Source organism: Scaptodrosophila lebanonensis, unplaced genomic scaffold (assembly GCF_003285725.1).
Source record: "Scaptodrosophila lebanonensis strain 11010-0011.00,11010-0021.00 unplaced genomic scaffold, SlebRS2 tig00000043-arrow-pilon, whole genome shotgun sequence".
Taxonomy (NCBI): Eukaryota; Metazoa; Arthropoda; class Insecta; order Diptera; family Drosophilidae; genus Scaptodrosophila; species Scaptodrosophila lebanonensis.
This window is the reverse complement of record NW_022060545.1, coordinates 11598331-11886688: the sequence shown is the minus strand read 5'-3', so window position 1 is coordinate 11886688 and position 288358 is coordinate 11598331. Positions and strand designations below refer to the sequence as shown.

Sequence of the window (288358 nt, the reverse complement as noted above, 5' to 3'; positions counted from 1 at the left end):
CCCAAATCAGCCGCAGACACAGACACAGCCAGAGCCAGAGCCAGAGAACTAGAAGCTGATGTAGTAGAAGCAGAGGCTGTGGCATGCCACTGGCTACCCATGAAGACGGCGGCACTTGTGCATGCCAATTTAATTGCACACAGACAACAACAACGAACGACCACAACGACAACTGTAGCAATGTTGGCGTCGGCGGCCAATCTGGTGTATCACATGTGCGTTGGCAATTTAAAGCGTTTACATCATGCCGGGCCAAAAACAGCAACGGCCGACAATAACTGGCTGCGGTCGACTGGCGACGTTTGGCAAAAGGTGTATCCAACAGATACAATACAGATACAAATGCACAATGCATTTACAGTAAATGCTTCTCAACTTGAAACATTTATCGAAAATATTTCAGTACAAGTAAGGACTGCTGTCAGATCTAAATGAAACTTTTCCCACCAAGTACTTAAACAAATTTTTATGTTATTTTTTATTGAACGTTTTTCAACTGAAACGCCTCTCTCTTAGTATTAAGATGGGGAGTAACTGAATAATAGATTGTACTTTTTATAATGTCGATATTGGCGTTTGACAAAAAATATGTATAAATACTCGTCTATAAAAAAGGAACTTAATTTTTGAAGACAATTAAGGAATTAATCGATTTTATTCTCATTGGGTTAATAGGAGATTAAAACGTTAATTTTATCTATTCTTTCTGCTTCACTGAAATGAAAACGATACGAATTCTAAATCATGATTCAATGCACAGAGAATTGCCCCGTTGTCATATGAGAACCGGAAATTTCTTATCAATATTTGTCTAGTAAGGCAAAAAACACAAACACGAATTGAAAACTACCTCAGCATACAATTTACTTGGAATGACTAGTAATTTTTAAAAAGGGGAATCACTAGTTTTATAAAATTTTATATGGAAAGCGATGACTGAAAAGAAACCACGCTCTCCGACTAGTCTTAGCTGTTTTAATACCATGTCCGGGGTAGTTTTAAATGAAAATATCGATGACTCACCATTTTGAGGCCAAGAGTATCTGATCTATCGGGGACTTCTTTGGGGAATGTACATATACATATACTTTTTGGATTTTGATGTATGGCTGGGTTTGATTTTCCCAAAGCATCGCTGAGTAAGGCTGCAGAGGCTGTGCTAGGGGCGTTAATAGATAAAGCTTAGGGTTTTTTTTTTTGACTTATTTGTGTATTGTGGCTTCTAATGAAGCCTTTTTATTTGTTTAATTAAATAAAAAACATACATATGTATTTGCATATGTACATTTGTATTTCTTTGTACTCTTCTGTTCAATAACAAAGGGCTTATTATCCACAGAACCTTTCCAGGCGAAAGCAGTTCCAGAAGTAAGCTTTTTCGCTGATAGGGGCACCCATAAATTCAGCCGAGCTTACAGCATGGGCAAGGACTTACATGCGGAGAGAAATCTCAAAAGTTGGAGCCTCTACTGTACATTCAGATGGGCGGCATGCGTACCCACACTTATTTGCGCTCAATTTGCTGCGCGCCGTATTTGAATTTTTGAATTTCGCAAATGATCGAGTAAATATATATAGATATACTTGTATGTACATAGCTGATGCATAAACAAGCGGCGGCGCAAAATGCCAGCCAGCCAAGCAGCTAACGTCGTCGTCGTCGTCGCCGCCGCCTGCCAATCGGGAAGATCACATGCAGCGTCTAAAATAAACTCTAGGCACAAATTTATGGCCAACAAATAAAAATTGAGCAAAAAAACAACAAAATATGTAGAATCGAGATAGAAAATAAGCAAATGAAATGGTAAAAATGTTTGCAATGTTCGCATTGCTAATTGTGTCTAAATATAGCAACAGTGGCGGGGGTGCCACGCCAATTCGTTCATCAATGCCTTCGGGCTATGGTCAGGCGTATCTGCGACGTCAGCAGCCGCAACACCCACGCGCCACCACAGCCAGGGCTGGGGATATGCACCTTCGACAGACAACTATATATAGGAGGCTATGGCCATACGACTATCTGTGAGAATGGGCGAGGAAGAGAGAGAGAGAGAGGGAGAGAGAACATCTCACTCGGCCGTGTATTAAAAATACATTTCGTACATATTATTGGGCGCGCGATTAAAACGCCATAAAAATCGTCGCTGCGCTGTTTAAAACGCGCGCGCGCCGCGCCAAATTAAAAATGGCGAATGGCGACTGTGGCATGCGTGCCATTTTCGTTACTGCTGTTGTTGTTGTTATTGCACTTAATGGTGCTGTGATTTTTGGCAGCTAAAACACACACATACGCAAATTTATATACTAATTCGACCCACTGAGACGTACTCGTACATACAAACGCACATTTTGTGTTTTGTTTAAAAGTCGCCGCCGTCGCTTTTTGCATTGTTATTGTTATTGTTGTTATGTATTTTTATTGTTCAGTATTTTATTACTCATTAACGTAACGACGACGCATTTTGGGCCAACGGGCTGCTGCTCAGAGTTCATTGGGAGCCGACATGCCTGTTGTTTGTGGCGGGTGGTTACGGTATTGGCCTTTTTTATTTTCGGCACCAACGTCAGCAAAAAAAAATACAAAAACAAAAAAAAAAGATTAAACAGCCGCAGGCGTTGTTTAATTTTAGACGCAGGTAAAAGCCAAAAACAAGGTAAGCCCAATGCCTTGGGGCTTTTATAAGGGCATGGCGATTCTGCAAAAAAAAACGACGCGTAGTCTTTGTGGCGTATGAGTTTTGTTGTTAATTGACAAAAGCGTTAATTGGAGGGAAAGCACGTGAGCTATTTATACATATGCATAGAGATATTAACATGTTTGTATTACAGAAAGGAAATGTAAAAGAACATGAGAGTTTGATTTAGATTTGTCTCTCAGTCCGTCCTTTTAGATCTCTTTCAGAACCTCTACTGAACAAATTTATTTTATATTTGAATCGCTCAAAGAAAGAAAACCCTCAACAAATTGTAATACAAAAATATGAAGACTTTAATTACTAAGAAATGTAACTTCATACTTAGCTGAATCTTTTACTTTTAACAGACCTCAAAAAAAAAAAAAAAATACATTAAAAAATTTATAACAAGTTACCAAATAATATGATATTACACTTTTATTCAACCAGTTGTGTAGGGTTTGATAAAATTGACTCATTTTCTGAACTATTCTGAGAAACAACTCATAATGGAAAACAAATTATGGACTGGAAGTGGAGTTCATTTGTTTACTTATCACAAAGCACTGTTTTCAATTGCGAATGACTAATGAAAAACAATAATATATAAATAAAAATGTACCTATTTTTATTAGACTAATTGCTAAATTGATTCATAATAACAATTGTTGAATAATTAAAGTATCACAACAATGCATGAAACGCCGCGCTGAGCTGTAATTTAGAATATGTGTCGGAGATTTCGAATTAAATTCCTGTTGTTAATTATTTTTTGACGTCAAAGACGAGTCCTAGTGTGATTTTGATATTGAAACTGGATTTTTTTTATAAGCTTCATGCGAAAGCAGGCAGACAGACAGACTTATTGAGAAAACAAAGAAATGATTTAATGATTTCTAAGTTAAAGGCATTCAAATGAACGAATCATTTGACGGACACAATGCCGGTGACTCACCTGTGAATGATATTGAAGACAGTATAGATCAATGTTCTTAGAATTACAAATCTGTCTAGGATTTTAAAAGTATATTTATAATGATTTCGGTTTTCAAACTAATATAAGTAGTAGTATGTGTTTAGAAAAGTTGTTCGTTCAATTTAAAAAAACTGGCAATTCAACGCTCCACTGGCAAGCCATGCTCTAGGATGATTTAGAGAAGATATCGCCTTCAAGTCTTTCAATTCATACAATTATAATATTTACACACAAAAATCAAGTATTGGTGAGTTTAAACGGAGTGAGTTTCAAAAAATAACATAACACTCAAAATCGATAGCAAAAATTGCATAGATAAGTTTGCCATCTGTATGAATTTTTGGCTGCGTGCTGATTGAATTGCAGGTACAAAAGATAACTTTATGAGTGTACTATTGAATGGAAATTATTCCAGAGAAAAATGTACTTCAAGCTGTTCAATGGCCACATCCGTTTCATTTTATATGAAACAAAATATAGCACTTACGCTTTCAAGTGGAAAAGAGATAAAAGTAAAGCAATGGAAAGCAGAAGAAGAAGTTAGTTTAGTGCACTACGTCATAAAATTTCGTGTTTAACAAAACAAACAATATCTTATAAGGTTAATCGATTGAATTAGAACAACTGAACGTTCAATTTTCTAGACTTTTCAGCCATCAGCCTCCACTAACAACTTGACTTTTCGACTTTGCATTCTATTCGGCTCTATTGCTCATTTGGGGGGTGTTTCCAACCGCCTCGTAAGTCGGGTTTTATGAAGTCAACTGCTCGTGCTTCTACACAGCACTGCTGCTATTTGATAAATATTTTCCATTTCCAACAAAACAGACGCGGCAAGTACAGGGGTCAGAAGAAAATCCTTTCGCTGGAAGTCAAACCCTTTCCCTTGCATTGGCACAGTAGCTGCTTGGCTTTTAGCAGCGACTACGCCCCTGTAAAGGATTTAAGCACCGCTTGCCTCCTCGGGGCTTAGTTTAAACCGCGTTAATTAAATCGCTTTGGACACGCTGCCGTTTTCCTGACCATTCGCCTTCGCGCACAAAGCGCGCAATGATGGGAAAGGGTTTACCGTCGAAAAGGATTAAAGGTGCAACAACAACGACCACACGAACGCGAAAGAGGAATTGCCTGCGCACAAGTTTCTATTACCAGGATGATCATGCACATCAAAGGGCTAAAACCACACACCCATAAAACCGAACGTGCAACAATGCAGCGCGTGTGCGCCCCTATACAGCCAATATCCTTTCGCCGCAGCCCGTTCATCACAACTCTTCTGCTGTATGCACTTTATTACCCTTTTCGCGCGACTCTCTGCTTTTTACCTACAAAGAGCCGAGCAGCAGTGCTGAGGCGAGGTACTTGCGATGTGGCCGCTGCCGTGACGTGTTTGTTTATTTGCCATAAAAGGATTATACGAGTAAGACATGCGGGCAGGTAGGATCTGTCAGCAGCGCAACCCTTGAGTGGGAAAGGGTAAAGGACTCGCCTACTTTTGTCGCACGCCCACGAAAAAATTAACCCGTTGAACCGCTGGACGATAACCGAATAGTTTTAGAGATTCGCTTAAGATATCTTCAGTCGCATGCATTCCCATAACAGTTTCCATTTTCTTTCAAGTTCCTTGGCCGTTCCTTTCCGCAGCAAGCGCTTCTCAGTAAGCACTTTTCCTCGTACCGATCGCGTCTTTAACGTTTTTTGTTATTTCAACTAAAAAAGTCAACTCGCTTGCATCATAAAAAAACACAAAAAAAAAAGGAAAAGAAACACGCGGGCGTTACGTGGAGTTGCGTAAAAAACGAGTCGTCGTCATCATCATCAGCAGCACCGTTGCAAACAAATATTTTTCCAACGAAATGCCAAAAAAACAAACGTTGCAAAAAAATTGCCCAAAAAACGGTTGACAAGAAATTGCATAAAAAACTGCATTTTCATCGCTCAAAAGTTTACGAGTTCCACGCACCACACATAAAAAACACTTCTAATGCCCATTCCCTCAAACCTTTAGCCGAAGAGGCTTCAAGGTGAGAGAGCTGGAAAGAGCCTGTAGCTGAGCTCTACTCGTGCAGCCTTTCTGGACCCACGAATCGAGGAAAACAAAAGCGCAACATGCAGAAGGATTTTATGGTTTTATTTAGGGTTATTTACTGCTGCTGCATGCTTCAATGTCAAATCAATTGGCGTGCAAACGTCAACTCGTCAATGCACACACACACACACACAGGTAACCCAAAGGAACGTGTGAGGACGACTGACTGCCTCGAGGGGTGAACGAGTGAAGAACTCTTTCTTCTACCTAAGATCCGCACGCATACACACACACACACACACAAATACAAGCACAAAAGCAGCAAACTCGCGCCGAAAGAGGTTGAAGGTGGTAGTGTAAGGGTATGCGTCTGCGTCTGCCTTTCCACGGATTAGTCGACTGGCTAGCTCGCTAGCTGGCCATTTATGAGCACACGCTAATGTGCCGCATGTCCTTGATGAACGCTGCTTGCCACTGCCCATGGCTCTGGCTTTATTCGCAAAGAGTTTTTATGACACACACACACAAGCACACACACACACACACTTAAATTTAGCCAAATAGCCAGTCAAACACGAATCCTTGCCAATTTCCGGGAACATATTTTGCGACTCAACAGACGCCGCTAGTGAACGCCAGAGGGCGCAACTGAACAGCCTTTGGGGGCAACCCAAGCTGATGATCCCCATGATAATGCTGCCTGAGAACAAACGCCTTGCCGCTTTGCGTGTCTAAGCGATTTGTTGAGTTAATTTGCAGACCAATTTGGCAGCTCGAATTAGGCACCGTTAGATGATGCCTGGCATGTGTTCCAATGTCTGGGACCGACCGTCTGCATTAATTTACATAAATATTTTTCTGCTGCTGCTACTTAATGACAGGATGTGTGTTTGCGCACACAGTTTCCCACACACAGTATCCATGAAGGCCATTAAATACTAAGCCAACAAAGCAAAAGTAGACATAAAATAAAGCAAACTCTTTTCACCAAGTCAAGTCCGAAGAAAATCAAAAATCAAGCACACTATTTAACTATTCAAAAAAAAAAAAATACAGGACTTGAGTTGATTCTTAATACCCTGGACATTAGTGTCGATTTTTACAAAATTAAGTAATCTTAAGTAATGATTAAAGATTTACTTAATAAAATATGTATGCTCTCTTTCTCTTTCTATGACAGATAAAATATATAAAATACTTCAAACACCCAATCACATATGTATCTGTAGAACTTATAGAATAATGCATACCCACATGTTGATGAACACAAAACCTTAGAATAATGCGTGGACAGAATGTATGAATCCTTTAACGAAGCAGTTTGCGACATTTCCTTTGTTGGGTTGAAACGGGAATGAGGCATACGCTTGGACTGTTAACGACTCGTACACATTTGTGTTGTGAATGCTGATGTTTGTTTCGGGCTTTGAAACTATAGTGCATATCATTGACGTTTTTTTTTTCATATCGAGAGTGCTCTGTAATACTAAACTTAACGCTGAGTGGGCGTTGCTGCCTGGTAGCCGGGCATCCAAACAGCCACATGCAAAATGCCATTAAAAACTGCAGCTATATAGATCGCCACTTTATAGCAGCAACAATAACAGCAACAGTATCAACAACAACCACAACAACAACAACTTCTGCATCCCAGACATTTGAAGTGTTAAAAATGTTTTACGATTTTCAACAAATCGTGACCAGAGCGACAAGCAGACAGACTCTAAGCCAATGCACCAATATGTACAGTGGAAGGTGTTGAGCGCATATAAAAAAGTATACAACTGCCGCTGCAGCAGCAGAAGCAGCAGCAACAAAAACAACCAAACCAACAACAACAGCAATATCGCGTGCAACAGCAGAAAGAAGACGACAATCGAAAGGCAGTCAAGGGAATTGAAAACGCAGCATCGATCATAAATGAGAATACGATCGTGGACATGGACATGGATGATGTTGAGGTTGAGGATGAGGATGAGGATTGGGCTGTGGATACAGACCTGACTTGGACGGCTGCATTGCATGCACTATTGAACTCTTTGTGGTGTTCGCATGAATGAAGTGCACAGTGCATGCCAACAGTTTGTTGATAATTGAAATTATCCCAGCAAGAGTTTGCCCAAATAAATCATTGTATGATTATTTGCATGCCAACAGTTTGTTGATCATTGAAATTATCCCAGCAAGAGTTTGTCCAAATAAATCATTGTACAAGTATAATTATTGCAACGAAGGTACATTTCTTAAAACAATTCCAAAAATATTGCTGCTGCACTTTAAAAAATCGATTAAAACCTAAAATTAAATACATAATTAGTTAATAATTGAAATATTGGGAATAAATTTAATGATAAAAACAAAGTATTAAACATAGTGATAAATGAGTCTTTGAAAAATATTGTTAAAATAAGAACCATTTAAAATTCATATCCACTCATGTGATTACCTGAATAAATGATTTAAATTATATTGACATTTAAAAAGATATTGCGAATCCATTAACAACTCATGAAAAATTGACTTACAGTTATTAATCTTTGTATATAAAAACCCTTATTTATTTAATCTTATCAAACTTTATCCCAACATTGTCTACATTAATTATTAGGGGGGGTCATATGTAAGGAGCCCACCAAATTCATATAAAAAACTGTCTTTTCTCATTAATTCCAGTCACAAGGCAGCGACTTAAGCCTGGCCTATATATTTATTTCTATTTGGACGGCAGTAAAGTTTGATTTGAATTCTGCAATTTTGTACAAATTTTAAAATTTTTAGAGTAAAACCTTCAGGTTGGGTTAAGATATGGTTAGACGAGCGAGTAATTTGAGATGTTTCAAAAGAATATATTTCTATTTAAATTGAAAGCGATAGATATATTAAGGTTAGTTTTCTAATACAAAAACCCAGACTCGATTTAATTCTTAGAGCCTATTCGTCAAATACAAAGAGGATCCACTTGTGTGCAAATTATTTACCTCTCTGGTGGGTAGATTTTGTTTAAAGTAGTTCTTAGAATCTTTGCAGATACAAATCAGTATAAAATTGTATGTATAGTATTTTCGAATTAGCTAATAGATTTCCAATAAAGTTTCTTTATCCAAATACTTCTACCATTCAATGTCAGTCATCTAGAAGGATATAGAACGTGGGACTGGGCGACATGACAACTCAGGCGTTTGGGCTGAGAAAAAAGCGCAACATGCGGCTTGTAATTTACACTCGTCTCGACTGGGGTGGCGGCTTTGCCTTTAGCCCAAAGCGAAGATGTTGGATGCTGCTGTTGTTGTTGCCAAAGCACAGCAGGCAGTAAACAGACAGCAGCAACAGCAACAGCAGCATCAGCAGCTGAGTAACTTAGTAACTGGTCAAGCAAACGCTCCCCACTCGGTTGCCTATGCATGTCACGACAACGACACCGACGACGACGACGACGATGATGGCGATGATGGTGGCGGCAAAGACGACGTCGTCGGCGTTGGCAAGATCATACCCAGCGATTACCTAAACGCACACGAACACTCGCACACACACACACACACACACACACTCCCGTACTACACATGCACATACAACAGACAAATCCTTGAGCTGTGCTGCATAAATTATAATACGAGGCGGCAAAGTGTAAGAGGTGGCGGTGGCGGAAGAGCAACAATACTGACCGGTTGCGGCGCATGCCGGCAGCAGCCTGAGGCGATGCTGTCGATGCTGCTGAACGCCAACCTCCAACTGCTGCTTCTGCTGCCTCAGATGCTGATGCTGGCACACTTATTGCGCAAAATCGCGTACACTGCGTGGAGCATGGCAAGCGACCAGCCTCGTCTCACAGCCTCAGCCTCAGTCATCATCATCGTCATCGTAGTCGTCGTAGTCGTCGTCGTCGTCGTCGTCGTCGTTGCGCCGGCGCATTGTTTTCATTTTATGGAGATTAACATTCTGTATGCCCTCTTGTCTTGCCCGCAGCCGCTGCTGCTGCCGCTGACGATATCAGCATCTTTGGCGCGACTGACAAGCATCCGTTGCAATAAGTTTGCTTCACTGCATTCGCTGGCTACAATATTTTTTCTTCCACTTCTCATTTTTATTTTTTGGATTTTACTTGTTTTTCATTTCGGCAAGTCACGACCCGCGTAATGAGCCGACTTGGCTGACTTGGCTGGTCGCCCGCAACACCATCGACTCGACTGGCTTATGATCTTCTTTTTTCTTTTTCTTTTTTTTTTTTTTTTTTTGGCTGTGCGGCAAAGGAAGTCGCATGGGCTGTATGTTTGTCTGGCTGGTTGGCTAGCTGCCGCCTGACTGGCACTATTGCCAGTTGATCCATAAAATGAAGGGGGAAAAATGTTAATTTTTCTTATTAAGCAATACGCCGATAATTAACCTCGTTAGCTGCACTGCTGGCCTGCATGAAAATGCTATTTTATCTTTTCGTTACTTGAAAATTGAAATTTGATTTCGGAATGTGCCGCATTTGAGCATGAAATTGTGTGAAATACTCGTACGTACTCGTACTTGTGTGTGGCAACAGTTAGTACAATAGAAGGCTTTAAATATGAGAAGAGTGATAAATATAGCATTCTCGAATATGAACACTAAATTATTAGAGCCGACACATTTTAAATCATTCAGAATAGAGTAAGACATGCAAGAAGTTTGTTGTAGCAGAAATTGTTTGTCCATAGCTTTAAATAAACTAAAAACGATTATAATATAATTTTTTGGGGTATCGAAAGTTTATTTTAAAATTGAATTGAAATATAATACAAATTCCAAAAATTTGTATTCGGTAAAGCTAAAAGTGAAGCACATAAATTTCAGAAAGGGCTCATAAAAAGTTGAGTAGTTCCAGAAAAAAAATGGAATTATTTAGCAAAAATATTGAGTTTATTAATTGTATAAATTTATTTATTCATTGATACAATGTGGTTTTATTGATTTTATTTGTACATTCAAAGTAGCAAGACCAATTCTGGTGGACTTTTAGGCTTCAAAACCATTTTGTTATTTACAAGTTAAAAATAAAAGTAAGTTACAAAATAAAATGCAACTACAGAAGTGATTTGATTTTTTTTTTAAATATATTTTATTTTGTGATCAGTTTTTCTAACTTTTCTATTGTGGGCCAAAACATCTTTAGCTGGAAGGCTATTCAAAGCAAACCTTCAGGCGTCATTAGACGTTAACGTTTTTAGTGAGACCGGCCTTGTTTCGACTTCAAAGCGAAATTAACTTTAGGTTTTTATGATGCTAGATTCCATTTCATAGCCATGCCACAATATTTTCTACAAAAAACAGCGGTCGGCACGTCTTCAATCCTTTATATGTCAATCACCAAAATATTTGACTTTTTGGCTTTTCATCTTAACCCACCACAGCTGACAAATTACCGTGCCAAATTGCCACCCGCTCGCTCATAAAGTCGGACAGTTTTTTAGCCAAGGCTGTCTTCAAAAACCCTTCATTTTTTAAGCCTTTCCTAAAAAATGACATATTATCAAAATGTTTCCCCGAACCATCGCTACAATTTCCAGCTAACCCCTTTGCAAAAAAATTGACCTTCTAAAAAACTCAGTCCAAAAACCTACAAAAAAGCAAAAATCAGCGCATTTCTGCGAATTCGCTAAAAAATCTCTAAGCATTTACAACTTTTTCGCCCAAAAGGGTACGCCATGCTCTCTCCAGCGAGCAGAAAGAGTTGAGAGCAGAGCAAAAAGGCTTAAAAAACGAGCAGTATCATAAAAACCCTTCGAAGACAACAACAAAGCGAAAAGGACGAAGTGCCACAAAGGATGCAATTGTGCGTGTAACCCTAAAAAAATTACCGCAACAAAATGTGAACCGCACTAAAAAAGCAACTAGGAAGCGAGCGAACAGTGTGAGGCTAAAAAAAGGCTTGTACAAGGACATAGCGCGGGTTAAAAAAAAAATAGCATAAAAACGAAAGTCAACTAGAACTCTAGACCCCGGTTAACAAAAGCAACGCGCGGATTGCCCATTATTACCCTGACCTGAGCGAATGGCAAAAGGAACGGCATGTGGCAGTCATCAGGATGTCAGTGCTTAGCATTTTCGCAAACTCATCGAATTGACTTTTGACTGCGACTGTGCACATTGCTTGGAAATACATGCACTCAAGACAGAAGGAACAAGAAACCGGGTACAGTATGAGAAATCCAGAGATAGAGGGACAATACATGCGTCATAAAATAGCGCGCGCGAGTCTACGAACCCGCTGAAGGTTGCGAAAGGATTTGTTGAATTGCGCTGGCATTGTGCGCCCTGAAAGCGTAATCCTTGCCGTTTTCCAGTATTTGCCAATATTTTGATTTCGAAACTAAACAATACGCCCACAATGGACACCAAAGCGTAACGCGCTCGCCGAGTAGGCGAGAAGGGCTTAGGCAAGAGAAGGATTAACCATATTTAACCATGACGACGGGCGCGGCGATTTCGCTTGAATTCTCTGAGCAGGAGCAGCGAAAAATAGAAGGATATGTCTATAGATATGTATGCACGTACACGTATATGTATGTTTGTTGCTGCGTCTGGGCGTTGTATGTTTGCTGCATTTAGCAAAGGATTACGGCCCATTTCAACCATAATTAGAGACAACAAGTTGTAAAGCCATTAAGGTCATCCAAAGGTTGGTAGCTGCTCAGTCCACGTTACAATGCCACATCAAAAGTTAAATGAAATGTCAAAACATCTCGCCATCCAGGCAAGGTCAATTCTATGTAAATTTGGCCAAACATTTCAATTGCTACAATTTTTTGTTACACTTTTCCAGCGAGTTCTGAACGGCAAAACAACAAAAAAAATAGCATAAAACCCTCTTCGGCTCAAGTCAAACAAAGGCATACCACTGTGCACGCTCCGATTTTTTTATAGCCCACCATTGTATGTTTTTTGTGCCCACGACCTAGTGATCTAGTTCGGGTGTCCTAACCCTATCCGCGTGTCTGTGGCTTCGTGGAATCCATGCCGGCTTTGCCTTTTGTTTTTTCACTCTTTTGCCGGAAAATTTTAGTTTCGCTTTCGTTTGCTGCAACTCTTTTTATTCTGGATGGCCTACCAGGAATTGCTAACTTCGGTTTTCATCTTAACCCTAGCAATTCCTGGCCATATTTTTACGATATATAGCATACTCCAGTTTAACATTTTAATTGTAACAGCGCAGAGGGTTGCGGCAAATATGAGTTTATGGCCGTTGTCGCCGGCATGGCAACATTTATGAGTGGCAGTGAAAGTGTTGACTGGCCCAGTCTCCGAAGGATGTCTACTGGCCACGAACTTCTGTCAAGGCTATCAATACTGGCCAGTTGTCATTAGTAAAGGTTAAAGTCTCTCATTAGCAGGCCAAGGGAATTTAAGAGTAAAAGTTACTCACACAAATGCATCTTCCTAAAAGTGGGAAAATTCTGGAGCTGCAGCAGCAAATAATTAGTTTCCAAAAACTAGCCTGCAGAAATATATTTGAAGTTATGGTGGATGAAGTATTAAGACGTGCATTTTGTAAAAAGTAAAATTTAATTATTTGGCTTCCGAGCGACTACAATTGCCGATAAAACTAGTAGAGTTTTGTGCTAGGCTCAAAGCTCGTGCTTTTTAATTTTGAAAATTGCAACGGGAGAGAGCATAAGAAAAAGTAAATAATTAACATAAATAAAACAATACTGTGTTCGCATAATTTGAAAAACAAAGGTCATATTTTTGATAGAATTTTATTTTATGTCTTAACTATATATATTATTGTGATTCAGAAGCACTTTATCGATGTCTTATGCACAATCAGTTTTTTAAACGGGTATAGTGATTCTCTTGTGATTATAATCTTGTGTAATGCTAGAAGAAGGGCTCTAAAATTTATGAAATTTTTTAGACTTTGATTATATTGATACATATGTATATAATTGCAGGCCTCAGTCTTAACATGAACAATTCGTTTTAAGTTATAAATATTTTTAGCTTTGTGTTTGAATATCATATGAAGATTTTGCTTTCCCATCCAGCCACAGTAGCCAAGTTCGATTCTATAACTCAGCAGTTAGAAGTCGAAGTCTTTGAGGAACAATCTGTTTATAAATTTGTGTGACCCCAACTCTTTAAAGTACGTAATTTCTCGGAACATGTTTTCTTTATCATCTTTATCACTCAAATACACCAAAAACATGATTGAAAAAGTGAGAGCCAATCAAAATGATTTTCAAAACTTCAAATGACAATACTTTGTTTGTTATGGACCGTGAAAATTGTCAAAGTTATTTGAAATTCAACAAAAAACGTTAAGTATACCGTTTAAAAACATTACATTAGGTAGAAAAATGAGCGCAATATTAGCAATTCGGATCTATCAAGCACTTAATATTCGATTTCTTCCCAGAAATAGGACTAACGAGCCAACAAAAAAATGCAACCAAAACGAAGAAACCACAAAAATTGCAACAATTATTAGCCAAAATTAGGTCGCTGCGTTATTTTTGGCCACAGAAAGACCTAAAAAGGCCACAGTAGGCCAAAAAAAAAACCAACAATGTAAAAAAAACAATGTGAGCACAAAAAGCCAGGTCAAAAAGTGTGGCCAGCCACAAAGAAGTGCGACAATTTTGCGCACCAATTTCGCTACCAAGAGGGCAAGCGCGTGAGCTGCACTCATAAAAAATAATTAGAACAAAAAATGAAGAAGGCATTGAATCTGAAAAATTGTATTTGATTTGCAAATGCCGTCGTGGGCCAGCATTGAGGTAGCTAGGACCTGCGCATGTGGCCAGAATTCGCGTTAAAAATGCATAAAAATTTTGGCGAAAAATCTGTGCAGGTCAGGCCATTTGATATTTTTTGTTGTTTGTTTGTTTGTTTCCATGTTCCTTTTTTGGCAAAAGCAAATGCAAAAGCGTCACGTGCTGAGCCGCCTTACCTTCAAAAGTCCGTCGCGTCGTCCAGCGAGGTCCTGGTCCTTGCAACAATAAATTATGCGAAATTATGTCATGCTGTCAACGGACGGTTCCACTAAAAATGGAACGAGAGCAGAACATTGAGAGCGCGTTTTCATTCTTGCGAGGAAAAAAAATTTATGAGCCTCTCATAAAAACGCCGCACGGTCCACCAAACTTCTTCTGCCTACTTACGTAAGAATTCTGCAGTTTCCTTTTTTGCATAATTACCTTGAAAATTTACACAAAAATCGCGCACACGTACAAAGATGTGCTCACGAAAATTGTGGAATAGTTTTCGCTGACTTTTTTTGTTCGATTTTATTTGGGCTCATTAGGATTTTTGTACTTTTTGCGCTGCATGTCAGCTACCAAGGTCCAAGGACGTGCAGGTTTCTGTAATTAAATTTTTAATAATACCATAAGTGAGGCGCATTAATTACTGTCCAAGTAACGCTGCGCAGTCGTTGTCATCCGGCAACGATTTCTTTCAGCCAAATCGTTTTGCACATAAACAACATTATCAAGTCAGCAAAATGCGATTAAGTTGCCAACATTAAGTCGCAACAGCGAAAACAGCACAACAAGACAACAACAACAACAACAAGGCAGTGAAAACAGGCAACCTGTTGTCAAGACGAGGTTTATGGAGCCCTAATTTATCAAAATCCCTCAACAGTGCGAATTCAGGCCCTGAAGCGCAGATTACATTTATATAAGATAGAAAGTACTTAAGAGTGATTGGTCTGAGATAACAAATCAATTATTTGCCTTCAAAATAAAAAATAAATAAACTCATACCGTGTTGTCTGAATATTAGAAGAGTCTATTTACCAAGTTTGGTGAATGTGGGCTTAACCGTCTCCGAAACACAGGCGTTCATCCAGACAGACGGAAAGACCAATATGGCTATTTCGATTCGTCTCGTCATGCTGATTAAGAATACAAACACGGTATAAAAAGAAGCTGAAGACAAATTCGAATTCATACAAAGGGTTTTTATTTCTGCCTTTTCAAAAAAAGGGGTCTTAAAGAAAGAGCTTACTAAATAAAATTCTAAACAAAAACATTTGTCAATTGTTTTTATCAGTATAAGTAGTTAAAGTTATAAGGTTGTATTATTATATATAGTATTGTATTCTGGTAACCTTTTTAAAGGGCTTTATTTTAACCTTTATATCTGGATATTAACCAAACTGTAAATAAATCATAGTCTACAGGTTTTTATGTTTTTAGATTTGAATCTTCTTTTATTTTTTTAAATATTTTCCAGATTTAATTTTTGTAATTCGAAAAACGAAATCAAGTCCATATTAAATTTGCTGAACTTTGCTTACATTTTTATTTATTTTTTATTTAATTATGTCAACAACATAAGAAATATATAAAAACTATAAAAAGCGTCTTATAAGCTAGAAAAGCGTAAGAAGGAGAAATCTAATCAAATTACAATAATATCTAATTAACGGCTCTGACCCGGTTTAACTTACTGGATTGCTCAGGAAAGTTCTTAGAAGTTTGTTCATTGAATACAGTACGGATTATTCAGGAAAGTTGCTAGATCAAAAGTTTCTAAAAAGTGGTGACAGCAGCAAGCCACTTTTAATTTGAAAATTTCAATTCATTCTAATATTGTCCAAACGATGGGTTAATTGGAATGAGAGTCAGTCCAAGTGACTGATACATTGTATATGACTTCTTAAATACAGTAATATGTAAGCTTACTTTGGCTGATTGAGAATCCCAATTAAAATTTCTGTCAACATCGACAGGGCGAAACGAAAATCGAAACCCAATTAAGAATCCCTCTCGGCAGTTTATAATTCCATGTGATTTGTGTGATTGAATTCTGCCTAATTATCACAGTAGTAATGCAATGCAGTGAAAAGTGGGACTTTTGCAAACAGGCTGCCAGCAGCTGCCTCAAGCTTTTTGCCATCCCATCCTCCCATCTCTCATCTACCCAACAATTGTCGCCAATTAACATTTATGCTGCTTTTATTGACCCATAACCCAGTGCAATGGCAATTTCAAGTCGATGGCTGGCTGCCTACATTATTAGCAGCAACAACTTCGGGATGTTGAGAGGCCATCACATTAATCAGAGGCACAAATCGAGTTGTGCGTGAAACGAGTAGCGCATTGATTATGTAAATTTTTTCTCTTCTTTATCAATTTCCCCGTGTTCCGACATGGAACTGTGACTTGAGCGCGGCTTGTGGTGCCGGGCTCGCTTCTGTTGCAGATCAAATTCAAGGTCTGGCTGCACATACGATTCATTTATTATTGTTTAATGACATGACAATTCCAGGGAGACGGTGACGCTGACGCTGACGATGAAGATGACGATGACGGTAACAAGGAGCTAATGACAAGCGACAACTCAGCGAAGTTGGCTGTAGGTGGGGAGCGTGTCAGGCGGTTGGGCAGTCGGGCCAGGCATATACTCGAATATACACGCGCCAGCTAATGTCACTTGCATGTGCGATTTGCACTTGAAAAAGTGATGGAAACGCAAATATTGCTTTTGTAAGACTTTTGTAACTCAATACATTTACTGTCGCGTGGTTATCGAGTTTGAAACAGTTTTGACTGCTGATCGAAGGTTTATGAAATGCACATTGTGGCACGTATCGAACTGAAACAGTAAACAAAGTTGTTGATATACAAGTAGTTGCTATAACTATACCATTGTCGCAAAGAACAAAGCATGTTATGGGATCATAAGTCATTTTCTTAAAAAAAAAAAAAAAAACAATTTCCCACTACACTAAAACAAAAATTCAAATTTTTAATTTTCGGACAAGATTTCTAATAAATGTATAGCTAAATGCTCTAATGAAATGGTAAACTTATATAATAAATAAGATTCATTTCAAACATTTCAAAATAACACATTAAGAGATATTTTTTAGATAATTATTATTTTCAGGCACTACCAAAAAATCCCATAAAAATTCCCTGGACTTTAAGAAAAAAATCTCGCCTCTTATTGCTGTCTCAAAAAAATTAAAAACAATTTCAATTTGATCAACCCAATGTCGAAGCATTCTTTATATATTTAAATATATTTTAAGTAAGTTACATATTTATTTATATCTATTTCTAAAAGACAACGAACTTTCTTTATCTTAACGCCGCTAAAAAATCGCAACAGTGTAGTTATTGGAATTAGATCTTCTGTTATAAATTTTAGCTATCTCAAAGAAACAATCTCTATATATCTCTATATATATAATTTTTGAATATACCTAATGTTTATTCTCAATTCGTTCGATTATATGAATGCTTTAATTTCTTAATATTTCACACCTAATTAAAATATTTAAGTTATTTTCGTTATTATTTAAAGACCTTAAAGAACAAACTAAGCACATTCTGTACAGCATATAATATATGACACATATCATATTAATTCTATAGCTGTTTAATTTTCATTTTAGTTCCTTCTAAGCAGTTGGTGCTTTGAGAATCAAAATGTTGCAATACCAGACAGAGAAAGAAGTAATGCAAGTACTACAAGTATAAGGGAAAGTTAAGAAACCACACAATAAAAAGTGCCTTCCCGTCAGCCTTATGCCATGCGGCTGCCACAGAGAAAAGAGCATGAATAATGGGGGGCCAGAGGTCGGGGGTCTGTCATTAGCAGACAGTTGTGATTTTTACCACAGACATGGCAGGAGAAACCACTAAAAATAGTCGATTTACAGCTAAATGGGCAAGTGGTCGGCAAAACGGTTGTCCTTGAGGGAATATGTGCAACCGCAGGTCCAAAATTAGATACGAGTAGACTCAAGGCTGCTCACAGGATGGCTGAGGACAGAAGGCTAAGGAAAGGCGAGCAACTTAAAGTGCTAAAAAGGGGTTCATTGCTAGCCAGAGCCAAGCAGCCAGCCAGCCAGCCAGCCAGCCAGCTGTTTGCAGCCCATAATTGACGCATTTTCGCAAAGGTAATTGCTGGTGATTTTTTATGCACGCGGGCATAAATTAACACCAGAAATGATATGGACAACAACAACAGAAACAACAGCAACAACAGCAGATTTGTGTAATTGCTGCGTTGAAACCTGGCTTGGCATGTAATCTGACTTTTTGAGATTTTAATACGACTTCGTACGCATTTGTCCTAAAACAGAAGAAGACGATGAGGCCGCCATAGCCGCCGATGCCGACTCTGATTATAAGTTTTGCAAAAGTAACGTGCAATTTAGTTTTGGGTCAGAGACGCTCAGACCCTTTCCGTTTATATGTTAATTTTATTGGACGGCTTTGTAGCGTTTTGTACCTCATTAGAGGCAGCGAAAGCGCCTTTACAAGTGTTAAATTGGCCAAATTGCCGGTTGTTAACAGGATATAAAAACCAAAAACGGAATAAAAACAAAAAACTAAATGTGTCGGCAAAGGGGAACCAAAAGTAAAAGTGTCTGACCAAAGTGTAGGGAACAGGAAAAAACAACCACAACAACAGCAACAACAACAACAACAGGTGCCGAGCTATGAGGCCGCAACCTTAATGGCGAGCAATTCAATTAGGTCTAAGGCAAAAAGATTTGTTTGCACAGCAAAGAGGAGCCCAAGCCCAAGCCAAAGCCAAAGCCAAAGACAATGCAAGGAGAAGGTAACAAAATACATGAACTGTAATTTATGCAAAAAATGCAAATGCAACTTCAAATGCTAATTGAGCCAACGGACGAACGTACGAGTATGAGCGAACGGACAACAACAACGGCCAATGACCAAAGACAGTTCGTCACAATTGCGTTTCCAAATCACTGAACGCATTGCGCATGCGCCGTCAGTATACCAGCAGCCATAATAACAGCAACAACATTAACTTCAACTTCAGTTCATTTCATTCATATGCAAATTCAGTGACCACGAACCAAATGAAATGCCAACACGCAGCGCTCAGAAAACAAAGCGCAAGGTAGAACGCTTCAAGAATGGGGCAGACATCCAAACAGGCAGTCGGACGGACGGACGGACGGACAGACGAACGGACAAATAGTCGACCAGCTAGTCAGCCAGCACCAAAATGCAAAGAGAGCATCGAATTGCAAATTATATGACGGCGGCAACGGCTGTCGGAGCTGTCGGAGCTGATGGCCGACTCTGATGATGGTCCCCGTCCATGGTGACAAAGCTGCGCCTGAATAATTCTGTGGGCGCGTTGTGTTAGACAATCACGCAAACACACACACACGCACACACACACACACACAAGAGAGAGAGAGACACATGGCGCAAAAGCGCGTGCCCCAACTTCCGCTGCCAAGTGTTCAGAATGCGTGACTGTGGTAAGTCAAAAACAAATCCACACAAAAGCTAAACCGAAGCCACTGACAGTAACTGACTGGGCACAGTGGATCGACTTCTCCTTTTTTCTCTCCTACTTGTATAAGCTGAGCCCTTTTGATATTACATTAAGACTTTAGGACAAACTTTTGTACCTGAGAAGAGTCCAGCAACCAAAAACTCTCGTTGAGAAGACTGTCTATTTTACGCAATCAAACAAAATTATTACTTTAGCGTTCAGTGTAATGCTACAAGAGTAATAGGATCCTTTAATGTACATACTATAAATCTAAACACGTATATCTATAATTAATGAATATTTGTATGCTCGGAATTATTTAATAAATGCACAAATGCCGTATGATAAAATCTAAAACATCATTGCTATTATAGAGAGTCTGTATTTAAATCATCGAGATTAATAAAAGCAAAAGGTTATATTTAGTTTTGCAGAAGTGTTAATATTATTACCTCTACCTTGTTAAACTTCAGATAATCAACTAATATGTTTAGTTGAGATTGGAAAAATTACAAATGTTGTGAAGAAATCGATTTTCGATGTTATTGGCTTCGAGGCAGGTTTCTTAAAAATTGTGCTTTGCTATAGCTTTGCTAAAGCTTTATAGTTTGTTTTTAAATACCATATTTTTGTTTAACTTTTTATATTTCTCCATTTTGTTCAATCAAGTAGAATTGGCTAAGCTGCATGTAACATTAGGATAACTTTACCACACTTATAAAGCTTATTTGAATAAAATGTTTTAAAATGTTTTCGATATTTCACTTTAAAATGAAACCAACGACCTAACGCTAGGTTTTCACATCTATAGTTTTCTTGCTAATATATCCATCTAAAGTATCTAATAAGATAGACTAAGACTCTAAACACCAGAAATTGAGGTAATTGCATATAAGAATAAACTAAGTGTTTTCTAAATATATGCAAAATTATGTCAAAAACAAAAACGCATAGTATTTATGGAATTGTACGAAAACAACTAAATATTCAATTTCATCGCCAAGAATGAGAATTTATGGACACTACGATTTCTCATCCAGAAGTGTAATATTTCTGTAGAGGCGCCAATTCTTGGAACTGTTATAGGAGCTACTACTTAAGTCTATGGACTCCCATGTATGCCTTTTGGCTGACAAGTCAAACGGTGTCACTTACAATTCACGCCAGACAAATACTTGCTTTTGAGAACCATTAATTATATTCATACAAATGTTCTCGGCTCCACCTGGTCTACGCTTCTATAATGAATGTCTGGACGCTGAAACTTCATATTACTTTGCTGACAATATAATTTTGGATAGCGGCGAAAAAATTCGCCAACTGCGAGTCTTATCTGTAAAGTAATTTGATCCACCAAATAAGTACTTAGCCAAATAATTGCATTTAAATGCCATAGAAAAAACCTTAAAACTCTCTATGCTCTTTATATAATATTTTAGGTCCCAAACGTACTATATTTCAGAGGAAAGAGAGAGATGCAAAAATAAAAAGTCACCTATTTATTTACGAATGTTTGAAGGAAAAAAACCTTTTCTTACTACAACAACATCAGCGAAAAATGTAACGTACGATAAATGCAGAATACTCGTAGAATGCCGATTAAGGCATTTTCTAGATTGAAATATAATTTGTGAAATTTTTGAATTATCAACAATTTAAACAGAATTGCGTATCAGTTGCGAAGCCACAAAATTAAAAAGAACTGTGACCACAAATTGTTTCTTATAAGTAATGTGAAATGTAGGGCAAATAATAATTTTAATTATTATATTAACTGAAAAAAAATGTTAAGAAATAAATATTATAAATATTTCAGTAATATATTATTAAACAAAATAAACACAATTTACAAATATCATATTTTTAGTGCTGCTCAAAAATGGATACGAAAGTTTAATGCTTGCTGAGGCTTAAGAATGACTTGAAATTTAGGAGAGTTGAGTTTTTTAAGCATTAAAAATTGCCTTTTAATCAATTGCATATTGAAGAAGCCAATCAACTTAGATTAATGAAGTAAAATTTAACACTGTGTTGCCCACTGTGTCTTTTGGCCCCCATTTGAGACTCTTCAGTGAGCTTTGAAACTAATGCTAAATGCAAGCGGCTTCCAGGAATCTGTTGGCTTGACTTGTTTGCTGCCCTGGTGACGAACTTGTCGCTACATTAGCATAATACAGACAGAGATAGGGACAGAGACCCATGCATGGACACAGGGCCCATGTCCATGGCTCAAAAGGCCTGTTGCCTGGCGGATGTTCGCTTGATTATGTTGTTTGCTCAATTCCCTCCGCTCCGCTCCGTGCCGATCTGCTCCGACGCGGCTGCTGTGCCTCCGACTTTAAGTGCGACTGAGACTGAGACTGGGACTGGGACTGCGGCATGACATTAATCACATTTCTGCTTAAATTTAAGCAAACAACGCGCGCGTCTGACGCCGGTCTTTGGAAGATGCTGCCGCCACTACTGAACAGTGGCTATCAAAATAGTTTTGTACACGTACCAGCCCACCCAAATGGACGATGGACGACGGAGACGACGACGACGACGACAACAACGTGACAGCAGACAGTAGTTGTCGTTTACATACAAGTATGCATGGATGTATCTGTGTGTGTGTGTGTGTGTGTGTGTGTGTGGGTGTGTGTCTGATCACGCTTCGTCCTAATGCCTTGCCCTTTGGCTTGTCCAAATGTTTATACAAGCCATCCTAAGTAGCCGAAAAGGATTTGCGTCTGCATCAACAACATCATCATCATCATCATCGGCATCATCGCTTCTGCTAATGTGCGGGCAAACAAGCGTGATGTGGCAATTGTCTGGGGATCGCTTAGCATATAAGTAGCTGACTAGACCCAGAAGTCTAGTCCCATATCTACTATATGTTCTTTTTTTTTTTGAGTGCCTAGAGAAATGCACCACAAACAAAGGATTTCTATGAAATAGAAGCATTGTAAGCGTTTCATTATAAAGCCCTGCAACAAAATCGTTGACACAAAAACTTGACTTTAAATTCAGAAAATTTCAAAAGCTTAAAAATTCCAAAATTAATCCTATGTCGAATATTTAGGAGCTATCGAAATGTTCTACTGTGTCAGTTTTAAAATGAATTCATTTTAAAATCAGCATTTTTCAAAACTAAAATAAATAAATCTAAATAATTATAGTCTATTACTGTCTATGAAATAGTTTCGATATTTCACAAATAAAGTAAATAGCAATCAATGCTAAAACTGAAAACAGTTTATTATAAAATTTTTGATTTTCTAAAGTTTCGTTCAGAAATTCTTGAATATAGTATAACTATCCAAATTAAAAATTGGTACTAATCAGGCGTTAACCATTAATTTAAGCCTGCCAAATTTTAAATAGCCACAATAGTTAAAAAGGACTGCGGTTCCAAGCGACTTACTTCCTAATGTCGAATTCTAACAATTTTAAAATACAAATTCCTAACAAAACGTTAACTACTTTTTTCGCTTTTTTATGTCTAGAACTATCCCATGATGAACGACGAATGATTTGGTTTTAGGAGAACAATCTGATTATTTTTGGGTTTATTCATTAGTCGATATAAACAGGCAGAACAATATCAAGGCATTAGTTTTATATTTATCAACACAAGTAATAATATTTTGTACCTTGTATATGATTTCAAAAGACCTCGCGGGAAACGTGGTTGAGAGCTTGATTGGGAGGCTTTAATGCATCCACCTCAAAGGCCGGATCTGGCGCCAAATGGTTATCACCTTACAAGTATTTGTAATTTTCTGGGTGGCATACAAATGCATTCAGTAGAGATTCCAGCACACTATGGTTTTTTTGCCCGTTTTTGTTTTGCAGAAATTCGAAGTATTATATTATTAATATAACCGATATGGCCGAATTTCACTTACTTTGTTATGTTCAACTGTATCAAACCAGGAACTGGCCTATAATTTTATCCCAATCAATATATATTTCAGTTCACAAAATATACTTAATTAAGTTTATTTTTTTTATTTCCCCCCTCCCATCTCTCCAACATTTCAAAAGCTATACAAACAAAAATTTGCACACGTAATCTATTTAGAGTCATCTGTCTTTGTTTCAAATTTCATCCTAATCGGCAAGCACTAGAGTCTTTTTGGCATATCTGTCCTAAATCAGGAAACGTCATGATAAGTAAATAACAATAAGATCATCAAAAAGGGATTAAATTTCCCGCAACCTTTTATTTTGAAAGAGAACAATTAAAAAGTTAATTATATTTTTACAGCAATTCAAGCAAAGCCAGCGAAGAGTATATACTATTTTCTAGAGAATTTCAATCAATTAATACCCATTGGGCATCTGGCGAGCTTTTTGTTCAAATAAGCCAAATATGACGCAAAATAATCTCATAAAACGAATGCTTTGGGTTATTTTGAGGGTTTTTACACCAAGTGGGTAAAACAAAACCCAAAGCTAAGCATTTCAGATGAAAAGGCAAAATGTCCAAATATTTGTTAATGTAAATATTTACAGGAAATATTTGTTGTAGAGTTCGTTAACCAACTTTATTTTCGCTAAAATTTTATAATGCTCGAATCACTTTAACAGACAAATGAACGAAAAAGAGGAAGTTGTGTAAGCGGAATCAATTCGATGTGCCCCTTCAGAATTGGAATTAGAACTGGAAATGCTATCGAAGCATACTTTTAATCTAAAGATCTCTTTGTTTATCAATTGGGCGAACCCGTTTTTCCCCAATCATCAATTTTTCATGTCTGCATTGTTTGTATTGTATTTTACAGACTGCCCCATATTTGGTCACGTTTCCCGACCACATTAACGCAGCATTAGCATAAACGTAAAAGCACATTAGCCATTAGAATGTTTTCCAAGAACCTGACGCTATTAGGGTCTTGACGTCAAACTTTGTTCGCGTAGCTAATTTGGCTGTCAGTGCGCGGCCATTGATTAAGAAAATTGCGCGTGTGTGGATGGGAAAAATTTGCTCAATGAATAAGATATGACCTGCTATGTACGAGTGGTAGTACACAGAGAGAAAAAAGTACCATCCGTATGCCTCAAATATTATGTAGATAAAAAATTGGATCAAAAATATATCGATCAAGGAAATGCAAATCTTATCAAATTGATAAGACTTTTTTTTTTTTTGATGGCCTACTAGTCATCATTTGTTGTGAAATTTGAACACAATTCTTAAGAGCTTTTCCTGGGGCTATGTGTTTTTAATTCTGGCTTTTATAAAGCTATGTTAAGAGTAAATACACATCCCTTATAGATCACAATGATAAGACAAAGATGGTGTGGAAAATAATTTGAAATATTGTTTCCGGTGCACGATTTTTAAGAAATTATATTTCTAAATTGTATGAAATGGGTATTCGACATTTAAAAAAAAAATAGTTTAGTAACGAATATTAAGCTTTAGCTTTTTTTTAAGCTGTATAAGAAAATGTATATTAAATCTAAATTATGTCTGCTCTTTTCCTGCGACATTCACTTACTATACTATTTATTTACTAATTTATTTTTCTTCCAGTGTTATGGTATTAGTTGTTTTGACTATGAGGCTGCAGACAGACGGACTGATTGAATGACTGACTGACTGACTGACTGACTGACTGGTTGCCTGTGACGCTGTCAGTAGTATAGTCGAGAGTCGAGAATGGCCGCCAATATATGCGCAAACACATGCGGTTTGCAGTTAGCAGATCTTCATGAATTTTCAGTCACATGAGCATGACAAACTCATTACGGCCCCAACACAACAAATGTTTTCTGATGTGGGGCGTTTTGTGGCATCACGGCACATAACGGAAACGTGCGTCAGACGAGAGGGGCGGGCATGACGACAGGCGGGTGGAGGTTTGAGGAGGCATCCAACAATTTATTTTTGTTGTGTTTTTTTTTGTTTTGCGTACGCGTGGCCATCAATGTGGAAAAATATATTTCACATTTGCCTGTTGACATTTAAGCCCGGACAGGGGGACAGAGGGACAAACATGCAAACAGGCAGGCGGAGGGACAGGAGAGAGACGGATGGTCAGAGCGACTGACAAGCTGGAAATAATGTTTATTGTTGGCGCATCGTTCGCCGATCGCGCTAATTGCGTTTATGCACGAAACTGGGCTTAACCTTCGCGCAGGATTATCTGCGGCTTAACAGTAGTTAAGCGATCGTTTAAAAGCGTTTTTCCTTTTCTCGTTATTATTATTTTATGTGCGAGTATATCTTGTTGGTGTTGTTGTTGTTGTTGTTGTCGTTGCTTTTTTGTCTGCTGGGATCCCATGTGTCGTGCAACAAGTTGTTCGTTGCAATCGCTGCCAGTGGGCAATTTTTCAGACCAGCCCGAACTCTGGGCATCGCTTAAAATGCGATCAACGCTGCCAGATAATGCGCCCAATAATCCCATAGCCATTGTGCGGCTAAAGTAAACGGTCGACCCAGCAATATGGCACTGACTCCGAGTCCGACACTCTGACTGGTGGGACCACTCTACACTGCTCCGAGTCTGGGGCACCTGTGCCCTCCAACCGGACGGGACAGACCGTCAGACAGACAGACAGACAGACAGACAGCTGAATTGTCAGATAAAGGCGCGCGCGCATTGGCAAGCTGGCAAAGCGTCAAGGTTGGTTAGCTCGCTGGCTGGCCAGCAACATGTCGTTGGACCCACAATAACAACAACAACTACAACGCCAACAACAACAACAACAACAACAGCAGCAGCAAGAATGGGGAACTGCACGCGACAATGAATTTCGCATATGTCACAGACTCTGGGCCCTGGACTCGTAAAGTGGAGGCTGCTGCGTTGAGAAGCAGCTGAAAAATTGAAAAACTGCCGCGTTGCTTCCTTTTTTTACGGCATTTTTTCTGTCAGAGCACAATCACTTTTATATTTCAGACTGTCGCGCTACAATTTACAGTTTCGGACATATGCACATTTGCTTCCTCTTCCACTTCCTCTGACACTATTCATATGTGAACTCTTCAATAGCAAAGGCTCCGAAAATTTTATTGTTCCATGTTTAGAAACTTGGTTTTATTATAGAATTATGGTTAAAGAGTAAAAACATTGCCATTAAGTATTTTAAGATGCTTTCCACAGTAAACAGAAACGATTGGGTCTTCGAAAGCTGTGTTCTTGCTTTGCCAGTTCCCTTGGAACTGATTTTTTTAACAACAAACCGAATGTTAACCTTCAACCAATTCCCATAATTGCCTGATCTGGGTCTTGGCCTATTCGCGACATTCATTTGCCGATAAAGGGACAGCCTTTTGTGGACGTAGAAGCCATCCAAAAGGCTTGGAGGCCGCGAAAATCATTGAGTCCAAAGGGGACTAATTTGAATTTATTTATTTTTTATCCAAATTATTCTTTTATTTCACAATTGCAATTCATAAAAAAATGCTGTAAATAATACAATGAAACTATGAAACGATAAAGAAAAATAATTTTCGAAATAAAATATTAACAACTCGAATGCTCAGTGGGAGAAACCAATTGGCCAGCTGGAAGATGCAATCTTCTTTAAAAATGACTTAAAAATAAATAAATATTTGTATGTGTCGAATATTGAAATTTCTGTGAGAGACACACATAGTCGGGATAATTAATTAAAGGATGGTAGCGCATCCACGAGCTCATATAATCCACTAATTTCGTACTGATGCAGGCAACCTGTCCAAAACCTTGGTGCTCAGCGCCGCGCCAATAAGCTGCGATCACAATAAATGCCAAGCATCGATCGTTTTTACAACAATTCGCACAGATATCGGTAATTTTTATGTCTGTACAATTACCTTTTGTGCGAGTTTGACTCACAAAATTTATACAATTTAGCCGAGGTATTATTTTGTTTTATTTTATTTTTGTATTATATGTATGTGTACTCCTTTATATGGCAACAGGTGGCTTTAACTTTCCTCTGAACTAGCTGAATGCTGAAGGTGAAGGCTTAGCTTAACTAACGAGCCCAAGCAACAGCCTTATAACTATATTGCAGTCGGCCCTAATTCATTTTTTGGAGCGCAACGTCTGGCGGCGGCATTTGGCAAATTGGTTAGCGCTGATTGCAGGTGATTTGGCCGCCTAATGATCCTTAATTTAATGCGAGCGGAAATGACACTCGCACCACACAAACGACTGCCAGGAGCGCTCCAAGCTGAGGGAGGGGTTCTGTAAGGATGCGCGTGTTTCGGCAACTTGTTGAGCAGCCGCTTAGTAGGGAGTAGTTGCAGTAGTTGGTTGGCTATCAAGGCACGTGCGGCTACGCATGCGCCACTTGCTAATTCTTAATTGTGGTGAGCGGAAATTGCAAATGCTTGCACATACGTTTAAAGGTACATACTCGTAGGTACGTGTGTGTGCGAGTATATGCGATATAAGCCAAAGATAAGATATGACTTGCCACCCCACTCCACTCCATTCATTCAATTATTTATAAAGGCTGACGGCAGCCGCAGACTACTTGTATATAGCTAACATCTATTTCTAGCCTATTTGGCTTTCCATCATTCATGCACCTGACTGCCGGCACACGCAATTCGTTACGCATTTTCATTTTTATTAACCCGCAAAAAATCGAGAAACCAACAAAATACTTGTATATTGATCTGCAGCCGGAGACGCGTGTGCGGCCAAAATAAGCAAAAGTCCAGCAGTGTTTTTTTTTTTTTTTTGGGTTTTTGCTTGCTTTTGGTGTGTTGTTGTTATTTTTGGAAGCGCAAAAAATGAACAGCAGAGCAAAAAATCAAACGCAAGTTCACGCGTCATCGCCCACACGCCTACGTCTGAGCTCAACAGACGCGCCATGGTGAAAAGTTTTTTCTTTTGACAGCCGCGCACAATTGGAAAATTATTTTCAGCCCCGGACTATGGTAGCCAAAGCCGATTTCGTTTGCCATAAATGCTATGCACTTAGCGGATTAAAAAATCCGATTTCAACTGACTGGAATCATTCATTTTCCCTCGTCCGGCATATACGGAAACATTTCAACAAGTACACACCGTTGATGTTTAAAAATGTAAATACGTTTAAATTTCAACTCAAAAAATGTATGAAAGTCTAAAGAAGGGATCTATTGACAGTATTACCTGGGAACGATTCGCTTCAAAACCGATTCAATTGATTCTTATTTAATTAATATTTCATTTTTTTTATTAAACATTTTTATTTATAGCTTTCAAGTTCGGTTATTAAATACTGTGGACTTAGCGGATTAAAAAATCCGATTTCAACTGACTGGAATCATTCATTTTCCCTCGTCCGGCATATTTAAATTTCAACTCAAAAAATCAATGAAAGTCTAAAGAAGGGACCTATTGACAGTATTAGCTGGGAACGATTCGCTTTAAAACCGATTCAATTGATTCTTATTTAATTAATATTTCTTTTTTTTTATTAAAAATTTTTATTTATAGCTTTTAAGTTCGGTTATTAAATACTGTGGACTTGCGGATTAAATAATCCGATTTCAACTGACTGGAATCATTCATTTTCCCTCGTCCGGCATATTTAAATTTCAACTCAAAAAATGAAAGAAAGTCTAAAGAAGGGACCTATTGACAGTATTAGCTGGGAACGATTCGCTTCAAACCGATTCAATTGGTTCTTCTATAAGGGTCAACAATTAATATTTCATTTTTTTAATTTAAAATTTTTGTTTGTAGCTATTAAGCTCGGCCACATTTTCCAACGATGCAAGAGGACTCAGCACATTGCAAAATATATTGGAAATAGAACCAATTACAAAACCCCATTCAAGCTAACATACCTGACTCCTAACTCATTAGTAACTAAAAAATGGGTAATGAAACCTCAACTTCAAGCAATCATCGACACTATGTGTACCTAACTGATAGAATTGTTTTTATATTCACCACAAAACATCTTTTTTAGGTTCTACATCGCCTCATTCATTCTACCAAAAACCACATATCATATTCTACATATCGTGCTGTACTTCTCCACACGATTAGTCATCAATGGCTGTTTGTTACACGCAATCCATTGTCCGACCCTCCATTGGCTCTTTATTAAAAAAACGACCATATATTAAGTACTTGAACAAAAGCTTATCTGATGACATTTGTCTGATGTCGCGCGACTGTCATATAGTGTGACGACTTCGAAACATATAGACAGGCCTCCATTGTTTCGACGAGTATATTTGGGGTTCATGTTAGGTAGGATTACTTAATTGAGATATCTTTTTTCTAAAACTTCCAAAACGCACACTTTTATTGTTTTCATGAATCACTTCATAAAAATATACCTACTATATAATTCATAAATTAAATTAAGAACAGATAAGTTTTTTTTTTGTGAGCAGGAAACAGGAAACAGTCGATTGTGGTGGGCTCGGCGCAGAGACCCAAAAGGGGGGTGCTGATTTTCTCAGGGAAGTGGCTTTCCATAGATCGTGGTGAACCTTTTAGTCCATAAAATTTAATTGACGACCAATATATTTATATATAGTATATATACAATATATTTATTGTGGTATTTTAAATCTTAAAGAGCTTTTTAAATATCTTTTTTTTTATAATATAGTCACACTCTTTATAAAACAAAACAATACATAAATAACAATACATCAAGTATCAAGTATATTTGAAGAAAATTTATAAAATAAAAGTTGATTCTTCCATATGACAGCTTTTTAATTCACCAAAAAAATACAAAAAGGGAACAAAAATGCATTCTTCGGTATTGGAAATTCCTGCTCTATATACTTGTAAAACATATAATTTGCATATACTATCTGCTTTAAAAAAAAATCTTTTTATTATATTCTTTTTTTCCTAATAGCAGTTTTGAACTCCCCTGATTGTCAAGGGCCTGCACTACTACTTATGTCCGAATCTTTATTTGATTCTATACTAGTCGTATAACCGATTTGAGGTACAGACAGATCGTAAGACCATGAGAGCACAATGCGCATTAGGTTTGAAAAAGAAAGCTGTGTTAGCGATTTGAAAATAGAATGTGAATACGATATATTCCGATAAACCGCGATAATCTGCCGATATACAAGTATTTCTATTTTAGTGTAAATATGGATCATATGTGTAGATACCAATACCAATCATTAAAATAGCTTTGAATTTTAAACTGAAACACACATACGGAATTCAGTCTGCCAATCGAGACAGCTAAAGCTTTCAAAATTCTGAGAAATTTTGTCAATGATAAGCAGATTCTGATACCATTGTGCAGTTGTATTGTTGTTACTGCTGGGTGGGCGGCAAACACCATTGACGTCACTGACGCGCAAGAATTTGTTTTTCGCGAAACTTATTTTCGTCGGGTGCTGTTGCTTATCTATAGTATAGATATAGGCGCGCGGCAGTAGTCTTAAAATCAAATTTATTTGCCGCACAACGAAACCCCATTCTCCTTTCTTCTATACGTTTTTTAAACTGTTGCTGGCACGCCCTCGGGGTGGCGAGTGAATGGCGAAGGTATCTCAATTCAATGGGAAGCAATTTCGGTTTTGGCTTTAACTTCGGGCTATTTGGGAATTATTTTTAGCCTGCCCCAGTGTTCGTCATCAACTGGTCGGTCAGGGCAGAGGCTGTGCCTGTTTAGCTTCAGTCGCTTGCCACATCGGGCAGCGGCAAGTAAACGCGTCATTAGCACACGTCAGTCGCCAGCTTTTTCCCAGTTCTCTTCAAATAATTATACATATGTATAGTATATACATATGTGTGTGTGTGTGGGCGACTCCTGACATTGTGTAGCTCAACTATTTTTGGCCATGAGACGAGCCGTTGAGGTATTTAGTATTTTGGTCATGAGTTCAAAAAAACAAGCAACAATCGCATAACTTTGCCGATTGGCTTGCGTTGGGGGGAACCCGGCGGGGGGCGGATCGGTCGGACAAGCTAACTTTAAATTTTCCAAAAAATTATTTATAAGCTATTTGGTGCGGAAACTGCTTGTAGTATCGTAGAGCTACTATGAGTTTATTTATAAACGGCAGTGCGAGACGACCTTGTATGATGTTTTGGTTGTTGTTTTCTTTTGGAACACACAGAATACATATGTACGATTATTTGATATATACTTGTACATGCGTCCTTCACCCTCAATATTTTTCAAAAACGCCAGAATGCTTTAAATGCCTGAGCTAATATGTAAGTTGTTTTCAATTCAAATGAAATTGGCTCGAAAACATATCTATAAATAAATATTAATTTTTTATAAACGTAGAGCGATTATAATTTTAAGACTCAATGGGGTTTCCACGACCATAACAAACAATTTCATATTCAATCATAAAAAACACACTGTCGCAATAGATCTTTAACTCAATTTTTTACTCAGATTCTCAGAAATTCACATTCAGTTGACGATCAAAAGCACTTCTACAAGCATAAAAAAGATTACTTAAAACTAATTATAGCCGAGGCTGGAAGCTCTTATTTGGAATATACTAATTGCTATTTAGGGATGAGTTTGGCGGCTTCTTTCACTAAAACGAGCCGAGGCCGAATGTTACACACAAGGTTTTGAAGACTTTTCAAAACTCTCTATTATTTTTGTAGTTCTCCATTTGTAGGAACGGCTGCTAATATCATCCTGAAAGTTCTAGAACTACTTGGTCGAGTTGCTTTTTTACGTTGGCAGGTATTAACTTTTCAATTCGATATTAACATTCTGAAAACTAATGGAAAAATGCTGCTTTGGTTTTTAAGCAGCTTGGCTTTTCAAAAATGCATTAATAATTTATGAGTTAAATATAGTTAGTTAGTTTTTTACCTTGGCAATTATTTTAATTATACATACATTCTTATTATTATTTAATTTTATCCATTAACTACCCAACAAATATAAACTACTTACAGACTTATGTAGTATGAGACTTCTCCAGAGATAGCAAAAAAAAAAACATTTGCTGAGCACTGAGAGTCCGATTGAACGAAAATCATTTTAGTTCAAGCAACCGAGTAAAAATTCCTTAAACACTCCTTGTTAATATTAAAATCCGAATGAGTGCCCAACTTTTTTTTTTTTATTTTTCTCTACAGACAAAAATGTTGTATGTCGTAAAAAATTATGATCGCAAGAAAAATTGTCGCCAAACCCAAATATGTTTTCTTGAATATATATTAAGCAAGCAAACAAAAACTATTTTACGCGTTCTAATTTTATATTTATATTTATATCTAAATTGCCATTTAAATGTGGTAAACAAAATTACAAAACTAAGATGTCTGGCCTTTTTGTGACCAGTTTATAAATTACATAAAGTATACAAAATATTTTGCATAAATATTTGATTTGTTTACACTATTTGGCACATACAGCTATGGGGGCGTTTTATCACCGCCCTTGAAGCAATTTGTCATCAAATATTTGCTACTTGTAAAAAATATTTAATTGGGTTCTATCTATTTTTATGATGTGTACAAATTTTTGTTTTTCTCGACACAACTATCAATTGATTATAGAATGTGCTTCAGAGATAATATTATTACCAGTGCGGAATCTAATCCCAGATCCTATGACATGGAATAATGGCTATCCTTTTTAGGATACGTCGGTAAATGACCGAAGGGTTGGTGCTGGAGTTGTAGGACTTAGCACCAGAATCTTTATTGCCATGGACAAATCAATGCGAGATTCAGCATATATTATAGTAAATAGTTTAACTTAAAAACCCTTTAATTTATTTATTTATTTTCTCAGTTGAAGGAGCGAGACAAGAGTCGAGAGATAGAGAGGGCTTCTTAGGTTGCTTTAAATTATTTGTATATTGAAATCGGTTCGTATATATCCTTAATACAACTGTGTTACAATTTTTTTCTGAACTAGATCTATCAATGAATAAATGTTTTGGATTTGTATAGAAATGTAGTGCACTCTTGTGTAATATAATTATGGCTGATATTTGTTAATTTTCGCACACCTACAAAAAACCACTACAGAATGCTGCCACACGCCTTGCCACATGTCCAGGCACACTTTGCAGCAACTGCGAGTATGAATGAATGCGATGAGCTGCGCTAATTTTTTTGTTTATCTAGGACAACTTTTTGCGAAGCGCCTTTTGGCCTTTTTATTATTGTTTGCTCTGGTGGCCTACGGTTTTGGGTCAGAATGCGAAAAAGACAAACCATGGCTACCTCAACCACAACCTCAAAGACAATGCGCAAAAAACCAAAAGCACGTTGTGAGGCATGCGCCGGAGTCTCGGGATGCAAATTCACAAAACACTCGACACAAAAAACAATTGGACCAAAAAATTAGAGCAACACACACGCACACACACCAACACACCAACACACCACCGGGCGGAGATTAGAGAAATTCCCGCAAAAAGCCATACAGGCCGGGAAAAAAGAAAGAAGGAAGGAAAAAATCTATTGGTGGTTGTTCGCGGAAATCGCTTTCGAGCAGCGGGGCGGCCAAAAAGCGTAGACCGACATACTGCTGAGCCGACATGGTCGCTCACTTGGCCTTGTTTTTTGCCCGGAATTGCGTAATGGCAGTGGACGGAACGGAACGGAACGATCAGCCAGCACGCAGACATGCAGCTCGCTCTCAATGCCCTGAATTTTTTAACAACATGCCATAAAAATGCGCTCAAATTTTTTGCTCTGACCCTCTAACTGCTGAGGCAGGCCAGGCGGCCGCCGCGCATTCAATATCTGGTGCAGGCATTTTTATGGGCGATCTAGATCTAGGACATGGCCTCGTCCTGTTTTTATGACCGCTGCTGCTGCGCTGTCGCTGTCGCTGTCGCTGTCGTTGCCGCCATTTATGCTGCCGCTCTCAACTACTATTGCATAACATTGCGTAGCGCTGTTTTGGTCTCAATCTATGCTCTGGACCAGCGTTTGGGTCTACGGCATGCGTTTGACCTTACGCAACGCTCTCATTATGTCATAATGGTGGTGCGACTTGCCAGACAATAGCGAGTGTTGAGGATCAGGCTGCAGAGGATCATAAAAACAGCCAGGCATGCGCAAGCACGGACTGTTAGCTAGCTCGCTCTTTTCGAAAATCGACGGCAGAAGCAGGGGCAGTGGCAGTGTGCGTGCCTCAAGATGTGGCAGCACATTCATTATCCCGACAATTCAACACCTTGACAACTTCCTGTGGCAGTGCCAAGTGGACCACTCATGCATACATTCAAAAGCTACGCACGCACATCCTTTTTATCGTGTTCATCAGGTGCTAAAATCACTTGATAACTGAAGTACAGTCTAAGAAAAGTGCTACTAGATAGAAGAGGAGAGCCTCTTTGAAAAGGTGTATAGTTCTGTATCTCAAAGGTATTCTACAATTGTTATATCGTAGAAGATGGAAAGAATTCATAAAGTAGCCATGTTAGTGAAAAGTTTGTACGTCTGTCCGTCCGTTTGTCTGTATGATCCCAAAAGATTTTAAAAGGTCTAAGCTCGAGAAAGAGCACGTTTGATAGTAGCTACATTCAAAATGTTCTTTGGCATTAAAATCAATTGAAATTAGAGATATTGTTGGTGTTGAGAAATCTGGAAGAAGAAGAAGAAGAGCAGAGCGAACCCGGTACTTGAGAAAATTGAATATTAATTAGGCGTGTGCCTAGGAACTAGGAAAGTCCACAGACCAAATCCTACACATACTGGCTTAGTCGTTTCCGAAACCTAGGCGTTCATACAGACGGACGAATATCGACCAATTTGTCGTCACAAAAAAATAAATAAAATCTTCTATCTTCTCCAAATAGGTAGAGTCAAGAAACAATTAATCCTGCGCAGGCTCGCTGTCTTGCAGCCACTTAACGCCAACCACAAAGGTCCGGTTAGATCCTGCCCGGAACAGAAATCGCGTTAAATCCATGACCACAAAATCATTATTTGAAATCTGAATAAAAACAATTTTAAGTGTGTTTCCATAACTTTGCGACATATTGATCACCTAATCGGCACTGCAATAAAATAGATCATTATTATGAAGGATATTCTTTATTCTCTGTTTCAATGGATTGCATTCAGGTACAATTTCGGAAATAAGCTCACTATCTTATATACTTTTGAGTGCAGTGTTCCCCACCATTTATATTAATTTTATAGTAATTATTATTAATTATTATTATTATTATTATTATTATTATTATTATTATACAGCCCTGCATTAATATACGTGTCCAATTTAGATTTTAACGCAAATTCTTAACGCGAGCTAAGAGTTGTTTAAAATACTCGAAACCTTTTCCAGTTTTCTAGTTGGACTTTATAGAGCGATGTATTTCAACCTGCTGTTCCTCATGGGTTTGCATTATTGTATTTTAATGCAGAACTGCTTTTTAAATCAATCACTGTAGTTGTGGTTAGTGCCATATGTGCCGGTTTTGCTCGAAAAAAGTGCACTAAACCATGTACCAAGATTTCAAATCCGGTCTGTGGCTATAACGGAAAATGTCCAAAGCCAGACAATACATCGCTCCTAAATATTTAAAGCCGTTTACTCGTGTTTTAATAAATAATAAGTTTAAATAAAATAATTTTTAAAATGAACCATGATCAACCAATTTAATTAATTTGCAAAGCTGGACTTGAAAAATGTAACGTTCATTTATCGCGTTCAAAATAAAGGGCGAACAAAAGCTCATTGCTCTGCCACTCGTCCATTCACCTTTTGAAGTCAGTCCGGCAGCGTCGCCCGCAGGCTTTTCATCGTAACCGCTAGGTGTGTTTTGTATTTGCTACTTGACAAAAGCTCGCCGCTAGCGCAAATATGCGCTAAATATTTTTTTTTTTTTAAACATTGCCCACAACTATTCGCTGATAGTATGGATAAGAGTATGTTAGCAATTGCCAACTCCTTTCTGTTTTTGTTTGCTCCTCAACTTCCTGTTCATTACAATAACGAAAGCAGTTATTAACAGCCATTGGCGCCTGTGTTTGCCAGCATCTGTTTTGCAGATAATATTCCAACACTTTCTCGGTACGAAATTAAGCGTCCACGTTCGAGCAATTCGATTTTTATTAACACAAACAGGCATTAATATCAATTTTATTTTCAGTTGACTGGCATGGCTATGGGCGAAGCAGCAACGAGCGCAAAATTGATGCGCATAATTACAGTGCTTCACACGATTTCAAGAAGTGGCAACAGCAGCTGGTCAAGATTTTTGACGGATGCGTAGCTGTCCAAAGAAATCAGCGCCAATTGCCATCAAAACAAATATTTGCACATTTTCGCCTGAAGTGGTAGTCAAAGCTCAGCCAGGGCCTAATGACAGGACCCCATCCTCATCACGGATTCGCATCAGCCGACGGCCACTTGTTGTTGGCTGCCATTTCACACCATTTGCTTTCGCTGATGCTTCGAATGAGGTGCGAGTTGGCAAACACCTTATGCCTGGTGTGTGTCAATTCTGGGAATGTCAGTTGCCAGTCATGTTGGCAACAAAAGCGGGCACTAAATTAGCGCTTTATTGCATGTTTGTTTGCCCTCAGCCTCGACCAAGAGACAGAGATACAAAGGACAAGAAGCTCTACTGATTTTTGGCACCTACGCCAACTTCTCTGCTTGTTAAGTTTGTGGTGCAAATTATAGCCAGCAGCGCACAGATTTATTTAAGTTAAGAACAAAATAACAGTTGCTTTGGTCTCGGTCTATAATAATGATACTTGTATGTATGTACATATAATATATAGTATGTAAGCTTTTCAAGGCCCTATTTACAGGATGTGTTTTGCTTAGCGGGAGTTCCTTTTCAAATTCTATGCCAGGCATAACTCAAGCATCATTGTCGACTTCATGGATTTGGTTTAATGCCTGGCTTTTTTGGTGCCAAACAGTTACAGTCAAGCAATTCCTGTTGATTAAGGCCTATGGGAATCTTTTGCATCGCTAGCATTTACTTGGAGATATCAAATCGAGTCCGCATACGATCTCTGTTTCTATTCACTGATTTCCTATGCAACTTCTCCCTGATCCACATTCCAATATATATTTTAGGTTGAGTAGACATAACTAGCCGAGGCTAGGAAAGAGTTCAAATAGGACCAACAGGCTAAGCGTCCGAATCCCCATTCAGTAACCGATTACGATCGAAATGATTCCAAGCAGCAATTCCAGCACTTCGCTGAAATGCGCTGCCTCGATGCTCATCCGTGGTTTATGAATAAGATCAAGAGAACTCCATGAGATCAAATATCATCCAAGCCGAATCCAAATCTGTCCCGAACTATTGCCGGACACTACGGCAGCGGCATACGAACACCAGGCAACAGTACATCGAACCACTCAAGCTGACACAGCTCTTGGAGATTCTTTTTCGTCTCTCCGTAGCATTTGTTCATTTAATAAATTGTTTGAGGGGTAGAGATAGGTACAATAAATGCAGACTTGTTAGTTTATAAATATCGGACAAACTCACCACAGATTAATTTTAATTCAATAACAGTTTTCTTACTGAAAACTATTTTTTCCCGGTGAGAGTTTGGATACGTTATGTTAAAAACTATTGCGCTCTGGACCACTGATAATATATTATCAATGCATCAAGCATTACACTTGCTATTATAAAAGTCTTAAGTGGTGCCAAAACATAAAATTCGAAATAATTTTGCCATATGTACCATATATTCTAGAATTTTCTATATATCCTCTTCATTAACTTATAAAAAACTCAAAGCATCATACAGATAAATAAAATTAAGCAATGGTTCCTGACAAAGGGAAGTCTTAAACGAGACTCCTGGGTACCCAGTGCGTGGCAGCTGGGAATACATTTTTATCCAGAGATTCAGTTCAGTTTTAAAAGTATAAAAAATATAGAGGTTCAGTTCCTTACTCTTATACAAGTATGATTGAGTATGTGAAAGAATATATCGTGCGGCGAGCAATATTTTTAGATTTTATGTTAGAAACGTTTTCCAAGATATAGAAAGAAAATAAAAATAAATTTCATCGTTACTATTCAATTCAATTCTTCCCAATTTCATCTACTTCGGGTTGATGCTCTTAGATTTCCATTTATATCAGCATCCAGTAACTCCTATGCTAAAAACTCTGGAGTCGAATATAAATAAGAAAGCCAGATCGTAGAAAGATACCTTTTTTGTGCAGGTCAGGGATGTACTTAAATACAACATTTTCACACGAAAGTCGTTATATTTATCTATAAAACAATAAAAGCATGGCTGTCTCCTTGTCCTTTTTAGACTACTAAAGCGCTTTTATTAGATGGTAAAGATTTTTTATTGGCGCGTGCCTGATTGAAATGCTTTATATTTTGGCAAATTCAACCCGTAATTTGGGAATTACACATGTCTGCAATTAAATGTGTACTAACCAACTGTAAACAACTATAACTGGTTTGAGAGGAAGATTTTATGACAGAGGGATGTGAATTAGTTCGCATTATGAAGAGATTTAGATCTTAAGTGAAACGAGCGAACACTAAGAAAATGATGGAATTAATAATTACATTTAACTATATAGTTGTCTGTTAAGCTAATTATGATCACACAATCAAATAATTTGCACAGAAATTATGTCGAAGGGAAATTGGCTAATGCTCTCAATACCCTAATCGGTTATAAGGTTTCAAAACAAATGAAATGAGTGAATGAATGTGTGTTTTCTTTCGCTATCACATCAGCAGCAACAGGCCCAAAGACTGTTATATTGTTTTGAGCAGCGGAAACGGAAACGAGCAGCCAAAATGTAACACCTCTTGCCCAAGTAAGAGTGAATGGAGTGAACGGAATGGATGGGGGATTTGGAGTTACATAAATAAATAAAGTCAGATTAATGTGTTGTATGCGTTTATTAAACACACTGCTTCCAATTAATCGTCGTTTACATGTGTGTTTGGTTTCTTTTTTATGAAAAAATGTTTTTAATTATTGTTATTATTGTGTTGCAACCAAAAATTCACTGGCTGGGTTGTTTCTTGTATATCTTATTGAAAAGTTATTTATTTAATAAGACGACTGCTGACTGCTGCGATCAGCTCACTTGCTTTCGTTAGCCGCTGTTTTAGTGGCAGCTTTGATAGTTGCTGCCGAGGTGCGCTTCACATTGACCAAGACATTGCGTTTTGTTGAGGCCGGACCGGGTCGATTGACCGCCTTACCGACTGGTGTCTTGGGCGCGGCTTTCTTTGCTGACACTGGCTCCTTTTTTATCGCTGACGCCTTTAGGGGGCTGGCGGCAGCAGTGTTGGCTGCTGTAGCGGGCGCTTTTTTCTCTGACAGCTTCGCCACCTGTGGCTTTACATCTTTCTGGACGCCGTCGTCTGTGCCATTGCCATTGGTCTCCTCTTTGGCATCTTTGAGCTTATTTTTCTCGCTGCAAGTAATGGATAGATGTGAATTTTTGTGAGAGTTTGCAATTTCAACTTTGTCTCACCTTTCAATGTCAATATTCAGCACGGATTCGTCTTCCTCCTCCTCCTCTTCCTCGTTACGTCCCATCGGCTCAACTTCTGCCAATAAATCACCCAAATCCTTATCGACTTCCTCCCACAATTTGGAATCGTGGGTCTTATCGGCCTCCTCGCCTTCGCCATACTCTTCTTCCTCGTCCTCATCATCGTCCACGGGCATTTTTTCATCCATTTCGATGTCCTCATCAGCATCGGGATCGGTGGCGCCAGTGCCATCCAAATTACCATCCTCGTCAGCCTCATTACCCTCATCATCATGTTCAGCTTCCGACTTTAACTTCTTTTCGGTATCTTCCTTGTGACGCAGATAGGCTTTCACATGAGCGTGCAAGAGACAATGTTTCTTGCTGAATTCGTCCAATGTCTCTTCGCCTTCTTTGGGCGAATAGAGATTGCAGAGGGCGCAGTGGAAGGTGTCGACGGACTTCACAAAGTCAATGCCAATTAGGCCCCGCCTGCGTGTCTCCTCATCGCTGCTCTTTTGTGCCGTCTCAGCCTCAATCAACAACGCATCGACATCTGCGTCCATAACATCATCATCGATTTCGCCAACAGAATCCACAGTTAGGAATTTATTCAAGTCAATTTCGCGCTCGTCAGCGCTGCCTTCCGAGCCAGATTCATCATTGCGGGCTTTGTTCTACAAAATAGTTTATTAGTTTACTTCATTTTATAGGCATCCAATCGCTTCACTTACTCTAATGTGCTCCAATGAGCAGCGATGATTCTCATAGAGCATGGCATTCTTGAATGCCAAGTGGCAGGATCCACAATAAGGCATGAGGAACTTCTTGATACTCTTGTGATGATCCGAAGCCTGATGAAGATTTTTAGGCTGACGATAGGCCAGACGGCAGAGGCGACAATAACGCGATTCGTACTCCTCCTTGCTGTTATCCTCAATTTCGCGCTGTGCCGTGCGCTGACGTGCGCGCATGCGCTGCAAATCTGACCGCTGACGCAACGCCACCTGACGCATCGAGTTCTTGTGGGTGCGTGAATTCAAATGATATGTGTACTCCTGTAGATTAAAATTCAGAGCAGCATTAAAAAGTAATTCAAAAGTTCAAAAAGTCGGTAAAAATCAGGGATATTTGTACTGAAATCCACCATATGAAAAAGATGGGAAAGGAACACTTTGAAACTAATAAGCTTGACTCAGAACTCTGTAAAAAGTTCGACAAATATTGGTCTCATTGTTTCAAATGGAAGAATTCGAGTGGTTGCCGGGTAGAAAACCTCTAAATGTTCTCAGGGGCTTTAATACATTTCAGTTATTCTACTTATATAGAATTCTTATATACTACAGGGCTAACTCACCTTAAAAGTAACACACTTGATGTGGCAATGTACGCAGGTGAGCTTAATAAATGTACGCTTGCGCACATTGTTGTGTTCGTCGTCGCGATGACGGGATGACCGTTTATCTTTGCGCTCATCATCGCTGTCCTTGTCGTCCTTATCTTTGCGAGAGCGCTCCTTTTTGACGGGAGTCTTTTTGGATTTCTCCTTTTCCTTGTCGTCAACATCTTTATCCTTCTTCTTACCTGTTTTCTCAGCTGCACTATCTTTGCTTTTCTCCTTGGGCTTGTCAGTGTCCTTATTGCCGCTCTCATCGTCGGCGTTATCTTTCATGTCGTCATCTGATGCAGCTGTTGTATTCTTGCTCTCTGATTCATTGCCTCCATCCTGCTCCACATCGCCTTCTTCTTGCTCATCATTTGCAGCATCATCGCCATTGTCTTCGGTAGCGGCTTTGCTGCTACGCTTTTTGATTGGCGACTTCTTGGTCGTTTCCTCAGCGTCAGCTTCTTTATCGTCACCCTCTTCATTGTCATTGTGATCATCATCGTCAGCTTCGCCGTCGGTTTTACTTTTTTGCTTCTTCTTTTTATCGCCAGCATCCTCATCATCATTGTCCTTAGCATCATCATCGTCACTGCTGCTGCTGTTTCCGCCCTGGCGTTGGCGTCGCAACGAGCTACATGAGAATTCGAATTGAACGTTTTGAGGAGGGGCGCAAACGCAAATTTTTGTTTATAATTATAAGTTGACAACAAGCTAATACAAATACGTTTTTTTTCCTATTATGATTGTAGTTGTAGTTGTTGCTGCTGCTGTCGAACTGGCGTTAACCAGTATTAGACTGCAGATAGTGTCGTGTCTAATTGGTTCGGCTGTGGCACTCTCTGGCACTCACTGGTCACACAGACAGTGTTACAATTTTAGACACACAACTGCGAAGAGTGGCAAGGAAAAGTGTTTTGAAAAAGGCTCTGAATGTTTGTCTCAGTTATGCCAATAATAATATACATATATATATATATATACTTCACAATGGTGGCTTACAAGGATCTCTTCTTAAAGATTTTTGCCATTTTCATATAGCTTATGGCTGCTCTTTCACTCTCTCTCTCTGTCTCTGCATTGGGTTTTGTTTTGGGCTTACTTTGGCGTACTTCTCTAACTATCATCAGCATTTAAATATTGTGATGCAATTTCCGCATATTTATACAGACACGTAATTTTTCTGGTTGGATGTTATTGTCATTGTCATTTGTCTAATTACCTTTTTAGCTGTTGTATCTTGAGTAAGCGTGCACGATCTTTTTGCTTTGCATAGATCAATTGTTGGCGCATGGTGCGCAAATCGTTCGATTCGTTGATTCTGGAGCGGACCATACGCATGGGTCCAACGCCACGCATTGTTGAGCGCATAATGCTGCCGCGCATGGTGCCTCTAGGGCGTGATATATAACTGGTGCCAGCCACACTGCGCAACAACGGACGCTTTGGCGGTCCCATGGACGAGTCTCGCTGATGGCGGCTGCCGGAGTCATCGCGCGGCCTATAGGAGCTTGAACTGCTGCCTCCACCACCTCCGCCGCCGCCGCCGCCGCTGCTGCGTTGATGATAGTTCGATGATGATGAGCCCATATTTTGAGACGACGATGGGCGATCGCTGCGATCGTTTGACGAAGAAGTGCGACGATAGTCCTATGACGATTCATGAGTAGGAAGGAGTGTAGGAGCATTGTTTTGGTTTGGTTTGATTGATTGGTATTCGAATACATATATATAGATATATATTTTTGTGGATGATAAAGAATTGCTATAGATAAATTTTTGATTGGTTTTTTGTAAGGGTTTTCAAACGCAAATATAAATATTTTTATTTTGTTGTCCTTGGAGCGTGTGTGTGTAGTAGTAGTAGTAGGCATGATGAGGAAACCTTATACCCTTAGATACATATATATTTATTTACAGATTATTTATCTGTTGTCTGATTATTTGTTAAGGGAGAAAGTAGCTGCTGTTTATTACAGGCATAAGATTTAGAGATACAGTACATTTTATATCAGTTTGCTATATTGAAGTTGCCTTTTACTTTTTTTATTTGTTATCATTTGCATAATCGCTGGCAAAATCTTTGCGTTGCTGCTGCTGCTCTATATATGTATGGACAGATAAACGGAGCGTTTGCATTTTCAACGTGTGCTGTATCTTACAACATTGAGCACACCACTCTCATCATTGAGGTGATTATGGATGCTCAAATTCCGTGCAATATGCATAATATGCTCTCTGTTTGGTTATGGTAAGTGCCGCTCTATTAAATCCGGCGTTTACTTTTACAAATTGTGCTATAAATATTTGGAAACTCATTAACATTACACGGAACATGACGAATGGCTTAAATACTTTATGAGACCTGTGAAAATTTGTGTGTTGGCATTGCAAGAGGAAAAAATTAACTTACGTCTTGACGAGCACGCTTGCGGTCATCGTTCCGATCCCGCGAAGAATCCTGTGCCAAAAACGTCAACAACATTGTTATAGCATTATGAACATTTAAATGTTGTATTATACTTACATAGGGGCGCTTATGGCCAGTATCGTACCGTCCGCCGCTGGAACCATGTTGGTTGTACTTATCATGGTTTCGGTTATCATAGTGACCTCCGGTGGCGTTCCCGCCACTATAGCGATTATTATAGTTGTTTTCATACCGTCCACCATTAGGGCGGTAGTTGCCCTGAGTACGGGTATTAACGTAATTGCTTGAGCTACGTGGATAAAAGCCACCTCGCGTGGTACCGCCTCCACGTGGAATGTAGCCCCCGCGTCCGCGCATATTGTGTTACCTAATGCAAAAGCGTACAAATTTAATTTTACAAAAATTTGCCAACTGCGATTTTCTCGGTAGCGTGCCGGCCAACGCAGCACCCGGCACTGGTACGGCGACGCGTCGCAGTAGCGGCAGCTTGCGAAAAAATCAATAATCATGCGTACACTTACTTTAAACGGTAATTCAAGCCGTTCACAAACTTTTTACTTAGCAAAGGTATGCACTAAAAGTTCTAAGAGTTTTCACACACTTATGCGGTAATTTGTAAACTCCTAAATATAATTAATTTCACAAGGAAAAAATTAAATTATGATTGCACTGAGAAAATCGACTGACAATGGCGTACGTAGCGATGAGAAGAAAATTGTGACAGTTACTATCGATTACTCTGGGATACACAAAAGTGTTCGTACACATAGTGTTGTTAAACTATATAATAAGACAAAAATTTGATCGGACAGTTTGGAACGTATATAACAAACATACATTATGTTTCTCCGCTTTTTTTAGAACAAATTCATTAAAATTGAAGTCTACTTTGTTTATGATGCAATTTAATTGATATTATTAAAAAGCAGCGTATATGTAAGAAAATGTAATTAATTAATTGTCTCTTGCCGACTAAATTAAATTAAAAGATACACAGACAGAATGGCGCCAAATGGAGACCCAGCATTAAATACTCTTTGGAATGCGTTGCAGGATATTGGCAAGTTTGGTTCGCATTCCCATCAAACAACACCCGTTGGTCGCACATTAGTCGGTGGGGGCGGCGCCGTACTGGGCTTGGTCATCATGTCGACGGCATTCTTGAAGAGCTGCGTCTTCATAAAGTCTGTTGCAGCGCTATTTAAATCCTTGTTAGCGCCAAAATTACATTTAATGTAACCATAGAGGTTCGCGGCATTCAGCGCTATGGCAATCATAACGAGCAGCAACCATTTAAATTTGAGGCCGAATAGCGCTACCAGGAAGAATAGGCCCCAAAAAAGCGGGCATAGAATAAGGCCCAGCCAAAATATTCGCTGTTCGTGTTTGTTTATGCGGCTCTGGAAAGTTTGGGACTACGTTTTATTAGCATGCTATTGGAGAGTAAAGCTGCACACTCACATTTTTTGATTCAAAGACCCAATGGGACTTGCCGTCATCATCTACATAGTTCCACCAACGCAACCCGACGAGCAATCTTCCTGAAATATTCTTAACAGTCCAGAAATCAGCGGACAGAAATAGCACCACAAAAACGAAGCTGGTGATAAAGGAGTCGCTGAACCAGCCGCAGAAGACATATATGACTATTGCTGCGCCCCGAAAGAACAAATGGAAAAACGTGACGTATGGGTGTCTGCAACGATTGACATTGGTATAACAAAGTATGTGTAAATGTTTTGTAAAAACTTACGTGTATTTTTGTGCGGCAATGCTGGGATCCCGCATTTCATCCTCCTCACCGAATGGTATCGTATCATCGTCCAATAACGGCACCTGTGCAACACATCAGGTGAATTAGTAATGCTCTGCACAAAACACATATGTATAGTATATGTAGAGATATGGAAATGTAAATAAGTCCTTGATGTGCGGGTTTTATGTGCTTATCAAAGGTGTTGCCTCTTGTCTCCGTCGCGCAGAATATCGCTGCGTGCTTTTTTGTGTGTGGCATACATACATTTCTTACCGTTGCGGATGCCATCTTGTGTTATGTGCAAAACTGATTTTAACTAGCTATATTTAATGATTTTGCAACAATTTAATGCATTTTCTACGGTTTAGTTGGTGCTGCCTGCGTAGCCTTTCTATCGGCTGCTCATCGATACCGATTTGCGATAAGTGTTAGTGCTGCCAACTTGCGCGCAATAATAACGTGACCCCATGCAGCTGTTTACATTCCCATTGATAATGGCGAAAGCAAATATGTTACGAATGAGCAAATGAACATAAATACACTGAATTTTTGCATAAAAGAGTGATGATAATTCACGGGAGTCTCAGCCGCATATCACGCAGGTAGCACAACTCGTTCGGAAAAGTGCATGTCTCACTTGAATGCTGATAAAGATAAAATTTAAGCTTTCAGTTCAAGTCGATCTCAATTGGTTGCTGATAAGAGCAACGGCCACTCAGAAGCCACTCGGCGAAGCAAGTTTAAAGCGAACGCTCACGACAATAGCAGCAATCAGTTGTGAACAAACCGCGTAACAAAACGGACGGCGCAATCGAGAGGAGGATCGCGAATAGTAGGAAGCGCAAATAAATGAAACACTAAGGTATGCGACAAGTGCAAGAAACGGGTTACAATAACACACTGAAGAAGAGCTCTACGACGACGACAGCGCGGTCAGCGATCTTTAACCAGAAGCAGCAGCAACAACAATTTTGGAAACAAAACAAATTAGATTTCGAACGGCCTGTGCTTCAAGGGTAGACAAGGCAGCATCATCTAGAGTTCAAATCGGGCAACGTGTTTTATTTTTAAAAAAAATTAAACATAAAAGTGATTCAGACGTTTCGGCAGCAATTTACGTGTACACAGGTGAGTACACACGTAGGCAGCAAGCACCGTTAATAGCGAATGCATGTGAGTTCGCAAATACGTGTGTGTGTGGTGTTTGTTGAATTTTGATGACGTCAATAAGAAGTTGTATTTACATTGACCTAATTTTCACTTTCTTCCCAAACAGATATCAGCGATCATTAATTGCTAAACTAACCTAAGCTCACCCGTAAATCTGTAAATAATGGCGCCCACAGTTTTGGTAACTGGCGGAGCGGGCTATATAGGCTCTCACACCGTTCTGGAAATGCTGAATGCGGGCTACAATGTTATCTGTGTGGATAATCTGTGCAATGCGTATAGCAGTGGTGCCGCCAAATTGCCGGAGGCACTCAGTCGAGTGCAGGAAATCACCGGCAAGAAGGTGAACTTCTATCGTGTAGACATCACCGACAGGGATCAAGTGCGTGGAGTTTTTCAGGAGGTAAGGAATTTCCAATTCCCCATGTCGACGTCAGCAATTGTAGCCCATTAGCGTAACGAATTATATATAAAAATGTACAGCTGTACTCTCAATCGCTTTAAGTGGCCTCTTATCGTCTTTGCTGGCGGCTTTCCGTCGTCGTCGCTATCAGCTATTTATGTTTAGTTTTTGTTCTCGTTTGTTTACACAACTGCCGCATATTTCCGCCCCACCCCAACCAGACGAGATGCGTTGGCCCTGACGTGTGCAGTGGCAGCAACGCCCGCGTTTAGAGATCATATTGTTTTGTGACTAGGCTGATTTGATTTAACCACTAGACTATGTCACTTTAAATCATGTGCCAATTGAAATAATCGGTCCCATTAATCACTGTTTACTTTTTTCTAAACACTCCACAGCATAAAATCGATATGGTAGCACACTTTGCCGCTCTCAAGGCTGTCGGTGAATCCTGTCGCATACCACTCCAATACTACCACAACAATATGACGGGTACCAATGTCCTGCTCGAGGCAATGGCGGATAACAATGTTTTCAAGTTCGTCTATAGCTCCAGCGCCACGGTCTATGGTGAGCCAAAATTCCTGCCCGTTACCGAGGAACACGCTACGGGCAATTGTACATCGCCCTACGGCAAGACCAAATATTTTACAGAGGAAATTCTGAAGGATCTGTGCAAGTCCGATAAGGTAAAAACATTTTATAAATCTTTATTACGGGGGTTCCATTACTGAAAACGCTATCGAAGTGGAAATTAATTCATTGAAAGGAAAGATATATTTAATATTTTAAAATAGGATTGCTATTAAAAGCTAATCGATCGAGATAATTGTTATATCTGACATTTGTCGATGTATGTTACCTGAGTTTAAAACAATGATGATTTGGTATACTTACAAGTTTTACCATATTTAGAACCACGCAAATTAATTTAGATATGTCCATCTTACCACCGGCCTATCTGTTTGTTCATTTGTCTGTATGATCATTATTAATGTGTTCCTGTATTTTAAAATTGTATCGAAATCGGCACACTATATTATATAGAACAATAGGGTGCGCAGTACTAGGCATTCTACTCGTTCTTTATCTGTCGAGCAATAAGCTGAACAAATAGTTTTGTTTCTTTAGATATGATATTTTTATTTATATTATTTTATTATTTGTACATATGTCAAGTGTCGATTTTTCAATTATGTTCTAAACTCTTTCTTTCAGCGTTGGGCCGTCTGTTCATTGCGTTACTTCAATCCAGTGGGCGCCCACATTAGTGGCCGCATTGGCGAGGATCCCAATGGGGAGCCCAATAATCTGATGCCTTATATTGCGCAAGTGGCTGTGGGTCGTCGCGCTAAACTAAATGTGTATGGCAGCGATTTTCCCACCAAGGATGGCACAGGAGTGCGCGATTATATACACATTGTGGACTTGGCTGAGGGTCATGTGAAAGCCCTGGACAAGCTGAGAAATATTGCGGAGACGGGTTTCTTTGCCTACAATCTGGGCACGGGTGTCGGCTACTCTGTGCTGGACATGGTGAAGGCTTTCGAAAAGGCCTCCGGCAAGAAGGTTAACTATGAGTTGGTCGATCGGCGATCGGGCGATGTAGCCACCTGCTATGCCGATGCCCAGCTGGCGGCAAAGGCGCTGGGCTGGAAAGCTACACGAGGCATTGATAAGATGTGTGAGGACACGTGGCGTTGGCAGAGTCAGAATCCCAATGGTTACGCCAACAAATAGTAGATCGCCAACTTCCTCCCATATTTTGTTATCTTGCCTACACCCTACCCCATCCACATATCGTAATTTTTGTGCTCTTCGTTATCTGTTTTGTGTGTGCATGTTCCCCCTTCCTCCTCGACTTGTTTCTACATTGTGAATTCTTCGTGTATATTCCAATTTCAATTATGTATTGTGTAATTCCTATTAGCAAATGTTTCCTCGTACGTTTAGTTTTATGTATGCTTTTAAATTCTAAAGTGCAAATTGTTTTTGTTCTCCCATCGTAGTTAAGATGAGAGATGTTAAAAATTTTAACGAGTAAGTGCAAAATTATTATACAATAATTTCATATACATATTTATGCGTATGTGTGTCAACCCAAAGTACTTTTGTAATTAAACAAAATAAATGTGAATCGAAATTAGTTTGTTTTATAATTAAAAATAAGTGCTACTCCATATCGATTTGTATAAAGTTGGAGTCGCTGCAATGCAAAAGCATTTCACCTTCGACTCAACTCAAGTTCAAGCTGGGCTCAATGTCAAGGTCGGACTGCCCAAGGTCTTGAATTAATAATAGCAAGAATTTCTTTTGCGCTATCTATGCAAATATTTATTCCATACAACGCACGCAATTTAACATTAAAAACTCATTTTAAAAACTTAAATAAAAAACACATGTGCACAATTTAACGGCATTTATCACAAGTATGTACTATTTTGACCACTTTTTGTTTGTTTTTGTTTTTGGAATGCTGCTCAGCGCTCGGGCGCTATCTATAAAAGTACAAAATTGTTCATGTTCGTATAAAAATCTGTCATATCTATTATTAATGTATCTTTACGTGTGTATTGAAGGTAATTCTGTTTTGGCCATTTGTTCTTAATATGGAGATTTAGTTTCTTGTTGCGCAGCTTATAAGAAAAGTATATATGTATGTATGGTATGGTATGTTATAACAACCTAGGGTACTACTTTAAACTTAAACCAAGTCAATGGAAATCAATTTAACAAGAAGCATTACTACATGCTACATAAATGTATATGAATATGTGTAGTTGCATATGTGTTTAAGGACGATATGCATATCTTAGGGTATACAAATAATTTTACATAACTAATTATTCGCATGTTCTTCCAAATAGCGTCAGAGATCCTTAACATAGAGAGACAGTGAGAGGGAGCTTAGAGGCAGATGCTGGTAATCAACTCTAACGTAGTTTATATATGCATGTCAATGGAAATACTGCTGCATTTTAGTGAGGAAGGAGGCGCCAATTGGCGCATTTATGTCGACGTGACACCTTTGCGTGCCACCAGCATGTTTAAAATTGGATTTTTGCGTATATAGCTGACGGCCTTCTTGTGCGTAACCATCGTGAAGTCATACCCATTACATTGCAGTATTTTGTCGTGTATACGCAGACCGGCACGAGCTGCAGGACTGCCTTCGTGCACTTCCGTAACATAGATGCCCTACAATTTACAAAAATTTATAATTTATTGAATTTCCCATAAGCTTTTCAGCAACGCACATAGTCCGTGTATCCTTGTGGGCTCTTCTTGTAGTCTTGATCGATGCCACCACCAATTTTAAAGCCACATTTCAATATCTCCCTGCCCTCCTGGTCGTAGTCCTTTTCTTTGTGCAACGTTATGGGTATCTAATAATAAAAGAAGTTTTTAATTAGACACAAGCGTGAAAGCGCCAATTCGACCCAATTTCACGCACCCACACATACATCTATGTATGTATGTACATATATACATGCATAGGTACACATGCATGGTACATTTCTGTGTATGCATGCATGAGCAGATGACGCTGTTGCTGTGGTCATGCCTTCAAAACTTACGCTTAAGCACTCCATGGCTGTGCCCGCCTGATGTTGAAATGCCATTTTCGCCATTTTGTTCGTTAGTGTATTTAAACTGTTCGTTTAAAAATTACAAGAATATAATGTTATGCTATATTTTGCACAAAAACAATCGCAGATACAACAAAACGCTGCTTCTTCTTCGGCTATCAGCCCAACTGACAAGCAGTGTTGGCAAACGTACATCTTATATTCACGGCTGCGCAATGATTTGAATAACATTTTTAAATTGCGATAATTTATTTATTGATAAAGAACTACTCTACGATCGCCTCATGGCTAACATGGTATTTATCTCCCATATGATAATACGCGTTCTATCAATAATTTCGCGCAATTGTCGGTTCTTAAGCTTAACTGTTTCAATGAGTTCCTGATTTTCCGAAACCACCTTCCGATATTCATCGCAATGCGAAGGCTCAATGCGTAAATCCGGCTCATCCTTGTAGGGTATTAGGCTCTCAGCATTCATGTAGTCCATGCCCGCGTCGTTGCACTTTTCGTATATGATGCGCACACGCTTGAAAAGTAAACGTATTGTTCGAAAGTATTCTTGCACTTTTTTCTCCGTACTGTTCTCACGATGTGACGTCGGCTGGATGTTCTTCAACGCAGAGAATACCTCCTGGAAGCGCGATGCAATGTCCTGCACAGTCTCTTGACCCAACCGCGAAAGTTGCACAATGTTTATTTCCTTATGCGGATTTGGCTGAGAAATTGCCAACATGTTATTGCCGGTACCGCCACCAGCGGCGCCACCTCCAGGTACATTCTGTTGTTGAGGATTCGATTGTTGTTGTTGTTGCTGCTGATGCTGTTGCTGAGCTTGCTGCTGTTGTTGTTGCTGCTGCTGCTGTGGACCACCCACACCCATGCCAACTCCTTGAGGACCTCCCATCAGATGTTGCTGCATCGCTGCTGCTTGTTGGGACATAGGGACACCAACGCCGACTCCACCCTGCATCATTTGCTGCTGTTGTTGCATCGGGTGTTGTGGCGACATGCCTTGCATAAGACCAGGTGGCCCACCAGGATTCATTTGCATGCCGCCGGGTCCCGGTCCCATCATGTTCATTTGTTGTTGTTGTTGTTGCTGCGGCGTCATATGCATTTGTTGCATGTTCATGTTGCCGTGCGGCATACCAGCACCGCCACCTTGTACGAAACCGCCCATGGGCATCATGTTTGGTCCGCCTCCACCGCCCGCAGCACCCTGGTTGCCCTGATTCTGTCCATATTTCCACATTATTGGGAACAAACAATTTGCACAGCCAAAACAGAACAGAAAATGTTAGTGCTGCATAATGGGAAGATGTCCATTACCTCCAGTTTACAGCACTGTTTTGTGGTAGTGATGGGTAGCACTTTGTAATTTTTGCGCGGCCTGTGCTTAAATGTCTGTTGGAATTTCATAATAATTTTAATATCTAGCAGCTATGGCACATGATGAGGACAACGGTTTTGCAGAGTGGGTAAGTTGAAGAAACACAATAACAATTAAGCAGTTTATGGATTCATTGCAATGTGCTTGGCAGGGCGGTTACTTCGAAGCAAAAAAGTCCAAGCTCGAAGAACAATTTGCAGCGGCAAGTGATCCTTTTCGGAAATCAAATCTCTTCGCCGGAATTTCCATCTTTGTCAACGGCCTGACTAATCCATCTGCAGATGAGCTGAAGCGCATAATGATGGTGCACGGTGGCACTTATCATCACTACGAACGCCCTCACACCACGTTCATAATTGCCTCCAATTTGCCGGATGTGAAGGTTCGCAATATGGATACTAGCAAAATAATCGCTGCCCAGTGGGTGGTCGATTGTGTACAAAAGGAACGCGTGCTGGACTACAAACCATATCTACTATACACCAATCAGAAAACCACGCAGCCGCGTCTAAACTTTGGCAAAAGTAAGAAAGAGAAGGAAGCAAATTCCAGCACAGTGACCATTTGCGAGCAAGTGGCAACGACTACGCAGTTGGAGGGCCAACTAGGAAGCATCCTTAAGGAGTTGCAGCAAGCTGCATTGACTGCCACGAGCAACGATGTGTCGAAACCTGCCGATAATACGAGTATCAACGCCACCGTCAATGGCAATGCGGCGCGCACAGCCGTTGATCCTGCTTTTCTCAGTGAGTTCTACAAAAAATCTCGTTTGCATCACATTGCAACACTGGGAGCAGGATTCAAACAATATGTCTGCGAGCTGCGCCAGGCGCATGGCAACAAACCATTTGGAAAACGCGCTGAATTGAAGTCCTTGCTACCAGACAGCCTGGGAAATGACACAGCGCGTTATGTTATGCACATAGATATGGATTGCTTCTTTGTTTCGGTTGGATTGAGGAATCATCCAGAGCTGCGTGGTCTGCCCATTGCCGTTACACATTCCAAAGGCGGCAGCTCGGCGACAGATGTGCCTGTGCATCCGCAGGCAAATCGTCAGGTCGAATTGGAGCTCTTTGCCCAACGTTTTGAACAGCACCAGCACGACAATATACGTGCTGACAAGGTACGCACGGGATTTGAGGAGAAAATGTCGCTATCAGAGATTGCATCCTGTAGCTATGAGGCGCGCGCCAAAGGCATACGTAATGGCATGTTTGTGGGGCAGGCGTTGAAGCTTTGTCCCGAACTGAAGACCATTCCGTATGACTTTGAGGGCTATCGTGAGGTTGCCTTTGCGCTGTACGACACCGTCGCGCAGTATACGCTTAACATCGAGGCCGTCAGCTGCGATGAGATGTTTGTAGAGCTAACCGATATGCTGCAGGAGCTGCAACTAGACGTGATGGCATTTGTGGGTCATTTGCGACAGGAGGTGCGCGGCAAGACTGGCTGTCCCTGCTCTGCAGGCGTGGGCAGCAACAAGTAAGTGGTTGGATAGCTTTCGAATTGTAACTTTTGACTAATTGTCTTTATATGCAGGCTGTTGGCACGTATGGCTACCAAAGTGGCCAAGCCAGATGGACAACATTTACTGACCACTAATGATGCAGCCGAGTATATGGCTGCCACGACTTTGGATGCGCTACCCGGTGTGGGGCATGGCATGACCTATAAGCTTAATCAGGCTGGTCTGCGTACCTGTGGTGATTTGCAGAAGATAGCCATTGAACAGCTGGAAACGTTGCTGGGCAAGAAATCAGCGCAAACCATTTATCAGAACTGTCGCGGCATTGATCTGCGCCCACTAGTCTACGAGCAGGTAGGGAATAAATACCACTAATACTTTTTTAAATATGAGATATATAATAACCTCTATGGCAGCAACGGAAATCTGTCTCAGCTGAGGTCAATTATGGCATTCGCTTTACCAAGGCAGAGGAGTGTGAAACTTTTCTACGTCAGCTTTCGGCCGAGGTTCACAGCCGTCTGTTGGAAATCAAGCGCAAGACCAAGCACATTACGCTCAAAATTATGGTACGTGCTGCAGAGGCGCCGGTTGAAACATCCAAGTTCATGGGTCACGGCGTCTGCGACAATCAGTCCAAGTCTGTAGTGTTGAAACAGAGCACAGACGATGTCAACACCATCACATCGCAAGTTCTCATCCTAATGAGGCAATGCGAGGTGCCGCCAAACGAGTTACGTGGCATAGGCATTCAATTGTCCAAGTTGGACGAGCCTGGCGAGGAGAAAAAAGAGAATGTAATTAAGAAAATGTTTGTCAAAATGTCAGAAAAACAAAGAGGTAAGGAAACATGTTAAAGCATTTTAAATTATTACAGATTTTAATTTTAGAAAAACCTACGCTGCTGTCCACTGCAGCACCAGCGGAGCCTTCAACTAAAATGCCAGCTCCAGAAAACCCGAAGGCAAAGTCCCGTCCTAATGTTCTCGATATGTTAAAAAACGCATCGAACAAAAAATCAACTGTTCTTGAAGCTAAGTCACAAATTGAAACTAAAACGGAAACGCCCACCACAAAGGCGACAACCAGCATGTTTCATTCTCAATTCGATCCGGAAATATTGGCCCAACTACCCGAAGATATACGCCGTGAAGTGTTGGCACACAAAGAGGAGTATTTGCGAAGTGAAGTTGGACATGCGAAACGCAAATCAAGCGATAATAGCGCCAGCAGTGCGAAAAGAGCGCCTCCGCCCATTCTGCCCATCTGCAGTCCATTAAATGCCAGCGATTTCTTGCCCTCCACTTCGAGGGCCGCCCTAGTTAAGCAGCAGGAACGTGTCCAACGCAAGAGTTACGCACACGCCAACAACACACCTCAAATTGTTTTGGACTGCGGGGGCTGGAACGAGTTAGAGGCACCCTCGAAATCAGCACCGGATTGTGTATCTGCAGAATCGAATAACTTACTACTCCAAAGCAATTACAAAGATGCATTGGCGAGCTGGGTAGAGACGGAGGAGCCTTTAACCACGGACGTGAAGCTGATAGAGTTCCAAATATGCGAGTTAATCGAAATGAACCATTTCGATCAAATCTATGAGGTGATGAAGTATTTTTGCAGGTATGAGCAAAACTCTTATTCCGAACATTCTTTATCGAAATTACAAATTTAGCTTACAAGCTTTGAAAACATTTACCGACTTCTGCAAATCTTTTCTTATAATCCGATTGTGTTTTTTAATTATGGTTTAAATATTTGGAGAGTAATTCAAAGAGCTAACTACTAGAAGTCTTACATTTTCCAATCTGAATTTTGATATAAAATTCATAAGGTACTTGTAAGATTAGAGGTAATTGTGTAAAAATAATTTGTATATTTTAAATTCATTAGGCGCTTAAGCTTTCAACTTAAAAATATGCTACAAGTATTAGACAGATACGCTTTTGATTGTTGTAAACAGAAACAAACCTGATATATTTTACCCAAACTGAACGAAATTTTGTTTTTTTACAGTTTGAACAGTAATATAAACAAATTAACACTTTTTTCTTTCAACGCAGATTAATAAAATCCAAGCGCAGAGAGAGTTGTTTATGGCATATAGCCTATAATCGTATTGAAAACAAAATACAGCACAGAATGCTGGAGACGCTGGGCTATGGCTTGTCATTCAGAGAGGCAATTAATTGCGCTAATTGCTCCGCATACCCACAATGAAGTATAATAATTATGTTAAGCCAATCAGTACAAAACTAAAAGGTGAGATCGGGGCTTCCAAAGCAGATAAACATAAAATGTTTAAAATGCTAAACTTAAGATGTACTCGTACATATAAAACATTAAAGTGTTTGTTTGCATGATTAATTGTGTTAAATACTTTGTTAATTGTTAATCATACTTTGATTTTGCTTCAAGCTTGTACATCTACTGTTATCCACTGTTAACAGCGTGTTAGCCACTGTGCCCATGTAAAGTAACAGCAGCCCATTAACATTCGTCTCTTGTCTCGGAGTCTGGGAATTACATGCATTTACAAGTTGAAAGCCAGAGCGTGGTAATTAATGTCGTAAAAGCGGCAAATAATATGAGATTGGGTCTCCGCAAGGATGAAGATGGCGTTGATAACTTTATACATACACTGTACATACATACATACAAGTACATATGTACGTAAAAGGGCGCTGGGAGCCGCGCAGATTACACACATTGAAGCTGCCGGGGCTGAGTTGGTTGGCTTCCCAGCCTACCCACCTTGCGAGTAAAGACAAATAGGCTAGGCCACAACACCTGGCGGAACTGGCAAGTCATAATTTGCACTTTAATGAAAGCGGCGGCTGTTCGAACAGGTTAGTGTTGAACAATTCTATAAAGTCACTGCAGTTAATCGCATCGACTAGCCGCCTTGATGCTAAGCAATAATTGATTCGCTGGTGCCGCCGCTGTCGATTCAAACCGCTGCCAACGCCCCACTTGGCCCGGTCTGGCATTGACAAACAATAACAATTACAGTACCCCAGAGTTGAAACCTGGAAGCTGTGGCTGCCACTGCCACTGCAACTGGGGCTGGGGCTGGCGTTGGGGCAGATGAAGTAGTGGCCCAGTGCAGTAGTCTCTGGCAGCTGTTGCTTGGTAATTAAAAATAGTCAAGCAACATATTTTGTGCCGCATCCGGCCAAGTAGCAACAACTACAACTGCATAGATGCACCTCTGACCAAAATAATAGAAACAACATCATTAAAGTATTAATTTTTATATGAACAATCGGTCTTTCCACAGCAAAAGACACAACTTTCACCTTTCGCGAAACCTAGTCTTCTATATTTTTGTATTTCTTAAGTAGAAGTGTCTGATTTGATACTTCGCCAGAAGCATTTATAATTTCACATAAAATCTTATAATTTAAGCTGAAACTTATTTATCGAATTAGGAAATTTTTGAAAATATTTTTTTATAATTTAAACAAAAAGCAATAGACAGTTTTTGGTTTGGGTAATGTTTTAATCTGAGACGATGAAGTTGGCTTCAATTTATAAAAATTCCTCCTAAACATATATATTCTGGCTATCTCTCGTCCTCTTGTGGTCAATTTTCCATCTTCTTGTCCACTTCTGGTTATCTTGTCATCTTTTGAGCGCCATCTTTTTCTAAGTAGTATCACAAATTAACCACAAATGGATTTCTGTTATCATACTATATAACAAGGATTCAAATTACAAGTAATTGCCTGAGATTATTGGGAATTGTTTTGATTAAGCAAGTGTCTTTAAATATTAATTTTAGAAGTGTGTCTATTATTTTGTGCAGTGGTGTGTACAATTTTATATCGCTTTGCTTTGTGTGTTCCCATTTACATGAGTTGCGCTTCGCTGGATGCTTTGTCTGATTTAATTATGTGTGCAAAGGCGTTGTTGTTTCATAAATTTTATGCATCCTGTCAAGGCGAGGCGAACAGTAGCCGCCAGTCGGGCAAACAGTAGCCACCACAGTAAGTTAGTCAAGCCAAGCCAAGCCGAGAAACTCCAAGATATGAAGGCAGTCAGCTCGTTTTCTTTTATGTTGCCACTCCGTCAGGGTGCATGCAACATGCAAATGTTGTCAAGTTTTGATAGACTTGTTGGCAACGCTAAATGGTCTTAATGCATGGCAACATGATTTGTCAACCGCTGGAGAGGAGTTAACGTGCTTAAATGGATATCAAATATATAGTCAGTTGAATGTTTTGCTTGAACTTTTTATGAAAGCAATTAACCATAAAAATGTCAACCGTTGCATTGTTAACAGTAAAGAATTTCTAAACAATGTTTCAGAGGCAGATTATCAAAATCTATTTACGAATATTTTCTTGTAGAAAGTTTCTACAGAATATATTTGTTGTTATAGGCAATCGTCTCATTCTATTTTTAATACGAAGCTCCAGGTGATGTTTAAATAAAAGCGTTTGATTTCGACACCTCAGCCATATAGGTCAGAGGTACATACGTCAGATGAACACACGTCAGATATACGAACGTCAGATACATGTACGTCAGATATATGTATGTACGTCAGTTATATACACTTCAGATGTACACATGTCAAATGTACATACATACATATATACGACCGCAATTAAAACTAAAGATATACGCGTCAGATTATTTACGACAAATAATACATGTTACATGTATGGACGTCAGTAGCATATATTTCAGAAGTGTACATGACAGATTAGATATATACATATACATGGAATTTATACACATGTTGGATGCTGCTGTATGTACAGACGAAAGATTATATTCTTGACACTATGTATATTTCTATACCCATTCAATAATAACACATTAGATGCATAAACGTCAGATGTCTCCGAATCATCATCATTCCAAAGAAAATTCAGCGTATTTTTGCAGTTGCGCATTTTATTTTTTAAATTTAATTTATTTAATTCAATATGTACCTAGACTCTAAAAAAGGTATGGACTAGTGGGAAAGGAAAAAGCGAAGATCAGAAACTCAAACCATTGCTAACCACTATCGTATCGATTTACCTATATTTTAATTTCTTAAATTAAATGGATGTGGTTCGCTCTATGTATTCTCTTAGCTTTATGTCTGCCTTTTATACAATATATGTAAAATGGTATTGTCAGCGAAATAAATGATGTGGGTAGGTGTAGGTTGCGTCCAGTTTTCACATCTTTTGCCATTTTATGCCACATGTACAAATATTTGCACGTGGGCTTGTCAGAATACCTTTGTCTCTTTAGTTGTAGTTCCTCAATGCTGGTGTTTTGTTGACATTTCGTTTTTGTGGTAGGCTTGTCAATGGCTTTGTCGTACAAGCATCGCCAACATGTTTAGGCTGTCCATATCGCTTGACAGTTAACACTGGTTTCCCACGGTGTTTCGGCACACGTACTCGAACTCGTCTCTATGTGCCCCAACTTGGTGTAACAGTAGCTTATGTGGCAGCTAGAAGCTGTCAGTATAATCAGCAGGCAGCATGGACAAGATCACTGCCAGAGCCAGGCCCTCTAAAGACTTTGGCAACTTCTAAATATGCATAAGGCACAGCAGCAACAGCAACAGCAGGGTTTGAGGTTGCAGCTGATGTTGATAATGGTTATGGGTAGGGGTATGTGTATGGGTACGGCTCTGACTCGTCACAGCTACCAAATAAGCCAAACAAAAACCAAAACCACAGTCACTGCCAAGAACCGCAGACGCAAACGTTCGTTGTTCGCTGATTTTGCCGCCAAAGTCTATGCAAAACTTCTAGCCAATTAACTTGCCGACCGGCAGCCTGTGTGCCCCATGCCCGGTGCCTTATGATTAGAATCGTCGACGTCGACAGGAGGCTGCTGTTGCTGCTGCTGCTGTGGCAGAATGAACACAACAGACAGCAGAAGCAGTGGTAGAATCAGTGGCAGTGGCAGCAGCAGCAACTACCCAAAGCTAATGAACCATGCTGCCGCTGATGAACCCAAGCTGATTAATGATGCCTGCAACTTTACCGTCTAGTCGGAATTGCTGTACGCCGCCTATCCCGAGGGAAGCTAACAACTTAACTAGCCCGCTCTTGTTTGTGACTGGGGGTTGGCCAAAGAGCAACAAATTCTTTGTTTGTCATGGTAGCAAAGGCTAAGAAACTAGGCTCCGATACGAGATATTGAAATTATTAGGTTGGAAAGTTAGTCTAAGGTAGACAGAATTGATCAAAATTATGAAAATTAAAGCCCATTGTATAACTATGTTGGAGGATTAATGTTCAATGTTCCAATAAAGTCCCATATTCGAATAAAGTCCTATGGAACCTTACGTGTTAAAACATTAATATATTAATCTATTCAAGTCTCATAGATTAATATTGCTTACTATATAAACAGGAAGAATCGTAATCTGAATTGGAACTTTCTTGCTTTTACAAAAAGCTCAGAAACGGGAGCACTATTTAAATAAAATTTCGCTATGTTTCGAATTTTATGAAATCTTCGAAATTTTCAGATTTCATAATAATTGTTTTAATTTCTCACTAAATAAATGACAGAATAAATGATTTATTGATAGAGTGACTGATTTATATATTTTCATGTGCTCCAAGTTATTGTAGTTAGAACTGAAATTGCATATTATGATTCAGTGTTGAAAAATTCTACTCCGAATTGGGTGGAAAAGGGTAGACAACTCTTTTTATAAAATTGCTTTCTTTTCCGATGGATGTGGATGGATGTTTGAAGTAAGAATTACACTTTTTATCTCTTTTAATCTCAAAATTTAAAAGGTTTGATTAAAGTGTGATTTAAGAAGATATTAAGATTTGTTTTGTCTTGTCAAGCTGGTGAAGAATCATCTTCAGGAGGAGTAGCTGGAACTCCTTTGTATAATATAATACTAATATATTATATATATTATATATAATAGTATGTGTTCTCGAGCTGTTTGACCAAATTTATTGCAAATTAAATAGAGTTTCAAGACTTCTACTCACTTTTGAATACAATTTTGTTTCACTGTGTAGTCAATGATTCATATTTAATGCGAGAAAACGGTGTAGTCGACATTTCTCTGAGTGCTTACACTATATGCCATGATATTTTGGGGGTATCCTATACACACTCACGCTAAGGAGAGAGAAGAGGGAGAATTATGTGACAAAACTGCAAGGCGTGTGGACTTTGACTTTGGCCGTGGCAAACAAAAGGCCGCCAAGTCGCTGGCGCAGGCTAAGACTGAGTCTGAGACTGAGGCGCAGGCGCAGGCGCACCTGAGAATGTTGATAGCCCCCACGGAGCGGTCGGAGCTCAAGTCGTTTTTTATGCCACTCAAACGACAACACGACCAAAAACAAGCAACAGCAGCAACTGGGGACTAAAAACTGAGTTGGGGTTTGTAGTGGGGCCATGTGGCAGGGGTTTGGGAACGGAAAGGGGCAGGGGCCGGGGCAGGCGGCATGAGGAGCGTTGAAGCTTGTTGGAGCTTCGCGGGCCCTTTATCACATGCGCACATCATTTACTGCGCGTCTGGCACAGAAAAGGCTGACGACGACGACGACGACGCACTGCTCTGTGGAGCGCGCACTTTAGCAATTGCCTTTAAAGTGTTTGCGTCGTGACAAAATCAATGTAGCTAGAGCTATACCCATAGCTATAGCTTGGCAGTAAAGTCGGAGTTGGCTGGAGTTGGAACCAGCCGGTTGGCTGACCGACTTGACAGCCTTTTGGACAGTGATTCATGGTTTATTAAGCGCATTATGCCGCAGGATACTTTGAAGTTGGCAACGACAGCGTTGCACGTTGCACGTGTTTTTGAGGCCCTTAAAATGCTGCAACTGTTGCTGTTGCTGTTGTCGCTGCTGCTGCTGCCGCCGCCTCTACTGCCTGTGGCATTGGCAATGAACACTTGGCCCCAGTTGCTGGGCATGCGCGGCAATTGATTACTTAACATGTTTTATGCGTACGGCAAGTTATGTGGCAACTAGCCGTGGCAACGTATTGCGTTAATTTGCGACTCCGACTCCGGCTCTGGCCTTGACTATGTGGCAGTCAAACAAATTGCCGCACGGCAGGCCGTAAATCAATGCACATATTGTTGAAAAGTCAAAACACATCAACAGCTTTAACAGCTTCAGCAGCTCCAATAGCTCCGATAGCTCGCAACTTTCAACTTCAGCGGCCTCGCAGAACTCTTGCAACTTTCAACGCCAACACAAAGATGTGCTGCTGCCAATCAGCACTGCAACTTGCCACAACACCCACAGACTGATTTTGAAAAAATGGGCGTCTCACCATTGATAAATGAATAAAAGCGAATATAGTAAATGCGACTGACGAATACTGTGCTGTGCCATCAAATTGAAGATGGGGTACCCTTTTCAGAGACAGCTTTAAATAAAGAAATAAAGAATCATTTCCACAATTCTCTGATCTTCAATTCATTCCCCAATGTATGTACTAGAGATTAGTGTTGCTGAACTCTAATTAATGAATCGCATTAGTTGTTGCTAATCTGTCCTGTAGACTAGGAATTTGAGAAGAGACTAGTATGTATTATGAATGGTCTCTCACACTAAATAGGAACAAGATAATCAATGGTATTAAATGCAAAGATTTGTAGGAAATAATTTCAAGGGATGGCTATGAATAAAGAATGAACATAATTCCTATTTAAACCCAATTAGTCCTTTATCTTTTTTTATCTTATTGGTAGAAACTCGATTGCCTTTGCTAGTTCGGGGTCACCTCATATTTGGTCTACAAGTATTTCTATGACAAAAATATTCCAAAATACCATGAGCTCAGTATACCCACGATTTGTATGAAATTCTTTCAAGGAATGGCTATGAATAGAAAAATGTATCCCAATTAGTCTTTTATTTTCTTTTTGATCTTATTGGTTGAACGTGGAGGCTTGTGGACCTCTGCTAGATCGAGTTCACCAAATACAAGTATGTTGAAAATATTCCAATATGTCATGAAACACCAGTCCCACCAGATGCCAATGGCAATTTTTCTTAAGGATATTCCCACTGGGCGATAATTTGTGTAAACTGATTAAGAATTATAACCAACCCAGGAAATTAAAAACATTTAATTACATTTAAATAAAAATGATATTAATTCGCAACAAACAAGTGAGGAGTTTTGGGATCTACGAGTAAATTGTATTTTTCAATATTTTCCAATAAAACCAAATTGGAAAACATAATTCTAATTCTCGCACAACATCGATATTGCGATCAAATCTTGAAAAGCCTTAATGAAGGAATCACAATAAACAACCAAACATAGCCAGCTCTTCATGAAGGGTATAAACAACAGCAAGATCGATAAACAAAGTCAATTTTTGTTTTGGATGAGGTGGGAGGGGGGAAGTCAGACAACCAGCATACACGGCGTATGCGCAATGTTTGCATGTGCAACGAGAATTAATTATGCATAGCAAACAAAGAGAAGCCAAGACACAACAAAATAAACGAAGTAAAATGTTAAAAGCAAACAAACGTCTGCAATAAACGAAATGAGATGAATTGCACACGAGAGGAAAAAAAGATTTCATGAGCGCGATAAAAAACGCGCCGAAAACGCGCCGTTGATTTATGCGCCACATAACGATGTGTGTTTGTGTTGTTGCTGCCACTGCCACTGTGGCTGTTGTTGTTGTTGGTTTTTTTTTTGTTTTTGTTTGTTTGTTTGTTTGTTGGTATTGGTAGCGGCCGGCTTGTTGGCATTACGTATGCCAAAAAAATGCAAATTTTTGAATTGGAAGTGTGAACGCGAATGCCGGCGGTGGCAAAAGCCTAAACTGCACGTGAATTATGCCATCGTCTTAAAATGCAAGCGAGCAGCGACTGAGCGGCTATCTGATGCAGCCAGGCACGCCACACAACCACAACCACAGCCACAGCCGCCAGATGCAACAGCACCGCTTGGCATTAGAATGCACCACCAATCGATGGCGGAGCGTCAGAAATAAATTACAAAACCGTGTAAGGTGTAAACTGGCCAGCCACTCGACTAAGCTCCCATTTTGCTTTTTGTTTTTGACGTTTTGCTTATTTCTCTAATCGCCTTTATGGCCACATAAATCTTGGGCGCAAATTTTAGTTGTTGCCGTTGCTGTTGTTGTTGTTGTTGTTGCCTAACAAAGTTGTATGTAGTTGGCTTTTTATCAATTGCATTGCCAGCTCCAAACTGGTCCAAAGCTTTGATTTATTTATGCGCTGACGATAACATTGCCGCTTTCACGCATTTTTAATTTCCCAGCCGTCAGTCGGCGGCGGACGCACGCATTTCTGCCTCCGTCTCCGACTGGGGACACAGCCAGCGGCTTTATTCGGTATCTGATCCAATGATATGTCTTGTCGTGTGCAAATGCAGCTTGTAATTGAATTGCAGTGCTGCATGAGATATGCAAACTATGCCACAGACACGCCCCAACCACTGACCGCCATGGGGGGTGGCAATTAGTTCTTGGAACACGTCGCCGATCAAGCTGAGCGAATGCCAAACAGGTGCAGTTATTGGGCTTAGCTAACATTACATTTTTATTTAAATAGTTACTAAAGCCATTGCTATTGATTGACGCAAGATTACATCACGCATCCATCACATAATAAAGCACACTTTTAAGTAAGTAAGTTGAATTGGAAAATGTTCTTTATGCGTGCATACTGTTTATTTATATACTTTTAGTAAGCGGTATAACTTATCAAGTTCTGGGATATTCTTATTTATGATTCTTATTTGTGATATTCTTAAAAATAGGAACAAACAAACAAAATTAACAAAATAGCCAGTATTTACATTTTTTTAAGTTGATGTTTAGATTTACATTTAAAATGCTTTAAAATATTTTTATATATATAATATATAAATATATATATTACAATATAATATATTACTAGGACTACGCCCGCTGCACTTATAACAAATATACATATTAAGTTTCTTAATAAATGGCCATAAATATTTCAATTGCGTTAGTTGTAGATAAACACCCATTTCTATTTAAAATATTTACATAAAAAAATAAAATAAAATAACTTTTAAATTTTGCCAAATTTATTTGATTCTTCTGACTACCTCTGCTGGGTTTAGAATCTGTGTAGCATATTTAAGAAAGTATTTAGGAAAGTGTTTATGCAGATTTGATGGGAAAAATCACAACATTTTTATTTAGTCTCCCAAAAATTTAAATAATTTGCACAAAACTTTGAGTTAATTTATAACTTTGTTTTGAAAACTAAACAGCAGAGAAATTGTTTGTTTTTTTTTTTAAATTATGCAGTCATTGAATAAATTTAGGAACTATTTGTTCATAAATTATTTAGCCGAATTTGTACCAAAAAGCAGCACAAAAAACTTGGTTTTAAAGCAATTTAATTTAAAAAACATACAAAATTTTAACTTAATGCAATATGTAGAACTCATCTAGTTATTTATTTATTTCATGTAGTCATGTTGTTAGATGGATCAGGAAAGCACAGGCTCTGGCAAATGGGGTATTCTTAAATTGTCGATTGACATTGCTCCTGCCCTTATCTGGAGATAAGGCCTGTTAGCCATGTGACAATTAACCGTGCGGTGAAAGAGTGTGTGGTTCAGCCTGAGCCACTGCACCGCCGCTTTGGCTGTGAAACGATATCAAACAACTATCTAATGAACGAGAGCCATGCAAAAGGCAATCAACTCGGCATTTAGTCATTCCGAATGCTACATAAACTGACAGTCTATTTGTTTTATGTCAAGCGGTTGTGGTGGTGGTGGCGGTGTTAACCAAAGCCTTATGTATATGGCTAGCCATTTGTTGGCAGTGATTGCTGGCAGTTGGCAGTGGCCGGCTGCCTGCTGCTTGTTGCCACCGCTGCCACAAACTGTTGCAGGCACAACTGTGGCTGTGGCTGTGGCTGTCGTTGACACGCCTGCAATGGCACTGATATGAATCACACGGGGCCGTACGAGCGACTTGAATGAGTAGCATTATCTAGATAAATAATTATTCAACTTAAATCGAAATCGTAATGAATTTTTTGCAAAGTTTTTTCTCCTTTTTGTTTTGTTTTCGAATTCGATTTTGCGGGAGTGTCAAACAGACGGTAAGATGTTGTCAGTACTTCGTTAGCAATATCTCTGGCAACATGTTGCCGAGCAACATGTGGCTGCTGGCTTAATTGGACAGCGAGATACACATCGCTTGAAAGATGCTGGAAATGGTTGGTTGCTTGGTTGGTTGGTTCTTATTTGGGCGGACACGCCCACTTAAAACACCTGCAAGCATTTACACGAGGGCCAAAACATTTCTGCGACGGTAATTTGTCAAATTTTCTCCGGCTCTGTGGCTGAATCGGTGGCACAATCATCCTTATTAGCTGTGGCATAAAGCATGTTGCCAAGCATGTTGCCTTAAGCGCTTTCATTATATTTCGGCAATTTCTTTGGATCGGCTTTGCTGGCTTGTTTGCACTGATAAATGCGCAGTCGCGGCAACACCTTCCCAAATTAGGGCTCAAGCCTAATTATAGTCGTGCGATCAAATGTGTTGCTGGGGCTTCCAGGAAGGTCGCAAGCAATTTCACACCAATTTTGTGCCTCATTCTCGTGTCTGCTAAATGCCTGTTGAGCTTCATGTTCTTTTCACTTTTATGTTTTATCATTTCGCATACATGTGTATATACATACATATATACCATACGTATATATTTTGTACAACATGTGCATTTCGGAGCCCATCATTAGCCATTAGAGCTGGCCAGAGTCTCGACTGTTTGTCGCACATCAATAACGCGCTGCAATTATGGCCGATTGCCGATCTGCTTTTGTCCATTGTGGCGCATTTATGGCGCCGCATACGTTGGCAATTAAACAATTCGCTTGCCCATAGCCAGCAACAACAACAGCAAGAACTGCAACAACAATGCGCCTGTTGGCCAAATTAAGCCAAGCTGTGGCGACTGCCCATAGTTGGTCAATGAAATCGAAACAAGTTGTAAGCGATAAGAACTTTGTTGTTGCTGTTGTTGTTGGCATTGTTGTCGCCGCTTGTTCGTTGACTTTGCGCCGAGTGTGTAATTATAGACATTATTCTCTGCTCCACAGTGACCTAAGTTCGAGTCCAGCTCCCCGCTCCACGCTCACTCATTTACATGCTGTAGCGCCGGCGGCTTGCATAACCAAATTGGGGGCGTGGCAGTTGCCACAGCTACCGAAAAATAAAACAGCCACTGATTGCCAATCAATTTGTGCCCCTACAATACAAAATGTCGTACTACCTTCACATTATCGAAGAGCTGCCGCGCCAACATGCAGCTACTTATTAACAATTACAACTGCGATGGGTGCTAATTAAACTTTATTTTGAGCGTGAGAAACAATTTCACATTTTACATCTTTACTTCGATCTGCAATGAAATCAATTTATTGAAAAATTAAACTCCATTTGTCTGCTAAGGCGTTCGAATCCTTTAAATAGGTTTTGGGCAATTCGACTCGCTAATCGGGTAAAATTTGTTAACTGCTTCGTCTTTTCTACAATATTTACTCAAAATGAATTTGTTACAAATATTAAACAAATAAATTAAGTCTAATTTGGAATGCAAATAGGCCGAGTAAGGCAACAAATGATTACCTTCTATATTTTTTTGGGAAATTGGACTCCCTAATCGGGTAAAATTGTGGGCAAAATTTGTTCACTATTCTGTCAAACTTTTCTCCAATATTTATTATAAATAATAAACAAAGTAATTTAATCTAAAAGCTAATTTTTGGAATGCAAATAGGCCGAGTGAGGCATAAATTCCATATTTGTTTTGGGAAATTACACTAATCGGGTAAAATGGTAGGCAAATTTGTTCACCGTCCTTTTTTGAGATGACTGTCAAAACTTTTGAGCAATATTTACTCAAATTTAAAGTTAAAAATGTAAGAGCTATACATCGTGTTAGAAGCTTTAGTATTTCTTAGATTATCCTTATCATTACAAAATATTGGCTCGTCCTTCCACCTTCAATGACAATTGAAACCCAAATATGTTTCCCCAATCACATCACGTAATGGCGCCAAGCGCTTGATATTCAAAGGAAGGATAAGTTTAGTACAAAGGCATTTTTTAATTAACGTCCATCTCATATGATTTTCAAATCTTCCATTTATTCGACTTTCTGCTACTTTCGGCAACATCTGCACACAAAAAAAAAACAATTTTCTTAGAAACTATTCATACTTTGCTCTTCATATTCTTATTCCTTGACTTCTGTTCAGCATCTGGGCTATTAAAAAAGTTTGTGGCAGCTGATCGTATAATTTTATGTTATTTTATGTTAAAAGGCCTCCAAAAATATTTTCACTTTATTAAGGCTGATTGAAATTTATGCCGCCAATGCCGCAACCATTTTGGGCATCCACATAAGCCGCACAATAACCATTTAAGAGTCAAAAAAAAAGAAAAGAGTAAAACAAAAACCTTTTTTGGGGCCGGGAGTGCAAATGCATGTTTGATGCTTTTTGCAGGTGTTGAAGGAACTGCATTTTTATGATAAGATAGCGCCCCAAAAAAGGCACGAGCAGCGGCAGGTTTTAATGAGAAAAGGGCAGAGCAGCGAACAGCAGGCTTTGGGTTGGTGGTGGTGCCACTAAGTGGCCGTTGTTGCCGCCTGTTGTGCCGAAATACGGCCATAAAGTTTATAACGAAAAAGCGTTTAAGTGCCGTTGAAATGGGTCTGGAATTATATAACGAGTTGTCCAGTTATGTGCAAAAGTTTAAGAACTTATACGCGTAAGTTCCATCCATCCATTTTGCAGACTGGAAGACTTGACAGAGTTCTTCGCTAAACAAATCCCAACACCCACATATGAGCTACAATGTTGCATTATCTGTGGCTGCAAATTGAGTTTCCTTTTTGTTTGTGCAACGTTGCGCGGCTAGACAAGTGCGTGGGCTTCCCAACTGCTGCATAAACAGCCAAAAGGGTCTTTCAGCTCAAGCTCCAGGTCCAGCCATAGACAGAGTCACTGCAATAACCACAGCCACAGACAGAGGCGACATCTGCGCCAGCAATCTACGGCAATTGCTCAGACGGCGACGCGCTTTATATGGCAAACAAGCCGCCCCTCGCACAATGGTCCTGGCAGTCAAATCGATTGGCTAAAATTTTAAAAAGAATCAACAAATTAAATAAAAATTGACAACTTAATAAAGCAGGCAACAATTGTGCTAAAACGTGGAAAATTGTTAAATTGTGGAAAAGTCGAGGATAATTTCGTTTTCTTAAAAGTGGACAAATAATTTCAATTTAATAAATAACTTTAAATTTGTGATTCTCAAAGTACCGCGGGAAATAACTGTTAAAGGTACATTTTAAAAAAAGACACAGGTAAATATTTAAAAAACTTAAACTTCCAATTAATTTATATCAATCATATTGCAAAGTATACTTAAATATTAATATGTATTACAAGGTCAATTTATTTGGGCTAGCTCTAGACCGATCAAAACACTATATTGCTATGAAAATAATATTTCCGGTGGCGAATTCGAAATTCCAAATTGATAAATATGAACTAGAACCCTAGTGGAATCCTAAATCAATGAAAAAAGGCTAATCAATATCACTCTTTTGGAATTTAAATTAAAATTTAAATTTGATTCACACCCTAATTATGTTTTCCAATGATGAGTCATTGTTAATTATGGATCCGATAGCACCTTACCAGCCACTTGGGAATTATAATTCAAAGAAACCAAAAAAGCGGATCATGTCTCGCTCACAGTTTTTTCCTCTTTCCTCTATTCCGCTATTTATATACAGTGAAAATTCCCTTAATGGACACCTCTTTTATCCGGACACACTCTTCGGCAGACACTTTTTCTAAAACATTCGATCGGTTTTTTCCTCTTTCCTCTATTCCGCTATTTATATACAGTGAAAATTCCCTTAATGGACACCTCTTTTATCCGGACACTCTCTTCGGCAGACACTTTTTCTAAAACATTCGATCGGTTTTTTCCTCTTTCCTCTATTCCGCTATTTATATACAGTGAAAATTCCCTTAATGGACACCTCTTTTATCCGGACACTCTCTTCGGCGGACACTTTTTCTAAAACATTCGATCGGGTTTTTCCTCTTTCCTCTATTCCGCTATTTATATACAGTGAAAATTCCCTAATGGACACCTCTTTTATCCGGACACTCTCTTCGGCGGACACTTCTTCTAAAACATTCGATCGGTTTTTTCCTCTTTCCTCTATTCCGCTATTTATATACAGTGAAAATTCCCTTAATGGACACCTCTTTTATCCGGACACACTCTTCGGCAGACACTTTTTCTAAAACATCGATCGGTTTATAAAGTATTTAAGTATCCCCTTAAGCGGACACTCCCCTTGGGCGGACAAAAAGTTGACGACCGTGAGTGTCCGGCCAAGAGAGTTTTCACTGTATTGGTTTTGATTTAAGTGCAAATGAATTTAAATATCGGCCTTATATTATATATAATGAAATAGTCTTCTTCATGTATGATTCGGTGTGATTTCCTCAACACAATTCAGTTACTTATACCCTGCACTCGTAGGGCATTAGGTTTGTTAAAAAAGTATGCAACAGAAAAAGAAGGACGAATCTCCGACTCCATATAGTAGAGATATTCTTAATCAGCTATATGAAAGAAATCGATGCACACGTGTCCATCCGTCTGGCTGTCTATCGGCCTTGATGAACGCCCGGATTTCGGATACATTGACCAAAGTTGGAATGTAAGATCTCCTAGTCTCTAGGCAAGACGAGTTTATTTTATTTTCCTCTCCCCTTTCCACGCTATAGATTTTTGTCAATACCTTCCACGATTCCAAAGTTATATTCAAGCGTTTCTTGACCATTGTGCGTCGTCTTCCCAAGTCTGCGACTCTTGTGCCGCCTCTCTCTCTCTCTCTCTCTCTCTGTCTCCTACTCTCCCACTCTCTATCCAGATATGTATGTTTCCTTTGTGGCAAGTTGCAGGCTCATGTTTTCGTATGCAGCTGCACTTAAAATGTTCTGCCTTTCTGCCACATTTATGGCACGGCTTGGGTGAGATCGGAAATCGGTTGCATGTGCCTTGTGGGGGCATGGGGGCGGCCTCTGTTGCGTGGGCCATGTGGCAGTCACGTTGCCGTCTGAAGTTTTTTGTTGCTTGCAGGTGTTCGAAAGACCATCGGGCGCCATGGCGCGACACACGCATTAGAATTAAACACACACACACACCCACTCACACACACACCTATTAATAAATAGTACGTGGGCAAGAGCCACGCCTCTGCGCCGCTGGCGTTATGATTAAAGTAAATTAAAGGCGCCAAAAAATTCAAATTAAATTGCATGTGTGAGACGCATATAAAGCTCGTGTGTATGCAAATTATCGGTCGGTCGGTATTAACCAACAACCACAACAACAACAACAACAAGAATAATTGTGTCACCATAAAATGTAAACTAAAGGTTGACCATTCGCTGTCCGTTCAACACGCCGCCGATTATAAAGTCAAAGGGGCCAGCCAGTTGAGGCGCATTTTCTTATTTTTTACCTTTAACTGACAGACAATTACGCTAATGGGACACAAATGGCAAATTAATTAGCCGCTATGCTCGATCGCAGCGTAGCCACAAGACTTGTTCTGGGAATGCACAAAAATTCCAAGCACTTTGTAACATTCGAAGATGTGCACAGAGTTATGTTCGTCTATAACGAGCATTATGCACATGTGTGTGTGTGTTTGTTTGTTTGTTTGTGGGGCAAATAATTTGCACACAAATTTTTCAAATTTCAAACAAGATATCTGCACTGTATTGTAGATTTGTTTGCTAGGATTTACTTTTCAAAGCTTCTTTTTACATATATATTTATTTATTTAGTATATCAACAATAGTTCTGTCGATTATAATTATTAAAATAAAAAATTAAAATATATATGATATAACTTAATATAGCAGAGACATTATAGACCTAACAAACTAAACAGAAAGTAAGTAGAGGAGGAAATTTAATTCTATTTAAGAACTAATTAAAAAGAAGTAAGGAGTAGAAAGAGAAAGAGGTAAAGAGAAAAAGAGAAAAAGAAGAGAGACAGAAAGAGCGATAGAAAAAAAGAGAAAGAGGGAAATCTCCAACCCAGTGCTCAAGAGTCAGAATTCTTTGATGTCTTTATCAAAAAGCTCAAGAAATGACGTATGAGTAATTTCATAAGGAAATACAAATATTTTTAAAAATTAGTCTCTCAATTAATTATTAACCCACATAACTTCAGTTATTCCAAAATTTAAGACTTTGAGTCAACTATTTTGTGCTTCATAAATCAAAATGTTTATAATCTTTAAGTTGTTCAGAAAAAAAATCAATCTTACAAAAAGAGATCAAGTCCTAAATTCAAAGATGTTGCAGATTTCTTTTTACAAACATTAGAACCCATTTTCCCCTTTTTAGAGCTTAACATTTCCGTTTCACTGTGAACAGAAATTTGCGTTCAAATCTCAGCTACCTAGCTCTTACCGTTTGGGCTGTGGGTTGACTGCCTGCCAGTCAGTTATAATTTTTACCCATTAGTTATATACATATTACACATATTTTTACGTATAGTTATTTGTCTTAGCTGGGCATATTAAAAGCCTTTAATAAAACGTTAATTAAATTAATTTTCGACCATTTACTCATAGTCCCTCTAGCCATAAAAATCTCTAGATTCCACACTGAACTCAACTCCATGTGTTTCCACTTTAAGAAGACAACTTACAGGCTTTCGTGATTGAAGTCGTTAAATACATTTTAAAACATTATCCAGCTTATTTGTTTTCTTTAATACACGATGCTTATTTATTCGACAGCGCATCCCCTTCAAAATCACTCATAATTTATGCCAATTTTCGTTGTCCAGTCCTCCACAATTCAGAGCTTAAGTTTTAATGTCCAACTTCAATTACCCTCGAAGCGATTTGAAGTTCTCAATATCTTGACTCTGGCTCTGTTTCTGTATTTGTATCCGTATCTGTATCTGTCTCTGTCTCTGCAGCTCGCACAGTTGGCAGTTGAGTGCGTTTGCGTGTATCTCATCATTTGTTTGCAATGAAAATAACACCAACATAAACAACGCGCTTGCCAGACAGGCACAGGGGGCTGGCGGGGGGATTTGCAGACGTGCGGGCGGTCCGAGACCATGTTGGCCATTAAAATGGACGCTGCGCATGCGCAGAGCCGCAACGCATGTCCTGCAAAAATGCAACGGGCGCCACACCCTGCTGTGGTCAACAAGAATGTAAAAAGACGATTTGGAGCTTGAGAGGCATTGATTTGTGGAGGCCCTTAACTTGAAGTTGTGTCAAGGAACGGCTTTTGAGGAATTGCGACAGTTTTTTAATTGCGTTTTTCTCATTGCTTTCCAGCTTGCGTGACTCGAGACAATTTTGGAGTCCGTCAATAACTTGCTTCTGAAATTAGAACGTGCTGTTGTAATTTGAGAAGAGCATAGCTTTTTTTTTTGTTGGCTACTGTGCACTCATTGAGACGTTATTGGAAATTGCTTAACCAGCTGTTGTCCTGGCACGCCATCAAACTCGGAAGGTGCGAATTTAAGCTTAGAATCTGCTCAAATTACGGGCCTGATGGCTCAATCAGTCAATCCATGCAAATACTCGTAAATGATCGAATTACCCAAAAAAAAAATAAGGGTGAAAGTCTCTTTGGGGCTTATTGGATTTTTAGCAACGTTCAACTATTTTTTCGGAGCCAGACCAATTAAAAACTCATTAGGCAGGAAGGTAGGTAGGAAGTCGGCTTTAATTGCCGGCTCGCCATAACCAAAATGTCCGGCAGGCATACGAAAATAAAAATCACTCTTAGCACGTGCACCAGCCACAGATAAAGCCAAAATGATGGGCACTTGAATTAAGCGAAAACGTTTAGCTGCAGCTCTTCTGAGAGGCGGGAGAGCCGAATGAGTTGCACACTGGAGGTGAGCGCGTGATGTGATCGTTAAAGTCGTGATTAATTGCGCAATAAGGGGAGATTAATGCTTAATTCGTGATTTAGAAAATTTGAAATTGAACAAAGTCGTAAAAGTTAGATCATCGCGAGGGTCTGATGCTTTACTTGCTTTACTTGCTAACGCTGTTATTATTTCAGCATGGGATTGTTTTTTACAATTTATTTATTTGCACAATTGTGCTCGGGAGGCAGTTTAGTTCTGATTTAGTAGCACTTCCAACTTCCTAATTGGGGATTGCCTATCTTAATAAAACTGCACATTATAATGGGATCCTCCCAAACAAATGGCATTAACAAAACAGTTATGCTACTTAACGTAATTCGTTCCTATGGCAGCTATATAAAATAAGGCGACTATATAGAGTTTGTCATAAACTTGCTATACACAAAGATAAGACAAGTCTGCATTTCATGTTTCGTCTTCCTAGTTGTTATGGCTCAAAAGATAACGCCGTTCATACAGACGAACATAGAGATAGCAATTAAAACGAAAAGTATTAAATATTTTTGAATAAATGTGCAATGGAAAATTGTTTACCTGCGTGATTTTGGTTTTATCTTTCGCCCATCTCTAGCACTTCTCGAGTGTTGGTGAGTGAGAGAGAGGGGGGGTAGGGAGAGGAGTGGTCTGAGTCAGAGCCACAGACTCGACGAAGTGCAGCAATTAAAGGCGAGCTAAAGCGCCGATTGGTGCTGAGGTTGCTGAGGCTGCCAATGCTTTCAGTGCATGTCCTAAATGTGTTCAATTTAAATTAACGATCAACGCGAAATCACAAACGGCAGCAGACTAAGAGCGGCTAAGTGGAAAAGGGGGCTCAGGTAAAGGGGGGAAGGGGTAACCAACATGCAACCGAGTACAGATGTTGGAGCAATTAAGCAAAAGTTTTATTTAAATTGCTGCGCAAGCAGTTCAGGCTCTGAAGTCCAAGTCCTGGCCGAGTCATACAAAACAGAAATTTTGGCGTGTTTATGGCCTGTAAGTCTTCTTCTTCTTCTTCGGCAGCAATGAAGAGGCAGTGGGGTTTTGGGTTTGCCAGTGGGTCTCAGAGTTACATAAACGCCGCACATGTGTTTGCTAATTTCTGCGTGCAATTCGAACATTAATTATATTGAACATTTGCGCTATAAATTGTTTGCTTAATTGCCATTTAGGTGTTGGGCCGAAGAGCTCAATTCTTTGCTGGAAGCTGGCGGCTGGGAGCTGGCGGATGGGGGCTGGGGTTAAGGGAATTGAAGTTGTCTTTGGTTGGTGCCACTGATTTGCAGCACATTGGCATTTCAATGCAAACAGTTGGCAAGTCATCGTCCGAGTCTTTCGAGTCGTTCGAGTCGAGTCGAGTCGTGCGGCCATAAATAAATTAAAAGTCCAAGCGAAATGACAGCAACAAGATCGCTGGGGCCGGCCTGGGCCGAGCTGGGGCTGGCCATCAACTTCGGCAACATGTTGCAGGCTGGCAATTGGCATTGACCGGCGGCCAGAACAAGAGCACCAGCAGCAGCATCAGCATATGGTCTGATCAGCCAGAAGTATTATTAATGATGGCGGAAGCTAAAAACAACAACAACAAATGTCAGCGGTGCTTTTGAAAATATGTATAAGTCCACTTCTTGTTATTTCTGTTGTTGTCCAAAATGTTGACGTGTCCAGGCAGTTGCCATCGCATTAATGGCAATGTCGCTGACAATTGACAATGCGCATGTTGCCAGCAACATGTTGCCTGCGACTCTATGCTGCCAACTTCATTTGAGAGCATTTCCTTCTCCTTCTCTGCGCTGCACATAAAACGCATAACTTGGCACCCAACTGGCAAATCGTTTTCACTGCCAAATAAAGCGCCATATAACCAAAAAAAAAAAAGAGAAGAGAAGAAAAACAACAAATAAAAAATGAGTGTAAAAACAAAATAAAATCGTGCCACAAACAAACGTCTGCGGCTGAGTGCGTGGCCGTGTAATACAAAACTGCAACTGCTGGGCCTGCATTGTTGTTGTTGTAGCTATTGTTGTTGTTGTTGTTGTTTCTGTTGCAGCTCCAATTCTGTTTTGCATGTTTTGCGATTTCAATGGCGCCAAATCTTAGCCGTGGGACGCTGTTTTGTGCGCATACAAAAATCCTTGGCTTTGGTTGTTGAAAATGTTGCAGCCATTTAGCCCGCAGGCAGATAGACACGCAGATAAGCAAAATAGTCAGGCGGCAGGCGGTAACAGCAACAACAACAACAACAGCAGCAACAACATCAACAGCTTGGGCAACTACGTGACTTGAGCTCTGGCCAAGTCACACACAGACTAGCGCTGCTTTTGGAAACGCTGGTGAAATTTATTTTAAGGCTGCCTGCGAAAAAAACTAAGCTACACCTTTTAAGGCAGCAGGCATGTAGGGCATTTTATTATTTTTAATTTATTCACATGAAAAACATTCGTTTTTAAACATAAAAGAAACCAACAAGCCCATTCTTTCACTTTAATCCACTTCCTAAATAAAGATTAGGGAACATGAAAATTTGGGTTGCAAATACCTACGGATTAAATATTTTGTTGCATACACACCTGCAATACGAACAAATTAAAATATATTTTTAAAATGCCAATGTTTGAGGAAGAATGTAGAACTTTCAAATTGAACTTTCATTGCTTACTTGAAAAAAATATATTAAATTTAAAAAGAAACTTTATTCCCTTTGGCTTAACATTTACCACAAATATCAATAAAGTTTTGACAAATATTTTGAGCTTTCCGTGTACAGCTTCAAAATAATGAAGATCGACGTCTCCTCAAATGGACGACTTGTGCCTCTAAGGTTGAGAAGCTGCAATATTTGTGGCAGAGTTTGGCGGCCTGTCGGCACTGGGAGAAGCCTGTAACGTTTACCCTGACTTGCTTAGACAAATATAAGAGATTATTGTTGCAGAAATGTTGTAAAATACTTAACAAGCAAGGTGGGAACAACCTCCAGTTATGCGCAGAGTGAAAGCTGAGAAAACACAGTGCCGTCTAAGGTTCGTACAACAAATTGATATTTGTGGAGATGTGTGTCACTAATAAGCCGCTGATATTGGGTTTTCTCTTCTATGATATATTTGTTATTTTTGTTATGTTTTCCAATCACGCATATACCTTTTATGGCCTGCCTCTGAACCCTCACGCCTCGCACCGACTCACGTAGGCTTCTCGTTTGAGAATATTCCTCTCACTTAAATATTTATAATATATTATGTAGCTATATTCTATATTCGCAAACGAGAAGGTTATCCTGCTAGAGGGCTTTTTCCATCGATCTGTGCAATGGTAGCTACATGTATAAAACAAACTTTGGAGTCTGTTATAGCCTGTCTATATAGATTTGTGTTGTCATGCTCATGCTCCCGTCATAATCATAACATGGGATCTGCCATGGCTTATACATTTTCAGACGAACCTCAACTTCTTTATATATGTATTGCTAGCTTCAAATTGAAATCTTCAGCTAAGTTTGTATGTACATTTTAGTATCTTAAAGAATAAGAATAAATAGAAATATGGTAAGTGCTTGTGGCGTTTAAATATTTTAATGGGAGCTTAGTGTTTATGGGTTTGAAATTAGAGTGATGGGGTTTATATTTGGGAGAGTAGTTCATACGAAACTTAAAAGTTCCTTTCACCCCCCGACTTTTGTAATTGCTTTGCCAAAAGTTAGTGTTTGTTCTGTAAACTGATTTGTAAGAGGAACTGCGCGCATTGTGTTCACAAATCATTCCGCCGACCCACCATTAGGCAGCTGGCACTAATCAGCTGGCTTTATGAACGGCATTAAAAGGCACTCAGAACGGATTTAATGACTCTATTTCATTTAATTAAACATAAAGCATGCAATTACAAAAGCCATTTAGCACATTTGCTTTACGCCGCTCTTGTTACCATTTTCCACATAATTAAAAGGTAAATCTAACTAACTAATCAACGGCTGCAGTGACGGTCGACTGACGACTGTCCACTGCCGACTGTCGACTGTCGTCGGTGGCGACGGCCAATTAAAAATATGCTGTAATTGCAAACGAAATGTGTCAGAGCGCATTTAAAGGCGCATTAATTTATGCAAATGCCACAACAAGTCTATGGGGTGTTGCGAATGACAAACGACTTGAACTTCTGGCACTTGCAAAAATTACAACAACAACAACAACAACAACACAACAAATTTTAATAAAGTTTGTCGGTTTGTCGGTCGTCATAAATTTTGTATCGCACATATATATGTATTTATAGATACATATATAATTTACATGTGTGCAACACACACTGCGAGGGGTCTGAAGGTGAACGGCACGCAGCGCTTGCCCCCAAGTTTGCGTCTTAAGTCTTTCGTTTCGCGACGTTGTGAGTGCGTGTGCAGTCATTTGCATGGCGCGGCAAAGCGGCAACAATTTTTTAATTGATATTTAATTGCAGCACACATGGCACACACACACACACACACACTCAAACACACACACACTCAAACACACACAAACTCATACGCACTTCAGCGCCGCCTGCAGTGTTGTTCTTTTTTTATTAACCGCTGCAAAGCGCGACTTTGCAAGTGTTTATGCGCCCATGATTTTTTATTTCGATTTATTATTATACTCTTCTCAAAATGGGTGTCTTTCTTTTTTTTATAAAGGTTGATCATAAATGTAAATAAATGTAAAAGCATATAATCGCAGCAGTTCTGTTTGATTAAGTACTAGTATTTTCTAATAATTCACAAAAGTTACAGATCCGTATTTAAGTATGTTTTTATTCGGACTTCTGAATAATGCTTTTTAAGCTCAAACCTTAAAATGTACTTAAAAATATAAGTAGTGCGCTAAACGCTACTGCCATTTTTAAAATTGTTGTATGACCTCAAGCGGTTTATCATTCGTAATTTGTTTAACATATTATATTTAATATAAATTTAATAAAAGAATTATTCGTGTATTATTCTATTCTATTCTATTATAATTCTAATTCTAATTCTATTTTTTTTAATAATTCGTGCTTTCTTCTTTTTTTCATTTATTAATTTCTTCCGTATTCCGTTTTGTAAAGAATTACAATTATTTTTTATTTTTTATTTTTATATTTTTTTATATTTTTTTATTTTCTGCCTTCTATCCATATTCGCTGACTTCTTTGCATTTTGTTAATTTTTTTTATTATTTTATTTTCCACATACTTGTATATCCATTCATCTATATCCATATTTGTTGACTTCTTTGCAACGCATAAAAAGTTAGACATTTTTGCAGCGTATTTTGTCTTCGGATTGTTTTCACTCACACAAGTATTACATTTAAATTTGTTTTTTATTAATGATTTAAAATCGCTCACAGCTGCATAGCTCATAAAAAAATGATTTTATTATTTTATTTAATATGCGCTTTTATTGTTATTATTTTTTGATCTTCGGTCCATTGATATACGAAATGAAGGCGCAATTTCAAAGAAACTCATTTCAAAAGTTGAACAAAATTTGATGGTACAAATTGAAGCTTTTTATAACTGCTCTTAATTCGCCTAACTTTGGGCTTTTGTCTGGCCGCATTTCAATTTATTTACAGCAGCTGCTGCAGTCCAAGAGGCCCCCAAGAAGACAGAAAAGGAATACCAAGCCACACACCTTTCCATTGTCTCTGGCCTGTCATAGACCCTTCCACTTGTTGGTTGTTCAGTTCTTGGTTGTCTAACACTTTTCAAGTTCAATTGAAGTTCTCACGTTCGCATTTGTTTGGCTAATTTCAATTGTTTGTCGTCTTCGTCGCGAAACAGGAAACGCATTCAAACGTCTTTTGTTGTCAAAGTTTTCAATAAATGTGTGTGTGGTGGGAAAGCTAGTGCTAGTGAGTGGTTCGATGCCGATGCTCATTGTTTGCGCGACTGCGCAGGCGCACAGCTGCCAAATGGACAGACGCCTAATTGCGACTAACTGCGCCAATTTGTCTGTCTTCCCAGCCATGGTCTGTAGCTCTATAGCTGTAGCTCCAGCTATCCAGCCCAGCGATGTGAAGCATACATAATTGGGGGCGAAAGCGACCTCTCTAGTGTATTCTCCTGTAGCTAGTGGGTTCATACAATTGATCATCAAATAGATAAACGAAATTATCTCCCTTTTCATTAGCTCTGCTCGTGAAAGCTACTGTAAAGTACTTAATACAAAACGCATTAGAATCGGATAGAGTTGGTCCAGAAACAGTTTATTTTTGCTGCTGCTGGAATTCTAATCTTTGTTAACCAACCTACTCTATCAGGGCTATCGCTATTAATCTGCCTTATTAAGCTTAACGCACACAACCTCCATACATTATTTTTTTAGTATCTTAGTAACCAACAAGGAACTTTTCACCGCCTTTATAGTCAAGCTCCGTCTACTGATGAAAAGTAACTCATTACAGCTCCCTACGAGAGCATCAAATCATTCGATATAGTCATGTACGTCTGTATGAGCCTAAGGAACTCAGAAGCTATACGAGTTAGAATAACCAAACTTGATATCCAGGTTCTCCTGAGTTCGGTACAGGTCAAGTTTAATTTTTTATCGAAACACCCATTCACTCTACCCGCTATTAGTGATTTGAACATACCTCCTATATTTCGTTGCAGTTGGTGCTTTGATATCCTCATATCGAGGTTTCCCTCAGTTGTGTTAGGGAACTAATAGCCATAATTGTTTGGGAGACAGGGTATTTAAGAGTTGTCTTCATTCATGTTTCATACTAATTTTTCCAACAATGTTGCAATTGTTTCAGATTCTTATTAATCGTGTAGGCCCTTCTCCTTTTGTAAAACCCCCAAAACGTGGTTGTTGCTTCCAGATCGCAGTTCGCCACTCGCCACTCGCACACTCACTGTCCAAAATTGCATGCAAAATCAAAATAAATAAAGCGCGCACAGCTTTGCGAGTAACTGCAAAGCCAAGTAACCGTTTTCCCATGACCTCGAAAGGTAATTTCAGACGCCAGAGCCACAAAAATGCATTCAAATCAGAGAGAAACGAGCAACGGCGGGCAACGTGACGTTGAAATTAAATTAACTAGACTAGAGGAGACGCGCCGGCCCAGCCAGGCCTGACTTATCCACTTGACCACAACTTCAGCTCAAGCTCAAGCGTTGTCTGCAGACGAGTTTTTCGAACCGACCCTGGCTATGGCTATGGCTATGGGTATGGGTCTGGCTCTGATGTTGACTCTGTGACTGACTAATGCGTGGCGACGGGGCCAGCGTTCGGTGTAAATTGTTAAACATTTAGGCGGCATTAATTTGTTGCCCAATGTGCATGTCAAGCTGTCGTCGCTGCCTGCCACAATTTTTGATGTCAGCGCCTCAGTGCCGCATGCAATTTGTATTCATAATTCCCGATATTAATGCCTATGCGACCGCAGGCGACAATTTTGATTAAAATGCCATTTAAACTCGACTCGTTTGGGGCTCTTCAATGAAGTGTGTGTCTGTCTCATGTGCGCGCAGCATTAATCCCTCGAATGAGTGACTAATTGCGCTCTTAATAGGCAGCAGTGCCACTCTGATCTCCAACAGTGTTGAACTTGACACTGCCACGTAATCTTCCTTCGAACCCACAGCGGTTCAACTTGATTGCACCAACACGAATGTGCAGCAACCACGTAGCCACAAATTGCAGGCAGACAGGTAGGGTTTGGGTTCAGGTTCAGGTTCACCTTGAAGTGGGGGGGGGGGGGGGGGGGAGCATCAATAAAGAGCGTGCCTGGGAGAAAGGCGGCTTGCAAATCAATAAAATAGTATTATTGACTGAAACAGATCAAAAGGTCGCGCAAAAGCCATACGAAGAAGCCCAGCCAAGAATTACGATGCTGATCCCGATGCCGATGCTGCCCGCCAGGCCATCATAACTTGCCACATTGCCAGCCACTCAGATTGTGGCGCTGTGGCGATGTGGCACTGCAACCGCAGAATGCAAGCGACCGACCGACTTGCCGAAAGGTCAGTGCGATCATTTCCGCATGATTACAAATACGAGTACATGCCATGGGCTTGGCCAGACTTGGACTCAGCCTCAGACTGAGACGCAGCCACAAGTTCTCTTTGGCACGATTACGACCACGAAAACGACGACAACACCGTCAGTCTGTGACAGCATTCGGCTTTTAGGTTCAGCTTCGGCGCATGCGTGCCGGCGCTCTCGCAAGCCACTCTCCACTGCTAACAGTGAGGGGCAGTTAACAGCTCGCAGGGGTAGTTAGGGGAGCTTGTAGACTGCTGTTAAGTCTGGCTCTGAGGGGTGATTTTACATTGAGGGGTAGTTGGGGAAAACTCTACAACAATAATGCCCCTTCTTTATGCTGCTGTTTTTTAACAGTGCAGCAGGGGTAACATAACAGTTAAAATGTTAAAAGTTCAAAGTAGGAGTAACATAAAGGCTATAATGCTAAAGAGTTAACATTTGCAGTTAAAAGCGTGTAACGATTTTAAAGATGTTAAGGTAATTTTTTTTATTTATTAAATATGTTATTATTTTAAAAAATTAAATATTAATTTATATTTGATTGAATAATTGATATATATTTCAGATCATTTTTTTGCTGTTGGTAAAATATGTTTCTTCAGCAATGAAAAAGTGAGCTGTTTTTCAAAATTTATTTACTCCTACAATTATTTATTATTTAACAGTATTTTTTTTTTTTTTCGGAAAATATTTGAAATTTGTGTCTTCTAGGCACAAGGTTCTGCCTCAAAAGGAGGCTTTTCCGTTAGGGGATGGTCCATTATAATTCTTAACTCATACGAATAATTCAGAGGAAGTATAAAGCTGATTTTACATTAATTGTCAACACGTAACTTTTTTCAAAAGTTCATTAATGTATTGAAACTAACTCTTTTAAAATATTTTACTTAAGAAGCTGGCTGACTTTTAAAATTGTAATTTAGAGATTAGCAGCTGAATGGGCTCAAGACTAAGCTAAACGGTTTTTAGGGGATCGAAGGGATTCCAAGAGGCAGTTGGCCACACTCCATAAACATACTCTTCAAGCCTTTGCTTTTGCCGTACAAGTTATGAGCTCAAGGCTTTGTTGATGATGAATGCTGCGTACGTAAAGCTTAAAACTTATCAATAGCCAGCTACTTAAGCACTTAAAGAGTGACGTAGATAGCGAATGAATAATGGCAACGAGCTGTTTAGGTAGCAGAGAGTAATTTTAGATTTGTGCGACAATCATACTATAATTGCCAGCTTACGCAACCGAAGGTGTCCGCCTGGGCAGATGCGACACATCAATATTGCAATATTCCAATCATGCCCGATAAGGAGTGTCAACATTTTTCTGTCTCGCTGTCTTGCTGTCTGTGTGCGCGCAGCCGTGCAGCCGCGCAGCCGCGATGCCAACGCTTGTCAACATATCATTTTTCAAAAGCCAACTGCGACAAGTGGCAATGATAACGGCAAAGCTATAGAGGAGTGTATGACACATGTGTGTGGAGTCGAGTCGTACATATCTGTTGAGTCTGGTCTGTGGGGGTCTATGAAAAATGCAACAGCATTTGGCGGCACAGTCACAACCACACAACCACACAACCACAAGTACGACTATCGAAATTATTAATGAAGTTGCCATCAATAACATGCAAAGCTTGTCCCAAGAGGCCGCCCCGTCGCGTCGACTTGGTAGCCGCCTTATGGCCAATTAACCCGCTAATTAAATGGCCATCGACGGTAGCCAACAGCGGTTGCAGGAAGCGCTTTGGCGTTTTATCAACAACAACAACAACAACATCATCATCATCATCATCATCATCTGGTTGTAGTCCGGTAATCGGTAGCTGTCTTCTGGACTTGAAAATGCAATGCGACAGTTTCCCCGATCCACTGTCCACTGTCACTTCGTTAAAGCCGAAATTGATGAGTTCAATTAGGCAACAAGTTGCAAGTTTCGGTGCAGCTGCCTCTTCCATGGCCACGCCGTGGTAATTAGCGCACAGATTTTCAAATTGCCAAAACATGTCCATGTCGAACGAAAAACAGAGTCCTTAGTTTTTTGATTTTTGGCCAAACTGTGTTAGCCATCTTCGCTTGATTTCACTTTCGTAGCATCCGTTGCATTTAGTATTTTGTGAAATCAAACGAATATGAATTCCAGCTGCCGCTCCACATTCGTAGCACCTTTAACATCCTTTTTTTATAGAAGACCGTCTCTTTCGGCATTCAACATTTTTTGATATTCGGCGCTGTGTGCCTAATGAGCTCGTTTTGGAAATGGTGTTCCCGTGTTAAAACATTGATTCCATTGGCGCTTTTAAAAGGTGTCGCGCCTCAGCTCGCAGTTGGAACGAACACAGCCGCTGTCCACTGCCTGGCTGCTCATAAAAGTCAGCGTGTCGTCGCCAAAAATTAAATTTGGTTTTGTTTCATGCCTGACTTGCTCTTCAAACCACATAGAGTCCTTTCCCATTCTAATTCAAAGTATGAACAATGAAATAGCGATGCATTGTGATGTCCGCAAAAGCGATTGTTTCCATATCCCTCGGAATAGATGGAAATATCAAAAACCAATATCAATACAGAATGTAGCCTGAGTGCCAGAGTGAGATCAACATTTCCTTTACATGGTTTAATTATAAATTGTAGAAAAAAATATCATAACACCATTATAAACATTTTTCAATTAGCTTTTCTTTTTTTTTTAAGACAACTTAATTTTCCCTTAGAATGTTATTGATTAGAATGATTGAAATTAATTATTAAACACTACTTATTGAAAGCTATAGTATTACAATAATATTGAACTATTTTAAATAATATTCTTATTTCTCCTTCAAATCTTACACGATCTCTTGTTTTTTTGACCTTCGACGAAATCGATTAAATTTCTTCCCAAGTTGCTTATCACTCAGTTAATAACGCCTGCAATAAACTAGCTATTTTTAAATCATTGCAACAATTTCGAATTTCTAGATCCAACGCCAACCTATAGAGTCGATATTTATTTTGGACTTACATCACCACTCTAGAGTATTTCGTTGTCGTTGCGTTCAGCTTCAGCATTTAATTTTCGTTCCTGTTCTCCTTTTTTTCGGAGGTAGCCCCATAAAAGTTTTGCCTAAAAATCAAAAGGAGCGCTTAATTATCACATATTTTTGCAGGCTCTCTGAAAAATAGCCGGGACCCATAAAAAGGCTGAACATTTTCAGCTGCCGTACCACCGAGCTTGTCAACTTTTATGAGCCTTTATGGTTTAATTGTAATGGAATTCTGCTTAGCAGCGGGCGTGAAATATGCCCGAATTAATTGCAATAAATATAGACGGGCCTCTGCGATCTAGATAGCACTGGAAGAAGCAGAAAAAACCACTTGACAGCGCGATGAAAGCCAAATGAGCCCAACAAGCGTACGAAATACGAAAAGTGATGGTTGCGGCTTTTTGTAACGTTCTTCTTCTTTTTTTTTGTTCACTTCATTTATTTTTTGGATTCATTTATTCTTTTTTTTTTGTGTTGTGCTTCGAATTCTGTTCTCAGTCTCACACTGTTTGGGCTTTCTCAGGCCTTCGTGTGAAAAACATTTCAAAAATGTCCGACGACTGAGAGAGTGAGTGAGAATTTTTTGCTTTTGCCAATGTGTGTGTGTGTGTGTGTGTGTGTGTGTGTGTGTGTGTGTGTGCGAGTGCGAGTAATTGTTTGAAATGCTTAAAATCCGTTCATTCGTTCGCTCTCTTGTTCGTTGAGACCAACTGGCCAAACATTTTAATAAAGTTCTCACATTATTCGTCACGGCGTCTGCGCGCCCACATTCCCGATCATCGTACATACATCGCATTTACTTTTTGATTCCCAGCCACGGCCACTGCGTCTCTCATTAGCAGCGTGAGTGACCAACAACAACAACACTACGTTGTGACACCCTCATGCGATAAAAGCACAACAACTGCGCCGTTTCTCGTGTGATTTTCGCTGCGCCTGGGAAGCGCAAACATTTTGCCGACCGTCTCTGTGGGTATTACAATGATAAGCGCTTACCAAAGGGGCGTTCTGGCACACCCCTAATGCCCTGCACCTGAACCAGCACCGCCACAGAGTGTTTTCGAATAGTTTTGGGGTGGTTTTCCGTTCTATGTCCTCGTATTTGAACAGCAAACGTGGCGCGCGCTTCGACACGTGCGGCGGCGCGGTGTGAGAAATGCAATTTGTTATTATTTATTTGTTTACTTATTTGTTTGCTCAGGTTGCAGCTTTACCTTTCGCTTCTGAACGTATTCATACCTGTATTCAACCACACATAGAGAAATCAATCAAGAAATGCATAATGAATCAATACAAAACAATACAAATAATTTTCAAATTTCAATAAACTTATGTATGCGTGTTAATAATAAGCATATAATATTAAATTCAAAACGTTATAATAGAGGAAGAAAGTATAGAAATATAAAAAATAAAGATATAAATAAATATGATTTAACCATGTAGCAGATTTGTATTTATATTAGATTTTCCTATTGACTCTTTATGCAAAATATCGTAACTCAATTATTAAACGAAGACATACGGGGATGTCGGTTGAAATAAAACAAAGACTGCTCAAAAACAAGTAAAAAAGCTAAAGTCGGGTGTCCCGACTTTGAAATACTCTGTACATATGTTTACAATAATTATAGAAAATAAAAAAAAAAATAAATAAAAAAAAAATTGGATCGATTTTACCTCTCTCGGTATTCGAACTCACGCAAAGGGTGTATAATTGAACATTTACATAGCAATTGCGTCTGTGTGAGTGTATGTATGCCTATGCGCATCTATTCGTGTCTGTGTAAGCATTTTCGCAGTCAACCAAACAGCAACATCAACAACAGCCGCGGGCAGCGCTTGAGCAGCGCTGCAGCAGCGCTGCTGCAGCAAATATATTTATGGCTATAACTTCTTGGTAAATCGGTCTATCATAGTGAAACTTGGCATACGGACACATAATTACTAACTGGGGGTATTTGCAAAATTTTAGTTCGAAATTCCAAGAATTACGGGAGTTAGAGAAAATCGCATTTGCGGGGGAGAGGGGGGAGGGAGGGAAATTCCAAAATATACATTTTCTGCGTATTCACACAAGGCATCTTGGACTAAAATTTGGTGTACCTAGGTCTTATAGTCTCCGAGATATAGGCGATTATACGAATGGAAAATCGGGAAAACCCCCATAGGGGGGAAGTGGGGAGGAAAATCAAAAAAATAAAACAAACTCGTATAGAATACATACATAACGCATCTTCGTGCAAAATTTGGTGTCTCTATCTCTTATAGTCTCTGAGATCCAGGTGTTCATACGGACGGACAGACGGACAGACGGACAGACAGACAGACAGGGCTAGATCGACTCGTCTTGTCACGCTGATCAATAATATATATACTTTGTGGGGTCTGCCACGCCTCCTTCTGCCTGTTACATTTTTCAGCTCCCGCAAACCTAATATACTCTTGTACATTTCATGTACAGAGTATAATTAACTACAAGTCTATGTCTGATTAAAAACTTTAAAAAATAAATAAATAAAAAATATCTGATCGTAAACAGAGGTTGATTTGAAGATAACCATTTATTGGGAAAATGTAAGTTCTGAAACTATATCTTTAGGAATATGGGAGGCTTTGTTTTTTCTAAAAGTTGATATTTTCTTATAAGAAAACGCTCAATCTGTATGAGCCAGGTGGCTTTTATTCATACTGGAATGGTCTTAGAAAGCCACCTTTTGGAGATGGTTCGGTGGAGCACTAGAAATCAAATTTATTGCTTCCTATAGGTAAAGGATCGAGTATACAAGGCTCTCGCCCCCTAGAAAAATTAGTTAGACCTATACACACACTTAGTTTATATTACAAACCTCCTTCGTATTTCTAGCACCCTTGTTGCCTTGAGAATTTCTGTCAAAATTAACGGAAGATTAACATTTAAAGTCGAATTCCTTTTTGAAATACAATTTGTGTTTCCAATCAATCTTGATTAGACTTAAATCAAGTACATTTTTTACTTGAATTTTAAAGCACGATTTGAGACAAAGCTTAGACTGCCATTTTTATTTCAGTGTACCCATCTATCTACGTACTATGTAGATAGGTCGGTTGCTTATCTAGCAACTCAGGCGCACGTCAGTCGCAATTTTGTGCAAAACAAATTGGAAATTTCTCATTAAATTTGCCATCCATTCTATGCTAGTCTCTACGATCGATCTTCCTTAAAATGATTTTTTCCTTTTTATTCGACTTTTATCGCAATAGTATTTAGAAAATACAAAACTTGTCCAAAGTTAACTTTCTGTATGAAAATATGCCTCCTTTAATAGACGATTTTTAACTAAAAACTATATTAGAAATTCATAATTTTAAACAGTTTATTATGATTTATAACTGATCTGCATTTTTGATTATATTAAGCAATTGGTAGAGTAAATAATTGATCTCTTGCCTAAATATAAAGCATCTCAATTGAGCCTCCTCCTTGTCGAGTTTCTTTTCCAAACTGAAGAGTGCTTTTTATAGAAGTAGTCCTGTAGTCCTGTTGGAACGGTCAAACGTAGGCAAAGCCACAGCCACACCAATTGACCCCATCGTGCAACCCAAGGCGGGCGAAATTAGAGAAGCAGCTCACGATGGCAACAGACAGGCCGTCGATTGTCCATTACGCGTAAGTCGCGCTCAATGGAAAATGTAGATCCCAATTGCCGGCCGTTTATGGCTGATGATGGTACCTTATGGCCGATCTTCGGCCCGATCGCAGATTATGAATCGTCAGCGCAGCTGTGTGCGCTTCATTCGATTGCCAAAACGTGTACGCCTCGTGATATTTATGGAACTAAACGAAAGGGCGGCGGGCGATGCATTTTTCTGCTGCTGGGCGCGTTCTCTCAGCCAAATTACAATCATTTGGGTAAATGGCAATGGCAAGCAAGTTCGTTGCCTAAGTCTTTCGTTTTTGAAAGCTATAGCTAGCTCCAATTTCTTTAAAAAAAAGTAAATAGCTTTGTTGCGAAGATGCTTATCAGGAAATCATCAGCCATTTAAAACGAGAGCAGTAAATTAAATTAAAAACAACAGTAAATATTAAGAAGTATAAAGAAAGCTTTAAAATTTCTATATAAATTTGGCTTAGAATACAGTGTTTCGTCCCACGTCCTTCTCCACTATGTTCAACGTAGCTACAAAAATCTAAAACAAACAACATCATCATCAGTGCAATCAACTGCTACAACTGCAACAACACCAACAACAACAACACCAACAACAAGAAAAGCAGCAACATGCGATAAAAGATTTTTTGTTTGATTTCTTTGGCTGTGCACCAAATAAGGCAACTCCCATTAAAAGGCCCAAAAAGGCAAAGGCAACAGCCAAGCGGCAAACGGCAACCGGCAACATGCAACAGGCAAGCGTTTACATTTAGTTGTTGCTGCTATTGTTGTTGTTGTTGTTGTTGTTGTTGCTTGGTTGTTGTTTGGGTTTTTTGTTGGTTCGCTGGCGCCCACCACATCGGCCACCGGCGCAGCTGTTTGTATGCATTTCATTTTGTGGCGCCACGCCCCGGCAACGCTGCACATGCAACGCCCACCAGCGGTAGTCTCAGCTACAACAACAACAACAACCCCTACACTAACAAAAAAGTAAAAAGCAATAATTTTTATATTTGTTATTAGAACGGCTTCAGGAATACGAAATATTCGCTTAGGATTTTAAAATGTTTAACATTTTAATCGCAAATTGATTTATAAATTGGTTAACAAGTAATATAAGGGGTTGCAACAAATAATTAATTTAGTATTTCACCTCTGAGCATTCTAATTATAAAATACTTCATGTTTTAAATATCCACATCGACTAATAGTCTACTATACAACCAACCATCTTCTCCAAAATTGTAGAACAACAGTCTGGAACTATGGGTCGCAGCTCAGGGGCAATTTGTATGCAATGCGGACATTATTCTAAGAAACCACCCTTAAGTTCTCAGCCCCGGTATATTCCCAAAAAAAATATATAGTATTTACTATAATCTTAGCATTTCAACTGAAATAACTAAAATATTACAAATACGACGCAAATATTCCGACAAACTAAATGCTCCTTCGAACCGATTCGAGTCCACCCGTGCAAAAAAGTGGAGGATAGTTCAAGCAAATCTCACAAAGTTAAGGATGACAATAATATATGTACTACATAATCATACAAATAAAATTTTAAAAAGAGTATTTTGTTGCGCTTCCACCTATCGACATAAATTGATTTATTGGCAAACGTTTTGCTTAAATAACTTGCTTTATTTTATTTTATTCTGAGTGTATAGCAACAACCATAACTTTCAACTACATGTTGTGCCATATACGCAGATTTAGTTTCTTAAACCATTTTGATACAAGTTTGCGCCGCACACCCCGCACACCCCGCACACTCCGCCCATCCTGCGCCCATCACCCCCCTTCCATCGCAGACCAGAGATCAGAGCTCGCACAAGGCAGATGATTAAAGCAGCTGCATTTAATTTCAATGCCCATTTAAGGCTGAAAAGTGCTGTGACGCGGCCCTCGCAACTTGGCCCTTCAGTGTGGCTTTTCTTGGCAGCTGCCGCTGATGTTGCTGCTGTTATATTGTTGTTATTGTTGGCCATCTACGCGACGCATTGCTTACAACATTTTTGCCATCATGCGCCGGTTTTCTTGGCCTAGACAAGTTCAACACGTGCAACACACAACTACATAGATAACTGGGGAGAACTGGAGGAGACCCAATCACGACCCCATTGCCTTGCCAGCCAGCTGCCGCAGCAATTGTTGTTGCTTGTGTTGTTGCTATTGCAGTTGCTGCTGCTGCTGTTGTTGCTGTTGCTGGTGTTGTATCAATTAAAGCTGCGCTTGATTTTCTTCACATGCGTAGGGCGGACGACAGGTGCAAAATGCCTCTCCTCAGTGATGTGATTTGAATTTTTCCATGCGGTTGGTGGTTGTTGGTTGGCTCGGCAAAATTGAAATAGCAAACAAGCGGCATTAAAATTACACACAGGTGCAGTGGCAACAGCTGTTAGTCTCCCTTCCCCTCCTCCTCCTCCTCATCATCCCCCTTTCCTCACTCTTTCTAGTCATCGTCTCGCTGCAAATCATCTGCAAAAGCGTTAAATGCATCACCGGATGGGCGGCGGCTGTCAGGCGTTGTTAGCAACGCAACGCATCGCAAAGCTGCAGTTGCAGTCGAAGTTGGCCACAAGCCGCTGCCAAAAAGGCAAAGCGAGCGGCATGAGTCGCAACAGCCGGCGTGACGAGTTTCGCTTTACATTTGGACGGGCGTCAACGGCAGGGTGGCCGACCCACACAGTGGTTATAAATTTCTTTTCCATAACATACTTATGTATCAGACATTAGTCTGAGGAGCTCTGCAGCTTTACAAAATACTGATACTCTAAATTCAAAACAGGGTATAAAAATAATAGTAGCAACAAAAAACAAAATCTGTTTAAATTTTTATTTTCCCAACTTTATTTTGAGATTTGTAAGTTCGTAGACTATAGTCCTGTCCGACCACAACTATAGGTAAATCACATAAGTGACTTTTTCCGTTTCAGCTATATACTTAGGAAAATAGTGTAATTTGTCGGAAAGATTTTAAAGTGAAGCTTATTCCCTTAGAAGAATTTAAATATACGTCTAATGGAATTAAGCTTAACTTTAAAGTCCTGCATTAAGCACCCTGTACACATAATTATCCAAGTTGTTATTTTACTAAAATAAATGAAATTCGTAAACTTTGAATAAAACTACTCACTGTTCTCCAAACAACTAATTCTCTGAGTAGAATCATAATAAATTTAATAAGGAAATAGGTTAAAATATACAGAAATATATATGTAGAAAACGAAACAGTTAAGCCATTGTTTGAATTGAAAATTCAAGAACATTCAATATTATTTTATATTTTTCGAAATTTAAAATCAGGTATTTATTTAAAAAATAATTAACAACTATTTTAAATTCCAATTCCTTCGTCTCAAAAGTAATCTGTCGATTATTTTTATTGCTTTTTTCATATGAATATAAAAATTCTTTCATGAGAAACCAAGTTCAAATATGAATCTAAATTGTTTTGAAATACATAGCTTTTATTTTATGGTGATGTTTTTATTATCAAATACCAATAGAGTTAATTCATCTGTCAAACTTGAAGCATTACATTAAGTACCTCCAATATATTGATCTGAGTCCGCGATTTTAGCAAACAGAGGCAGCATAAATCAATATTACAACTTTGATGAAAGTCATAAAAATACAATAACTTGCCGACCACTGTGCTACAATGGAATTTCTTGTGCATGCTTAGAGTATGCGCAGCTGTCGCCGCAAATCGGTAGACACAAGCTTCTGCTCCTTGTCCATGTCTGATTAATGCAGGCAATTTGTTGCAACAGCTTCTTTTTTCACTAAAGAAGAGGCAAAGGCATTTTGAATAGTTAGCGCGTCTTTAATCAATGTTGGTTTTGGGCGAGTACGGCAATTGGTGTGTTAATTTGGTGGACGCCTGCAACATAAAATCTAATGATATATTTAAAATATCCATAAATGTATTTATACAAGTACATATATGTTATTATATTTCGACTCACTTGAAGTATACAAAGTGTGCCACATGTCCAGGGCTTTTTTATTTGAATAGATTTTTCGCCATTGTAGTTAGACAATTTGTGATTCTATAATTTAATTTTCACAGCCTATACATTGGGAATAGACCTAGATTGATTTGCTTTACTGTTGTGTGTGTTTACTGTGTTTACAGTTGTTAAAGATTCGTCTTTCTCTGCAGTTTGCAAACTTTTTCTGTCTTAATATGAGCTTAAAAATCCTACATCACAGCAAGCACGCCATAGAATGAACTAATTTTTGTGGCATCAATCTGTTTGGATGTCCTTCTTCTTTTGTTGAGCTTGTAATGGAAATATATCCATTAAGAAGCTACACTTTTTGGGCTGTTTGACCACCTTCATTCTTATTGTACAGATTCTGCAATTCCATTTGTTTGTTCAGCTTAAACAAGCTGATATGAGACGATCTGCGAATATATGTACATATATGTATTTACCGGATTTGGATTAATTTTTCTTAAACATTAATCTTCGTACCCCACTTGTTGCAAAACAATTTCCTTTAAATATTGCATGTCATTTATTTTCTAAATATTTATACTGCTGCATCATCCTTAGAATAGGCTCCAACTCTTAATGCTCCCATGGCACCGCAATTCCAATTTATGATTAAATTTCCTCCTCGCGCGCATTGACTTTTTTTTATCATTTTCTGCACAATAAAAACAAAACAATAAGTTCCTAAGGTAATGTGCACTAGAACTACTTTAAACTGTCATTAAGTTTAATTTTCTTGTGATTGATTAAATTCGAAATCTTGGATTGCATTTTTTCCTGCCTGTCCAGCTGTAGTAAACAAAATATCAAGGCTGCTAACTTGCTACAATTTGGAACACCTGTAAATTGCCGCTTTGACAATTGCGCTTTACAACACTGTTCTATTTTTTGAAATTATCTTAATATCAATTTCCGATTTGGAATTTCTTACATTTTTAAGTGAATGCATTTACAGAGGCTTATATTGTATATATGAATGTAGTTTTTTAGAGCTGATTACCAACGCTATTGTGAACGCCCCGATTTATGCGGAGATTACCCATGCAGCCTTCGAAAAGAATATCTGCGATTGCTTTACGGGCCAATATGCGTTGCGTTGGCGCCATTTCCTCGTACTGTATGGCCCAGGATTTGGCAAGTGCTTCGGAGCCTTCGCTTATAGTTAGCGACGTGTTACCGCGTATTATGGTGGAAGTTGTCGTCGAACAGGTGGGCTCGTTGTAATCCGACGCGCTTGTTTCTCCAGTGTCCTCCTTCATGTAATCGGGGAGCATTGTTGGTTCTCGAGAGTCAACCTTCATATCATCAATGTGCATAGTTGTCTCTGCTGCTACAAAATCCGGTTCGAATATTTCAATTTTTGGACTAAGCAATGGCTTATCATCCAACTTTGTCACGACTGTGCCAGGTTTAAAGGAATTTTTCGTGGCCTCATCAAAGGTCCAGTTCCGATCACCCTCGAAGTCAGTTCTTCGCCCAATGTTCTAAACAAAAGCTTGTTAATAATAGTTATTGCAATTTAACATGAATTTACGTTTTTTCTAACTGTCTTCTCACGATTAACCATTCCTCGTATCTTCCGTGTTCTAGTGCCATGCTGAAAAGTCTCCTGCGTCAGCAGAAAGCTCATAAAATCGTAAAACCAAAGTGTTGGCTTAACAACATCCGATTGAACTCCCAATGACTGTTGCTTTAATATGCGCAACCGCTCTCGTCGATAGTTTGTACGAAATATATTGATACGTCGTTGCACATCATAGCGGGTAGCATTAGGCTCCAGTTCTTGCAATTTCCTCTGCAGAACATCATAAGCCTCATATTTGCAGTCTCTGTGTCTGTAGTTTAAGTTGCGCGCGTCCCAAAGCTCGGGTAGGCTTTCATACAACGCTAAAAATTCACGCCAAAACTGACGCTTACTAACACAGCACCGATCTGGCAACTCTATTGGCGCTTCGGCAGCTGCCATCAGCTGTTTCTTCTGTTTACGTTGCGATAATGAAGAAGAAGAACACGACAATAACAACAGCAATAAAGAGCCCCTGCGCGCTGTGTCTTGCTTGAATGGCAATATTCAACTGAATGACAATCAGCGTAGCATGCTTGCTGTGGCTTGCTGGTATTGGTGGCGGCTGTTCGTTATTCTGTTGTGCTGTTGTTGGCTGTGCGAGAGGAATTTGTGGCGTAGTTGTTGTTTCTGCCACTGCTGCTGTTCGATTGATGATTGATTGTTTTTATTTTTTTGATTATGTGTACATACGTATGTATGTATGTATATAGACGTGTATACATGCGATCAATGCCAACGTCGTACGCGTGCATGTATGTATGTACAACTATATATAAATATTAATGTGGCGTTTGTTAAAGATATTTCATTTATACATATATTTATTTTAGATATTCATATAATTTATTTTAATTCCGCATTAGGTAACTTAAGAAATTTGTATTTATTTGGGTAAAGAAATTATGTTTTTGTCACCCCCTCTACGCTGTATGACGTATACACGCGCGCTGCCACCCATTAAACGCAGCACCCCCCTTGCAATAATACAAGGAGAGTAGGTATGGCCTTAAAGGCTGCAACTACTATATTCTCACTGCGCAGATACGTTATAATATGCCTCACGTAAGCCACGTTCGAACGATTACTACATTAATCTATTACGAAACTAGAATGAGTTAACAGTCCGCCCAATTTATATAATTCCCGAAAGTTAAAACTTCAATACACACACTCTAGTTAGCCTGCTAAATGGGATCAAATTAAAAACTTGACCAAATTATCTTTAGGCCTTTGGGCAATACTTGACTAAAAAATAATTTTGCGAAGTTGCTGAATTTATATGTAATATGTGCTGAAAGATGTTTAACAAATTGTAATATATATTTTAATCACCGCAAGTACAATATGAAATAATTTTCACAAAATAGGTTATTTAACCAAATAGCACAAGTGCCCAAATACACCAATACACGTGAGAACGCTAAACATTCCAATCATTGCGTCCACCCCATATTATGACGTCTAATGGAGCATCAAAAAACGTACCTTTACAATTCTATACCTTCCAACTTTCAGCTCCCTTGCACATCAAGCAGCCAACACATTCTTACATTCACGTACATTCGTGTAATTGTGTGCGTATGCTGGCAGTCAAGAAGAGAGCGGATATTATTTGAAAGAGCGCAGCCCGGCCAGACGTTGAGGTAAGGGCAGACATGCGCACTCTGCTACGCGATTTATTATTTTTTTTGCCTAGCCGACAGCTATGGATGAGTAGCTGGCTGCGTACATTAAACGCATATAGGCCAAATGTTCATACTTACACATATTTGTACATATATACATATTTGTATACACTATCACAGGTGCATGACGACGACTCCATTTGGAGTTTATTCATCACACAATGACGTTGACAAAATAATGAAGCAATACATTTTAGTACTGTGGTTGGAAATTATATTTAGTACTCGTATAAATTTGTAATTACAGATATTACCTATTTATATACCTAAATAGTCAATTTTTACTCATACATAAACGTAGTTGTATTCTATGATTGCATCGAATTGCATCTTCAAGATGTATGTGTGTGTGTGTGATTTACAAACTAATCATTCTCTTTGGTTGGCGCTGCTCACTTCAAACCCTCAATTCCCCGACCGTATTCTCATTTTTTATAATCTAAGCTGAATCATTATCGTCCAGTTCCCGCATCACCTCATCGGCGCGTGTTATCAGTTCAATCAGACGGTAATTCTCTTTGTGCAGAGCGAATTCCTCCAGCAGTTTCAGGTACTTGCGTGCCTCCGCACAGCTGATAACCGACTGTGATTGATGATCTGCTGGATCAGCTGAGCCGGCATTGTTGTTGTCATCGTGGCGACGTTTCATTATACGCTTTGGTGGAGTCGGTGCCTTGGTCAGCACTGGGAGTGGTGGTAGTCTGGAATCCATTTCAACCTCTGAAGTTAGGCTGAACTTACGTTTGCGCATAGCTCTTGTGTGTTCGATATATTCTTTTTCGTCCTCCACATTCGCGGCCAGCACTTCGGCCAAGGAGGTTACACTAGAGCGACCCCCATTAAAGTCGTCCTCGTCATCACAACCCTCCCCGAAATCTTCACACTCCAGATCGCTTTCCACCTCCTCCTTAATGCGTACGGACGGCGATTTTGATGGCACCGGCTGAGCTTGCACCGGCAGCGACTCCGCTTCATCTAAAGGCTCAGTTTTAATTTCCTTTTTAATATCAAGCATAGGCGGTGGCAGTGTAGGAACTTTGCCAGGCACTTGCGAGACGGGCGTGGTCAACTCTTGTGCGCCTGCTTTGGACGATGGATGCTGTGTCATGCTCTGTGCCAACGTAGCCAATGGTATGATCGTCATAGTCATGGGCTGCGCACCCGTACTGGGCGTGCCTGACGGTAGAATGGGCGTGGCCAGCAATACTTTCTGAGATGTGCCGGGTGGTGTGAGAGATGTCAGTGGTAAGCCGACCAATGACGATAGTGGAAGTTTCTGCTGCAGCGCCAAATTCAGTTTGTGTAGCGACGGCTTCACATCTTCGTCCTCGTGCTCACTGCTACCGCCTCCATCGATATCGACGTCATCCTCCACATCCCCATTGCCAGCACGACTACTGACACTACCATTGGTGGTGGCAGAAGCATCAACACCACTTCGACTGTGGCGTTCATCCTCCTCGTCGTCTATAATGCCGCCGTCTGTTGCTCCATTTGTGGCATCCTGTGAGCACTCGGTCATGATATCATTGACAATGTCCTTAATCTGCACCGAGAAACCTTGTGTATAGCCGATCTTCAAGAGTTTTGTGTCAGTCTTCTGTATATCGTATGTCTGACGCAACTTATCACACCAATCCGGATGGGGAAAGAAGTTGTTGAGACCCATGGAGCTTTTAAACTGTAGTGCCATCTTCTGTATAAGTCCATCGGTAATGCTGAAGTCCTTGTAGTACATCATGCGTCGTATCCATTCGTAGACGGCGCGTCCCAGCATTGAACAGCGCACAACCTTCATCTCCCGCGTGCGTGCATCCTGACTGCGACGTGTACGCTGCTCCCATGCCTGCAAGATCTCGCCCCTTTGCGTAACAATCCGCTTGATCTGATCCGGACTGCAGTTAAACATTCGTCCCACATGCTTGTACACCGGCTGGCGATCGTATTCCCGCAAAGCGGCCACCTTTTCGTTCAGCGCCAAAACATTCTTGCGCTTGATGCGATTGTCAAACGCAACCTTCTCGGCTGCCGGCAGTGTGGGCGTGGTTGGCGGTGCCGGTGGTGGCGTCATAATATCCTCACGAAGCTACAAAAGAATAAAGAGGAAATGCTTAGATAGAACTTCAAAACCTATATGGTTTAATGGGCGTACCTTATTCTTTGCCGGCGGGGGCGTTTTAGAAGTCTCATTTTGTGACTTCGCCTCCTTTTGTTGTTGCTTGCGCTTGTCGCGCACTCGCATTGTTCCGTATGTCTCTACGTACACGAAATTCTATCTTTAAATTGTATCTTTAAAGTTTCGTTGGTTCCGCAACTGGCGCTGGCGAATTTCCACTGTTGTTTTGACTTTGTGGCTCGCACACTCACCCTCTCCCACAGTTACAACTAAGGCACCCTTTATGAGTATGTGTGTGTGCGTATGCTGTTGGGCTGTGTGTGTGTGTGTGTGTGCGCACTGGCTACGATTATGCGCGTTGGCAGCTACAAAACGTCGCCATCGCCAACATTCATTTTCACGCTGTTCTTGCTGTTATTTATTCGACTTTTCATTGCATTAAGTTCAAACTTGTTTATGTTCTTTTCGATTTCACAATGTTGCAAGTATTTTCCTGCACTTTATGTTGTTGTAGCTGCAAATGTTTATTAAAATGCAAAATGGACGACACACTCGTGCACGTGTGTACGCTTGAATTTTCCGCCGTCGACTAGAATTGTATAAAAATAGATGGCCGCCTGCTGCCGTGCCGTACCGTGCGCTCTCGCGAATGCGCAGCGCGTTGCAGAGAGAAATTTGCTGCGCGCCGGCGGAGAGCTTGCCTTTGCCGTTTGATAAGGCCGCTACACGGAGAGAGGGTTGCCGATAGGTTTCAATGTTGTCGGTGTGTGGGTGTGCTTTTCATGAGACATTTTTACTGCGCATCTGCGACATTTACAGTTAACTTTGCGTTGCAACGCATTGACACGTTCGATCGCACACTGTTGGCAATGCCGGCAGAATTAACTCTCCCTTCTTTGTGCTTTTACATGCATTTAGTTGAATAAGTAAATTGCACACCATTCTTATTAGCTTAATATTCTTCTCTTTTGCAGAATTAGACCAATCCAATGGCATGAATTTTTAGTTTAATCACGTTATTTGGTTAGTTGTTTGAAGTAGACATTGCCATTATGTAATTAGGTAATTTCAAATTATTACATACATACATACATACATACATATGTACATATTGCAGATACATACATACATATGCAAGGAGTAAAATTCAGGATGAGGAAAAAATAGAGGAAAGAACCTTTTTATAAGACACTGGGTATATGAGTATTAATTATTATTATTAAAATACCTGGGCTCAGCGTCAATTTTTATATTTTGTATCTATAATTTTTTTTATTTATTTTTATAAAGTACATACACTTACTTAGTATTATAGCCTATATATGGAAGGCAAGGAAACTGAGTTGGATTTGTTGAAGTTTTTTCATTGATCATATGAATCGTGCATTATTTAATCCAAATTTTAATTTTTATATAGTTTTTAAATATTGTCAATAAAATTGACGCGAGCTCTTCTCTTTACAGAATAAGAAAACTAAAATGTAAAGAAAATATACGTTAAGTAATTGATAAAAAATCTTTATTGAAAACTTTATTATGAAAATTTAAGTAAAAGGTTAAAATGTTCGAGTAAATTATGTAAGGGTATAATATGTGTGTCTATACATGATTGAGACACGTTTGAAATTTAGTTGATGTGGCTATCGCTCCTCCTCCTGTTGCCATATAATCTCTTATTTTATTATGGGTCTATCGTAAACGATTCGAAACTCCTAATAAATTGCGCTATGTATGCTATCTTGATAGTTGGAATCTGTGGAAGATCTTCCAGAAATGTAACTAAAAAATAATATATTGGAAGCAAACTTGCTTTATTTAAGTACCCTATAATAGGGACATAAGATGAGTTATTATAACATAAAATTATTTAATTTTTCCATAAAACCTTATTGTGCTAAACTGATTTTCCAAAAGAGGCCTAAAAGAAAATCTAGTGATTCGAATGTTATGTTGTTTATTTTATTGTTAAATACAATATGAATATAATTATATTCTGGTCTTAACCGAAATTGGTAAACTCTCGCAATATGTGCGACATGGCAGCTGGATTATCGGCGGGTACCATATGACCGGCACGATTTACCCAAAACATGCTAAAATTACCCGAAGTTTTCTCATAGCCCTCCAGCACGCGATCCACATTAATGCCAGTGCGTGGGGCAGCTAGATAGTCAACTTTGCCGTTCCATTCCATTTCTGCGATCCAGTTTACAGCACCAGGCGTGGCACAAATCAAATCCAAGCCACCCGAGAAAACGCCCACCTTCACTGTGGAATTGTTAAGTAGCTCGCTGACTGTTTGGCATAAAGAAAATTGACATTAAGTTGTAAATTTTTTGTTGAAAAGGCATACCAATGTGCACGGCGGGTTTCATGAAATCGCCCATTAATCGTGTAAAGGTTGTTCCACTTTGAGCGCCCCACTTGACTCCGGTGGTAATGTTCAAGGCTTCAGTAACTGGGCCCAGCATAAGCTCATCCAAAATCGTATCGCGATCCTCGTCAATGTCGTAGTGAACGAGCAGGCGGTACATTAGTTCTACAAAAAATGCACTTGTGAGAAAACAATTAATTGTAACTGTAGATAAATACAGACCCTTGGAGCTAAGACTCTCCAGTTTTCTTAAGCTGTAGGCATCGCCATTTGTCGGTTTTTCTACATTATAGAAATCCACACCCTTAGATTCACGCAACACCACTCCTTGCGTGGTACTCCATTGTATGGTGGCTTGTGTCCACTTCTGCTCTTCGACAAGTTTCTGCGTCTTCAAGGCGGATGCTTCAATCTTGTCGTAGCCATCTTGATCTACGATGCCCAACTGCAGTAGAAACGGTGCCCAAGAGAGCACTGAATCAATGGGTGAGGTCCAGGGATCGCCCAGAGCCACCGAAACCAAATTACTCTCGATCTCACCACGTTGTATGGCATAGTAAAGTTCTAGGGCGAATTCAGGCGCCATTTTGCCGCCATAGCTTTCGCAGAAGATGTGCAAAGGCACCTTTTTGAATTCCGGATGATTAGCATAGAATCCCTTCATGAGTTCAACCAGGTCCAAGGCAATCTGTTTGTTCGTAGTGGTGTAGTATGAAATTCCGTCAACGTAACTGAAGCCGCTGCCAACCGGATTGTCAATGAACATGACATTCATGTCCTTAACCCAAGTCCAGTTTCGATACTCGCCATTGAGCTGCAACGGTCCCAGCTCCTCGAAGTTACCGTAGCCCGTAGAGGAAGCGCCTGGACCACCTTGCAGCCAAATGGCCAAAGGACGTTCGGTATAGTCCGTCACATTGGCCGTGGTGTAATAGAGCCAATAGAACATATGAGCCCCTTTTCGTACATCCACAAAACCCCAGTCCTGCTCACCAGGTCCATAACCAGTGCGGGCTGTAGAGCGACGTTATACATATCATTAGTGCTGCCCTAAATTCCTTAAGATTCAAGTTGATAGTTCCCAGCACTTACCCTGCACAGTGCAGAAACCAAACAACGCCACAAAAGCTGTCAAGTACATTGAAAAACGGACCATTTCGACAGCACTTTCAAGAACCTCACCGCTGCGATCGTGGCGAGCGTCTGGTCGTTTATTTCACGTCTTGGAAGCAAGAAAGCACGCCAACGCTTCGCGAACAGAATTTCTAATCTGATGGCGATCCTATGGTGTTTTTGTAATTTATGATCGACACATAAGTTGGAATTGGCAGTGATGAGTTGAGTGCCCGACACGTTTGGCCGCTGATCTATTTTTGACACTTACTGGTTACTGCAAATATCACTTTCAGTAACTAACAAAGCCTTTAAGTTGGCATAATTAAAGCTACAGTTTGCCGTCGCCTATCAGTTACGTTCGCACTTACTTTTAAATGCGTCTCAAGGGCTTACTTATTAATTTTATCAAACATGGGTGTCAGTACTCCTTTTTATTTGTTAGACAATAGATAAAACATTATCCGAAGCCCGTAAACTCTCGTAGCACATGACCCATACCGGCGGGATTGTCGGCGGGTGCCATATGGCCTGAACGATTTATCCAAAACATGCTGAAGTTGCCGCCCGTCTTCTGATAGCCCTCCAGCACACGATCCACGTTAATGACTGTTCGCAGTGCCTCCTCATACACCGCCTTCTTGCTCCAGTCCAGCTTCTCGATCCACTTCACAGTGCCAGGTGTAGCACAAATCAAGTCCAAGCCGCCCGAAAATACACCCACCTTCAACGGTGTATTGTCCAGCAGTTCATTGACTATGGAAAGTTGAGATTTTAAGTCCGCAACACCGCTATATGCAGTTTAATTGCTTACCAATATGTATAACTGGCTTCATAAAATCAGTTCGATGTATATTGAACACCTCACTACTCTGTGAGCCCCAACGAACATTGCTTGGAATACCCAAAGCCTGAGCTACCGGACCACGCATGAGATCTTGGAGCAGCTGATCGCGATCTTCATCAATATCGTAATTCACCATGAGGCGGTAAAGATCTTCTATAAAGGAGCTTTTTAGTGGATTTTCTTCAAAACTTGAACGAACTCACCCTCCGGAGAAGGGCTTTCATCGCTTAAGTAGCGATCGCCACGCGTCTTTTTGAGAACATTATAAAAATCCACTCCCTTGGACGCTTTCATCACCTCCTGCTGAGTGTTACCCCACTGTGCCGTAGCTTGAATCCAACGTTCCTGTTCGACCAATTCAGCTGTAAGGTTGGCGGCCACCATAATGGACTCATAACCGTCATGGTCGACAAGCCCGAATTGAAGCAACAATGGCCCCCAAGCCAGCACAGAGTCGATGGGCGATGTCCACGGATCACCGAGAGCTACCGAAACCAAATTGCTGTTAAGCTCACCTCGCTGTTTAGCGTAGTAGAGCTCTAAAGCAAATTCCGGTGCCATTTTTCCACCATAGCTTTCGCAGAATATGTGGAGAGGCACCGTTTCAAATTCTGGATGCAATGCATAGAAACCCTTCATGAACTCGACTAAGTCCAATGCGATTTCCCTATTCGTGGCCGTATAGAAAGCTGTGTTATCCACATAGCTAAAGCCGCTGCCCACTGGATTATCGATAAAGAGCACGTTCATGTCCTTTACCCACGTCCAATTCCTATAGTCACCGTACAAGTCCAATGGGCCCAACTCTTCGAAATTGCCATAACCAGTGGACGAGGCGCCCGGGCCTCCTTGTAACCAAATCGCCAAGGGGCGGGTCGTATAGGTAGAAACATTCGCTGTGGTATAGTAGAGCCAATAGAACATGTGGGCTCCCGTGCGCACATCTACATAGCCCCAGTCTTGCTCGCCCGGTCCATAGCCAGCTCTTCCTATGGGTTTTCATAACATAATTAGCTGATCTCTTAGGTCTGACCCATTAGACTTCACTTGCCATTCGCTAATGTTGCGTAACTCGCTAATAAGACCACAATAAGCTTTAGGTTCCCACACATTTTCAATAGAGTGCGCTATAACCAACTGACTGATTTCCTCGCATAAATGTCGCTTTACACATATGGTGAGTCTTATCGCTAATAAGATCGGCAATTAAATCCACTCGATTAGTAAAAAATCTAATCTAAGGTTCACACACATTTTTTCATGATTATTATCAATTAGGGTTAATTAATAGCTGTGGCTCATTATTAAATACTCTAACCGTAGTTGGTAAACTTGCGTAGTACGTGGCTCATGGCAGCTGGATTGTCGGCCGGCACCATGTGGCCAGAGCGATTGATCCAAAACATGCTGAAGTTGCCGCCCGTCTTCTGATAACCCTCAAGAACATGGTGAACGTAAATGGCAGTACGTGGCGCCTTTGCATATTCCCACTTCCTGTTCCAGTCCAGCTTCTCGATCCACTTCAGAGTGCCCGGAGTAGCGCAAATCAGATCCAAACTGCCCGAATACACACCCACTTTAAGGGATGTCTTATTCAGAAGCTCATTAACTATAAATATTGATTTTTAATATCAACCATCGCACATTCTAAGGCATTACCTATATGTATTACTGGCTTCATGAAATCCGTTTGGTGTATTTCAAAGACCGTGTCGCCTTGTGAGCCCCAACGAATCGTCTTAGGTATTCCCAGTGCTTTAGCTACGGGACCGCGCATGAGATTAAGAAGCATCTGATCGCGATCCTCATGGCTAAGGTCGTCGGCTTTGTTATTCATAGCGCGATAGAGGCGTTCTACCAATAAACAACTCAACGATTAGCTCTAAATTCCTGGAAAAACTCACCCTTCGGAGAAAAGCTTTTCTGCTCGCGTGTCTTCTTCAAAACATTGTAGCTGTCTACTCCCTTCGAAGCCTGTAAAACTACGTCTTGTGTGATGTCCCACTGAGCAGTTGCCTGAATCCAACGTTCGTCTTCGACCAATTTAGCTGTAAGGTTGGCAGCCGTCATAATGGACTCGTAACCCTCATGATCTACAAGACCGAACTGCAGCAACATAGGACCCCAAGCCAGCACGGAGTCGATGGGCGATATCCATGGATCACCAAGAGCTACAGAAACCAAATTGCTTTTAAGTTCACCGCGGTGTTGAACATTGTAAAGCTCTAAGGCAAAGTCCGTGGCCATTTTTCCACCATAACTCTCAGAGAAAATATGCAGAGGTACCGTTTCAAACTCTGGATGCAGTGCATAGAACCCTTTCATAAAATTTACCAGATCCAAAGCAACTTCTTTATTTGTCGCCGTATAATAAGCAGGGTTATCCACATAGCTGAAGCCACTGCCCACTGGATTGTCGATGAAGATTACGTTCATGTCCTTAACCCAAGTCCAATTCCGCTGATGGCCAAACAAATCCACTGGACCCAATTCCTCGAAATTGCCATAACCAGTGGAAGAGGCACCCGGACCTCCTTGCAACCAAATCACCAATGGGCGGGTCGTGTAGGTAGACACATTCGCTGTGGTATAGTAGAGCCAATAGAACATGTGAGCTCCAGTACGTATATCGACATAGCCCCAGTCTTGCTCGCCCGGTCCGTAACCAGCCCTTCCTGTATGTATTTAATTATAAAATTAATGTACGTAATTGAGCGTCAATGAACGCGCTCTTTAGAAATTTTTCATTCGAGATTACCTCATTCAATCGACTTATTATCGCTAGTTTAATTATAATTAGCTCAGTTAAATTAATAATCATTATTCCATTTGATTCATTTTTCACCTATATCCATTTAAAATGTTCAAATCAACGCGCCCAACACACTCGTATAGCTGCCGTAATTATACTTACCATTTGCATAATACACTAGAAGTGCGAGTAAAACAAAAAAATGTGATGTTTGTACCATTTTCGACGCAATGCACTCAGACCAAGTGTCGCTTATCTTTTGAGTTCAACTCTAACTGGAATCGTCGACCCAAGTTATTTATAGAACCTTATCATAGCAAGACACAGCACAAGCCCGCCGAGAAAATGCCTATTTGAAATTGTGTAGTTATCCAATATATGATAGATGTAAACACTGACTATAAAATATATTACCTTCTATGTATAATGTATTAACTAAAGATAACCACTTCGACTATACATCAGGGCTTACGCTCTCATTTTGTTTAATAACAAATATAATTTGTTTGAGGCAATTTTCTTTCATACCGGGCAATTTGAAAAACGGGAACAGTAAACACATATAAGACTGAAATTGCGGAATTCAAATATTTGGAAATGAGCGCTTTTTGCGACTATTATCGATAATTTAGTTTGCCAGGTGGCAGCTCCGTGCCGTCACATTGTCTGGAGAACAGCTGTTTTGGCATTGTTATTTTCTTTGTGTCTGTGTCTGCGATTTAATTAAATTACTTACGCAGCAAAGTTGTGCGCGTTAATTATGGCGACAGTGCGAATACCCAGACAAAAAGTTATACTATGCGGGGACTATGGCGTGGGCAAGAGTTCACTATTTCGACGCTTCACCAACAACACGTTTGTTAGTGAATCGGATCGAAAGTCGACTCTTGGCCTGGATCACATAGATCGGGAATATAAAGTTGGCGATAAACAAATAAAGGTGCTGCAGCTATACTAGCGAGAACCATATAATATTAAACTTATGAATATGTGCTTGTTCTATGGCAGCTCCAACTCTGGGATACTGGTGGCATGGAGCGTGTCGCTTCAGTAACATCATCTTACTATAAATTCGCAGAGGGTGCTATTCTGGTTTTTGCTTTGGATAATGCAGCCTCCTTTCATTCGCTTTCACAACACTTGCTTGATATTGTGACCTATGCGGAGAATGCGAAGATCTTTATATGTGGTAATAAAAGCGATCTCGAGGGTCGTGAACCGGAAGTCAGTGACGAGGAGGTGGAAGCCTTTTGCGAACAATGTCACACGCTGATAAGTGCCACCTACAAGACATCCTGTAAGATTGGCGAGGGTATCGACGAAATGTTTCAGGACATCTCACGTCAGCTGGTGCAGGCTAACCGCTCCAAAATGGAGCTGCATGCCCTTGAACAGAAAAGTTTTCAAATCGATACGGCCTCCGAGCCCGAGATCAATGAAGAGGGCACCTCGTGTAGTTGCTAGCAGTTGGGGAACATTGAGTTTGGCTAAGAAGTTGACGCTGAACTCAATGCAGACGCATTTGTTTTATATATTGATTTAATTTATTAACGTGAGGAATATGTAGTTTATCGTTTTGGTTAATTTTATGATTTGTAAATATTATTTTCGAATTTATGCAAGAATACGTCCCAAAAACAAAAAAACAGTGAGAACAAAATTAAACATGACTACATTTTAGGCGTTTACATACATACACACATACATACATACATATATGCTAAGTCATGCCACTGAAGGCACATCTAGCCAACGAACAAGTTTTAACTATATTAATATAAATAAAATAGTAAATAAGTTCATAGTACATACATACATAAACACGTAAATTAGGCCGCTTCTTGAAATGCCACCTAAGGCTAATAAATTAATAATCCGTGATTATTCACAGCTTACTTTAAATAATAAATAAACAATTTACATTGCAAAGGAATGTGCCAATAATGCCTTTTAAGATTATTCTAGAATTAGGCTATTAATCAAATGACTGTGCTACGCCACGTCCGCTGCCTGTAACTATGCGGTTGTACTCGAAGAACCTGGCGCAAATGTCAAATAGATACTGACACCGACAGCGACCACAAAACATACGCCCACACCATACAGCACGACCTTTTCGCGAAGAGCTCTGAGCATCATTGTGTTTAGAGTGCGTGAAGCACGACCCAAATCTGCATTCGTCTCCCTCAGGCGGGCTCTGGCTCCTTGCAGTGTTTCTCGTTGGTGGTGCAAATCGTTTAACACTTGCGTGCCAAGCTGCTCAGTATCCACCGCCACTCTATAGCCTTCTGTCAACCGATTCCCGGTACGTTCAATGCGTTCCGAGTTCTCCAGCAACCGCTGCCTTTGGTCATTGCTAATAGATACATCCTCGTAGTAGTCACCGGCGCTATCCAAGTCTAGTGTGGTGAAGGTATTTGGTTGTGCCCGGAATTTGGCCTTCGTTTGTTTATATTCTGTCTGTAGGCGTTTAAGTTCTGCTTGAGCCACCTGAAGTTTGCTGTTAAAACTGTTCCGCTGTGCAGGATTAAGTTCTCGCACCTCCAGTCCCATTTGTTCAAGCAGCTCCTGTGCCTCTGGCAGGCTTGCATCGATTTTGTTGGACAGTTCATGTCGGTCGCCTGTTTATTTTTGCAAATGGCATATACATACATGCATATGTCAGTGTTTGTGTGTGCACATATGCTACTATCTTACTTACTGCTGCCAGCTTGTAATTGCTGGAGTCTTCCTATATGTGCGGTTATTTCAGCAATTAGTGCTGCGTATTGCTGTTCATATTGTTCTAAAAGCGACATTGCTTTTATGCAATTTATACGTATTTGTTTATAATTCGTACTTTGCTATTCTGTTCACAATGCCACCAGAGTATTTAAGTGTTGGGAAATACTTGTTTGTTTGCTGGTGCTGCCACCCAGTTAACGGCAGCTAACGCTGCCACTTGTTTCAGATTTGCCCGCGCAACTTCCAGTCCAAAATAAACAATAAACAATCTTCCTAGGAATTCAATATAAATAACTTAAATTTTCTATTTTAATCTCATTGAAAATGTGGCTTAAATTAAAATAATAAATAATAATAGAACGTTTTACAGTTTCATAGCAGTTGGAAAACATTAATTCGATGACTTAAGCGAAAATTAACGCTAGGTACAAATATCAGTATTTTACTATTTCACATATATCTGTATATACATATACACTGCTCAATTTAATCACATTTGTGTTTTTGTCATTGGATGTGTGGGCGGGCTGGAAGCTTGGCTCGCTTAACCCTCGATCAGTGTAGCCTTGTCCCCTTTCCGCAGCACCAATTCCAGCTGTGAGAGCAAACCAATCGCACGGAAGTTTTCCTTGAATAGCACAAAATCCTCTAACGGTTTGAGGTATTCTAGTGCTTGTGTGTATGTGTCAAGTTCCTTGAAAGCACTGGGCATACCGTTGGGCTCTGGAGAGGTGTGTCCATTAGTTTGGCTACCAGAACTGCTAGCGCTGCCATTACCATTTATTGCATTGTTATTGCCACAGCCATTGATGCTTTTCTTAGGGGACGCAGGTGTAGAATTGCAGGAGGGTGTGGGCGCGGGGGAATTCTGACCGTTGTTGTGTGAGAGCGCAGGCGTCGACTTGCCACTGGGACCACCATTTTTTTTTTCCATATTTTCTTTGCTACTGGCACTGTCACGACCGCTTGGTGACCCATTGCTGTTGTTGTTCTGCTCCTGATTTTGTTTTAAACTCGGACTACTTGGCGTTATATTCTCGTTAACATCGGGTATGGCTAGGGTGGATTCAGCTAAGGGCAGCGGCGATATGCGAGTGGCGGAAGCATTGATTTCTTGCACTTCATCATCATCGGGAGACTCGATTTTGGGACGTTTGGGTAACTGCACGGCCTGGAAAGGACTGAGACGTTGAGGTAGCGGCGGGGGCACATTCGGTGGTAACTGTGTCTGGAATGGTTCACGCTGCTGTGGCGGTGTTAAGGACGGATGACGAGGTGGCATTCCGTGAAGCGGTGGATAAGGTTGCATGTGCTGTTGCTGCTGATGATGATGCAGCTGTTGTTGCTGCAATTGCTGCTGATGACGCTCAAAGTAAAAGTCATTGAAGCCATTGAAGCCGGGATGCGGATGTGGCACCGGAGGGGGATGTCCGTAAGGCGGCCAGCCTGCACTCAATTGATGTTGTTGTTGCATGTGTTGCTGTTGTTGCTGCTGTTGTTGTTGCTGTTGCAGTGCGTAGTGTGTTTGCTGTTGTTGCTCCTGATAGCTCTGCTCCTTCATATCCATGCTATCCTCGTCTTCCTCGTATTCGCCATATTGTTGCATATATGTCATATACTGCTCGGGCATATCCTCCAATTTGGCAACGCGCTCGGCACTGGCCGGCGGGAACAAATGCGACAGATCCTGAACAATATCGGGTATCCAAAGTGATGTGCCCATCGGCTTTAGCTGATTGCCGGCCAGTTTTTGTGCAAAACCTTGTAGATGTGTCTCGCGAAAGCGATTCAGCCAACGATTGTCCGCCATGAATGAAGTGCTGCCGATCACCTGACGTGCATTCTCAGCCTTTTCCTTAATCATGCCATGTGTGATGCTGCCCCTCAGCTGTGGATTGATGTTGGCACGTACGAGCCACTCGTACACCACGGCATTTATGAATGCACACTTGCGACTGCGCTCGATCTCCTCCACCATGGCTTGTGCTTCAATAGCTTCCAGATTTGAGGGCACCTCCAACCTCAGCGTGGGTAGGGCGTTCGATTGTAAACGTCGTCCGCCTAGGCAGCTTTGATCGAAGTGTAGGGCGCAGACAACAGGCTTCTTGAAGGGCAAAATACGACGGAGCGATGCGTGGCACGCCTCCTTCCAGAGTTTGTGAAATGGATTATCTGGGCGTGGAAATGCAAAAAATTGCATATTAGGACTTTGACGGGAATTGGAATTGCAGCCCACTATACAGCAACGGCGTATTGTGGGCATTATAGTTTCTTGATGCAATTTGGCGTTGCAACTGCAATGTAAAAAGACAAAATACTTTAGAAATTTGGAAAATTGGAACCGGTGAAAACTAATTTACTTAAACATCTCTTCTTATTCGTTGCTCTTCCTCTGCTTTGAACTTCGCTCTTATGTTCAATTGATCTGGCAACGATGTGAATGCAACGGTAAATATGAATATACGTGCATAAGTTGTGTGTATGCAAAACAGCTGGACGCGGCGGGTCAGCAACAAGTGTTCTAAAAATTTATTTTGTGCTAAACGCACAACTAACAAACTATAGTTTCACCAACGTAAATACATATTTTGAACGGAGTAATACAGAGAAGGTAGTGCAATGACATGATTGTGATAAATCAAGTGGCAAATGCTATAACAAATGTGTGCACACACATGCATACGTATTTACATGTGTACGTGTGGGTCAATTGCGTTATTTATCTTAAGTCCCCAATCATTAAATTTGTTGTGTGAAATCTCAAATGCAATGCAAAAAATACGATGAATCATTTTAATTAGGCCCGAAGGACGCCCACCAACCCGCATATTGTTTTATATCGAAAACTATAAGCAAACTCTGAGCATACATATACATCAGGTATGTACATACATATCTACTGTATGTGTGTAGGTAAAAATAAATGCTATAGTTGTCTAAAATACACCATCTGCACACAAGCTGCAAAGCACTTAAAATATATATAAAAATTCATACATATGTACATACTCAAGAGCTATAATAATAATATATCATCAGTCGGTCTCAAGATACGACAATAAACTTATATGTGTGTGGCTACATACATATGTATGTATGCATGCATGTGTATGTATTTATGTATATACAGGCGCACCTATTAAGCTGCTGAGCCAACGTCTGTGGTATGCGTACGCCTTTTAGAAATCGATAATACCTTTTTGAACCAAAAACTTGAAACAGTCGTACGTCCAATATGGGGCGCCCATATCGTATAACACAGACACACACTCACATATACACATACATTCTACATATGTATACATACATATATGTACAACCAGCTATCAGCGAGGCTACAACAGCAACGCTTGCCTAAAGCGAACATCTTAGTCGCACCTCAAGCTGCTGAGTCATGCTTTAGACCCCAGCAGACCCGACGACGAGAGCTACAAGCTTTTTTTTTAAACCTACCAACTAACGAACGAACGACCGAGCAAACGACTTTCCGCCTCTGCGCCTGCCACTGCTGCTGATGCTGGGGGAGGCACACAAGGCAGCAAGGCGGCAGAATTATATATCGAAAAACACCTGAGTCAGAGCCGGTCTTTGGATAATCAGCGTTGAGGTGTAAGATGACTTAATACAAGCAGCATGTCCGTTTTATTTTGAAATTCGCTCTAAAAACAGTGAGTAGATTGAAATTAGCCTGCTAAGAATTTCCGGTTGTTCCCCTTGTACATATGTACGTATAAGCATTCAGACCCATTTCCGTTTATAATATATATACCTAATATACATTTTCTGTTAAGTCATTAGCAGTTTTTTTTTTGTTTTTTCATTTAGCTTGGATTTACGGAATTGGGTTTTATCTTTCAGCCGAGCTGCGTCAACTTTTCCATTTACTTAGGGGTGGTTACCATTTGCCAGCTGGTCGTTTTTTCTCTTATTTGGTTGCCCTGTTCTTGAAGCATAAAAGGGTATGCTAAGGCGTTCATTATGTATGTAACCGTTAGAAGGAGAAGTGAGGCACTATGGTGTACATACGTTTGAAATCAGCGAAATACTATATGTATCTATAGCCATGCCCGCCTGTTCATCCGTATGAACGTAAAGATTTTTGGAATCATAATAGCTAAGAAGACTAAAAATTGGCATGTAGACTTATCTTATCCATTCGCAAACTCAGTTTATTACAAGACATACATATATAACCAACTCATTTTATATAGCTGCCTTAGGAACGATCACTCTTACTATTAAAATCTCTTCTGTTTATTTCGATATCTTAACTAAATTTGGTATTTGTCAATTTTTTATAATGTTTCACTATATTCTGTCATAGAAATTATCGGTATAAAATACCAGGTTTTGTATTACAAGATTCTTTGCTTATTACGATATCGTAATTTTCCAGTTTCTTAAAGGGTATACATAAGTCAAATACCCGTGATTCTACCAGTCTAAACATTTTTTCTGTTCTCGGCACTTTTTGCATTATCATGCAGAGCGAGAAGGAGAAACTTTGTGCCGGAATCTTTTTCAACACAAAGCCCTAGCCGAGTCCAAATCCAATTCCAAAACAAAAACCAAACCCGAACCGAACCCTTCCTCATCCTTGTTTTCAAGGAAGAAGTAAAGGAAGAAGATAGAGCAGCAGCACGTTTGTACCTTGACACATCCATACATACAACACCACGACTCGATTCGTTTGCAAAATACCAACGCACACATTTACAAACATACAGAGATACAAACACCCATATATACATACATACATATTTATATATTTATATATGTATAGCATGCACACCCATGCCATATTCTCGAGTGCGCTACACCATCAATTCCAATTCAAATCTCCCCTGACTGACTTGCTTTATAAATGGTTTTATATTTCCTTTCATGTCTTTTCTATATACACATACAGCTCTAGTCAGCTAGCTAGCTCGGTGAGGGGACTATGGGCGAGTATAGCTGGTAACTCGTAGCTGGTAGCTACATCTTGCTCGTCCGCTTTCTTTCCCTTATATCGATTGGCACTTTATCTTAATCGCTTCGAGTTGCCGCCTTTCACGGCGCCCGCGTCCATCCCTTACCTCTGCCCCTATCCATAGCCATAATACCAAGGCTGCCTACAGCAACCGCTCAACATTTCGAGCTGCTGGGGACTTCGTAAAATTTCGTGCATCATCATCTTCGTCATCATCATCAAGCAGCAGCATACTTAAGCGTTGTGGCAAACTCACTTCGGTTCAGTTTTGATTTTGGTTTCGGTTCTTGGTTGGCCTGGCCGGGTCGTATTATGTCTGTCTACCTTCTCTGGTTGTTTGCCATCATTATTGCTGCCGCACATATCTTTTGTACATATCTGTATTCCAGCGCTCTATTGTCTGCCTAGTACTCTGCTCTATACGTCTACCTACCACTACGACTGCTCTTTATTTTTATGTTATACATTCGAAGTATTTCTTGTTCAGCTGCGGCAGCAAAAATAAAAAGTTTTAGGTTCGTTCGATGTCAGGTAATTGTGCGATTGGTTTTCTCGTCATGGATGCGTTCGACGCTCGGCGTTGGGTTCAAGGTGGATTGGTTAGATGTTTTGCCTTTCTGCTTTTATGACCGTGACATATAAAATGAATTTTATCTGAGCTCTGTTGAAAATGAATATAGAATTTAGGGCTTAGCTTTGCTTTATGGCCTCTTTTTATTTAAAATATAAAAATGTGCAGTTGGAGGGAAGTTTAAAAATTTCATTTCCTAATGCATATTGATGGACTATTTTTCCATTAGTTACACAATTTATATCCCAACTGTGCACGTTTTGTTGGCTGTACCTTTTAGATCAAAGTTCATTCATACTTCTTTAAAGTAACAAATGTTTTCATATGCGATACATATTGCTAAGGTATAACTGAAGATTGTGTTCGCTTTGTGGTAAAGCTATTTTTTTTTATGTTTTCATATTCTAATTGGAACTCGAACGTAATACCATTGATTTCTTAATTGTAGCTTAATTTAACGCTTTCAAAACATGTGTCTTTTTAATATATCCAAAGTAGGCTCCCGTATCTGCTATAGAATAACGGTTAAAGCCGGACTTACTTTCCTCCAAGTCATTTTTTGTTTGAGAATAAAAAAAGGATGACGAAGGGAGGGAAGTCCCCCAAGTGGATGGCAACTTATAAAGCAGTTCGTAGAATTTGCCCACGATAATGACGAATATGCTGGTGCGTCATCGTGGCCAAATGCCGGTTAACTTCGCATCAATTTTGTCAAAATGCTGACTGTAATGATATACACTGATTGCCTTTTTCCCTTCTGTGACCAACGATTTCTAGCCTAATATGTTCTGGGGTGATGGAACGTATACATCAACCTTCTGTGGAGCTGTTTTTAAATCAAGTTATAACCAATATTTAACGGTGAACATAGAAGGCGAGGGATAGCAAATAGCAAATAGAATAAAATTATGCTTTTATTTATTTTCATGTTTTTTCCGCCCAATAATATAAATTTTTTCGCTTTTCCACTTTATTAATAAACGCGAAATATACTAGATGACAGAAAAGCCCCAACAAAGAAGTCCAATCAGTTAGAAATTTAGAATGGTACACCACTCGATGGTAAAATTAATATCTTAGAAGCGCCCCCCGTTGTAGATACGGTTACTCATCGTCCACGTAATAATGGCATTTTCTCCTAAGGTAGCTGGTGTGGTACCGCCCATTTTTATCAAATTATATATGTACATACTATATGTATGTACATACATAAGTATGTACTAAATAAATAAAAAACTATTAAGTGTAAAGTTGATGTTAAAATAACCACACCGCCCCACAAATATAAATAATCAAGCATGCCATCTGATTGTATCTTAGAGTGGGGGTCTGAATGGGCCCACAAATAGCTTATGTACATATGTACATACATATGTACATACATATGCACACACGTATTTCATGATGAAGTTACATAAAAACGAAGCGGAACAGTAACGGTAAACAGATCAGCTGTTTAGAATAAAAATGCTGCCAATCAGAGAAATAAACCACTAATTGTACAAACAAACACTTGCTTATTGGCAAGGGCAAGAATACATGCTCTTACAAGGACAAATTAAAATGGGTAACCGTAACACACAAAACACCCATTCAAGCGCGCACATACTACATGCATGAGATTTAAAACCTAAAACAGCTGGTCTTGGCGCCGCACAGAAGCCAACGTCCTTTTATCAGAGACATGCGAGCATGCTAACACAATTATACAAACAAACAAACACACACACATACAAAGGTGCACGCAGAGAGAGCGCCAACCGTAAAAGGCAAACATAAAAGCGAAAGAAACAAAACAATAAACGTCCAAACCAAAACAATTTGCAAGCCGCCGCTGACACGCCTCCCATGCGCATTTATTTTCGCCGACGCGTCGCACAGTCTATCAGTCAGTCAAACAAACAGAGAGCGCAAACAAACAAAACAAATGCAGAACGACGATGGGAACAAAGAATTAAATAAACGAGTAAAACACTAAAGAGGCGCAATCCCGACTCTTACATACTCTGTACGCGCCGCTACTCTCTCTCCCTTCGCAGTTCTTCTATTAAAATAAGCCGTTCCTAAGGTAGCTATATCATATAGTGCATCGACTTAGATTTGACTTAAGGTTGTCTTGATTTATTATAAGCCTCATAAATACCAAATTTTCTGAGTGAGATGTCTGCTTTGGGGGCTATGTATATTAATTGGGTGTGAGTATTAATAAGACATGCCAAGTTTGGTGTTCCTAGCTGTTATGGTTCAAAAGCTCTTGACAGACAGGTTAACGCAGCTTTAACATGGGATCTATTCCGCCTTCTTTTACATTTGGCGCTTGGGACTAGCATACCCTTTCACCCTTCGAGTAGAGGGTATAAAAAACAATTACATGCATGCACACACTCACACTCCCACACACACACGTATTCTCCACTTGCTGCTCAGCTCAGCTGTCGCTGCTCTTGGCGCTGCTTCCGCTATCCGTGTGGCATGCAAATGTGATATCAGCAGTAGCAGCGGCAGCGGCCTTAATTACACATATACGCACACACGCACAAATCTCAAGACCCCATTTGTTTACACCAAAAGCACACATATCACACATCCGCACAGTGGTACTCACGATTTAAATACGATGACAGGGTCTATGCCAAGCAATGTCTGCACAAAATACTCGTTCAAAATCTTATGCCGAAACTCGCGCACAACCCGCTTCTATACATATAAATATTTGTACATATATATAAATCGAGGGCGTTGAAATACAAGTATAACCCGACTTTAGCGTACATCCATCCAATAAGAGAAACTGAGATACGATAACCGTACGCCAGTCAACGACGACCGAACCGCTTCAGACGAACGCTCAACACAAAATGAAATGAAAACTAACGACAACATCGCCAGCAACAGCGACCACCGACCTTCTCGAATTCGACGCGACGACCGACCGACTCGTTTTTCCCATCTATAGGAAATATTTAATCCCAAACAAGCCAAAACCAAACCAGCAGCAGCGCAGCAGCGACGGCAGAGCAAAAGTAATGCTGACAAACACACAGGCGAGCAGGCAGGCTGGCAGGCTGGTAGTCCGTAGACTGGCAGGGAGAAGTGCGGAAGAGGAGAGGCAGAAAGAAGGCAAGGACGGGTGCGCATCAGCACAGAACAGAACAAAACACCACTCGCAGTCGCCGTCGGAGCTAACGCTGACTGCGACGCTGGCGTCAGACGTGCAAAGCAAATACAGAGCCGGCAGAGACAACAGCAACTGAACGTCAGTGAGACAGTCTGCCAGCCAGATGAGCAGATAGCCAGACAGCCAGACAGGCCACCAGACAACTCGACATTTCACGAACTAGCTAGCCGAAGTTGTCCGATGTTTGGGGTGCTTCTGCTGCTGCTGTTCAGCTGGCTCGGTTGTTCAGAGTCGGTGCCCCAATCCACCGGCCTATACATCCACCACATCCATAGTCATCCATCCACCTTGTGCTCTGGGGCTTTATGTTTGCCGACTCGACTCGACTGAATATTGTGTTCGGTTGTTTTTGTTATTGTTTCTGTTCAGATTCTCTGCCGGGTCGTTTAGTAGGAACACAAATAGAGTTTCCGATGGGTTATGCCTATACATATGTTGAGGCGTAACGCCGTAATATTATTTTTTCCCTTAATATTTTATATTCTCATCAATGTATGTGGTTGGGTCTGTCAATATGCGTGTCTCTGTGCCTGAATTTTCGGTATCTATAATTACGATATGTTCGTTTTGGTGGTGTATATATGTGTATATAAAGATATGCATGTATGTATGTTTATATTTTCGTACAAGTATGTCTGTGTTATGTATCCAAAATTATAGCAGACAAGAAAAAAATGCTAGCACCTATGTATTATCGGTGTTATGATTGCTGTTCTTGATTTTGTTTTGTTTGCTCGGGTCTTTAATTAAGCGTCAATTGGCTGAACCTTATTTATAAAAAGAGAAATCAATTTTATTGATTTGAAAGATCTTAAAGCTATTTCTACAGAAATGTAAGCCCCTTTCATGATTACGTCCATGTAACTCGAATGAATTTTCAATTATAGGCAATGTTTTTGCGATACAGATATGTACATTTATTACCAATAATAATAAAAACATATAATGAGTATAATATACAAGGTGCGTACGAAAATAAACAGGACCTTTTGAATCTAGCGCCCCCTGGTGGTGCTATCTATATGTCGACTGGTGCGTTAGAATCTGCTATCTTTATCGATTGTCTAGTGAGAATTTCATGACATTTCATCGATTGGAAGTGAAGTTATTGCGTTTTAAGTGTCAGTATGTTTGTCGGTGCGAAAATGAGCTTCGAACAAAGAGCCAACATTATATTTTGTTTTAAAATTGGTAAAACTTTTACCGAAACGTTTCCATTGATGGAACAAGTTTATGGCGAAGATTGCCTATCCCGTAGCAGAGTGCACGAGTGGTTTCAACGTTTTCAAAGTGGTCGTGAGGACATAAATGACGATCAACATGTGGGCCAATCAAAATTCGTGATCACCGAAAATTCCATCGAAACTGTGCGTGAATTCATCAAAAATCTGCCGAAATCATCATTGAAATTGATGGAAATGGAATTGAACATCTCCAAAACATCGATTTATCGCATTTTGACTGAACATTTTGGCTTACGAAAGGTGTGTGCATGGTTTGTTCCGCACAAATTGACTGACGACGTCGACGACGTCTCATCGATCGACGCTTGTGTCCGATTATTTGACCAAAAATCACATTTTAACCATTAACCACTCGCCGTACTCACCTGATATGGCACCGTGCGACTTCTACCTTTTCGGAAACATGCATTTGCCCATGAAAGGAAAGCGTTATGCAGACGTAGAGGCCATTCAAAAGGCTTGCACCGGCATACTAGCGGCTATGGTTTTTTCGGCAAAATCAATTTATTTTATTCAAAATAGTCTCCTTCTGCTTCAATACAGCTTTTTGCATGATCCAAAACCATGTCGAACGAGTGTTTTAGCTCGTTGGCCGGTATGGCCGCCAGTATGTCGGTGCACGCCTTTGAATGGCCTCTACGTCTGCATAACGCTTTCCTTTCATGGGCAAATGCATTTTTCCGAAAAGGTAGAAGTCGCACGGTGCCATATCAGGTGAATACGGCGAGTGGTTAATGGTTAAAATGTGATTTTTGGTCAAATAATCGGTCACAAGCACCTTGTACATTAGTACAACATTTTTCGAGCAGGGTCTTATTATATAAATACATACAATAACCCCTTTTGTTCTGGATGTGTGTGTAATTATCGAAACTTTAATTAAACAGTTTTGGCATAGAACAATGAGGAGACAACAATGAACTATTTAATATTGTGTACGCATCTCCCAGAGGGTTGTGCTTTGGTACTCAGTGAGCGGAAACTGCTTTTAGGGAGCAGATTCGGCTGTTGTGACTGCCTATTGCTGTACTATACCTCAAGACTTTCTTATAAAATTGTTGAACTCGTTAGAAGTCAATTGAAGGGAGCTTCGAAGTAAAAAAATCTGTGGTGGGTGCAGGCGTTTCCTATTGGAGCCTATTGATTGGGGTGCGACTAATGCTCTATGACATAAGAATCCACTGCAAATGCCTTGGATACAAGTAACAGATAAATCAACATATAGTTTTGTCACCGTAATAGTTTGTTGTAGTAATTGCTTTTGCTGTTGAACTTCCCATTTTCCATTTCCGTTTAATTTTAGGTTACAAGTCATAACTAAGACTTGATCTGAACACATGCTTTATAAACACAGATTATAAAATAGTGTATAATCTCATAATATTTTATAAATATATTATGATAATCATGTCCACATATAGGGACTTATTAATAAGTGATATCATAGATATATTTTTATTAGAAAAAAATTAAATTTAAACAAAGATAATCACCAAAATGTACACAAAATATGATCTATAGTATATATGTGTCGCAAGAGAAATATCTTACCAATTCATGTCCCTAAAGTAGAGTTAGCAGCATTCTAGAGGTTCGAAGAACTCTCCCTCTCCAACGAACTATATGATTATTTAAATATCCATGACGGTGTACCTGACGGTCCACTCTAATCTGAACAGTCGCTTGTAGACAAGTATATATACTAACATAATATGCATACAATCAAACATACAATGTTATACATACATACATATAGAACAATAAATTTGGCATCATGCCAAATAAAACAAGTTTCGAAATATGCTCCATATATGTCTGGTATGTTTGTAAGTATTCCTATACATACTCGTACATATATCCTACCCACATTGAGCGTCTTTAACTTTAAGAAAAGTTTCAGCTGCGAGATTCTTGACACAAAGCTATGTATGCGGTATATATATAAGCGTATATGTATATGCATTAAGTATACAACATATACAGAAAAATCTATTCCATGCCAAACATTTTTTCCCCAACGAACACACAAACCAATACTCACGCTCAATCTCACAAGCACACACACACACACACACGTAGAGACATACATACATATAGAGAGGTAGAGGTATCTAAAAGATGCTGAGAAGTTGATACCACTATGACGTGTGTATATCTGTAAGTTGAAGTATTGCTGCTGCCCGGTATGTTCACATGAATATGAATAACAAGAACAGCACGACCAACAACAACAAGAGCAACAGCAACAATAATAACTGGGCAACAACAGCAACAATGTGACGTAGTTAAATCCATTATTGTTGTAGTTGTGGGTCGCCCAAAGCAATTTGATGGATTAGTTTTAATAAGAGCCAGAGTCTCAGACTGAGCCAAGGGAAATGGGTAACGCTCAGCTCAGCTCAGTTCAGCTTTGTTCAGTTCAATTCGGGTTGGTTCGGTTCGGGTCGATGGTGCTTTGATGTATCTTTGGTGGTGGCAAAGTATATAGAATTATTTGTACATACATATGTATATATACATATATAATGGAAATAATCAAAGAAGTGTTTGGTAAAGGTAGAAAACCACAGCAACCTAACATCGTCATCGACAACGCCAGCTACCGAAATGGGTGTCTAGATGGGTGGATGAGTTGGCAAGCTTTGGAAACCCTGGTATGTTGAGATGCTGGGATGCACCGTCTTGATGACTTGACATTTCTCTATTACGAGTATATTCCAGCAGCCGTTATCGAAAGCAACCAAACAACGGACATACTTGGTCGGTCAGCAAAGCAAAAAAGTTTCCAACTGTTCATTGTGGGCCAGCTAGGGGTCATTTAATGGGTGGGCGGGGAGGCCCGGTGGGCGAAGGTAGGGGGACTACTGAAAGCCTTTGGCAACCTTCACCAAACAAGCTGAGTAAACAGGCGAAAGAAGCATTGAAGAAAATGACCTTTCCTTTTGCCTTTTGCACAAAAACCGAATGCTAACGACGATAACGACGACTCACACTCATACACATGGACACGTACTTGTGTGTGTGTGTATGCACACGCACACAACCTTAGCAAGCTCATCTATTATGACCTTTTTCTACAGAGCGGGGATTTAGCCATAGAATTTATTATGGTTATGTATTATATTGAACCGAAACGAACCCCTCAAGGCGGCCGCTTCGCCCTCCGCGCTTTCTAACATCTGTCCCAAGCATCCTCTCGACTCTTCGTCGTCCCTTTTCATGGTATAATATTACTCGGCACTCAGCGACGACGACGACGACGATGACGATGGACGCATTTGTAGCAACAGCCAGGCGATAGTATTTTTCCATTACCTTTTTTGATTATGTCCGGGGCTTGGGCTTTGGCTTGCCATCGATGTGGTAGCGCTGCTGCTGTAGTTGTTGTTGCTACTACCTCGGTTTTATGAGTAGGTATCTGTGCATCTTGTATCTTGCTCTTCCATTCTGCGCTCTATAATCTCTCTATATATATTTATATATATATATGTATATATACTTACAATGTGATGCCTGCCTGCAGCTTAATACTTAATACCAGTCTGCACGTCTGTCTGCCTGCTAGTCCGTATATATCTATCTATCTATCTATCTATCTATGCGAGTGACTGTCGCACCCAAAAGTACCATAGGGACCTGAATTTTTTCCTCGTAATTTCCTTTGTGCCTGTCGTCTCTCCAGTTCCCTCGTCGATGATTGTCTCTGCTGTGTTGCAGCTCTGCTGACGCTAGCTCTGAGCGCTAGCAGCGTCGCTGCCGCCGATGTCGACGTCGTCGCAACGCTCTTAGTAATCCCAATCCCCTTGCCTTCTATGTTCAATGCTGCTTACGAGTTTATTGCCGTTTCCATATCTGGGTTTTATATCTCTCTTGCTGTACGTTCATACGTTCGCTTCGCATTTCAGCTTCGTGCATTTTTTCCTTCCACTTTGCGAGATTCTTTCTCGTCGGGGTGTGTGGATAGCCTGGAAATCTGGAAGCGGCAAGGAAGGTCTTTAAATTCTTAATGTGAGTGGTAATCGGATGAAACGAGAAAAACATATAAGAACGCCGTAAGGGAAAAACTGTGGTTGGTAATTTGTTACAGAAGAGAGTGATCTTCTAGAGTGGAAAGATTGTATCACTCACAAAATGTTGAGTCTTCTTTCTTTCTTCCTGACCAACTGTGCTATATCATATATCTGCACTTATTCGTAGAATGATAGCAATACTTATATTTGTAGCCTTCTTTCTTCTAAGATAAATTCTTAAAAACAGTTCACACCCCTCACTACAAGTTAAGCTCTGCTTTTAACAGTTTTTCACAACGATTTTTTTTTTGGAAGATATCCAATTTTATGTTATACGCGTATATTCATAGATAGTAAGAATGTATTTCATAAACATAAGCATATTCATTTTCTTCAAAGCTTTTAACGATGATCAAATTAAATAGTCCTGATTTACCAACCAAAGCAAAGCATCTTCAAAATAGATCCCCAGAAAATAAATTAACAGGTCAGACCAAGAATATATAAAATATTATCCTTTTCATACGGAAGTTATAAATTAAATCTAGACCACTGTACTTGATTCGGACTACACAACTGTACTTTTGACCCAATCAACTCAACGTTCACAACGAGTTTTACCTTAATGCATATACGAGTATATATACTTATACTTATGTATATACTTCCTATGAAGGCTGCTTTGAAATGGAATTCCTTTTGAAGCTCACACCAAAATCGAATTCAACTTGAAAACCAATACACAACGGTGCCAAAACCATTTATATTTATAGCACCCCCCTTTTGAAAAACGGTCAGACCGACTCTACCGACAAACCGTCTCAACGGACGAAACTGGCTGACAAATGGGCCAACAGACAGACGGACGGTGGGGCGGACAGACCGTCAGACTTCTTTATGCCCCCATTCGCATACACATCCTCTCGACATCTTTTGTACAATAAAGATAGATTAGCATCTATCGAAAGCTGTGCCAGCAAAACGAATGAATGTGCGGGTCGTTCGATTTCTCGGGTATGTGACAGACATACAGTCAGAGCGAGCAAGCAAGCGAGCGAATAACTGAAAGCAAAATTCCTCGTACTATACCCCCATTATATGCCCCTAAGCCCCAGCTGAGAACTGGTGGTGCTGTTAGTGCGACGGTTCAAGTGCCATCATCTGAGTTTCAACGATGCCTATAGAATTGAAGCTATGCCAAGTCGTGTATGAACAACAACAACAATAACACCAACAACAACAATAGAAGCAGCATCCACAACAATAATAATAACAACAACAACAACAGCAACAACAACAATAAAAGCAATCGGAGCATTTTTCAAAGCCCAAGAGGCTTATGTCGGGCCGACAACCCAAATAAGAAGTTAGCAGCAGCAACTAGCACGGCCAGTTGCCGGCTATAAAGCAGCTGTCGAGGCTACATTTACCATCTAAAGCAGAAACAGAGACCAAAACCGAAACCGAGACTCGTTCCGACCCGACCCGAAGCCAAACCGAACTGGTATAATTCATAGCCACCATTCACCAATGCCGCTCACTTGCCTCCAAACATACATTTTCCGTTCTGTATGTATCTGTAGCTGTATCTGAGCATCGTTGTATCTGTATCTATACCAAGCTACATGGCATGTATCGTAGTATACTCGTATTCTCGTATTCTCGTGCGATAATCGCCTCGCTCTGTCGAACCAAACATGGAACGGGGCAACTGAGGCTTTTGGCTACATAAAGCCATTCATTTTTGGTATACAATCGCTTTGATTATGGTGTGAGAGCTGTTAGTTGGATTCGCTATGGTTTCGAGTAATATTTATTTTATATACACACACCCATACACCCATACCCATATAGATGCGGGGGTGTAAATAGATTTTGTGTAAATAAAGGAATGATATAATGGAAAATTTTATGGAACTTCTCATACGGTTGAAATATGATAAGCTTCGGTGTAGTTAAGGGGTCTTGAGTAGGCTTAAAATAGCAAAATCAATAATACTCGTATTACCCGATATCGGGTGACGCAATGCAATGCTTTGAATATGAATGAATTTATTGAGTAGTTTGTATTGTTCTTTTCTTGTTCACATTACTTACCACTAATTCTTCTAGTGCACTTTATTTTCCATTGATCCTTTGATCCCCTTAAGTGTAGAGCTTTTAGATATCTACATCAGCTTTTGAATGAAAATATTACAGCTGTGTCTACATAAGCCGTTCCCCAACATGCTATTATAGTATATACATTATTTTCGCCACCTCTGGGCATTCACTCAAGTATACATACATATATATATATATAAATTTTTTTCCATACACCCTTATATGCCCTTCACAATTTTGCTGTCGGGGTTTTATGTCAGAGCAGTTTTCGCGCTGGGGTTTTTTATACAAGTATACTCGTATATTCGGGGCGCTGCCATGACGCAGTAACCTGAGTCGAGTCGTCCTCGTCCTCGACGCTTTTTACTGCACTGATGTTGCTTCTTCAGCTCGTTCGTTGGCATTACCTTCTTCACACTATACCCCTTGCCTCGTTGCGACTCTAGCACTCTTACACTCGTAGGTTTTCTACGTGTTATAGTTGCTTGGGTCGTCTGTCGGCGTCTGATGTCGGTCGGAAATCCTTGAAAGTCCTGCCGCTGAGGAGGGTTGCGCGCCGGTAGCAACAACGTAAAATGAAACTTTGCTACTACCAACGAGGATGATGGCGACGTCCATGAAATGCTTCTAGCTATATGGACGTTGTAGAGGAAGTATGTTTGAGTATGTGAGTAGCCTGTGTGTATGTGGTTGGTGAAAACACGCACACACCGCACACACCTTACTCTACACCCACAAGAACGTGAACCCATCATTCCCTCTCCGGAATGCTGCTGTTCCGCCCGCTGGCGCCACAGGCAGCAGGAGGTTATTCGACCCATCTGAAATTGATGAAGCACCTACAGCTCTTTACTCCACGCACATCGAGCATCGTTCATCCCCATCGCGTCTCGACAGCGCTTCAGGTCATTTAATTATACCCTGCAGCCAAAGAGTACTTTCAAATCGTTTTATTGTATGTTACTGTCAAATAGAGGTGTGTAAAACTTCTCAAGACCAGTTATGTTAGACATATGTACATGTTTGACCGTTTGCTCCCCCTCCCCTCTGTTCGTAAGAAGCTTGAAAAAACCCAACTCATTTGAAGAGTTTACTGAATCCCCAGTTATATACAGGGTCACGAGCATAGTGATGATCCGTTAGTCCGTTCAGCACGGAGTATAAAGCCCTCCGAACTCTGTACCACGTAATCACAATTTATAGGTTGGGATATTTTTTTAAGGAACCAACCAACCAACCTAAGGATCCCAGAAAATGACAATTCCGAACCTAGACTACATACTAATGATATATGTTTACCGCTAAATAAGATACGAATTTGTAGTTTCAGAATAAAATTCAAAGTTTGTTAGGGGCGTTTTCAATTTTTGAATCCCCATCCAAATTTTCACTCTTTTTTACAGAGTTTTTTTTTTCGAAAGAATGTTGTTTGGGGTTGTACATAGAGTATATAAGAGTCTGGCGCGGACAATCGTGTCTGCGGAATTTTTTGCGATGTTGTGAGGAGCGAATAAAGTTTTATAGAGGGTGGACGTAAAGTCTATGCGCTGATTGTCTGTTTGATGTCGCTCGATACGAGCGATTGTTGACCTGGTGGGGGAATTTTATCGTAGCATCGTATATTATGTAAGTTGAGCATATACATATATCTCGTTGGTGTAACTGAGATAGATATACTACATATATTTATAAATGAATTTAAATAAATAATCATGTCGCTATAAATATTTTTTTAAATGAACTCTGAGGTGGAAAATCCTTTTAATTTTTTTGTGAGCTTATACATATGCGTATTTCATTTATAATTCAATATGTATATGTTATGTGCCGATTTGTTTTTGTATTCATGTACATTTAATACATACTAGCGTATCTGGCTTGCGTTGCTGTGCCGCTGAATTGTAGGCTTTTTAAGCTTTCCGGCGACACATCTTTCCCAATACCTCCTTCGCTTCTCATGGCTTCGATTAGTTCCAACTATAATAGATGAGTACTCCGCCGTCCAACTTTCTTCGTCTGTACAAAGGATATCATTGCCTTTTGTTTGTGTTTCTTGGGTTAGCTGTGCATGTCCTTTCGCACATTGTCCAAGCCGCGACTCCCGTACTTGTTTGGTTTTTATGGCTCTAGATGTGGATGCCCTTTCGCAAAAATCTTGCAATCGTGATTCAGCTGCTCTTTTTTCACTGATCTATTTTGATTTTGTGGTTTTTTTTACCAATAGATGATTTTTTGGTGATTTTTTTTGTATTCGATTTTACAGTTTTATTTATTTGCGAATGAAATACTGAAAAACAAAAAGTACAGAGTGACTGTCAAACAAATGAAAATGAGTAGAAATAAACCAGAAATCGGCACGAAACTCTCCAGGTGCACCCACTGGACTATTTTGAATATTGCAATAAATTTTAATCAAATTCGGTTGAGTGGTTTCGGAGTCTATAGCGAATATACATAGATATATACATACATACAGAAATACTTCCATATTTATAGATATACTCATTCAATTGGTTTATGTAAAAATTTCTGAGCTTAATTTATTTTGTTTTCCTATTGACCTTAATAATATATGTGTTATATCCTTATCATTGAACGAATTTTGAAGCTTTTGTATTTTTGAGGGCGTTTCACATCGAGATGTTCTTGAGATGCTCTTGCTCCCGTTTGAGATCAACGCGCTTACGATTGTGATCCTCGTCCTCATCATCTTTAATTTCCATCAATTCTTTGGGCGACTCAATGGGTATGCATCATCTTCTTCTATCGCAGTGATTTGGAATTCTGTTGGGTTGTAAATACGAAAATTGTGACAAGGCAATTATAACACAATATCAGTCATCAATCGGTTCGCTTGTGTATTTAGGAGTCTTGCATGATACAAACTTCCAAGCTGAAGACGTCGCTGCAACAAGACATCTATTTAGATGTCTTTCCACCACGGCTAATTTCGCTATCACATACATCAATTAAACGACGCAAACTGAGCAAACGACTAGTCAGACCGAAAGACCGTATAGTTGTCACGAATTTTTCCTTGGAGGGGGTGGTCGCGTTGAGCAGCACAGAAGCAGAGTAGATTGCTTTATCTACAGCTTCAAAAGAATCTGTGTATCTCCGCCGGTTACTTTCCGAGGTATTCACTTAATTGACTTTTAACAACATTTGTGCACAGCGCAGTGCTCGAAATCGTTTTATCGTAACAATATTACAAGGTACTTTAAATAATTCATTTCATATTATATTTAACACGATAGTTTTATAACTCAGTGGGAACTGTGATGGTTTTTTCAACATTGGGCTTATTCTATACAAGTATATGATAAATATAAATGTTTAATATAACCAAAATGACAAGTAGATTTTCATATATTCTCGTACATACATATGTTACATTCATTCTTATATATAGGGTATATCACAAAATTACTCTATAAATGTAAGTAGGAAAATATATCTTCCGTATATACGGGTAAATTTTCAAGTCTTCGCCAATCTTGATTCTTATTTAAATCTGGTTTTTAGACAGAACTATATCAGTTTTATAGTTTTTATTTCAAGACCTTATTCAATTGGCGTTTGTACAAATTTCTGACTTTAAATTATTTTGTTTTTCTTTTGGCCTTAAAAATATATTTTTTATTATATTAGGTTTATCGTTTTCTTCACTGTACACAATTTTTAACATCAAGGTACGGACGCCTTCTTTTGCGCCGCACTCTCGAACATTTTTTCAAGTTGTATCAACAAACCAATGGCACGATAATTTTCCTCCATCAAGGCAAAATCCTCTATTGGTCTTAGCAGGCGTATTGCGTCCGCATAGCTCCGCACCTGGCGAGGGAATTCAGCATCCTCGCTCTTCTCACAACTATTTTTAGGGCTAGGTGCAAGGTAATCCTCCTCATTGAACGAATTTGGAAGCTTTTTTATTTTTGAGGGCGTTTCACATTGAGATTGTTTCTCTTGCTCCCGTTTCAGAGCAACGCTCTTAGATGGTGTATGATTGTGATTGTGATCCTCGTCCTCATCATCTTTAATTTCAATCAATTCTGTGGGCGACTCAATGGCTATGCAATCATCGTCATCTTCTTCTATCACAGTGACTTGGCATTCTGGCTTGGGTTCTACGAATGGTATGTGAACGAGACGATTGTTTGCTTCCTTTGGAGTTAATGTAACGTTCCCAAGGGGCTGATCGCGCTGCTCATGCCGACCACAGTAACTCACAATGTCACGTAGGTCTAGGGACAATGGCACACGTCGAGTCGTTACGGGAACTCCCTGTGAGAAGTTGAAATTGTAGTGGCTCTTAAAATGATTGAACCATATTCTGTCTGGAAAGAAATTCTCGATCTTTAGAATGTCACGTAAACTGATAGCGACCGATCGCAAATTGTCCAAGTCGAGACGTCCCTTATGATGGAACTGGGAACGTTGTATATACTCATAGAGAGCTTTTTCGAGAAAGCTAATTTTGCGCTTACGACGCTGCTGCACCTCCTCGAGTGTGGCTTGATTGGCAGATGATATATCTACTTGGGTTTTGGCACGATAGAGCGATCGCGTGGTTGCTGAGGTCGCTGGCGGTGATTCCGGACTTTTTAGTCCGCCAGGTATATTGGCATGCAATGGAGCTTCAATCGTTTCCTCGGCCTTGTGATCGCTATTCGTATTTCTGCCGCAATAGGACATAATATCGCGTAGATCCATCGATCGTGGGGGTTTTCGTGTTATAGTTATCTGTCGATTGGACAAAGTTATGTTGAATTCCGCTTTGAAATGATTGATCCATGACTTGTTTGGCACAAAGTTTTCAATTCGCATCAGCTCCCGAAACTCCAGTGCCTTTGTGCGTATCAAGTCCTCATTTATTTCCGAGTGCAAATAATACTGGGCTCGTTGTATATATTCATACAGGCAACGGTTCAAAAAGTTGAGTTTGCGTTTGCGCAGCTCCTCGCCCTTGGCACTCAATGGCTGTTTGGAGCGACGCGTTGCCTCAAAGAACTCCATAATGGGCTCCCGATTGGCGACAATGCCCTTAATTTGCTCCCAGCTGCAGTTGAAGTTCTTGGCTATTTTACTATACATGGGTATTATGTCGTACTGCTTTATGGCCGCCACCCGTTCTTCCAGCGTCAGTACATTTCGTATGCGCTGCTGTTGGCTGCCATCATAGCTTCGTACGCGCTGTTGCGAGCTTGTACTGCTGTCGTCCTGCAAAAATTGTGGGTGGATACAAACATATTTACATATATACATATGTGCACTGTTGTGCGGGTGGGTACATACGTCAGACATTGCGCTTACGCACACACCACTTGTGCCAGTGGAGCACTCTCCGCCTCTCTTTCACTCTCACCCTCACTTGCTACTCTCTTGATCGCACGATTACGATGCTCGCGTTTTTTTGGTGAATGGCAATGCCTGTGAAAAAAGGAAAAAAGTCTTTTTAAATGTAACGCAAAACATTTCTGTACTTATCCATATTGAAGTGTGAAATAAAATTAAATTTATGTTTATCATACTTCAGCTATGGCCTTGCGGGGTTTCGCTTCCGTTTTCTACAAATCTGCTGCAGTTTTTTAGGCACACAAACACACAAAACGTTTCAAGCAGCGCCCGCTCGGTGCTGACGAGCGCACGTTGTAGCCATAAGCAAGACTGCCTGAGCAAAAAGTTGTAGCAGCAATTTTGTGAAATTAACTTGGAAAACCTGTTTGGCGAGTTATGCGAGCGCGATTGGGGAGAGAATGCGCTCTGCGATCGTTAAGAAACGGAGCGCAATTCTCTCATTTCTTTCTTTGTCGCTATTTTTAGTACCGCCTTTCAATAGCACATACAATCTAGACCCCGATACAGCAAACGAAAGCTACCCAATCATGCATACATATGTATGTATGTATGTACATACATATACATATGTACATGTCAATATCCAGCAGCAATATTGAGGGCCCTCGATGTACTATAAATGACGTGTATATAAATATATATATATATAGTTAGTTAGTTAGTTGATTATATTTCTAATTCGCGGTCTAGGCTTGTTTCTGTAGTGAACTCTTAAAAATCACTGCAACAACCAATAAAGCTGCTACTTTAGGTAGATAATGGGCTGGGATTACGTGTGAAATCGTAATATGTGACATTACAAAACTTAAAAGAGGCCGCCGTATTTATCAACAAAAATTGTCTAAAACTTTGTCTAAATTGTCTAAAGTTCTGTGGATCAATTTGTATGAATATGTCGTTCCTATGTGGCTTATAACAAATCTGACATGGGGATGAAGAAAAAAGACTATTTTAAGTTCAGATCTCTAGCTGGTACGACTGGAAAGGTCCCTGTTCATGCATCGAATTATATGGAGATTAGTCTGATCTGCTCCAATCTTAATAGAGATTAACAAAAAAAAAACAAAATAATGTATAAATAACTGTACATATGGATACTAAGGATCCAAAGGCGACTAATGACTAAATAAATATTTAAATGTTCTATATAAGACTGTTAATCTTACGTTTTTGTTTATATTTCATGCGTAGTGTCATAATTACAATCCAAAGGAAATAAACTCTAAACTAGTTATTAACATTACTACTTTTGTTTTTTAACCAAACTTGATTAACAAGAAGTAACGTCATATTAACTGCTAATATATTTTTTGATTGTTGTATAGCAGGTTTCCGCAAACTTGTAGCTATAATTCAGCTGCCTTGACTGCGGTCCAAGCCAAGTCTTAATCCATGAAATTGACAAAATCATTCCTGGTTCATCTTGCTAATGGAAGATGTCGCTGTACTTGTTCAGCATTTTTCGTCTTGAATATCATTGTAGATAGTATCCCGAGTGCGTACTTCCTGTGCTGAAATAGTAATGTAATTACTGAATTATCCTGCCGTGTGCTGAGATTTTCTTACCAAAACCAGAGTGGAGTTACATTTAAGTATTAATTCTGCTTTGCGTTTCACAAGATTGTTATGCTTGTCTATGAACTTTGGTACTTTTGGCAATAATTTCACGGGTGTTCTCATCTGTTGAATTGGTAGCGCAGGTCCTCAAGCTTAATATTATTCGCTTTTAAATTACGATGTAGCTTCCCTATCTCGTATTTTAGATTAGGAGATAGCTGCTTTTATTATATAACACGCCTCGACGCGGAATATTTAAATTAAATACAGTGCCTTATGTATAAACAATCGGGAAGAAATTCTGTAACACTGTAATAAAAACTGCTAGTATGGGTAAACAAGCATAACATACAGGGTTGCCATACAGTTGACAGTAATTACATTTTAGAAATGTTTCTTATTCAATGTTAATGTTGCTCTTCGACTTTTAATGCTCAATAATTACATTAGTTTAAAAAGTTTGTGTCTATTTGGAAAAATTATTATCACTTAAAAGTATATTTAAAATTTACATAGGAATGAAAATGCCATGTTGATTTTGTTGTTGGTTTTTGACAAAATTTGTACACCCCAATCAGTAAAGTTCAGTTACATATGTATGTATGTATGCATATATTTCGTCATATAGTAAAAAGTACCAATTTTATTTATTGAATGCAAAATGGAACGATTTTATTTATTAATAAATTTATAAATTACATGTTTCGGCTTAAACAAGTTGAGAATTGGCAGCAAAAATTTTCAACGATGATTTGTGCAGTGTTCCGAAAATATTTGTTGGTCGTTCCAGCTTTTATAGTTTCTTAGATCCTTTCATTCATCCACACGGATGGACGGACATGTCTAGATCGATTTCTCTCGTCATGCTGATTAATGTGGTCGGAGATGCTTCCACCTGCATGTTACATACTTTGCACAAACCTAATATACCCTTCTTACCCTATGGGTACAGGGTATAAAAATCGACTCGTTTTCGAATTAAACTATGAGATTTTATTGAAAATTCTGACTTATAGTACATTTTCTATACAATGCAGGTACTTTAACATTGTTAGTCGTCCCGATTTTTTGGCATAAGTAATCAGTTTCTGCAAATGCGAGTTTGCCTGCTCACTGGAAATTATGCTATACTGATTGGTGCGTGGGAAAGAGGTTGTTGGCACCTCCGAGAGGCTGTTGATAACCAAAGGGTTATCGGCAATAACGTCGGTGAAAGTAGGTTCTTCCTTTATGAACTCTTCAAACTCGATCCAGTCTATTTGGCTTTTATCACTGTCTTTATTGACAGTTGCACATTCATCAACCTCTGGTAGTGTGGGTTCATTTTGTTTTTGTATTTCTTGACTAGCATCCATATCCAATGGTTCCTCCTTAATTATTTCATCATAGGTCACAATATTTTGCTCTTCAAAATCTTCGTCAATATCTAAAGGTTCTTGTTTTACAAGAATAGTGTCATCGTCGATTTCGTCAATAGCTCTCCTTGTAGAACACTTCAATTCTTGTACTGATTTGCTGATAGATGTGTTGGGGGATGGACTGTGCATCCTCCAATTAAGTAAATGGTTCTTCTTTTCTGCTACCTCCTCTGTTAGACAGAGGTCAACAATGTAATACAGATCTAAATCGGTAATCGTAGCGTAATATACATTTTGGTTTGTATTCACACCTTGTCTCAGAAATGATAGATACTTTCGTAGCCAATCTAAGATTTGTTTGAATCGAACATCCAGTATTTCACACAGTCGCATTGCACAAGTCGGTACAGCTTGCACATACGTAATATTTTCTGTACTGTGCTCCTGTTGAACAATGTCGACATATTTAGCAATTGCAGTTTGTATCAATTCAACCACGTGTGCGGTTTGAAAACTTTCTATCATATCTCTGGTGATTTCTTTACTCAATGGATGTTCATATTTTTCATACTGCCTGTCCTTTGTAGCCCTTATTATTTCTGCCCACTCGAATTGTTCGTCAAGGAACATGTTTTGATCGTTGGGTAGTGGAAAATCATCAAACGATTTAAACTTATACAATGTTTTGAAATTTTCGAGCCATTTGAGATTCGGCACAAAGCAATGTAGATCCAAACACGCATTCACTTTTGCTGCATTTTCTAAAAACAAATCATCTGACATCCCATCTAGAAAATTATCCACTGTTCGCATGTGCTGCAGGTGGCCATACATGACGTTGTTCAGGTGCTCAAATTTTTTTTGATCCGCTGGATCGACTATTAGATATTTTGCTATACGATTTTGTTGTTGGCGTAGGTACGAATGCTGAATTATTGTTTTACTGTCGTTAATGTCTTCTATGTTTTGCATCGAGCATCTGAATATTTCGGCTACCTGCTCTTTAGTCTGTGTGCGTAGAGCTCGCAATATATTGATGCTATCCAAAATGCTAAGTTTTCTGTTCACATCTTGAATTTCATTAGTAACGGACTGCGGAATTATTTGAGATATATTGACACAATCAACTTGTTTATGTTTATATGCATCCTTACCTGGTCATGTTGACTAAGTCGTCTCTTCTTAGCGGAAAGCCGGTCGGTGGCCACATATCTGCGCTTCTCCGCGGTGGATTCAGATGGCGTTGCCATTTTTCTTTCTGGAATGTTAAAATAAAAAGGTGTATTAAGGTGACACGCGATAAGAATGATTAATGTTGAGCTATTTTTTTTTAGACTGTTGTGGTTTTGATTACGCAGCAAGGATTGTTGGCTAATGTTTACATATTTGTGCAGTTTTAAATTTATGAAAGTCTGAATATAGCATGCCATTACCAATATGTCCATCTGTATCACGAAGTGGTGGAGCTAAAGTGCTTGTTGATGGTTCATTCACTTGATTATTCATGTTGTCTGCTAAACTCGCTTGTAATAATTTAACTTTTCTGCGCATTCTACTGTCTCTTTCAATTTCAGTTCTAGTTTTTCTTCGTTTTTTTATTTGATCCGTCCCAAGCCTTGCTTTTTGTCTCTCACGCCATGCTCTGACCCTTTCAGCGCCTGACTTTGGCATATTCAACACAAATTCTCAACAACATATCCAAGCAAAAAGGTAGAGATGTGCGATATACACCGATGTTCAACAATACAGCGATATTTGCTTGCGATATATCGAGCTGGTGCGATGTGTTGAATATTTTGGTGTCGACGCATACTATCGATGTAATTGAATCGGTCGAAAAAAATGTTTTGTGTCTATGTAAACAAGAATTTTATATGCGTATGTCGCATCTGCGACAGGTGAAATGTGAGGCGTTTTTATAGTTCCTATATACATACGTATATATGTATGTAAAAGATTATTGAATTTATAGAATCGTGGCCGTGTCATTCACTAGCCAACAAGTCTGTTGAGTGATTGTCACGCAGCCTGGCCCAGCAGCTGCCTGTCTGTCTTACCACGGACATCCGTAGCAGATGAGAACCCCTTACTCCTTTCAGTCCAGCTTTCAAGAGCCTCATATAAACGGTTTCACATTTAACAACAACGGCTGCAACTTATAAACAAATAATCAGAATATGCAGAAATGACACTCCACGCAATTAACATACATATGTTTGTGTTGGTGGTGTTGCCAGAAAGAGAAATATGGAAACATGTTCAATACATTTATTTACATATATATGTATGTACGTATGTAATATACGTAAATATTTGGATTTAAGTCTGGTTTTCTTTAAAAGTATTTGGCTTGCATCCTTAGGGCGAGGATATCATCAATTACCAAGTAAATCTTTTAATTTAATTCTACATTAACGTTATTTTTTTTTATTTACACAGTAACATCGTGTTCTTGATAAGAATTTGTATTTTTTAATGCTTTCTCCGCTTGCATTAGAAGTCCAGTTGCGCGGAAGTTTTGTTGGAGCATTGCATATTCTTGCAATGCTTGCATACAATTGGCGGCATCTCTAGCGGTCTCGATTTCGTTTTGTTGTGTGGCAATGATATCTCGATCAGGTGGCCGGTGTGTTTTAAAAGTTGTTATATCTAGGATCTGTTTAATTGTTAAAAACATATTTTTTAGTATAGGGTTTCTATCAGGATAAAACAGTCCAATCATATACGTTGTTATTGTTTGTTCAATAGTTAAAAAAAACAAACATATCTGTAACTATTAAGTTGCCAGCTGGGTAATAGTAGACCTACCTCATTATTTTTGTTTGTTACCAAAAGAAGATTAAGTTGATCTCTAAGATTTTCCATTTTCTTCTTCTCAAGCACCAGAGTATACATTTTGTCAAGGAGAATTTGACGCTCAGGAATACATTTCTCATTCCTCATTCTCTCACGCATTTCGTCTAAATCTTTACATTTCTGTTCCAAAATGGTATTTATTTTCTCAATCCTCCTAGCAGTTGCACAGTCCTTTTTGATATCAACCGTTTCTTGTACATCTGGCTCGGAAATCTCAGCAATCTCTGCGATCTGTTTGATAGTTTAAAAAGACATATTTTGAACTATTAGGTGGATGGATAATATAATACACACCTTATCTTTTTGGATCGCTTTTAAACGAAAATTAAGTTTATCTCTAAGATCTTCTATTTTCTTCTTCTCAAGCACCAGATCATACATTTTCTCAACGAGAATTTTCCGTTCAGAAGTACATTTCTCTTGCCTCATTCTGTCACGCATTTTGTGTAAGTTTTTACATTTCTGTTCCAAAACCGTATTTACTTGCTTAATTCTCATAACAAATGGGCTTCTCTTTTTTACATTTGTCGCTTCTATCACATCTGGCTCGGAAATCTGTTTTAAAGGTATTTTAGCAGTTATGGAGTAGACTAAGAAGAATAATATATTCTTACCGTAGGGTCTCTCATAGAACGTAAATGAAGGCGTAGCTTTTCTCTGCCTTTTAACAATTTCTGTTGTTCAAGCACATTTTTATACATTTTGTCCAGAAGGGCCTTTCGCTCTGGAGCAATCGTTGCCTGTTGCATTTTAGCACGCATTGATTGCAATGTTTGACGTCTCTTTTCCAAAACTAGGTTTATTTTCCTTATGTTCCAGTTAATTTTTTGCACTATCGACATAATGCTGGAAATGTGTTGTGCTGTTACTGCAGATTAAACAGAATAGTGCACATAAATCTTTAACTGCAGGATATATATGTGCAAATTTAATATTTAGATGACTGGTGTTTGTAAGGGCTCCAACAATATTTTTGGATGGCAGCCCTAAAACAGTGTTGGTCAGTGCTCTGTAGGGGAAAAAGGATTTTATACGTTTCTCTTAAAATAAAAAACAATTTAAAGAAAAAATTTCATCGTATCATTGGGTTTTAGTTAGATAGTCTAATATCAATTTTAATTGAAAAAACTTAATTTTCAGAAATTCAATGTATATACCTTAACTGGTAGTTTTGTTTAATTTTATTGCAAATTTCAGTTATGTGCGATATTTGTATATCAATGTGCCGAACTGCCACTAGTCGTTTGATTAAGTTGTTGACCAGAAATCAAAATTTGGGAACATGGTTATTTGTTTATTTCCATTATAAGCACAGAATTAAATACTTTTATGTTGTGTGTACCTCGTTGCTTTTTATTTTGCCCTTATCAATTAGTCTTCCGATTTTACACTAAATGATTTTAATTCTACGCTAACATTAATTTTTTTTACTGCGCCGTGTCATCTCCATCATGGTTGGATTTATAATGCCTTCTCCATTTGCATTAGCAGTCCAGTGTTTTGTTGGAGATCCGCTAAAAGAACAATTTATCTTTAAAAGTCTTCCCTGTGATTGGTACGATAGTGTAGGCTAGGCTTTTAAGTTTTATTAAGCTTTAATTTGGTGTAACGATACTAAATGCAACAATCTAATGGGTAAACTATTGAGAGTCCCTATTTTATTAACAGTTTTTTCAAACTTTGTAAACTTCTCAGCATACCAAGTTGCTGTCATATCTTTCGCTTGATTCGCATTCATAACGTACTCGTATAGATCTGTAACCAATCTGATATTTGTGGAAATCGAACATCCAATATTTCACATAATCAGACTGCACAAAGAGGAATTGCACGACTATATCTTATATTCGAGGCACCTTAGTCATTTGTTAAAATTTTAACAAAATTAGTGAGTACTTATGCTTTCCATAATCTCTTTAGCATTATGTTGGTGAACATTTTGCTGGATTTATTTCGATATATATATATATACTATACTGCTTATTCTTGGTAGCGTAATTTCGGCCCATTCGTACTGGTTCCCAGTAAAGCTTTCCTGTTGTCGCGGCAGTGGTAAATTAGTAAATCTTTTGAACCTATACAATGATTTCAAATGGTCGAGCCAATCGCGATTGGGCAGAAAGTCAGGAAGGTTCAAAAATGCATTCACTCTTGCTGTTTATTCTAAAAACGACTCCTCGGATATCTCAAAGAAAATTTTCCTCTTCTCGAATCAAATTTTTCAGCATTTAATCGTTTTCAAAAAAATGGCGACTCGATTCTGTTGTTATCGCAGGTAGGACCGACTAATGACTGTTATGCGCGACTTCAGCTATGTTCTTCACGGAACATTTGTAAATCCTTCCAACCTCTTCTAGAGTCCGTTTGCGTAGAGCACGCAAAAGATTGACGGTGTCAAAAATGTTGAGTGCAGGATTTCCGTCTTTTTGACACAACATCGAATTGATATTCGGAGCTCTAAGGAGTAAAACAATAAAGTTTAAACATACATATGTATTTATTTTCATGATGGAATATCCTTACCTCGTTTGTTGGTCTTTTCTTAATTGGTATTTGGTGAACCGTTTTCTGTAATTCATCCAATTTGGCGCCGCCCCCGTTTCAGGTGCCATTTTTAATGAAAATGTAATAGCACTTTTATTATTGAAAAATAAACAAAATAATGTTTTTCAAACAAAAGTAAATATATGCTTCTACTTACAGGAGGGCTGCCACTCTTTGTTCGATAAGGTTTGGACAATATAGCCAGATGGTAAGTGCCGGCAATTAATAAATACATACATATGTTTATTGTTTTTGTTTACAATCTTTCAGTCCCTTAAATATAGTTTTTATCAGAAAACTCTTATACCTACTGTTGCTTTATTGAAGTCTCTTAATCTATATTTTCATCACGGAATGCATTTTGTGCTTTAGTTAGCAGCGCTGTAGCTCGATAGTTTTGCTGAAGTACTGCGTATTCCAGCAGTTCTTTTAGGCATTTCCCTGCATCTTTTTCATTCTCAATATTGCCCGTTTGATGGGCGTCTTCATTGACGTTGCTTTTGTTTGACAGTATAAGCTTATCGATCTGTATAAAGAAAACATGTACATGCCAGTGATCTGATAGTTTTCATTGATTTGCTTTCTCAACTTACATGATTGTTTCTAATCGAATTCAATTGGCGTCGTATGATTTCTCTAACTACCACCAGTCTTCGCTGTTCCAGCACAATTTTGTTCATATTTTCCAGCAGGGGCTTGCGATCAATTGCTTGTAAAAGTTGCATTTGTTGCCGTAATTCTTCCACTTGAACTCGATTCTTTTCTAAACTAGAGTTAACTTTCGTCAGCATTTCATATGCATTTTTTAGATTTGTCGTCATTATACTAAAAGGAATAAATAAGAATATGCACAATTATATTGTCTATCCGTGCGGTTCTTGCTCTTCTGTTGACAAGTGCGTGAGTGCTAGCTGCGGAAAACAGCTGGCTTATTAGGCAGCCCTACGTAAGTGTTAGTAAATTTGTAAATGAGAAATATAAACTACGATGCAGTTTAATCAAATTTAAAGATTGTTTGACAGATGAGTTCCACACTTTTTGATAAATTCTAATTAAGTAGACATATCGCATTTTTTCTGTGAATACTTGGCAGACTCTTTTCACTTTGTTTGTGAATCTAATATTGTGTGTTCATTCCCCATCATAATTTTCACAAGGGAATTGGTTGTTAGTAGGAAATCTTTGGAAGAATGCAACAATCAAAACAGCATAGCAGTACATATAATTTCAATTTTTTTGCGTGTCGAACGTCTCTTTTTTCACCAATAATCTACATTTCTAGTATGTAAGTATGTACTTCAGCTATGTTGTTAGTTTCGTAGCATTGAGGTTTTGTGCTAACTTACCTTTCGCTACTCCACTACAGATGGCGCTAGTAAATACTTATGATTTTTGGCTCTTGAAACCAATCGAGCGTTTACTGAATTTAATTTCCGTTTCGGCCCAAATATATGTGCATATATTAACCACCTGCGTTACTGGAATGTGTGAAAATTGTTTGGTTAGCTAACTAACCGACCTCTCAAGCTGAAGCAACGATCGCGAACCCATTCAGCCAATCTTGCGCAGTTCCGTTTACAAACGACAACAACCGTGAAAACTTTAAATTATCTAGGGCTCTAACCCCATTTGAAGGTGCGCATGCGTAGGAGAAGCGACAGGAAGTCTTATTATCTATGTATGTATATATGTGTGTAGTTGCATGCAAAACCCAGAAGTGACGTTGCACCTTTCTGACGCCGCAGCGGACCGCAACGGACTACGGATGTGCAGTCAAGGTGTTAGCCTGCGTGGGGGGTTGAATTCTACATATGCATATAGATATATATGTGTGTGTATATAATATTTAGAATAGTCTGCTAAGACTCCGGGTAAGGGTCAACATTTAAACCAGAACCGAATAATTGTTGCACAACAAGCGGTCCCAGAGTCACGCCAGTGATTTTCCCACGAATCGGAGACAAATTGTAGCCCCGGAGTTGAGGGAAATAATATGTCTTAGCTATTTCCCATTTTATGCCATTATGTCATTTAAAATAATTTGATTTTCTTCATATCCGCTTCAATGTTCAACTACAAAGCAAATTACGAGTTAAGTTTATTCAAAACTGAACAATTCGCCTACTAGAGGCGAAGATTCTAAAAGAAATCATAGATGGTAGAGGAAGAAAATATAAATTAAACGTCGACTACTACTGCTAAAGCTGCGGAGTAAGGTCGCGAAGCAATGACTACGAATGACTTCTGCCAAGCCTTTTGACTTACCAAATAAAATAAGGGATTTGGGAAACTAGATCCTAAAATGAGTAAAATCGGGGCCAATATATATGAAAACAAAAATATACTTATATCAGTTTATAGTCGACCAACAATCACTACAAATTTAAACACATTTTGGTTATGGTGAACATGGAATGGAAATGGAGGAAATGCTAACGGACGCAAGGTATTTAGCAATTCTTCATATTTTGCCGATTCAGACCAATTTTAGCCAATTTTGCATGTCTGACCACACCCTTTGCCAGGGAATAATTGCACACAATTTCTATATACAAATGTATGTACATATGTGATCCAGCTTATGTTATTATTGCCAAAAAAAAAAAAAATAATCGACGATAGATCTAACTAGTTATGACTTCTTATGGCCTGCTTGAATACTTTACTGCTTTTGTGTACAAATTATTTGCCTGTCTGGCCGTATCAAAAATATAAGAGCACCATTATTAACAAGCCTAGGAAGTTCAGCCTGTACTGGCCTTTACCAGCCCTTTAAGTCATAATATTTGAATCATACTTTTTGAAATTTAGAATTAGCTTTAAATTAGCTTGTTCAAGAATCTCTTCCCATAATTAATTCTATATGCTTCTGTTGAGTTGGATCGACTCTCCGATTTCGTGTTTTAACTCAAATCTAGTTTACTTATTTTCTTAAAACCGACTAATTTGGCACCTGAAAACCCAAAGCGAATATAAATACATTGACATTGGCTTAAAACTATTTATTTTAAAGACAATACGAGTATTTACATAATATATCCGAATTGAGTTCGCACAGCGAAATAGACATTTGATTATTAATATTATTATTATTAGCGAAATAGAAATTTGATTATTAATATTATTATTATGGTTTATTTTTCAGTGGCCTTTCGTTTGTTTGCCGCAGATCAGCATCAGCTAACGGAAATAATCATGTTGTGCTGCCTGAAAATACAGAAGATTGGTAAGCATAGGCGCACATATTTCCATAGTTTCGATACTCATGTACCTCTGCCGCGCTAAGACGATTCTTAGGATTGTAGACAACCAGATTGGAGACTAGATTTATTTCCACAGCATGTGTACAGCTGGGAAACAGATTTTCCCAATTGATGCCCACAGAGTTAGGGAATCTATTGCATGGAAAGTTCATGATCATGATCAATTGATTAGCTAAAGAATATTTTGTAAAAACGTACCCTATTTTGTTATAATCGGGCAATGAAGTCAAATCGGGCCACTCATTCAAACGGGGACTGCCTAGGGTGCGAATTATAATCGCCAACTGTTCGATGTCGGTGGTGCCTGCAAAGAGCGGCACTCCGCGCAACATTTCGGCAACCACACAGCCCGCAGCCCACATATCCATGCCGGGGCCGTACTTCTGACTCCCCCAAAGTATTTCCGGGGCTCGATACCAGCGCGTGGAGACCTGGGGTGAATAGAGTCGCGATTCTTCGTCAGGAAAGTGAAGGCGGGCGAGTCCGAAATCGGCTATCTTCAGCACGTCCGTGTCGCTGATCAACAAGTTGGCGGGCTTTATATCCCGATGCATAATGCCGGCCTCATGCAGATAGGCAATACCCTTGAGCATCATTAGTGCGAAATTACGCACCTGTTGGCGACTCAGCGGATTCGCCTCGCTCTTGAGACGCCCATAAAGCGTATCGGGCATATATTCCAGCACCAATGACAGGCCAATGAGATCTGGATATATGTCTAGAATGGCGAGTATCTGTGAACAACACAATTAGATGTCTTACATAAATATTAACATCCACCTACATATTCGTTTTTGCACAGCTGAAGCGTTTTTATTTCGCGCAGTGTATTCAATGAAATATTGCCAAATTTGTTTTTCAGCGCCACCTTTTTGATGGCCACCTCCTTGTTCCCCCGCTGCAAATCGAGGGCCTTGAACACGCAACCGTGCACGCCTTCACCGATTTTTTCCAACATTTTGTACCGACTCGGCGCATAGTCCTCCATATTAACAAAAGCGACTGGTGTTTTAATTTACAAATTTGTACATTTTACCCACGCGTTAGATTTTCATCATTTTCCTTTATTTTCCGTGCTTTGTTTTCCATGTGCTCCATGGCAACGGGCCACAACAACAACAGCTGTTCAAAACAAAAGAAATTTAAGTGAAGAATATTTCTGGGGATGTACCTATTTATGCAACTGTTGCTTTCCTTAATTCGATAACGATATACATATGTACATATTATACATTATGTTTTGAATTGGCCAGTTTTTCGAAAAATTGTTATAAAAAGCGCAGGTGAAACATTCTGCTTGTTAACTTTATAAAATGCTTTCCTCACATAAGAATAAAATATACATACATATGTAAATAGCTTTTACAGCCTGTTTGGACTATTGGGCTTAAGATGTTTTTCATTAAAGTTATAGGATATATTGTATATTGTAAGTTGTAGCGACTCTAGAATTTGCAAATTGCCGTTTCCGAAGAGAATAAACTAAGCCAATTGATTTTTAGTGATATATTTCTAACTTGTCCATATTTGTATAATGTTGCTAAATCCTTTATCCTCTTTATATGTTTTCAGGAACTATCGGTTGCACCACTGACAGAGTCAGAGCACCACGAGTCAGACGGCGCCCACTGGACTAAATTACTGCCTGCAGCAATGCCTCTTTATTTAAGTAAAACTACTTGTATGTACATACGTACATACCGATGATTACAATTTGTTAAAGTTCAATAAACAATAAATACATAAATATATGCGTATTATTAAGATTACATACCGCGATACAAAGCAGATCCATCCCATTACTATTTCAACGAGCCATCGCACTGCACTGCACAGTCGGACGAAAGCACACACGACCTGCCTGCCTGCCTGCCTATTCGAAAAGTTTGTTGCTTCCATACGAAAACACAAGCAGTGGTGGGCGATAATTCAGGCGAACATGAATCAATAGATAAGACTCTCTCTCAATAGTAAACAAAAACACGTGCCAAAACAAACAAGATAGAGTTTACAGTTGCTTTGCGTAGCGTCGTTTGTTTACAGTGAGGAGTTCGCACTGTATATGCATCTCTTTCGCACCCTTAGCTGGCATTAGGGCTGTTTGTTTACTCTCTGTTTTTATTAGTTTGCTTGCTATCAGTTATGTTCGCCTGGTATTCCACGTAAGTCGGACTTGCATTTCGTATGGAGTCGGGATCTAGTCCGAAATTTCAAACATCGCCAACTCCCATACAAAACAAGAGTCTGGTTTGGGGAAAATACCAGGCGAACATAATTTCCTAGTAAGCAAACAGGTGAGTAAAAAGTAACTGCAGGTGCGAAAGAGTGGGCTATATAGCGCACATTGCAGACACTATCGACATCTCTTTCGCACTTGCAGCGTATATTAAAAGGTTGCTTTCTGACTCAGTTGCTTGCTATGATTTCTGTTCGCCTGGTGTAGTACCCAGCTCAGACGCTCATTTTGTACGGAACTGGCGATTTTTGAAATCGCACTCGATTCCAGTCTTCCATACAAAATTCAATTCCAGCTTACGTGGCAGACCAGACGCACATAAATGGTAGCAAGCAAACCATCATAATCAGAAAGTAAACAGACAGCGCTGATACTAGCATTAGGTGCGAAAGAGATGCTTATATATGCATGGCGAATTGGCTACTGTAAACAAATGCGGTGGGCAGCAAACAACGCTAAGCAAAGCAACTGTAAATTTTGTTTTGTTTGTTTACGCACGCGTTTTTGTTTTCTATGGCGATACGACCTATTATGGACTCATGTTCGCCTGTTACGTCCCCAAGCCAGTCTTGTCTTTTGGTATGGAACTAAAAAAATGCAAAAATTGCATGAACGCTTCCAGTAATTTGAATGTACGAGTCTAATATGAAATATTCCAGAGGTTTTGAAAATCTTACTCATAGGAATTGGAATCATAATTTTGGGCAACATATGTCTACTCTCGAAGTTGACCCTTTTTTTCCTTTCCAACGATATACTTAATGCCAATACTGCATCTTGCAGGTAAAATATTGGCTAAATGATGTTGCGAATCGTTGTTGTTTTGATTTGCATTACTACGTGAATTCATTTTATGCATTATTTAATTCAAAATATGTCCTTTGCATTTGTAGTTCATTAGATTACGTTGCTTTTCAAACTAAATATTTTTAGGGTATTTTTCAATATTGGTGGAAAAAAGGTATCCTTTAGTAGTGTTTTCAAAAATATGTTCCCTATATATTCGTTTACATAACTTTAAAAACTTTCGTCCTTCTGGACCCGACTTTGGCTTCAAATGGGAATAAAGGAATGCATAGCGGTGCAATCTCTTTGACATTTTCCTGAATTGCAGTTCCTTTACTAAAGCATTTGAACAGACAAAAAGGAGCTTTATTTTGTTATCCTAGATGTATTAGTACTTTTTCATGTCGAAAACAGATTTTTAATTAAATACTTAGCTAAACAAACATCTCGTCTCTCATCGCATTTATGATGAAAATTCGTGTGGCATACTTTTAGGAGCAACATTAAGATGTGAACATAAAACGGTTACAGTTTAAAAGTGAGATTAAGAAAATAAAAAAGGGAAAACAATATATTGAAATAATAAATGTAAGAGGAATAAAAGTACATTTTCACACAACTTAAGATAACGTTTGAACTTTATGTTTGTTTATTTTTCTAAAAAAAAAACAACTAATTCAAGTCTAAAATTTTGACAATTCCCGGATTAGATAATTGTGATTATAATTTTATTTGCGCATGGTTAAAATCCATTTTTATTTTGTAAATTTTTGAATTTTATTTTAGAATTTCTACAAACAAGCAGATGAATACGAGAATGAAGAGATTGGGCATAAAAACTATTAAGGTGTACAAAACATTAATAGACTTTGAATAAAATGTTCAATATTGAAGATAGGAAGATCCAAACATCAATTTCTAGTATTTTTTACGGTACAACATATATCAAAAAGATTTAAATTAGCGAAACTTTTTAATTAAAGTGTATTTGCTTTCTAATCTAGACAAATAATGATGTCAAATACAAACTTAAAAGTAAAATTAAATTAATCAGGACTTTAAGATTTGAGAGTAGTTCGATAAGATATTCATGTCGATACTTATTTGACAAAAATAAAAATGTCAAAATAAAAGGACGATAAATATTTAAAATAATACACAGCTGTTCTGAATTTAGTTAATTTTATACGTTTCTAGAACTGGCAGATGAGTTTAAGCTTTTAAGAAATATACTTTAAGTTTAATGAAATTTAGATTAAATTGTTTAATAAACAAAGGCGTCGAAACAGGTTCTCTTGGTTGCAGGATCCAACGTTCATGAAAATGTCACAGATTATCAGAAGGGATGCATTGTAGAGATGATCTTGATTGTGAAAGAGGTCGCCCAAATAGTCCGAATCTGTAAAAAAGAGTATTACAGTTAAATAATGTCGACATAAATGAAAACACAATGCAACGCAATACATATACATACAAGTACAATACACAATATTGGCAATATTGAAAAACTGTGGGAAAAGGCTGCATATATAAATCAGGATCTGCAGTTTTTGGAGTTTTATGAGTGCTACGCTTTCAAATGGCTTCATTAACTTGGCCAGCTGCGGGCTGCAGGCGGCTGAGGCCAGGAGGCTTCTGGCCAAAAATTGTTCGTCAGTTTTTGGTTGTCAGACAAACGCTGCTCCCACAATAATTTGCGCGCCAAAAATAACGCTCGGGCTCATGTTTGAAAATTGCTTTTCGTGCTGGCAGATTTAAATTCATTTCGTTTAAATGTGTGGCGGCGCTGCCTTTGGGCCATAAAGCGATTTATTGGCCAACTAAGCGAGCCACACGGGTGCCAGTGCCAAGACAACATCGAACCACAACAACAACAGCTACAGCAACATACAAGCAACTGCCGCCACTTGAAAAGTTCAACGCTCGTGGGTCACGACTTGGCTGACTGACTGGATAATGTTGGTACGAGTATTGGTAATGTTGGTGGGCCAAAAAAAAAGAGAAGCAGAAAATATAACTGCAGCACGCCAGCCATTTGAGTCGAGCAATAAATCGACAGAAACTGCTGCGATATTTTTTCTTTTGAACTTGACGGGCTGGAGCTGCTGCTGCTGCTGCCGCCGTTGCCTCTGAAACTAATCCTGATCCCTCCCCCTGTGCGCCAGCGCCCCGCCCGCCGCCGCCGCCGGCCCCTCTGCTCGCCTGCATGTCAATCAATTGACTTTTGTTGGTTTGTCGGCTGCAGAAAGTTGCCGGAAGTTGTGTCGTTCGTTATTTCGATATGCATTTGGGATATTTTCTTTTCGGCCACTGCGCACGTGCACAAAACTTTGCTCGCCTTCCATCAGTCAGTCAGTTATACAACTGACAGTTAGGCAGTTGGACAGTTCGTCAGCTCGTCAGTTTGTCAGTTTGTCAGTCGGGCTGTCAATGCAAGCCGAAAGCTTGTCGGGTGCCCCGACTTTGAAATACACTGTACATGTGTAGTATAAATTTAGAAATTAAAACAAATAAATAAATAAAACAAACTCGTATAGCGTAAACACATAAGGCATCTTTGTGCAAAATTTGGTGTCTCTAGCTCTTATAGTCTTGGAGATCTAGGGGATCATACAGACGGACGGACGGACGGACAGACAGACAGGGCTAGATCGACTCGTCTTGTCATCCTGATCAAAAATATATGCATTTTGTGGGATCTGCCACACCTCCTTCCGCCTGTTAAAATTTTCATCTCGCGCAAACCTAATATGTACAGGGTGCGCCATCTTTTATGTCGGTATGTAAACATTGAATATCTTTGAAAATAAACAAACAATAAACAAAATAAATAAACCGATTTTCAAGTATGAGATATTTTTATTTAATTTGATTCTGTACAATTTCTTGAACTGAGGTTTTCAAGTCAATCGGTTCACTAATGACAAAGTTATTCAATATTTACATAAAGACATAAAAGATGGCGCACCCTGTATACTCTTCTACATTTCATGAATAGACTATAATTATGGTCACTCTCTCTCTCCCTCTCTCTTTCTTTCTATTGAGATGCTTATGCTTTTGGCCTGGACGAATGGGATGTGGCCGGGAAGGGTCATTTATGTTCACAAGTTTATTACTAACTTTGTTTTGGGATTACGATAAATAGTAGCATTTAAAGCTGTGGCCAGACTGGCAAATAATTTGTACAAAATTCTAATTATTTCTATAAGTACGAATGTAATGTTTCTTCAATTCAAACCAATACTAAGATGGAGCTTTCGGATATGACAGTCTTTCGTGGCAGTTACTTTTCAATGCAAATTATTCTTTGAAGTTCTTTGAAGATTTCTTTGGGCATTTATTTATAACACTTTTATTTTATATTGACTTCTTAATTGATTTCTAAAATGTATTCATTATAATCGTATTGCTCCCTCTCTTCCCTCCCTCTATCCCTTTTTAATTATCTTTTTTTTTGCTCTCAGCTCTATGTATGATCGATGCAATTGGTCTGGGAACATGCATTGCTTGCCCATTTGCTATTTGTCAAATTTTCATTAGTTGGCCATAAATAGAAATCACCAGGCATTTATTTTGGCTAACAAACCAATAAATTGCAGGAGGCAGGCTGCCAGCCAGCCAGGCAGCCAGCTAGTCAGCCAGCCAGCCACATCGCACTGATTCTCACGACGAAGCCACCAACTTGAGCTGCAACTCCAAAACTTTCTAGTAGTTGTTCACACCAACTTTAGAGCGCGCAGCTGCCAACATTGTAGTTGTTGTTGTTGGTGATGTTGGTGTTGTTGTTGTTGTTGCAATCACCACCTGCACATACACATGAGTGTACGAGTAGAGTACGTCTGTCGCTGGCTAAAAGCGAATTCCAGTTGCAAACCCATTTTTGGCACGATCGAACTCTTGCCTTGCGATCTGTTGTCTCTTCCACAGATCACCGTCACCGGCCCCATCCGATCCGACGACCATTTAGGGAAGAAGCTACCTCCAGAAAGAGGGGGAGGGTGGGGGCTGGGGACTGGAGACGTAAAAGACAGGCTGCAGGCGCGCGCATTGATTTCAAATTGCCAATTGCAATGGCCAAGCGACCAAGTCGTTGGTGGAACGCACACGTGGAGCTCTAAGAAGCTACCTGGCCTCTGTCTTTTGGCCATTTTGCAGGTGTGTACAGCATTTCAGAGGCATGTGTGCGTTCTTTGTTGCTGTTCTTTCAGCTGCTGGCTGCTGGACCGATCGTGATTACTGCCAGTTTGGCATCCAGCTGTGAGAACGCACCCACCTCGGATTGGTGTTCAGTTCAGACCCAGACCCATACCCACACCCACACCCACATGTGGCACGACCATGGCTAAAGCATACTTTTCATATATGTATGTATATGTACATACATACTCGTACGAACATAAGTACGTTTATATTCATGTGCAGAATATTAGCACACTGCGAGTGAAAAGTGTGCTGACAAACATTTGCAAGAGGGCCAAGGAAATCCATACTACTAGTATGGATGTTGAGAGACATTGAAGGCTGCTAAGTATGGAAGGCATTCTTGGAAGTACAACAACATTAATCTAGAAACAGAAAACATTAGGCAGTGCCTCCGTTAAAGGGATGTAAAAAAACATCGATATATCGAGCATCGACGATGTTTTTACCACGATGCTTCGATGTTTTCCGATGGTTTTTGGTAACGTTGCATCGTCGATCTATCGATGTTTGTCCAAACATCGAACATTATTCATGTTTTGTTGGACGGTCACATTTCTTTGTGTGGTTTACCGAAGAAGGTATATTTGTAATATAAATTATTTGATGTTTTCATTAAAATGTGTATTTTGTAATATACATTTTAGTTTGTATTTTAACTTCTTTTTTTCGTATATTATATTACACTTAATATGTTTAAAAGGTGTAGGTCGTTGTTTTTAAAACTGTATATAATCAGTTTTTTAAGTAAGCCATACAAGTCATCAAAAGTCAATATTACGAGTACTTTTTTGATTAACAACATTAAGTATAATTCTATGATTATTATCTCAAACATCGCAGTTGATGTTCTCCTCCTAATAATCGTTTTTTTTTTTTATGGAAAGTTAATTTTTTAAAACATCGATGCATCGATGTTTTTTTGCGATGCATCGATGTTTTTTTGCGATGCATCGATGTTTTCCCTTCGACTTACATTCCTTTAAGGGATGGTAATCATTTGATAAACAACGGCCCTTAACTGCTTAAGAATACAACCCCGGTTTCCCCACTCTCTCATCGAATAGGTATCGAAACATCTACATGCAAGCCGGTCGTGCATTTTTCAATTTATCGATAAATTGTATCGTAATTGAAATGTGGCACACTTCTTATAGACTATTCTTATTATCCCAAACTGATGAGCTGAATATCAGTTGCCTAAAATATCAAATCAAGCTTTATGTTTGTACTATTATTTAAATATAGTAAATCCTCAATATATAGCCTCAGTTACAGTTCAGTTAAGTGAATTTTTGAAATAGCTTTTAGCAGAGTCTGCAATAAGAATGAAATGGATGTCCGAATAAATGTCCAAATTATCAAATTTTCGTAAGCTGATGAGGGCAATGAGGGATTTTCGCGGAAAACGAAAAAATGCCACACATTTCAGGGGAATAGGAAAACAAAGTGAAGAAGAGAGCAAGAGCTCTTTCGAGAGCTTTTGAGCAAGATCATTATAATCTAGACAGTAGAATCCGTCTGTTGTCCTTCTATAGAAAGAGGTAATTAGCTGCTAGTGGTTTCAGAGTCCATAATTGGACAAGAATAATATAAACTCGTCATTCAGAATTATTAATATTAGAAGAAGGTGTACTTTTAATTTGCAAATGTCAGTTGAAATGCTCACAATTATGGTGGATTACTTATGTACTTATCTTCTGTTTATCACTTTTTAATTTAATCCCACCATCATTTTTTGTCTCGTTTTTTTAACGAATTTATTATCTCCATTAATTATTTCCCAATTTTTCTATTGAAATACTTATGGCCCCTACTGTAGATCTCTCACATATGTATGTAGTATAAGCGCTAGTGTTGATTGATTAATCATTGCTGGTAATTTGATTTTGTACCTTTGCGTTACCGTTACGCGATTGTGGCAGCAACTGTTGCTGTTGCTCTTACTGCTGTTTTTATTTTTTTATCCCACTCCCAACTGGTCTCTGACAAGCCTCTTTTCAGCGCTTTGATTGATTGTTTCATTGCATTTGAGCTTTGGCATATTCACCTTGTTGCGAGTCATAGACCAGACATATAAGTACGAGAACATACAAGTATATGTGCAGTGTCTATATAGCTCGTCCGACTTATGTATTTTGCCAAGTCAGCTTAGCTGTTACAATCCTTGAGTCGGCGCGTCTATTACCCGTACAGTGGGGGCCCAAACGGTTGGCACACTTCTGATTCGGCTGATTAACTTCTGCGCCTGCGTTGACAGCTCGGCCCAAGGAATATACTTACTGCGAGCAGTACGTGAAGGTGGCTGATGAAATGTCTGCCCATTTGAATAAATATAAGTTCGTGTATATGCATACGAATATGTTCTACATATGCAACAATTGAAGTACACACTACAAGTATATTTATTCTATCGGCTCATTAGGCGCCCAGTCAGGTGGTGGCGCATTTATTTAGTTGTAGTTGTTTCTGTCTCTGTCTCTGTCTTTCGAGAGCTAGTAAATCATTTAGTCAACGACAACAACTTGTCAACGGTGCAAAAAATTAAATTCAAACCCATTGACTAGCATTTGAGAGGCTGTAGTGGGCATAGGTGGGGTAGGGTCGGGACTAGGGGGGTTCCTCTCTAGTAACAGTAGTCGCCCGGCCGGGGTCTGTTTTCGTGCGTTTGGTCATGGCTCTCATGTTGCATATAAATGACGCTTAATGAGCTCGTGCCAAATGCAGTTCAAGGGGCAAGGGGGGAGGAGGCAGGAGGTAGGAGGTAGGGGCAGCAGGCCAACTAGCCAGTCAAATGTTGCTTACCGCCTGTCCATGTTTGTTGTCCATGTTCGTGTTGCACTCAAATTGCTGTTAGAATTCCACAATTTTATGGCAGCGCTTTGATTCGATCACGATTTCTGCCAACTCGCGGCAGCAGGCAAATACATTTCCACACACTAGAAGAAATAATTTGAAAAGGCTTATTGTAAAATTAATATGTTTTTTTAAATGCTGCCATACATTACTTAAACTATACGGGAGTTATTAAATCTAATGCATTTGCTTTTAGCTCCAATAGTATTCGAGATTCAAGCATTCGGGCAGAGACGAACATTCAAGAGCGAATCTTAATAATAGAAAAGGCTGAAATATCAGACCAGTTAGTTCGATCTCTTCGTCTATAGTACATATCAGATATCAAATACATTTTACTTATTATTCTAATTCCCTTAGAGCTCCATTTTGTTAGTTTGTTTTTCAGAAGAGACTGGATCTTATACATACATATGTATAGTGAAATGTTTAAGAAATAAGGGACACTGAATTATAAACTATTCTGTTATAATATCAAGCATTTTTAACATAAAAAGAAGTTAGCTTCTATATAGTACATTTGTTTTCATTGACTGTTAGATTCATTTCGAATGAACCGAATCTGAGAATTTTAGCTTTATTTGTGCGGTCCATACTGAACTTTTTGGCTTTTTATGTTATGGATTGTATATGGAAATGATGCGAAGCAATGCTTAACTAACTTAACTATTCTTAGTTCCGAATTAAAACAACAAATGAATTATTGAATATCACAAAGACGTGAAATTCGATTTCCTTCTAAACAACATATTTGTTTTTTATTATTATTTTTTTTAAATTACAAAATGTTACTAGCACATTTCTAACTATTTTGATTCTAAATTGAAAACCAATTGCATTTCTTGCAGTGTAGCGACTATATTTAAGACCCATATGGCTAAGTAAAGTTGTCGCAAGTTAGTTTTATTTTGGTTACTTTTTTGTTTGGCTTGGGGCGCGGCAGGTGCAAAGCCAGAAAGGCAGTTGGAGTGGAGTTGGTTAGGAAGGAATTTTTGTTGGCTTTCCCACGCATTGCGCCGATCCATTGTTTTGGGTGCAATCTTCAATCTAGGCAGCAGCTACTTACGACTCACTAACAAGCTCTAGTGTCTAGTTCCAAGTCTCTAGTCTCTAGTCTCGAATTGTTTGTTTGTTTGTTTGTTGCTTCGATCGATCGCTTTGGCTAGCTTCGCTTTATTATTTTTAATTGGACTGATTTGCCGCTACAGATACATTTGTGTTGCATTTGTAGCTGCGCATGCGTCCAGTGACGACATTTGTCGCCACAATTTACGGCATCACGTGCCGCACACGATGCCCCCAGCCAATCAATCTCTATATACTTGTAGTAGCCTTACAGTTGTGGGCGAAAGCGACTCAGGCTTTTGGCGGCAACTGTACTTTCGGAGAGGGTTAGCCAGCAGCGGCAGCTGATTGACCATCATTGAGGTCGCACAGCTGTATGAAGTTATTGTGCGCTGTTGTTGTTGTCACGCAGCTTGCAACGCTTAAGAGGCACGAAGGGTTGCTGCGGTGTTGCTGCCAAAAAATAATTCCCACGATGCCGACGAACTCGCTCATCATCAGCTGCATTTTCGCGCATTTTTTTCATCTTGTTTTTGTGCTTCAAGTCAACACGCCTGTCAGGATCAACGCTGCGACGGCTGCGCGTCCTTGGCGCCGCCGTCAGGGGTAGGCAGCAACAACAGCAACAACAACAGCAACAACTGCAGGGCTGCCTCAATTAGGGGTTGTGATTAATGCTGCAGCGGCTTCGCCAAAACCTAAACGAACAAAAGTCGTGGCAACCAACTCTCCAAGTCGTGAGGCAAGCTGTGACATTATTACGTCAGAGTCAATATTTGCATTCCCCATGTGTGCGTGTGTCTGTGTGTGTGTGTGAGAATCTTGTTCGTGTTGCCCCTAATGATGAGGCAGGTATTGTGTTGCAAAGGGGCCGTTTGACTTCCAGACATTTTAATCGCCTCGAGCAACGCCTCGAGGAAAAATATAGTATGTGTGCCCTGGGCGTGGTTAGACGAAGTGATAAGAAGCCCCTATGTTCAGACTTGCTGGCTTAACAGCTCTAGACGTCTAAGTCGGTTGTAGAAACAAAATTCTATTTCAATCTTGCCAGCATCTGCTATTTAATTTCCCTAATCGTTCTCTAGCCAAAAAGATTGCAGTTTTCTGCATATCCTTTTTCTAGGGGTTATCTGAATTTTGATTCAAAAACTTATTTCAAATGGGCGTAGCCATGGCCTGGTAATGGTACTGCTCTCTTAATGAGGCCTGAAAGTACCATACAGCACCTTTCCCGATACAGCATTCCTGGGCTATTGCCGAGCACGTGCCCTTTTGGAGGCCAATGTGTTTTCTTATAGATCAAACACATATTCAGGAATCCTTAAAGACTACTAAGCTCTTACGGACATATTAATTCTTTCTTCCACAAAGACTGGTGTTACTAGCTACTATATAGTTCGCAATGTTCTCGGTTCTCTGGTTCAAAAAGTTCTCGGCTTTCATACGGACGGACATGGTATATCGTTTCGTGGGATCATCTCCTGGCTGTTTAAGGTATTGGTGACCGAAACACTATGGATATTTCAGTTAGGTTGTAGATGAACAAGTTAGCTAAATATTATTCTAAACTAAGATTTTTGTTCCTATAGAGCTCTAATAAGCTGAGAACATGGGAGGTTTGAAAAATGTCACAAGTATTTCTAAATCAGGCAAAATTAAATACCATTGAATGCTTGAAAGGTCGGCAAACTTCTTCTAAATGTATTTCACATCTTACTATATTCTAGAGTTTCAATTTAAACAGCTGTGATCTTATTTAAGTATGAAATAAAATGAAGCTGTTGTTATTACAAATTTTTAGAATGGCAATTTGGAACTATTTTTTATGGCAATACCAATGCTAACTGAATATATATAAATACAGGTTATCAACTAATAAATAATATCAAATTTAAATTTCACGTCAAAAGTTTTTTTTAATAAAAGTAAATTTTAAGAGAAACGTGTTCAGCTAGAAACTTTGTCGTCAAAGTCTTATCCACAATCGTTTTCATTTAATTTGCAATCCATATTAATTATAATTTTACGTATCTCAGCTTATCAGCTGCATTTAATTCGTCTCCCACGCCATGGCAGCAACCACCGTGATTACCACCGTCATCGCCTCCATCACCACCACCACGTTGAGCTTGTCTGTGGCAAAGGCCCCCCCGACAATATTGCCACAGACACCGGATACTGGATGGTGGCAACTGGTTTCTAGAATCGGTGGCACTAGCACCCGTGCAACTTTTGTGCAAAAATTATGAATGTTTCAGCACTTAACTCTATACTATTTATTTCTACTTTTTTCTTTGTTTTTTGTTTTTTGCTTAGTTACCGCAATTAGTCGCCGGCAGTTCGTTCACACGACATGTGGCTAGCTGTGATTTTGAGTAATCATCGGCTGGCGGAAATTCAACGAAATTGCCATGTGCGAGTCGCGCTGACTCCCTGAGCAGCCACCCCTCCCTTCTTGCCCCCCTCCACCAACAGCCTGCACGCCCCTGGCCAGGCTGTCCATTTTCCAACAGCAGTGTGACCCACAAACTTGACAAATCCATCAGCGCACGCCCAATGCATGGAGCGCGCACTTGACGGCAAAAAGCGCCAGAAAAATAATTTTACAAACGGTTTTATTGTCGTCCGCACCGAATTTATATGCCCTTCATTATGTTTCTTTACAAAGAAACTGTTTTAAAAAGTTGTTGAAAAATCGGAGAAATAGGAAATGAAAATTCAATGACATCTGGTTCTGGAAATCTACTCTATTATTTAAAACAAAAATTAATATCACATATTTCAAAATTATATTCCCTTTACTGATTTTCAGAGAAAAGAGTAAGTACTATAAAAATTTGCTGGAAATCTGAAATGAAATCACTCGCTGTTTAAAAATATGGAAATTAATTCGATAGAATCTCAACATAAAAATAATTCAACAAATGAGAAAACTCGATCAATTTTAATCGAACTCTAGCCCCATTCTGTTGTTTTCAAATGAGATGACTTATTTAATGAGATACAACTGACTAATTAACAATTTGTTAAAATTGATTTCCAAACATTTCACAGCTTTAAGAATATTTAAAAATTCTATACATGTACCATTTGATATAATAGATTCAATTTCTACAAAATCAAATGCTCCTGATAATTGTACCTGTATTGGTTCTTTTGAGTTGGCAAGCCATGGTTTTTCAGAAATGAACGAACATTTTAATAATGTGTATAAACAATTTGTCAGAGAAAGATTTAATTCAAAGGCAATGAAGAAGTGGTTTTATAAAATTAATTTATTGAGTACTGTAACATACTTTTAAAATTGAAAATATTTTTGAAAGACTGCAATAGTTGATTCGTTTGAAATTGGTTTTATTTTAATCAACCATTTCTTGGGCTAGAAGTATTAGGGAAAGTATACTTCCCCAATTGGGACACAACTTTTCCGTGCTTTGTCAAGCATAAAGACAATAAAACTAGAGTCAAAATTTCAACTCTCTTTTTTTCCAAGCTATGTTGAGTGAAGAAGAAGTTTTATACACATTGGTGATTGTACCATTAGACAGAAGGCATCAATTTCTTTCTTTTCCACTTACTTATGTGACAAGTAAAACATACCCTTTATGTGAAGGGTATTCAAAATGTGAAACCCAACACTCGACGTTTGGCTCGAACCCGAACCGAGGCGTCAGGCATCATCGTAAATCAAATGCTCATAACTTTTTCTGCAAACGTTTGTTGGCGTAAATCACGCGAAATCAACGTGAAAAACTTGAAAGGAAAATCATAAGTCACGGCATGTCTGGGTCGTCATCTTCATCGCCATCGTCATCTTCATCTGCAGCGGCTGCGGTTGCCAGTTGATGACTACCTGAGTCTGTTGACTGCTGACTGCAGTTCATTGGTTGGTTGGTTGGTCGGTCAGCGTGGAGCTTGATAGTCTCCTCTGCTCATATTCATATGCAAAGTGTCAGTCATAAGTGACTTTTCTGATTTTGACTGCCAGCAACAACAGCAGTACAACAACACCAGCAACAACTGCAGCGGCAACAGCAAATTAATTATAGGCAAGCCATTTTCTGACATTTTTCTTTAGCTTCCATGTCTGCAGGTCTTTGTGGTTACTTTTTTGTGTATTTTTTCCCCATCGTTTTTTTTTCCACCTGAGCACCTTTCACCTTAAATTGTTTGGTTTATGACCGCATGTGTTGAGAAATGTCGACCTCTTTCATACAGTTACAGTGAAACCTCTGGTTTTGTTACAATTTCATAAAATTTTAAGCCAAGCTCGACCAGTTGTGAGTTGAGGAGTTTTAAGGAAAGAATATTCCCCCATTTGAGAGTCAAATTTGTCATAAGCTTTTCTTTGTATTATGGCTGGACAAAGAAAGATGAAGACAAAGGATTTTTTTAATATAAATTCGTTTGAGTTGTAAACTGGTTTTATTTAATTCTCATAGTTTTTGAAATCAGTTGCTAAATACTTAGCTTACATAATAGTCTGCATTGCCAAGTATTTACTCAGAGTTGGTATAAGCATGAAATGAAGAACCATAGGTGGTGGAAAAGTACTATGAGTATTTAAAGCATAAGTCCCAGACTCAATCGAATTTTTGTTTGTACTCTATAGTTTTACAACAGCAATATATTCAGATTATTTTGACAATTTTTATACATTTACAATGTGACAAAATAATTCACAACAATTTTGAAAAACACTAAACGTGTCATGTAGTTTCCATTTATTTATTTCTAAATTAATAAAATAGAGTGATGCTCATATCTGAAACTTAGTTTTGATCCGTACGAATGTGTTGACAGAAGTAAGTCAACTACAAAGAGGAGCCCGCTATCATTTAAGTATTTCCTCGTGTTTAGTTTATTAAAACATTTCAGCAGGTTTCACTGTACTTTTTGCCATTGTGAGTGTGACTGTTGCCTGTCTGTCAGGTGCTTTTTTCGTTTGATGATCGTTGCTAAAAAAGACTTCTTCCAATCACCTTTCACTCTGCTCGATTTTATGTTCTGACATCCGCAACACAGCCAACTATGTTTGTACTCATATGTTGCGGCAACATTGTTGCAAACAGCAGAGGACGGCGCAGCTGTTTAATCTGCTAATGAATAGACTCCAATCCCCAACACCAGCACCAACACCAACACCAACGCAACAAGCCGCTAAGCCGCTTAGCTGGGCTTGATTAAGCAGCGCCAACAACAACAACAACAACTGCAGTAGGAGCTGCAGTTGAACTCTTGAACTCGTCAATAAATATCGGCAAAAGATGTGCGATAAGCGTGCGGCATAAACATATGTTGGCATACACTCAAAATATTTAACAGCCTCAGAGAGGCAAATGATTGCCAAAAATTTTAAGAAAAATTGTCTACAAGTATATATTGTGCCGGGCTTAGGGATTAATGTTTTGAGCACTTTATGTGATTAACCAATTAAGGACAGATTGCCTCTAACTTGGATTTTAGACATGCCCTTAGAAAGAATTGTTGCTTAAAGGCTATATAGTATTCGTTTTTTGCTGGCTATTATAGGAAGTTTTTAAACCAAATCTAAAACCATTTCAAACAGAAATTCTCATTCTACTACGAAAGCAGCCATCGATTATTAGGCAAACTAAAAAGACTCCCACCGAATCATCATATCATAGTATTTAGCCCTTCTTTTACAGACAAGACATACAATTTTTAATTTTTTTGAGTGCATTTGTTTGCTTGGGAGCTGCCCATGCTGTTGGTCGTCATAAGCAGTAGCTGGCCAGCGTCTTAAGCTGCGGCTAATGTCGGCTCTATGTCAATTAGATTGCTGCTTGCTGATTAGGTATACACCGATAAATACGGTATATACGCGTATATACGACAATATATAGATATAGCTGTATGTGTGTATGTGTGTGTGTCTAGTCCGAATGCATAATTTGACGCTATTTGACATTTGACGCACCTTTTGAGTGACAAGTTGTTGGCCCAGAAAACGCCTAATCGGCGCATGTTAACCTCCTTGATTGATGTTTAGACGCATTTCATGCTCGCCCCTCTGTTAAACATTGATTAGCCTTAATGGACGCAGGTGTGCCGAGTTGAAGTCGCAAAGTAACGGAACTCACTTAAACTTAAGTCCTTGCCCGCAGTATTGCGTGCACCCACTTTTTTCAGCTATTGATTTTTCGACTTCCAATTGCTGTCCAAATTGATTGATGGGCTCGGTAATTGATGCTCGATTTTATGGTACCACGAAAGAGCCAAGAGTTAAAAGTTCACTGCTCTGAACTATGCCAAATACTTACGTAATTCCGTTAGCCCACAAATAAATAATCGCACTTTATCGCTGCTTACGTATAACACTGCACAACAGGAGGATTATTGACGAAATGATTGATACATATTTAAAACTAAATTCGTGTTAAATTTGAAGTCGTCGAGGGAGGTTTCCAATGAATTTACAAATTATGAAATGCCTTTAATAAGGTTTGGGAAATGTTCCAATAAAAAGTGAAAAGAGTAATCTCTATAGTGAACCTATTGCGAAGAGAGTATAAATGCTTTTAAGTAGCAAACTTCTTGAATATTGATATTTGCAAACGAATTAGCTAATTTCCCATTTTACCCCCTAGGGAGTTTGGAAAATATCTCTTACTAAAGCTACTCTCGTTTAGATTGGGCAGTTATAGCCGACTTGTACGCTTTTTATGTATATTTTGTACAAACTTATCTTCTTATTCTAATCAAAATTATATCAACAAGGATTTTCTATTTTAGGCATGTCTACATAGGGGTTTGCAATTGATAATAGCTATCAAAATGTTAAGATCCACAGAAGATATGCAAATGTGCTGGACAAGAAATTGGAAAGAAGGAAATGTCAAAAATAAGTCAATGAAGATCAATCTGTAGGCAATATAATGGTTCTGAGGATTATACTACTTGTATATATCATGGAAGCCTAAAATTTATGCTTGTATGTTTACATGAGTGTCCAGTCTGCCATCATAATTTACAGCAAAGTCTAAAAATATGTTCAGTAATTGTAGAAATTGTAAGACATAATCAAATAGGGTTTCAATTTAGTGGCTTATCAAAAATTCTTTCTGTATGTTCGTAATACAATTTTCATTCAATTAAGAGCCTAAATGTAAGCAAGATTTTATCTAAGCGAACGAGCATAATATTCAGAATAAAATGAGCAAAATTAATAAACCTTACGAAAATCTCAAAAGTTATTCTTGTCTTTTATAAGTTCAAGCTCCAATTGAAACCTAGGTTTTTGAGATCAACTTAAACTGTCCACCAATTAAGCTAATCTTGTAGCAGTGTGTAATTTACGGGCAATTTTTCATAGATTTCCACACACATACACAGTCTCGAGCCGCTGCCAATCACGTATTCGAGAATGCCGCGGGATAATTCGATATTAATTGTACAGAAATTTATTCGCAGTCTAGTCTGACTGCTGGCTGGCTGGCTGGTTGGCTGGTTGGTTGTGATTTAAGCGCCAAAGCCCAAGACTGATTACTCCAATTTGTCTGACAACAACAGCAAAAAAAACAAAAAAAAAAAAAAAACAGAGCCTAAATTACGAATTAGACGCAAGTTAAGCGGCGCTTATCGTCGTCTTTTGGCCAACCCACAACCCACTCAATGGCCACGATTAGCGCTGTTTGTTTCTCGGCGTTTGGCGTTGGCGTTGTGCTGGCGCACGCTTCCTAGTTTCCACGCCACTCCTAACGACTCACAAGTGGTGCAGTGGTGCAGTGGTCAGTGGTGCAGTGGTGGCGGTGCAACTCCCGCTGCGTTTTGGCAAACAGTTTGTGGCTAGCGCCAGTTGCCTGCACAGATTCTCCCGCTCCAACACGCTCATTAATAAGCGCCGTCTTTAGTTGGTCTGGGTCTGGGTAAACACCACCGGTGGAACCACTTGAACCACTTGTAAAATGCAACATTTGTTTGAGCGATAAAATCGCGTCCAATAAATTCGCAATGAACATACCAAAAGGCGCATAAAATGCTCGCAGCACGACGACGACGACGACGACGATGGAAACGATGGAGACGATCGCGATACAGATATAGATACAATAGCCATGCGATATCTGTGCGGTGCATTCTACGCTTTCCAAATACTCGCGCGGCCGGTGCAGATACTATATGTATACATACAAGTATATGTATATGTAGTATAGAAATGCCGCTTGTGTTGTTCAGACAAACCCGACAAAGTCAAGCGGCTTGCGGCCGATCTAATAAACGAGCGACCACCGCTGGAAAACTTCAGCGTACGCGACAAAATAAAAAATAGAGTTGTACGACGACCACCTGCGGACCGAGCGAGCATTGCAGCATCTGTATCGGAATCTGACTTCAACTGGGACTCCAACTCTAGCTCTAACTCCAGCTCCAACTGGCTGCCCGCTGCCCATTGCCATTTGTCTATGATGTTGTTGTTGGTGCGTAGCACTTGCCATTGCCACTGCCTGCCTGTCTGCCTGCCTGCCTGCCTGCCTGCCTTGTCTCTTGGCGAGCCATTCAAATGTCGCCGATCTCGAATAAAATATGCAAAGCTCTTTAAATGTCTTGTAAACGAAGCACTGACCCCATCACTCGGAACGGGCGCATGCGTGCCAGCGTCGGTGGCAGCCATTGATTGTCGCAGTTGCCTCCACTTGGTGGCTTCTCATTTCTCTATTTCTTTGTTCTGCCGCTGCCGCTGCCGCTGCCACTGCCTCTATCTCTATCTCTGGTCGTAATTCAAGCTATGTTGCTACAGAATTGGGCCAAAGACTGAGCTGAGCTGCTAGACTAGATGCCTTACACTAGTCGGCCTATGTGTATTTCAGACCATATTTCAGCGACTGTTCGTTTGAAGCTCGTGGAAAACTGATTGACCAGATCGATGTAGGTGTCTTAAGACTATGTGAGGTTGTGCCAGCATGGTACGAGCCTTCCTAAGTTAGAAGTGTGGCATCCATACGAGTTGCGAGTTCCTGCTCCAGAGAAGTATCCGTAATTCGAGCTAGGGCTTTAATGAAGAAGTTCGCTAAAACAGAAGACATAAGTTTAGAGGAGGTTCTGTTTCTTTCACCTGCTATTTAAGACGGATTTTAACAATCCTGACCATGAAAGTAGGCTCTCAAAATAAAAGCAAAGTAACACTCCTGGAAATCTGAACTCATCAATAAATTTACAGTCTGACAACCAATCTGTGTTAAAATTATACGAAACCTCCACTGCAGGCGGAAGAGGGCCTTAGAAACGTTACTATCACAGAATTTCTTTGATGAAAAAATAGTGTATTTAGCATTTTCGACTTGAACAATAATGCCGTGAAAAACTATAAAACGATGAGCAACATTCGATGTGTACATACATATCTTATCTTATCTCAGCAATATATTTTTAAAAGCAATGCGATAAAACTAAAAAATGAGAGACTCTTTAAAAAAGAGTTAAGGTCTATAAAATGCGTCAAATTAAGCCATTTTTCAAATCACAAGGGTGGAATTAATTAATAATTTACTTTATATTCATGACATACTACTGAAATTATATAAATTTGAGCGCAAATGATTTACATGTCTGATCAGACCTTAAAGAAACCTCGTCAAAACATATACGGATTTTTGAAGCAATTATTTAGGCTGCATAGTACAGACTCGAGTTGGTTGGTGAACACGATTTTTTCTATTAAGAAGAGCAGTGGGTTTGTCTGCTCAATAGTCATACCTACTTAAGAGTAGCCGAATCTGTATATAGGCACTATATTGGACTTCCATTGAGAGTTACTAATCGTAATAATCATCGAAATGCCTCTCCTTTTGAGTCCACAATCAAATCTACCTATAGTTAAGCTATTTTATAAGTATTAAACCATACCTAGATAAACATAAAAATCAATCAATACCTAGATAAAAAAAACATAAAAATTCCAATACGTAATTAATTCAAATGTAAATATTGCGACATTTGTACAACAGACGTTTCTGTTTGTCGAATGATTTGAGAAAATAGTGATGGCCTCATCTACTATTAAGAGAATATGAATTAGCAACTCTGCCTGGCTAAAATTATAGTAACACCCTTGGAAATAATTGAAGATTAAGTAAATGCTCAAGACTTTTATGCACCACATACTTGTACTCATAAGTGTCAGAAATAGGTCCCCCTTGCTCGCCTTGCTTCTTCCACTGAGCCATTAATTATTATTCTGCGTGCATTCTAAGTTTGAAGAAATACATTTGGTGACCCCTTGGGTGACCACGGCATAGATCATTTTATAGAGCAGGCTCAAGTGGTTGCAACTTTTTCCGCCACACACACACACACACACACACACACACACACACACACACACACACACACACACACAAGTACTTGTACAACACGTTATTAATTGCCTGTATTACCAGTTGTCATTTGACCCACAGACGGCTGTCCAATATTGCAATAAGACAATTTTCCAAATGCACAACAGAAGTGTCAGCCTTGCAGCTAAATTGAATCAACAAGTCGGACGGGGTAGAGGGAGGAGGGAGGAAGGGTGGGAGGTGGTGCTGGAAGCAATCGAACGCTTTGGAAATTGAAAAAGAATGCTGCGTGTCGATTGCATGTTCCGCCAACTAATCGAACAAATCGATCAAATTCTCGGTTTCGAGTAACACGCAAGTGCGAGCGATCGACTGGACCAGTGTGAGGCAATGAAGATAGAGGGAGGACGGAGGGAGTGGGGAGTAGGGAAGTGGCATATATTGGATCTGTTTTGGTGGGGGCTTGGGAGTAGCGGTAACGCCCGCTGCTGGAATTCAATTATGACAACTGGGCGCGCGATCGACGCTGACGCTGCAAGGCAATAAACAAATGTATGTACGTAATATTTAATAATAAAGCAACAGTTGGCCAGCATTGACAACAACAACCACAAGCACAACAACAAAAGCAACGAAACAGTTACAACAACAGCAAACTTTTGGCATAGACTTGAAGTCGACTCTAGGTAACTGCTCTCTAGTCGTTGCTATACTCTACCCAACTCTACAAAGGATGTTATGAAATATTGGATGGCGACAAATTCAAACATCAGGGGAGTTTATTTTAAGAAGAATGCGTAGAATAAGTTTCTAAAAATAATAATTATGAATGAAATACACGTTATTACAATAAACTACTCTCCTTGCTAAACTATACTTTACTGGAATAAAACTGTTATTCAAAATAAGTTCTCATGAGTTTTTGAATTAATTTTGAGGAATTACGCTTGATTTAGAAATTAGTCTAAAATTGTATTACACATTTGAAAAACACAACTATTTGATTTCATAATCCATTCCTACAGAAGACTCTTAAACTGATTGTGAAACTTCGAGAATCTTGTCTAAAAATGGAAAAAATTCTTATATATATCTGAACTACTTGTATTGGTTAGTTTTATGACTGGTTTTGATGCAGAAATTGAATTATTTGTACAATTGGTGTAATTTTGAATTGAACTTTACATGCATGAAAAAAAATTAAAGTCTTTGAAATCGATCAGCTTTTTATACCCTGTACCCGTAGGGTAAAAAGGGTATATTATGTTTGTGCAAAGTATGTAACATTCAGAAGGAAGCATCTCCGACCCCATAAAGTATATATATTCTGAATCAGCATGACGAGAGAAATCGATCTAGACATGTCCGTCCGTCTGTCCGTCCGTCTGTCCGTCTGGATGAACGCGAGGATCTCAGAAACTATAAAAGCTAGAATAACCAAAGTTGGCATCCAGATTCTCCTAGGTCCGAGTAAGGACGAATTTATTTTTTTTTTTTTAATTTTCCCCCCCTTCCCCCGGTACAGAATTTCGTCAATAGCGTCCACATTTCAAATGCTACCTAAACCAAACTTTGCACACATAATTTATATATAATTGTCTATTGTTGTTTAAAATTTTATCTAATTCGGTCAATTCTGAGAAAAGTTATTAGCGAAACAAATTCTCTACAGTACAACCCCCACAAACTGCAGCAACAAGTTCGCTCTTCTTCTTCCTCTTTTTGCTGCTGCTATGGGCGCATATAACTCAGTGACGGAAGTTTACCTGGGTACAGGGTATTACACTGTCGGGCTTGCTCGACTGTAGCTTTCTCTCTTGTTTTAATTTTTATATTTAGGAATACGAGATCAAAATAGCTATGATATTGCATAGCCATATAATGAGAGTGCTGGTATCAGTCACGTTTTTGAAGGATTTTATAATCAGACATATCCCCGTGCAACATCTATCATTAAAATTAGTCAGTTATCAGCTCTGCTTTGAGGAACATTTATGGATATTTTGTTTACTATTCAAACATTTTATATAACGAATTAAAAGGTAACAAATATTTCGCTTTCATCCCAAATGGAAACCTCCCTCTGTAGAGTAATTAAACTTCGATATGTGCAATAATATTTGTAGTTTGTATTTTTTCTTGTTTTAGCCGCTTTCGTCGTTGTTATTGTTGTTGTTGCTGCTGTTGCTGTTGTTGTGGGCGTGCGTGTGTGGCTTTGCTTGCAACAATAAAACTTATTTATGTCTCTGGCCATATTTGTGGCGCTATTCGGGACTGATTTGACAGTGCGAGTATACAAGTAGTATGCCGTTGTGGTGCCGTTTTACTGTTAGAGCTGGTTCAGATTTCCAGGCGCCAATCCGAATGCTTTGGGCCGGCCAATTGGCCCGTTTCAGCGGCTGTCTATTGTTTGGCCGCGCCAAAAGGTTTACGACCTGTTAATGTCCAACTAACCAAACTGCGACAACCATTTTGGCTGCTGTGGCTGCTCCCACAACCGCAACCACAGCGACAGCCACAGCCACAGCCACAGCCGCAACCACCGACACCTCCAATGCCGCCACCGTTGATACGCAATTTGCTTTATATGTATATGGTTAAATATATTTATTATTCATGTTATGTTTTTATGGCCAATCACTAGGCGGCAAATGGACAAAAATGAATTATAACTAATATGAAATTTTGCATTTATGTAGGATAGCATTGTTGTTAGAAGCATTCAAAAAGTTGATGTACTCCAACATAAAGGCAATATAAATAATTTGTAAAACTGGAATTTTTAAGGATAAGTCAACTGGGGTTTGGTAGAATTAGTTGCTGGTGTGATTTTCCAAACGTATTATTTACAAGGACTATTGTTTGTCAGCTAATGGATAGTTCTGGGTAATAGCTGAACTCTTTGTGATTTGAAATCATCATAAAAATAAATACACAACTAAGAGAAACATTCATTTAATTAAATGGTACTATTTCTTTTTTTCAATCGAAAAGATGAAAAATGCAAAGCGCCATCATAATATCAATTTTTAATGCAAACGGATCAACTATAATAATGATATGAAACCCCAGTTAATCGTAAGAAATCCCTTTTAATAATACAATTAAATAGATTGTTTCATGGTGCTTCAAAACGACTGCATGAGGAAGCATATATTATGAATCAACTTATCCCTTGACTTATACAATGTAAAATAATAGTAACTGTCTTTATCTTTTATTCTAGTACTGACTTATTTGCCATTTTTTTCTATTACCATTTAATACTGAAATTCCACTATACTCATATCCAATTTTTCTATAAAGCTAGCAATATTTTGTATATATATTTTTTTTTTGGCAAGTACATCACAATAAATTAAAAACAAATAGTAATACTGAATCGAAGTCTTTATTCTCAAATGAGGTGTTTTTATTTTCCAAACTGGCAATAAAAAGCTAGTTTCGATAACCCTAGAGCTGGGGTGAACAAACAAATTTTATTGCAGAATAATGCTTCGTCACAAATAAATGTAGTTGTCGTAGAATGAAGAAAAGAAACATAAACATCGAACACTTATACTTTTATGACTAAACTTTTGAAATACACGTATAAATCATAAACTTTATGAGCTCGGACAGTAGTGATGAAGATTTGTTGTTGCTGCATTAGAGACGCTTAGATTGGCATGAAGGCGAGTTTCTCTATTGAGGAACAGATAATGGTGCGAGTATAGGGGCGACATTAGATGGATAGACCCACAGAGTCTGGCCAATCCACAGCCAGCCCACATGTGTGCACGTGCAGTTAATTTATTTCAATAAAAACATAATTTTCAGTCTATTACGGAACACAAACACACACACATACATACATATAATACAGATCCAATTAAGTTAGCCATGCATTCAATTCTTTTTGTGGGAAGTAGGAAGGCGGCTCTGACGGCGTTAATCGCATTGAAAATTGGACGCGCCGACCGATCATTCTACGAGCGAACGCTCCAATACATTTATGAGGGCTCAGCATATTTAAATTGGTCGATAATAAATCTCGAATTACGTTATGCATATGAATGTGGCTGGCGGCTTGTATTAAATTTCGTAAAGTGTTAAAACGAGACACCGAAGAACAACAGCAACTGAAAACTGAAGAGTGAAAACAGAAAACCCCAATGCCCAAAACCCAAATCAATGCAACCGAATGCGCTATAAAACTGTCACAGACATAAAACATAAAGCCGAGGGGCTCGAATCAGAATCAGAATTGGAGTTTGCAGTTCAGACTGCACTTGAGGTTGAAGTTAGAGTTGGACAGAACACGTTTGGGTCACAGCCAATGGCCATTGGGCTCTTTCTTTCATTGGAAAGTTCTGCGCCTGGGAACCCATCGAGTGTAATACGATATTGCCCAGAGACTCCGATTTGGTCGACAAACATGACACTCAATAATTTTTGTTCCAACACGACCACAACGACGACGACGACGACGACGACGACGACTTGAAGGCAAACACAAGTGTGCGTGCGATTTTGTGGAGGCACTTGTTGATTTTAAAAAGCAGCGACGCCAGCGTCAACGTTGTCGGCTATTACCATGAATTACATTTCTTATCAACGGCTTTCGCTCGCCACTCGCCTCTTGAAATATGACGTCCCATTTCATGCATTTCCTGTGTCTCTGCCCCCCTGCCCCTGCCCCTGCCCATGCCCCTGCCACTGACTCGGACTCGGACGCCGATTCGGTCCCAGTCGAGTTCTCAGTGCGTTAAAGAACCATGAAGAGCTCTATAAAGAAATGTCTGTTTGCTTTCCTCACGCGTCGCACTTGTGTTTGCCAGACGGATCGAGGTACCTTGTTTCGGGACACGGACGACGACTGCACTGAGACAATTTTAATAGTTCGAGAAAAGTACGAGTTGAAGCGAGCAAAGTGGTGGTTTAGCAAATTTAGCAAACATTCCATGATGTAATTCTTACTTCACTCAAAACGAACAAGAGCTAAAGCTGTTATCTAGTTCCTATAAATAATAGCCAATAAGAATGTCAAACTTTCCATCAAATGAAATGCATTTGTGTGCAAATAGTTTTGCTTGTCTGACCATCTATTAAGTCCGCAAATACCGAGGGTGTTTTCTCACGAGTTATCACATAAGTTTTCCTGCGTTTTTGTGTTTGTCTCCTAGGAGTTTAGAGAGGGAAGCGGGGCCTTATATATGTTCCTGTTCCGATTAGATGTCATCGCGTGGAATTTATTCATGACAATTTTATCGGATTCTTTTTCTGATTTTTCATTTATAAAATACGGTTTCAGTTCACTACTGATATATCTATATTTATTACTAGAACTGTTTTTCGAGGTGAAAAGCATATGAGCGTGTACTTAATTTGCATTAATAAATAAAACTTCACATATTACCCAAATATACTATAATTCAATCTTTCATTCAAGGCGCTTCAAAGTTTTTAACCTAAAAATTAATGCTTATTTTGGATCACGGAACTATTATATTTTAGTATAATTTCCTGAGCAAAAAAACTTGCTTTCAATAGTTTTTGAAACAACATATATTTTTTCTGCAAGTGTAATAGCGAGTGCCGCGTACGTGAAACCAAGACTGACTTTGTACTTGTACTTTGGGCCCGAGTTTCGGGTCTTATTTATCGGCCCACGATGACCTAATGTACGCAAATATTTGATCCCATTTGTGACACAACCAATACATAATCGTACTACTCGTATATACTTATATGTAAGTGCTCAAGTGATCGCTGGTAGCGCATAAGAAGGCGCCCCCTGATTCTGATAAGCGTGTGCGATTACATATTTGTGAGGCGATCGGCCTCGGCATGAACTGCCCTGAACTGTATGCCTCCTATACTAAAGAATTTTAGGATTAAGTATTACATGACATGTCGCTGATAGCATTTAATGAGAAATTGGAAAATAAGTACGAGCACATACATGTAGTAAATGGTGTTGTGATAAGGGAATTTCTTTAAATGTTGCATAAGGTCGTGGGACTATCTAAGCTGGTAGCTATAAAGAAGTTTTCATTGTTGCTGGCCCGGAATCCCCTTAAAGAAAAAAAAAAGAACAGGTTCAATGAACCGCCTACGCAGCATAATAAGCGTGATATGCGTGATATGTAAATGCAGACAACAACAACAACAACAACAACAAAAGCAACAACCGATCAAAATCACAGAACAATGAAATTCCTGGAATTCGATCAAGGGTAACGAGGCATATAATAAATGAATGTTCCTGTGGCTGTGCCTGTGCCTGTGCCTACCACCACAAGGAATGCCAACAAATCGACAAGTGTTTGCATTTAAATTGAAATAATTAAATGCCAGCAAGAAGCAGGAGCAGCAAAAGAAATAATAATAATAAAAAAAAAGAAACGGCGAGGAAAAAAGATAAACATGATGTGTGTGTCCCCTGCCTGAAAACCTCAACGCCGCATGCAGTCCCTGGCCAGGAAAGTGGCCTCAAGGTCCGTCCAAGCCCATGCACTTGCTGCACGTCCCGGCCCAGCGACGATGCGAGAAAGAAATATATTTATGCCCTTTCTTGAAATTCCTCAATATAAAATCAAAACTCATTAATATGCTGCATTGGTCGGGCCGTCTCAGCTTACGCTGTCGACGTCCTCTGATAAAAACATGATGGGGATGAGAATGAGGATGACGCTGACGATGATGATGAAGATGATGAGGGCTTGAATATACATGGGCTTGGGCATTATGTGCGGTTTGTTTGGCAGTCAGCCGATTAATACGCCTCATGCATGCCACGCCCAGCACGACAGCCGATCGTCGCAGCCTGAGGCTCATTTGTCCTTTGCTGTGCATTTTTCCTAAATGAGCCACGAAAATTAACAAATCTTTGGCTCATTAATTTGAACACTTGTTCGAAAAGGGCGTACATTTGTCTGGCATATTGAGTCGCCAGAGTCGCGCAATTTGTCATTAAAAAGGAAGGAACGTTTGCGTTTCCCTCAATCTCGTACCTGATCTCGGCAACTTGACGCTTATTAAAGCCAAACAAAAACAAGCCGTGAGTAATGTGAGACCCCTGCCCCGTCCTGCCCTGCCCGGCGACAATCGTAGGATGTGCAACGCAACGCATTGCTGCTTCTGCTTCCACTTCGGTCAAAATCAAACGTCATATTTCCAGGAATGTCAACAGAGATACGAGTATTGCACACGTGCAACAGAACCGAACCGAACTGAACAGATCTGAACAGAACTGAACAGACCAGCAGCCGCACAAATGTTCCTCAAGTGGAGGTCGCACACACACATCGACCGAGTGAGCGGAAGAGATAATGCACTGAGGGAAAGGGAAAAGAGTTCTAAGAATAAGGCAGCAAGTCTAAAAAATTAGTACTCCACTAGAGAACCCCTCCTCTATATTTCTACAGTCGGTCTAACGCTGTTATACATTTATGATAAAAATATTTTGTCGAATTTTTCAAATCTTCTGAGTCCCTATGCAAGCCTTCTTGAATCAAGAACGTAATTAAGTACACGATTCCGAAAATTCGATGAGATATAATTATAAATAATATATAAATGTATATATAAATATTCATCCTATTGATCTTTAATAATACAAAAATATGTTTTTCTTGGAAATGTTTTTATACTGAATAATTTTGAATAAATATAGAAACTGAATTTTGAAGAGAAATATGAATTATCATTGCGTCATTGAATACAAGCTATTTAATGATATATTTAACATATTTGCTCTGGGTGGCTATATTATTTCTAATTGTGTTCCATCGCTTTATTATTTATCAAAAATATTTCCACATACTCATTAATATTATTAATTAATGTATAGATTTTTCTTTTCGTTTTCAAATTGAACAAATTCGTAAGCTCCCAAAAAAATCAGACATACTATTATACACGTACCTTCATTATACAGGGTACACATTTCATGTTCAAATTCAATTGGACAACACTTTTTTCCCCATTAAAGGGTTGAATTTTCCCAATTGTTTGCTCAAATTTCTCGCAAGATTATTGTTGATCACTAATTGGTAATTAACAACAAGTTGTAAAGAGTCAATGGGTGTTTTTATTGAACCGCCTTCAAATAACTTCATTAAAGTGTGTTCGTCCGGCAATTGTTTCTGAACTCACCTAATGTTTTCTTCAAGTGCAAGACTAGGTGGTACCTGCTTTAGGTTCACACCGAACCTACCAACAAGCAGGACAACGTGGCGCGATAAAAATTATCAACGGCATATACATAGACGCACACGTACACGCACACACACATCCCCATAGAAAGAGCCACACTCTGAGAACTAGATGGTTAATTGCCTAATGGCTGCCTCTGCCGCTCAGCTCCGCTCCCCTCCCTGGCTGGTTGGCTGGCTGGCCTGGGAACAAGTGCCTCCTCGGAGTCGGGCGAAAATTGCCGTCAACTAATCGTCGTCGCTTGGCCAGCACATGTGGTACGCACGCTCAGCACATCAAGGCTATCTATCTATCTTTCTATCTATATTTATAGTATGTGTGTATGGATGTTTGCGCCGCATGCTGCGCTTGCTCCGATAAGATAAAGAAGAGAGCGCGGTTGGTCCGACTGGCCCGTTCTCGGGCTCCGGTCCGTTCTTGAGACAAATGTTTGTTTGCCAGCATTTTTCTTATCTGCGACATGTTTGCTGCGCCCGATGATAAGATGAAAAGTCGAAAAAGAAATGATGGGCCACGCATTTAAATGGAGACGAAATCGACCACGCCCCCAATATGTTAATAGCGACTTGATTGCAACTCTCTTTTCACCACGCACCTGTGACAATTTTGCGCCTGCCAATGCCTGAAATATGCAAATTTATGTGCAATTCGAAAAGGCCCCGGGGGCGAGCAAAACGAGTCCACGCATCAGACATCAGACCCCGAACCCGGACCGAGACCCAGACCCAGACCCAGTCTCCAGCAATTTCCATTTTGGGTGAAATTGCGAGCGGCTGCCCAAATAAATTACGCACATGATTAATAAAGAAGAAGAATGCAGAGGAAGGCCGAGAGGCCTTCAATTTTAGCCAAAATATTTTTATCGCTGCCATCGCTTTGCTGCGCATGCGCAGAGCTGCTCGCTTTGGCCGCTTTGGTTGGTGGCTACCGCGCATTCTCATAAATTAAAAGCCACGTTATTTGAATTCCCGAGCATATTGCAGGAGCCAAGTCCCAGCCAAGTGCTTGGCGCTTTTGTCAAATGAATTTTGCAGCTGCCGGCTGCCGGATAGTTTCAGGAGCTGTTCGCCGGCAGGAAGACACTGATTTGGATACTGTAATTCGTATTTGTCCCTTTCGCGTCTTTGGCAATTTTTCCACGCTGCTCAATTATTGTGTTTCGTGTTTGCATGCTTCTTGGGCTTCTGTCTCATTCTCCTTCTTGTTGTTGCTGCTGTTGCTGTTGCAGTTGCAGTTTTGGTTGTTGTTGTTGTTGCTGCTGTTGCTCACCAGATTTCCTGTCAAGAACACTTTTCGGCGCGGCCACGATGCAGACTCACAGTAGCCAATGGGTTACGTTTAGTTAGCCCGTTGGCGGCAATGTCTGCCCATGTGGAGGGTTTTCGGCACAGCCCGGGCTATTGTGGCTTTCAAATCTCCTAAATAGTTACTCCAAGCTCTACAGATTGTGGAAGTGGCAAGCTATATGGCTAGAACATGAGTTGATCAAGCCTATTTGAGAACGCTAGTACCATATCTTTTAAATAATAGTTAGAATATCCAATAAATAATCCACCTTTAATAAGTAGTATATGAAAAGACAGTATTCTAGGCAACTAGTTATATAACTAACGGGATTTTTTTATATTAAATCGATAAGGCTTACAATTCTATGTATAGAAAATGTTTAATATATTCAAAATAATTAACTAGTATTGTTTAAAGGAAAAATTGTTTTTAGTAATAATTGTGTATAAGTGTCTAGTTAATAGAAAAGATACTATATATATACTTGCCTTGACTTTAAGGGATCTAATATCACAAAAATACTAGTCAAAAAATTATTCTTAATATTAATAGTCTTCTTTGTTAATGTTCGTAATTGTTATTGCACAAACTATTTCGTTAAATTGGCATTCCATATTGAAGATATGATGTTTATTAAAAAGCGACGGACTGAAGCTTTCAAATTTCTATTAAATGAATAAGAAAACCTCATTAAATCGAGGCATCATACTATAAATAATAATAATAATAATTATATGCTATTCACTGCTTTTTCTTTGTTATAATAAAATTAATAAAAAAAAATCACTTACCACAGCACTAGTATGAACGTCTGAATGCGAAAATAATTTAATCCTTTTATCTGAATTTAATGAGGACGTCTTTAAATTTGATTTTCCATTTTTGCAGTAACCTGTAAAATAGACAATTTCAGGAAACTTTTAATTGTTTTTACCATTTAATTTATTAGAATTAATTATGATTATTTAATTATTAGAATCGAGACTTTATTAAGCTCTACCTAAATATGTCATAAGAATACCTCCTACTTATTACAAATATTTATGGTATATTTTTGTTAATATGTGAATAAGACCAGCAGTATTTGTCAGCTGCTACATGGCCCCTCAAATGTTTTCGTCAGGAAGACAAGCTTCCTCTGCACCTTCCCCACCGATTTCAAACGATGTCCCAGACACCTCCGAGGTGTCCTCCATTGAGTACAGCCCAACTATTACGCAGGGCCCCAAACTACATACCGACCAAACGAAGCATTGGGTCGTTGCTGAACTGAAAGACAAGAGTTTGATCTTTAAGTGGCCGGCCGAATGCGCTCCTCGACACCCCAAACCACTGCCCTGAGGGTAGGTTGGTAGGTAGGGTACACAGCCCCAGCCAGAGTCGACCAACACGTGCATCAGACATCAGACGTCAGACCAAATGCAGCACGAACGAATGGACCACGGCAGCAACAAAAACAACAACAACAACAGCATTCGTTGCAATTGTAAATTACGGCCTTTGCAACATTTTTGCGCATTTAGTCGCGCTTCGAGTGTTGCAGTCACAGCTGCTGACTGCGGCACTGTTGCGCCTGCGCGGCTTTAAGGCTGTGAGGCTGTGAGGCTGCGAGGCTGCCCGCAATTACAATTCACTTTGCGCCAACATTGAAATTCTCGTGTTTTGAGCGAAATAGCCAGGACGAAATCGGCCGTCTGTCTGTCTGACTGACTGTCTGTTTGACTGCCTCGCCATTTAATTTGCAGCTTGAAATTTATTTTTTTCGGCTCGATCTTTTTGCGCCAACTTAGTGGGCCGTCAGTTGGAGTCGGAGTCGCGCTCGTTGCCGGTACTTAAGTGTAATTACCCGTCCATGGCGATGGCGATTTCGACGACGACGGCGACCTCTTTTAGCCGCTTCGTGAACTTTTATTGTCTGCGTTGGGCTCGGACCTGGCCAAGAGCTCTGTAAATTGGCGCTTGCGTGCCATGTTACAGCTTGTTTGACTCCACGATGCTGGTGTCGTTGTCGTTTTCGCTGTCGCAGTCAGCCGCGGGCGTGATCCGTGTAACTGAGCCCTCCTTTATCTTGCCCGATTCAGATTCAGATTTGGCTTTAGCTTAGGCTTAAGCGCAGGCTTTCCTTTTTGGCGCAGTCAGGCTCAATGAGTTCTTGTGTGAGAAATCGCACACCACATAAAGTGCAATGCGAAATTGGCTGGCAAGTTAAGCGCATTGTTTAAAGGGGTGTTTTATTTATTTGTGGTGAAATTTTTAATGACCTGACTGGGAACTTGAAACACAACTGGTAACAAGCGCTTAAGCGGCGGCCAGATCGCCGCCTAATTTGATTTGCCTTTAATGCTGAATGACGGCATTGGGCATTACCTACATTGGGTGTTTCTTGTTTTGCTTTTTCTCTCTCCCTTTGTTGATTCCGAGTCTGCCATATGGTCTGACCTTAATGACAGACGATCTTACGCACAGCAATGACAACAGTAGCAATTGGAGGCTATCAAGGCCAACCACTTGATGTTTCCACTGGCATTCAGTTGTTCAAAGTTGGTTCGCACGATAGTCGTATCAAAAGTTGTACCGTCGAGTCATAGCCCAGACAATAATCGGGGGTTACATTCACAAAAAATTAACCTTAAAACGATTTACCCAATTTGCGATATTTCGAAGCATTTCACTGCTGTTTTTCTGTTTATTCAAGACTGCTCCTTTCCTTGCAATTACGACAAATTGGAAGCTTTAGCGGAAACATATATCGCTAAGAAAAATAGTTGTAGTACATACTTATTCAAATTAAAACGAAAATCAAATATCTGTGAGTGGTGTTCGGGCAACTTCAGTCCTCGTAGTTATGAATTGATGTAAAACTGTCAGACTGTCAGAGTAAGTTATGTTTACAGACCTACTTATAGACCAAACTTCAATTTCAATTGTTTAAAGTATTGCTAAAATGTTTTTCTAAAAGCAAGACACATATTTTCAAAAAAAAAAAAATTATCTGTACTTTTCACAGTCCGAGCTTAAGCATCGTTTTCTAAAGTGTGGCTCCAAACTTCATTTAAATGATTAAAGAAAGTTTAAAATAACTTAATTAGTGTTTCCTACAACAGTTCCGAACACTGTTTCGGACTTTTCAAAGCACTTTTCAAACACAAAACTATTATGCTGCACACCTTCTTTCCAAATACAAAATGTTAGCATCATAACTAACAGAATTTAAAAAAATAATAATAATAAATATTTTACATATTTAAGAATATTTCAAAGGCATTGAAAAATTATGATGTTAGGAAATATATTAAATAACTGCTCTAGAAACCCCATCAGTTAATAAAAAATGGCTTCAAATATTTCTAATTACGGAAGATATGGGAAGGCGGGGAAAGAAATTGCAGCTAACTCTATATTTGTTTACAAATAAGCCATGGAAAGTAAATTCCATGAAATGGTTTGTTGCCATAGAAAAGTACTTATGCTTTTCTATAAAAAAGGTGCTTTGGAGGGATGACGAACTTAATTGGTTTTTTATTTATATTTTTTGTATTATATTATTAAAGCCTTAATAAACTTAATTGTGAACTCGATTTGTCTGCAGATAATTTGTCTGTCTGACCGTTGCTTTATACATACTTGTTAAATGTGAATATTCGGCTACTTCCTCAACCGTGCGAATGTCTTGCTGGAGCAGCTTAATTTTCGGCTATTGGGCAGTTAAAATCCAGAAGCCAAACGTGGCTAGTTGGTAGCTGCTACTGTCTGCCCTGCTGGCGCAGCATCTGAGCAACTGTCTGACTTACCGCGGGTCTGTCTGCCAACTATGTCAGAGCTTGAAGCGTAATTAGGCTACTTGGTGTGGAGGATTCAGTGACCAGCTGCTCCAACTCGAGCTTCAGCTTCGGCTTAGCTTGAAAATATAGCGCAGCTGTGGCGCGAAAATTGTTAACACATTGCTGTCACTGCGCCTGCCACTGGGCTATGCAGCATGATATGGATGTGGATGTGGATGTAAATGCGACTGCAACTGCAACTGTGGCTGCGAATGTGGATGCGGATGCGCCACTCTTGCAACCTCAGACTGCAGCTTCGCAACTGCCAGACGCTTATCGCTGTTGACGTGCAGCAGTTTAATTGAAATTCGTTTCAAATGGGGCCCGAGAAGTTGGCATAGTTTGTGACTTCAGACGTGGTATTGCAGCTGCTGGTTGGCTGGCTGGCTGGCTGGTAGGCTGGCAGTCGGAAAATCAAGCGCACCCGCACCTAGACTGGATAATTGCAGTGTCTGCAGTTGCAGTTGCAGTTTCAGTTGCTGCCTCAATTGTTGCTGCAGTTGTTGCTACAATTGGCGTTCGCGTAAAAATGCTAATTAAAGTCGTTCGCTGGTTCGCCTGCTCGCCACCATTGCAAAGGGTCGACGGCTGTGGCATTTCAGACATTCGTGTCGCTCCATGGATAAAAGAAACAAAAAAAAATAAAATAAAATCAAAAAGATTAACGAGCAGAAAGAAATCGCAGCGTGAAGAAATGAACGACGTTGCCAGTGTACGATGGTTCCAAAGTAGTTAACTGTTTGCCAAAAATTTTCAACATTTTTATATGAAAAGGAAGAAATGGAAAAAGTTGCATAACCTTTGACTTTTTAAGACTTTTTGATCCACACAGATAATAGCTGTCATAGAATTGCCAAAGAAAGTTAATCCTGCTATTCTATTAAACGTTTTAATGGCAACAAATGTTAAAAAGTAAAATTATTAACTAATAATTTTAAACTTTTTTTATTTCATTTATATTAGTCGCTTTGTTATGCGAATGAAAGGACATGCCTCTAGATTTTAAATATTCAACATATTTATAACAAAATAAGTTCACTACTCCTTCAACAAAAAAATCCCCCGTTTCAAATAATTGTAATAATACGAATAATAATATATGCAGATTTAACAAGAAAAGCTCCCAATGTGAATAGAAATTGTATTCAGAATAAGTTAATTAAAGCTTTTAAAAATATTTGATACTACTTCACAGGCATGGCATATTCTTAATTTAAAATATTTAGTTTCATTAATCCATAAACAATTTAGATGGATGGAGATTTTGGACATACGAGTATACATTCATAATTACAATGAATGCCAATTACAGATTTAAAGCTAAAAATATTGGCTTTGGCACCATGGTGTAGAGGGACCAGGAGTAGTTGAAGGAAAAATGCAAATTGTTCGTTGATGAATTAACAAAAGCGAAAATCGTGACTTATGTTTTTGGCAGCTGCTTGTCGCAACTGTGTGCGCCAACGCCACCGCCACCTCCACCTCCACCGCCATCGCTAACAACAACTGAACTGAGCAGCAAACTGTCCAGCAATTGTTGTAGCTGCTGCTGCTGCTTATTGGCCGCTTTCCTTGGCAGCCTAGTTTGCTTTTGTGTGTAATTGTTGTTGTTGCTGTTGTTGCGTGCTAATCAATGACGCAGCTTTTTGGACGCTTTTTGTGTCGAACACCTGCAATTTATTGTGGCTGTGACTGCGACTGCGCAGCTGGCGTTCGGACTGATATGTACATGTATGTAACTAAATGACAGACATACATATGTACATGTATGTATGTATATGTATAAGTAATTGTTGCTGCACAACTTCCGCAAGATGAAGCTCATTGAGCTTATTAAGACAGTAATTTTCGATCTGTCTGTCTGTTCTGCCTGTTTATGATGGTTGCGGCCAAGGCAACATGTTGCCATGCTGTTATGTTGCTGGGCTTTGCAACATTTTAGTTGCCAGCAACTTATGCTCCCGCACGTTTTTCGCGTTGAACTTCACTGAACCTCAAGTTGAAGTTTCTTGTTGTTGTTGTTGCTGTTGTTACTGTTGTTGCTGCTCCAAAACCTTTACTTTTGTTGTCGTTATTGTTGTTGTTGCTGTAGTTTTTTCTAGTCGTGATTTGAAGTTTCGTGCAACTTACTCCTCCTCGTCGCCTGAACTTTTGTGGAGTCATTTAATTTTGTTTCATGTAAACGCAAAGCAACGAGAGTTGAGTTTTGAGCCGCCGGCAAGCATTTTAATGTGGCTGTCTGGCTCTTTTTTTCCATCGTTTTTCGTGAAATTTTCAAGTGGAATTTTAATGCTTTCGCACACCTGCATGAACAACGGTAATGTACCCTCTTTTAGTGCTGGCCGGCTGTTGTTGCTGATGTGGCGCTGCTTTTAATGAGCTGTAAAAATGTTTACTTGACATGCCCAAAAGCGCTGCTAATTAGATGATGGCATTTATGTAATGGCAGTCAAACGGGCATAAATAGTCGTTGATAAACAACAACAGAGCCCCCCCCACACATACACACAAAAAAAAGAGCATTAAGTGTGGTTGCCCAAAAGGTCAATGAAGGCAACTAAACCATTAAACGTAACACGTCATGGCTTAGTCATGTGATGGGCGGCCAAAGACAATCACAGCACGTTACCTGCTAGCAATGAAATGAAATCCTTTCCAATAACAGCAACAGCAATAACAACAAATGCAACAACAACTATCAAAGGCATGTTGTTAATGGTGGTTGTCGATGACTCAACTCAAAAAAGGTAAAAAGCGATGAAGAAATGAAATAAAGAAACGATGCACACACACAGCAGAAACAATAATAATAACAACAACAACAACAACAACATCAAGAGGCACATAAACACACACCTGAGCCATTGGTGCACACCTGAGAAACAAGAAATGCATGCAGGTGTCAATCGCAGCGACTTAAAGAATGGTCAGCAGCAGCAGCAGCAATGGAAGCAGCAGCAGAGGAAGCAGCTTAGCCAGCGACCATGCCACATACCGCAGTGCAGCACCCGGGCGCATTACAAATTCACACCAAGTTCAGGGCGATATGCACCCACAGCTGGTCAAGTCCAAGTCCAACTCCATCGATCGCACAAAAAACCACAAAAATTGTTAATGCTGCTGCTGCTTCTGATGCTGCTGCTGCTGCTGCTGCTGGGGCTAGAAAAAGAAATGGTTAATCATTTTCGTATGAATCTGAGCAGCGTGCCTCTGACAAATGTTGCCCGTGGATTGCCAGCATTCCACAGTGTGGTAATACCGATGTCTGCCGCATCAAAATTAACTATTGTCGGTGACAAGCGTAAAAGTATCGCAGAGTATAGGGAATTAGCGATGGTCATATCTAGAGCAAGGTCTGGTAAAAGAAAAACAATTTAATTGTTACTCCGCAGAAAACAGAGAAAATATCTACACTATCGAGGGGTATCAAGGAAATGAAAATTTACTTTCCTCTGTGAAGGGTCTAAGTATGACTTTGTAGGGCCTGAGCGATAAAAAATAGTATTTTTTTTTCCTGATAAATATCACATAGAGCTTTAGAGCATATCAATTATTTTCCAGGGTTTTCAATATTTAAGACTTTCATAAAATTTAATAATTGTCCTACCTATGACTGATCCTAAATAAAAATTAAAGATTTACACAAATATTTAATATTTGTGTGCAGAGTCATTCTTTGTCCAACTCAATTAAATAATTAATGGTTGAACATGCTTTTCTTAGAGTCAAAATTACTTGCAATATCATTCAAATGATGTTGATTGAACTCAGGAAATAAGGAGCACATTAATACTTTTATACATAATGTAATTAATACAATAGAATATATATATTTTTTTTATTTATTTACATATTATTAAATCAGTATTATGCTATAATAAACTATTCATAGGCAAAGCATTTGCACTTCTCAACTTTCAAAAACTATTGTTCTATACAATTCTTAAAGAATGGTTTAGACTTTTCGATAAGAGGTATGGAAAGTGTTACAAGCCACTGATTGCTTCTAACAACTGATTTTTTTTTTGCTTGCAAAATTCACGAATTGCCTAAAATGTTGAAATAATTATGGTGTGAATGATTGCGTGTAAACAATGTGCTGCGATACAAATATTTGGAGTAATTGCAAAACAATTACCGCTTAGAGAAGCATAACCACTGTGCCTTGGGCTAGATGGTCAACTCTCTAATGTCTACCGCTTTATTTGAATGCTGCTGGCTGTCAAACTGTCTGTCTGTCTGTCCCGCTGGCTGGCTGGCTGGCTGGCGTTGGTGCAACACATTAACAAGCGAATGCATTCAAATGAGCTGGAGAGGGACCCAAAAGCCACACAGTGTATCCCTCCCTGCCTCCGTCCCACCCATGCCCCCCGCCCGATCAGTCAGTCAGGCGGTCAGGCTGAAGAGCTGAAATTCCTAGAATTGTGCGCGTCAATTGATTTACTCAGCTGCGTGCCGTTCCGAGCCGATGTCGGTGCTGGTGTCGGTGTTGTTGTTGGTCGTTGTTGTTGGTTGTTGGTGTTGGTTGTTGGTTGTTGGTGCCGGCGAATGCGACGTTTTGTGTGCCTACCAGTTGATAACTATGAGATTTGTTATATTTGCTTCATCATCTCACAAACGAGCCAGCCAGCCAGCCATCCAGCCAGCCAGAGTCAGAGTCAGGCAGCTAACAACAACAACAATAACAACATCATCATCATTATCATCATCATCTGTGCCAAGCATCGTCATAATCATCGATGCCAACTGATGCCGCACACATGTGCGCACATTAAAAAGCAAGTTTCTCAGGTGTTTAAAAGCGTTTAAAAAGAAAACACACACACACACACACATACACATGTAGTAAATACATATGGCAAACCCAGACCGAGGTTGCTCTTAAAGACGACAGCAGCAACAACAACAGCAGCAACAACAACAGCAACAACAACAGCAACAACAACAGCAACAACAATGATGTCGACGAGACAACAATAAACGGAGCCGCAACCAAGAGCCAAGTTAAAAATACTTGGCAAAGCCAGCGTAGAGCCAAGAGCCAGTTAAAGCCATGATCATGATCTCGACAGTTGCGAGTCGAGCCATGAAAGCTGTAGACAGACACAACAACTACAAAAACAACAACAACAACAACAGCAACAGCGCACGTGAAGGTTGCCCAGCATGTTGGAGATTTACTTAACGAAATCAAGAGGAAGCGCGTAGGATCGCCACAATATGTACATGCATTGAGGGGAGGAGTAGGGGGGTGGGGAGGGGGAGTGGAGGCGGCAGAGGGGTGCGCGCAAGTGCGGCTGTTAACCTAGCTGTCATACAGCATTGATTGCTTAAAGGCACCAACAGCACCAACAGCAACAACAACAACAGCAACAACTGTAGAGACCAACAAGCCGTTTGCAGTTTGTGCCTGATTGCTTGTAACTGTGGGCGGAGAAGGAGTGTCGGGAACAAGGGGAACTACAAATACACACACACTCTCCTATTTCTTGATTTTTTTTAAATGCTGGGGCCACTATGACTCAGCGCATTGTTTTGGCTAACGAAGACGACGAGATGAGTCCAATAAGGCACATACACCACTTGGTTGCTGAAATGTTAAGTGCATGTTTTGATTGGTTCGAGCGCACGCTAAGAATAGCCAGATCGCTGAGATTATTGGACAACGGTACTCCATAAAATTGGGGATTGACGACGAACGATAGTGGGAGCCAGCAATTATGGGCTTCAAGATTTGTAAATACGCTTTCAATCCAAAGTTTCAGGACAAGCTAACAAGCTGGTCATCACATACTCGAATGAAGCATTTCCGATATAATACTTGTATTTCAAGGAATAGACCTGTTGCATGCAAATATTTTAGAGTTTAATAATATAAGAGAGTTTAAGTAAAAATTTGAAACCATAATTTAAAAAATCTGTTCCTAATAAATTTTAAGTCTATGCATTTCAATTTAAAAATTAAACTTTAAGTCATGCTTGCAAAACGTTTTTAAAAATACATAATAAAATACATTGACATTTAAATTGAAAAGAAAGGAGTCGTATTTATATAAAAAAAATACAAATTTTAATTATCCTACCTTCTTCATAATACTTATGTACGGGCATATACGACAGTCCAACGTCGTCAAACCACATTCATTCCAGCATATAGCTTTTCATCTTGCTTCTGGAAAATTAGATAATGAAGAACTCAATAACAGATTGCATTAAATATTCGATATATCTTCATGAATATAGAACATACATACTATAAACATCAATCTTATAGGCTAATTAAGACTTGAAGATGATACGCATTTTGAATGAAATCAGATGCTGTTTCAAACAGTAAGCCAAACACGTTCTGACCCTCTAGATTCTCGAACAATGCCAACTTTGTTGGCTATGGCTAATTGCAAGATCTGTGCAACATTTGCGCATTTCAGGAACAATACCTGAGTACCTGAGGAACGAGAGAAGAGATGTGCGCAGCTGCAGACGCCAAGCCAAATGCACCTGGCCCAATGGATATGTGGAAGGGCATATGCAAAAAAGGTGTTAAACCCTTTGCGTTGAGACACGCACGTGATGAATTAAGCAAATTCTGGAAATTCCGTAATTTTCCGGCCAAGTGTGAGGCTGAAAGCTAGACACGGAGAGAGTGCCGGCAAGGCTTTATAAAAAAAAAACAAAAACAAAACCAAAAACTACGCACGCATTAACAAAGACCTGTGAGTTTTCACACCTGTGTGCCAAAATGCACTTGCCGGCACACACACACACACACATAGAAAACACACACACGTCTGTGTGTGTGTGCGTGGAAAAGGTGAAAATCTGTACAAATATTTGACGTGAAGAGAATAGAGCAAAATTTGCATTTGACGATGACGAGGACGGTGGCGGTAAAAGAACAAAAGAAATGCAACAAGCTGGCCAGCAGGTAACTGTTGCTGTTGTTGTTGTTGCTATTGCTGTTGTAGTTGTTGGCCATTGCAGCGGGCAATCATTAACACGTTTATGCTTGCTGCCTTTTCGTTATGCAGTGAATGGCTTGGCTTGGCTTGGCTTGGCTCGGCTCCTCTTGGCTCGGTTGAGGATTAGCATAAAAGGTGCGAAAATCCGGCAAACATTTGTTTTGGCTTAGACACAATCGTGCCGTCAGTTGCTGCCGACAACAACAACAGCAACAACAACTAATGCGGCGGCAAGTTACAAAAAGTTGAAAGTAGTTGGAATGCGCACGTATAGGGGCTTGGAGTCATTTTGGTTTCCCCTCTCTTCGACAAGGCAATGGCAATTGCAATTGGGCACGTTCTCGAGTGACAAAAATGTCAATTTGCATTCAATTTGCAAAATGTTGCATTCTAGAACTTTGCCTCCAAACGGGGCAAATGTGTGTTACTTGAGAACTAGTTACTTAATTAGTTCTTTTTGCAGTTCTGCTTGCGGCAGCGAAAGCGATTAATTACACCCTTATTTCTATTTATTTGATGCATTTAAGCCCCTAGATGGGGAAATGTTGATTAAGTTCAACATGACTTTTTCCATAGACTACAATTATTAGGCAGTTGTAATAAATTATAAATTTCCAAAAACCAAAATTATAATTGCATATAACTTTAAACATGTTTTTAAAACATTTTTTTCAAATTATTTTCAATATTTAAATTTAATATTTTTTTAAAATAATTTTGTTAATATGTTCAGGCAAAATTATACAAAGTTCTAAGAATCTTAGGAACTTTTGAGAAAGTTTCATGATTATAGACTCATTCGATAAATCGTAATTTTATTACCAAATATCCGATTGAATACAAGTTAAAATGTACGCCTCGGTGTTAGTTGGTAGAATTATTTATTTCGATTAATTATTGCATTCTCATTAAGCTCATCCGGCTACTTATAAATTTATACAGTCTTCTATCCTTTGTAAAAACATCCCTTTCGTAGAATCATTTCATCATTTAATTACATAGTTCCGCTAAGTACATAGTTCCTAGTTCGAGAGCCACACTGGGACCCAACAAGAAAATCACAGCAGCTGCCAACCATAACACAGTTGTGGCCAAATGGTAATCAAGGGGCTGAATGGCCGACCTGCCTACGACTTTTCAAGCTCAAGAACACACCTTAAACGTTTTTGGCCTGCTTTTGTTTTTTTCTCGCTTGTTGCTTTTTTGTTTACCTAACTGCCTTACTGGTTTTTCGGAATTCAAAAGTCAGGCGGCAGCAACAAGTTCAACACATAACTTTTAACTCCAACTCCGACTCCGACTCTGCTTCTCTATACATATATATACATATGTATGTATATAAATATATATATAGTATATACGAGTATGGAAGTATAACGACAACTTTTCGTAGACCGCTGGATTCGGTTTCGGTTCAATGTCAATTTCGATTCGTCATCCGCAGCTGCGTTGATTTCTCGAGCGTGCTCCCCCTCCTCATGGCTAGCTGCTGTTGTTGCTGCTGTTGTTGTTGTTGCTCTTTTTATGGCCATGTTAACTTTGGACTTGGCTTTTAACACAGGACCACCATCGTTGACTTCTACTTCGACTTCGACTCCGATCGCAACGCATTTGGCCGTTCGGTCGTTTGGGTTTATTCTACCGTAATTTATTGATGTGGCCGGCCATATATACATACATACTATACTTACATATATGTATAAAAATGTATGTATGTGTGCGAGTGTGTGTGTGGGTTGTTGAAGCAGCCAGGTGGCAGCAGAAGTTGCCGCGCCAGCCATAATTGTCACTTTCAAGCTTACGCCCGTCCTTGCAACAAGTTGAAGCTGCAAGTACAAGCTATTCCCACCACCTCCTACGCGAAATAGGGCAAGTGTGCAGCAGTAGAGTGGTCCTTAATTTGGAATAAGCCAAGCTACACATTTAAAAGGTAATAATTATAATAAAATTGAGCTAAATAAAAGGCATTAAAAGGATGAAAATGTAACAAATTTATAAATAAATAAATAAATTTAAAAAATGATTCAGAAGGTATCGAACTAATAATAACGTTTTATTAATACTCGTTCGAATTCGTTCCTTTTTTCAAAATAATGATGATAATTAATTTATTATTACGAATTTGTCATTCTTAAACATAAAACTCAATCATCAACTTGATATTTTTTTCATACAAATTAAGGTTTTAGGATTACAAATGGGGCATACAAATTTAATTTCAATACTTTAAATAATATTTCCATATATTTGAAACTCTTTAAATCAATACCAAATCCAATACCGAATTTAATTCGAAGCTTTTGGAGCTGATTAAAAATTTAATACATATGTTCTTTATCATTATTAGGGTTCACATCAAATGTTTGCCTTTAATCACAAATTTAATAATTTTAATTATAATAAATTAGTTTTAACTTAATGTTTAATATTGCTATATGAATAGCATTTCTTAATTTAAACTTCTGTATTTTGCTATGCCAGAGATTTTTTATTTTCTTATTAAATAAAATTTTTTTATGTTTTTTCAATCACAGTTTAAACAGATGCAGATGATTTTCTGCAAAGAATTCGAAATATCTTATGCATAAGACTAATTAATAACTCCTGCTGAGCTGTTTCTTTAAAGTCGAACTCTTTTTAAATTTTATGTGTTAATTGGTTTATATGTTTGAAAGAAATCATACCCCCAAAATCAAACTTTTAAGAACGAAGGCTTCATTGCTCATTGCTAAAAGTAATTAAAATTAAGTAAAACGGTCGCCAAAACTATCAACCAATTCGAAATAGTATTAACTATTTCTTTTACTATATGTTTCAAAATCAAGAATCAAAAATGTTAAATGTTAAGTTCCAACAAAAGGGTAAATATGACCAGTATTCCCACAACTACTCTTAAAACCGCAGAACAAAATACAATTTCAGATATGGGAGTATGGTAGAAATATATTTAGAGAAGAATTACTATACTTTCACAAATAAATATCGTATCGTCGATTTGGATAATACAATGATTATACCTTCGGATTTTCCAAAGTAAAGGATTTGTTTTTTGTATGTAAAACCAGAGTATTGAATAGGTGGTTTCTAAATGAAATGAATGAAAAATGTGAATTCCATTTCAATTCATTACAAGCTCAATATTGCATAAGTTCAATAATGGAACATTATCAATGTAAGTATGCTCATATGTGTACTATATATGTACATATGTATAGTACTACATGTATATATGTGCATTTGATGAAGCGACGTAGAAATATAAAGCGAATATTCGAATTTTACTCTCAATAAATAAAAACAGAACGAGTTCTTTGTTTTTATAGGTATGTGCTTGTGTATATACTGTAGGTATGCGTTTATTATAAAAAATACGTCAAATATTAAAAGTGTTACATTTAATAAAATCAAAAATATATTGTATATATTTAATCATTTGTTTGTTGAATCAGTTGAAAATATGGAAGAATACAAATTGTTCACAAACTTAGTTCCAATTTGTGGAACTGGTGCTCACTTGTTCCTGGTCCAAGGCCATTTGTTGTTCTTCTTGCTGCTGCTGTTGTTGTTGTTGCTGTTGCTGAAGCTGTTGTTGTTGCTGCGTCTGTTGCTGCATTTGTTGTTGTTGTTGTTGTTGTTGTTGCTGCGCCTGTTGCTGCAGTTGCTGTTGTTGTTGTTGGACGCCAATGGGGCCCGCTGCCATCGTCTGAAGCAACAGTTCACCCATTTTGGCTCGGAATCCGACATTTTGCAGCGGCGACATTTGTTTCATGAGTGGCAAGAAGCTAATGAGATAATTGTAGTCAGAGTCGCCGACATGCAACACATTCTTGCAACGTGAAATGTCCTGGTTGGTGGACTGCATCAACTTTTGCTCCTCGCGTTCCAGATCCTCCAGAAAGTGGACCTGCTCGTCCACCCGTTTGGCGCAATGGCAACTGCTGGAGGCGGCAACAGACATGGCCGTATCCGGAACGATTGGAGCAGCCATGGGAATCGCTGGCTTGCTGTCTTGCTCCTCAGCGGCGGCGCTGGCCAACGAGATGCTGTGCGAGAGCCGACGCAACGCCTGCGGTGTTGCCACACTTTGAAACTCCTTCATTAGCGCATCATTATCCGCCTCCATTTCGTCAGATGGCAATAATTCAATTTTGAGGGGCATGGGGGACTCCTGGTAATCGCTCATGCCCTCGGCTAGGGTAGCATCACAGTCCTCCTCTTCCTCCTTGCTACTATCCGTCTGGAGACGTTGCCCGTCCAGGAAACACATCGGCTCCGCATAGACCCAGGTGTTTTTAGACTGAGAGCTCCGGCGATGCTGCTGCCGGCGGTAACTGCACCGTAAATTTTTCCACTTGCTGCGACAGATATCCGCTGCAAATGAAATGGACGAATAATTGGGAGTACGAGGATGCCATGAGTACGCGAATTTCACTCTCTTCTTTCTATACCCTGTACGCGAACTGCATATCAAATTTGACCAAACGTATGTAACAAGGCAGAGATGCCCCCATTAAGGTACAAGATAAATTGAGTGTTGAGATGAATCTTTCGCACCTTTTCCTATTTCGTAATTCTTATAGACCTTGCTGTTGAATACTGTATATCTCTATCTCAAATTTATCTGTACATTTTTTTTTCAAATATACATACATATATGCACATACAAATGTAAACGAAAGCTTTCACACCTGCTCTGTATACACTGTGCTTACTTATATTTAAATTTAAATCGGTTTCGCTTCTCTATTATGCCTTTCTTTTGGGTGCAGGGTATTTCACTGCCGACCTTGCGCAACTGTAATTGTCTCTCTTCTTTATTGCTTGTTTGCTGCTCTCACCATGAACGCCTAATGTTTCGGCTACGCTGTTCCATAGTCGCAACGTCTCATTGCGGTTCGCATGGTCTGGATGTGTCGCATCCCAGAGGGCAGGTCGATTTTTTACCTCGGCAATCAAACTATTTACGTCCATTTCGTTGCCTTTTTATCAGCGCACTGAATAACAAACAACAGCAGAGTAAAGCGCACACACGCACACCAACACCAACAACGACAATAAACAAGACAAGAACAGACAGAATTGCAGGCCGCGCACTTGCAAGCCGTTGTGTGACTCGTGAGAGCAAGTTACTCTCTTTTATGCGCGCTCTCGCGCTCGAATGATGCCAAAAAGCATATGCAATAAACAGAGGCGGCGACTTTAAATGCGCCTGCTTTTTAGTCTCCTCGTCAAGGCCTCTTGCTGCACGCTTCTGTCCTTTGCCATTTTTGCCTTGCTCGCATGTTTGCGGGCTTGTGCTCTGTTCTGTTCATATTCTCCCATTCCAGACATTGAACTTCACAGTGCGTGGGCACAGTGGTCCCAAATTAGTGCCACCAAGCGAAATTATGAAATGCAAGCGTGAAACACACAAGCATTTTACAAGTTCAGTTCATTTGCAAAATACTTGCGGAGAAAGAAATTATTGGACTTCAGATGTATGTATAATTGCTAAAACTGAAGCTTTTTATAATTTAAATAAAACAATAATTATTATTTGACTTTTTATAATTAATTAATTAATTAAATTTATATTAGAATGGGAAATTAAACATTTTTTATTCCTCCAAATATACATAGCTATAGAAATAATTAAATACTTGAAAAGAGGAATATAGGATAATTAAATATTGCTTTTGATTAGAGCAGACGACAGCTCTGTATTAGTGAGCACTTTTTTTAATGGAGTGTTCCATACGAAAGAAGGAATTAGAAGAAACAGAATGTTAAAAAAAACACCATTAACGTTAAAAAATCATAAACAAATTTTTATTTATAATGTTGGGAGAATATTTGGGGAGCATATAGCTTCAATAACGATTTGGATATGATTATAAAGAATTTGAAATAATTATTTCAATGTAGTTTTTTAATACAATAGATATATGATATGTATAGATATTTAAAGAATAAAGAAAACAATCTATTAAGTAAATAATTTAACGATAAATAAATAATTGAAATAATGTACTCCTAGGTGAATATTGGAATCAAAAAAGAATATTCATTTGTAATATTGTAATATAAATATTGTAATAATACACAGCTAGCCGTCGCCTAACACGGCTTCTTTTAAAACGACCTCAGTCTAACACGATTAAAAATTTGCTACCTTTTCTCTTTTAACACTTCATTCACTTCATATTACTTCAACTGACTGACTGCCGGACCTTAACTGACTGTCTCGTTTAACATGAGGTTTTCTATTGATAAAAATATATTGATATATAATACAATCTTTAGTCAATATATAGATTTAAAGAAAAAACAAAAAGCAGCACTTTAAAGGGAATAAAGAAATGAATGAAACATAATTGAAATATTTGATATGAGTACGGCCAAGTAATATCAATATTTATTCATGTGTAGCGTTAGGCAGCTCTCTTCGGATCAATATTCTTGATAAATACATATTTGCGAGACAATTTACTCAGATACGAATGGCAAATGCATAAACATTAAGTTAACTAATTTGCACACATTATCAGGAAACTTCAAAATATTTGCACAGACCGCCCGCCAGTTGCAGCAACATGTTGCTGATGGCTGTGCCGGCAACAGCGGCAACAGCAACTTTGGCTGCTGGAGTTGCTGAGAAGGAGCAACATGTGCAGCCGGTTGGTCGAGCGGCGGCGACAACAAGTGGACGTTGAAAATATGCGACAGCAATTATCTTGGCAACGACAAAACGTGCCAGCCATAACCATATACGATATAGGCGCATACTTACCATATACATATGTGTGCATATATAACAACGCTGGCCGGGATTTGTGCACGACTTTCGCCTCTGTTACAATTTCTGCCCTCTGTTGCTCTGCTGCTCTGCTGCTCTTACTGTTGCAGCTGCTGTCAATCTGTTGTTGGCCGTTTTAGCTACTACGCTTTCGAAAAAACAAAACACCGAACCAAAATACAAAAAATGCGAAACAACCAAATATTTCCATGTGTCATTTCAAAAATGCAAATATGGACATGATCTGGTGCTGATGCTGTTGCTGGTGCTGGTGCTGGACGTGAATGTGGATGCAATGCGCAATGTGTGCGTTGTCTGTTGACGGCCGGCACAACGTTCAGAGGAGCTCAGCCGTCAGAAGTCGCAGCAGCAGCGACAACAACAATAACTACAAACTAAACGGCTCAGACATGCTCAGACTTGGCTGACAGTTAAGTGACGTCTAAATTTTGTACAGCGAAATGATTATAAAGGCATTTATGCATGCGTATAGCAACCATAACAACAGCAACAGTGGCCATATGTAGATATACATACGATCCTACAGTTCAACTGCTTTACAAAGAATCTAGCCTGGGTTTCCACAGAGCAAATGCCATCGAGCGAAAATTGTCAAAGAAAATCAACCTTTGATAATGATATATCCATTTACAACATAGCTCTAAGAAAATTTTAATATTTGATAGAGGAGATCGGTTCATAAGCAGTATGATCCGATAGACTAATAATTTGTACACATAAATATAATATTATTTTCATGATATAATAAGCATATAATAATTCAATACTTAAATATATGTAGTTTTCTACTTCAACAAGATATTAGTGTGGGAATTACGTTTTAAGGCATATTTGTAAAAAAAAACTATATTTAGGTTACTATAGTTTCAGAATTTTTGATTGCAATTGAATTATGTGGCTGTATTAACTTCCTGGAGGTATACTTAAATAGTTATCAGAAATTATAAGTATTATTCCAGTAATTGCTATTCAGGCGAAAGTGATTAGGAAGCCATTCTTAAGAACTAAGTTGACCTCGCAGAATTAGGGGTTACAAAACTTTGCTAAAGAGTCACAAATTATGGATTATATGAGAAAGTGTAATACGGGTAATCACAATAATTGAATATATTGTGTAGTGTATTCATATGATTATGGCATTTTCTCTCTCTCCATTATGTACCGAAAAAGTCCAGAAAGAAATATGAAACTTCAATGCTCAGTTAGTAGCTTCTAATCATTCATTCGCTATTCAGAAGTTTGCCTGTAGATGCATATTTCTAGTCATGTTGCTGTTGTTGTCTGCGCCTGTTGCCGCAACTTGTTGCCTGTTTGTGTATCAATAAGATTGTTGCTGCTGTTGTGACGGCCACAATTGATTTGTTGCCTCTAACTGACGGCACTGACAGACTGATGGACTGACAGACTGACGGACTGCCGGACTGACTGTCAATTGTCAATGTTTGTATTCAAATTTGTGCTTTGCAGCATTTCACAAATATTTATTGTACCAAGGGCCAAGCAGCGTACAATTTATGATCGCTTTGTTCGCCTCCTAAGCTTTGCATATCAGATCGACAAGAACAGCAGCTTTAGTGGCAGCTAATGAATGCTTGCAAATCGCATATGACATGATTATGTTATACTTGTAGTTCTGATTCCAACGCTCGTATAAATGAGTGAATTGCAAATTATAATTGCTGTTAACGGCATTTAAAGCTGTCCATAAAATGCTGCTGTCTTTGGTTATGACTAATTTGCATAATTATGCCGCTTATCTGTTGGCCATAAGTCAAGCAGCCGATGAGTCACACCTGTTGCCGCTGCTGCTGTTGTTGCTGCTGCTGCTGCTGTTGTTGTTGGTGGTGGTGTCGTTGCATGTTTGTTAATTTGGCTGCTTGTAAAGGCCATGTTGCTGCCGTTGTTGCTGTTAATTGTCAGCAACATAAGAATTGTACAACTGTCTAAGCTTGGCATGTTGGCCGCTGTCAGCAACAACAACATAATAAATCGCTGGCAGTCTAGGAAGATGAAAGGGGGAGTGAAGGGGGGGGGGGGGGAAGGGAGAAAGAGACAACAAACAGTTAGTTGATGTTGACGCACTGCACTTGGAATCATAAAAACTGCCAACAAATTGATTGCCAATCAACAACATGAGCACGACAGCAGCCATGTTGCTATGGCTGTAGATGTTGTTGCTGCAACAATTGCAGGTGTCAATGAATGTTGCAAATAAGGAAAAGCTCGGCAAGCAGCAAACAAGCGTGGAAAGCCGCTGCCCGTCGCAGAGAAAGAGCAAAAAAGTTAATTGGCAAATGCCAATTGCTGCTAATGTGGCCAGTTATTATGTCAAACGGTCAGCGGCAACATTTTTCAATGAGTTGTTGCCAGACTTGACTCTCGTCGGACTCACTCCGACTGTTCGATTCTTCAACTGTTTGTTGTGTGTGTGTGTGTGTTTGGCTTAATTGAATCTGCCGGCTGGCAATTGTCACGCAGACATCGCCGCATGTTGCCAATGCCAACCAAATGCAGTTCCGCAGTCAAATAGTTGCTTGCAGCTGCTACTCTCAACTAACGCAGCCAACTATTGCGACCAACAGTCGATCAATCGGATGAACAAGTGAGCACAAGCTGTGTTACAGTTTGGCGACCCACACGAATCTAAGATTCACAATCCCGCCACCGCTGCACCGCTGCACAGACCCACCTCCCCACTTCCACAGTCCATTTGCGCCAAATGAAAGATGTCTATGGCGGGCACACGAAAAAATTCCGATAGCAATTAAAAATATTTACAACGCAAATGCAACTGCAACTTCAGCTCGGATTCGTGGATGACCAGCTGCCCCACGGCTACACTCAGAAAAAATAAATCAATTATGCAAATTTCGAACATTTTTGCCAATTTTATTAATCAACTTTTTTATACCCTGTACCCGTAGGGTAAAAAGGGTATATTAGGTTTGTGCAAAGTATGTAACATACAGAAGGAAGCATCTCCGACCCCATAAAGTATATATATTCTTGATCAGCATGACGAGAGAAATCGATCTAGACATGTCCGTCCGTCTGTCCGTCTGTCCGTTCGTCTGGATGAACGCGAGGATCTCAGAAACTATAAAAGCTAGAATAACCAAAGTTGGCATCCAGATTCTCCTAGGTCCGAGTAAGGACGAGTTTATTTTATTTTTTGGAATTTTCCCCCCCTTCCCCCGCTACAGAATTTCGTCAATAGCGTCCACATTTCAAATGCTACCTAAACCAAACCACACATAATTTATATATAATTGTCTACTGTTGTTCAAAATTTTATTCAATTCAGTCAATTCTAAGAAAAGTTATTAGCAAAACAAATTCTCCCCAGTACAACCCCCCCAAACTGCAGCAACAAGTTCGCTCGTCTTCTTCCTCTTTTTGCTGCTGCTATGGGCGCATATAACTCAGTGACGGAAGTTTACCTGGGTACAGGGTATTACACTGTCGGGCTTGCTCGACTGTAGCGTTCTCTCTTGTTTAGTTTTCAAATACTGCTTATCATTTGAAACTTTCCTTTTAAGACTTAATCAGAAGCGTAGCTATGTTTTTGTAAAAAAGAAATTAAATTGCTTCCTTGCTTAAAACAACATTTTATTTTCGTATAATAATAATTTTGAATAATTTTTAATAATACTTTTTTGAAGAAATTCAAATTCTATCGAGCTATCAAGGGAACATCGTCCGGACCACTTAGGTACAGAAGGAGGCATGGAGGCATGGATCCCATCTTTTAGGTACATATATAAATGATAGCACGACGAGTTGATCGGCTGATAATATATTATATATCCAAATCTGAACTAAATTGAATGATTATAACCAAAGCAACCAAAGCATGTTAAAGACAAGTACTTGTGTGGAAAAATTTTTGGATTGACAATATATCGGCACTATAGGAATTTTTCAGACTTCCATTCCTACTACTGTTGGAATTCTAGGAACTTTAATAGAACAGCGTTGAGTAGAACGGGTAGAGTGAGTAGAACATATGAGAAGTGCAAGGATATAAAAGGTTGGGTTTAGAATGCGACTTATTCATCTCAAATCTTCCCTACACGGTACTATATATTTTCCAGAGTCCGCTATCTTTTGATCAGTCAGAATGCAGATACGTCCAGAATGCAGAATCAATTACAAGTAAGGCCTGCGAAATAAGTCACCTTATCAACATATTTTTCTTAATTAAAACAAAAATCTTCGATATTTTAAAATGATTGTAATTTTTCCTTAAACTTTATAAAATGACAGTTTAAATTCAGTATAGTAATATTTAAGAAATTATAAGAACCTTTTTTAAAAATTAAATGAAAATGGTAAATCTGTGGCATTACGTTATGAGCATGATAAGGTGACTTATTTCGCAGACCTTACGCCTGTCTCATCAAGTTGCAAATAGAATAGCTGTTTACATTCGATTTTGAAATCAGACACATCTGTCTAAAGAATCTAAACTATAATTGGTTATGATAATCCGAAGAAGTGAATGAGTGTGTCTATTTTTTTGAAATCAGACATATCTGTCTAGAGAATCTAAACTATAATTGGTTATGATAATCCGAAGGAATGAATGAGTGTGTCTATTTTTTTCCAGTGTACAGCTGGTGCAGATTTCACCAACAGCATCATAACGATGACGACAATGATGTGGACGATGATGATTATTATGGTAATGATGATAATGGCGATGCTGAGACGTCGATCGATCCAGTTCGCGCATACTGCCTTCACTATTGCAGTCTGCGTGTATGTGTGTGTTTGTGTGTGTGAGTGTTTGTGTGTGTGTGTGTGTGTGGATGGCATGTCCAGTGCAGTAGATCAGCGGCTTTGGCAGCTGCGTGGCCGTTAGAAATGCTAATGAAAGTCAAACGGGCTCGAGCCTCGTCAGACATTCGACGATCATTGGCAGCTGCTGTTGTTGTTGTTGCGTTTTGCCGGTCAATTTTATAATTCAGAAACGCATAGAAAGTTGCCAGAGCTACCGTTTTGGTAGCCAGCTGCTGCTGCTGAAGCTGCTGTTTCTGCTTCCACTGCCATTGCCACTGCTACAGCGACATATGCGTCGCAGCATGAAAAACATTTTCCGCTGTCGGCTGACGCAGTTGCGCGTTTTTCCTTTTTGCGCGGAAATTCTGCACACGTGTCTGTTTCAAGTTTTTATGATGATGATCGCCGGATCGACGGCGCTTCCTGTCGCAGCTTGCGGCAAGGACGTTCGCTCTGCCTGCCTGCCAGCTTGCCAGCCTGCCAGTCCCTACCCTTACCCTCTGCTGCCAGCCAGCCTGCTGCCGCCTTCCCCCTCTGGCTGGGCTCAGCCCATTGCCATCGCCATCGCCATCACATGTGTCTGCGCTCTCACATATGCGTCGCAGCCGGCCGGGCCGGGCCGGGCCGGGCAGGGCAGGGCTTCAGATTTGGTTCAAGCAGTTGCCGCATAATTTTTATGGCATTGCCGTTGCATGCTTCATTCTGCATGTTGCAACTGCTCGTTGCGATCTGTGAAGAGCACAGCACATGGCAGTCACTCGCTTACAAATTTTTCCTTCGTTTTTAACCCCAAAACTGCTGCTTGCCACTGCCACACATTGAGTCGCGTACAATGCCAACATATGCGTGGAATGCCACAAGCAGCTGTGAGTTATCTTCTCCTCATGTGTCGCTTCAAAGTTGTGTGGAAGTTGAGGTTTCTTTTGTGCCGCCACTGCTGCTGATAAACCACAGATGTGAACGAAAAAGTTCAAGTTGTTTGCAGAACCCTATCTATCCCTCGTTCTGGAGTGGGAACCCGCATGATAACACTCTATCGCCAGTCTTAGGCGATAGTCGAAGGAATTGCCCGTCCATAGGGGTGTTAGAAATCAATATGTAAAATAGACGAACAAAAGTTTTTATTGACTTTACTACGAGGAGCTCAATATATCTGCTGATTTCTTAAGCAATTAATGGGATTTTAATTTAACTTGAACGTTGAAATTTATAGTAATACTCTAGGGTCTTGTGATATATTTTTCCCCAGTTTGTGCAAGCCTGTAAATTGGAAATGGGCTTAACAAACCTAGGAGCAAACTAAAATTTAAAATTTGATAATAAAATCACTATTTTTTCAAAGTAAAGATTTTAGTTGAAATTAAAAAAAAAAAAAAAACATTTTTAAATGTAAACATGTTTTATGTTTCTTTTTCTTTTTATCTGTTTTTTACCTTTTTGTGATCTGTTGTAAATAGATATTACGAAATGAAAAACCAGATGTGGTCTAAATAGAGCCATACGATATTTTGAGGATAATGTATTTTCATCTCGATTGATCAAAATGTGATTCTTAGAGAGGTTAATAATTGCAGCTCAGCCTGATCTAGGATTTCTTGATTGTTGCATCCCTCCTCGTTTAATGGGTTTTGTAAGAGCCATAAAAGTGTACTGGAAATTATAATTATGAGGTTATCCAGAATTGAAGATTAGCTTTATTATAATTATAAATTCAAAACAATCGATTTTGTATATTTCCAAGATTTAGAAAAATGTTATGTTGAGCCTTTCAACTAAAAGGCTGCGAAAATATAAATCCATAACATTTGTCCAAAATTTACTATGAATGGATTATGTGCTTTAGAAGAGAGAGATATCTACACCCCCCAATCTAGTAATTACAACCCTTAGAGTAACAAAGATCATAACATTTTGCAAAGCCTCTGAAAAATTAATTAATTGGAAAAAAAAACAATGTTTCGACACTAATTTTCACCCAATAGTGGGTCAAATTGTGGAAAAAGTTTCCCAAAACTAAACTAACATATTTAAGTAGAGCATTATGCATAAATTTCATGTGAAAACGATTAAAAAACAAAGTTTTGACGAGAAATATCACCCAACAGTGGATGAGATTGTGGAGAAACCCTATGTCTATGACTTTGATATAAATATGTTTCTTTAACTATAAAGCTCGATAAAATGAATATACAATTGTAAGTAGGCCGGATACAAATCAATAACCATCAAATGAACTTTGGCTATCTAGTTGGTTGGACGGTGCGATTCAATAAATGAGTTAGTACGTGGGGATAATGTAAATAAATATCATATAGATATGTAGAACAGATCTGTTCTGTTCCAGATCTTGTTATCACATAAAATAGCAGACATAAAATGCACAAACAAAGTTAGGAAATGCATTGCATCTTCCAAGATCGACACAAATTTTCTGAAACTATTTCCTCCAACACGGATTTAGATAAAGCAGCATTGGGAGTCAGCAAATGTTGCGGTTCCTGCCGCCGACATTCGATATTTTGTTGACTATATAAGTCCGTAAATTGTTTGTCTTGGCATTTGACCAAATCCAAGCTGATTATTTGCTCGATTGGCAGTCTCAGAGCGAGAAGGTAAACAACTACAACAACAGCAACAACAACTCAGTTCGGATGACAGACATTCCGCTACCGTCCGTCCGTGCAGTTAGTTTACAATCCAAAAGGTGCAGCGAGGCACTTCGGAAGGCGCAGCGTCATCCATCATGCCAAATATGATGGGCTACTTAGGCCATGTCTGGTTCGAGGCTCGAGCAAATGCTTTCCACAAAAACTGAGCAATTAGCAATTGGCGACAAATTGACGCGTCCGCAAAAAGGAAAATAACACAACAAGGAGCGGACAGAGGCGGCAGTCTGACGAGCCACAGGGGCGGAGGAGGTAAGCCCGACCTGGCGACCACCTGCAGAGATTTTGTGCGAAAAAATGTGAGGACTAAGTGGATTGTGGCAATAATATTTATGTCCGCACCAAAAGTGAGACATCTCGAGAAAAACGGAGAGAGAGAGAGTATAAGGATAAGTGGCTAATAGAGCCAACAACTACCTGTCGCTACCAGCCATAGTCATGAGCCGCTGAGCAATGACTCATGTGGGCCGAAAAAATCTCAGGCAGCTACTTAGGTCGGGCCTTATCGTTAGTCCGCCTGTCTAGACAATGAGGTCCTGGGCCAGGACTAGCCGGCGCCGCTGCGTAACGAGCATATGCTGCGCTTGTCTACTCCCCTCCGAAAAAGGTAAAAAGCAACCATTCAATACAAATTATTGTTTGTAGAGAGTGGCCCAACACTTCAGCTGGCCGATCCACATACGAGTGCTCGTACATGCCTCTGCTCGTAGCCTCGTATGCGCTGCAATTAACACGCCAGCAGTTTTGGCAGCCGGCACGCGGTTCAGCGCAAGGACGACGCGAACAAGGACAATGTGCTCAAGAAACGCTGAAACAGAACTGAACTGAACAGGACAGGACAGCAGGCGGAAAAAGCCCGGTGCAACGGTAAAAATGTGCAGTGTACAAATAAGGGCAGCCGGCCAAGCACAGAAACACACACGGCGTGCAGATGCACACAGACGAGTCCTGCTCAAACGACAGGACCTATGCCATCCACTGAGAGAAACAGTGCATGATTTTCTATTAAAATTGTACGACGAAATAATTCATAGAAATAATCGACATATTTGATTTTTGTATTCCCTAAGAAATATATAACTAGCAAAATTTTTCAAATAAATAATCAATGTACGTGGTCTGTTCAAAAAAAAGGATATTTTTTTTTAAATTTTATTTACAAGTATTTATTTATTCATCAATATCCATTTTGTCCCCTTCAAAGTATTCATTCAGTTTTCCCTCAGATATATCAGTACTAAGCTTTTTATTTTAGCTTTGAAAACATTCATACTCGTGTATTATTTGTATTCTCTGATCGCAAAGAACAAAAGGTCAACAGGCAGATAAAGGCGTAGCAATGCCCATCAGCATGAAAAAGCGAGTTGATGAGACATGTCCGTCAGTCTGTCTGTATGAACCACGTTAATTTCGGAACCATAACAGCTGAGGCCACCAAACTTAGTATGAGGACTTGTCTTACCTGCATGCAGAGCAAGTTTATTAGAATCCATATATAGCGTGTCCATTTTATGTATTCAAAACGGTTTGCAAAAGTAACTAGGCTGAAAATATGTATATAATTTTTTTATAGAGCCTCATAATATTCTGAAATATGATCCAAATTCCTTGCCTTAAAAAAATGACTACAACAAAGTTGTTTTTTGTTTAAAGTCTGAAGTGGTGAATAATGTAGGTAAAGGGTATTCAAGAGTGGTGCTGGGTCAACTTAAACTGTTTTCTTCAATCAATTTTTACGTGCATTTCGGTTTATCAAAAAAAGAATTCTCATAAAAGCAATTGCATCTTCATAAATTCAGGTGTGAAAAGTGAATAATTTTCTCTGCGTGTAATAAACATACTGTATCCTGCGTTCTGGTATCCTGCGTCCTGGGCTACCCAATTAGGGTAGCAAAAAGTTGTAGTTGCGAGCAATGAGCGATGAGCGACGGCTGCCACATTTGCCTAATAATTCTATGCTCTCGGAAAAATGTTAAAGCATATGTCGCGGCGTGCGGCAGTTGTCGTTTGTTGTTGTCGTTTGTTATCCTTGTTTGTGCTGGCATTGTTTGGGCATTGTTGTTGCAGTTGCCGTTTGCTGTTGTCGCTACCATCGCCATCGCCAGCGTCACCGCCGTTTGCTGTTAATCGTATCCTGCGTAATAGCATAATAATCCCTAATCGCATCTGATCTGTTCACCTGGTTTCCACACTCGCCACACACAAGCACACACACAAACGCACACACACAGAGCCCAGCACAGCCCCTTCATCAGTATTCGGCACAATTGTATTGCCGGCTGCACATTTTCATTTCACTTCATTTCGTTTTCATCGATAGTCTTTGGCAGCTTTACAAATGCTCTGTTGTCCTTCTGTTGTCCTTTTTAATAGGCGGCAGGCAGGGGTTATTTTGACAGCAGTTCCCAGCTCTCAGCTCATTTGCTTTCTCAACTCGCCTCACAATTGACATTTGTCATTTGCCGATTTTTTGAGTACCGCTGCGCCTAACTTTCCTCCACGGATTCCCCATTGTGTGGCTTCTCCGCTATTTGCCTGTCTGGAAATTTGTTTTGCCTTTCTTTTATTTGCTGTTGTACTTATGGTCTTGTCGATCCTGGCATGACTAATGATTGCCTAAATGCGCAACATTTTCCGCACTTAGTTGGAGTGTTGTTTGTTACAATTAAGGGCATGCTTGTTTTTCCGATATAATTATAAACTCACTAGCAATTACAAAAGATTGTGTTTGTTGGAATTTAAAAGCCAATTATAAAACGTTGATCTTGTTAATTATAAGTGAATATTTATCAACTTATTTTGAAAGTATTTTTGCGATCTAGTTTAGAGGACTTTAAACAGTAATCAAGAAAGCACAATTTGCTCAATTCTAACAAATTCTCATTAATCTATTTTTGTATAGCACCTTAAAAATAATGGTGTCTTAATTCAAACATTCATTATCCCTAAAATCAATTAAAATATATGTTTTAAAACTTGAGCTTATAATGTGCAAATATTCTCCAGTAAAATAGGTTTTGCGACAGGCTTCGAGTGAACTCAAGTTTCCTTTGTGAGCATTAAGAATCGGTTTTGCAAAATTCGACCTCCAAAAGGGATAAAATAGCTCCACAGTGGATATAAAATCTGAGTTTTGGAGAAGAAATGTTTTCTATCCAGCTTCTTAAAGCAAAAAACAATCTTCACATCAAAATCAAACGACTTTTTGGTAACCTTTAAAATCAACTTAAACAAAATAAGTTCAAATAATCTAAGAATCCGTGATATAATCGGGAATGATTTCATAGTAAAAAATGTAAAAGGAAAAATTAATTATTAGCGCGTAAATCAACAATACTACAATATGTCTGTCTGTATGAACGCCTTTTTCCTAAAGACTTGAAGCTATACGCCTCAAGTTTATTTGTGAATTAACAAATTGAAATATTCCCGATCAAATGCGCACTGCTTAGGAATATTCGGCCTTGTGATCCGACTATCGCATTCCTGATGCAGCCTCACAACAATAACAAACAAACGCGGCTTCTTCCTTTCCAGCTTAATATTTATGTATATTTAAATAATAACTAAACCGTATCGATTCCCACGCAATGTCGTTTATTGTATTGCGAGCTAAAAGAAAATGAAACAACAAATGTAAACAAAAGCCCATTTTGAAGCCCCTGAATGAAATGTTTGCAACGAATTAGTATTCAGTTACCATTTAACAAGAGGCCGGATATGGCGAGGCTAAAATCGAGTTGCGTGGCTGTAAGGAATCCCAGAGAGCTGGCACAAAATATGCACACTTCGAGCTAAAAATAAATAAACTTATTTATTTTGCAGCTATACACTCAGACAGAGAATAGAGACAAAAGTTCGAAAACAACTTGGATCCAAACTGTAGAGTATAGTGTGGCACTATAAAAATCTCATAAATAACAAAACGAAAATAAATTGAAAACTTTTTCGTACTTCGAGTATGAGTGGTTTTTAATCTGATCTTTCCTGTGGCAGTTATATAGTGGACCGATTTTAATGGAGCCTCAGAATATAATGAGGTTCTATATAAAACTCGTCAATTCGAGATTTACTTGAGATGTCTTCGTAAACAAAAAAGTTATTCATCTAAAAGCTTTTTCGCACCGCTCCTATAGCAGCTATATAAAAATAATGACACTATATATGGTTTGTAATAAACTTGTTTTGCATATGAATTAGACGAGTCCACTTATGAAGTTTGGTATTCCTAGCTGTTATGGTTCAAAAGTTCTAAGCGTTCATACGGACGGACGAGCGAGCCGGCCTATATCGATTCGACTCGACATGCTGATCATATATGTTGCTATGAAACGGGCTCTGCCACGCCTCCTTGTTCCTGCTACATACATATATTTGGCGTTTAAATTTTCCAATATTCCCCTTCCGGACAGGGAAAGAAAATTAGAAGAAATAGTGCAATAGTGAGACGCATTGCTGACACGCTTATAGCTCTGGTCCCCTAGCTCTACCATTGCTTGGACTTGAGAAAGAACACATTTTCTCAGTGTAGTGTGTTGACGATTCATTAATGAGATTCGCAATCGAATGTTTCGGTTCGGCGTGTATGGAAAATGTCACTGACAGAGTGCCAGAGCACCCTTTACAGATTGCTTTTAATGGGCTGGCATAGCTGGACGACTGGTTGACTGAATGAGTGAATGAGTTGACTGAGTGACGCGTATTGGATTTCAAGTCCCACAACTTGTACTTTAGCTTTGGCAGGCAAATGCGGCATGCAGCGACGATTGTATCTGCAACGCCATCTCCAACGCGTACTCGTACTCGTACATGGACCTGGTTGAAGGCATTTTTGCAATTGCCGGTGCCCGTGCCCGTGTCCGCTGCTGATTGACATGTGATCCCGACATAGCCAGCAAGCCAGTCAGCCAGTCTGAGGACCCGTCTTCCCCCCCCCCCCCCCCCCCCCCCCCCTCGCTGATCCAACACTATGTATTTATTTTTGTTAACCTGTTGCAGCTCCTATTCCTTTCCTCTCCACCTCTCCCTTGTTGTGTGCATCTGGTGGATACGTGGCTCGTTGTACGCTCCTCATTTGTCATTCAGGCGAAACGCTAAGAGTCGTAAAGTAAGACCCCAGACCTGAGAGGCACATCCGTGGCGGTGTTGGTGACGATGGCAGTGGAGGAGGTGGCTGCTGCTGAACTAGAGAGTCATAAAATTATGATTGGTATGTTGGTGCTGGAAATTTGAACTGTTGTGGCCGTCTTTGTTTATTTGTTTGTTTTTGCCAGCCTTTTAATTACTTAAAGCTTAGTTTTTCGACATGGTTTCTTCTGTATTTCATGCAACACCTTTGCCTTACTTGGAAATACGTTCCTGTCTCCATCCGAGACGTTCTGCGGAATGCAAAATCTTATCGAGAAATGAGCAGTGTTGCCAATTCGAAATTTTTGCTCTGTCCGTCTGTATGAACGTGCTTAACTCTGGGGCTATAAGGGAAAGGGATACCAAACTGGGCATGTAGACTTGTCTTGTGTACATGTAGAACTATTTTACTACAAACCATAGATAGCTTCAATATTTTATATGGCTGCCATAGGTACGATCATTTGTTGTAGCAAGAATTCTATTATTTATTACAATATCGTTACCAAATTTGATTTTTGGAACTTTTTACAACAAAGCACTTTATTCTATAGTTTTTTTTAAGTTTACAAAATCTTACAGCTATTATAGGAACAATCAGTTCAAACATCATTAGTAGTCGTATAACTATGTTGTTTAATGTGATAAAGTAAACAAATTGGCTATTATATTTTGTTCGAGAGGTCCCAGCTCTATTCTGTTGTTTCATTTAAATCAATTCACCATATATTCTGGATGTGATGGCAAGAATGGGTGAGCAAATCACTCTTAATACGACAATATAATATCGAATAGCAAATCTCATTTAGGAAGTGGGGAGGCAATATAACTTAAAAAGACATCCTTTCATACCTATGTATATATAACGAAATCGCCTACATCAGCTATAGGTATTGACCGAGAAACGAATGTCTTCATAGCTGAGCATTGAATCGAAAATCCTCACACTAAAGATATTATTAACATAGCTTTTCAATGACATTGCAAAGAATGTACTCTTAAAAGATAAATTTGTATCAGTAAGTACTTTTCGAATATAGCATTCATATTGATTTTCCACACAAACTTTTTTACAATAAAAAACTTTCTTTTTTTCTGCGAATAATTAAAAAAACAAAATTTTAAATAGCTTTCCTAAAATTTCTTGGCCTTTTGTCTGTACGAGTAGTTTGTTACAATTTCTAGCCAAAAATTGGCAACCCTGGCGACAAAAGACAAATGCTGGGCCATTCATTTGAGAGCACAAGTTTCGCTTCATTGCATTCATTCATAAAGATTCCTCCGCTCTCCTCCTTCTCCAATTAACAACGACAGGCAGACGTGTCAATTTTCACAAACAACGCGCCTCACTTTCAATGAAAAAAATTTCCTTCACATTTCCTCAATGATGGTCGGTCGGGTCGGACTTTTGTGGCAAAACTCAAGCACTTGAGTGGTGGCGGCAAAGCATCTCGAGACTCGAGGTGTGTAACACGATCACGATTTCATGCCCAGAAACCCTACAAATGTTTTTTCTCTGACTTGTGATGCGTGCGCAGAGAAAAGTCATCAAAAATGAGAAGAAGAAGAAGGAGGAGGCATGGCGCCCTTCACACACTCACACAAGCATACATACATATGCATATGCGTGTATAGATGCACATATCTACAAAGCAGCCAACAAGTCACTCAGCCAGTAATTCAAAGATATCATAAACCCAAATTAAGATAAGCCACGAAGAAAGAAATACACCAACAACAACAACAACCACAAAAATTACGACTCACAAACACACACAAGAGAGTTGCTCGCAACATGCCAGCCACAGCAGTTTTCATTCATTCACAAAAAAAAAAAAAAACCATCCGATCCCAAAAGCCGAACGTAAAATGCCGACACGAAGTACCATTCTCTCCCACTCTCTCCGTTACTCTCTCATACTCAATACGAGTTTTGTAGAGACTGCAACGCAGGAGTAATGCGCAGCCAACTTTTTCGAGAGCACCAATTCCAGCCGACCAATCACAGTATTTCGTTTACTGTTGCGAAGCATATGAAGGGGAAGTGTTTGACGAGAGACAAACATTTTGTAGAACTATGAACAATTTTTTGTATAGTTTTAATGCTGCTTTTAATGCTCTACAAAATTGAGAGTCATATCGCAGCAGCAGCTGTTAAGACAAGTGGGGAAACCTTGACCGGTGATATTTGGAGACAATTGCAGCTCGCTGTTGGACTCTAATCGCTTGGTTTGGTTTTAAATTCATGCCTAACACATTTGCCATAAATAAATGTAGTGTACAAAATGAAATACAAATAAATACTAAATGAAGACGAACATAATTTGTTTTTAAAAAATTCAATTTCGCTCTTTAGGCGATATATTTTTATTGTTTTAAATTAGCTTTGTAAATAACATTATTTAATGCAAGCTGTTTCACAGCTTAACCTTTTTAACATTCATTTTAATCCCCTTATTTCATATGCAATTTGTTTCTGTGTTTCTACACACCCGGCTTTACATTTTCTGATGTTTATTTTGCTTCTGCTTGCAGTCTACAAATGTTGTCCTTTACATTTATTATTGGCTCTTTTGTGTAACATAGTCTGTTATTTATTTGTACAGCCAGTACCTTTTTAAAATTTCATTTAAGTCCTCTTCGTTTCATAAACCCTTACATTTACTTACTCTGTTACACTGCCGGCTTAACATTTCTGAAGCTTCTTCTCTTTTTGCGTAAATTCTACAAATGTTGTCCTAAGCCTTTTCAATATTACTTATTTAACATGGCATGTTAACTTCACATATATCCCCTTCATTTATGTTGCTCGAACTCTACAAATGTTGTCATAAGCCTTTTCAATCTTACTCAGCTATACAACATAGTATGTTAACTTTACATATGTATATCCCCCTCATTTATTAAGCCTTGCATTATCGCTCTGTATTTTCTACACGGTCTGGCATACATTTTCTAAAGTTTCTGCTGTTGTTGCTAAAACTCTACAACTGTTGTCCCTTCCCGTTTTATTCCTCTTTTGTCATTGTCTGTAAGTTTAACATTACATTGTTTGATTCATGATGTTTTATATGTTACTGCTCGGAGTCTGTAAACGCTGACCTTTCCGTTGGGATTAACATAGCATTACATTACATTACATTACATTACATATTTATCCCCTTCATTGCAACATTTTGTTATGCTAAGCTGATGGCATAGCATTCTCAGAAATTTCTCCTGTAATATCTACAAATGTTATCCTTACCCTTTTTTTCCTGTTGCACCCTTTACATATTAAACTAATCTCCACTTAACATTTACATATTCTCTCCTATAGTTCAATAAAAAAAATAAACCCTACAAAGGCAGCGTTGTGTTCTCGCACAACATATGCTCTCTAACCCTCCAACCGAACTCGACGTTGTCGTTTATTTTTCTCACGCTCTCCTCACACAACAGCTGTGCGCTCTCTGCGCAGCTTCGTGTGCCGCACGATAGGCGGAGCCATCGGTCCGAACGCTATAAAAACGCATACTCAGAGCGCAACGAGCTCATTTCGTGTTCGTTGCTCGTTTCGTGCAAGTCGAGAAAGCAGAAAGCAAAATTAGCAAGCAAAATTGAAATTGTGTTTCTTGAAGTAAAACCCCAAAAAAAAGGAAAGAAAAAATTAACATATTAAATCATATAAATTACATTCAAATTGATTTTGAGCCATTATCACAGTGCGAGACACTTGGTGCAACAACAACGACAACACGCTGGATTAAAGTGTTTTTGTTGATCAAAAAGCAAATCAATCAAATTAACAAAAATTGATTGAAAAGTGCGTGCATGTGCAGTGCATTAAATAATAATAATAATTATCGCAAACCAAAAACTTTTGCAAACCTCGCAACTAACCCGTAACCGGTACGACCGTGTAAAAACCGCCAAAATTCTTCTCAAAGAGCGTAAATCGATTATCTCCAAAATGAAATCCCTGACGGCTGTTTGTCAAACAGGTGCCTCCATGCCGGCCATCAATCCCAGCGGACGCATCGCCCGCCATCCACCGCATCGCGGCGACGGCGAGAATGCCGAAATGAAAATGTATTTATCCAAATTGAAGGATCTGGTGCCGTTCATGCCCAAGAATCGAAAATTATCAAAACTGGAAATCATACAGCATGTCATCGACTATATCTGCGATTTGCAAACGGAGCTGGAAACCCATCCCGAGATCAATAATTTCGATGCTGCGGCCGTGCTCAGCAACGTCGTTCATCACAATGACGACGACGAAGACGATGATGAGCATCATGCCGAGGATGATGATGAAATGGACACAGCTGTCAATACTGCAGATATCTTGGCTCTGCGTTTGGCCGCCGAACAGCAACAACAACAGCAGCAGCAGCAGCAACTATCAAAAAGTTCTAGTCCCGCCGCTCGCCTGCCTCTGACAGATCGCCAGAGCCCCAACACAATCCTACCGGCTTCGACGACAGCCTCTCTGCCACAGCAACAGCAGCAAATCATCGTGCAACATCATCATCATCACCAATCTCAGCAGCAGCAGCAGTCCAGCTTATCAACAACGGTAAGTTAAGGAGAATCAGAAACCAACAAATATTTGTGGAAATAAGGAAATGAGATGTCGACAAACATTAAGGAGATAATTTGCTTTTAAGTGACATTTGAAAACTAAACTGTTAAAAGAATTTTGAATCGAAAATTAATTAATATTGAGTGAACTTTTTTTTGCATATAATACAAACAAATTCGATTGCATGGTGATAGTCATTTTCGTTGAATATAGAAAATATTCATAGAAATGTATATATTTTTAATAAATACGATTCCAATGGGAAATAGTTTTAAATATTCTACTGAATGCTTGATCTAAATATTATCGGTCTATATTTTTGATTCCTTTTCTTCACTTCCAATAATTTTTCAATTTTTAAATGTACCCTCCAATTAGTTCCTTGGATTAGTATAAAAAGTATAAAAAAGTGTTTTATACTTTTAATATTGCTTATATGAAAATTAACCTTTGGAGGGGCACAGGCCAAGTAAATCATAGGCTATAATATATACATATGTACATATTATTCCATTGAAATTCAGTTGCGCAAGAAATGTCGAATTGTGAATGAATGAGTTGCGTTCCATATTTTTTTTATCAATCAACTTTAAAGCTTGTTTACTCTTATAAATGGGTAGGGAATTGTTGTTATTAACTATTGTATTACATTTTGCGAGGGCCACACCTACACCAATTTATTAAAATAACTTCGGTGCTGCTTTGTTTTTGTTTCCGCCTCATAAGGTCTCCTTTAGTTTTTTGCATTCACATTCACATTCGTTTCTCACATCAGAACAACACTTTCAGTTCCCGTTGTAAGTGCGCAGCTGACCATCCCTTCCAAAAAAAAAAAAAAAAAAAAAAAAAAGTGTCTCATTGCCAGCTCAATGTGTGCTTTTTTTGTAAAGTTTCCAGCGCATTTTTTGTGCTTCTTTTTTATTTGCATTGCAAATTTTGAAAAACGTCGCTGCCAAATTATACAGAAAATTAAGCAACATTTGTTGTATTGTTGTTTGTTTGTTACTTTTTCGTAACAATCGTTCGTTTCGTCGTCGTGACCTCATTTGTAAAGCAACAACAGCAACTAAAAATGCAAAACAAAAGACAAAGACGGGCAATTGTCATGTGAAGAGGAAGAAGAAGAAGTATGTATAAGCGACAGCGACCGCAGTGAAACACAAATAACTGTAAGGACGTCGCGACATCATCTCGTCGTCGCACATTTGAAATTTTTTTAGTTGCTTTCTTTTTTCTTTCTTCACGCCTGCTTCTGCTTTCGTTTCGCAATAAATCTGGCGAAATGTTACTCCATCCCTCTCCTCCCGCACTCACTTCGTGGGCCCACCAATTTCATTTCGTTTCTATAGACATTTCACGTACGTGTATGTACGTATGTATTTTTTGTTGTTTCATGTGTGCGGTTGTTGTTGTCATCGCGTTTCTTTCCCCTATTGTTGTTGCTGCTGACTGCCTGCTCTATACGTAGCTGTTAATTTTTTCTCGCGTCTTTTTGTATTATTGCTGCTGTTGTTGTTGTTTCTGCTGCTGTGATGTTTTAAATGAACACCTGCAGATACTTAAATTTATTTAACGCGTATGTGTGTGAGTGTGCGAGTGTGAGAGTCGTCTACACGCACACACAGCCTTCGTCTGTTCGGTTGTCTCGTCGCTCGCTTTGAGCTTGGAATTGGAATTTTGAAATTAGAGAATCATCCGTCAACCAAAGCTAAAAGCTGGCCAACAAAAAGTTGTGGCCGGCCTTTTATTGTTGTTGTTTTTACTTTTGCTTATTTCATTAGCGCAGTATATTTTGGGGCTCTGTTTTTTTTTTTCTTACAATGAATATTTTTTATGATTATTAATGATGCTTGTGTGTCTGCGGGCCACACAACCGAAAACGGTTATACATTTTTTTTGAGCAATACGAACAGGTAGCTGCACCAACAATAAGGTACATGTAAATGAACTTTTACTTTAAAGTTTTAGGCCTTGACGCTACTTTGGTGGTCCGTCCGCTTCAAAGCGGCAATTACATTTGCCTTAATGTATCTGAACAGGCTGTAAATGATTTTCTTTTTTGATTAATTGTGCACTAATCAGTGACCACACACATGCATATGCATACTATGTGCGCTAATTTGTTGTAATAAATTATGCTGAGCAGTGTTGGAAACCCAATTAGGCGCCATTCAAAAACTCTCCTTAGGCTGCCCACACACATAACTGAGGCGTGCACATGTAAATGTACATACATACATATGTATGTACGTATGTATGCATGTGTATGAATGCGTAGTTGCGAAAGAGGCGGAGGAGGCAAAAGAAGAACTATGTATGTAGGTACATATGTATGTAGGATACTTACATGTGTATGTATGTAATTGCATTTAAATCTAATCATATACAAGTGTTCGATTACTCAGCTTGTTATTGAACTTACCTGCAATAGAAAGAGAAACAATTTATTCGGAATACTTATTAATTTTCATAAGAAGTAATAAAACACAAATGAAAGCCACGCTTTTATTATTTTTTGTCATTTAATTTTTTATTCTTCCATGGCAGGCTGACATATTTCTTTGAATGTGTGTGTGCGTGTGTGTGTGTCACCTTTAGATTTCACAATATGGTGGGCTGTGTGTGTGTGTCTGTGCATGTTTGTGTGTGAAATTGTAAGAAGAAATGCACGTGTTCAAAATGTTCTTTATACATACATTATTTTATTCCATTTCATTTTGTGTGTGTTTTTTTGCTGTTCGTTTTTTTGTGTTTTCGTGGCGCGCAGCTGTGCGGCAGTCGCCAGTCGGTCGCCGCCTTTGCGCTTTCTATGTCCGTTCGTCCGTCAGCTGCGGTCAGTCAACATAACAACAACAAAATCTACAGTAAGACAAACAACAACAACTACATTGGCAGCTCATTTGATTTTCTTATACGGCTGGCGCTTAGTTTTGTCGCCTCTTCTTTGCCACACCACCTCCCCCTATTCTCCTCTCACACTCTATCGCACTGACCATGTATTTCTAGTGTAAAGAGGCAATGAAAACGAAATAAAATAAAATACAATTTGCTCGTAAACAAAATGACAAGTAAATTATAATATAAAAAAAAAATAAGAATCGCGCTTATAATAAATGGGCAGAAACAACAGCAAAATAAATAAATGACAGCCAACAACAAATTAATTGATAATACGTGATGTAGTCGCGGGCAGTTCGACATGCGATCAAGGGAGGGATGGGGGCAGAAGAGGCACATTTAAATAAGCTAATTATGGACGACTGAGCATGAAATGTTATTTTAATACACAAGCGAAGTATTTTAAAATTAAAATGCACGTTCGAAACAAATTGAAAACTTGGTTAAAAGCACGAACACGAATACGAATACTCATGAGAGCGAAAACAGCTCCCTTACTCGCATTTCAATGTTTTCGGTAAAAAATAAATTAAACAAAGAATATAATAAATAAATAAAGAAAAAAATGAAGCCTGCCTCTACACTCAATATTTATTGACTTGAATGATATTTTCAGGTGTCTTAAATGGGGCAGAAAGTTTGAGAGAAGAAATGTTTCCAAGTATTTTTTAAAATTACAGTCAATTTATATTCTTATTAATATTCTTTCAAAATACACTCTTTTATTTCCTTATAATTAATTCAGAACGTTAACAAGTTGCCTAATTTATATAAGTTACTTCTTAGTTTATAGAGTGTTCTTTGTACTATCATTAAAATGAGATCACGACCAAGCTCCTTAATTGAAATGAACTTTCACTCAACATAATTGTAAATGTTAATTAGCGCCCAAATACAACAACTTTAACTAATTTCTATCTCTCTTCTTCTCATTACAGCAAATGAATGCGGAGAAAGACAGCAGGCAGTCGTAAAGCAGCAGCTTCGCGCATTAATAGCTGAGGGAATAGCTACTAAAAACTTAAAAAGAAAAACTATATTTACGCATACTAATAATTATAAACAAGAAACGTGTAGTACGCAGTCAAAACTCCACTCAACTCGTGTGAAGATCTCCACAAAGTTAAAAGTTAATATAAAAAAAAAAACAACAACAATAGTAACTACAACCATTATTTAAATAGGAAAGCACTCAAAACTAGTTGAAAAGCATTTCACAACACATTTGAAAAAGAAAAATATGAAAAAGTCTAGCTTAAGATTTAGCTACGCCGCATTAAACTGTAGTATTAAAGCCTAAATAATACACACACATACACACATTATTAAGCATTAACTAAGCTATATAAATGGAAAGAAGAGGACGGAGAAAGAAAACTTGGCAAAGCTTTAAACAATTTAATTTTTCCTTTTTATTAGAAAAGCGCAATCGCGGCTTTTCACCTCGAGGATAAAGATGATGATGAATTTTTGTTTTTTATGTTTAGTTCTTTAATTAATGAAAATACATTTACAATTATTAATAATAATGAAAAACATGTTACTAATTTTTAGAAATGCAAAGCAAACGCAAACAGCAATAAATGAAAAAAGAAAGATATGAACGAATGCTACGATTTTGAATTTTTTTCCTATTAATTTTAATTTTTACAAATTCTTCCTATTATATTAATTAATTAGCCAGCCGATCGAACAACAGTAACACCAACACCACCACCAACAACATCTCAGCACGCATAAAGAACGTAAATCATTTATTTATATGCATAGTTTAAGTTTCAAAAAAATTTCCACGCACTAATTTTTTTCACACGTCCCCCCAAAAAAACCACAAACACTCTTGAGAACCTCAAAAAAGATAGAAATACACACAACTCAGCTTACAATATATAGAATTCTCCTCTCTTTAATTAATCATGAATATAAAGTATATATAAATATATATGTTCTGTGATCTGTAGCATACTTTGTACAAAGTGTTTTTAGCGTAATTATGCGTTTTTATCATTTATCATTAAAAATGGCATCAATCGAATTATTTGATTTGTTTTCAATATGAATTATAAAATATATTAACTTTCGCATAGCACGGGAGCGATCCCAAAATGTAACATACGAAAAAAGAAGATGAAAACAAAAGGAAACGCAAAAACAACAAATTCAATTTATAGCGATTACAAATAAAAATACTTGAAAAATTAAAAAAAAAAGATTGTATTTTTTATTAGCGGTCTGGAAAGGGGGTTGGGGCCCTTTAATAGGATGTAATCGAACATGTAGCATCAGCACGTTGCGGAAACTTGGTGTCATTCTAGCAACATGTTGAGTGTTGCGTAAATGTTGCTGGAATGGCAAACCCATCGAAAGATCAACGCAAGCCGTACAAAGAAGGCAAAAGTAAAAAAAACGAACTATATAGAGATTACAAATAGAAATATGTTCTTAAAAATCACTTTAAATTATAGAAGATGAAGAAGACAACTCTTGAGCTCGTTTGAAATATATTTTAGATGCTTTAATATGCGAGTGTTCCTATGACAGTCACATAAAGTATTAGTTCCTAAGTATTATTAAAAGGGATCTTTTTAATTACAAGCCAAGAAATTATCAAAGAGGATTAAATAGGATCTATGCGCAAAATATCTGCCTGTCTGACCGTAACTGGAGTACCACAGCTGAATGCTAGGACATCATATCAATACAACATCTATTCAATTTCGCATATAATTGTGCTATCTTTGGAGTTTATGAAATCGCGCATAACTTCTCGATAATTCTGGTCTACACTTGAGTCATAAAAACTATTACTTACCTGCCTATCTGTCGGTCCGTTTGTCTGTCTCTCTAGTTTGCCCAACTTCTCGAAACTCATTCAAAGGTGCTGGCTGGGCTGGCAAGAGCGCGTAACGGACGCGATGTCGCTGCCTTGCCCGGCAACAACAACAGCAACAACAACACATAACAGCCACATAAAATTATGAGGAAAACTGCTAACTATGTGAAAAACTATTTCCCATGTAAACAAGTGCAACGAATTACAAACAGCAGCAACAACAATGCCAAGCCGAACGAGTTTTTCTCACGCAGTTTGAGGCGAACCTCGAGTTCACCGCTGCCCCTGCCCCTGCCCTGTCTGTTCTTGTTGTTGTTGTTGTTGCTACTGCTGCTGCAGCTACCATTAAGGGTTTTTCCAGACTCAGGTAGAGAGGCTATGAATCGGCCCTTAGGCAAACACAACGAAGGAGACGCAAGACGCTGCACGTGTGCAGGAATCATTGGAAAATTATGAGAAATTTGTTTTGTTTGGGTTCGGTTGAAGTCTCTTTTTGGGTTTTCCCCGCCAGCTGTGCGCCCCTGTGCAAATTTTTGTTGCTGCCGCCATTAACGCTAATCATTAGCAACTGCAATGCCATTTGACCAATTGCTTAGGTTCCCCACACAACTCGGGGTCTCTGGCGCTAGTCGGTGCCAGTCTCCACTAGCACAGCCACAGCCCCTCCATTCAAATGTCAGTTTAGTAGCCTGAGCTAAAGAAAAATATATATTTTAAGAAAAAACAATAATAACACAGAATGCGGGGAAAATGCGCAAAATATCAACTTTTGTTCACATGCATTGTTTTTGCTTTTGTTTGCCGAATCAGAAGCTGCTGCGTGCACAGTGGACATTTGTTAAGAGAAATTCATTTCATTCTACTTATATGCAACACATTTGTTGCAACTCAAATATGGTTAAATGGAAAATTGTAACAAATGAAATACACTCGACATTTAAAGTCAATGTGAAGCATAAAAATGTTCACCTTCACAATTAACATAATTTTCCATATATTTTTCCTGCATTATTTTATAGTTTAAAGGTAGAGTTTTTTATACAAAATTTACTTTTGTACTCTATTCAATAGCTTAAAATATTTATTCAAACATTAATTATAACCTGTTCCCAAGTAAATTTGTTATAAAAATAACAATAAATAAGCAAAAATGCTTAAAAACTCTAAGCTTAACAAAAAATAATAATACTCGTATTAGGCAGAAATAAAAACAAAAAACAAATTTCTCATACCATTTTTGTAGAAAAGGGAAAACAAAAATGCAAAGAAAATGCAAACAAACGTAATTAAAGTACAAAAAATGAAATTAAATAAAATGTCTCAAAAATCAGTCTAATAAGATATGTAGGTCTTTAGGAAATGACAGTCGTTATCAAAAGATCATAGTTTACTTGGCACGAAATTTAGATAACGTTTCTTAAGGTGTTGGCTGGTTATTGGAACTGTTTTTGGTGTTTGTTAATACTGGGTCGGTGGACAACTCCAGACTTTTACTATTATTTTAAAATCAAGATTCTCAGTTATTGTCTGCTTTTGGGGCGGTCTTCCAATATTTGAATGACTTTCTAATATTGTTTATTTTACGAAAATATTCTGAATACACGTTTGTGTAGCTTTAGACTTAATAAATTATGTAATTGGGCAACAATTTTGGAATTTTAAAATGAAATAAAACACACAATTTTTTTGTTGCTTGCGATCATTTTATGGCATAGATAATGGAACCTGATGTCGGAATATAGGGACCACGGAGGAATTGCATCAAACATTCAAGACCAATAAAAAATGAGTATGTTTTATTTCCGCAATATTTACTGTACTAGTATTGTTTTTGGGGAGCAACGATCGCTGTTTGGTATGCGCTAATTGTTTGTCACATACTAACATCTACACAAACATATTACATAGTATGTGTGTGTCTATATATGTAAGTATGTGTAGACATGTGTGAGAGCATTTACAATGGCTGCTGTCCCATTCAATTGCTCCACGTGCACAATTAACACGCAAAATGGGCAACTCTTTGGTTTTTATAACAAATTTTTTGGGCTTTGTTTTGGATTGTGGCCGCCCGGTTTTCACCTTTTATGCCCATAGTTTGTAAGACAGTTGTTGTTTTGCGTGCTTTTTTGGGTGCGACGAAAAATCAGTGAAACTTGAATTACCATAAAAACTCGTGTAGCAGTCAACAACAACAACAACAATAATAACAATACCAACAACAACAACAGCGACAGCTGTGCCGGAAAATTTTTTGACATAATAATTGTCAAGCTGACATTTTCAACAACGCAGCTGACAGCTGAGGTAAGCCCGAGTGGAGCCGAAGTCGAGTCGAGTCGAGTGGAGTCGAATTGAGCCGAGCCGAGGCGAGCCGAACTGAGCCAACCCGAGTGGAGCGCATAAAATGAAAGCTAAGCAGCATACTAGCAGCAGAAACAACAACAACAATATTAGCAACAACAACATTTGTAGGTGCGCATAAAAATCGCATTTAATTGTGATTTTCACACGAAATACAATGCGCAGACCGCAGAGCGACAGAGCGGGAAGTGAAGAGTGAAGAGTGGTGTAGAGTGGGGGAAGGGGAGGTGCTCTCTGTGTCTGCTGTCTGACGGTAATTTGTGCAACTAGCGGTAAAAGCGTAACTACTAAACAAAATGAAAAATGAAAACCAGCCTCGATTCCAAGTCCAAGTCTCACAACTCAAAATTGCAGTCGAGACGTTTGGCGGTTTGTTTGGCTGGCGGTGCTGCTAGCGATGGTGGTGCTGGTGGTGGTGGCTTTTGGGAAACACCTGCAAACGCACCTGTTTGACTAAAAACAACACCAACAACAAATGGGAAAAAATTAAAACAAAGTCAAAGCGTCGGTAACACCAACGCCAGCAATGCGGACACGGCTGGCCAACTTTTGTTGGGGTAGTGGTAGGGGGTTTAAGTTTTCTATGCTCGGCCGCATGACTTTGTGTAATTGAAGCAGCCAAGCCAACATCAGTCGGCGCACAGTGGGCCACACCCATTCCTCCAGCTGACAAAATTAACAACGAAACTTATTTTAAAAGCAAAGGAAAACAGAACAGTCGTAGCACTGTTAAACATCTCATAAATAAGTTATTAGTTAGCCCACAGTGTCCAACACGTATTCTTTTTGCTGGCAAAATTAATAACGGAGATTATTAAAAAACCAAAGCTAACAGAAGTTTTTGTTCTTTTAATTACACAGTGAGCCATAAGCATTATTGTTGCTTGCAAAAGCTTTAACAAAAATCATTGAAAAACCTAACATAACAAAGATTTCTTAATTTGGAAGGCTTAATCAGCTGTTTTAAATGAAAATAACTATGTAAATTAAAAAGTTTGGATAATTATGTATTGTTAAGCTTTTTAAGCCCACAAGTGTAGATTTATTTTCTCTTTTGTATTTATTTCACAAAGAACTTTATTATAACCCGCTATTGATGATTTTAATTATCTTATTTTAAGTTCTTATTACTACATTTATAGGTTTATGTTGTAACAAGAGCTATTTATACTTAAAATACGTTATTTATCTGAAGTAAATTTTGCAAACATTTATTAAAATGATTTTTTTGTTTAAATCTTGATCGAAAAATAACAAGAAATTCAAGGAATTCTTCAACCGTGCCAAACCATTTGTGCACAGAATAAAAGTCAAGATTTTACTGTATTTAATAAAATGTTATCAAATATTTGGTACAAATTTTGGTCACACGTACCACTGTGCGGCGCTGGAAAAATGTTGGCCACGGCTTGGGTTCGACTTTCCAGAGCTGTTGTTGTTGGTGCTGCTGCGCCATGCGAATTAGGAAATCGAAACCGCAGCGACTTGAGTCTGAAGTCGACATACATATGTGTGTTTGCTTATAAAACATGAACTGGGGGGCAACAACAACATCAATAGCAACAACATTGTCGAGTCAGCTGCCCACCCGTTCGTCAGGTGCATAAATCGGAAGCGCACTCAGTCTGTGTTGGCTGGATGGTCGATGGATGGTCGGTCGACTGTCCATAGTGGGTTGCCGTTCATGGCTCTATCAGCTGCTCGATTGCGTGTTTTCTTCATTTTTATTGTTGTTTTTTTTTTGCCTGCCACGGAAGTTGCACATTTTAAAGAAACTGAGATTGCAAAAGCAGTGCAATTATGGAGGCATTGCTAGGGAATAGGGTTAGGGCTAGGGCCAAGTGTTGACTATACAGACACGAAGTGGTCAAGGTGCTGGTCAAAATGATGAGACTTCTGATTTTTATTGTTTATTATTGAAAGAGTCCCCTCATACTTATTTAAAGAGTCAGAGAATAAGTGCTCAACCACTCTTTGTTTTCTAGGTCTGATTCTAATCAACCGGTACTTCTTTTCAGCTTAGCTCTTTATACATTCTCAAATTTTGGTATCTCTCAACGTATACTCGAATCTTCTTTTCTGAAGTCGTTTAATAAGTAACACATTATGTGTAATAGTTATGAAAATAACAACTACAGTTAGGGTCAGATCAAAACTGAAAGGGTTACAAATATTACACATAATTATCCATAAACTCTCGCTTATATCTTGCTTATACTTTTAAACAAAGTTTGATGAAACCAAAAAGATCGATTCCAAGGAATACCATAAAAATGAATTCGAAAAGATTAAAAACTATCAAATAAAAATATTTATTTTATTTTATTTAGAATATCAATTATATAATATAACTTAACATGTACCATAACTAATCAATATTTATTTATCGCTTTATTTAAACATAAGGTTTTACAGCGATTCTGTTCATTGTTCAGCATCAGGACCAATCTAGATCTGTTCCCTAAATGCAGATCTGTGTAGATCCAGAAAAATGTTAGTTATTACGTAATGCCTTTTTTTTCCTGATAATAATATTTTTCTATTCTATATAATTTCTAATAAGAATACTAACTGACGATTCTACAATCAAAGCTCTCCTCTGCCTTCTTATGCCCCCATTCTTTCCCCCATTAATAGGGCATATTGCGTTATTAAAAAAATGCTGCCTTTGGCCACACTGGCTCTAGAGTTGGTGTTGAGCTATGGCTGTGGCTACCAGCTGTCAGTTTTGAGTGCATTTGTACTCGAAATCGACAACCCAAAATTTGCAACTGCATTGATTTCCGCTGCGTCAGCGCAGTGTATGCCAAAATTTCCATGGATTTTTCCTTTGTTGTGGCAAGCGTCGAGACACACAGCATGGACAGCAATATCGTACCTATACATATATGAATGTGCATATACTCGTACTTATGTACATACATATATATAGAGGCATGTTTTTCCTAATGACAGAGCCACAACAATGCGGATTTGGAGGTGCGGCTCTTGGCCAACTGACCGGTCTGGGCTGACATTTGATCGAAAGGCAGGCTGCCGCGGAAGCTCGGCCATATGTCCCAGACTTGATTTCGTGTTGATTGAAATGGCCAAAATGTGAAGTGCGGCAGCAGCAGGAAGTTGGACAGTTTCTTGGCAGTGGGAGGTGGAAATGGCCTAAGGCCGTTGGCAGTTGGCTATTGACTGTTGGCCGCTGGTCACTGCGGCGAGTGTCAAAATCTAAATTAAATAGAATTATGCATTTTTCTTATCGACTGCCGCAGCGTGCGGCAATTGAATTGTTTTGGCCAAAGGCTCTAACTGCTGCCGCAGTAACTTACTGCCTCGTGTTGACTAATGCGCCACCAAAGTTGCCATGATTGATATTTTGTGCAACGATTTGTGGCCGCGCTACGCAGCAGCGAAAACTAAGCTAAATAACAAATATATTCGAAAGAGTTATCATTAGTTTCGACGAATCACTATACCCTGCAATCTTATTCATTTTGGAAATTGTTTGCCTCATTTTCAAATTCTTTTTATCGATCGTAAATAAAAAGGTTCCGACCTATAATACTTACATATAATTCCACATGCTTAGCACTGGGGAGTGAAAGCTACACTATATTTTACCTGCTTCTATAACAGCTATATATAATAGTTGGGTCATATAATTTCTATTAATTCTGCTAACTGCTATATAGGTAACATTTCTCCTATGCCCTTTTATCCCATTTGCAGGGAAAATTATGTATTTTAAGAAAATTGTGCCCTTGGTGTTGACTTAATAAATCGAAATTAATAAGATCCTCAACTCAAATGTAAATATTCACTTGAAAACTCAGTTCACGGAATCTACTGAACCCATGGAAAATATCAGCCATACTCGTATATAATAACGAAATAAAGTGGAACATTTTGGATATCATTTCTTAAAAACAAACTTCTTGAAACCAATTTGTTCTGCTGTCTATAATTGTAACTTGAAAAATATTTGTAATTGAAAGATGACACAATTTAGGGATTTTAAGGGTAACTAGAAGTACAATTTTATGATATTGGTATTTTATGGCCTTAGCCGATACACTCTTAATGGGTGAAAAATATTGTTAATGGAAACTTGTACTCATTTTTTTTTACAATAAATTAGTTATAAGACTGGGCTCCCTCAGGCCTTACCCAATACACTCCTAATAGAAAGAAAATATTAGTATTTGGAAATTATTTCAATTTTGCTTTCAATTCGTTTTAAGAATGAGACTCCATGTCGTACTCCCTTTCATTGAATACCTTTCTGACAAAGCCAACATGCCCTATAACTTTGGCTGTAGGGTATTAATAAAAGCCAACAAACAGCTGCTGCAAGCGAATGCATTGGAAAAGCAAAGCCGACGTTGATAAATGCCATCCCACGCCTTAGCTTAGAGACCAAAGACGAAAGACCCAACAAGAGCAAGCCACCAACCAAGTAGCCAAGTAATCGGCTATTCGAGTATCCGAGTAGCCGGGGAGACCAGCCAGGGACGCTGATTCGACCAACCAGTGTGGCATTTGTTCGTTTCATTCATTTCGTTTTGCTAATTGATTCATTGATCTTGGCGATATCCAGGCACTGGACGGTTGCTTGGTCGGTCGGTTGGTCGGTTGGTCGGTTATGGCTAAAAAGCTCGTAAAATAATTCTTGTTCGTTCAGCTATTGTTGTTGCTGTTGTTGTTGCATTCATTTGCACGCCTGTCCACTTGGCCGTCAATTGCGCACAAAGACATTATTAGCCGTCTAGGAATTCAATTCAATTGTTGGACCCACAATAACAACAACAACAACAACTGTCTGCTTGCAACTTGTGTCTGGTTTGGGGTTTGGTTTTATTCGAGTTTTTAGCAATTTGTTAAATTGACAAAAACTTTGCGATAAACTTTTGGGCACGTTATGAAATTCAATAAATTTTTTGGCCACGGTACCGATATTTTTTTTAATGTTCCTTATCGCTGTCGAAAATCAAGAAAATACAAATTCTATTTAAGATACAAACGCGTGCTATTTGCTTATGGCGCTTGATCGATAACAGATATGGAGTGCAAAGAAAGATAAATGGCAAGTTAATTGGATTTTTGTGCTTTGCCCACATTAGCAGACAATTTTGGTTTTTTTTTTTTGGGGAGTGGAGGGGGATTGGGGACTGGGGCGTGGTTGGCCCGGCCCGGCCACGCCACATCCAGCACTGCGCTACGTTTGATCTTTATCTGACAATATGCGACTTGGTGCACCGATATGGCCGGCCGGCTGCTCTAAAGCGATTGCGATCTTTGTCGCCGCTTCGATCGCATCGCTCAAAACCTTAAAGCCGCATACACAGAGAGCCGAAAAGCAAATTAAAATTGCAATCAATGAAAATCAACGAGCATGTCAGTCGGCCACAAGTTGCAGTTGTGTGCGCCTATTGCCACAAGCAGCAGCCAACACTATGCAGGTCATCCCAATAGCTTTGTTTTTGAAATTCTATCAATTCGAAGGAGCTGGCTCGTGTGAATGTATCGATGAATCAGTATTATTTGTCGATATTTTAATGAACATTTCCAGCGATCATTTACTGGGACTATCGGTGCTAAAATTGAAGGACTCATAATTGTTTGATTAAAAACAGCTAGATTGCCAAAAAATAAAGCTAAAAAATGCTCAATCCAAGGCAAAATAAGCTAAAAAAAAGAAGACGGCTTTAAAAACACTATTTTCTTGGTTAAATTTAAGGAAATACATATCTGTTTTAATGTTTTCATATTAATTCTATATCCTTAATTCATAATTTATAATAATCATATGAGATTCTTGTAAAAAAAAGGTAGAAAATTCACATTAAAATCAAGCTAAAAATTCTACAGTTGTTCATCTAAACTCACAGCCTCTTCGTCAGGATAATTTTGGTGTTACTTAAGTCCGTATCTTAAATTGAAAATTAATTAATATAATTATAATATTATATAATATTGTTTTTTTTTGCTTACAAAAACCTAATTTAAGCATAAAATTGAGTTAAGCGTATTTAAATTCATCCCATTTCTTACTTTGGATTTAACTAAGTTCACCTTCGAAAACACTTTGTTTATACACTTTAGACATATCTTAACGTAGCGAAGAAGAACAAAACGTCTTATGCTAGAGCCTGGAGGTGATTTTGATAGATTTTATTATCGAAAGTCGTTTATCACTGCTTATATTCATGATTTTAAGTGTTGACAAAAATAAGGAAAAAAATATATGGTAAAAATAAAAGTAAAGCTAGAAAAAGGCTAAATAAATTTTTTTCAAGCTGGAATTCCCGCAACCCGTTATTTTCGAATTTTTCTCGCGCACTGGAGCCAGATCTAGCGGGAAAAAAGCTAAAATGACAGCAGTGGGACCCACAGAGCCCTTTAATTTCGCTGCCACGGGTTGGTAAGATCGATCAAAAAAGAAATTTTGATGCATTTAAAAAATAACTAATGCATATGATCAAAGAAAAAACTTGAACAAATCCAACTCAGATCCATTTTAAGGCGAAAAAGTGCGTCATAATAATAAATGTGTAGTCGACTTTACTGCCTACGCCCTTGGTTAGGATCGAAAAGTTTCATATTGATTTGTCATACCAGACTGAGCTCAGCCAAGTATATAGAAATTCGTTTGAAAGTACACCCCACAATGTGAGTTTTCTCTTGATAAAAGCATGACAGAGATTAAAAAGTTGTCAATGTAATAATTTTTCCAACCCAGGACAGATCTTAAATATGGATTAAGGATTTCAAGAAAGGAAAAATTTACTCTAGTTCTTAGTTTAATTTAAGCTGATCTGATGGCTTATTTTTTCTGTTGTTAAAGGACTGACTGTTCTTATACTATTTGTTTTGTTTTGAAATATCATTTAATTCCTTAACTAATAAAAGTATGAAGAATTTAATGATGTCTTCGAATTGATGACACAGCACCATATTTTTGTTTAGAATGCAATTAGCAATTTGCATTTTGAATTGTAGAAATAAGACTTTTTTATTTTTGAGAACTAGAGCAATTTTCTAATTAGTTGAGCCGGACTGTATAGGCCGCCCGGCACTTTGAGTTCGGCTTCAAGGCAACTTCCGTCGCACATTTGTCATGGCATGTCAAAGTGCCGCAGAAAGAGTTGAGCCTCGGGCTGCGGTTGGAGCTCGAGTTGGAGCTGTGGAGCTCAGTTGGAGTTGCTGCTCAGTCGAAAGATGCCCAAAAATGGGTGACAGACTGCAGGCAACGAACGTTTGCGCTGTTGGCAACGTCTTTGGCCAACTTTGGGACAACTTGGCATATAATTTACGATTATGCGATGCCAAAAAGAAGCGCTTTGATTTAGGTTCGACTTGCCGCCGCCAATGCGAGTACTTAGCTTATAACTTATGAGCTGTCCACGACAACTGTCCACCATACTACTCGTACTATCGGAGAGCTCTGCAGGCATGCATGCAGAGTCTGTCAGTTGCATCTGATTGTTCGACTGTCCGACTGTTCGACCGTCTGATGAACGCACTGACTGTTGTGGCAGGAGAAAAAGGCTGATTGCTGAATAAGTGCGCAAATTAAAGACATTGACAAGCGGCCATAAAATGGGAACCCCCCTCCGCACACAGCCATCCGACTCTGTCGTATGATTTGGCCAAAAATTTACGTTGACATTAAGAGGCAAGTCTCGGGCAAGAAAGCCAAGCACCTTTTGCCATTTTTATGACGCGCTGCCTAATTATTTTATATGAGCGAAAAATTGCATTCCATATAAGCGGACCAGCCAAACAGATGATAATTTATGAATTGCTGTGACTACCAACTACCTCGACTGCCGTTGTTGTGGGCAGATGCCGCAGCGTTTGGTGTTGGCATCGCGTTTGGGTGCGCCCCAAGTGCCTGCCTCTTGAGGCGACGACGCCACCGCCTTTTTGGCTGTCGATATGAAAATTTGTTTGTCATAAATATTATTTTTCACGCCGCCAGTTGCAGTAGCAGTAGCTGTGGATGGATGCAGCAGCAACAACAACAACAGCTGCTGAAAGGCCGCCAACGCAGTCAATCGACAACTCTGCCAACGAGTAGCGAAAATTTGGCAACTTTGTCGCCTGCGTTGCTGCCTCATTGGCGGCGTCACTCACACGGCTAGCGTTACGTGTTTCAACTTTATATATAGAGTATATGCTTTGAATATAGTTTCAATGTTGGGTAGATATCTTTAAAAGGAACGAAGTTGTTATGGAAAAATAGCCTATAGTTTCTAAAGCTCTTTTATATGTATAGTAACCCAATCCGTTTCTGAAGTCGCTATACGAGTAGTACCAATAAATTTTTCCCCTATTTGGTTTCAATATCTGTATAAATTAAAAATTTTTAATTATTTGAGGAACCATTTGACATAAAAACTGGTTGAAATAGCTTTACAAATAAAGATGGATGATATAGCCGATATTTTCTTCTTTTCCATTGCAAATAAACTAAGATTAGAAATCCATGTTCCAGCTGTTTTTGTTTCTGAAAAATATTCAGATTTTTGCCGTTGCTTGTGTGGAATCAAAAGTTGTTTGCAATTGTTTTATATATGGCGATGATTTACAGGCGTTAATACAATTATATCTGGCAAATAATGTTGTATTGCAATATTAATCAGTTGTGTGCAACTTTATATAAAGTGGCTTATCAAGACTTCTTCTAACATTACGAATTTCTTAGAATTTTTCCTCTCAGCAGCCGGGTACAGATTACTACGAACTAATTCTCATGTGGAATTTTGATTATGAATTACGAATCGCTAATCGTTCTGGGAAATACGGAAATACAAACGGACAAAAAACTGCCCATTCCGGGAGAAGCATTATTCGGACATAAGTTGAATCGAAGGTCAAGTACAATTTAAATATATTTGAAATTAAATAGCTTCTAGCTATTAGTGGCTTTAACAGAAGGAAGAGAGCAGGTGGAAACAATTATTATAATCTGAGATCGTTAGGGATTATGGAATGCAGAGTTCGTTCTGCATATTGAGAAAAGTAAAGGGGAAAATGATATTGTTTGTCTGCAGGAAACTGAAAAAAAAGAGGCCACCTAAATGGGACGACCTAAAAATCATCTTAATGACCGGAAGATAAATATTTCCTAATTTTCCAATTTAAATTCAACGTTTTTTTCAGTTATATATTAGTCCCATCTTATTGTATAGATATATGTACATATATTAAGGAATGCATATGGCTGGTCACTTGCTTTGAGCAATACTCGAAAACATTAGAGAAGAATTCAGTACTTAGTCTTCTAAGCAGATTTTTCTCTTTTCGCCTAGAACGTTTTCTCTAAACCCTAGGGTCTTCAGTCATCGTAGAACGTTTTCTCTAACTCTAGGATTTTCAATCGTCTTTAGTAGTTATTGCTTCTTCTCTTTTCGCCTAAAACGTTTTCTGTAAACTATAAGATTTGTTAGCCCTGTTTTCCGTAACCAATCATCTTCAGTAGTACTGTTGAAGGACTTCAAACCTTTTCAAAAACTAAGCCACCTGTTAGCAGTGTTTTCAATTGCAATAGAACAATTAAATACTTGCAATATCTCGGTGTATTGATCATGATGAAGGTTCTCTGGTGATGCATCTGATAAATACTTCAATCAGCCGACTCGTGTGGGTACTGAGAATGATGATGACATTACATTTGCATAATCGAATTTATATGGAAATAAGCGAAGGAATTTAAGTTGAGAGACATATTTCATCACAAAATGAATACATTTTTCAGTTAATAAGCAAAGAAACAAGCAACAAGTTCTACGCTGACGACGTTACTCTCTAGAGTGTAATTGCTCATATAATTTCATATTTTTGCGCCTCCGGCCATTGCTGATCTGTTGTCTCGAAACCCGTCTAATTAAAGTGCAGAGTGTTCGAAAAAGACAACAAAGACACACCTTGCCGAAGCCTGCTCGATTCGCAATCGTTGGCCAAAAATCTCATTAACGCGGCCAAATGCTAAATGAAGCTTGGCCAATTAATAAAGAAGCGTGAAATTGAATTTCCCTTTATACATACGAGTATATTGCTTTGCTTTTTGTTCATGCGAAAATTTCACACCCAGGCCCCAAAAAGGGGCTTAATGCCTGCTGGCCAACTACTTGGACTCTGAAGCGCAGCAAGAACAAAAGCTGCGAAAAGTAACAGCATATAGGGCCGAAATGCGTGGAGACTCACAGCAACACTGCAACAACAACAACAACAGCGACAAGCAGACAAAATGCAGGTGTGGTTGGCTATTAAAACTCAATCTGAAATTCAAATCGTAATATAATACGCGTTGCCGTCCAACGAACAAAGGCTGGCACTGCAAAAAGTTGAACCTTGAGAGTGCTGTTTTGCCCAAAACCAAAACAAAAAGAAAACACAAAAACTATTCACACACACACACACACACTTAAGTACATTTAACAAAAATCAAAGGCCAAGAATTTCTTAGGCACATTTTGGCCAAAACGAATGGAGGACCAGTCCGAGACCGAGTCGGACGCTATCTTTGCGTTTGATCGGCGACTCATCGCAGTCGCAGTCGTAGTCGATTCTCGGTTCTCATTTCTCAGTTCTCGGGCTGTGCCCCGCAAGGAATTCTTTCAATTTATTTCGTTTTATGCTTCGCTTTGGCCAAAAGATCCTTTGGGCGCACAACGCGCACCGCATTTCAATTCAAAAAAGGCAACGACGATGGCGACGAAGATCTCTGCACGTGCAACCAAAAATGAAGCCCAGCTCTCGAGTTGTTGTTGTTGCTGTTGCCATTGCCATTGCCGTCGTCGCCTGCCTTTGAGCCGAGATTGAAATTTGTTGAACACTTGCGTGGCATGCATTTTTGTTTCTTGTTTTGCTTTCTTCTTATACCCTTTCGAAAGGCGGTTTCATGCGTTTCTTATGCAAGTTTTTAGGGGAAGCTTACATTTTGTTAACATTATTTGCATCTCAGGAGTGATGTTTTGCTTTTAGGTTTACAAGCTTAAAGTTTGTTTTTTTTTCCATCTTCATTAAAAACATGAAAGACATATTGAAGGATATTCTTAAGTTTTGTTAGAATATTTTAAGTGGCAACATATTTGAAAATATACACACTTTTTTTTGATATAAATTATTTTTGTATCTGGTTTTGTTTCTTCTTATACCCTTTCGAATGGGGGTTTCATGCGTTTCTTATGCAAGTTTTTAGGGGAAGCTTACATTTTGTTAACATCATTTGCATCTCAGGAGTGATGTTTTGCTTTTAGGTTTACAAGCTTAAAGTTTGTTTTTTTTTTTCCTTCTTCATTAAAAACATGAAAGACATATTGAAGGATATTCTTAAGTTTTGTTAGAATATTTTAAGTGGCAACATATTTGAAAATATACACACTTTTTTTTGATATAAATTATTTTTGTATCTGGTTTTGCTTTCTTCTTATACCCTTTCGAATGGGGGTTTCATGCGTTTCTTATGCAAGTTTTTAGGGGAAGCTTACATTTTGTTAACATTATTTGCATCTCAGGAGTGATGTTTTGTTAACATTATTTGCATCTCAGGAGGGATGTTTTGCTATAAGGTTTACAAACTTAAAGTTTGTTTTTTTACTTCTTTATGAAAAATATGAAAGAAATATTGAAGGATTTTCTTAAGTTTGGTCAGAATATTTTAAGGGGCAACATATTTGTCACACATTTGAATATACATGTATACAAAATTTGTTGGATATCAATATTTTTCATATTCCCATCATCCGATCGTCTCAGTCCCCACTCCCTCCACACACCTCTACCTCTTTCTGTGTATACAAGAGCATACTTGACTGTCTTCGTCCTTTCTAATAACCTCCCCATCCCAAATTTCTCTCAATACAAAAATATGCATCATAAATCCCAATGTGTTACCGCTGTAGTGAGTATTTATCCTTTTCGACTCTCCCAATACTCTTTGTGCCTTCCTCTCTCTTTCTGAAGATACCATAGAAGACCGTTTCAATTCTTCTCAGTTTCTTTCTTTCTATATGTATATCGCTCTGTACATCGATATGCTTTATAGACCCCTACTGTGCTATAGTCAATGACTTCGTCTCAGTCACTCAATATATTTTAGTATTTAGCCCACATTTACCAAATATAACATTATTTCATTTTGAAAATTTCGGTTGTGTTCAAATCTAATCTATTTTGTTTTTATTTTCATTGCAATCTAAATGTTAACACTACATTTTAAGACATTATTCTCTTTTAAGCACTTTATTTAAGCACTAATGTAATTAAAGATCAGTCATTAAACAAATAAGTTGAGAAATATATGATTATATCAAAGAGTATTTCAGCTGCACCTAGGAGTATGTTTAAGTTTACTTTTTGTTTTTGGGTTTGTTCTTTGGGTTTTGTGTGTGTGGCTTGTTTTTTTGGGGTTTGGCTGCGCTTCCCTTTGACGACTTTTATTAATATTTGGGGCTCGACTGGCAAACAAAAGCGTTGGGCTTCGAGTTTCTTGGAATTTTGCTTTGCAGCTCAACACCGAGTAGCGAACTTCGGCTCGACATCAACAGCCTCAGTTTCAGCTTCAACTTCAGCTTCATTTTGGAGTTGTGCTTTGGTATTTTTGAAGACAAATCATGCCCCAAAGTGCTCAGATTCGTCTGTCGTCTGTTGCACGATTTGTGTGGCTTCTTTCTTTTCATATTTTTTTGTTTTTGTTTTTGGTCAGATAGTAGGGCAGACATTATAGCTTGGGGGCAGTTTCTTCTTCGTTTGGTTTGGCTTTTTCGTCCGATCAAATTAAGTTATAATTTTCGATCTTTGGGCAGTAGTCGTCTGTAGCTTGTTGTCTGGGTGGTCGCTATTTGCATTTAAATTGCAAACAAATCATTCTGGCATTTTGATTTACTGTGGAAACTCTGCACAGTGCGGCAATTAGTCGTGGCCCCAAAGCGGAAGTTGCCACCAAAACAGAAGCCATGTGTATGCGTCAATCCGCAGCTTCCAGATGCCAGTTGCTGAAAAATTGTCATCATCATCGTCTTCTTCTTTGTAATGATTATTATACAAGTATGATAGTCATTATCGTGGCCTTCATCTCTTTCTTTTTTCGTGGGTCTGTGACTCTGACACACAATATTTTGGTAAGCCAACAAACTTTCATGAAAGCCGGAAAATGAGGTGCGTTCGCCGGCAAGATAAAGAACCCAACAACGCCAACGTCAACCTCGCAAGAATGCCACAATTCATAAAGCCAGAGAGATGAGGAATGAAAAAGACAACAACAACAACAGCAACAACGAAAATCACAAACAATTCTACCACTTGGCAACGAACATCACGTACTGGCGGCATCATTAGCCAGACAAACAGTCAAGCCATTCAGCCCGACCACGCACCATGGGATCAAACAGTAAATTATGAAATAAAATAAGAAAGCAAGACAAATTTATTTAAAAATATTTTTTTTAAATGGAAGACAATGACCAATTTACAGCAATTGACGAACAGACTTCACCGATAAATATTTTTTGAAATTTATTATGAATTTAACTTAATATTATGAACTAAATATTATTAAGTGGTATTATCTTTAATCGAACTATGCCCCATTTAGTCACGAATACGATAGATTATGTAGCGTGTACACGTATAATACTTGGGGTACTTTTTGATTCCAAATTGAACATTAATCTCTACTACTATAACTAGGATCAAGGGTGTACTTCGATTTATCAAACGTTGGTCCATTTTAGTTACTCTGTACAAGTAAAATTCCCTCATGTGTTTGGATCCACAGTATACTTGGAACGTATTGAGTTTTTTCAGAAGCAATTCTTACTTTTTGGTCTACTTGGATTAAGCTGGAATCTCAACCGTTGTATACCAGGTTTTTACTTCTAAACTTCCCATCATTGTCAATACGTAGAACTGTTCATAGTGTTGGTTTTCTCCGGAAGCTTATTATCTCTCGAAGGCTTTCGATTCTATGAAATCTCTAATCCCCTAGGGCTGAGAGTTGTTCTATCACTCAAGCCAAGGATTTCAAAAAATGGGAAATAGCTGATTATAGTAATTAGTTGCATCGGTATTTTTAGAAATACGGTATTAAGTAACATTTCCACAACACTATGTAATGCATAATTCTTTAAATTCAATCAGAGTAACATAATAAAGCGTTGATTGTTGTTGATTTGTTCAACATTCGTAGGAAAATAATCTCTAATCAAGAATTTCAGATGACACTTGCTTTTCTTACGAACTTTCTTTCTCAAATGAACTATCAGTTTTCGAGTTTGTCGGCAATCTGGTTGAATCTTTTTCACTTATAGTTGCCATTAATCTTGAATAAACATGTAAAACATGGAAAGGGATTGCAAATAACGAAATAAACAATTCTTCTTTTTATTGTCTTTCTAAAAGTCTGGCAACATGTCGAGAGTAGAGCCACGCAGATGAGTCTGCAATCAAACTGTGTCTACTGTGTCAAAATCAAGATATTGCGTTTATGCTGCGCAAATCTTGAAATAATTTAGCAAAAACATATAGTAGTTTTGCCCACAATATTACTTTTTGCTGCCCTAGTGCGCTCAGTGGCTTTGTGCAGCTCTTGTTTGTTCATTGAGCAAAGGCTGAGATAGAGGCTGAGGTAGAGGCCGAGGCAGAGATAGAGTGGCACTGGCAGAGGCAGAGGCCTTTCCATTTTCCCACTCACTTTGTTTGTTGTCTGCGACTGTTGCTCATTAATCCGATCGTTGTGGCTCAGCTGCACCTTCTTTTTACGCTTTTGTTTGGCCAGGCGGTGGTAACGGCGGTAACGTCGGCACACCTGAGAGGAAATGCGTAACGCTTACAATGCCGATGCCGATGCCCGCTCCCATTGCTGTTGTTGCTATTATCAGTATTGTTGCTGGTGCTGTTGTTGTTGTTGTTGTCACAGCTCAGTGGATAGCAGTCGCACATCATGGTCGTGCTCATGATCTTAGACTGCTCTATAATTTCCACGAAATTAGTCTTCATATATACATTAGTGATACTATAGGTGTAGGTGTGTGTGTGTGTGGAACAGTTTGCAAACACTCTGACCCCGAAAAGCATTCACAGCTGCGCACAGATTTTTGTCCACGTTGGCGGTCAACCTTCTGGGCCAAGACAAAACAACCTCGTAGTCGTCGTCGGTCTTTGAGTCTTGTCTTTGTCGTTGCACATGCGGGCTGGGCTCTCTGGCTCTCTCGTCACTCAGACAGTCTCGGTCTGTTTTCAAGTGGCATATTGTTCGCCCATTGACAGCCATTCAAGTGGAATTCCCGCGCCTGCGCCCAGCCCCTGTTTGCCTCTTTCCTTCTTTTTTTTTTTTAATTGTGCCATAATTAATGTGGGAACAGGCGGGCGAGTTGAGAAATGCCCAGCTGATTGAGCCATTACAAACACATAGTATGAGTTCTAGTGTTGTTGTTGTTGTCAAAAATTGTCAGCAACTTTTGAAGACTTTCAAGCACTCGAAACAATCCCAGAAGTGAAAATGGAAAAAAAATTAATAACAAAACTCCTACTTTATAAAAAGGCAGACGGGTTGAGATTTCACAAAACCCTTTTATATACTCGTATAGTAATGAAAAAATACACTCTGGAAAAACTGAAGTGAAAAATAGACTTGTAGTTATCAAATTTTCTTTTTAGCTCTTGACTTTAGCTTAAATTTAGAAAGTCAAATAGGCTTGAATTTTATTCCATTTATCATAACATTTCAAAGAATTTTGTGTACACAACTTAACTCATGTGAATTTAATTGATAACTTTAATATTAATAATGGATAAATATTGAGAAATTGTAAGAAAACATTTGGCCTAAAGCATAATTTTTTGAAAATATATATTATTGTACAAAAAATGGAAATATTGTTGTTTTTCAAATCACAAAAGAAGCAATAATTTTCTATTAAAATAAAGTATTCAAATGTAGAAATTTGAACTTAACCCCTTTTGTACATTATTCCTTTTTTTTTTTTTTAATTTTATATGATTGTGCATTAGCCTAGGGATTACAAATAGGCCGTACATCATTACAAGAAACTATTTATTTTACCTCTTTGGTAAAACCAGTTTCGACTTTTGTGTTTAGATAATAATGATTTCTCTAACATATTCTTCCAGATAGAGTCGGTTTCTTCAAAATAAGTTCGTTCAATTTACAAAAAATTAGTTATCCATTAGTTGCAATTTAAGTTCCAAAATTAATGAAAGAAAGAATATTCAACAAGTTAACAAAACGTCTACTTTCATTTGTCATTTTTGATCAGAATATTAATTTTTAAATATACAAACGATGTTCTAGAACAGCTTTTACCACAGTACAGGTCCCCGGCTACCTAACTAACTACAGCTTTAACCAGTTTTATGAATTTTTATAGGCATTGCTGCATATTTTTATTTTAGAAAGAAGAAATGAAATGTTTTTGTTTGTTTTATAGACAGAACTTCGACTTATCTATAAAGCGTTCAAAGATGTGGTGACCCCGTGAAACCGCGCAAGGCTCTTCCCTAATAACTATTTCATTTATAAAGTTCTTGGAATTTTTTTTTGTTTGTAAATATTTTACTTTCTTTTTATATACACATGTGACTCATTGATGATAGTAGCTAAGAGAGGCATGCGTGGCAATGGTATTTAGAAAATGCAGACCTTTGATTGAACATAATATCGAATGAATACGAAGCCGTCCAGCTGCAAATGACGAATTGAGTGCTTCACTCATGTTACACACAAGCGATGACTAAATGACAACTCAATTCTATGCCTCATACAGAGACAGTCTGTCAGTCAGTTATTCAGTTAGTCCTTCAATCAATCCAATGCAGCCAGTTGGCGGCTCTGGGCCCAACCCACCCAGACTTTAAACAGTTAACAGCAAAACTTTTGATTACAGACCGGACCTGAAACCGTAGACCAATCCAATACAATCCAATCCATTTGGCACATTTAATCCACGCGTCAACAAGCAACTCAAAATCTTGTCGCTGTGCGCATAGCTTAGGCCAGATAAATCTCAAGTTAAATGGCCAAAAGTCAAAATAAATTAAGCCCACATGCGGCAAAGACCGAATCGAAGTCGGCGTCGACGTTTGCGTCTGCGTCAGATTCAGAGCCATGTGCCGTCTATTGGCGACAGTCACCAAACAAACGTCACACCCTTTTGGCCGAGCTGCGCTGAGCTAAGCCGAGCCGGGCCAGGCCGGGCCGGGCCAAGCCAGGCATTTGCGTTTGACCCAACAACAGCAACAACAAATGTGACAACAGCATTACATTTGGTCCGCAAAACGACGCCCACATGCAGATGCATAAAGACAATGGGCGCAGTCGCCATCGCCATCGCCATTGCTGACGTCGTCGCGACCATGCTTGCAGATTTGTCACCAACTCCAGCTCCATACCTACATATACCTATAGTATAGCTTCGATGCCAATCCGATCTGTGCACATGCGCCAACTGCGCGCCGTTTTTGATTAACTTGACGAAAATCAAATTGAATGCAGTGGAGCCTACTTAAATGGTGAAACTTTATTTGTATCATAATTTTCGATTTATTCTGAACTGTATCTTTAACAGTCCACCTATTTTGCTGCCAATATATGAGTACCAAATGGAAGATAGTTTTGACCATTAATTTATTTTCAATATCGATTGGTTTTTGGTGCCAAAACATGTACTTTTGAATGCCACACGACTTTTCTTTTCCACTTTTGACAACTCTATTTGTTTTTTTTTTTTTGAGTATCATTGAAAATTTCAATTTCAAGCAGAAATAAAACACATCTCAGCCCCCTTACCCAACATTGCAGAGCAGATGATATGAGTCTAATTCGTTTCAAAACAATATGTTCAGACACGAGAAAAACAAATGTTATAAAACTAGAATACAAAAAGTTAAAATTGGTTTGTAAGATCAAAAATGAGATATTTTTGAATTACTTGAGATGGAAAACTCCGCAAGAAATTAAAGTTTTTGGGTTCAGCTCAAATGATTGGAAAAATCTTGTAATAACAAAATAGTGTAAACGCAAAAAAGGCGTAATTATAATGATCCTTTAACTGAAACTTGTACGATCTTATATTAAAATGTCGCAAGAAAATTCTTTGGTATTTTCTTTTAAGGACCTACATGCATTTCAGTATTGTTTTCAATATAAAATAACCATTTTTGAAATTATAATGAAGTGTATCAGAAGAAAAACTTGTTGAGAACACAAATGATGAGATAACTTTTTTCTTTTAATTTCCAGGAACTTCTAGAAGGTTTTCAATTCACCATTCAACTTTAACGTTTAATTTACAGAAAGGTCAAATAAAATTAAATTTGGATAGGCTAGATGGTATTAAAGTATGACCTTTATTGTTGTATTATGCATTATTTTAATAGTACGATAGAACAAACCTAAAGAAGAAGGGTTAAAACTATCATTCATATTCCTGACTAAAAGATCTTATAACTATGTGTAGGATATCTGCTCTGACCCCCCTCCATTTAATATTTTGCCAATTTGTAGTTGTATTTCGGAAAGTTCAAGAGCTTAGGTTATCAAATTTTTTGAAGGCATTTCCATACACGGAATGCGCCTCTCCTCCAAGCAATTGAGGAGATTTAAGATAAATTTGTATAACCATTTTTACGAGTATTTGCTTGGAGTGAGCCGTCTTTGGCGTTGAGCTGATAAATTTAAGCTTCCATCACCAAAGGATCAGCAGTTAGTGAAAACACACTGTACTACACAGAGCCACACAAACACTTTTCTAATAAAAATTGTGTTTTGGGCTCAACAAATCATGTGTCGCAGGGGGGTTGGCATTGGAGCTGGCACTGAGACCGAGACTGGGGACAGGCTGGCTGACGAATTGGATGGACAATCACTCCGACTGCGCCCTGAAAATGTCAACGCCCTACACTAACACTATAGCATCGAGGCACCCAGCTGCACCCCTTGACTGGCTGACTGACTGACTGACTGACTGACTGACTAACTGATTGACTGCATAAATGAATGAATGACTGAATGCTTTTACTGTTACTGTTAATGTAGCAGCTTTCCCGCTGCGCCTTGTTGTTAGTGTGTGTGTGTGACACACTTTTACCCCCGAACGCATTTAATTATTGAGACATTTTTAATACATACCTATGTTTGTACACTGAGAAAAAAGACGTGCCAAAATCAACTAATCATCAGTTATAAGTAGCAACCATTTTATAAAACTGAAAACTTGTTTTGTTTTGCAATGTTTATAAAAAGCATTATACATTTTTTTGTAAATGATAAACATCGTATGATTACAATAAATTGATCGATTAGAATTAAGATGTTGGATAAGAACTGTCGATGCAAAAGAAGACGAATCGTAGAAATAACAATGCCAAAATAAAGTAAATACATTCGTTATAATATAGTACTTGTATATGCCTTATGGAAGAGACTTGCGTCTTTTCTTTTTTTAGATATTTAAGAAATATTTTAAAAACAAAGTCGGGTTGTTTTGAAAACTTGAGTTTACCTTTTAAACTATTAGTTTTTCACTTAAAATAGCTCGCTGTAAATAGCTCGCACTGCGCTCTCCATGAAGCGATGCCTTCTTCGATAGTATCGATGGGTTTGCTTCGATAGTTCCTAAACTAACGGTTAATACTGGGAGCTCTTCATAGAATTGCAAAACTATAATTAGTCTAATATAATTAACACTTAGTCTATAATGAGAATGAAACGTATGTCAGAATTAAAGTTACGTTGTCGGAACTATTAAGAATGCATAAAATATCGAAATATCAAGCAAGTTCTTAACACTTCGAATACAACATTACAACATACTTCGAACATCAATTTCAATACATTGTTTCGATGTTAAACACTGTCTAGAAAAAAAACCTTGCTTGACTTTATTTCATTTCTCAACTTCACCGTCATTTAAAAAAAAATAAAGAAACGAGATTGCCTTGAATAAAAGTTATTAAAAAAAAGAAGTCCTTGCTTTTCTCAGTGTATAGTACGTATGTCTGGTACTGTTCGCACTGTTCGGCGTATCGAAAACTGTTTGTTTTGCATTTCGCATGCACGCGCCAGAGCGGCCGATCGCTGACGAGAGTCGTCGATGTCGCCGCTCGCAATTCGCAATTCTGATGTTTAATTCGCCGTCGCCGTCCGCGTCTGTCGCCGTCGCCGTCGCCCAATTATTTAGCCCGCCTTGGCGACGTTTGGCTGACATTTGAGTTCAAACACCTGCAATGCACTCGTCCGCCGCTTTCGTTCGCATTTTTTTTTCTTTATGCGCTCCGCACACGCAGTTGCATTTCAGAAACGCTGTCTCCGCCGCCGCTGCCCCTCCCTCCGCCCCACGAGTGCTGCGCTAATTTGACTAAATTTTGTAATTTATAACTCTAGTTGCTGCTGCATATTCGACGCGGTTGCTGTTGTTGTTGTCGTTGCTGTTGCTGTCGTACTACTAGTTACTCTTGCTCTTGCTCTCTTGTTGTTGGTGGTTATAAATTCTTGCTAATAGACTTTAATTGCCATTGCCATGTCGAGAACTGCTGGCCCGGCCTGGGCTGGCGTTGGTTCGCTTTTGGGGGTAAAAATGCGTGCAAAGCGACATCGGACGCATGTTGGCGCCTGAGGCATGCAAATGGGCACATAAAACTCAGACGAATGCAACAAAAATAAAATAAATTGATATACTACTTGCACCTTACAGGTGAGTGGTCGTGATCAGCTCCCAACATGGCAGCAGAGCTGGGCCAAACATTAATGTTAATATCGATCACAACATCGATTTTTGAACATACCAAACAAACTCTAGTCCAAAATTGTAATATTTGGGGAAATCTGATAATAAGTAAGTAATTTTTAGAACTATTTTAATAATTGGAAGAATTCTTCTATCATATTTGGTATAAACAGAAAAATTGCAAAAGTCAATAAAAAATATTGTTTTTCAAAATTGTAAGTATACCAGTGATCAGAAGTCGTTTCTCTTTTTTTCGGTGTTTTAATGGCTCCATGGGTGTCTGTCTGTCTGTCAGTCTATCTGTTTGTACGCAAACTTGGCAAATCACAAAATCAACAAAAAATTCCCACAAGCAGGTGACCGGACTGAGTGGCCGCCAGCAAAAAAAAAATAATGAAATAAAATAAAAATGTGACTTGAGGTTTGATCAGGTGGGCACACACAGAAAATCTTGGGGGAATGGGACTTTCAGCTAAAGACACAATATACTTAACTTACTCATATGTATGTATGTATGTGATTTGTACATATGTATTCAAAGAGAAGCTGAGACGGACTGAGTAAGCGACCGCAAGAGTAAGCAAAAGTTAATGAGAAAGTCAAATAAACGAAACAAATATCATGCAAAGTGCGCACAGTTTGTCCACAGACGTGCCTGTTTGAAGAGTGCACTGATGTTGGGGCGGGGGAGAGGGCGCTACACATGCGTGTAAGTCGTTGCCGAATCTTGAATACCCTCTAACCGCCCCTCGCACAGACAGTCATGCAGTCCTTCAACTAAAATATAGTTTGTAGAACCAACAATTTTTATGATAGCTTTAAATACGAGCACTATTTCGACATAGTAGCTTTACATTACCAAAATTATAGGATTTACCTATAATTTCATAAGCGAAAAGTTTATGTTACTTAGAGGGATGTCTTCGCAGATCCGTTCTATGAGAGCTTTATGATATAGTGCATCAATTTCGATGAAATTTCAGATTATAGTGAGGCATTATAAATATTTGCTGATAAAGTGCAACGATTTCGACAAACTTGTATCATTATTGAAATTTGGTTAAGATATATGTATAAAATATAAATAAAATAGTTTCATGAGAACTATTGGGGCAATGTAAAAGAATGCAACTATAAAATAAAGTTGATATGCATTTGGATAAGACAAGTTTACACAACAAGTTTTGTGTCTTTAGTTGATATGGTTGAAAAGTTATCGCTGTTCATACAGACAAACAAATTCGTCTAGTCACTCCAAACATACATATTCCTGTAACATACATCTTTAGGGCTCTCTACTTAGTATTTCTTCAGGTAGAGAGTATAACAAAAACACGTTAAAAGACAGAGATGCTGTCAGGCAATTCATCGCAAGTGGCTCCTCTCCCCCCACCCCCTCCCCCTCACCAGTTTCCACATTTCACGCACTCCGTCCGTGGGTAAAAGTCGTATGTAGGAAGGCGCAAACATTGCAAAGTTCAACCAGCAAATGCAGCTGAGTCAATAATAAATCTGAAGGCGAGTCCAGCATGGCCAATCGTCTGCGACTGTCCCATCAATATCATCGACTATCTCTCTTATGTGTTGGTCAATGTTGCCCGGCGTCAACAGCTGGCTGCCCTGGCCCGGTCTGGTCTCGTCTGGCGTTGGCGTCTATTTGTCGCCCCGACGCGCGCTCCACTTTTTTCCCCAGATCTATCTGAGTCCATGCCTAGCAATATCAGCTTGAGCTTTGCCTGAAAGTGCAAGTGCGCGGCCTGCTTGGCGCTACAAGTGCAGGCTGATAAGCTGCAGTCGGAACGGCAGTCAACAACAACAACAACAACAACCTAAAACAACAAGCATTACAAGCGAATTATCTATGTTGTGTGTAATTTACTCGTAAGCTTATATGATGTTTTTCTTTTTAAAATCTAAGCTATTTGGGTGGGCGCCAGCATTACTCATATTTTCCAAATAACGCAGTAGTATTAATGTAGCCTCGTTAAATCTTATTTATCAACCTTTTATGATAGCTTCTTATTTTAATGTACATAGATATCTTGCGAAGAGATTTCACGATTTATAATAAAGTATGATAAAGTAAATACTTTCTAATAACATATCTGTTTGGGTAGTTCATAAAAAGATTAGCGAAACAATCAACAAATATTGATATCTGTTCTTTATAACCACAAAATATAGGTTGTCAATTATTTAATTTAGGCTTTTCAATTATAGTTTTTAAGAATTATCTAAATATTCAGTCGAGTTTTAGGGCTCTTGCTTTTTAATAACATAGTATAAGTATGTATGTATACTATATATGGCTATAAAATAACAGTGTATATTGCAAGTGATCCTTATTGGATAGCTTTTATGACATTCATAAAATACGTCTTCTATCAGGATGGAACATATTTCAATAGTGTTACCCTCAAACATGTGAATACCTAGTAGTATAAGCGCAATGTTTTACTTATACTTGTAGTTTCATATAAGTTGGCTTTTGCATTGGAGGAAGTAGAGGAATTTTAAAAAATATTCTAAATTGGTTTCAAATACTTCACTGAAACGTCCACCCTTTTAACAGCAGAGCCACAAACTAAGTTCCTAAGTAATTACATATGTATTTGCATATACATACATATGTACATATGTATGCTTAGATTCGATTCAATAGACTGGCGTTACTTACGAGTATTGTAATCGCATTTGCTCAGAGCAAAGCAATTTGTGCCAATTTCATTGTTGACTGTCACTGTTTGATTTTATTGGCGCCATCGATGAAACCTGCGCTGATATGTGAAGCCAACTGATTCTATTGCCATCCTATATGACCAATCGTATATATGTATGTACATATATGTATATATATATATGTATGTATATTCATGATGTACATACGTATGTAGGTATGTAATTCGATTTCAGTCATTTTTCTGATCTTACTTGTATATCTGTTGCATGAATTTATTATTATTTGTTTACTTTTTTATTACAAAGATTATTTTACAGTTAGAAGTTGTTGTTGTTATTGTTATTGTAATTAGTTGGTCCCGCCATGCACTTATAAGAACGAATACACGTAAGATCGACGTCGTCACAATTTCTGCAACTCAGCATCAGTTACTTCTTTAAAGTGCCTCCATTTGTACATAATTGAAAACTGCATGCTATATTGTTAATAAATACAACTGCATACATACATATGTACATATGTACATACATATGCTATGTATGTACATGTGTATGAGGATTTTTATTATAATTTACAGCCCACCCGGCTGTTATTGTTGTTGTCGCTTTTAATTTTTTAATTACGACATGACATGACAACGACTTACGCTTAGTTTTTCCATTGCAAAATCATTTTTCCAACATTAAATTATTATTATTATTAATGTCATACAATGGTCATTTGTCATGGCACCGAGTGTCGCTGGATTTGTTGTTGTTGCTGTTGCTAGCGGGATTTTTTTTATCGTTATTTGTTGTACTTTATTGTTCATTGCTGACTCTTTTCATACTGTGGTACTACAAGTATGTGCGAGAGGAGCTCGAAAACTTGCAATGATTGCTTAAAATATGTTTCATGTTTATAACACTTCAAATGAAGTAATTAATCTTCAACCAAAGCAGAAACTCAAAGCACGATATTAAACTTTTAAAATATTAATTGGATACACATCAATAGAAATGTGGCACAACAGCGCAACGTTTCTCGCGAATTTCTCTGATAAGCTCAACAAGAACGCCAATCCAAAAAAAAGATTCCAAAAAGCAATTGATTCATGGATGTTTTAAAGTGTCCTAGAATTCTTAGAAAACAACAATATTGCTACCCATGAAAAAAATTATAAACACATCAGTGAGGAGGATGCTAAGGATGTCTGGTCGACCTGCCAAGAGATTTCCATACTTGTACTATTTTAGAATTTTAATTTAATACGCGCCTCATTTTTTAATCTAGTTCCCATTGATGTGATCCAAAAATGACTCTTAATAGGATAACTTTTTAGTTTATGAAAATGTTAAGAAAATTTATGGGGCTTCTAAAGTTTCATGCAAATCGGTTTACAGCGGTCATAGGAACAATCCCGGCCAACACTCTTTTGCTTAATTAATATCTGAATTTCATCAAAATCGCTGCACTATATAATATGGCTTTTATAAGATCGATTAGTACAATAACGTGTATTTTCATTAAATGACAGTAGCGGTGAAAAGTGTGGGTACGGAGTATTGAAGAGTTCGGCTGGCATGACATTGAGATGCAAACCTGTCAGGGAAATCTTTAGCTTGCCCTCGCATGTGTGTGAGTGTGTGTAGTGTATTCGATGCAGTTATAGATGCGATTAAAGTAACGCTATGTGCCCACTGTAATTAGCGCAATTTGCATTTCCTGACTTACGGACAGATTGACAGACAGACTGGCTGGCTGGCTGGCTGACTTGGAGGTTTCTCGGTACTGGGGTAATTTTTCGTTTGTTGTTTTGTGTTTTTTTTTTTCGCCGTTTTTGCAATTCATTTGAAATCGAACTGTTATGGCTAGCAGCAGCAGTTACGAGGGCTCAGGTTTTACGGTCTTTGTGTAATCACTGCACCTGTTCGCATCGTCAGCGTCAAATGAAAGTGAAAAGCATAAAATTTACATTATTTAATGGATCGATCGCTGGCTGTTTTGTTTGATGGTAGTTTGTTTAGTGAGGTAGCTACAGCGGCAGCTACTAGCTAGTGCTCGCGATAATTGAAAGTAAAACTGCAACTAAACAAATTTCACTTTTCATTGGTTAATATTAAACAGTTTTTACTTTTCAATTGTATTTTTTAAATGCGATTACATTTGTTATTTACATACATACATAATTCAAATGAATTGACGCACAGAATTGTTTAATAATCTGAAATAGAATGACTCAGCAAGTGGGACATTTTATTTCTTTCATGCATTCATTATAAGTACATGTATTTATTTAATGTGCTTAATTTAAATGTTAATTCTTATCAACAACAACAACACACACACACACTCACAATACAAACCCCTAAAAGCAAAATCGTATTTGGCATGCGCGCGTACTCTTGCACTCACACACATACACACACACACAACATGCCAAAGCAACCACACTGACCAGCGACACCCCTTCTCTCACTCATTCCTCTCTCTCTGTCGAGCAGAACGACTCATCCGAGTGCCTTTGCCAAACACTTCGTTCTCGCTCTCACTAGTCATCACTCGGTTGCTCAGTTGAACGAATGTTCTACACTCGTGGCCGCCTGTGCTTTTGTTGTGCATTTGGCAGCGCTCGTCCCACAGCTCCAGTGGCGCAATTGGTTAGCCGCGCGGTACTTATAATCAGTATGAGCGATGCCGAGGTTGTGAGTTCGAGCCTCACCTGGAGCAGCAACCAACTTGCGTGTTGCGCAAATTTTTTTACCAAACAATTTTATTTTTTATTTTTAATTTTATTTGCATGTTTTCTCATGGTTCTAATCACTTTGATTAAGAAATCGAGAAAATAGTGCTACCTATTTTGGTTTTTTTGCTTGATTTGATTTCTGTCATATCATTTATTCTAATTCTTTTTAAATTAATATCTAATAGTATTTGAATTGGGAAATCGAAAAAAAACTTTCATATTATTGAATAGTATGACATCCGTTTGTATGAACCCAGGATCCCAGGAAGTACAAGATCTAAAATAACCAAACTTTGTATCCAAGCTTCCCTAAGCCCCTGGCCTCCCCCCAGTTCATCAAATTATATTCGTGTCAGACTTCACAAAGTATAATTATCTCGGAAGGTATGATAAAGAATTTACCATTCACATAAAATAGAGTCAACATTTTCATTGAGATAAGTTCACTCTGAAGGAAATTATAGCCATCAATAAAGATTTTGTTTTTATTGCATGTTCACATAGGGCACAAAAACCTTAGTAATTTTAAATCACAATTGCTGTAAATAAGAAACAAGTGAAATTAATCGATAAGTAACATTTTAATTATCAAAAAAAAACTTTTAAAATATTTAGGTCTCTTTTAAATGATTTTCAATAAACAATTAAAGTTTTAGAAATTTTTCTCTGTAAACATTATATTGATGAATTCACCTCGCCATAAAACCCACATGATGTATGATTATTGAGCTTTTTGAATAATTCAACATGATATTATTAGTATTCAGATGCTGTTAACATATTTTATAAATCCCGCAGCCGCTTATAAACATTTCAGAAATCTGTCAAAAACTTTATGCGCCTTCAACAAATCAACACAGTGCTGCGCCGACAGCTTTCTTGAAATTGAACATACCACCCAAACAAATCGAGTGGCAGAGTTTGTTTAAAAAAAAGAACAACAACAAGAACTACAACAGCTACTGAAGGCGAACGGGGCGGTGGTACTTCAACTCTATGGGACTCTATAGTGCTCTATCCAAACATGATAATCAGATGGCGGCTTGGCTATAATATAAACATTGGAATTCTAAAAGGCAACAATTAATCAAACCATATCCGTTTGAGATGCTTCGGCAGCACAGCATATGGAAATAAATAGTATTTTATACGCAAAAGTCAATTGAAATTATGAACCCAAAACGGAGGCCAAATCTAAACAACAATTCGAGACGCCAAACAGATGCGATATGAACGAACATACATACGAGTACATACATATGTATGTACATATATAGGCCCGGGATGGGGCCGCAAGAAGGTGTTGAAGATGGAAGACTGCCGACTGCTGTCTGCTGTCTGCTCCCTGCCGTCCGTCGGCAACGGCTGAGTTGCACATGTGGGCGTTAGTGTCGAGTATATGGAGAGACCATGAAGCTTGTGCAGCACGGAGTGCTTGAAGTGAAGTCAATAAAAACGAAGCAACAAAAGTGCTGCGACGAGCCCCAATACCCGATGCCCAATGCCAATAAAAAGTTCGTCGCTGTAGTCCGGCGGCTGATTTGTTTACAAAAGCGTCGTCGAGAAGGATGTGGGCGGGTGTTGAGGGGGACAGCGACAACGTCGATGATGATGATGATGACCATGGCACTTAGCTTAAAGTCTATATTCGATATGAAGTAAAAATCAGAAAATGAATAAGTTCGCAACTCTGTTAATAAAGGAACTCCCATATAAGATTCGTTTTAAATCAATTATTTCTTAATAATAGAAAAACCAACAATTTGGTTAAAATTCTCAATTTGTTTTTCCTAGCAATTACTGATGGATATTGCAATTTATTATTGATATTAAAATCTATTCTATTCTATTTTAAATGTCTTACGAGTATTATTACAACGCATTCTTCCTAGTCTTAACTGATCTTGAAATGAAACTACAAATACTATGTATATGCCCCATATTGTACATTCACTGTACTTTCGAGGCAGTTGCTGTTGGGTCCAGCCGACAATCTTTGGTGGTCGCGCTTTCATGGTATTTGCGGAACGGATCGCCACTGAATATAGGTGGGGAATGGGGGATGGGGGGTTGTGGGCACTTGGCCTGGAGGGCTGCTTGCTGTTGGTAGGCGTGCGGAATTTTAAACAAATATTTACACAGCAAACGGCGAAGGCAGCTGAAGCTAAAGCTGATGATGAGATCGAGCCAGAGAGAGAGAGAGAGAGAGAGAGAGAGAGCGAGAGAGAGGAAGAGGGGTGGAGGGAGAGCAGCATAATCACGAACCGATCGAGGGATCCTACTGCGTTCATTATGTGTTTACAGCTGCAATATTTGGGGCAACATTTATGCAAAATAAACACAGCCGGGGCCGGGGCCGGTGCCGGGCCAGTCAGCAGCAGAGCAGCATAACTGAACGAAATGGTCAGTCGGATGCTTCGATGGTTGACTCCTTCCTCTTCCGCAAAGTGGTGGTGGTGTTGGCGGCGGCGGCGGCGGCGGCGTTCTTGGGGTCTGTCGTTTTCGTTATGCTCTGCCCCGCTTCAATTGAGCGGGCAAGGGGATGGATGGGGAGCAATTGATTTGGAACAGACCACCCAACATATCAGCTCACACGTACCGGAACGGACTGGCGCGCCGTTAAGGCAACATGATCGCTGCCTCATCTGCATATTGACGTTTGCTTCGCTGGCTGGCTGGCTGGCTCGCTGGCTTGTCTGACACCCATGTTGGCGGCTTGTTCTGCTTCTTGTTCCTGCCGATATGTTCGCGCGACGCTCGCCTCCTCGGCTGTTGCCTCTGTTTTTGTTTATTTATGAGGCGCGTCCGTCGTGCTGTTGCGTGGGCCTTGGCTGGTTGGCCAAAAAAAAAAAACCAGAAGAAAGAATGGAGAATTAGGCCAATTAGTAGTTCTTCCTGGCTCTGGTCAACGTCATGGCAGCACAGGCGACGGTGTTGGTGGCGGCATGTTTGTGTCTTTTAACACTAATTGCAATGTGCGGGCAAAGCAGTTCAAGTGGTGGCAACAATGAAGGCGCACCCGAATCTTAAGTGAAGTGTTTTCAGTTCTTTTTGTTGTTGTTGTTGGTGGTGCTGGTGGTGGGATATCGACAGCTTGTTGAAAGGTGTGAACAATATACATATATCTAAAACCATAACACACATGTGTTGGCTTATTCATGAACGAACATAATGAATTTGAACCATTTCTTTAAGGGACTGAAACGTTTATAAACTCTACCGAAGCGTGCTTATGATCTAGCCCTGTTCGACTGTCTGTCCATTTGTTTGTCTGTATGAACGCTTAGATTGCGAAAAGTTGTAGGCAACAATTTGCCAAAGTTGCCGTGGATTATCTTCTAGCCTCAAGTGAGGGAAAGTCAATGTTCCATAATTTTTAAATTAATTTATTTTCAACGCAATTTATTCGTGTTTATCCGTATTTTTGAACACTTACTTAATTCGAATAAGCGAAGAAATTTGTTCGTTTCTAATTTTTGTCCATCACTGTATGTCTCAGAAAGTAAAAAGGGAAACATTTTATTATTATGTCCAATAACAATGAAAAGAAAATGCTTTATAAACATCACTCTGGCGAAGGAAGGAATCGGGCTAGCCCACACGACATACTCACGAAATGCAAGAAACAAGAAGCTATTGAAACTCTGGAACACCTCGTATACCCAGCAATCATAAGTTTTAGAGGAAAGTAAATCAACGCTGCATACACTGCCCCAACGAATTGGAGTTGAATGAATGCTCTTCATTGCGTAAAATAATGAAGGCAGTTTTTAACTGAACAAATCAAACTTAGTTCGAAAATCGCTCAATTTAGCTCAAATATTTGCATTTTTTTGATGAATATTCAAATTTGTTCAAGCGTCAAAAATCAAAAGCACTGGCAACAACTCATTTAACTCATTTAACTATGCCTCAGAACACATACATACATAGGTGTGAATGCGATCATCTTGTGGTTAGTGTTGCTAGCATTTAAATAAATTCATTTACTTTTCTGTTGCGTGCCACGCCTGCCTAAACAGCCTTGACATAGCCGTAGCCATAGCCATAGCCCGCAATTAAAGCGCCCAATGGCGCGCAAAAACGCACACGTGTAAGCTGCAATTGTTGAACTGAATTATGTGCCGATGTCGGTCCAATGCCAAAGTCACGCTAAGCGATCGCATTGCTGCTCTTGCTCTTATTGCTGCTGTTGTTGTTGTTGTTGTTGTTGGTGACGCACGCGCTTACGTCAATTTGCTGTTGCACAGTTGTCGAACGCATAACTAGACATGTCAATGTTCGTTAATTACATGCACTGCTACAGCAACAACAACAACAACAGCAACAACATCGACAGCAGCAGCAGCAGCGCAACTGTTGACTACTACGTGGCCGTGCAACGGTAGCTGGCGCTGCGCAACAACACCAACAACAACAGCAAAACCGCAAAAGTTCAAAAAGTGCACGCAGCCGCGCACATGCGGAGAGGGAGATGCAGATACAGAGAGAGAGAGAGAGAGAGAGAGAGGGAGGTAGAGAGAGCGCAAGAGAAGAATGAGGTGTGTTAGTGTTGGAGAGAGGGTGGGCGGGCAGAGGGGTTATGCAGGCAGATCTTTGCTGCAATGCAAAATGCAAGCATTTCAACGTTGAGCAAAACGTGCCGCTAACAAAGCCAACAGCAACGGCAGTAACAGTAACAGTATCGACCAGAAACAGCAATGCCAGTAGCAGCAGCAGCAGCAGCAACAACAACAACAACATCGGCTACAATGTGCCATTGTTAATTGCATGACATAATCCAACGCTAATACGAAAACGAAAACTCAATCGCCAAAATAAAAGCAAAACAACAATAATTGCAACAACTATGTACCTACATTTGACACTAGCTGGCAAAAGTATTTCAACTATTTAATGCGTGATTAATAATCACGTTAGTTAATAAGTATAGTTCTTATTTCCTCTGCCTATAAATTGGCATTGCAATTTAGGATTAATTCTAAGTTACAATAATGTAAAATAAATAGTTATTACTATATGCTTATTAAAATATTAGTTTAATTATTAACGATATTGTTGACGCCTCAGATTAAGAAAAAGAAATGATTATGTTTTATGTATTTATATGAAGAATATTTCTATACTTCCAATGTCGATCGATATTAGAATTACATTAAACAGACATAATTTTAAGAATATTATATTTATTATTCAACATAAAGGAGGAGAAGAAGACTGCAACAAACGCCATAAGACTATAAAATGGAAAATAATTATAACTGTTACCAAAAAAATGCAATCCAGAAAGTCTGACTATTGTGGTGGATCAGTTTTAAAAAGTTTTGCATAAAATAAAAACTTTAAAAAATTAAACAAATTCGAGTACAAATCCGACTATAGTTTACCAAAAATAAATAAATAATATTGTTTGATTTTTGTTGGCCACTTAAATAAGTTCAATGGTTAAAATATTTCAAATTCATTCTTTGTTTGGCTAGTGGATCTATTATTCCAAACAGTATCAACAATTTATATACTTTTTATAGATTATTATGAGGTACATTTTTCAAATTTTTTGAATACTTTTAAGAATTTTAAAAGTAATCTGCATTTATTTTTTAATTAAATAAAAATTGAAGCAACGCTAACTTTCACTTTTCTTATAACGGAGTGCAGATTGTTTGATATTAGTTGTTATCCCAATACTTATATCAGCTAGTGTATTTACTGCCATTGTATAGCAATGAAACTTTTTTTTACAAATCAAAGCTGACAAATTGCCGAGCTGCCAGAGTAAAAAAAAACGAATTTTCGAAAACAAATAAACAAAACAGACTCGCAACTACTTTGGCTGTTGATTTGTTTGTGTTTCGCTTTTGTAGCTTTAATTGCTCAACTTTGGCCCAACGGCAATTGTTAATAACAATTAGGGAATTTGCATATTGGCAGCGATGGCGATGGCGATGGCAGCCGCTGATATTGCCAAGCGATATAGATCTTTGCGACATTAAACTAATTTAAATGGAGCTGCGATCTCGATTCCGATCTTCGTGTCGATTTGACGGACTTGGACGGCGACAAGTTTGTCAATTTAGCCACACGACGAGCCTCAATTAACGTCAAGAACACATGCATACACATACATATGTACATATGTATGTATGTGTAGCAATAGTATGGGTCTAGCTGTTGTTGTTGTTGCCGACAAATGTCATAAGCAAATAAACGCGCTCGATTTCATTAGCACGCCAGTCAGTCCATCCGTCCGTCCAGTCAATTGGCAGGCAGCTGTGCCCCTGCGGTGGAAATGGGAACAGAAAATGCCCGCCCGCTCGACCGGCTGGCCGCGTATAAAATGCGACGACGAGTGGGAAATCAAAAGCGCATTCCTACACACACGATCCAACGATCCAACGATCCAAAGACCCAACTATGAACATTGAACGTTAAAAGCCAATTGGACGATCGCAGCATTTTGGAACACTGTTTGCACAGATGTTCTTTATTAGAATTTCTACGTTACGTTTGACAAAAACGCCTTCTGTGAAAATTTCATTGAAGCCGTTGTGGAATGCACCGAAGGTGGTGGATTGAGTGGGAAATGCGCGTAAATTCATTGAGAAGTGCTGCATTTCATGGAAAGGCAGTTAGCAACAGCTATGAGGATATACATTTCCGGATTATACAAATGCATACATACATATATGTGTACACGGATGAGAAAGACTATTAAAGTATTCTTGATATTTCGTTATATGGGCCAATGGGAAACGCATATATATTTTATTGAGCAGCGCAGGGAAGTGACTTCAAATCACAGCTGTAAAAAGTACATATGTATATAGTGTCTTACATAAATATATACCTATATGTTGTATCCCGAAAAATGTTTGTCTATACTTCATCTGGTTGAAGGTAGGGGAACTCTATTATTATTATTTATTTGTGAAATTAAAATTGAAAATCTTAAATAATTTTGCTATTAATTAATTGATATATATTCGTTAGTAAATTGCAGTCTAAAACATAAGGTTGAGATGGATTGAAGTCAATCTATTATGTATTAACAATGTATTTGACTATTTGATTAATTTTTTAACACAGTTCAGATGCGCCTCTCATAAGCATTAGTTATAGCGCAGAATATAGACTGGGAATTTCATCTTTTCAAACAGTGGTATTTAACTTTCATAATTTAGTTAATTTAGATCCTATTTAAGTTCACTCCTTTATAAGTAAACTTTCAATTTTGCTCATATTCAAAAAAAACAAAAAGAAGAAAACCTTACAAATATTGAAATAAGGAGATGATTCAGCTGCGTTCACTGTTTCTAAATAGTTTTACTTAAAAGCCCTATTATATATTTATTTTTACATATTTATATTTATATATATTTTTTCTTTTATATTCCATTGCCATATTATGTATTTTTGTTTGTACTCATTCTTTTAAACATTATAACTATTTCCAATACATATTATAGACTTATTAAATATTTGTATGTTTATAAATAATGTTGTTGATGGCTCACATTATTAAGTTACAAAGAAAACGAAATGATTATTCTTCAAAAAACGTACAAACAAATTACAAATTACAATTACAATCAAAAAACTTATATTACAATTAAATCGAACAGATATCAAGTTAAGGAAATTATAATTATTATTAAACAGACTTCTTTTGAAAGGTAGCATAAGAAAAATGTAGCGAATGCCATAAAACTAAAAATAAAACTTTAAAACGATTATCGAAAAAATTTGACCCAGAAAGTCTAGTGGTGGATTAGTTTTGAAAAGTTTTAACTGAAATAATAATAATTTTAAAAAATTAAACAAATTTCAGTGCCTATCTGACCATAGCTTAACCAAAGCGAACGTCACTGGTGCAAAAAACACACATCATTTCGAATGAACTAGTTCATCACTTACATACTTATGTATGTATGTATGTATGTATATGCGAGTATGTAGGTCCCACATCTGTGTTACCCCTCTCTAGGTGCTTCATGGAATGCTCGGAAAGATCACAGATGAGACGTCATCGATTCGGCTTTAGGTGGCCAGCTTGACATCGTCATTGAGTGGATTCCAACACAAACACAAAGCTGGGCCATTGATTGATGTTTGATGATTGACTGACTGTGCGCCAGTCGGGTGGCAGCTGCAACCACAAATGCAACTGCAACTGCAACTGCCACTGCCACTGGAAGTAGGTCTCTCGGCTGCCGTTTATGATGATGTTGTTGACGTTGATGTGCCGCAGCTGCATCGCCCAGAAGTCCACACATCCCACCTCGCACTGCCCACCCGTGCCCATCAATCTAGTGTTAGCATCTAGCTAATAGCTGTACTCGTAGTTGTGTGGCAAACATATGTGTGGACTCAGGACTTGAGATCTCTTTGATCATATCGCTGTCTGGACCGCCGCCTCTTGCCTTTGCTTCGCTTGCTATTTGCTTTGGCACTGGACAGTGGGTCATTCGGTCACCATGGGCGCCTGTGTGGCAATTAGTGTGCAAAAGTTGACTCTTAGTCGAGTTCAATGGGTTAAAAGAAATGAATGAGCCACTTGACTGGCGACAAATTGCTTCTGTATATTACATTTAAAACCATGCCTAGGGGCTACCGATTCAACTTCTCAGCTAACATTCAATTAAACATAATTGTGATGAAAAGTGTAGTAATACTCTCTTATTACGGGCAAGCCTTGAAGAAACAGGTCACTTCTACCTCAATATTAATGATCTGTATGTAACTTAAGATAGCCTCTATGTAATTATCAGATTCTTCCGAAACAATCAATGCTTTAAATGAAATTAATTTAATAATACTTGCATAATTCTTTTTAGCAATTTATTAATTTTTTTTTATTCTTTTTCACCTAATGATGAAAATCTTATTCAATGACCTATTAGTGAATAGTGAATATTAATTCCTAGCATTTCACAATTAATTAAGATTTATGTATATATATATATTTTTACCAAATTTAAAACTATTACCTTAAAACTGGTGGGTATCTAAATACGTTTGAATGTAAATAAAATAATTGTTTCTCGTTTAAATGTAGTTTTAAAGACTTAATGAAACCTATTGTCTCCTTTATTAGCATATAGGTAGACTTAGGGCTCGAGTTTAGTTCCCAACTATTGCGAGACTTTAGTTATTTATGTATATCTAGATCTTAAAACATGTTTATTTTGGAATCGTAGCCAAATCTGATTCTTAAGAGTTTTTTATAATGCCTCACCATAATCTGAAGTTTTTTATAAAAATGATTGACACAAGAAAATAGTGTGCAGTGTATTCAAAAGATGGGTTGGCACGACTTTAACGTTTTTCTCGTTAAAATGGAATTTTTATGTTTTCTCACACCTCCACATCAAAAAGTGATTTTTAATTAATAGTTTATGACTACAACTAAATGATGGTTACATCTATTCATTAATTCATTTATTTAAAGGAACTTCCAAGTGTTAGAAATGCTTATTTAATACAAAGGTAATAAAAATGATGTTTACTTATGACTTTCCAAGCAAAATTGATATTACCCGCTTAGATACTTGCTAAGATTTCAGTCGTAAATTTACTTTGAAATAATTTATAGTTATTTTAATGTTTTAATTTATTGAAATTCCGTTTTGTTGTTTTCTAATATTGAGGGAATAATAATGTGCGATTTGAGCTTAAGTCTTAATAGCGCTTCATTTCCAAAAGCCGTCACATGATGCGGCTTGAACAATTCCATAGAAAGAAAGGTAAATTTTGTTTTCCTATATTTAAATTGTTGTAGGTTGGCTTTTTAAATTGTAATTGAAACTATAATTTACGTGTAAGAATCTTTACGAGAATTTGAATATTGTCTTTAGAGAGACTGTAAAATGGTCACCAATTGGAATAAGCTTCTGCGTATAACTGATTAAATAATGTAGGTCTCTCAAAAATTTAACCTCTGAAGTAAGGTAGAGGTATTGTCTTCAGAGGGATTATAAAAAGAGGTGGTTGGGTCACCAGTTGGCAAATGTGATTTACTGAATTGGGAATATTAGTATTACAGAATTGGCCAATGTTTGTGAATGAGAGAATATCAAAAAGGTGTTTAGTGTGACCGAAGCGAAGATTGAAAATCAATTAAAAAACTGATGTTGCAAATGCGAATTTATGATTCATACAATGTGTGGAATTGAGTTACATACGATTATTTCGCAAATTATGTGAAAATATAATGTATTCGGAAATTAAAACTACCCCCAAAAAAAAAAACGTGGCCGTCTTATTTCATTTAAATATTCTTAAAGCGCATTAAAAATAACCCTTTAAAAGCACTAAATTGCTCACTTAATACAAAAATAATACAACAACTTGAATTCCTCCGAATTGATATTGGGAATTTTCAGAAATTGAAAACAACCCCAAAAAATAAGAAGAAAATTTAAATAGCGACTCATTTTGTTTTATTGACATACTTACAAAATGTTGAACTCCTTCCCACCCACCTACTGTGCCGAACGCTGCACTTTTATTTGCCATTGACCCAGTGGATAAAAGCGAAAATACATTTGTTGATTTCTCAAAATATATTTCCACACACACACACACATACACACACAGCCACTACTACTACTTATGCTGTCTGTAATAAATTCACAACTTTGTGTGTAAAAAATGGCGATGTTATTTAGTTGACCCATTGAACGATTTATATTACATCAAAGCTATTTGGCAGGCACTCAGAAAACGCATCCGAAATGTTTACGTTAATGGCAACACGTACGACACGTGTTAACCCTATGGCCAAGCCCATTAAACTATAAACAAGGCAGACACACATACATACGTACATATATACATACATACATCCATACGTACATTCTGCAGCTCGGTATGGAAAAGGAAGGCGCTGTCTAAAAACAACAACAAAAATATGAAAAATGTAATAACTTTTTGCAATTGGTGCGCCGCACAGTAGCACGTACCATGAATAACACACACACAGCTACACACATACATATGCATGAGTGTATGTGTGCAAGTATGTTTATTTGTATTTGGACTTTAAGGCACTGGCAGTGGCAGAGTCAGAGAAACCCACACCCACGACGCCGCTGACGCTGTAAAAACCAATCATAACATGTGGCTCGCCTGCTCTGAGCTCAGAGCCACATGCCAAAAAGCACAGCGGAGGCAACACTCGAGAAGCTGCCACTCCACTGGCAACAACAACCAGAACAGCAACAGCAACAACAACAACAACAGCAGCAGCAGCAGCAACCATCTGTCATAATCGTCGGCGACTGCACCACTTAGGCCGCTCGCATCAAATTGTAACCTAATAATTCCCCATGGTCGCACACATGTCGAGTCGGCGGGTGGGTTTGCGAAGAAGATGCCAGTTGGGATGTGGGGGATGGGAGACAAGGGGCAATAGACGTTGGAGGACAGACGGCTGTGGAGCGCTTTTGGCACATGCAACGGCCACAGCAGCGAAGGCATCAACAACGGCAACTCAATTAGTGCAACACATTCTCCTTCACTCAGAAAAAAAAGAGCCATTCTAATATCAACGTAAGCTCACGCTGCGCTCTCGCTATATTTTATAAAAATATTACGTGTCAAGTCTTATATTTGTTGAAAAATAATACCCTTATTTATTTGCTAGAAACAGAATGATGGAAATAACTAACAGATCCCATTTCTCAATATAACTATTTATGTCTAATACTTGCTTTTGTGTTATTGAGCTTCAGATAATATGAGTAAAACGTTAATATCTTTCCGGTAGAGACAGCTTATTATACCCTGTATCCAAATGGTGAGAAGCGCTTGAGGTACGAACAGACTGTATAACAGACTGCAGGACACATCTCCAACCTCTTAAAATGTTATACTGCTAGTCAGCATGATAAGACAAAGCTGCCTAGACAAGCCTGTCTATCTGTCCTCGTTAACGTCTGTCTGTATGAACGTCTGGATTTCGAAAACCTGTGAACCCACATTGATCAAACTAGGTACGTAGACTCTCCTGATTCGTAGGCAACACGAGTTTATGGTTTCATTCTAAATTTCCACAACTATCCCCAGTTAGCTTAGCTTTTTTAGGCATTTTTGAAGCGGAAATTTTCGTGATTATGGGTAATATTTTTACAATAATGCTGAACATTTTTTGAAAACTTAATTTCTTGTTATAATATTGAAAATAATTGTAAAATTTTTTAAAAAATTTGGAACATTTTTAAACAATAAAATTGTTTGGAGTAGGGGCTTTATTTTTAAGATTTGTGGTATCCAGGACTTTAATGTTTGATTTTCAGCTATAAATTCTACCAACAAGTAGACTCAGATCATGATTATCTTGAATTTCTCGTACATTTTAGTTGCATTAAAAATGTATTACAGACTTCAAAGAATAATTACTTACAACTGTTTTTGCTCAGTGTTGGTGCAGCTTAAATTACGCATACGTCATGTATTGCCAGCGATCCTCGCTTGTGCCTTGGCAACACTTTGGCAATACGACATATGGTCGGGCTGCTGTCTTAAATATTTGGGGCGTGCTTCTCGCGCTTCGCGTGCCTCTCTACCCCTTCGAGCAGTGCCTTCATTGACTGTTCGGCTAGCAACCCCTAAGAGCTATCTGTGTTGGCCATCTCGGCATTTATGAATTATGCACGTTGCTAAGATTTCCCCACGGACTTTTGAGCGTTAAAACGTGTTTCGCATCAAAACTGTGAGTTAGTTTTTTGTTTGGGGTGTGGTGAGAGATGACAGACAATTATAGATAAAGTTGTCAGATGTCAGTTGCTATTACTGTTTTTGTTGTTGCATTTCGACTTTTAACTGGTTTAGCAAGCCACCACCACAACCACAGCCACCACCTCACCAGCTGTACCTCCTACCAGACACTAGAAAAGCCAACCTCCCAGCCCCAGCCAGATACGCTTTTCAGAGTGCTCATGCACGTGCCTTAATTGTTTTGTTTATCTGCTCGAGACTTTGTAATAAAAAATAAAGATCCATATTTTGCATTAGTTTGTCTGTTTTTAGTTTAGCAAAACAAAAAAATTAAAAGCCAATTTCGCGTGCTATTGCATTGTATAAGCCATGGGCGACCTCAAGCGCAGTTGGTGTTGTTGTTGTTATTTCTATACTGTTGCTGTCGTTGCTGCTGCTGCTTTTGTTGTTTTTGTTGTTGTTGTCGTCGACGCCGGCGGCATTGCAATGTCATACAACTTGTCAGGCAGTTAGTCAGTCAGTCGCTCGCTTGTTCGTTCGACGTTCGTCATTGTGGGCAGCAGCGAGACCGTCAATGAGACGCACCTGCCATCGTCTCGTTGTCATCGCCGTCTGCCCACGCCTCACATAATTGTTTTTTTTTTTTCTATAATATGAATCTCCAACTTGCATATCTCACACATAGTGCGAGGGCTGCCTACTTTACTTTGGAAATCTATGATGATTTTCTTTTCAAAACACGCTACAAAACAGCAAACAGCATGTCTGTATAGTTGGGTTGGAAAGATTCACCTCCTTTCTCATCAGCAATCGATTGCGAATTATAGGGCTATATGGTATAAAAACTCAATACAGTTGAATCGAATTTCGAGGCACTCTTGCACTCAGAAGGCGGTACAAAGTCTTCAACAGCTTCCTCAGGCGTCGAGAAACATTTGCTTTGCAATTGTTTTATTTGATATATTGGAAAAGAAGGAAGTTATTGGCAATCCATGAATTCAATATTTCCCATCTTTGACAGTTGGTTTTTCTTAATTCACTAAATACTTCTTGTATACTATTTCCGTTATACATTCTTTCAAAGTTATATTCGTTATATTTTTATCAGTTTAGCCGAAGAAACGAATAAAAACTTTCTTGAAAATAATTCGAACAATTTTCGTTGGTTTTTGCTTGTCTTTATAGACAGCTTTTTTATTTGGGCCTCATATGTCTAAATCCAAAAATTGGTCTTCTGTTAAGATGCTTCGACAAGAATTTCTATCAAAAAATCGACATGAGCTTTTTCCCAACGCGGACATATCTTCTTCATCATCAAAACCGTTTTTGAAAGTCCTATCCAAAAATTATCCTGGACGTCCACGATTAATTTTGTGGCTTTAGATGCTGCTCAATCACTTCTAATCAAGTAAAGTTAATTAACGCAGTTTTTTTGCGATAAATGAGTCAAAAATTGTGGAAAATTTTCGCTCAAAAGTGTTCAGAGTTCGATTAAATTTTCAAATAAGTTTTAAGAATTAAAAAAGCGTGCTGATAATGTTTACACTCAAAGGACTTCAACTTCACGATGATTTGAGGTCAGAGAACTCGAATGATCATTCCCTTAATGTAGGAAACAGCCCTCGTAGCTGCCGTAGTCTCATCTTCAATGTTTGCTCTCATGCTGTATTGTTGTTGTTGCTTCATTCTCTTTGCTTTGTCTGTTCGTTCCGCTCATCTGACGACTTACCGGCGGCGTCGCATTGCGGAAAGATTCGAAACTTACGTTGCATGTGGATGTTGTTGTTCGTGCAGTTTTTTTGTTGAAGGTTAATTTGGCTTTGAGACGTTATTGTTGTTGCATTTTTAAGATTTATGTGCTGATGAGCAGACAATTTGTATTGCAGTCGGCAGCGGAAGTAGTTGTTGTTGCACTAAAGTCGTAATAATCTTCGAACTTTATTGTCCCAAATAACAGACAAGCGTTAATGTCAACAAAAACAAAAAAAGGTAACTACTTATGTTCTAGAGTATAAATAACATTAGTTAAGTGCTAATGGATCCAAAAGCAACTGTTAGCGATGTAAAAATTAGGTGATGCTTTCCAAAACTTTTCGAAATAAGACGAAACTTTAAATCGTTTCAAAACATCTAAGGCTGTTTATTTGCCATGAAATAAATGAATAATGATAGCCCAACTTTTTCGCAACTTCCTCAGTCTTATAAAGGCTAGTCAAGACATTATAAGATAGCAATTAATCATACTTTGCTTCTTCCGACCTTACTAATGACCATATTTAAAGCTCGGAATATTTTCCAATACTTTCGCAAACATGAAGAAACTTTATTATATTTTGAAACATCCGAGACTTTGAATTAAATATACATAAGTGAAAATGTAATGGAAAAATTCGTATATACCATTTATCGGAATTTCGACGCAATATTTTAATCTATAATCTATTTGTAATCTATTTTAGAATAGATAATAGTGATATTTTGCTGCTTCTAACCGTACATAGTTATTACATACATATGCTTTGTGGAATAGCATTTTGTACTATAATCAAAGAACTTAAAAAATCGCGCCCTAATTGGAAATTTTTAATATCCACTTGCTGCAAAGATAAAGCGACTGCTAAATTGAAAATAAGGTAGAAATTTTCAATAGGAATCGAACTGAAATCCTTCTGCGAACATTTAAATCAAACAACAATTTTAATATTTCTTGTAAAAATACATTTCCATCAAATTGAATTGAATTGAATTCCTAACAAATTCTCTTGGGAAAATTCCCGCATACAAACATACTGAAAAATTTCCCTTCCTGTCATAAATATATTTACTTCAATATCAACACGCAAATCGATTTTGTTGAATTTCGTGCATTTGTTTAGACATCGAATGCGTATAATTTTGAAAACAACATATAATTTCCATAATACGTTTCTGTGTATTATAGTTTACGAATTGGAAACAAGAGATGGCTCGTGTCTGAACATTCAATAATATGAAATTGCTTGAATATGTGTTCATAGATGTGCAATCGTTCCTTTTGGTTGAAACTAAGTAATCACATTGTAAATCTATAGCAATATTTTTCTTTGTTATACAAGTATCAAAGTCTTTCATTCGTATAATTTATAGCGATTGATAAGTTATTTTCTAGGGAATACAAATGGGCAAGTTCGAAGTACGTAGTTTTTTTTATTCCAAATTGAACTTCAATCTTCACCTCTCAACTACTGCGTCAGAGACATTGAGATGAAGATGAAAAAAATAAAAAATAAGAAACAAGTGTAATAAATTAAACTAATAATAAATAAAAATTGAAATATGTACATAAATCATAAAAGATAAAATATAAATACACATCTTCATCATCTGTTCTTGGGGTTGTGTTTCCTTATAAGTTAATTTTTGTATTATTTTCATCTGGCATATCATTTGTCCACTCGTAGCTCTGGAAAAATCAAAATCATAGTATATTGATGTTCGAAAAAAATTTAAGTATTCACAGTAAATCATCATCACCAATAATGTAATGATCAACAAAATATTTTGTTAATATTTGCTATTCGTTCACGCTCTAATTACCTCCTCCCTCCCTTTTTGACAATCAAAGAGTGAAAGGGTCTTCACGAACTTCACGGGACTTTTTCAACTTTCACGATCTAACATATCTCTTGCTTCCGGCTATATTCCGGCTTTGGAAATTGTGCTAACTTCCTCGTAACTTCGCGTAAGTCGCGTACGCGCACTTCTGTCATTTGCATGCAATTTGCATGCCTGAACTTTGACCGTAACGCTCATAAAACCTTCAAAAGCAGCGCATAAAATGGTAATTGCAACAACGACGGCGACACCGAAATATCTGCGACATTTAACGCAGCGGAAAGTGCAAATTAATGCTGAGTGCAGATAGGTGGGGGAAGAAGAGGAAGAGGAATTCGAAGTTCAAACTGCGCGCATGCGCCGTGCAGAGCCAACAAAAATTTAACGAATCTGTCAACCTGCCGACTGGGCCAAGATTTACGAGAGTGGGTCGCATTGAGTTTGCGGCACGTTTGGGTGCAGTTAACAAATTGTTAAAATATGGCCCCAGTCTGGCAGCTTGGCAGCCCCGGCAGCCCGGGCAGCTGGGCAGCTGAAGTGCGGGCGGGCGCCTGTCTCTGAGAGTGCGCGGCCAAAAGAAAATTTATGGACGACGATGTAGTTGAAATTAAATCGATAGCCAATGTGCTTAAATGTCGGCTAACGCAAAAGCTTCTCAAATAGCAAAGCAAATAGCAGACAATGAACGTTGTGGAGCCGCCTGCGAACAACTGCGATAATTGCTATATGTGTGTTTTCAAGCTATAGTTGAGTCAGCAACTCGTCGCTGATGACGGCGCTGCGAGCCACCTGTGCTACCACAACCAACGCAAACCGCCACCGCCACTGCCAGCACCACCGCCACCGCCACCGCCAACAACAGCTTAGCGCCAGCAACTTGCACCTGCGCCAATCCAATCGCTAGTCAGCCCAGCCAGCTGCACCTTCGCCGCCGCTGCCCACTTGCTGCCGCATCGTCAACTAGCAGTTCAGAGCTCAGCTCAGACTCGCTTGCTCGCTCACACGTTCGAGTGCCTTCTCCTTCTGGCCTCCCTGCATGCTAGCGATGGGCACGCACGCGGCTTTAAAAGGAGGGCATCCACAAGTGTGACTGCAATTTTAAGAAAATTAATAAATCTATTTACTTGCAGCCATCAAATTTTCGAATAGACTTAATGCACTCGAAACTATATAAAAAAAATTGTGAAATTTATTTTTTGTTGCCTTTTTTATTTATTTATTTTTGAATAGGTTTTCCTCTCTTTATGGTATTTTTTATTTCCACCCAAATTTTTAAAGCTGTAGAGTGTTTAGTGTTTTTAAATAATGATTAACAATGAACAGAACTGTTCTCCTTAATAAACCACGACTTTTGTTTCAATTCGAAATTAGGTTACATGACATGTAGAGTTAATAAAACTTTAAGTTTTGGACTAGAAAATGATCTGAGTTATTTCAAATGAATATTGTTTTATTCGAAAATACATTTTATTAATGAAAATCTGAACTCATCAATGAAATAATCAAATTCTTCTAATATACTTATTTTGCAAAACTTGTAAAGTTGACAGCAGAAGAGCCTTTTTTTATTTTTAGACTAACCATACTTTGAAAACCAACTAATTTGTATTCCATTTACACATAATATTTTAACACACGTTTATGAAGTATTTTCTGTAATTAGAAATGATTCAAATTCGCAAAAATTAATGTTATTTATGAAGAACTTGGAATTTTAATTTAAAATTCTTGCCCAAAAGTTAAACTGGCATACTTGTTTTAAGAGAACTTTTCACTGCTCTATTAGTATTCTTCTTCAACTTGTTTGCTTACAACTTATCTGAAATATGCTTACAAGTATTAAAGCATTACCCATCTAGGTCAGTATCTATCTCTGTTCAGATCTCTTAAAATATAATCACAAATCAAATGCAAGCCAAGTCGCATCAATGTATTTCTGTTTAGTTTGTAGCATGACGATGCATTTTTTTCACGCAGCCTCACGACCCATGCCCATCTCTATTGCACACCTTCGAAGAGTAATTAGTCGCTGTTGCTGTCGTCGCTGCTGCCGGTTTTCTAATTAGTCCACAGCTTCGTTGCAACTGCTCGCTAACCTTTTCAATTGTTTCGCCGCTACGGTTTTTACGAGTACTGGTATGTTTATTTTTATTTTTCGCAATTTCAATTTTAATTTTCAATTTCTTGTCTCTGCGTGTCAGTTCCGTTGGCATTTCAATTGAGTTATTTGCGCTGCAAAACATTTCGTAAATGCTTAAGCTGCCTGGCAACACCAGCACCACCACCACCACCACCACCATCACGACCACCAGCACCACAGTTAGCCACACTTGGCTATCGGCTATTGCTACAGTTCCAATTGATGTGATTGTTTTTGGTGTTGTTGCTGCAGTTGTTGTTGCACTTTATGGCGACCGTCAGCGCCAACAATTGCGGCTTGAAAATTAGCGTCTAATTTGGCTTTTTATCTTTATGCAGTCGTAACTAATTATTTATATTTAAGTCTCGAGCTAAATGGTTTTTTAAATGCGCACTGAGTTTTGTAATTGAAAATTAGTTACGCGTACTTATCCGAGTTGTTTAATACATATATATAGTAGACAGACAATTGCTTAGATTTGGATTGATTATAAGGTAATTGAGACACAGCAGCTGTTGTGCAAATTATGGAAGGTCGGCCACTTAATCCATAATATTTGAGATTTCTACAGTAAGTAAGCTGATGTTTGGAAAATTTCTTTTCCGAAGGGTCGTCTAATTTAGAAGGGCCCATCAACAGGATAGAAGGCACTTACATATGTACAGGACGCACTCCATTAATAGCTCTGATATTCGTCCTCCCTGTTACTAGACAGATAGGGACAAAGCATTTCTCTCCAGCCAAAACACTTAAAATTAGCAATCAATAGTTTCATATCCGAGAAAAAAGATCACGGAGTCAGTCCAAATATACTAGTAATACTTTACGTGACTACAATTTTAAGAATCTGACGAATAATCTTATACTTTAATCTCAACCTCGAAGATATTGTTTTTCAAATATTACAAAATAGTATTCTTGGCTTCAGTTGGCAGATATACAATCAATATCAATATAAGTACTACATATCGTTGATCAATAAATCTGTGCAATCTATTTCCAATTAAGTCTTCACACAATACATATTACATGCCTTTTTATAGACCAGTAAGAACTTTTACTTAAATATACAAACTCAAAAAAAAAAAAAACACTTGAAAGCTTTAATCAAATTTAATCAAAATTGGCTGCAATAGATAACCAAAGTTCCTGTTTTTTCGCACTCAAAGAATTTGATTTCTCATTCGAATCAAAAATCATATAATTTATTCAATTGTTTTTCGTCAATAATGATTAGAAAATTGTGCTAATCACAATCGTTAATCACTGATTTCAGTCGGCAATCATAAGACTGTATTCTCTAATCGAAATTATCTGCTGATAAAACACTTTTGATCAGGGAAGTAGGCAAATAGCATTGACACCTATCTCAAAAGAATTATAAAATCTCGAGTACTCTACATAATAGTTTGCGTTAAGTGGGACTTTCCTTTCAGCTGTTTATACTACAAGGAAAAGAACAGATTTCTTTGGAAACAACATATTTGGATTACGGCTTCCCAGGCTTCCTTAAGCTAGCGAACAATATTATATATTCCTTCAGAAATGCATCCCACAAACGTTCATGGAAGTGTGTGGCAATTGGACACGCGTTAGGTAAGTAAAAATATTTAAGTTACTCATATATGTATTAAGTTAGATAGTGACAAATAAATTTCAAGTTTACGGCCTGTTTTCGATCTCTCATCCCTATTTAGTTTTAAAAGTTGTGGTTTAGACAATTGAGCCCCTAAACCAGATATTTCATGGAAGTTCAAATATTTAAGAATAATCTAAATAGAGTTTGTCTGACTCATCTGCAAGGCGAGTTGCAATTAAAGCACATTTAGTGAGTCATACGGTGATTCTGTAACATGTGATATATGTACAAGTAAGTGTGTACGTCTCATTCGAATTGACAGTAGTTTTCCTATCAGATTCTGTATAAAGTGTTCGGGAGCCATTATTTGATAAATTGATTACACAAATGTGTAATAAAATTGTAAGTCAAAAGCTGATTCACTGCATTATAATTGTATTTAGATAAGCACGTACGTATAATTCTCAAAACTTTGATTGTCGTTAAGAGGGTGTCCTTTCGGAGGCATGCCCGATATAATTAATTTAATTAATTAAATTTTGTTGGTTAGTATGCAAAATAATTCCCGTCAAAATTTCATTTTTCTATGTATTTATAGTCTTGAAAATTTAGATATTTTACAACAATAGTCTATGTGGTAACACTTTGATGAAAATTAATGTTTTTGCCGTATCTAATGATGTTTTTGATTGAATGCCAAATAATTCATAAGTAACTATCTGAAAATTGTAGATTAAAGTTATTATGGCGAATTGCAACATATTATGGATATGATTTAATGATTTGCACTGTTAGATAACATTTTCTTTCTTTCTTGTACTTATAATTTAGTTTTACTTTAAATATATGTCATCTTCCAACTTCAATTTTTCATTTATTTGGACATGAACTTGAAGCTCTGCATCATGATGGAAATCTGGAAACTGTGGAGTTCCAAATAAACCGACACACCGGAATAGTCCTGCCAGGCCCCTCTACGCAGCTCGCCCAAGAGAAGAACCGGTCGATCTTACTAAATAACCCAAATAGTGAAATCTTTTCGCTATAAACGTACAAATGTATATAATGTAATGTTTAATTGTAAAACTTTGGTCGCGTATATGTATGTTAAATATTATGTTATGGCCTCAATCTGCAGGCCGATTCATAATAATAATATAATAGAATATTGAAAATAAAATGAATAAAACTGTCAATATTTAAAACTGATAACTTTATAAAATTTGTCTTGTCTTTAATAAAGATGAAATATAAGATTTATTTCAAAAAAAAACACAAGTTTGAGCAATATATATATAATATTTTAGCTCTATAACATGTCCTTTAAAGTTCCAAGTTCATTACTTTAATTTATTTGACAATGTTTTTCGAATGCTACCCCTTTTAAACGATTCGTTTGTTAAAGTGAATCGCATCCACATGCTGCCACGCTGAAATGAATGAATGTTTCTTTAAATGAATGTCATCACCCGCCTTACACGCTGCCAATTCATGGTCTCTTCATCAAAATCACGACCCGAGTATATCACACGAAATGATTAACAAGCCGTGTTAAGCCGCAGTCGGGCTGTCGGAAATTCAAATTCACTCTGCACTCACATTTCTCACTGATTACAAGTGAGTACATGGGGTGCATGTAAACAGAGAGGTGGACGTGTGGACAGATTCAAAAAAGGTATTGCAAACATATCCGCTACACAAAAACCGTGCAACAAAATCAATTAAAAGGGCCTATAAATTGTAAATACATGTCGTTTTATCAATTTTTTGTTTTGTTTTTGAAAAGCGATCGACAGATCGCCGGAAAGAAGCTGCTAAGTGAGTTGTAAATCGCGTCGACTGCTATTGTGAAGCAATACCGAATGTAACATGCCCTGTAATTGCTTTGGAAATAAAAATGTTAATACCGGTTTTTCATTTTATTTTTAATGGATTTTGCTAAGTCAAAAAACGTGTTTTTATAAAATTTTGAAAAGTGTTTTGGTTCTATATTTTATATTTTTATTGACAGCAGGTATTGAACATTTTATAAAAATTATTTTTTAAGTCAAAACCAATTTAATTTCAATTTAAATCAATTATATTCAAAATCGAAATCATTCGATATTTTTATCAGCAACCCTACTATCAAGAATTCATTTGTGAGATCTGCCACTGAGGAGACCCTGTCTATTCATAGTTGATAGCTGCGCCAAAAACGCAGAAAGAAAGAAATTTTAAAATCTTGAATGCAATTCGGGAGCTAAATCTAATTATTTTGACATTTTTATCAACAACATAACTAGCAACTACTTTTTAGTGCTTCAAAGGAGTAGTATAGTCGATGTAGAATGTAAATTTTTAATTCACAATCTCGGTGGAGACAGAAACAGTACAGAAACAAAAAGTAAAATCAAGCAAGTTAAAAAGTGCACTTGAAACGCAAAACAGCACCATATACGAGTGCCTTAAAACATGTGCCTCGGGGGCCACTCAGAGGGGAGCTCCGCCATAAATTCATCACCTTAATTATACGCGTAAACAAAAGCAACACGCGGGCAAGTTGAAATAATAATACTGCGAGTGATGAAAAAAAAAAAAAACCGATCCAAAGCGTGCGTCCGATAAGAGCCTACACTAATGGCACGCCATGAACCTTGGGCCCTGGTTGCCTGCCTCGATGTCTCGGTGCAACCACCTGTTAAAATATATGTGGAGAAAGAGCCAAACACGTAACTTGCTCCAGTTGCTCCGATAAACTACGCATACGTCGATGTCGTCGTCTTCTTGCAAGTTGGCCATCTGGCAATGTTCGCTGATAAGACTTGCTCAGCTAAGAGGTTGGGTGGGCTGGGGCGTTGGGGGAGGGTCCTCTAGATAGTGTACCTAGTGGTGTATTGCGCGGGCGTAGTGCGTAACATTTGTCTGATAAAAAGTAACGGAGTGCGTGGGCACCTGAAATGTACCCGGCAGCAGACGTTTCTACGGCTCTACACGTAGAGAAAAATTCAAGGCTGATGTACGCCCCCTTTCAACTTTTTAAAGAATTTCTAAGAACTGCGAGTACTGTGATAAAATCTTATACCGCCTTTGCTTTGCAATAGGGGAATAATCTGAATCATCCAGGTACTATTTGCTAAAAGCCCTTTGCAAAAAAAATTGGCCAAGACGGCTGTCATTCCTGAGGATATAGAAATAAAAAAAAAGATGTTAAAGATAACCTTTTGAGTTCTGCTTTGGAGTTAGGCAGATATCCAATTAGGTCTTATTTTAAATCCCAAATAAACCCTTATTATCGCCGCATATCCAATAAGAACTGGTAATAGGCGCCATCCGTCTGCTACAAATGTACACGAGGAGTGTTTTTCAGGACTTGCTTGCTTGTTTTTGGTGACAAGGTCCATCGGTACAGTTTTTTTTTCCAAACATGACATCTTTGTTTTTCCGATTACATCATATTTCTATCGTGAGCAATCGCTTTAAGTTCTTTACTTTTGTTTCCCCTAAAAACATAGACTGGCTTTTGATTAACTTTGAAAAAGTGTTTCTTACATTTTAAAATCTACTACTAAATACTTAGGAACTAATATCTGATTGGAGAACATAAATTGCCCTACTTAAAATATATATTTACAAGCTTACGCTTTTTCCGAGTGCACATTCTAGTTTGTTTATGAATCAAGTCCAGGCACTTGTGTAGTATCGTCTATTTTAAGTATTTACCAACCAGCCCGTCGGTGCAAACTGATAAAATTGTTTACACACTCGAAAAGACGTCGTCGTTCTTTTGAAATTACTTTGCACTAAACAAAAACCTGAATGGGTGCTTTCAGGGCCCACTTGTTTCGGTGCAAGTCAAAACGGACGTTTCCTACACACGACCACCGTCCCCCCGCCCTCCTCCACTAATATCATCATCACCGTCATCATCAACATCATGATTGAGAGGCCACAGGTGTTGCTAATTTTTTTTTATTTTTATAATTGATTCGAAAGTTCTGCGTTGAATATACAATATATACCTATTTGATTAGCCAAACATGTGAGTGGTTTGTTCACTTTTTCACTTTTGTTTTGCTGCATCATTTGAATTTCTAATCGGCGTTTATTATCTTTTGGCCAAACTGGCTTTTGATTCGGCCGGCATATTCGTACGTATGGCCTACAGGTGTTTTGCACCAATCAGAAAACAAAAACAAAACTGGAACACACACAATATCGTACAAGTAGTGTATCAGTATTTTCTGATGGCTGTCCTGATTAGTTTATAGGTTAGTACTTGGCGGAATTTATGCCGTTCAGTACATTTCGTAGGCGAGGCGGAAGTTCCAAATGGCATTGACAGGTGTTTTATAATGTCGATCGATGGGCAGAGCATGTTCTGGCTAATTAAGTGTGTGATGTGAATTATACAACGATATTAATTGGGTATTTGAAAGATAAGCGTGCGACTATAAATTAACAAATACACTTTGGACTCTCAGAAACTTTTGAGGACAACTTCGCTTAGAAGACCCACAATAAACATTTATACTCTTTTAACAGGTCTTCATTAGCTAATGGAATCTTTCGATTTCAGATTTTTATATGCTATAATCCTCATCAAAAAGATAAGAATAAATAAACAAAATAGTAACTCCGCTTACAGGGTAGACATTCTAAAAAAATTCCTTAATCAAGGTATCATAGAGGTTCGCTATAAACAAGATCGAAATTGCAATATACTGATTGTAGATTTTAATTATTTTATAAACAATTTGATTTGGAAATGAAATTAACTTTTTTTAATGTTAAGAAAAAAATTGCAAAAGAAAGTGTTACTAAAGAATTGAAAAAGAAGTGAAAAAAGCGTTACTTTTGTAAACATCTCCTCGTTTGAGTATCAATATATAACAATTAAATATTTTGTAAAATTTTTGTATTCGAATTTTGAATAAAAGATCGACAAAAAAGTTTCTTTTTGAAGCAGTTTAGCAAATAAAAAGACTGCTGTAAATTATAAATATCCATAAAAAACTTATATGTACTTACCCGTATATCTTTTGCTTCACTTTTTGAAAATATTGAGTTATTAGGATAGTTCGAATATCAAACAATGTACGTTTTTCAAAGAAATATCTGAATTTCTCAAGTCCAATTTAGTAGCGTTTCATGGCCGTATATACCCGCATGCACAGTATACTCATATTTTCGGCTTCACAAGAATTCGTCACTTTTCAACTTGGCCTCTAGATAGGAAATATATAAGATATCAAGGTGTGGCCAAACTATTGGATTACAGCAGCAACACTAGAAAACAGAAATAAATGTTTCAACTACTTTTAGAATCGAGAAGTAGCAATTAAAATCGGGCGAACAAAAATTTATGAAAGTCAGCTTAAAGATAGAATAAATATTGTATTCAAAACTTAACAATCGAAATGCCAAAAAAAAAGGATAAGAATTCTAAAAAAAAATGAAAACACAATGTTCTTCTTTACGTAAAAGTGCGTGACAAGTAAAATTCAAATTGCATTCTAAATTTAATTTGTTCCTAAAATTCATTATTATTTCTGTTGCATTTTTTTGCACAACACGTAGATTTTTATTTATACTCTTCTTTAAACAATTACCATTTTTTTTTTGGTTTCCTGAAGAATTCGTATTTTGTAATTATAATAATTTTTTAAACGAAAATACTTAAAGAATTGATATGATTATAGTTTTTCTTTCTATGCTATATTATTTTTGAAATGTATAGTATGTATTAATATTCTCACACAAATCTAAATTGTAACTTTGAACATGTGAAGGTATTTCTACATTCAGTATGAGTATTTGTTGGTATTTTCTTGGGATTATTATTTTTTGAGTTTTTAAAAAAAACTAAGCTACACATTAAATGCCGCATACATCATTCTAGCTGTGCTAACAAATGTTCAATCAGACAGGTGCAAAAGCTTTTAAATTGACTTTTAGTGGAATGGGAGAAAAGGGTTCGAGAATGAAAACAATTTTAATGCCAGCTGTGGCGATAAAGGACGCGGGGCGTTGCTCGTCTAATTGTCAGAACGTGGATTTACGAGCGCCTATGCTGGCAATTTGCTAGCAATTGCTGCGACAAATGTGCAAACAAATGTAATAATAACATCAAGCAGGCAACCCAGTCGGCAAGTCACTCAACACACAAGCCAACCCAAGCCAACTCAAGCCAACCAGCCACCCAACCAGGCACTTCAAAAAAGGGATCAAAATTGTCAAACAAAACATGCCTGCCATGTAGAAAGACAGACAGACAGACAGACGGACGGACTGACAGAAGGCTGGCAGTGGTTGTGGCTAGAGAGGGGAGTAAGGGTGTGGATATGGGTGCGGGGAGCGAAGGGGCGGTCAGCGGCCTAGCACATACTCAAACACTCATCATCGCGAAAGGCACACCCCTCGGCCAACTGTTATGCTCTGAGGGGTTGATTGGCAGCCCCTGCCCTCCCCTCACCATTTTATTGCTGGTTGCTTTGTCAGCGTAGAGTCAAGAGGTTTTGAATAAATTTAACACGACTTATAAGGCATATATAGGATGGGATGTCGGTGATCCGACAAATGTTGTGTTTTTTGCTTCTTTTTTTCTGCGTATGCTTGTTTGTGCTTTTAAAAGCAACGAGTCTTTTGTTTTCCAATTGGATTTTTGTTTGCATTGCCTTAATTTGTACCGTTCATAGGCCATTTGTTCCATTTTTATGTCATCATCAGCAGCAGCAACAGCATTAGTAGCAGCGGAAAAATGCTGTCAGCTGTTTGTGTGATATATTGTGAGTGAGTGAGGAGAGCGTTGAGTGGGCATTTGAATGAGTGCGAGAGACGAGGAGAGCGATACACACACAGATGTGCCAATTTAGCGAGACCCCATGGCCACCACCACCGAACAGCACAAACGATATATCTCTCATCGCCAAGCCCCAAAAACAGGTGTGCGACTCATTTGAATAGGCGCACAGAAATCCGCGGACGTCGCACACTGACCAGAAGCAGAAAAAATACTAACGCGCACAATACGAGGTGATGCCAATGACGGACAGTGGGCCAAACAGAATATGTTTGCGAAACCAATTCTGAACACTTTCTTTCTGTTATCAGAAAACATTTAACTACTTTGCATAGAAATGAACAATATCTACAAATATGGATGAGCGCCTAAGATACGCCCATATTGACCAAACTTGGTGACGCAAGTTTATTTGATTTTTTTGGGTTTTCCCACCCTATCCCTGCTACAGTATTTTGTCAATACTGTCTACAATTTCATCGCCACAGAATCTAAACTTAATTTAATTAAGACTTCTTCTGCCTCTATCACATACATAAGTAAAAAAAAAATAAAAGCTTAGGCTAAGGTCATACTGACAATTTATCATTCAATACAGGTATGATATGAATATAATATTACTTCAATCGAAAGAACTACTTGTACAGTAGTGTAAATTCGTGTGCAAAAAATTTGCAGGTATGACCGTAGCTAAAGATGTCAAAAAATGTGGATTATTATAGGTAACGTTATAATCTGTTTATTTGATTGGATATTAAAGTCCATTGTTTATTAATGAAGTTAGAGATTTTTGTTAAATAATTTAAAAAGTAAAATATTATTCTTGTTTTAAAGTAGTACCAAATCAAAAACAATACAATAAAATCTGCTTGAATTTTTTCTGAAATAGTTCATTGTCTGACTAATTGTAGTATTCGTTTTTCAAGAAAACTTTTGCACATTCTCAAAATATTCGCTCCAGAATAGACTACAATAGGAAAATAATTTGTTTTTATCTTTATATATTTGACAGATACATTTTTGTGGGCATAATTTTATTTGACTCTGTTTCTAAAGAGACACATTTACGAGGCTTCCAGGAAAATTCAAAGGACAGTTTTCTCAGAAAGCGAAGATCCTGTTTTCGTCCTTTATGCAGAATTACATGCTTGTTCACATGTTTTCAATGTTTAGAATATTTTTTAGAAATCTTTGATTAAAATATTCAATCAAACTAAATCCGTTTTAATTTGGCTTTACTTTTATTAACCCAAAGGACCACAGTTTAGCCTAATAGGCCCACAGTGCGACGACAACAATGACAGCAAAAAAGCGAACAAATTCATTTAAAGTCGTTCGCTGACGCTTTTTGTTTTTAGTTTTTCCTTTTTTCTCTTTGCTTGTTCTTTTGCAGCGATCTACATTGTCATAACGTATACGTCATGTGTGCCCGCTAGCTAAGCGACGTGTGTTTGCCGGTCCCTCATCTAAGTCTATCCAGTGCAGATGTGTGTAGAAAAATGTACATGTCTATGTGTGTGTGTGCATTGGCATATGTGCCCGCTTAATGGCCAAGACGTGTTCAGCACATTACCGTTCAGAAACCTTAAAAATGTGTTTTAATATTTTTTTGTATATACGATAGATAATTTAAACTAGCAATACCTTGTCCGTTCACAGGCAATAAACGACAACAAAAAGTTGCAAATAAATGAAAATGTAGCTACAACAAATATTCCACAATGTAACAAACAAACAGCAATACGAAAAAACAACAACCAACACAGCAATAACAATAGCATGTATTACATAAATACTTGGCTTTATTGCTGAGCGACGGCTGTTAGTCTGTCTGTCAGTCAGTCGGTCAAACATTTAGTCAGTCAGCTAGTCTGTGAGCGGCGATTGTCAATACTTGATGTTTTCGTAGGTGCGGTAGCACGTCACTGCCAGCCAAGTTTTTGGGGAGCAGCTGTACTATATATGTAACAGCAGACTGGCCTTTGGCATAAAAATAAATGTACATTTTTCTATACTTATAAGATTTACAAAAAATTGACACGAAATTAGCATTGCTTTCAAAATTTAAAAGAAAAAAGAAGAATTTGCAACTATTTTCTAGAATAGTTTGGAATTAACTTTAAAATCAATATAAAAAAACAACAAAATGTTACATCTTTTAGATTTGCATTCGATTTTTCAAAAATAAATATTCAGGTTTTAAAATTAAGTTGAATTATGTTCTCAAAATTAGAAATGAAGGACCTCCATTATTTTCTTGAAAATATAAATCTTTCTTTTGCCCAAAAATGTAACGAGAAACTAGAAAATATATCTAAATAAAATATATCTACATATCTTAGTTGAATATCCCAAATACTCGAGTTCTTTATGAATAAAGATAGACGCAAATTATCATTCTGATCGAAAAAAAAAACATGATGATCGAATTCAAAGAAATATCTCGAGCTCACTTTGGCACAGTTTTTGGGTTTTCCTAAAACAGATTAGCTTATAGGTTAAATTCAATTTTAAAATATATTTTTTATGCAAAAGAATCCATTCATAAGATATTTTATTAAAATGATTTTAAATGCTTAATGAATATTAATGATGCTACAGAAAAAAAAATAAATTTCTATTAAATAAAAATAAAATAAGATACTCGAAAACTTAAACAGCTGAAGGGGCAATTTTGAATGGAAACAGTCTGATAAATGCAATGTTTTTGCAGTTTCAGGATCATTATTCTATTGAAAAAAATAGAAACGCATACAATTTATCGCTTTAGTTAATATTAGAAGACTCACAAAGATTATACGAATAGTGTTATCTTAATTTTTGTTTTATTGTAAGCAAAAATTCTTAGCGTGAGAACAATGATGCACATCTTTTTGCAGTTGACGAATCATCACAATTAACTGCAACTCTTTGATAAATGTGAGAATATTTTTACGTTATTTGTTTTAACTTTTAGCTTATATAAATATTTAAAAAACAAGAATATTTTCTCAAAACTATTCAAACAATTTAGTAATTTACATTATTTCTAATCTTTTTTGCAAAACCTAGGCTTTTCATCTTCAACTCAAACACCCCGTAATTTGAAAAGTACGAAATATTTTCAGTTAACTAGTACAGTATGCTAGTTCAGTTATTTTCAAACCATACAAAATCTTAATTAGTCATGAATATTAATAAATGATGATAGTTTCAAAAGAAATGTGGAATATTTCAATATCAAAACACACACAAACAAAAAAATTGCAATCCCTGCTCATTTATCACAACAGCTCATGTGCTAAAAATCAATCGGTTGACTAACTCAAAACTATGTATGTTTAGATATTCACTGCCAAAGATACATATCAACATGTGGAAGGCGAGGCGAGTCGAGTCGAGGCAAAGTATATTTGTAGTATTTGAATAGTTCAACGCAGGTGGCAGATGTTTGTCTTTCAGCTTCTCACAAAAAAATAGCAATATTTAAATGGCATTTTGGCAATCCAAGCGGCAACAGCTGCTGTTATTATGATTACTGTTTCTGCGGTTGCTGATGCTGATGCTTCAGTTATTTTTGTTGTTGTTATTGTTGTTCTTATGGGGCGTGCGTTTGATTTTTAATGAACTTCTTAGAAGAGAATATGGCAGATCAGATGATAATTTATATGAGCAGCCGCTGCTGTTTTCCATCATCTAACAAAACAAGCCAATAAATATTTAGAAAAATTGCGCGCCATTTTTATTTTAATTTGTATTTTCCCATTCCACAACATTTCCCATCTCTTTCTCGCATTTCATTTTGCATGCGATTTACCGCCATTTTGTTTAGGTTCAAGCCTATGGTGGATTTTTAATGAGCGCCCAGTTTAGAGATGGGCATAGGTCAGGTTTTTGCGACTTAGCTGACTGACATTTCAATTTATAATCAGATATATATATATATAAGAAAAGGAATGTTATTTAAGCGCAATTACCGCGAATATGGGCTTATTTGTTTGAGTGATAAATGATACATTAAGTGACTTGTGACACAATTATCTGAAAACTGAAAGAATTTTTAAAGTGCCTCAACGAAGGTACCTGTGAAAGAGCTTCCCCGATATAAAAAATATACGAGTATATACGACTTTATAAGCAAATGGCAGTCTAACATTAGGTGCAGAAGATCCTAGCAAAATCATTTCTACGTGAAAAAGACTTGGCTCATTTCTTAGCTATCCGTGTATATATTTTTTTTCAAAATGAAATCGGCTTATGATGCATAAAGTGTTAACTGAAGCCAGGGTAATATATTAATTGTACGCTTTGGAAGATGTGTTGGGAGCTGAATTTTGCGAAAACAGAAGCTATATAGAAACTGTAGTATACAGAAACGCATAGCATAAATCCTTAAACTGGTTCCTGCAAGACTGAACAGCATAATTTGCACGAATGGAGGGACCATAAGTCCCCATTAGATCTTATTACATAAATGGTTACTCAAATATATACAGGTATATGAATATTACAAAAGAAACAATAGTAAAGCAACAAAATTGTAGATTGAAAAATAAATGAATTCTTCAAATCAAAAGGGAATATAAAATGAACCCATGGAATAATGTTGTACATTAATTGTAATGTAAAGGAAAATATTGAAAATATTCTCGATAATCCAAATTCTACTCTCTAATTCAATCAATCTTGTACTTTAGTACTATACTTTTAACCAATAAATGAAAATAAAATATTGAAAATATTACATTTCATGACTTACAAGTAGGCTATGAAAAATAAATCGCAAAGTACAGTCAGTGTATAGTATTATATGAAATTTTAGTTTTAATTGAAATAAAATTTATATTCATGACATACTTGAGGAATTCGAAAAATTTGAGTGCAAATTACTTGCCTGTCAGGGTATAGTTTTATTTGAAAAAAAACGAATTTATGTGAATTTATTTATGTTAGCTGCGCATACATACATACATATCTGCATTGAATTTAAAGCTTCACAGACAGAATTTAAAAAAATAAAAATAAAATAGTATTGATGGAAAACTTATTTTAATGTAATTTTGTTTTATGATGCCGTTATTTCCTTCAATTCTATATTTTGATTACGCACGCAACCTAAAACACGAGCCATACTCACCTCTAACGCGATAAGGCGACGGAAGCGTCGAGAGCGACGTCGGCGCAGCGCAATTGAAGTGCACACTAACAAAACGTAGCACATTTCAATTGAGTAATTATCCATGGGCAGCTCCCCTCTCTCCCTCCCTCCCACAACACTACGGCCCACCCAGAGTAGCGAGTGCTGCAGCCCCTGAACATCTGGGCCACTGGCCGTGAGTGAGTGTGCGTTTGAGTGTGTGTGTATGGGTGTGTGTATTGATGATGGCGTTGTATGTCGTTGGGCGATAGCGCGCAAATCAGGTGCATAACACCTGAGCAAATGAAATACATATGTATATATACATACAGTAATACTATATGTATGTATGTAGGTATTTATTTATAAGCCTAACGTTTGTACGCGGCCCACTGAGACAGCCGGTTGGTTGGTTGGTTGGCTGGCTGGTTAGTTTGCTCGCTCGTTGCTTTCGTTTGCTGTCATGGTATGCGGGCGAACAGGTGTCAGCATCGACTAGTGGTGGGCAGGAGCCGTGCTTGTGCCATCGCGTGTTCAAATTCAGAATTCGCGCGTAGTCGTGTTGATTCGAAAGGGCACTAAGAAATACGTTAAATATAACGACCACAACAATTTGAGGACTTCAAATTTCGCGATAACAAATTCTTTCTTTAGAGATTTTATGTATTTGTTTGTATATATAGATCTTTTTTTTTGGCATATTTCAAATTATAGGGTAAATATTGTGAAAAGATATGATCAATGTTGCTCTGAATATTTTGGTGAACAACATATTTATCAATAATTGCGAAAATATTGTCAAATTTTAATATTTCTACCAAGAGAATTAAAAAATGTATCCTATAACATCACATTATGTATTTAGTAATAATACAGGAAGTTAATCAATCCTTTGAGAAACTTTTTACCATTTAGAATTATTTCCTATAACTTATCATAGTTACTTTTTGCTCATATTAAGCCATTCGATTGATCCGTTATATCAGACTATTGTCATACCATAATAAATTCTTAATATTTTTGAAAAGTCGTTCACAAAGTTATGTCACTTATTTTATGGAACCCAGGATAGATCAACATTTTATAAAAATTGCAGACGTCTGTTATTGCATTAATCTGCTAGAGCCATTTCGATGATAGTGATACAATACTATATGTACATAAATAAAGGAATTCAAAAATTTGCCACTTTATGTTCATAATTATATCTGTACATATATGCATAAAGTCCCGAGTGACCCAAAGTTTACATTGTCAATGTAAACCTCGTGTCCGTATCGTGACGCGCCGTAAAAAGGCGACCCATGCTCATCTCTACTATTGCTGGCTTGATTACGCAGTTAAGGCCACCCAACGGCTTTTGCACTCGACAAGCAGCGCTGCTCTCTCTCTGCTTGCTGCGTTATCAGTGACGCTTCCGTCGCCCGTTCGGTACATTTGTGTTTTTGGTTCCGTTAATTCGTTCGGGACTCTCTGATAAAAGAGTACAAACAACAACAACAAAAACAGCAGAAGAAGAAGAAGGCGCACATTTGTTTGCACTTGAATTTTCGTTGTTGTAGTATTTATAGCGTGACACCCAATCATATGGGTATGCGAGTACAAACAGTACAGTAATTTCATTATTCCACTCTTGTTATCTTCGTATAAGTCGCGTGTAGTCCAGCTGCATTGGTGCGGGCTTTGGTTGACCGTTGTTGGGCGACTCGCCCGCCTGGACGATGACGCAGACACGCAGCTGTGTGGTTTTTTCATTTTTTTTTTTCTTATTTCATGGAAAGAAAGTGTGGCGATAATTTTATTCGTTCACTCATAAATTGCAAAAGCTTGGAATGCTCGGGAGGGTTGGGCGTCACAACTAATCAGATTCGTCTGCGTCAGCGAAACTTAAGATGGAAATGGGTGCGAAATGGGGAGTGAAAGCAGAGAGAGAATGTGAATTGCCAAAATCCACTTTCATTTATGTACATACGTGTACATATGTACTACATACATTAATACATTTCTGATATCATTTTCAAACATTATTTATAGTTGTTGGTCAGCCAAAATTTGCGATTTCCAAGGATGCAGTCCAAAAAGGGCTTGAATTGACCAGAAAAAATTACTCAAAATATTCAGTGAAATATGAGAAAATGGAATAAGATACTTTAAAATAGAAAATCAAATTGATCAGAATGCAACATTTTAAAGACATATTTAAGAATTAGAAAAAGATACCAAAATTTCATGTACATTACACATGTGACTGATTTTTTGACAAAAACTCGCACTTTCATTTGATGCGACTATTACACATATTTTCTGAATTTAGAAAGGCTATATTGTTGTTGAACCATTCAAAAGGCTTGTACCTTCATTCTGATGAACAAGCCTGTTTCTTGGTTGCGTAAAGCATTCTACAGAGTAGAGTTGGGCACGGGCCGTGTTTTTTGTCGTGGCACTTCGTGCCACGCGTGGGCCCGCGTGTTCGTGTTGTAAATTCCGATTTCGTGCGTGGCCGTGCGTGTTCGTGTTGAGCCAAAAAGGCACGACAAAACACGCACGAGGAAACACGAAAGAACACTAAAGTCAGAAAACGAAGCACCCAATAGTCAACACGACTTTTCTGAATTTTTGGACACTAATAATTCAAAAAAAAAAAATTAAATTGGACAGGTCAAGAATGGATATTGAAATAGATGACTATATAAGTAGTGTAGTTGATCCAGGAATTTGTGTGCTAACATTCTGGAAAAAAACAACAAAATGTAAAATGCTACGGCAATTATCAAGGCATATACTCAATATCCCTGTCAGCTCTGCAACAAGCGAACGAGTTTTTTCCACTTCTGGACATATTTTAAATGAGCGACGTACTCGGCTTCTTAGCTCAAATATTGATAAGATAATCTTTCTGAATAAAAATTTGTAATGTTTATATATATATAAATATATTTTTTTTTAATTTTTATATTTAATATATAAAAAGTTCGTGTTGGGCCGTGTTGGGCCGTGTTAAGAAAAATTTTCGTCGTGCGTGCGCGTGCGTGTTTCTAAAAGTTAATTTCGTGGCCGTGTCGTGTCGGGCCGGAAATAGCCGGCCCGTGCCCATCTCTACTACAGAGTCGGTGGGGGATTATCTTGAATAATTTGGAAAAAAAATGTTGCACTGATGAAAAGTAATTATGTAAAGTCGTCTTCCAAATCTTGCTCACACAATGGCTAGCAATGCAAAAGTAAACATCTAAGCGTAATTAACAAGATAACCGGGAATTATTTGGTACATGTATTATGCAATGCAAAAGGTTCATTCTTAAATATACTTCTTTAAAACACTTTCTGCTATTTGTTTGCCATATCTGTATGACCATGACAAATCTCTTTCTTTGTGGTCTACTGGATAAGGGAAAAATTGTTCAGTTTAAGCGCTAACTTCACTTCCATCTCTAACTTACAAATTCAAATACAAGTAGTAGTAGCTTGTGCGTGCGCTTGTATTTTATTTAGCAACTCTACGCTAATTGCTGTGGTTTGTTGACCAAAGCCGTTGCAAAAATCAACTCATATGGAAACTCACTCTCACACTCACGCAGCACTCCGCACACACTCGTACATATCTAAATCAAATTGGCAAGGCTGTCAATAAATTTCAAACATTATGCGGCATGTGGCATGCAGCTGCCGCATTCAACTGACAAAATAAAAAGAGAGACAACCAAATTTAACATGAAAAACAATTTGGAAACGCAACAAATCAGCAACTCAATGACCGCGACGCCAATTGCAACAAAAATTTTGATTCAGATACACAAATCGCAAATCACAGCGCAAGTGTGGCAAATGCAATAAATAACAGCGAAATGCAACAAAACAGGTGCAAAAAAAGACACAATTAATGAATGAATTTCTATTAGTATACATACATACATATAATTATTGTCCTCTTTAATTGACGGATTGATTTCCCGATTAGCCTCCGCGAAATGACTAATTGGTGAACATCGATAAGCTTTCCATTTATCACAAAAAAAAAAAAAAGAAAATATTCTATTTTAATTCAAACATTTGAAAATATCCTATGGTTCCTTTTTTATAAAACATAATAACTGCTATGTAATTGGTTGTTCTATAGTTTGTATATGGAAGCTCTAATCTAATCAGCAGGGGCAGCGACCGCCTCAAGCCAACTGGCCAGAACACTTGCTAAGCCCCAGATCTGTTCCGACAAAATTGATACTACTCTGCTTCTGGTAGTTCGCAACTAGCGACTGTGTAAAGAACGTTTCTAAATGGCACGACTATAAGAATACTGAAACTTCATAGCGAAAATCTTTCCCATAATGTATTGTACTGCATTTAGTAACATTCTTCTATGGAATTGTTTCACTTCTTAAAAATGTATTTTTTAATTTAATTTTAATAAATCAACAGATTGTGCTGTCGAAATTTCTACTAAAATTTCACTTTTCAACACAATTTCATTTAGAGTGTTTATTATATTTATCAACAATCGAACAAATATGAAGTTTATTGCTGCTTTACATAGGGACCTAGAGATCTTAAACATATGAATTGCAACCCTCTAGTAATGCCTCATTTTTCGGTGTATCTTAATAAATATACGATCAAAGTTATGTTACGGCCAATTCTACTATACCTAGCTATTACGACTTGAAAGATGTTGATGTTCATACAGACAAACACATGTTCGGGCGAATGAACGGACGGATATAAAATGGTGTCGACCACGCCTTCTGTATACAACATGCAACATACATTGTCAGCCGCTTAGTATGTCCTTTCGCCCTTCGTTTACAGGTTTTGAAAAAATTGAACATGAAATGCATATTAAAAGCGCAACAAATCAGCGACAATCGATGCGACGGCAAGCAAGTGGAACAAAAAAAATTGTGATACACAAATCATAGAGCGAGTACAAACAAGTATGGCAAATGCAATCAATAAAGGCGAAATGCATTGAAGCAGGTGCAAAAGGCCCAAAAATAAAAGCCAAATGAAGGCTGGTGAAGGGAAGTTGGCGTCTTCGTCACCTTATGGCGCTCCTCGGGCCTCGCTTCTCGCACCACCACCACAACCAACACTCGCCTGATGACACAGTAAAGTGCACGGCACACAGAAATAGCCCGGAGCAGTGGGTGGCAACACTGGTCGCTGACGTTGCTGACGTGTTGCAGCTGTGCGCCACATGTTGGTTGTAGCACGACCCCCGCCCCCGGCCCAGTGGCACGCTAATGGGCGACCGCGATCGGTGGTACTGTTAATGGCAACGCGCACAGCTCAACTTGAAATGAGCACAGCAGGTGTGTTCGCTGGTTCGTTCGGTGGCTCGGTGGCTCGCTGGCTGGCATTGCTTGATCAACTCAACGCAAATCGGCAGCTAGCCGCCACCGAAAAAAAAGTTGACAAATTTACAGCGCAACGGCCGCGACGTCCGCATACAAAATGGCCGACGGCCATTTATTTGACTCTGCCAACCTTCCCCATCCCCCCACCATTTTCGACACCCATCGCTAATACCAGTGCTGCAGACACTGACGATGACTAACCGAATACAAATTAAGATGATGGACACTAAATGGCCGGCAGATTTATGCACAGCCTCACACCATTTGCCACACTCCGGAAAATATTTGGTATACCCTTGGCAAAAGAAAAGGGCATAAGCCATTTATATTAATGGTATACCATGTGACTATATATACTAATAATATAATAATGTGCATTCTAAGCACAATCTATCCTTCTTTCTCTCAACATTTACTTCATTTTATAAATATTATACTTTTATGTACGAGTGTATTCCAGTCCGTTTATTTCGAAATTGATAAAAATTTGCTCATTTCCTGCTGATTCCAAGACTATAAAAAGCGTTATCGTTTATTATAAAAAAAATGTATGTTTTCATAAAAGAAATGCCGCTTATATCAAAAAGTAAGAAGAAAATAATACAATTATTTTTGGAATCTTTTTTTTTTAATGATACCAAGAGCTTTCCAAAATAAGGCAAACTTTTAAAATATAATACGTAATATATTTGATGAGTTGCTGTGTTAGTTAGATACATAGCGCATCGACATCCATTGAAAATTTCAGAACAATCAGGCGGATAGCAGCCGAGTTATCGCACAAAACGGAGGTTCTTCGTATTATCAAAAAGGCAGTTGGCGCTTATTCCGCCGTATTCTCGGCCGACATTTGTAACTGATTTTTAAGAGTACTTTTTTTTTGGAAACTGCATTTGGACATGCACGAAAAGAACTATTAAGACGTCGAAGCCAATCAAAAGGCTTGTACAATCATTTTAGCCGATGTCTGAAACACTCGTTTGAAATTATTCTTGATCGTGTAAAATGTTGTATTAGGTCAGAATGTTACTTTTTTGAATAAAATTTATAATTTTAAAAACTCTTAGTCTTTAATTTTGACCTATTTACATTAATTATTTAAAAATATATTTTAATGTTAATTGAATGTCAAACAGACTGAATTGAATGCAGAACCGAAATTGAAAATAGTTTCGTACAATATACTTGTATACAATATTATTTCTCTAAGTGTACATACTTAGCATGCATATGCGTGTGTGTGTGTGTTTGTTTGTTTGTGTGTAGATTTGTAATTTTGCATAGCAAGTGACCGATTTTCAATGTTACTCATACGCACCTGCAGCCAAGCAGGTCGTCCGATCCGAACCGTCCGTCCGACGCTCCTCTGACATTCATTTGCAATATTTTCACGCTGTTCGTTTTACGCTTTTTGTGGGCTTTTTGAGTTGTCACAACAATTGACACTTTAAGTTTTTAAATGCAGAAACAACACAAACAACAACAACAGCGTTAAGGCAATGGGACTGCCTGGTCGTCACATTTGCCGCTGATGTGTCTTTCAATTGGCAACGGTCGCCACTTGGCGCTCGGAACGCTCGACCGGGCCCAAGAAATTGAAAGACACATCGACAGCAGCTGCGCGCCAAATTAACAACAAATTCAAAAATGCGAAGCCATGGGTATTTTTTCGTTTCGTTTTTTATTTCGTTTCGAAAACAAAGCAAAATAATGTAGGCATGTGCTTTTTATTTTCTTCAGTAATACAGAATTAACAAATATTTCGGCTAATAATTTATGGCACCCATAAAAATTAAGACAAAAATTTAGGAATTAACCCTTTGAGCTTCACGTTTTTAATAAACAGATAATCAGGTGGCTTTAATGGGTTTTGAAAAACAACAAAAAACATTGTGTTTTCGAAATATAAAAATAAAAATCCAAATAATTTATTGAATAAATAAAATTCAGGGCGATCACATTTGTTGCTCAAACTCGAATTTTTGCTGCTAATCAGAAGAGAATTTAGCTTGGGAATAATTTAATAAAAATTTCAATAAATAGGGAATATACAAGTATGTACATTCATGCACTTATATACATATATATTATAATTCAATCGTACAGTAATATTTGAATGTAAGCAGAAACGAAAATTTAGGAATCCAAATTTCATGGGAATAGCTTTGATTATCTATGCGCCTCAACAAATTTTTTGTAATATACAAAAATATATATCGAAAATATGTGAATATAATAAACTATAAAACACTAGAAACTAATTGTAGGAATTAATTAATTTGAATTAATTAATTTGAATTTTAATTTTAATTTTTTTGTGCAGTTTGAAAATAGTTTGATAAAATACCTCTTTCTCTTTATATCTCTCTTTTGCAATATATGAATATACATCAAAAGAGGCTTTTCCGACACAAAATTAAATAATATATTTAATAATTAATAAGATATTTCTTCACTATTCAAAACAAACTCCACAAGTCATATACATACTTCAAATAAAAAAAAATCCAAAAAGAAAGCATTTGATATAATCAAAATCATATATAAATCCGTTTATTGATATTTCTTTTGTATTTCTATTTACACAACATTGTGGCGATCTCATGGGTCAGCAGCGTAAACAATTCCCTCAAAAGCCAACACAATTCCACCAGAGTTGTCAGGTGAAAGTGTACGGCCATTGTCCAGACTCTCTCACCCATTTATGGGGCGTTAGTCTGGCAATTAGTTAGTGTCATTTAGACAAATTGCAGAAAAGGCTGGCAAGAAACAAAAAGAAACTGCAACTCTGCTCATAACAACGCCCCGCAATTAGACAACGACTATAGCGACGACGACTTCGATTTCGACTTCGAGTTGGACGACTTGAACGTCAAAAGGAAAGGCCATTAGATGTGCATGCAGAGCTGCCGCAGTCGAGGTCTTATCGTTGCCATCCAATCTGCATAAGACTGAATCATGAGGCAGGCTGTGCCGAAGCTCTTAACTGTAACAAACAACAACAACAACGCTGATGACGAACAATCGAATGAATTAAAAAATATCTTTGATCAAATAAAATTAAATGCCTTAAAGAGATTTTATCTGTTTCAAAAATATAATATAAAGTTGAGCGTAAACATGGATAGCAATTGTTGAACTTTAATAAATATGTTTAAACACCTAGAACCGGTTGAATTGATTTCTAATTAATGCATCTGTTTATTCCAACCGGTCTGCTCTCTACATAGGTGTTTCTTCCACAATTCTATTATCTATGAATGAGAAGAAGAAATACTGACCCAACTTTCCGTCTAATTTCCTTACTTCTCTGTAGAATTTTAAACTGCTTTGTTATTAGGAGAAAGAAGACTTTAATCTAAAAACAAGCATATATTTATGAGGACATTCTCTTCTCTTCTCATCTAAGTCAAAGTCTGAGAACTTTAAAACAAAGCTGGAAAATGATTTACATATATCCCCTTACAGCACATTTATTGGTGATCAAATTAATAAAGACAGTTTTATGCTAAAAAAATGTTGATCTTAATAAAATTTATAGTTTTTAAAATATCAACTTATTACATTCAAGTTATTTGTTAAAAATGTGTAGTAAGCATCCTGTAATTGCCAATATCTGATTTTATGAAAGTATCTTCGAAAAAATGTGCATTTTCTTAAATATTTCTACAACTTTTTTGCTAAAGCTAGCCACTGTGCGATGACGGGGCGACGAAGCGGCCCACAGCGTCTGCGCAACACCTCGTCGTAGTTTAGTTCGTCGGCTCGTTCGTGCAATCGTTTTGACCAACTGGTATTTCCCAGCACCGTCAACATCGGCGGCTGCTGACTAACCCAACAAGCTGGGGCTCTAAGCTGAGTGTGGCAACAGGTGTGCTGGTCAGCAAAAAGAAAAAGATTCAAAACAACAACAACTACAAAAAAACAAGACTGTGGCTACTTGCCTGTCTAAAACGTGCGCCGACTTAAACTGGAGCAGTTTTCATATTGGCAGGCGGCTGGTTGCCTGTTGCTAACGACGAACGACCGACGCACAATGGCCCAACAAACAAATCTAACGGCCAAACTAAAAACACGCTTTTTGTGGCTCTCGTATGGCACAAAATGTAATTAAATAAATGAAATGGTCTAAGGGTGTAGGTGTAAGTATGTTGTATGAAAAAAAGTTAACTTTCAACACTTTCAACTTTTTCTAATAAGTTCTTAAATAGAATTAATTTTCCTCCTCTATCTACTTTTTGTATAGTTTTTTAGGTCTATAATGTCTCTGACCACATATGGCTGTGCATAGGGGCATAGCTGGCCAACTGGCAAATAAAATTCCCCCAACGTGTCGGTGGCATTAATAAACGTTATTGTACAGCTTTTTTTTAGGCTTTCTTATCTTTTAAGTTTAGTTTAAATTGTTATATTAAGTTATATTATATAATCGACAGAACTATTGTTGATATTCTAAATAAAATAAATAAAAATAAATAAAAAAATAAAAGTATTTAAATTCCCGCCTTCATTTAAGTTACAAATATTTTGTATTTAAAATATGCTCTATAATTTTATAGTATCTATCACTACCAACAAAAATGAAAACCTTATACTTTATATTAACTGATGATCCACACGTAAATAAAAGACTCCAAAAGAAATACATATACTTTTAAAAATAATTCGTAAGATCATTTATTTATCTCACAACAAAACATTATGTCTCCAGGATTAAGAACCGCGATCTATAAAACTTATTGTTTTCGTACTATCTTAACCTCCTTTTATAAGCGATTTTATACAAATTTTGCATTTGATCACGACCCACGAATGATGAAAAGCAATCAGATATACCTTGGTTCCCATATCTTTAGAACAAAATAAGTTTTTAGTAAAAAAAACCAACTTTGTTTTAAAATTTATTGTTTCTAAGTTATAGTAATCTTCGTCGGGTGGTCTCTTCATCTCTCGATTCAAAATTTCATCGCTAGAGCTTTAAAACTGTTCCAGGAGTGATTGTAGTGATTGTAACCGACAGTCAGACGGACAAATGGATGAGCACACAATAGGGGAAATCGGTTTGAAATCATTATGTTGATCATATGGTATGTACTACGTGCCTATAACATTCTTTCATCTGAGTGCTACAAACTCATACAACAGCAATAATATACCCTTACACTTTCAGTAAAGGGGAGAATTTAATATTTTTAGGTTCACTTAAATGGTTCAAAAGGTACAGAGTGTTTTGCATGAAATGCGATTCTGAGCCACTGTGCGACAACGACGAGCTATCCACATGTTGCTGCTGCTGTAGCTACAGATGTTGTTGCTGCAGATGCTGTTGCTGGTGTTGCAGCAACCGGTGAAATGCATCCTGAGCAACATGTTGAGCGATGATGTATTTATGCTAAATTGCAAGTTAATTAATGTTGTCGTTTAATTTGAACGCTAAAGTGGCAAAATGTTTGTTGTTGCTATTGCTGTTGCTGCTCTAGCTCCTGTTGCTGCTGCACTGATTGAAAATTGCAGGAAACTGTATGACAGGTGGAAAATCTGCTGCTAATGTGCAACAAGAACTGCTTATCGTTTCTGGTGAAAAATAAATGTTGACTTAATGGACACTCAACCTGTTCGCAAGCCCATCATTAGGAACCATCAGGTGCCACAGTTCATTGTCAGGTGCAATTATAAGGCTCATTTGCACGATGGCGCCAAAATTGTTCAGTTGAGTAGCAGCCACAACAACGACTTGTCTGCTTCCTTGAGTAGGTGTGCAAATAAATGCTAATTATTATAATGAAATTAATGATATTGTTATTGGTATTATTGTTGTTGTGCGACAGCTTTTGCTATTGATGTTGATGTTGATATTGCTGTTGTTATTGTTAGGTTTTTATGCATTGCAGGTGCACTATGGCGAATTTTATGGCATTCACTTCCTCTGCCTGCTAATTCACCGTGCGATCTGGCCCCCACAGTGGTCGAAATTATAAAACTAAACTGATTACAAATGTTTAATGTTTATGTTTCAAATACAGATACAGCTACTAAAAATTAATACGTGTTGTGCTAAATTGCATTTGTAGCTCACATTTTAATTTATTATAAAGAACATTCATTTGCTTAAACAAAATGTTGAAATTTATGTTGATACCATTATCTAGGCTCTAATGTCAGTATAAGCAAACAACAATAACTCAGCTTAAACACTTTAAATACTGTTGTATTTAAAATTAGAAAAAAAAAACAAACTACTATTTTTCAAAAATAACTTCGCGCCTCTTCTTTAATTAACAGTACTATTTCTGTTTTTTAATTATTGGTTAAATCATTTTTGTGTAAAATTGTAATTTATTATAAAAATCTTTAGAAAATTAGTTTAAAATATACCGTCCAAAAAATGTAGAAAGTATTTTAAGTAAAATCAAAAATTTAAATTAATCAAAAATAAACATTTGATTTATGTATCAGAATTATTAAATGGAATATACAATTGAAATTAAAGTTATATTAGTCTTGAATCTTGAAAAGGGTTGATATTTTCAATTATTTATCATTTCAATGCGGAGTGGAGAACCGGGCGACTTTCCAAACCACGGTCTCGCACTGTAGACAGCAGATAACGAGGCTAAGCTGGAGGCTTCAGAATACACCATAATGGATTAACACTACGGTTCGACTCTTCACCAGGTCGTAAATCTGCAAACTGTTGAGCTACAAATAAAGTGCTGTACCAGAATATGCACCTTGGCTAGACTACTTTTGGGAGCCCATCCCATACCCCCTTTATCTACACCTTTCATAAGCAGCAATTCTTTCACTGCTTTTGTATGCTCTGCCCTAAATAATTGTAAGCCACAGCCGAAAGAATGGTAGACCAAATTATATAGGTTGACGGACACAGATATTATGTAGGCACCATTTCAGATCACTACGTCATATTCTAACGTATACCTATCAATTACTATCAGGTATTAAATTAATTGTATTGAAAATATTGTTTCGTAAAAAAGTATACTTTCGTGAAAATGATGACCTCTTATTATTTTTATTGATTGTCTCAACGTTTATTCATATTTATTTCTGCTAATCTGGCTTCTTTAGCAGTATAGTCTTCTAACTCTTTCAACTATATTGAACATTTTACGGTTAAATTTTTAAAGATAAATTCACAAAGCTGTACAAAAACACATTAAGAGATAACCAAAATGAAAATGTGGACCACTGTCTTCCTCCAACCCCATCCCTTGTGGTGTCTGGCACAGCATTTGTTTATAAAACAATAACAGCAACAAAACTGCATGCAAAATTGTGCAATAAAAACTGAATGAAATTTATGAGCGAACTGAGATAGTGAAAATGGCAAATGGTTTGTTTTCAGTGGCTATGGTGTGAAAAGACATACAGAAATGAAAAGAATAAGAAATACAAGTACGTTATAATAATAAAAACAAAAGCCGTTGAGTAAAAATAATTAGAAAATCACGAGAAAATTGCACCTGTTTTAGATGCACGGCCAGCGGCTTTGGGGTGATTGAATATATGAATGAAATACTATATGCACATACTATACTATATAGTACGAGTGTACGAATATGTATGTATAAATGCGCAAACAATCGAGAAAAAAATGTGGGGTGCATAATAGAAGAGTGGCAGCTGTTGGCAGGGTGGTGGGAGGGCGGCAGGAGGGTAACTCTATGAATTCATTATGCAGCCATTCAGTCAGCCATGCGCGCAGCCGAGTGAGCAACACCTGCCTGCCAGCCAGCAACATTGCCAACAGCAGTAGCAGTAGCAGCAGCAGCCACGCTAGCAACATTGCAGGCAGCTGCATGCAAACTGAGGAACTGAGAAACTGTGAAACTGAGGTTGCGGCTGCTTTAATATTGCTGTTGTTGCAGTTGCACTTGTAATTCATTGAAGCCAGCAAGTAGGGTGCAAACAATAATGGGGGGAAGCATGCATCCTCTACTTAGAAAGTTGCGCAGCATATGCGCCCGCCTGCTGTTGCCAACAATTGCAGCTTGCAACCGGCAACCGGCAACATTGTAGCCAAGAGGCAAACAGTGAAGAGCCTCACCTGAGCCGAGGTGAGCTGAACTGAACCGTAGATGTGACCCATTCTCAGCTTTCAAATTGCTTTCCAGTTCAAGCGTTTTGTCAGAAATTATGTTAATTTATTGGTATGCTGTTGCATGCTGTCTGTTGTTGTTGTTGCTCACCTTTGGCAGCTAACAGTTGTTGTGTGCGGCAAATGTTGCAATTGTTTGCCATTTAAGGTCTGCGAATGACTTACCTGAAAAGGTAAGAATATGAGCAGAAAAGTAAGCATTAGAGCAGATGAGCAATGAACTTTTCTCCGACTGGGCATATTAAGATTGATGTCAGTCGTTGTTGTTGCTGTTGATGTTGCTGTGGTTGCTGTTCGACAGTTATGTAAGATGCAGTTGAATCAAGCAGACAAAAGAGATAAAAACAATACCGGTAATGCGTTTTAGATTCAAAAACTGCAATACGATAATACTTATATTTTCGACTAAAACAATAGATAAGTTTGTTCATTTATTTCGAAATGGTTTACGCTAAAAACAAGAGATAAATGTATTCTTGAAAAATTTTCAATTTCTAGAATAATAATATATTCTATGTATGTATGTATTTCTAATATTCCCATGTAAACAAATCTTTTTCTATTACATGATAAGCCGAATTGTAGCTTTGCATTTGCCAATAAATTGTAAGAATTTCAATCGTACGTGCCCGAACATCCACAAAATATTGTCACCAATTATTGAAACGTCATTTAAAAAAAATATAAATAAATAAATAAAAATGTCCTTTGGATCATTGAAAATATCAGGAATCTGATCATTCCCGTGCTCATCCAATTTCTCTACTATCTAAAGCAATTGTAGATTAGAGGCACATCAATAATGAATGTGAATCAGCTATATGAATTGAATACTACAAGAATAAATATGAAGTAGAAGCTCTCATCTCAGAATTATCTTTTAAATTAATAGCTGGTACCAGTGTACAAAAAACTCATAGGTTAAGCTAAAAAAATATCCATTTCAAAATTTGTTCACGATTTGTAATGAGTAGTATGTTATGACGTAGATGCAAAACATATTGTACTCCTCGTCAAAAACTGTATTCATATTTATATATCAATAAATATTTGTATATCTTTTAATTCGAAACCTTCACTTCCCATCTCCCCAATTTCGCAGCAACTGCAATTTAGAGGTCACATGCTGTTAAGCGATTTGTCTGCCCGATGCGGAGGCCAAATCCAAAACACAAGCCCCAAAACATGCAACAAGCAGCGTCAAACATAATAAAATGTCAACGGGAACAGCCGCAAAGCAATTTTTGACAGTCAAAATAGACACGTGTACGGACTATACCTGCCCCTGTATTTGGCCCGTGGATGGTCGAGCGCCAAAGCGTCTGCTGGCTATGACAAATGAGCGTTTTTAGAGCCCCGGCAACATAAAATTCCAATAGAAAATTAACTCGTGAGGTAGAGATGCGGACATGTTTGTCTATTTCGGACTTGAAAGTTTTCCACGCAACATTTGTTGCAATAAATCATTGAAACAAGTTGCTGGAGACTAGCGGCAAGAGACAATGTAAAATGTTTTTAAACATTTTTTTGAGAGAAGTGAAAAAAGAAATCAATTAAAGTTTTAAAGTTGCACACACAGACACACGCACACACAGGCAATTGAGTTGTCAATCAGAGTTTGATTTTTGTCGCCATTTGCTGTCAATCAGCAGCTGGCAATCACAACAACAACGGCAGCAACAATTGCAAGCAGCCATCAATTATTTGTATGAATGCTTTTTTGTTGCACGTGCGTCGCTGATGTTGTTGCATGTTGCCGGCTCATTAGTTTGGCTTTTATTTTTGGAAAAGCCAACGCATTGCAGACACATTGCCGGCCTGGCCTGGCCTGGCCTGACTGTCTGACAGTTGTTGTTGCTGCCGCGGCAGTTGTTGCTGTTGCTGTTGCAGTTGTCGATCGTTAGTTGCCACCGCTGCCGCCTGACAACGTCTGCCGATCGTTGTTGTCTTCCTCTGCCTCAGCGTCTGCGTCTGCGTCGTCGTCGTCGTGTGTTGTACCAAAAATTATTAATAGACCTTTGTCTGCGCCTGTCTTTGTTGTTGGAGCTGTTGGCAAATGCCAAACGCTGCAATTGTTGCTGTCATTGTTCTGTTACACTTGCAATCGCTTCATTTATTATCGCAGTGCTCACCACACGCTCAAGGCAGACAGTCGGACAGTCAGTCTGTTATTCAGTCAGTCAGTCAGTCAGTCAGTCAGTCATTCATTCAGTCACTTGTCGCGGTCGTTGGCTGAACCTCAGACGCCAGCCAGAAAGCACAGCCAAGACACCTAAATTTAATGCGACAAACGCCAACCAGCTGCATTCAATTATTTAGTAGACTATCGTAGTCATTATCATCATGATCATCATGATGATGATGTTGCATGTGCATGTGTGTGT

General features: G+C 38.5%; 21 protein-coding genes, 3 long non-coding RNA genes and 1 other non-coding gene across 30 annotated transcripts; 6 read left to right on the top strand and 19 right to left on the bottom strand.

The window, feature by feature from the left end:
• Nucleotides 1-39676: 39676 nt before the first annotated feature.
• LOC115623234 (titin homolog) lies at nt 39677-44908 on the bottom strand. The gene is made up of 8 exons (XM_030517483.1): nt 44616-44908; nt 44191-44461; nt 44077-44124; nt 42886-43313; nt 41637-42297; nt 41014-41337; nt 40280-40956; nt 39677-40219 (listed from the first exon to the last, which is right to left on the bottom strand). The coding sequence occupies exons 2-8, from the start codon at nt 44449-44451 to the stop codon at nt 39883-39885; spliced, it is 2736 nt and encodes a 911-aa protein (XP_030373343.1). The 5' UTR covers nt 44452-44461; nt 44616-44908; the 3' UTR covers nt 39677-39882.
• Nucleotides 44909-44971: 63 nt separating this feature from the next.
• On the bottom strand, nt 44972-46429 carry LOC115623236 (uncharacterized Golgi apparatus membrane protein-like protein CG5021). 4 transcript variants are annotated; one of them, XM_030517485.1, is made up of 4 exons: nt 46115-46429; nt 45848-45930; nt 45556-45790; nt 44972-45509 (listed from the first exon to the last, which is right to left on the bottom strand). In XM_030517485.1, the coding sequence occupies exons 1-4, from the start codon at nt 46136-46138 to the stop codon at nt 45177-45179; spliced, it is 675 nt and encodes a 224-aa protein (XP_030373345.1). In that variant the 5' UTR covers nt 46139-46429; the 3' UTR covers nt 44972-45176. The 4 variants fall into 4 exon arrangements, with proteins under 4 accessions (XP_030373345.1, XP_030373347.1, XP_030373346.1 ...); XM_030517487.1 differs by having other exon boundaries at nt 44978-45494; XM_030517486.1 differs by having other exon boundaries at nt 44978-45509; nt 46124-46429.
• A 161-nt stretch (nt 46430-46590) lies between these two features.
• On the top strand, nt 46591-49566 carry LOC115623235 (UDP-glucose 4-epimerase). Its single transcript, XM_030517484.1, has 4 exons — nt 46591-46978; nt 47127-47423; nt 47822-48112; nt 48642-49566. Exons 2-4 carry the CDS (start codon nt 47184-47186, stop codon nt 49161-49163), a joined length of 1053 nt encoding a protein of 350 aa, XP_030373344.1. The 5' UTR covers nt 46591-46978; nt 47127-47183; the 3' UTR covers nt 49164-49566.
• A 380-nt stretch (nt 49567-49946) lies between these two features.
• On the bottom strand, nt 49947-51168 carry LOC115622646 (uncharacterized protein C45G9.7). Its single transcript, XM_030516654.1, has 3 exons — nt 51002-51168; nt 50681-50809; nt 49947-50621 (listed from the first exon to the last, which is right to left on the bottom strand). The coding sequence occupies exons 1-3, from the start codon at nt 51053-51055 to the stop codon at nt 50433-50435; spliced, it is 372 nt and encodes a 123-aa protein (XP_030372514.1). The 5' UTR covers nt 51056-51168; the 3' UTR covers nt 49947-50432.
• Nucleotides 51169-51243: 75 nt separating this feature from the next.
• On the bottom strand, nt 51244-52268 carry LOC115622645 (mediator of RNA polymerase II transcription subunit 30). Its single transcript, XM_030516653.1, has one exon. The coding sequence runs from the start codon at nt 52266-52268 to the stop codon at nt 51285-51287; it is 984 nt and encodes a 327-aa protein (XP_030372513.1). The 3' UTR covers nt 51244-51284.
• A 143-nt stretch (nt 52269-52411) lies between these two features.
• Nucleotides 52412-56420, top strand: LOC115622670 (DNA repair protein REV1). Of its 2 annotated transcripts, XM_030516685.1 has the most exons (7): nt 52412-52494; nt 52558-53891; nt 53949-54228; nt 54291-54714; nt 54765-55497; nt 55938-56136; nt 56293-56420. In XM_030516685.1, exons 1-6 carry the CDS (start codon nt 52459-52461, stop codon nt 56092-56094), a joined length of 2964 nt encoding a protein of 987 aa, XP_030372545.1. In that variant the 5' UTR covers nt 52412-52458; the 3' UTR covers nt 56095-56136; nt 56293-56420. The 2 variants fall into 2 exon arrangements, with proteins under 2 accessions (XP_030372545.1, XP_030372544.1); XM_030516684.1 differs by lacking the exon at nt 56293-56420 and having other exon boundaries at nt 55938-56241.
• Nucleotides 56421-92048: 35628 nt separating this feature from the next.
• On the bottom strand, nt 92049-93209 carry LOC115623030. 2 transcript variants are annotated; one of them, XR_003995371.1, is made up of 3 exons: nt 92977-93209; nt 92464-92906; nt 92049-92392 (listed from the first exon to the last, which is right to left on the bottom strand). It is a non-coding gene; the product is annotated as an uncharacterized LOC115623030 (long non-coding RNA). The 2 variants fall into 2 exon arrangements; XR_003995370.1 differs by having other exon boundaries at nt 92049-92378.
• Nucleotides 93210-93440: 231 nt separating this feature from the next.
• LOC115622971 lies at nt 93441-94507 on the bottom strand. The gene is made up of 2 exons (XM_030517122.1): nt 94031-94507; nt 93441-93980 (listed from the first exon to the last, which is right to left on the bottom strand). The coding sequence occupies exons 1-2, from the start codon at nt 94460-94462 to the stop codon at nt 93483-93485; spliced, it is 930 nt and encodes a 309-aa protein (XP_030372982.1). The 5' UTR covers nt 94463-94507; the 3' UTR covers nt 93441-93482.
• A 1438-nt stretch (nt 94508-95945) lies between these two features.
• Nucleotides 95946-98437, bottom strand: LOC115622804. The gene is made up of 2 exons (XM_030516872.1): nt 97901-98437; nt 95946-97834 (listed from the first exon to the last, which is right to left on the bottom strand). The coding sequence occupies exons 1-2, from the start codon at nt 97988-97990 to the stop codon at nt 96188-96190; spliced, it is 1737 nt and encodes a 578-aa protein (XP_030372732.1). The 5' UTR covers nt 97991-98437; the 3' UTR covers nt 95946-96187.
• Nucleotides 98438-99801: 1364 nt separating this feature from the next.
• Nucleotides 99802-101469, bottom strand: LOC115622808 (retinoid-inducible serine carboxypeptidase). Its single transcript, XM_030516876.1, has 4 exons — nt 101331-101469; nt 100461-101252; nt 100218-100403; nt 99802-100159 (listed from the first exon to the last, which is right to left on the bottom strand). The coding sequence occupies exons 1-4, from the start codon at nt 101392-101394 to the stop codon at nt 99864-99866; spliced, it is 1338 nt and encodes a 445-aa protein (XP_030372736.1). The 5' UTR covers nt 101395-101469; the 3' UTR covers nt 99802-99863.
• A 342-nt stretch (nt 101470-101811) lies between these two features.
• On the bottom strand, nt 101812-103235 carry LOC115622482 (retinoid-inducible serine carboxypeptidase-like). The gene is made up of 4 exons (XM_030516426.1): nt 103232-103235; nt 102402-103187; nt 102166-102351; nt 101812-102107 (listed from the first exon to the last, which is right to left on the bottom strand). Exons 1-4 carry the CDS (start codon nt 103233-103235, stop codon nt 101812-101814), a joined length of 1272 nt encoding a protein of 423 aa, XP_030372286.1.
• A 248-nt stretch (nt 103236-103483) lies between these two features.
• Nucleotides 103484-105170, bottom strand: LOC115622480 (retinoid-inducible serine carboxypeptidase-like). The gene is made up of 4 exons (XM_030516425.1): nt 105113-105170; nt 104103-104873; nt 103858-104052; nt 103484-103807 (listed from the first exon to the last, which is right to left on the bottom strand). The coding sequence occupies exons 1-4, from the start codon at nt 105168-105170 to the stop codon at nt 103512-103514; spliced, it is 1320 nt and encodes a 439-aa protein (XP_030372285.1). The 3' UTR covers nt 103484-103511.
• Nucleotides 105171-105650: 480 nt separating this feature from the next.
• On the top strand, nt 105651-106495 carry LOC115622812 (ras-related protein Rab-14). Its single transcript, XM_030516879.1, has 2 exons — nt 105651-105890; nt 105959-106495. The coding sequence occupies exons 1-2, from the start codon at nt 105711-105713 to the stop codon at nt 106412-106414; spliced, it is 636 nt and encodes a 211-aa protein (XP_030372739.1). The 5' UTR covers nt 105651-105710; the 3' UTR covers nt 106415-106495.
• A 337-nt stretch (nt 106496-106832) lies between these two features.
• LOC115622811 (vesicle transport through interaction with t-SNAREs homolog 1A) lies at nt 106833-107789 on the bottom strand. Its single transcript, XM_030516878.1, has 2 exons — nt 107652-107789; nt 106833-107571 (listed from the first exon to the last, which is right to left on the bottom strand). Exons 1-2 carry the CDS (start codon nt 107746-107748, stop codon nt 106967-106969), a joined length of 702 nt encoding a protein of 233 aa, XP_030372738.1. The 5' UTR covers nt 107749-107789; the 3' UTR covers nt 106833-106966.
• Nucleotides 107790-107994: 205 nt separating this feature from the next.
• LOC115622805 (putative uncharacterized protein DDB_G0291608) lies at nt 107995-109942 on the bottom strand. The gene has a single exon (XM_030516873.1). The coding sequence runs from the start codon at nt 109935-109937 to the stop codon at nt 108219-108221; it is 1719 nt and encodes a 572-aa protein (XP_030372733.1). The 5' UTR covers nt 109938-109942; the 3' UTR covers nt 107995-108218.
• A 17168-nt stretch (nt 109943-127110) lies between these two features.
• On the bottom strand, nt 127111-129391 carry LOC115622806. The gene is made up of 3 exons (XM_030516874.1): nt 129284-129391; nt 129048-129182; nt 127111-128972 (listed from the first exon to the last, which is right to left on the bottom strand). Exons 2-3 carry the CDS (start codon nt 129054-129056, stop codon nt 127440-127442), a joined length of 1542 nt encoding a protein of 513 aa, XP_030372734.1. The 5' UTR covers nt 129057-129182; nt 129284-129391; the 3' UTR covers nt 127111-127439.
• A 2246-nt stretch (nt 129392-131637) lies between these two features.
• On the bottom strand, nt 131638-134100 carry LOC115622807. The gene is made up of 3 exons (XM_030516875.1): nt 134083-134100; nt 133180-133283; nt 131638-133117 (listed from the first exon to the last, which is right to left on the bottom strand). The coding sequence occupies exons 2-3, from the start codon at nt 133273-133275 to the stop codon at nt 131678-131680; spliced, it is 1536 nt and encodes a 511-aa protein (XP_030372735.1). The 5' UTR covers nt 133276-133283; nt 134083-134100; the 3' UTR covers nt 131638-131677.
• Nucleotides 134101-134456: 356 nt separating this feature from the next.
• On the bottom strand, nt 134457-135723 carry LOC115622477. The gene is made up of 4 exons (XM_030516421.1): nt 135496-135723; nt 135176-135436; nt 134834-135112; nt 134457-134681 (listed from the first exon to the last, which is right to left on the bottom strand). Exons 1-4 carry the CDS (start codon nt 135721-135723, stop codon nt 134457-134459), a joined length of 993 nt encoding a protein of 330 aa, XP_030372281.1.
• A 1924-nt stretch (nt 135724-137647) lies between these two features.
• Nucleotides 137648-138303, bottom strand: LOC115622813. The gene is made up of 2 exons (XM_030516880.1): nt 138019-138303; nt 137648-137951 (listed from the first exon to the last, which is right to left on the bottom strand). Exons 1-2 carry the CDS (start codon nt 138244-138246, stop codon nt 137757-137759), a joined length of 423 nt encoding a protein of 140 aa, XP_030372740.1. The 5' UTR covers nt 138247-138303; the 3' UTR covers nt 137648-137756.
• Nucleotides 138304-139837: 1534 nt separating this feature from the next.
• Nucleotides 139838-142435, top strand: LOC115622814. The gene is made up of 3 exons (XR_003995360.1): nt 139838-139871; nt 140571-140651; nt 142261-142435. It is a non-coding gene; the product is annotated as an uncharacterized LOC115622814 (long non-coding RNA).
• On the bottom strand, nt 140494-142539 carry LOC115622809 (cyclin-dependent kinase 20). The gene is made up of 5 exons (XM_030516877.1): nt 142463-142539; nt 141473-141810; nt 140887-141422; nt 140697-140820; nt 140494-140632 (listed from the first exon to the last, which is right to left on the bottom strand). The coding sequence occupies exons 2-5, from the start codon at nt 141674-141676 to the stop codon at nt 140606-140608; spliced, it is 891 nt and encodes a 296-aa protein (XP_030372737.1). The 5' UTR covers nt 141677-141810; nt 142463-142539; the 3' UTR covers nt 140494-140605.
• A 2336-nt stretch (nt 142540-144875) lies between these two features.
• On the bottom strand, nt 144876-265851 carry LOC115622891. The gene is made up of 5 exons (XR_003995362.1): nt 265621-265851; nt 181523-181611; nt 172410-172510; nt 150719-150852; nt 144876-145109 (listed from the first exon to the last, which is right to left on the bottom strand). It is a non-coding gene; the product is annotated as an uncharacterized LOC115622891 (long non-coding RNA).
• Nucleotides 185796-187372, bottom strand: LOC115622889 (ras-interacting protein RIP3). The gene is made up of 2 exons (XM_030516992.1): nt 187240-187372; nt 185796-186772 (listed from the first exon to the last, which is right to left on the bottom strand). The coding sequence occupies exons 1-2, from the start codon at nt 187370-187372 to the stop codon at nt 185886-185888; spliced, it is 1020 nt and encodes a 339-aa protein (XP_030372852.1). The 3' UTR covers nt 185796-185885.
• LOC115622890 (protein extra-macrochaetae) lies at nt 205340-210470 on the top strand. The gene is made up of 2 exons (XM_030516993.1): nt 205340-206333; nt 210176-210470. Exons 1-2 carry the CDS (start codon nt 205725-205727, stop codon nt 210209-210211), a joined length of 645 nt encoding a protein of 214 aa, XP_030372853.1. The 5' UTR covers nt 205340-205724; the 3' UTR covers nt 210212-210470.
• Nucleotides 240477-240564, top strand: Trnai-uau. The gene is given in 2 exon segments: nt 240477-240515; nt 240529-240564. It is a non-coding gene; the product is annotated as a tRNA-Ile (tRNA).
• Nucleotides 265852-288358: the final 22507 nt, after the last annotated feature.

Excerpts from the sequence above, each read along its gene's own strand:
- LOC115622808 (XM_030516876.1), bottom strand. The coding sequence starts at position 101,394 with ATGGTCCGTTTTTCAATGTACTTGACAGCTTTTGTGGCGTTGTTTGGT. Across the intron at positions 101,253-101,330 it reads TGGTTTCTGCACTGTGCAGG|CCCGCACTGGTTATGGACCT; the intron begins GTAAGTGCTGGG and ends GTCGCTCTACAG. Across the intron at positions 100,160-100,217 it reads GAAACCCGCCGTGCACATTG|TCAGCGAGCTACTTAACAAT; the intron begins GTATGCCTTTTC and ends TATGCCAAACAG.
- LOC115622480 (XM_030516425.1), bottom strand. The coding sequence starts at position 105,170 with ATGGTACAAACATCACATTTTTTTGTTTTACTCGCACTTCTAGTGTAT. Across the intron at positions 104,874-105,112 it reads TCTAGTGTATTATGCAAATG|GAAGGGCTGGTTACGGACCG; the intron begins GTAAGTATAATT and ends AAATACATACAG. Across the intron at positions 103,808-103,857 it reads GAAGCCAGTAATACATATAG|TTAATGAGCTTCTGAATAAG; the intron begins GTAATGCCTTAG and ends CAATATTTATAG.
- LOC115622670 (XM_030516685.1), top strand. The coding sequence starts at position 52,459 with ATGGCACATGATGAGGACAACGGTTTTGCAGAGTGG. Across the intron at positions 53,892-53,948 it reads GCAGGCGTGGGCAGCAACAA|GCTGTTGGCACGTATGGCTA; the intron begins GTAAGTGGTTGG and ends CTTTATATGCAG. Across the intron at positions 55,498-55,937 it reads GTGATGAAGTATTTTTGCAG|ATTAATAAAATCCAAGCGCA; the intron begins GTATGAGCAAAA and ends CTTTCAACGCAG.
- LOC115623236 (XM_030517485.1), bottom strand. The coding sequence starts at position 46,138 with ATGGCATCCGCAACGGTAAGAAAT. Across the intron at positions 45,931-46,114 it reads CATCCGCAACGGTAAGAAAT|GTGCCGTTATTGGACGATGA; the intron begins GTATGTATGCCA and ends TGTGTTGCACAG. Across the intron at positions 45,791-45,847 it reads ATTGCCGCACAAAAATACAC|ACACCCATACGTCACGTTTT; the intron begins GTAAGTTTTTAC and ends CAATCGTTGCAG.
- LOC115622804 (XM_030516872.1), bottom strand. The coding sequence starts at position 97,990 with ATGCGAGTGCGCGACAAGCGCAAGCAACAACAAAAGGAGGCGAAGTCA. Across the intron at positions 97,835-97,900 it reads CCCCGCCGGCAAAGAATAAG|CTTCGTGAGGATATTATGAC; the intron begins GTACGCCCATTA and ends ATTCTTTTGTAG.
- LOC115622477 (XM_030516421.1), bottom strand. The coding sequence starts at position 135,723 with ATGTCGATAGTGCAAAAAATTAACTGGAACATAAGGAAAATAAACCTA. Across the intron at positions 135,113-135,175 it reads AAGCGATCCAAAAAGATAAG|ATCGCAGAGATTGCTGAGAT; the intron begins GTGTGTATTATA and ends ACTATCAAACAG. Across the intron at positions 134,682-134,833 it reads TAACAAACAAAAATAATGAG|ATCCTAGATATAACAACTTT; the intron begins GTAGGTCTACTA and ends ACAATTAAACAG.
- LOC115622807 (XM_030516875.1), bottom strand. The coding sequence starts at position 133,275 with ATGGCAACGCCATCTGAATCCACCGCGGAGAAGCGCAGATATGTGGCC. Across the intron at positions 133,118-133,179 it reads GACTTAGTCAACATGACCAG|TCCGTTACTAATGAAATTCA; the intron begins GTAAGGATGCAT and ends ATAATTCCGCAG.
- LOC115623235 (XM_030517484.1), top strand. The coding sequence starts at position 47,184 with ATGGCGCCCACAGTTTTGGTAACTGGCGGAGCGGGCTATATAGGCTCT. Across the intron at positions 47,424-47,821 it reads TGCGTGGAGTTTTTCAGGAG|CATAAAATCGATATGGTAGC; the intron begins GTAAGGAATTTC and ends AACACTCCACAG. Across the intron at positions 48,113-48,641 it reads ATCTGTGCAAGTCCGATAAG|CGTTGGGCCGTCTGTTCATT; the intron begins GTAAAAACATTT and ends TCTTTCTTTCAG.
- LOC115622971 (XM_030517122.1), bottom strand. The coding sequence starts at position 94,462 with ATGGCAGCTGCCGAAGCGCCAATAGAGTTGCCAGATCGGTGCTGTGTT. Across the intron at positions 93,981-94,030 it reads AGAAGACAGTTAGAAAAAAC|AACATTGGGCGAAGAACTGA; the intron begins GTAAATTCATGT and ends GCTTTTGTTTAG.
- LOC115622811 (XM_030516878.1), bottom strand. The coding sequence starts at position 107,748 with ATGTCGCTTTTAGAACAATATGAACAGCAATACGCAGCACTAATTGCT. Across the intron at positions 107,572-107,651 it reads GCAATTACAAGCTGGCAGCA|GCGACCGACATGAACTGTCC; the intron begins GTAAGTAAGATA and ends AAAAATAAACAG.
- LOC115622646 (XM_030516654.1), bottom strand. The coding sequence starts at position 51,055 with ATGGCGAAAATGGCATTTCAACATCAGGCGGGCACAGCCATGGAGTGC. Across the intron at positions 50,810-51,001 it reads CAGCCATGGAGTGCTTAAGC|ATACCCATAACGTTGCACAA; the intron begins GTAAGTTTTGAA and ends TTTTATTATTAG. Across the intron at positions 50,622-50,680 it reads CACAAGGATACACGGACTAT|GGCATCTATGTTACGGAAGT; the intron begins GTGCGTTGCTGA and ends TGTAAATTGTAG.
- LOC115622805 (XM_030516873.1), bottom strand. The coding sequence starts at position 109,937 with ATGCCCACAATACGCCGTTGCTGTATAGTGGGCTGCAATTCCAATTCC.
- LOC115622482 (XM_030516426.1), bottom strand. Across the intron at positions 102,352-102,401 it reads TGAAAGCCCTTCTCCGGAGG|AAGATCTTTACCGCCTCATG; the intron begins GTGAGTTCGTTC and ends GCTCCTTTATAG. Across the intron at positions 102,108-102,165 it reads GAAGCCAGTTATACATATTG|TCAATGAACTGCTGGACAAT; the intron begins GTAAGCAATTAA and ends AACTTTCCATAG.
- LOC115622889 (XM_030516992.1), bottom strand. The coding sequence starts at position 187,372 with ATGGACGTAAATAGTTTGATTGCCGAGGTAAAAAATCGACCTGCCCTC. Across the intron at positions 186,773-187,239 it reads CGAAACATTAGGCGTTCATG|CGGATATCTGTCGCAGCAAG; the intron begins GTGAGAGCAGCA and ends TTTCATTTGCAG.
- LOC115622890 (XM_030516993.1), top strand. The coding sequence starts at position 205,725 with ATGAAATCCCTGACGGCTGTTTGTCAAACAGGTGCCTCCATGCCGGCC. Across the intron at positions 206,334-210,175 it reads AGTCCAGCTTATCAACAACG|CAAATGAATGCGGAGAAAGA; the intron begins GTAAGTTAAGGA and ends TTCTCATTACAG.
- LOC115622812 (XM_030516879.1), top strand. The coding sequence starts at position 105,711 with ATGGCGACAGTGCGAATACCCAGACAAAAAGTTATACTATGCGGGGAC. Across the intron at positions 105,891-105,958 it reads TTGGCGATAAACAAATAAAG|CTCCAACTCTGGGATACTGG; the intron begins GTGCTGCAGCTA and ends GTTCTATGGCAG.
- LOC115622645 (XM_030516653.1), bottom strand. The coding sequence starts at position 52,268 with ATGTGGAAATATGGACAGAATCAGGGCAACCAGGGTGCTGCGGGCGGT.
- LOC115622809 (XM_030516877.1), bottom strand. The coding sequence starts at position 141,676 with ATGGAGGACTATGCGCCGAGTCGGTACAAAATGTTGGAAAAAATCGGT. Across the intron at positions 141,423-141,472 it reads AGCTGTGCAAAAACGAATAT|ATACTCGCCATTCTAGACAT; the intron begins GTAGGTGGATGT and ends TGTTGTTCACAG. Across the intron at positions 140,633-140,696 it reads ATCGTCTTAGCGCGGCAGAG|GCAGCACAACATGATTATTT; the intron begins GTACATGAGTAT and ends CTGTATTTTCAG.
- LOC115623234 (XM_030517483.1), bottom strand. The coding sequence starts at position 44,451 with ATGCGCGGACGCGGGGGCTACATTCCACGTGGAGGCGGTACCACGCGA. Across the intron at positions 43,314-44,076 it reads GCAAGCGTGCTCGTCAAGAC|GACTATCGTCGCACTTCTTC; the intron begins GTAAGTTAATTT and ends GAATCGTCATAG. Across the intron at positions 40,957-41,013 it reads GCTCATTGGAGCACATTAGA|AACAAAGCCCGCAATGATGA; the intron begins GTAAGTGAAGCG and ends ACTATTTTGTAG.
- LOC115622813 (XM_030516880.1), bottom strand. The coding sequence starts at position 138,246 with ATGACGACAAATCTAAAAAATGCATATGAAATGCTGACGAAAGTTAAC. Across the intron at positions 137,952-138,018 it reads ATTCGATTAGAAACAATCAT|ATCGATAAGCTTATACTGTC; the intron begins GTAAGTTGAGAA and ends TTCTTTATACAG.